Here is a 275036-nt window from a genome sequence, read left to right as displayed (position 1 = left end):
ATACTATACTGGTACTAGGTAGAGGGACCTAGTAATGCGGCTTAACACTTAGCCTCGACTGTTATATATAGCAATCCTTCAAATCTATCTCTTGACTTCTTGAATCCATCCACCTACCTTCTTTCTGTATTATTCTTTTACTTTATTAATGATTATTTTCCCAGGATATATAGGAAGCTGGCTAAGGTACATTATATTACTATACCTATTCTATACATATTAATCTGAGGAACATCGGCTTCTAAGCCGGCGCCAAGTCTCGACGTCAATCGAGCTCCATCAGCCACACGTTACATCTCTAGTCCCCAGCATGTGAAATCCCCATTGAACGTCCAGCAGACAAAACATGCAGCAAATTTTAATTTCTCCTCGACATTTGATTTATTTACGGGACATGTGCGATTGATCGTCTCAATTGCTCACAGCAGCCGAGAACCTAATTTCCATCTCGTAAGATTATATAACAGAGCCGAGGGGCGGCGAACTTCTAGTCTTGTCTTCCTCGGTACGTACTTTGCTTTGCTTTGCTTCTGATTCTTTCCTCTGGCGCTGGTCAGTGAGAGGAAATCTTACTTTTGAACAAGAAGAGGCATGACTGTCGACTCTTGTATGAGGCGCCTCACGACTTTTCTTTTCTTTCCACAGGATATGGATCTGGGCGCACGGCTTTCTCTTTCTTTCCAGGGACCCGGTACCAGGTACCAGGAGGTACTGTATTCATACCTATAATACTTGATAGTATAGTACCGGACCGGTACAACCTCCAAGCACTTCCTGGCCGATTGCGTTGCCGTCAACCCGCTTTTTCCAATGTCTTGCAGAGGCGGTGACGGATATCCCACAGTACGGCGCCACTACAGTAATAACATACGAATGAGGCTCTTCCCGATAAAATCCCTGGTTCTGGTTTGGACTTAGGTGTAGCCAGGTAATGCAGTTCTTTGCATGAGGAGGCAGACGTTTCGCTGTGTCTCGAAATAGGAGGGCGATCAGGTGACCAGGACTAGAAGTCATCAACTGGAAGTAAGGTAGGTATAAGTCTTAACTCTTTCTCCCGTAATCTCTTATCTCATGAACATAATCTGTCTTTGAATGCTTTCATGAAACTATTCAACAACAACTTCGGGCGTTCATGCTAGTTAGTCACGTTTCTTTCCGGTAGCGTGGATGGAGAGGCTGAGACATCAAAACAAAGAGTGAAAGAGTGAAACCGAGTTTGCATGCTAGGGGTTAAGACTTTATATAGAAACTTCAAATCGCCCGTTTCCTTTCCTTTCCTTTTCTTTTCTTTTCTTTTCTTTTCTTTTCCTTCTCTTTCCGATTTTATGTTTTCTTGCGCGCAACTATGATGTCGTCGTTTTATAACTTTCTCCCAATTGGTTGATTTCTTTTCTCTAGCACCCTTTCTGAAACAGGTATCTGTGAGGTCGAATGCAACCTAGCTTTCCTTTCTACGTCCTCAATGCGTTGACATATAATCCGGTTTTGGAATGATCGTCGTTTAGCGGCGGGAAGGGCGCGATGGTGCATGTATTGTGCTTGGCCAAAGTCCCATATCTCTGGTATACCAGGTCACGTTACCACCGGCATCAAGGTTCTTTGATCAACGGGAGCTAGGTTTCCCTGTTCACTCACTTCACTACCGTACACCATCAAGCAGATAGTTGATCGTAAACCATTACTGACCTATCACCGCCACCTGTTTTGATGCTGTACCCGTCAACAAAACCTGGAAGCATCCACACCGCCATGGCCATGTGTACGCACTACTGTGGCTCCATTGCATTGATTTTGAATTGCACAACAACAAACCGCCGCGTGTGTTCCTTGGAAGACCCACCACGTCAACTTTTTCAATGACTTCATCGTTTTTTGTTTTTTTTTTTCCCCCATTGCCGCAAACAGTTTTTACCTGGAACTAAAGGCTAAGCAGTCTAGATGCTTTTGTGTGTTTTATGTAGGTCCAATGTGTACTTGCAGTTCTATTCCCTCCCTCTCCCTACTCGTGTTGCAAGAAACTCTCTTCTTTCATCTACACTTTGGAATTCTTATCACCCTCACGATTTGCATGCTGGATCCCGCGTGTTCGGTCAGAAGCGCATAGCTTCCACCAACCTCAATATGCTTGTTAACCTTCGGCAGCGAACATACTACTTGGCCACAACATGTATCATATTCATATTCTGTATCGCCTTCTATCTGCGCACTGAGATAGCTACAGGCGCAAGTCCCACAGTGGAAAAAACTCAAACTGAAAAAAACCCAATCAAAGAAGAACACGCCATACCACAGAAGCCAAAATACAAGCCAGAGAAAGCTTCGATCAGTCCCCCCATCATCGACAACTTCCCCGTCGCAGCAGCCGCCCATTCAGCCTCCGAACTCCCCACCATCGCACCATGGAACGCCCCACCATCTCCCCACGTACCAGAAAGCACTCCTCTCTTCATCGGTTTTACACGAAACTGGCGACTCCTCCAACAAGTAGTAGTATCGTACATAACTTCCGGCTGGCCCCCGGAAGACATATACGTCGTCGAAAACACGGGCGTCATGAACAGCAACAAGAACGGGGAACTGTCACTGCAAAACCCATTTTTCCTAAACCACACACGCCTCAACATGCTCGGTGTAAACGTGCTCGTCACCCCTACGCTTTTCACGTTCGCGCAGCTGCAGAATTTTTATCTGTATACGAGTATTCAAAATGAGTGGAAGCATTATTTCTGGTCACATATGGATGTTGTGGCTGTATCTTATGAAGATTCGCCCCCGGATTCTATTCCAGAGTCCAAATCCATCTACACACATTGTGTTTCTGCTCTCCGGGACGTCGCATTGCCCGATCCAGAAACAGGGGCTGCGAAACGTTGGGCCATGCGATTCTTCGCGTACGATAATCTGGCGCTGGTCAACGTAGCCGCGTTTATTGAAGTAGGCGGTTGGGAGTAAGTAATCATTTCTTCAAGGGAAGTTTGGATATATCTCAGGAGTAGCGTTGGAGGTCCACTCGACTACTCTTACAATGTTATCTCTGCTCCCTTTTCCATTTTCAAAGTTTACTGAAATGTGAGCAAGGCTAACTCGGTTTGACACAGTACGATGATTCCATTTTACATGGGAGATTGCGACATGCACGCACGCATCGAGATGGCAGGTCTCGGTATCACAGATGGGCCTGCAGGTTTAATCTACGACGTAGCGAGTGCTCTTGACGACTTACTAGTATTGTATCGCAAAGTAGGCGTCTTACCAGAGTGGACGGATCCGAATGTGCTAGACGACGAGATGAGGGCTATTGCGGAGGAAGCGGAGCGGAAGGCCGAGGAATCTAGATTGGAGGTCGAGAGGTTGGAGAAAGGAGGAGTAGAGAAGGAAAAGCAAAAGCGCGAAATACCGACTAGGGAAAGAGATGATGTCGGTGGCATCCTGGGTAAAAACGAAATCGATCTCCAAGACGAAGAAATCCACTACGAATTCCTGCCTCCCTCTCCCTCTCCCTCCTCCCCACCCCACACATCTACATCATTATCCGACACGCCCAACTCACCCACCTATTTTGCCCCCCTCCTCAGCACGCTCGACCGCATGCAGAACTCCAAGCACGCGTCCCGGGGCGGCCGCAATACCTGGCAGGGGCGGCAGACGGGTGGGATCGGCGAACCGTTCTACAGAGACAGCGAGGGTTTTGAACGCGCGATCGTCATGACAATTGATCATGGACGGGCGGTGTTTGCGGAGAAGTGGGGGCATAAGGATTGTGATATTGTGCGGATTGGCATGCGGCCTGGGGATGCTTGGAGGGTGGAGAGGGATTGGTGAGGTAGAGGTGGAGGGAGTATGGATGGGATGGTATGGTATTGCATTGCAGGGTTATTTGATAAGTAGACATGGGTTGGATTTGGTTTGGTTTTATTATTGCAATCGCGTTGGGTATTGCTGCATTTCATTGGCGTTTAAGGAATACCAGGTATACGATATCGATAAATTATGGAATACGAAGATCTTGACCTTACCCTCTTCTTGTTTTCTGATTTCTGTGAAGTGGGTATGTTACATTATTATGCTCCAGTCATCTGGTTAAAGCAAGCGTGCTAGTTGAATGTCTCATATAAAGTTGAGACATTGTCAGGTTTGGAATTGTGGACACTTAATAAATGTCGTCTAGCTAAAGTCGCAGTCTGGAAAGTACTCTTTGGTTATGCTGATAGAATCTTTATCACTTATAGAAGATACGTTATGCTTGTAGTATGATACGAGCTCAAGACTCATCCATAGGCTCTCTCGGGCTCTCCGATATCCAGACCAGCCAGCTGCGACGGCTTCGTATCATCCATCTCGGAATCACCCCGCCATCTGCATCTTCGCAGTCTTCTTCTCCTTCTCCTTCTCCTTGCCCTCACCGCTACCTCTCTCCTAATCAACGCTCACGCCCGAACAGTAGCCTGGCCTGGCCTGGCTCCTCGCGGTGCATCATATCGGTGCAACGGCCGTGCTCGTGGACCCGGAAGCTACAGGCGTACTGGCCGTTGAGTTAACTCACTCGTGGTCCAGCGGGTACCATACCACTGTCACATAACATGTCACATGACTTAGGTAGAGCTCGCAATGTGTCCTTGGAAGCCTCGATCAAGGGCAGGGAAACGTGTAAGAGAGGGATTGGGATCCAACGTATAGTACCTTATTCTCGCGTGCGTCCGGGATTCGCCAGAGCTTTCGCTCACTAGTAGGCCTCAACATCATTATGAGCAATGCTTGCTTTGCGCGCATCTGTTATTGGATTCCCCCAACTCGTTGGTACGGTAAATGTCATTCATGCGTAGACTTTACGGCACAGGCTTAACGGAACACAGCAAGCAACTCACGTCAATAAGACCCTTGATGGCTGATGATTTCCCCGGTTCTATCAAGGTGCATGATAAGCTCGCATCGTAAAGTAAAGCTTGACTGACGGTTGCTTCTTTTTCGAACCTCTTTTTGCGAGTTTGTGATGGGTGTTTTACAGTACTCTTTTATTCGCAGGTGTTCTTTCTGGCTGGGGTAGAGTTGACGACCCCTTTTTAAGCGAGGCTTTCTTTTACGCTATGGTGATGAATTAATTACCTATAGCAAAGCAGATGAAGAAACAATCTTAGATCTCGAATGTTTTAGTAGAAGGTTATTGAATCAAGACTATGCCGTTTCAAACGACTTGAAATAAACTTTAGGAATTCACTGCGGTGATGGGGGAAAAAGCCAGTTTTAAGCATTTGTTTTATGGCTGTGAAATTTAAAACCTTTTAACGCTTGATTGTAAGCAGCGTTCTGTTAGTTCTATATATGATCTAGTCTTAGCTAGACGTCTGCATCTTGCACGGACTATCGAAAGCGAGACGTTGGCAAATGCCTTCCAGCCTCCAAAACGTCTTACAACAGTATGGTGATAATAAGAACTTCAACGATACGTCCTACAGTCAGCTTTCATAAAGCCGTGGCTTTTATTAGTAACAAACCGGCCTTCACAGCCGATGTTGAACAATCCCTTTCGATTCTCTGAGCTCCTCCTAAGTGAGACCCGAAAGAAAATCTATACCAGCATTCTCTGCACAGTGCATGTCACGGAGCCAAACGCGATCGGGGTAGTCCTCTACAGAGTGCATGGCGAGATCATCACGCTCCGCTATGGTATCGAAATCTAGATACCGAGACCATGCCGCACTGTATACGCTCAGGCCAACTACGTGATGCGCAAAACGAAACCCTTCACCAGAGTCAGCGCTAGAACCAGAAGGAAGGATTCTTGCTATCTTGTTCCGTGACATGGAGCGTTGGTGCTTATTTCCCAGTGATATAAAGTGGAACTCTCACTAGCTCTCCCCGTCCCCAGCTTGTTTCCTTTCCCCGTCCTCTCTTCCAATCCACCGAGCTCGCTCTCGGGGCTATCTATCGCCCGGCGAACGAGATGTCTGATATGACGGCACGGCTCCGGTCGTTGGGAATAATGCCTTTGATTTCAAAGTAAGGAATCGCGTAGTTTGGCGTGCTATGGAGCTATGAGCTTTTCTTGCAGCGTCCGGGAGTAGAACGTGGGTGGGTTGGACATGAATTCATCCGCGGAAGGGTTAATCAGGGTAACGATATGTGTGAATCTTTCCTCGAATCTTGATCTTGGTGCCAGGACCTGATGAAGATCCATCGTGTCACGCGGGGTACAGCAGGAGAGGAGCACAACTACTCAAAGTCGGCGGGATGGATTTTAGCAAACGCCTTGCTATGCTGACTTTTGATCTTAACTCGAACCGCGCCCAGAACACGCTCAAGCCGATGCGAGAAAAGGGGGCGGACGGCTTGGTGGTCTTTGGCGCAGCAATCAGCAAAACTCTTTACAGGGAGGCTGTTGGTTGCAAACTTATGGGGACGCGGTGTGGTTTCTCAAGGAGAAATGACTATTGAGTATGCACTCTGTTGTACGCCTGACGAGGCGGAGCTTGAGAGGGGAAAGGGAATTCTTTCGCATTGTTCAAGCTTCCAGTGAACCAAGTTCATGTATGAAAGCTAGTCTGTCAAGCTGTCGCAACATGGAAAGGAACTCTCTCTCTCTCTCTCAGATTACGTTGCTATGATAGTGTAGTGTAGAAATGGACCATCCTCCATGGAATCCCACCAAATATACATCAATCAGTTTCATGTACTTGGTGGAGGTGTTGAGTCTTCAGCCTCCGAAGGGCTGACGATGATACGCGGGGGGTGTGTTCAGGTACTGTACTTACTGGTGTGGATGGAAGCCTACCTACCGAGGGCCATGATGTGGTCTTTCTTTTCGACAGAGAGAGATAGATGGATGGATGGATGGGCTACTTGTATTAAGCAGGAATGAATAAAAAGACTTTTTGATATCGGGATAAGGGTAAGGAGCAAGATGACCTTATTACAGTATAAGGCGAGTATTGACGTACTTCTATTCATGTTTCGAGAAGACTTTCGTGTACTACTTCTATCTGTGGTTCGTTTCGACACCTAGAGATACGTGATGTACTTGTATGTGACCTTTAGTGATACCCCCGCGTGAAGGTATCTTGTACTGGACTTAATGCATTCAATGAATGAATTAAAGAGGGGCTGGAAATGTGCTTGAGTGCACTTATAGTTGGATTTGGGAGAACGAAATACTCGTAATGGATATATGCATTCAAGTGACACTGACAGAACGCTCCTTAACGCCAAATCCCCAAACTCCATACAATGCCAATAAACCAACATGCCATCATCCAGCAGCCTCCTTGACCTGTCCCGTCTGCTGCGGCGGCTCGTCAATAAACTGCGGCACTTCATCGACCATGAAACTCGGCGTGCTCTCCGCACCCATATTCTCAAACTCAGCCTCATCCCCCAACGCCTCCAACTCAGCATCCAACTCAGCCTCATCCACATCCTCCGGAATATCATAACTGCGACTAATGCTCTCCTGGATATCATTCCCTACCTCCATTAGATCGGCCATCTCGTCCTGCATGCGCTCAATCTTATCGATGTTGATCTTGCCATACTGCTGCTTCAGGCTTTTATTCGTCGTCTTCATGGCGTCGACGGTCGTCATGACGTTCTTGAGGTTGTCTTGCATCATGCCTGCTTGCTCCATGTTCCAGGACTGTTGTTGCAGCTGGTCGCGCTGACCTTCGTACATTTTGCGGCGCTGCAGCACTTTGAGGGCTTTTTGCTTGATGGCAGTTTTGCCGGGGCCGTCGCGCATTTTGGAGAGTTTGGTTTGGTAGCCTTGGAGTTCGGCGTTTATGGCGGCGAGTTTTACGTCGATGGATTCTACGCGTTCGTCGACCTGGATGGGGTTAGTTGGGTTGGGTTTGGAGGGAAGGGAGCGTACATTTTTGATTGCAGAACCTAGATTTGGCTTAGGAGTTGAGCTTTTCGCCCCGAAAAGGCGGTTCATGTTGACGGCTAGTTGTAGATTCGGGTTTCTGGTGGAGGTTTCTCCTCGGGGGGAGATAGGTGGGGTTTGATACTTTTTCTGCCCGTGTTTAGGCTACCATGAGTACAGGTGCAGGTGTAGGACCGGGTATAGGAGCAGGAGACTAAATGCAGGTGGCCAAGTGCAGGCCAAGTGCAAGTATATCTGCAAGGCTCGTTTCACCACAAGGCTGCCTCGAGGTGTTGGCGGATGGGAGGGGTAGCAAGTTGCTACTTCGCTAGACTAAGTGATGAGAGGAATAGTAGGAGGGAGCCGAGGTGAGATTCGAGACGAGAGGGGGTGTCTCTTGGTTTCTCTAGTCTTTATGGTGGGTGGATTGGTATGGTAAGGCTGAGTTTCAATATGATCTCTGGGTTGTTGCGATACTCCCTTTCATGCTATGCGATGCCATGCGTCGCATGCCACGCCACGCAACGCCAAGACGAGGCTAAAGGGCGGAACATCGGAGAGAATCACGTGGCTAAAACGTTTTTTGGTCCTGTTACTACTAGGTTGATTTCGAAGTTAATACCGTATCTCCTTGGTGAAGACTACTGGTAAAGCACCTATGAATGTAATTATGTACTGAAAAGAAAGGACTTACTAGAATAGCTTGTTTACATGACAAGATGAACCTGCAGGGAAGGCTCATCAAGAACATATGATGGTTATAAGTAATCCATGCACGACGTGGCATTACAAATTGTGGATGGTGCCATGCCATGTTTCTATACAAAGACCTGCAGTACCTATTCATTATAAAGTCCATGAATAACCTCACTTCATTCTTTGCTGACTGTATACCCACCCCCGTACTGTACTCCGGAATGTATCGCATGCCCAGAAAAGGGGCCGATTAATTAATTACGGGGTTTTACGACCTGGACCTGGCTCGATCGATGCACCTTGGCATCAATCACGACTGCAACTTAACTCTCTCACACTCGGCCTTATTGTACTTCTACTTCCTCCTACTTCAACCTCACTTGTCTTCTATTCTCTCTATTGTATTTTGATACTCGATACATGATACCCGACGACGTTTTTAGGCCCGTCACCTCCTCTCTTTAGATAATTCATCCGCCGACCCACACTCAAAGCGGCGTTGCACGCACCTGCCAGCTCAACGTCAAGCAAGAGCCTCAGACCCAGATCCATCCGGTTCTTAGCCTACCCACACGACTCAACCTCAACTTCAACTTCAACCCCCCTCCTCCCCCACCAACGCATCGACTCTTGCGATTGTACAATACCATTACTATCTGGGTCCATATCTGTACGTTGCCCCTCCCCGCATCCCCTCTCTGCAGAATGCTTCTCGCAGGGCAGATCTGCGCCTGATCAAATGTGACACTTGCAGCCCCAGAACAACCAACCTCTGCGCATCGACTCGAGCGAAAAGCTGACAGACCGCTATTTAGTGTCTTTGTGACAGATTCATATCTCTTAACGCCTCACGATCAGGGCATAGATACATACTCCTCGTTCATAACTTCTGACACGGCGCATTTTTCGGCATTACATACACGATTATTTTGCAGCTCCTTTACCGACCCCCAATACATGACCACCCTCCACACTCTACCTCTCTGCAAATACCAAACCCATTTCGATCCGCCTCCGAGCCGTCGGCGGCAGACGAGCGCTGTTACATAATTCAAGATGTTTTGGAGATTTGGCGGGTATGCCAGTGTTTCTGCGATTGACAACCTCCTCGAGAAATCCGATATTACCCTCGAAGAACTCCTCGACGAGAGTGATTTGATACAAGAGCTGAAGCAGCATAATACGAAGCTGATAGAGTACCTGCGCGAGGATAAGATCTTGGAGTGCTTGCTTGAATACGTTGTAGCCCCAAAGCTAGAGATTGCTACGGAAGAAGCCTCGGATGAGACTGAGGGTAAAGGGAAAGAAGCAGAACCAACAGATACCAAAGTTTCATTCTCGAGAGCAAGCCCCTCGGAAGACGGCGAAGATGAGCGAGAGAAGAAGCGCAATCGATACGCGTATGTTGCCGCGGAAATCCTTTCTTCTGACAACTGGTCAATATGTGAGGCTTTGATGGAGAATCAGCCTTTGCTGCGCAAATTCTGGGACTTCCTCAAGCTTCCCCCACCCCTCGATCCTCTACAAGCCAGTTATTTTACAAAGGTCAATGAAGCGCTCCTCGACAAGAAGACCGAGGAGATGCTGGACCTTTTCAAATCCCTCGAAGGAGCGGTCAAGAATATGCTGCAGCATGTTGACTCTCCTATGGTGATGGATTTGCTCCTCAAGATTATTAGTCTTGAAAAAGTGGAGGGTGGACAAGGCATCGTTGATGTATGAATCATTGTTTCTGGCTTTCGTATAATGCTAACGGTCGAAATCTAGTGGCTCCATTCCCAAGATCTGATGCCAATCCTCCTATCGTTTCTATCTTCTGAGCATTCATGGGCGACGCAGACATCAGCTGGCGACTTCTTGAAAGCCATAATTACGATTTCCGCAAACGCTTCACAAAATGAGCAGTCCTGCATTGGACCGAACGAATTAACGCGCCAACTTGTGTCACAATCATGCATCGAGAAGCTAATTTCCGATATGCTGAAGGGTGGGAATCCCCTGACAGTGGGTGTTGGCATTGTGATCGAAGTCATTCGGAAGAACAATTCGGACTATGACCCAGATGTTGGTGCGGAAGCGAACTCTGTCCCTTCAAGTCGAGACCCAATATACCTGGGAACGCTCCTAAGAATGTTCGCTCAACGAGTTCCGGATTTCATGGAGCTTATTCTCAGTCCAAATCATACGATTGGCGGAGGTGATGGTCCCGTGACAATCAGGAGGAAGGAACTCAGGGCAGCGTTTGGCGGGAAAATCGAACCGTTGGGCTTTGATAGATTCAAGACCTGCGAATTGATGGCCGAACTTCTGCACTGCAGTAACATGGGCCTCTTAAATGAGGTTGGCAGTGAGGAGTTTGTCAAAACACGAGATGGTGAGCGCGAACGGCTAAGGGCCGAAGGAAAACTTGGCGTTTCGTCACACCAAACAAACTCGGATGATGATCTAACAATGAAATCCTCAACGCAAACGAGACTGGGATCATCGCCGGGGAGTTCGAGGAAACTTGAGGTTCAAAATGCTACTGACGATGACGGATTTGAAGAAGTGACCCATGCAGCTGATCTGGGAGACGACGCGAAAGACGATTTTGACGAGAAACCAGAGGCTGATGATTTGCTTGCGTCTACAAAATCTGAAACGCCACTATCATTTCTCGACAAGGATGATGACGAGTTTGTTGATGAACCACTGAGTTCTCCGCGACTCAACACGGAGAGAGACTCGCCGGAGTCAGAACTCGAATCGACATTGACACCATTATCACCAACCGTAGAGCTCGCCCAGGAAGTACAGGCGATCGGTCTTGAAACGGATACACATATGGTGGATACCAACATTGAAGACAGTGATCGTTCAACCGCAGAATCTAGCAAGAACTCGCCAGGGTCCTCGGAAGAGTCGACTGAAAGCCCTCCTGCGACAGAAGACAAGTCCACTGAGAAGACACCTGCTGCGGCTGAAGCTGTCCCGCCACCGGAACCTATGGATGAAGTTCTGCACCCTGAAGATAAGCCGGCGCCATTGTTTGTAAAGAAGGTTGAGTCCCCACAAGACATCACGGGTCAAGCACCCGAAAACCAACTCACTGGCACGGAAAGCTCGGATACGACCATGGGAGAAGCTGGTGATAGCTCAAACTCGGTCTTGATGGGCAACACCGAGGAACATACCCAGCAACCGCTGATAGATACCCCAACTGCGCCTGTTGTCGGAGACTTCTTGAAAATGCAATTTGTTGAGCATAAGGTTGTTCCAACAATTTTAGTAAGTCCCGAGTTCTGAAGCCACAAGATTGACTCGGAAACTAACCAGCTCAGGATTTCTTTTTCCGATTTCCTTGGAATAACTTTCTTCATAATGTCGTCTATGACGTTGTACAACAGGTCTTCAATGGACCAATGGATCGTGGATACAACCGTTCACTCGCTGTCGATCTCTTCGAAACTGGAAATATCACCATGCGTATCGTCGATGGGCAAAGGAAGAGCGACGAAGCACAAGAGAAGAGCAAGATGCGCCTGGGTTACATGGGCCACCTGACTCTTATTGCAGAGGAAGTCGTTAAGTTTACTGAGCGACATCCACCAGAGCTACTCGCAGAGTCAGTGATGGAGAAGGTTATGAATAATGAATGGAGCACATATGTAGAAGTAACATTAGCGGAAACTCGCGAGCGAGACAACGCTATCTTGGGTGGGGTAAGACCGGATATGTCTGTTGGCCCAAGACAAGCAGTCATGAATGCAGTCAACGCTGCCAATAACTTTGGTGGGGCGTCGTCGGCCTTGACAGAAGCAGGTCTCAATGGATCCACCGGACTCGACAGCATTGATCTTGCAAACGGGAATGGCACACCAGGTTTCTCTCTCGGCGGAACATTGCTTAGCGGATTTGGAAGCTCCAGCGACGAAGAAGATGATGAAATGGACGAAGACAACGATGAAGATGGATCAAGGAATAATAGCGGCGCGGCTGAAGTGGGTCATTCTGTTCCTCCTGCTCCCAACCTTGACAAATTCGACGATGAAGAAGTGGAATACGAATATTTGGAGCAATTGGATCGAGAGACCCCTTTGTTTCCTGAAGGCGAAGTCTCTAAGCCTTAATCATTTGTTTTTCTTGTAAAATACTTACCAGTGGGCGCATTTGGAGGTTGTGTTGGGAGATGGGTTCCAGAAAATTATTGTTCCCGGACATTATTCTTTTGGAGCTCGAATTTCAACATTATGGCTTTGCTCCATTGAGCTTTGGCACTCATCGTGTGCTTCTCATTACTTGTGTGACAAACATTTATGGAAATATATCGACTAACACATACCCACCACATAGTTCTCACGGTACATCTCAAATCCATCAACCACGACTGCGACTTCCGGATCTGAAATGGAGCCCCCGTCTGCTCCCCCACCACCTCCACCGCCCTTGAATATCCCCCCTTCAAGAGCACGTCGCCAACTAGCAGCTCGCCTTGCCCTTCACTCAAAACAGAATGCTGAAAATGTCGCAGAGAATGGAGAACTGAGCGAGAAGCAACATCACAAGAACTTGAATCCCTTTGCTGCAGACGAGGATGACGATTCCGATAATGATGATGACGGGGATTTTACCATCGGTGACTTGGAGGTGGAGGAGGAAGGCAAGGGTCACATGCCAGCAGGCACTGGACTGGTTGGTAATGAAGAAACAATAGTAGCTGAACCGAGCAAAATCACAGTGGGTAACCCTAGCGATGATATACACACCTTCCCCTCCCACAAGGCGACCAGAGCCAGCTTTCCCTCCATGTGGCCATTTGGCAACAACATTCTCAGTACCAATTCAAATTTTACTGGTACTGGCGTCGTCAAGAGCTTCGCTGTCGGAAATGGCGAAGAGGACGACAGGAGCCATTTCAGAGGTGCTGACGAGAACTTGCAGAGCTTGGATGACGATAGCGACAGCGATGAGGATGGGTATGGAGGGTCTGGGAGAGAGTTTGGGGGTGATGGACAGGGGAAGAGGAGGCTGAGTGTTACGACGGAGGCGAAGCGGAGGACGAGTCTTGAGGATGATGATGAGGATGAGGTTGTGCATGTTGGGATGGCGGAGGAGGCGGAGCCGAAGACGAGCGAGAAGGATGAGGGGGATTTGGTGGAGATCCAACATGCGGAGATGCAGGGGGTGGAAGGCCAGAGTAAGTAAGGGAGGGGTGGAAGGGGGTGTTGTGTAAGATAGAGGTATGGATGGCATCTTGGGAGTTTAGATGGTGTGGGGTCTGTCACTGTATAAGTAGGAATTCGCGTTTATACCAATATCTTTTGAGCGTTGATGACGTTTGAAATTTGTTTAACATTGTTATGCGTTTCAAAAGGGAGGGGGCGGGGGGTGGGGAACACGAGGAATATTCTGGTGTTCTTCAAGTACGTGCGTAGACTTTATTATGTATGATTCGAGAGCTGACCTTTATGCAGGGATATTTCATTTCTCTCAAATATAGAGCTTTCACTTACTCAACCCTCGTTCGTTCCTCTAAACCTCATAATCGACATTCCAAACACTTACTATCCAACCTCTACCCCCCATAATTCTTCTGGTTCCTTCAATCCCCCCATACTGTATATAAGCATCTCTTTACTTAATCCATCTACTTCCGTTTCTCCCGAAGGACCAACCACACATACCAAGCCAGCTTGCTTTGCACTTCCTAACCGCCCCTCCAACGGTTCCGCTATCGAAGTTCATGCTCATCCAGATAATTCGCAGTACTAAAGATCGAAAATGCTGGTCGAGCATCAACTTACGGCTCAGACGGACGCAGAGCTACTCGAGTATAAGATGTCAACCTCAGCAATCTTGCAACTGCTCCAGCTCCTTAAATTCCCATCACTGAAGCCACCTTCCATCCACGCGCGCAAGGAAATCGTGTCTGCTGTGCTGTCGAAGCCTATGCCTTCGAGGCCAAATGTGTAAACCTGGATACTGATACTCTTCACTTCCGCCACTGCAACTGACACTGTGTTTCCCCGCATCAGCCGTATAGGTAGTGGGGTTAACGTCAAGCAAGCAGTGCTTATAAAGCTATAGAACGCGATAGAAAACCGCCAGAAATACTTGTTCCTTTAAAGTTGTTTGATGTCACGGCTAATCTTGACATTTAGAGATTTTAGGAGAAAGATAAATGACATAGATGTTTCAGGACTACGGAAATGCTTCCTACAAGGGTACCCGCGACGTGTCACTTAAGACCAATCATAAAGCTAAAGGCTGGTTGACGTGTCTTCATGATTGGTATCTAGTTAAGCTGAAATGAAGCAGTTCATCCGTTGATTTACTCCGTACACACCAATCAACCGTGTTGAATTCGTAAGGTCCGCTGAATAACGGGATGTGGAATTGATCGATCTTCCTTCGAATGCGATAAGAAGTGATGGTTGAGCTGTTACCGAATAATAGCCGATTTGACTACCTGCTGCAAATGGCATCGCAAGCAAGCCACATACATTTGCCTCTGCTTGCAGCTTCCCATTTGTTCCTGGCAAGATGCGGTGCCTGCCAAGAGTGGAGGCAAGGACGGAAAGCTTGTCTGCTTTGCCTTCAGCTAAGTAATAAGGCAGGTCCTGAATTGGGTCCAGCTTGTTTAATTTGTCTCCCGGGTGGGAGCCTCAGAGTATAATAATGCGTCGAGACCTGCATCCTTCTTGTTCGGATTTGGAAGCCTTCACCTGCGTATTTGCAGTCATCATATGTGCTCCGATCCCTGGAAACTTATCCTTTAAACTCGGTAGTTCTGTAAGTAACCTTGCTTCACAGCATGAAGATTACCACGGCCCCGGCGCTGTTGGGCGCGCTTTCGCCCATCTTCGTGCATGCCATACCTGTGGATGATCTTGATACACGAGATGTTGACACTCGGTATCCCTACAATGGTCCAGCTGTTCCAGTTGCAGATTGTAAGATAATCCAACCCATTTGTTCGCGATTTCCCGACTCGAGTCAAATCCCCTCGAAATTTTATATTCTTAACATTTAAGTCTCGTTTGCTTTCTCCATTATCGTTCTCGAATCGAAAATTGACTGACGTTTTGTCCAAGGGGTTGATCCGAGTATCAATGGTAATGGCAAGGGATTCCCACGTCTCGTTGAAGCCCCAGCCGTTGTACCTGCATCGAGTAACCCAACGAACAATATAAATGTCATCTCATTATCGTATCTTCCCACGGGCGTCAATATCCACTACCAGACACCATTTGGTTTAGATGAGTCCCCTCTTGTGACCTGGGGTAGTAGCCCCACCGACTTGTGTAACAAGGCCAGTGGAGTTTCTCACACGTATGTAATAATGCTCATTAAACACACTGTTATGAGGAACGATTTGTCAGGTGCTGATCCGAATCGCTTTGTAGATATGACCGCACCCCATCTTGCTCCGAGGTAGTGGTGACTCAGTGCAGCCAGTTCTTTCATGAGGTTCAAATCGCTGGTTTGCAATCTGATACTACGTACAGCTACAGGATCTCGGCTTCGAACGGTACGACTGCCTCAGAGGTTTTGAGCTTCACCACGGCACGTGCGGCCGGTGATCCAAAGGGGTTTACAGTTGCCGTGTTAAATGACATGGGATATACAAACGCTGGCGGTACACACAAGCAGCTAATAAAGGCAGTAGATGAGGGTGTTGCCTTTGCTTGGCACGGGGGTGATCTTAGTTACGCCGACGATTGGTATTCTGGGATTCTTCCTTGCGAAGATGATTGGCCCGTTTGCTACAATGGAACATCTACTGAGCTTCCTGGTGGGGATCCGATTCCTGCCGAATACGAAGTTCCTCTCCCAGATGGAGAAATTGCCAATCAAGGTGGACCTTTAGGTGGCGATATGAGTGTTCTCTACGAATCCAACTGGGATCTTTGGCAACAATGGATGGTCAATATCACTTCTAAGATTCCCTACATGGTTCTCCCTGGAAACCATGAAGCAACTTGCAGCGAGTTTGATGGCCCAGGCAACATTTTGACAGCTTGGCTGAACAACGATGAAGCCAACAGCACAGCACCTGAGTCTGAACTGACTTACTATAGTTGCCCACCCTCCCAAAGGTAAGTGTTTAGAACCCCTTATAATTTCGCAAAACAAACGAGTCCCTTTCTAACAGTATCAGAAACTTCACTGCGTTTCAAAACCGTTTCCGGATGCCAGGAAACGAGACTGGTGGTGTTGGCAACTTCTGGTACTCTTTTGACTATGGCCTTGCCCACTTTATTACTCTGGATAGTGAAACAGACCTTGCGAATAGCCCCTCTAAAACCTTCGCCGCCGATGTCACGGGAAATGAAACGCTACCCGTGGCTAACGAGACCTATGTCACTGACAGTGGGCCATTTGGTGCCATCGACGGCAGCTACAAAGACAACAAGGCCTATGCGCAGTACAAGTGGTTGGCGCAAGATCTCGCCAGCGTCGACCGTGCGAAGACACCTTGGATCATAGCGATGAGCCATCGTCCCATGTACAGCACACAAGTATCATCCTATCAAGCCCATTTACGCGCTGCTTGGGAAAGTCTCATGCTGGAATACAAGGTCGACGTTTATTTATCTGGGTATTTATTTTCCATCGTCATCAGTTAGCTCTCGAATTCTGACACTCATTAGTCACATCCATTGGTACGAGCGTCTCTACCCCATGGGAGCCAACAGCACGATTGATAAGACATCCATCGTGAACAACAACACGTATTACACCAATCCAGGTCTATCCATGACCCACATCATCAACGGCATGGCGGGAAACGTCGAAAGCCACAGCGTTCTAGAACCCGGCCAAGCGATCTCAAACATCACTGCCGTCCTTGATCAATCTCATTACGGATTCAGCAAGCTCACTGTTCTCAATGCTACAGCGCTGACGTGGTCCTTTATTCGCGGAGATGGCGCTGATGGAGATGACCTTTTGCTACTCAAGCGAGCAAACAAGACTAGCACTTTCTCGGGTCCTAGTAAGACTATTGCGCGCAGAGATATAGCCAATAGTGCTTCGAGTTCTGTTGTTGCTTCGTTCGTTCTTGTTATTCTTGCTTCGTTGACCGCGTTCATCCTGTGAGCGCAGAGACTTTGAGGTGACCGTTTCTGCAAAAAATATGTAAAAATATACTGTTGATACAAAAGCCTTAGCGAATAATTATTTGCTAATTTTTTACCTGAAAAGGATGGATATCCTTTAAGTCAGTTCGCACATGAACCAACTCCAAATCATAGTGATCTCAATTTCTGGCACGCAACAGAAAACGCTACCGAGCACGAAATTTTCTATGGCTGTTACTCGTCTTGCGAACCGCCACCGATTATGCTTACCTGCCAATAATCATCCAAGGCGGCTTCAAAGTTCTATCCGCAGGTCTTTAAGACTCCAGATTCGTATCCTGAATTCCACTTCAACTTCCAGGTCGACACTCTATTCCTTCGGTACGATGTCTTCAATGTAGCTAAAAATAAGGTTTGGGGAAAAGGGGGTGCATATGGACTTCTAGCGGACGTCGGATTTATCGAAGACCCCAAAGATTTACGGAGTGTCCAGAATCTGGCTCTTGTGAGAGAGCAGAACTATTGGCCGATGGGAGGGCTTGAACGCTGGCTGGTACATATCTTGAGCATGTTTCTCGGACTCAAGGCTCTTACCCTAGTGCTTCAGCACCATGACAACACCGACGGTGGCCATTCAATCATACGCTTCGTGCAACCCTTGGGTCTTCCCCGTCGCTGGGAGAGAACGGCCATCTTAGGAGGCTTATTCAGCTGTCAAACTTTAACTTAGGGAGACACGATTATGCTTCTCTTTTTCTTATAAGCATATGCCTAGCTAGATTAGGAATAGCTTTATTATCATTCGCTTATCCAGTAGGCAGCGCCCCCTCCCCCTCTATAGCTGATCCAGTGTAGAGATCACTCTCGCTAAAGCTCATCCAAATTCCAGTGTAGAGAAGCATAGACCTCGCATCGGATGTCGATTTCTACACTGGTTCAACTGAAACCCGCGTCCTCCGAGCAACGTCAATATTTTATTGACCATATTTCGAATCCACCACCAAAAAATATTCCACACTTGCTACCAGCAATTGATTCCCTGATCTCTCATTAGAACCTGCACCGATCTCTATACGCCAAGAACGCGTACGACCTTCCGCACGAGTCGTCCGCAACCCCAAATCCTTCCTCGAGACCTGGCCCGACAACACCCAAAGCCATGGCAGAACTATCCGTCGAACCGGCCTTCGCCAAATTCCCGAGCTTGCCTGCCGAGATACGAGATACGATATGGGAAGCTGCGATACCAGGGCCACGAATTGTTACTATCCAGCAGAAGGCAATAGGTAGAATGCGTGGAGGGTGTATCGAAGAATGGCACATTGACGAAAGGGGAGCCCCTGTGAAGGATGATGATGTGCTGGGCATCACATCTTATTGCAAGCCTCCGCAGATTCTGTTTGTCTGCAAAGAGTCCTATCGTGTTGCATCGAAGTTCTATCAGCCAGCATTTGCCACGGAAGGATCATTTGGGGAAATCTACTTCGACTTTAAACGCGATATCTTATATCTGCGCTACGACACGCTGACGTTCGTCTCGCCGTATTCTGTGAATATTTTAGATGATCTTCGCACTTTTGATGATCTTTTTCCCGCACTAAGCGATGTCACCAATCTAGAAAAGGTCACAAATTTGGCTATTCTTATCGATCCAGGAGCTACCGACAACGGACTTAACGACTTTTATACTACGAGGAGCCATCTGACGCATTTGGTAGCTCATATACTCACTTACTTTGGTGCAGTGAGTAAGCTCACACTTGTGGTCCGTCATTACAAGTTTGAGGACCATGATGACCAGTCAACTCTTCTACTGATGGACCCGATCGACATGGACGAAGTATTTCAGCATTCCTCATTGTACACTGAAGATTATGGCGAAGATTATGGATTCGGACCCCATATACCCGATCGCTATTACACTGCAGTTAAAGAGAAGAGGCTACAGTCACACTTAACTGACCTGACTCGGAAAAGCAAAAGGCCTCAGAGCGCTCCAGCCATTGACTATCAAATCTGCGTCACGGAGGAAGCCAAGGAGATGTACGAAAATGAAGAGGAATCAACTTTTCTATGCTATCTTTACGAAGAACAGGAGAGAAAATGGGAATCAAGGGAAGCAAGGGAAGCAAGGGAAGCAAGGGAAGCAAGGGACGCCGACAAGCATGCTACGTTCATTGCTAATAAGCAAAGAGCCACTGGCAAAATTTTGCAGCCAGTCTTACAGAAGAAGCTTTTGGCCTCGAAGCACCAGGCCCAAGAGAGTAATGTAGCAGTCCACTTTACCGAGGAGGACTTCTCAGATGACGACCATATCCAAGCCGCTATTGAGCCCAGCGACACCGACTTTTCGGATGATGATGATATTCTGGTTGCGATTTCAGCGCCTTGAGCTTCTTTGTCTTGGATCGATCCCTCATGTGGCATATAGTTAGGGAGGACAAATGTAATAGTTTTTGAAACTTGTAATGTTTACCTTAAAGGCATCACGCTTGCTGAATGAAGTTGAGCATAGGCCTAGTTGAGCAGGCATTTATCTACTTAGGAGACCACTTCGCGGCTTTTCCTGAGGCCTCATACTAAGGGACAATGTCCGAGGTTAACCTAACCAGCGATAGCACTGCTTTCTTAGAGGTCTGCGTTTCAAACCCGGGCTGGAGCGGTTGCTTTATGAGGATGCATCGGTTTGCGAGAATGAGATGGAGGTGGAAAGGAAAGGAACGGGAGGGAGGAACTGAAAAAGTGGGAGGTGCCTGGGAGACTCGGGATTCCGAGGAAGGCATAAGAGTGCGTTCTGGGCGAGGATGTTTAGGATAGAAGGTGCAGTGATTGGGCATTGCGTGTTTTAGGAAGCCGCGTCTGAGCAGAGAGATCGAATGACTGGAAGTCTACCTCGTGGGATGAGACTCAAAGAAATATGTGCAAATCTCTATGCTTAAGAGTACCTCCTGGTGTGCAACTTCATCTGGCTTGCTGCATTTATTCTTGATTGAAAATGGGTAAATATTCAAGGGTCTATAGTTAAATCATAACTGCTTTCAGCCGTGAAGATTACAATGACTAACAAGTCAATAAGCAGACAATGAAGACCGTGGCTGGAATACCGACGATGATACCGATCCCGACGAGCAAAACCTCGACGGCCCAGAAACGCTTTGGGGGTTCAGAACAAAATGCCCTGCTCCGGTGGTGCTCTTTGTCTGTAGGGAATCATACGAAGTTGGTGCCAAGGTCTATACACGCTGTTTCCCCTCCCTCGGCGGGTGTCCTACCATTTGGTTCAATTATCAGCTCGACACTTTATACCTTAATCTCGACTCCTTCAGCGAACGCATTGTAATATCCGATGGTGCGAGGATGAGTGTAAATGGGTTAGACCATTTTAACCCCGAGGAATTGGCAAAAGTCGAGAATCTATGTTTCTATTTGGAAAATCTTGGTAGTGCGGCAAAAAATTATGGCCGGTGGTTAGCCTGTCTACTTGGTTCATTCGGAGGGGTCAAAAGCAGATGGCCAGACCACATAGTCATACGCCATGCTGGAATAGTGGTCCAACCCGACGTATTGCCGCCCCCTCACTGGTGGAAGGAGGAATTTGCAGTGTATATGGACGAGGCTGTTTGATGACTGGCTGTTACAATGAGTTGAAACTTAACTCTTCTCAAGTGAAAAGCTTTCATAGGCTTCAGAACTCGCAATGAAGGAGGTTTTGCTATAAATAGAATGCACTTTATTCACATATTTGATCGTGTCTCCAGTTCTACCATGATTCTGCATGTAACGCTTTATTAACCCATCTGTTCAGCCTCGCGAGAGGTTAATCAAAGATCTAGATTGTGGCTATCACAATGGAGTTTGCATGACGCTCTCAAAGAAACCCGCTAAAAGGTCAACTCCTATACCTAGCAACGCGGGGTGAGAAATGGTCAAGTTCTGTGTGCCGATAATGTTCAGGACAACCATCTTACAAGGAATCCTAGGCGCCTCTACATTCAAACAAGGGAGAAGAAAACACACATAGACTCGGTTTCGATTTCGGGGCGGTGGCCATTCGATCACCTGCCTAGTGGGTAGCATACTCGTTCTTGCGTTACACGCAAAGACTCGGCGGAGATGATTATTTCTCCGCGTACTATCTGCCGTTTAACATTTCACACACGGCATTCAATTCATAACTTGTCCAAGAAGACTGCATTGCAAACTCAAAGCTATGAATTGCAGCTGTCCAAAACGGCCGAAAAGGTCAACCAGTGAACTCTCCCTCCATTCAATCATCAATGTCGAAATCCCAAGCACTCATGCAGCAAAACCCCAGAACAACTCTAAGCCCACGCTTTAAAGTAATGCCGGAAATTTGAGTTAGGCCTAACCGACGCCGACACCATCTAACATCCATCCTCGCGAACGATGACATTGTAATTGTCGGTGTCAAACTCCTGTCCGGCGGCAAGAGCGGGGCTGAAGGGAGGAGCAACACCACAGCGGTTGATGATGTCTGAGGCGTAGGAGGCAATGTAGTTAAGTTGCGGGTCGATGCCACCATTGTTCTGGCGTAACACGAGTGATTAGAAAGTCGTCTTTCAAGAAAATACAGTACAGGGAAGAAACTTACGTCGTTGCAGAGGTAGATAGCCGAGGAGGTCACACAGGAGAGACGAGAGCACGAGTGGCCATTGACGTGGGTGCTTCCACCTCGTCGTTGCAGTGCCGAGACACTCTGTGCGATAGCTGCAGAGTTTGCGTATTGCCAGTGTTGGTTTCCGATTGGAATGCATTGGAGGCCGGTCTGTGGCATGTTTGATTAGCAATTAGCCCTCGAGTAGAATATCTTCCTTCTCTTTTTCCTGAACTCTTCTTCGTCTCGAAGAGGGGAATAGAAGCAGTGGGACTGAAGGCAGGCTAAGGGGACTTGGACTTCTCACCTTGCTGTTAGTAGCACGGTCGAGAATGACATCGGAGCGGGCTACGTTGCCATCAGTGGATGGACCATAGAGAGCCTCGAGTTGCGCAGAGACAGCCTATGGATAATTAGAAAGAATGAACAGAGTTGCAAGGTTGTAGGGCAGTAAGGGGCATGCATACCTGGATATCACCATGCAGACTATATTCATGGCCATTGTAGGTACCGGAGAAGACGGCAGGAACAAGCTCATAGCCTTCAAAGGTAGCAGCAGTAGCAGTAAGGGGCAAATCTGATCCAGCGACAATAGTCTGAGAGTATGTATATTAGTGGGAGGTTTGGATCGAATTGGTAGTTGGAATTGGTGGATACATACCGAAGTGAGCAAAAGAGCTAGGCTCTTGGTCATGGTTGTCAATTGCATATTGGCGGTGGATGGATGATGCAAGAAATGCGGAAGGAAAGTTGTCTTCGTAATTGTAAGGGGAGTTTGTAAAGACGATGTTCGAAATAGAGGTATCGAGAGTGGAAAGTCGTCAAGCAGAGGGGAATCGCTCTCCTTTTGTAAACAAACCTACCGAGCTAGATAGTGAGGGGTGTGGGGTGCCAGACATTATGGTGCATTATGCTGAGAGTGTGGATTCACAAACAGGACTCTCAGTTGTGTATGTCAAGGTATTGATGTGAATTGGTGTGTGAATAGGGTTTCTGGAGGTGGCTACTATTAGCCATAGTCCACGACCCCAGACTAAACAATGGCATTGTGAATTTGGCAAATGGAAAGTAAATGACCCCAAACCTCAAGTAACTGTAACGTATATCAAATTTAGACAATTGAATCGGGACTTAACACAATATAAGATGGTTATGTCTTGCTAACGTTCGTCACCGTAGTAATGTGGGATTTACTTATCCCTTTATAAAACCGACGTATAGCAAGAGGAAAATATTACTGAAACTTACGAGCCAGTGTTAGCAAAGGGTAATGCAGGGAGCGCGTTCGCAATAAGTGATGGCAGACTTCTACTCGCTAGGGAAAGGGGCAATAGACTAGCTGTCTCTTAATTAATAGAAAAGAACTCTACCCATTACCTCGCATGTGTAAAACCTCATCCCCAAACCTGTCTACAACTAATATTCAGCCTCTTCCCTTTCATGTACCCCTTCCACTTCTCAAACTCCTTCCTGTCACCTTTCCTAACGGGCCAATCTTCCAGCCATTCTGCACATGTCCCAGCCATAACCTTCGGCATAGCATGCCAAGCCCACCTTGTCTCCCCATCCATCTGCACCACATCACCACTCCTCACCCTAATAACGACCATCTCCTGTTCCCTCTCCTCATTCTTCTCATCCTCACCCTCATACTTGTCTCTCGCAATAACAAATAGTCCATCACAGCCGAGACTGAAACTCGCTAGTCCGCGTTGGCATTCTTCAGATACGTCACGGTGGACGGGCATGTAGTCTTTCGGGCTGTACAGCAACACGACGCCCGATTCGGGAGTGAATGAGTTGCGGAAGAGCGTTGTAGCAAGTGCGGAAATGTCAGACGGGAAAGGGATCGGAGAGCTGGCAGCATAGGACCGCGTCGGCCAGTCGTATTGCGTGCCGAGGGTTAGCCAGCGGAGTTTCTTTTGAAGGAGTTGTGTTGTGTTGAGAGGCTTGTGTTTTGACAGCGGGTCCAGAGGCGTGAAGGTGTGTTTTCTAGATGACGGATGGTAAGTGAAGAATGAAAGCGGGCTAGAACCGTCTGATGGCGTTGGTGGGTAAGGGATGTTGTAGTCATGATGGATGTTGGTTTTGTGTAATGGGTTCGAGAGGTCTCGATGCAGAAGTCGATCTACAAGCATGATCTGAACCTCTGGTGGTAATAAGTTTGGAAGTAGGCGTAATCCTACCATGTATTAGGCAAGCAGACACAGATATATGTTGCGGATATATGACCAACCTGGGAAGTCTTGATGCTCATAAATAGTACAGGACTCCGGCTCGATCTCCACATCTACCCCGTCTTCTGCTCCTTTGTCACCACATGCTCTGAATGCTTTCTGTGCCGAAGCGATCAATTCTGACTTTACGGTATCCACTGGGATGATTTTCTGTTTTTGAACATCCGTCAACCCTCGCCGGAAATCCACAACCTCAAGATCCTGGTCCACAGCCGCATCACTCATTTTCTGGTATTTCTTATACGTATTGCATATTGCCTGAGGAGGTATTGCATGTGTATCATGGTGTTTCTACATTTCATTAGATCTTCGTATTACTGTGTAGATTGCTTCGCGACTCACACCATTCGATTCTTCCATCATCATGTGATGTCTTGCCAGATCTCGTGACCGGCAAAGCCAGCTATTCCACGTCTTAGAGGCAAACAAAGCTTGGGTCAGTGCACTCTTCGTAGGTTGAAGAGATATCCTCGGTGCAAGAAGCATCTGTCTTCGTCTTATTTAGGTTGACGTCGCGCTTTGAAACGAAGGGAAAATATTTCGAGATCCAGGCGAGACGCTAGTCCAAAAAAGTCGTTAACCCCTTTCCAATAACCCCCTCTTCCATTTTGACTCGTTTCAACAAAATAATGTATGAATGGCGATGAGACTTGTGTTATTATATCTCTTGAAGAAAAGACAGGGTGGCTGCATATTCACTGTATATGAGACATCTTGGATAATGCATAAACAAAATCTTGAATTCGAATATAGGACTGGAGCAACTAAGGAGCGTTCTCTGAAATTGGAGCTTAAATCCTTGGTGATAGAAGGGACAAAGTAGTATCATTTAGATGGTATTACAGTATGATCTCACCCAGGTTAAACTGAGTCTGATCAAGTTCTATTCTACCATTGTATTGTCCCCCATGTGCATAACAAAAGTGATCTTCAATGATCCAGAACCAGAATCAATCTTCCCTGAATCGAGACTCACAGATTAGTATATCTTGATCCGTCGCCATGTAAGTTAGCCTGTGTATCCAGCTTCCAAACCATTTCGCGTATAATTTTCGTCGACCTGTGATTGCCTCTCAGAGAAAGCTCTGCCACTTTGATGTTCTCAGCATGGATCTCCATATCGACAGTCCAATAATGATATTCCCCCCCCCCCCTGTTTCCGCGTCTCCCCGCCAAATTGAGACAATCGCACACAGTCTAGCCCTTGTAAGACGTTGAAGCTCTGTTAGCAGTAGCTACACAATGCCTAGCAAGTCTTTCCACTTGAGCTAGCGCTCTCTGCGGTTGATCCTCTCCAATCACCTCCTCGATGTATTCTCTCTTCTCAGCATCCCAGACCTTCAACTCTCCACCAGCGCACTTGTAATATTGGTAGACGATAAGCGTGACAACTGATTGTCCTGATGGCGTCCTACGAGCAAAGTCAATGCGCCACGGAGTGCTCCCAATCATTCCACTTTTGATCCAGAAATTGTCGAAGAATCTTGTCGGCGTACCGAAAGGTTCCGCCTGGATGCTAATCAACTCCCACTCGTAATCCGTCCCAACGCTCAAGCCAACCATGCTCCAATCCATCAGCATCAGCATCTCTAGACTGTCCCTGAGTTTTACAAACATGTTTCGAACAAATCTTCTATTCCATCTAACTCTTCTACGAGAAAGCAATAGGGGAAATTGGAAGCCCCGGCCCCACGGTCGTCTCCATGAGACATGTGGTAGTGAGAAGTTTCCTTCAACAGCGACATATCTCAAGCGGGTTCTCTACTCCGGGGAAGCCATAAACATGTAGTGGTCAAAGACAGGCCTTATCTGCCTACCCAAAGTCGCAAGGAGGAGGACATCTTTGGTTAAATCTGCGGTAATGTACTCGTGATGACTATCTTCAGGGAACATGCGGTCAGATCTCTTGAGAATTGTCTCCCTGGCGGCATCATCCACATAGTATAAACGAGAATGTGGAGCCGAAAACGAGTAGTACGTGTATTTGCTCATCTGGGCTTCGTCGCGGACATCGATACCACCGAGCTGCTGAACTTCGACAGGGCCATGGAGAATCCGTCTGTAGGCTTTCAACTTCCCCAGCTTTTTGTTTGGTGGTTCTCGAGGGCGATACTTGAGGGCGATGACTCTTCCAGTGTCGTTGCTCGCCTGTTCCCAGATACCGAGCTTGAGCTCCTTGGGGAGGCCATTGTAAGAGGTGGGTGGCGTGTCTTCGTAGCTCATCGTTTCGTTTGGTGCTGAATGAGAGTTTGTCGGATTTGTGGTTTTTATATTCTTTGCGAGGCAATTCGACGTGCTGAGGAAAGGAAACTCAAGTCATGGGCGGGTAAAGGAGTTGGCTCTTAAATAGAGTCTCAAAGCGGTGAATCAGACTAAGAGGGGCTTTCAAGTAGCGCAAAGCATGACAGAGCTGCAAGTCGTGAATGGGTGATGGTTCGTGATTACATTGAATACGCATAATCATAATGTCTCTTCCTCTCGTTCCCTTGTCCCGATTTCAAGTCTAGCCTATCCATGCTTCTCAATACATGTGACAGACTAATATTCAAAAAGCCTTTGACAGAGATGTTACTTCCAATCATTCTTGTACTGGAATTGGTAAAACCCTGTAAACAATCTGTTGGTTTCACAAGGTGATCACTTCACTACACGTGTAGGTCGGTATTTGATGGTACTGGTGGTTTCATTGGTTGCTGGCTAGCTAGCTAAGATACAGAGGTTGCAATGCGAAGAGGTTATCCCCATTGCTTAGTCAGCTAGCTTAAAGTCACATGACTAGAAAGGCTCCCACAATATTACCCATACACAACCAACAGGCAGAAACAAAGACTTGACCAAATATTAAGAAAGCAAAGAGAAGAAGACGCAAAAATCGAGATAAAAACCAACACTATCCACATTGCTATCTCAAGGCATTAAAGAGATTCAGGGGCGGCCAATGAAGTATTCAGTTGGTCACGCGACCAATATCTTTTTGATCTGGATCGCGACACGTTTTATCGAGGGTATAGGTAGAGCAGAATTTATAAAGAGAGACCGAAATCCAAAGTTCTGGAGAGTGTGGATCTGCTTCTTATTTATCATAACAATCAAAACTGATGTTACCTTCGCAGAGGCTAGAGGGTTGGGCGAAAACACCACGCCATTAAATGCAACTAGTGCCTAGAGTGATAATTCAGGGGGACAATCCCGCCCCGCCCCCGCATATTCCGTATACGCCGTTAGCATGCAGTTCGACCCTCCAATTATATCAACGTGATACGCATCCAAGAGCGCCTCATCAACATGCTAGCTAATTCGCGCCGGTTCTCGTGCCCAGACGGGAATACGACCGAGGTGCATGTCACATGAAAACCCCAACCTCTCCCCACGATTCCCCCAAAACCCTAACAAAGGTATTTCGACGACAAAAGTTGGATACTCACTCACTCACTCACTCGCTCACCCACTTATGCCTCACAATATCCATTATGAGTAGTCGTCGCAGCGCTATCCTCGCTGCCATATGCTTGATCTTCATATTCGCCTTGTATCATGTCTCCAACGTGCCGGGATCAGCATCGACCGCCGTAGTGGGACAAGAAACAGTAGAGAAAGCGATAACGTCAACGCCCACGACGGAGAAAGGAAAACCCCCATTGCCGCGGCCTACATCTGAGAAAGAGACCTCGAGCACCGAGGTCCTTTCACCTGAGGTCTTAACTTATTTTGACCAGGTCTTCTCAGCCGACAAGCCCAAAGCGTACGACTTTCCCGCCCTCAAAGCCGCGTGCGAGCAGACGAAATGGGCTGAAGACGAGGTTTACCTTCAATGCGGGGGCATGTCGGCCGGTTTGACATCCATCATGTCGCAAATCAAAGTCTGTCTGAAAATGGCTGTTGAGGCAGGGACTAGCATTGTCTTACCATCAATGCCTCTCCGTGACTCGAAAGACTTGCAAAACTTCAACTTCATGAACGGTGATGCGTACTTGACCTATGAAGAATGGTTCGACGCATCGCATCTTGTGGAACAAATCGGGCATTACTGCCCGAAGATGAAAATTCTGCACCCCATTCAGCTGGATGGTCAAGGGGCCAGCGGTGTTGCGGTGAAGAACAAATGGTCGATTGATCTTGGGAAAGCTCCCGGGTTCCAGGTATTCTCGAGCTATTTCTGGGCCGGGCGACCCTTCAAGGCCTTTTTTGAACAGCAGTACAGCGATTTGGAAGGCATGGCATCCTTGAGCCCAGACCGGGACGAGACGAGGAAAGGCATCACGGTCATCTCCATCGCGTCCTCGTTCCTGCTCTTCAGGATCACCGACGATCCCACGGGCCAGGATCTGAGACTGTGGAATGATCTCGGACAGCTGATCCGATTCCGCGATGCGCCGCGCAAGATTATCAGCAAACTGCTCCCGCTTATGGAACGGCCTTTCTACGGCGTTCATTTCAGGGCTGAGAATGATACCATTTGGAGCTCGCCCGAAAGCCAACTCAAACTTGATCTCGAGGCTCTGGATACCGCGTGGGCTAAATACGGGACGCCGACTGGACAGAAGCCTCTAGTCTATCTAGCCTGTGGAGATCAAGACCAGGTAGAAATGTTCGCGACAGCCGGGAAGGCGAAAGGCTGGGACGTGACGCACAAGTGGAAGCTAGCTCAAGGGAACGCAGAGGTTCTGAAGATGATCAATGACCTCGCGTTTGATTTCCAGGGGGCTGTGGACATGGGAATCATGATAAAGAGCCACTTTTTCTTGGGTATTCAGGGAAGTGCCTTCTCGTCTACTGTTGGAAATGCGAGGGATGTGACGGGAAGGTATAGGGGGAGTTCATTTACGGTCTACGATGACGGGAATGCGAGGACGCATTTGTTTAACGATGGGGATGCGAGCACTTATGCTTGCTGTTTATGATGACTTGTAGGTTGCGAGAAAATAATGAATAGATAGTATAGATAGATACACAATGGGGCTACTTGGGTGGGCAACATATTACGGTCAACTCGGTTCAAATCGATTAAACTTTCATAGCTTAATGATCCGTCTGTACATGCTTTCTTCTCCGCGACCAAGTCTGTGAATACAGTCCACTTGTTATTGACTCCGTCAAATACCTGAAACCGCACCCGTGAAATCTAAAATGCTGTGTTGGCACAGGATATGGAGATGGGTCTTCGTTGGCAACTCCCAAATTAAAAGCTCAGGTGTTTGTCGATAGTTCCGGGTAGAGGGGAAGTAGTAACTGTGAAAAGGCCGAAGCTGGTGGCTAGGTGGAGTCGAAGTTGGACTTGAAGGTTGTGTGGGCGCAATATCTGGAGACTGGTGATAATCTTTATGCCGCCTTTGTTGATAGACATGTTGATGAACATAGGGTTAGGCTTGAGCTTCGGCCTGAGCGCCAAAAGCTTGTGGTTGATACGAAAGCTGGGTATACGGTGGGTAGCGGTGCCGGCGAGAAAGAAAAGGTGTAGAAGGACAACTCAAATCGGTCTGCATTGATTTTAATGAGAACAATCAATGCGTTTACACAATGATTTGGTTTAGGAAATGGTCGAGTCTTCCTGCTAAAGTTTCAGTTTCGATTTCATATCATTTTTTGCGAGGGGTGGATTAGGTACGGCCGGGGAAGTCTACTGAGTTGTTCTGAAGAGCTTAATAACTAAGATAGTATTCTAATATTTGGAAGCAACGTTTCATTTTTCATTTAGTACTTGAACTGGGATTTTGATAGAAACAATTCTTCTCTTTTCGTGTGGGATATGTCGGCCAACCTCAAGTTCTACCCAACAGATAATAGGTTCGTCTTACAGACAATAGTGCTCTAGTATTCGCTATGTGACAGCACCAGAACCTTCAAGAAAAATACGTAAGTGAACCATCTGCCATTCTTCCATCGTTCCTTCTATCAATCGAATAGCCAGTTCTGCAATGCCTCGGATGTTGTGGCAACATTCCCTCCGGCCGCCTGTCGCGACTGCATTTTCAGGACGCTCGAAACCGCAGCTTCGAGTCTTTTATTATTCGGAAAGTACTCAAATTTATCCTGCAAGCTGCCACGTGCCACCTTCAAATGCCCTCTATCAGCCCACATTAGCCCACAGGCAATCAACATGTCGATCGCAAAGTTCTCATCCACAAGATAAACATCGAAACTTCCTTTGGCGTAACCTACCACAGCTTGTGCTAAAGCTTGCTGTCCAAGCTTCCAAGCCAAACGAGCTCCTTCCATGAGTATAGGAAGAAGCAATGTTCTAGACTCTCTCCTTTCCGTTATCGGTGTTTCCCTAAACCTACCAAGATCCCAAAAGTTGTGTCCAAGCTGACATACGGTAAGTGCGTACTCTTGCCGAGCGGCCATGTACTTTTTGGATTCGAAAAAAGCATCACCTTTATCCTTGACAGCACTTGCGAAAGTCAGACATTCTTCCCGCGTTATAGTAGGGAGAAATGCTTTTTTCATGTTGGCAGCTTGAGAAGCAGTGAGGCCGGTTCCATCTCCACTGATTATTTTGATATCAATTTTGTACCTGCCATTTGGCATCAAGACACCCTGTCGACACGCCGCGATTGCATTTTGAACACACGTTGCTACTTTTGCGTTTCCCTGGTAATACTTGCTCTCGGTAGCGGGGAAGAAGGTGATTTTTTTCATTGGGCCCTTGGAGGCTCAATTGGGATCCGAGATTTGAACCGCGTTCAAGAGCTGCATGAAGATTGGAAGGTGGTGACCTGCAAGCAAGTTGTCCAGTCAGCAAATGTCAATGGTGAACATTAACCAAAGTAAAAACGCCTTCATTCAAGCATGTCTGCCTCGGATAGCAAACGTTGGACGCTTGGTAGTCACTGGACTGCTACAGACAGTTCTACGTGGATTCACCGCCCAAAACTGGAACAAGCTGGAATTCACCTTCCTCTCGAAGAGTTGAAGACATCTTTATAATCTACTGATGTTCCCCTCCAAATAAAGACAATAAAACAAATCCAATATGAGTCTTCGGTCGATGACAAGTAGGCTTAAGAAGAATTCAGCTAAATTAGCTACCGTCCGCCAGCTCTTTTCAGGTGAGTATTGCTCTAGTGCCCTTTTGATACCATCCACACGGTCAGGCTTGGAGCTGTACAGCTTCTTAGCAGTACTAGAATGGACCTTTGAACGCGCGAAATTATACTCAGGAGCCTTGCTAACAAGTATCGCCGCAGCCGACAACCAACACATGCCAGAAACCGGAGAGCTAGTCTCCAGCACCACAAACGACAAGCCAGAAAGTAAAGACCTTGTCCTCAGATTCACAAACAGCGAACTAAGAGGCAAAAACCTCGTCCCTGGAACCACAAACGACAAACCTTCGCCACTCATAGCCATTCCACTCGAGGTACGAAACCAAATTTATTCCAACATCCTCCTCGAGAAAGACGCAGTGTTCATTCGAGCAGACGGAAGACTGGGATTTAAATACGACATTGGCCTATTCTCTGTCAACAAGCAAATCTCTTACGAGAGCTTATCCTATTTCCACTCTCAAAATGTCTTTGTGGCAGTCGAAACGAATTTCTGGTTTCCACTGAATCCGCTCTTTGATTCTCCCTGGAACTATGGCATCCCGGTGGTCTTCACGAACCCACGCACTACCAGCTTAGTTGATAATTGCGCCCTAAGGATCAACATTGAGCAGCATGATAACCAAGCACGATTTCCGCTCGTTGCGGTCTTGACCAGCAAAAACCTACCGAACTTGGTACAGTATTTTAATGCGTCTTATGTGCTGCATCCGAGGACGTTTGGCCAGATGAATTCGGCGACATCGAATGGGGAGATATATCTGATCTGCAAGACGAAGAATAAGGTGAGCAAATTCTTCAAGTTCTTTTCGTCTTGTCACTCTTAGGACAAATCATCGAGTTTCAAGGTCGCCTTTCAACGTCTTTGGAGCTGTGAGGCGGTCGCTGACTCCAAGAACTTGCAGTATTACCAAGGAAATATCAAAGTGGCTTCATGCATTGAGAATGGTCTCAAGGGCTTCCGGCAGGCTCCTGTACAGTTGTCCAGAGGCGAGGACGTCAAGATGAAGATTGTTCTTGGAGGAGACTTTACCACCATCCAAACGGCAAATATCATGTCCTCAGTCTTGCCTCCTATGACAACGGAGGAGTCTATAGTTGTCGCCAAAGCCACCAAGGATAACGGAGATGCACTGTTCCAAATCGGAGATTACTTGGCAGCTCGAGCAGAATATGGAATTACCGCGTATCTTCTAGGAGAGAACCTCTGGTTCAGAATACTAGGCCCTAGGGACCACATGGAGGACCGTATTGATTGGAGTAGGATTACGCCGGAACATCAACAGTTGCTCCTTCGCACGTTCCTTGGTGGTTCCCGTACAGCTTTGAGACTTGGACAAGATGATTTTGCGAAAGAATTGTTAAATTTCGTCAAATATAGGCGCCATTATCTTAGTCATGATGAACAAGTCGAGGTTGCGCGCTACCAGGTCACAATATAAGCAAGCGGAGAGAGGATGTTTTGGCATGGCTCGTGAGTCGCTGCATGTACAATGTTTGTTTCTGAACGAAGCAAGGGCCAAGGAGGCGAGAAATGGTGTTGGAGAAATTCAAGCAGTGAAGGACAAAGAGATTGGAGCAAGAATAGTGCAGCAGCTTTTAGACTGGGTGAGTTAAAGACAAGAAGAGCTGAGTGATGAGCAGCTCTTTTTTGCAGAGCCACAACTGAGAGCTGCTATGCAGATGTTTAGACACGCTTTTTGGCAGAGTTTCTAGAACTTCGTACATCTGGACAAAACACTACTCTGTATACAAAACTGCAATTGTCTCACATCACTCGAGAGAGGGACGGTCGCTTCTGATCGCTTGTGAGAATGTACTGGCAACTTTGGCACGGCTCAGGGGTTACTCGCCCGGTGCTTTTATACGTATACGCAGAACATATTTAGATTTAACGTAGATTAGCAAATTAAAGAGATGCTGACAAGCTCAACAAGTACCAGACACCTTTTCTTCTCCGCATGATTACAACGGAGTGAAGAAGCTGTCAGCATTCTGAAGAAGAGAAAATTAACTACGGTGGCCCAAATATGCTTATTTGAGACAAACTTTGCCCCGCGCCTACGACATCATCCCACCTTGCAACATCAACAAGCTTCAAACTCACAACATGAAGCAAAGGTTCTCTTCAATAGATGTCAAAGTATATGCCTCCCTAGCATACCCTTATTAGACTTGCTGAATTCCCCCAGGTCATTGCACATGAGCTGGCAAATGCCCTCACAACGCTACGAGTCTCCAATATCTACGACCTCTCCTCCAAAATCTTCCTCGTCAAATTCGCAAAGCCCGAGCACAAGCAGCAGATCATAATAGACTCCGGTTTCCGATGCCACCTCACAGAATACTCTCGCGCAACCGCGGCCGAACCCTCGGATTTCGTTAAGCGCTTGCGAAAGTACCTCAAGACGCGAAGAGTCACCTCCGTTTCCCAAGTCGGCACGGACCGAATTATCGAGTTCCAATTTAGCGATGGACAGTATAAGCTGTTTTTGGAGTTCTATGCGTCGGGCAATGTTATTCTTACGGATAAGGAGCTGAATATATTGGCACTGCTGAGGATTGTGAAAGAGGGAGAGGCGCAGGAAGAGTTGAGGGTGGGGTTGAAATATTCGCTAGAGAATAGGCAGAATTATGGGGGAATCCCTCCTCTGACTGATGAGCGGTTACGGAAAGGCTTGGAGAGGGCTGTAGAACGGGGAGAGGGCGAGCTAGTCGCAGGAAGGAAGGCAAAGAAGAAGGGTGCCGATGCATTGCGGAAGGCTTTGGCTGTTTCTATCACAGAATATCCACCTATGCTTGTCGATCATGCTATGCAAATCACTGGTTTTGATTCTTCCCTTAAGCCCGCAGAGGTCTTACAAAGTGAGCCTCTCTTAGACCACTTAATGCGGACCCTGCAAGAAGCTCAGAGGGTCGTTCAGGAGATTACGAGCTCCGAAGTGTCAAAAGGTTACATTCTAGCGAAGAAGAAAGACGGATATCAAGAAGGCTCTGAAGCAGATGGTTCCCGTAAAGGGCTGATCTATGATGATTTCCATCCATTCCGACCTCGTCAGTTCGAAGGCGACGAGTCCATAGTCTTCCTCGAATTTGAAGGCTTCAACAAAACTGCCGATGAATTCTTCTCCTCAATCGAAGGTCAGAAATTGGAATCTAAGCTTGAGGAAAGGGAGAAGACAGCCCAAAGGAAGATTGAAGCTGCACGACAAGACCAAGCGAAGCGGTTAGGTGGCTTACAGGAAGTCCAGTCTCTCAATGAGCGGAAAGCTGGAGCTCTTCAAGCCAATGTGGAGAGAGTGCAAGAAGCTATGGATGCTGTTAATGGTCTAATCGGACAGGGTATGGATTGGGTGGAGATCGGGAAGCTTGTTGAGATTGAACAGAAACGCAATAATCCGGTTGCATCGATCATCAAGTTGCCGTTGAAATTACATGAAAATACCATCTCATTGCTGCTGGACGAGGAGCAGTTCGATGATGACGATGATCTCGAGTCTCATTACGAGACGGACAGCGACGTTTCGGACAGTGAGGACGAGTCTCCCGAGAAGAAAGAGCCAAAACAGAAAGCCGCAGAGAGGCGGCTGACAATTGATATCGATCTTGCACTGTCGCCATGGAGCAATGCACGACAATATTACGACCAAAAACGAACTGCTGCCACGAAGGAAATAAAAACAATGGAGTCGTCTAGGAAAGCACTAAAGAGTCAAGAGGCGAGGATAGCTCAGGATCTGAAAAAGGGGCTGAAGCAAGAAAAGGCAATCCTACGTCCAGTACGGAAACAATTATGGTTCGAGAAGTTCACATGGTTTATTTCGTCAGATGGCTATCTAGTTCTGGGTGGGAAGGACTCCCAACAAAGTGAGATTCTTTACAAGAGGTATTTGAAGAAAGGCGATGTCTATCTTAATGCAGATATCCCGGGGGCGGCATCAGTAATCATAAGGAACAATCCGAAAACACCAGATGCGCCAATCCCACCCTCAACATTATCTCAGGCTGGAAGCTTGGTGGTATCCTGCTCTAGTGCGTGGGATTCGAAGGCTGGAATGTCCGCCTTTTGGGCCAATGCTGACCAGGTCTCGAAATCAGCTCCTGGTGGAGATTTCCTTCCAGTAGGGAGCTTCAATGTCAGGGGGAAGAAGAATTTCCTACCACCGGCTATATTGTTGCTTGGATTCGGGGTCATCTTTCATATCAGCGAGGCAAGCAAGGCGAGACACGTCAAGCACAGGGTTCAGGGTGTTGCAGATACGCTTTCAGTAACTGATGGACCAAATGAGAACTTGGATACAGACAGGGAGTCAGCTGTTCCTGAACTTGACGACGATGAAGGCAGCGAGGACGACGATGTTCAGGAATCTGATGAGGAGGTAGAGCAAGAACCACAGTTGAACCCACTCCAAACTCAACTTGCAACAGAAACCGTTATCTCAGACGGCGATGAGGATCCTCTTACACAAGAGATAGAGGATCTCGAAATTAAGGACTTGGACGCTCATGATGGAGACGACGCAGAGTCCATTGCCGAAACCGAGATGACCGATATTCCCACCCAAAACCCTAAAAACCCTCAGAAAAACGCACCTCCCCCTAAGCGGGGCAAAAAAGCCAAAGCCAAGAAAATCGCCACTAAATACAAAGACCAAGATGAAGAAGACCGCCTCGCAGCCCAACAACTAATTGGTGCCTCCACCGGCCAAGAAAAAGCACGTGCCGAAGCCGCAGCAAAAGCCACACGAGAAGCCGAACTCGCATTCCAGAAAGAGCGACGAAGAGCTCAGCATCAACGAACGCAGCAAGAAACAGCTGCGAATGAAGAGATGCGGAAAGCGATGCTAGAGCAGGGTGCTAACGAACTCGACGACGGCGAGGAAGATAAGATGAATATCTTGGATACGTTAGTCGGCATGCCGCTCCGCGGCGATGAGATCCTGGAAGCCATTCCTATCTGTGCGCCATGGGCTGCTCTAGGAACGTTTAAGTACAAAGCGAAGTTGCAGCCTGGGGCGCAGAAGAAGGGGAAGGCTGTCAAGGAGATTGTGGCGAGGTGGGTGGCTGACGGGAAGGGGAAGGTGGATGAGAAGAGTGAGGATCGTGAGAGGGTTTGGCCGAGGGAGATGGAATTGTTAAAGGGGTGGAAGGTTGAGGAGGTTACAAATACGGTGCCGGTTAGCAAGGTGAGGGTTATGATGGCTGGGGGAGCCCAGGCGGCGGCGGCGAAGGGTGGGCAGGGAGGGAAGAAGGGGAATAAGGGGGGGAGTGGGAAGGGGAGTAAGAAAGGACGATAGATTCTAGGTATAAATAAATCACAACGTTGAATATAGGCCATGTGCACTGGTGCAAGGTCATTTCCTCGCAACTTGACGGGTAAACGTCCGTGGATCTGATTCTGTAACCGCCCGTACTATCTGAGTTTGCATTTCTTTCATCGTGGTCCTCAAGTTCGGACTTTGAACTCCCTTTTAAAACTTCATGCTTATGTCGAGTAGTATCTCTATGAACTTGTAGGTTATGCAGTTTAAGCAAAACATTAGAATTGGGCTGTTATTTCGTTCTCACGATGTATCATTCGGTAGAGAAAGAGAAAGGGGGTGCAAGAACACCTAAATACTACTAGCCTGTACCAACCCTCCCTCCCCTCCCCACACTTCCGCTTTCCATTCCAACTCCCATCCCCTTCCACTCCACACTACATACGAACCGTCAACCCATCTCTCACTCTCTGAATCTCCTCCCCACTCAACCCCACCACCTCCCTAACCCACCCCTCCGCGCCACCCCACTCCCCCTCCACCCTCCCCAGCAGATGCAGCATACTCTCCCCCCTCGCGCCCACCATGCGCCTCGCGCTCTCCCTCGAACCCCCCACCACGTCCCTAAACCTCGGATTCCCCAACAACCGCTCCACAACCGCCTCCCGACTCCCCCGCAACTCAAGCTCGCTCAACGCATATTCCCGCGCCACGACCTCGGCGCTGACGCCGAGCAGAGAGAGCAGGATCCCGGTGAATACGCCGGAGCGGTTATTGCCTGTCGTGCAATGGATGAGGCACGGTTCTGGGGAGGGCGAGGCGAGGTGGAGGAGGATGGGGCGGAAGGCCGGTAGGGCGCCGCGGGAGAGGATTTCGAGGAATGCGGTTACGATGCCCTGTTATTTATAAGAATAAATCTCAACTCATCGGGTAGATGTAGTGTAGTGTAGTGTAGTCGTATTATTCAAATGGGGAGAAGATGAAGGAAGTACTTCGGTTCCAGGGCTACAGTATTGCATATACCTCATTCCAGCCTTCTCGGGCGTGTACTCGTCTTCGCCAAATACGGGGCACCAGACACGGCTTATGCCTTCGATTTGTTTTATGCCGCCGGCGCGGGATATTTGCGGCGTGCTGCGGAGGTCAAATATAGTAGTTATGTGTAGGGATTTCAGGTGGCTTGTGCCGGTGGGGGTGAGAGGAGTTAGATCGGGGCCGCGGTAGAGGATACCGGTGCGGACTCTTATGGACGCAGAAGATGGGGCAGAGGAGGGAGATGGAATTGGCCAGCCGCCTATGTCGCGGAAGTTAGTCAGGCCGTCGATGGGAATAAAGGGAGGTTGGAGAGCTCTGGCTTCATCTGAATCTGAAGTCATTTCCACTAACAAGACCTCAGGGCGAGGGTTCAAAGAAACAAAGGAGGGGAGAAAGGAAAACTATCGAGATGCAGTAAGACACCACTATGTAGCTTTATGTTCGTGGGGACACAATGCGGGTTGAAAAAGAAGCGATGACGACCGACAATGTCTACTTTCTAGTGCGGCACGCCGGGTATATGCAACTATGAGGAATAAAGCCGCGGTAATCCGAGACTTCAGAGCTAGGGTCTTGGATATGGGGTGGGACAAAATAATAGAGCCAGCTTGAGGGATAAATGTCTGGGATGCTCGAACAGACGAGAGAAATTCGCGTAGTTGGGGAGTCTTTTGCGTCTCATAAAGCCTCAGAGGATATGGCACATAAGATCCGATAAATCAACGCTCCAGCATTTAAAATAAAATCATAGCAGTCGTATCCTTGTCGTTCCACTCAGCGCGCAACTAAGCCAAAGCACCCATGGGATCCCACAGATTCAAGATCTTAGGCTCCGTCTTCAAGACATCCCTCACACTCTTGTCCACGAATCTAGGTTCTACAACCGCTTGGTATACGAACTCATCCATCCACTTATCGCTCATCACAAACCAACCATCGGTTCCAGCACCTTCTCCCCAGCTGTTCTGCACTCTCCATCTAATGCTGTTTCCTTGCTCATCCAAATGCACTGCAGTGAGGACCATGGCGTGAGTCATGGCACTTTCACCAGTCATTAAACGCTGCGCTTTTGACATGCCAAGTCTGACATTAAAGCCAAGTTCGTAGTCAATGAGAGCAGTGTCCATGATACCAGAGCTCGAGTTGCTGTACTTTCCAACATCAGAGCCGAAGAAGATGGGAAGACCAGCTTGCAACATCTTGATACAAGCAGTTTTCAAGACATCCATGGAGACGTTGACATATGTGATGCCACGACCTCCAACAATGTTTCCGAGTCTGTTCACAGAAAGAAGGCTATTGTATTCGTGTCTTGGATCGTTGACAAGGGAGAACATGCCGGAAACCTTAGAGTTGGTAATTCGAACTGACTTGGGAGAATCGAGTTCTTTTGCAAATGCTAGAGGGGTAGTCTTCAATTCATGTGTTGCACCATCCTTATCCAAGTAGTTCCATGTGAACTCGGTTGTTGGGGCCGGTGGTGGGCCTAGAGTAAGAGTGAGGATAAGATGGATTTCGCGCATCATCTTCTCTTTGGCAACAGTAATATCCCGGCTCGACTTTGTGCCAGAGGTTGCCAAAGCTCTGAGCTTAAGTCCATCTTCGCGGAGTTTGGTAGTGATCAACTGGTTGATAGCTCCTGAAGATTGGGCATTGAAGCTGTCTGGATATAATACTTGTGGCGCAAGACCGTACTTGTTGACCAAATTGTATACCATATCCCATTGTCCGCCATCAGAAACAGGTTGAGAAAGTAAAGTTTGAACGAGCCGACTGTCCAGATCTTCGTCCACGGTATCGCAAATCTGCTCGAGGAAGAAGTTCGCCTTTTCAAGCTTATCGTAGAAGAAGAGGTATGCCTGGGAGAGTTCGAATTTGTCGAGATTGTGACGCTTCATGAGAGCGACTCGAAAAACGTTGGTTGATGCTATAGATTGTTAGGAAGAGCCTTGGGTTTGTTTAGGAGTTAGGATGTACCAAATAGCCAGCATCGACCTGAAGATCTCTGGTTTGTGATAGGAGCCCCTTCGAATGGAATCTTGACAGAGAAGATCTGCTGGTCTTTAATGGTCGTTGATCGGGATGTGAGGACCGTCTTGGGATCTGCGGAGCTCAGAGCTGAGAGTGCGAGTCTGACAGTTGTTAGTCGTCTAATTAGACCCAGTACATCTTGGAATGGAGGACTGACCGGTTCTTGGGATCTTGCATAAGCTCACTCTCCCACTCTCCAACATCAGAGATGCTCAGGGTGGTCCAAGGAGCTCTGAACTGCGAGTTTCGTGCTGGATGTGCAACATCTTTCTCTCCAACTTGTATGTATTCGTTATCAGCTTGATCCTTAAGCTCCAGAGCACGAAGACGCTCGATAACGAGTTTCTCGTTGGAGATGGGTTGTTTGGATTGATATGCGCCCATATTGGATTTGATTAAGTAGTCTTCTGGGATAAGAGAGACTGAACTCGGAATGTAGATGTCTTTGTAGAAGAGGACAAGGAAGAGGAATGGAGTGAAGGGTGGTAATGTTGCGATTGCGGATCCTTATCGCGGGGTCAGATCATGAGACACGCACGGCACGGACACGTTCTTGCGGAGTAGTGGGCTTAACAGAAGAGGAAGCTCTGAATCCACTTTCACCGGAATACTGTATCTAGGAAACTATTTTCTTATAGCAAATTCAAATTCAAATTCAAGATCTCAATCTATTCATGAGACCTGGTAATATCCAAGTACTTGTAACAATGAGCGAGATACTATGTAGCCCCCAATTTCTGTCACTCTTCAACCTTCAACGCCTGCCCGGCTGTCTTCCCTCCATCTCATTCTCATGTTCTGTCTCATGAACTTATCTATTCTCTATTCTCTTCCGTCCAAATAGCCGAATCCTTAATAGGATGAAGATTGGTAAGCCAAGGGGAATTATTTGTCTAATAATCAAGTCTCATTACTTCCATTGACACTTCGAGATCGACTTTTCAGCTGCTTTTATACCTAATCAATCTCTCGGTTTTCAAAATATGGAGCAGCAAGTATGTTACTCGGCCCTCCAACTTGAAAGATATAGCCAGTACTAAATCTGGAAGGCATTTGCTGGATGAGGATCAATCCGATAATTACATTGGGGACACGAAAGGCCTTCAGTATAATGATGTCGGTTCTAGGTACTCTAGCCTTCCTGATGTTTGCTATATCTTCTCACTCTTTCACTAATGACACATGGCTCTACGAAGAATGTCTTCTCGAAAGCCAAAAATATGTCCCACCTCCCGATGTTGTAAATCTTTGCGGCCTCAAGATATTGGTCACTCGCGACCATTTTCGGCACCGCTGTACGGAAATGATGGTTTTGCCAGGAAGGGGTTCTTCGGATTCAGAAAGGCAAAATATCATGAACCACACTGGATGAGTATACTCTCAAAGGCGGCATCCACGAGCCACTGGTCCAGAAGCCCATCATATCATACCCCACAGAGACGATGATCCCTGGAAACGCGATAAAGACGAGACGTCTACCTCTTGGACTTGAGTCAAGACCAATACTAGGGAATCAGAAGAAGAAGCAATACCTTTGTGAAAACACCGAATAATGACCTTGATATGAGGGTTGGCGATAATTCTGATAAGACACAACGGTGGTTGGAGTTTTAAGAGAAAGATGCAAGGTAAATAAATAGGTGATGTCATCTGCCCCGGGCTAGCTTCCCTAAGCAAACCAGTCCAGTCCAGTCTTGATCTCCCTTTCTGTCTTCACTCTATACAAACACCATTCTGCTCCTCTACACGCCAACACATCACTGGCAACAAACACAGAACCATGTCTCCCTCCAGAGGCCTCCCCACAGAGCCAATTGCCCCTCCATCATCGAGCGTCAACACAGACACCAAAGCGAACCTCCGCTCCTCCTCCGCCCTCGCCTCGGCGAAACGAAACATCCACTTCCTCTTCTCACCCAACTCGCCTTCCTCTCCCCGACCCGCGCACCTACGCACACGCGCCTTGCTGCGATCCCTGCGCTACATTGGCATATTTGTCTTCTGGCGCGTGGTCCGGTATGCGCGGTACGCGCTGGTGGGGTCCCTTGTAGCGGCTGTGGGCGCGTCTGCGTTTGGGGGTGCAGTTAGTGGGGCGGCGTTTTTGTTGGCGCCGCCGACGCTGGTGACGAGTGTGGGGATTGGACTGGTGTGGGCGGCTGGGAAGTGGGGGTTTAGGCGGATGAGGAGAGGGGATGGGGAGAAGGAGGTGGAGGATAGGAAAGAGGGTGGTGGGGTGGATGTGGATGGGCAGTGGAGGGATGTGCAGGGGCCGAGAGCCGTTCCTTGGTAGGGGAGGGGGTTCTAGATATAAGTTCAAAGGGATGGAATGATACTTGACAGGTTCAGGGACGGTTTTGCCTCTATAGTAATGTGCTTTGAGAATGCCCTCGATTCTTGCCATTCCCCTATCAGTTAACAGAAACGTCTCTTGTAGTTCACTATTATATTCATTCGTAACAGACAGTCAGCGTGAAGTTCTAGAAAGGTATGCCTCTTGATATATAGTAAGGACGTTTTAGAGCAAGATTAAATGATATGCACAAGCTTCGGATTGCCTAACATACAATAGTATATTGCAAATTATAACGAAGTACCTTGATAAGGAACCCGGTTCGAGTCGTCGATTGAGATGTTATGCTTCCCTAACAAATATTTGCTTTTGATATCTTCTTCTTCCCTTTTTAAGATGTCCTATTTACTGGAAATTAACTCGGACAAGCCGTTCATGGCAAAGATCCTCCTCAGAAAAGTTCTCCACTCACGGGCTTTCCCTAGCTCGTCCGAATCTATTCTCTGCATCCTTCGAGCATCCTATAATAAGTTTACAAGTTTTTATTTTTTGCATAAGGGACCTAAGTCGGTGGTGGTAGGTAACTATCATAAGTTGATAAACATCATGTCATCTTGTGTATCATTTCTTGCTTGAGTTCCCAGGTGGTTGGTTGATCGACGTATTGTATTTAGCCTGTGGGCGGGTGGCTGGGAACACGGGGTAAGGAGCAGGGGATGCCTGTTTCGGCGTCCCCATCTTTAGGTCATAACAGCGCATCTCCCGGGATCGTGGCATGTCCCGGACTGCCGCTCGGGGATTAAATGGATCCTATCCAACAAGCTCCTAGCCTACTTAGGTAAACAAAATCATATATGCGAATCAAAAGTCCAGGTTGGCCTTTGGGCAATAACTATATGTTAAGATGCTCGTATTACCGGTAAAGGCGGCTGAGCACTGATGACGGTCTTTCTGTCTTTCATGGCCAGCTAAACCCAGTCATTTGGTGGGTTCTCCAACCTCGCTCCAATTCACACTTGCTCCGTATATATAAATCCCACAACCAGCTTTGAAATTCAACCAAGCTATCTTACAACCACAACCACAACCACAACCACATCTCTTAAATTATCTCAAATTGATAATACTCGTCTACTACAACAATCAATCACAATGCATTCTACAACCCTCTTCACCGCTCTCCTCGCCATCGTCAGTCTCGCAGCCTCATCACCAATACAGCCCCGCAATACCACCACTACCTATAGCATCGGCCTAACCAGTAAGCCTCTCTTCTTATCTCCTGTCTCCTGTCTCCTCTACACCCAAAACCAAATTCAAAACAGCATCACTAACCCCCACCCCACAGTCACAACCTCAGCCGGTCTAAACTGGCGAGACCCAACCACCGTCCCCGTCACCGCCACCCTAGACCAACTCACGCTCCTCAACGCCGGCCAAGCGCTCTCTGCATCATCCATCGCCTTCTCCAACTCCACATCCACCCCCACCCTCGATATCAACAGCGTGCAATGCCGGGCGTACAAGGATGCAGCGGGTGTGCAGCCGGGCAGCGCGCCGTTCAATGCTACGGAGCCCGCGCTCTTAAGTACGAATCTGGTGGATGTCAGCTCGGTGTTGTGTTATGTTGTTACGGCGGATGAGTAATAAGTGAATGAGTGGGTGCTGGAGATTGGGGTAATGGGATATGGGATATGGGTATAGGTATGGGTAATAGATGGCTGGGTTGGGAGGGATGCGGTGCATAGAACGGTGTTCTGCTTCAAGGGATAATGGGTAATGGGTAATGAGCCTAATACAATAGATTGAGAGCGAGTGCGGTAGCGCTTGCATAGAGCGGGGTATAAATACTGGTCTTCACTAAAGGCGCTTCGGATGGATAGATAAACCTGGGCATATAGATAACTCGTCACGATAATCATGATTGCGATCGCTTTTCAGAACCACGAGTAATATTTCAAGTGAGGGGGCTGTGATATATTTACACTAGAGCTTCAAACAGCGTGCACGCCTAGCAAGTACTAATACCTATAGGTATCGCATATATCCCTACTATACCATGTCTCGATAATTCTTACTATATCATTTATTACACCAGATCAGTATAGCTATATAATCTAACCAAGTGCAACCACATATAGATTGATGTTAGTCATAATATTAATGATTAGATGTATAAGCTTGCTTCCCTTCCCTTCCTTTACTTGATAATTCAGACTGCAAGGCTGCTTTTTTTTAGACCGCCATAAAATACTATAGAGCTACGGAACGCATGCTTTTATGTTATAAGGGAATACGGAGCAAGGATGTCTATATATCATTGGGTTGCGGGTGCGGTTAGCAGTGAAAATCTACCGAGTAGGGAATCCTTAGTACCTTAGGCTTATACCTTTTGCCCCCTTTTGCTCGCTACGGGTATTTCACACCAATGAGAAAGCCAGATTTGATGAATCTGAAAGGTTTATTTATATGACTTAACTAATTAAGTAGTGTGATATATGTAATAGCTATAGGGTGTTTTCATAAATACTGCAACTTCCACTTAGAACCAGGATGTAACCAGGATAATAGAGGGTTTCTATTAGCTGAAAACCCCCCTAGATAGATCGTTTATGCCTTATTTAGTAATTAAACTGCTAAAACCCCCCACTTTCTACTGGGAAAAGGGCGTTTCCAGCAGCGGGACTCTATATAAGCCTTATAAAAGCATAATTTATAAGAAGTTGCAGTTTTCATACTGATACCCTGTACCTATGTACCTAACTAACTGTAATTAAAGCTTCTAGCCAGGCGACCTGTATACATAGGTAGAGATTATATTATTTGGAGTCAGTTAGTTAATACAGGAGAATGAACTTGCAATGCAGTTAATCAGACCGATTTTGTTACTCGGTCGTGAAAACTTATAGAGAGAATTTTTTTAGTTTGGAAGTTGATGTAAGAACCCCTCGGCCACAACGGTCCCAACAACGTGCCCCTGAAACCTCCACGGTCCGTGCATATGGAGGTACAGCGGTTAAGTATTGTTGTAATTCTAAGTTGGTATTTTCACCCTCTATTCCTAATGGGAACTCCTAATAAATACAGCCCCTGTAAGCACAGCCTTGATAGGCTTGAAGCTCTGTAAGAACTACCCCAGGAGGCTTAGAGGACGCCCTTAAACCCCTGTTTTTTTGGGGGGGGGAATTGTAACAATACTTAACCGCTGTACCTCCGCTCCGTAGCCTCAATAAATTTCACGGTTGTTGGCACCACCGTGATCCGTAAATATAATATACATACCCCGTCGTCCTTTGAAAGACAAGGGCTAATGTCTCGCCCAATTTGATCAATGCTCTCCTTGGGCTAGACATGGAGGGCTGCCAGCCCATTTATCCGCATCCGACGTCTCGTGACAAGCGAATCGTCACCTCAACTAATCCGCCGCGTTGACTCTTCCCCTACTCACGTGCATTTTTATCCGAGTTCTCACAACATGAAGAAGACCTCAAGGAAAAGCACTTTCAACACCGATGTCGGCACACAAAAATTCACATACAAGCCTCTTAGCAGAGCCCAAGACTCCATCCGTCTCCTGCGGCTGAAGCCCGCTGCAAATCCCAACTCGCTTATCCACTGCTCGCTCTTTCACACCAGCCTCTCAGAGGCGCCACCGTACGTGGCGCTCTCGTACTGTTGGGGTGAACGAGCTGGTGCACAGCAGGTATATCTCGAGGACGAGCTCATTACCGTAACGCCGAATCTCAAGCAGGCGCTGCAGCGTCTCCGTCCTCCTTCAGGAGAAGATCTGGTTCTGTGGGTTGACGCAATATGCATCAACCAATCGGATATCCACGAACGGAGCATCCAGACTTCAAATATGAGAAGCGTTTATAAAAGTGCTGAGAGCGTCGCTGTGTGGCTAGGACTGGAGTATCGTAAGAGCTCCGAGGCGATTCAGTTTGCACGTGATCTGGCTGCTTGTGACGAGGGGGCGGCCAGTGCTCTTGTGCGAGATCCAGCTCGTGAGGAACACCTAGAGGCTCTTGTGACGTTATTTCGGAGACAGTATTGGTGGCGGATTTGGGTTATACAAGAAGTTGCGTGTGGAAGGAGCACGACGGTTTACTGTGGTGCTGATGCTATTGAGTGGAGAGAGCTGAATAGCGTCTGTGATATTTTCAAAAAGGAAGAAGGACACCTTCGGGACTTCTTTTACAATAGGCCTTCGTACGGTCTGACCCTTATTCGTGGGGGCCCACGAAGCTTGCAACTATCAAGATATTCGCCGGATCTGGTTGCGCCGCCACTCTTGGAGCTCTTACTCTCGCACAAGAGTAAGATGTCTACGGACCCAAAGGACAAAGTGTATGCTTTGATAGGGATATGCAGCTCTCACGATACGTTTGGTGCTCTAGATTATTCCCTCTCCATGCGCGACGTCTATACGCACACAGCCCGGCACATTATCTCCACGTCTAGGAAACTCGACGTGATCTGCGTAAAGCAGCACGATGTCTCACGATTCAACCTTCCATCATGGGCTCCGGATTGGACAAGACCGCCTGCGAACAGCGGCTCCTCGGTCGTTGGCTTACAACACCATGAGCCCGAGTTCGCAGCAGCTGGAAACAGTCTCGCACAGTTCGAATTTCTTAACGACGGATACGTTTTGAAAGCCGCAGGTCTCATCGTAAGTACCATTGCTATCCTCGGCATGCCATTCAAGCAGAAGGTACATCCGAGGTTCATCGAACCTGCTCTGCACGCTTTTAACGAATGGTGGAATCTATTCGCATCCGCGCTCCCCGAGTCCAGTTCACTTCCTGCACAAGCAGCGTTTTCCCGTGCCATATCATGCGGGAACTGGATGTTTGAAGATGAAGGGGTGTACGAAAACAAGTTACGAGCCATTTTTGAGCTTTCGGGAAGCATTTTGGCAGACGAAGATGTGCTGCCGATGGATGCACCGCAGATTCCATCGCTTTCTGGTTCAGTGACCTCTTTGATGAGCGAGAATGAGATTGGGGAGTTTGATGATGCGAGAAGTGATAAAGAACAAAGGGCAGTGATTATCAATGCATCTATTACCATGAATCGCAGGCGTCTATTTATATCGCAGACTGGTATAGTTGGCCTATGCCCGTGGAACGCTGCTGTAGGGGACGTTATTTGCGTTTTGCTTGGGTGTAGATTCCCCGTAATTTTGAGACCGGTCGAGGGGAAGTATAAGTTAGTGGGAGAGGCCTACGTTGATGGTCTTATGAATGGAGAGGCCATGGCTTTGCTGGAGAAGGGTAGATACACGTTAGAGGGATTTGAAATACACTAACCTCCGTAGCCTAGGCTTCGTTTCCGACTCTTCTCTTCAAGTGTGAGTGTACTATACTAGCGTCTGTGTGAGATGGTGTTTCCAGCGTCACAATTAGCTGATGAACTCACCCGACGAGCAATTGCTTGCCCGCCTCAGCAACAAGGGCATTTGTGCAGGGTGTCCCATGCGAACTCTCGCATAGGCCCGTTCACCGTAGATTTTGCAGGTCCGGAACAAGATGTGTTTGTAACAGTCAATGCAGGAAGAATAGGTGGGGGGACTTTGACAGAGCAAGATCCGGGCATAATGAAAGAGAGGGCACAGTTGTATGCCCATATGCCGCTCATACCGGTATCAAACGGAGATGGGTTTGGTACTCCACCCTTGGTATGTCGGGAAAATGCGTTGTGGCTAGACTCAATTAAGAGCATTGAAGATACTGAGTTGACTGGCATATGGTGTGTGATTGCGAGAAGTTCAGCAAGGCTAATAGTAGCGCCGATGCCTACTGAGGTAATAGTTTCGGCAAGCTTAATAAATTGCTCTATAGACTTGACTAGGAAGGGATAGTTGCAAGGCGGAATAGGAACCTCATTATAGGCTTCAAGGAGTTCGGCAATGGCTGCAACGTGGACCTCTTCTTGCTCTATCAACAGTAGATAGAGTTTCAAAATTTGAGAAGAAATTCACTTGCAGGTTGACATCGGACGATGAGGCGCAACAACTGTGCTCAGTATTCAAACCCTTCCAAGTCCAGATCAATCAACATCCTTTCGGTTCTCTTTCAGTGGCAGCATTGGTAACTATACTATCGTTTTCGGAAATATCAAGATGAAACAATTACATTGGGGTTCCCCACTAATGCTCTTCGTCTAGCCAACACATTCTTCAAATTATTCCGGGCCTTGCGCCCCCAAATTCCCTTTCTCCTGTCTTGCACGACCATGTTTATATCTGTCACATCGAGTGATGTGAGGTAAGCTGAGGTTATGCCTTTGGTAGAATCACCTCAATACCGAACACTTCTCTCAAATGGCCCTTGTACCTTTCTTCTTCCTCGATCTTCCTCTTGATCTCTTGTGCTGCGCCAACACACCAATACGGGGCTATAACTTGATCAAATATCCGCATTTCACAGTGTTGTGGACAAAACAGTCGCTGAATATGGTCGGTAAAGACTCGACACAATCCTTTGGGACTGTTTATCGCATGAAAGTACCAAAAGCTTCCAGTCTCCCAACAATTCCTTAGTATTGGTGCTTGACGTAACGCCTCTCCAACTATACCCCTCTCTTCTTGTTCGAAAGCTTCGAAGTATTCCAAAATGAGCTGATGAAATGTCTCGAGATGTTCACCCGGTTCCATCTGATCTATAGCCCGCCCAGAAAGCCAGTACGGAGGGCATTGTAGTTGAATCGGCAGGGAGCATGCCCATTCCAAGTCGATTAGAGAGGTAACGTGTCCCTCATCATCAACAAAGACATTGCTCTGATGTAGATCCGTAAGGGTGAAAACTAAAGGCCCGCCACGAGAATTGGGCGGACAAAAGTGATGAAGGACCGCACGCATCATAGTTAGAGCGGCCATTTGCTGCTGACCATCATCCTGGTCATGGATAGAATTCGGCTGAAAGAAAATGCGATTATCGTGACAACTCAATAGGTCAAGAAGGTAAGGTTCCACAGCTGAATAGGTAGAATTCTGCTGAGTGGAGTCGGGACACCTTCATTCTCCAAGGATTGAAGTTGTAGGGTCAGAGGACGGTTGGTCAAGGCTATAAAGCCTTGATCATTTAAATTCAAAGATCCGATAGCTGCTAAAGGAGATTTGTTCAGCGATAGGTTGATCCGAGCCAAGCTATGGAAAAGGTTTGAACGGCGAGTCTTGTCGTGGCGGAGGGTCTCCCAGGTGTCGGAGAGCATTTCCCCCTGTGAAACCCTACTTATGATAATATAGCCAGTATTTAGGGTGTCTTGGGTTCTTCGGCGGATGTACCGGCAGGGAGTTGGAAATTGAAACCAGGAAAGTTGTGCATGGCCGTTCTTAGTTGGTGGAGTGATTTGTCTGCTTAATTGCGATAACGAACGAGACCAAAACCTACTAAATAGCCAGGCTAGCTTTGGCTGGTCGCCGGCTTCTTAGAGGGACTATCGGCTTAAGCCGATGGAAGTTTTTGGCAATAACAGGTCTGTGATGCCCTTAGATGTTCTGGGCTGCACGCGCGCTAAACTGACAGAGCCAACGAGTTTCTTCCTTGTCCGAAAGGGCTGGGTAATTATGCGGTTTTACTCTTTGGAATCACATAAGAGACCCACGTCCAGAGTTGCGTGCAGATGGGCCATGCCGGGCCTTGCATCAGAGCGGGGTGTTATTGCATGGGCTGTGCAAAGTAAAACAAGGCTCTGCGCCTGTTCTAGTCACAGGTATAAGTAACTCTGGCCATCTCACTGAAAGATATGCCACTTCAAAGTTATACGCAATGGCTGGTTCATATGCCCTTTGGCAGATCAACGATGCGAACTTGAGCTACTACTACTGTTCTGAGGAAACAAGAGGAAACAACTTATGGAACCTACTATAGGTTGAAGCAGCCAGCGGAGGGGTATCCTGAAGGTTTCTATGCCTCTGAGCGGTAAGCTAAAGTGTCTCCCTACAACAGACGAGCTAAATCCAAACCTCTTCTAGAACTCAAGAAGTGGCCGATCACAATAAACAATTACAGATGGCACAAACCTCTGGTGATTCAGCTAGGAGGGAAAGAGGGAAAAGGGTGGACGACGACACTACTCTCCCTTCAGAAAGGATAGCAGCTGGTGCGAGAGAAGCTGGCGGACAAATCATAGCTTCTGGGGATTCGGCGAGGGAATCGCGTAGGATAAAGAAGAATTGATAGGAGGAAGGAGGTTGAGAGATCACTAGCCCCGGTAATGCGGAGGTGCAAGCAACAGCTAGAGTAATACTAAAAATCTCGTGACTCCCGCAACTAAATAGCTGTTGGTATCACAGGGTACCGATGAGATTACTTCGTACTAGCTAGTATAAGGTGGTCATGTTTCTGGTTGATGTTGCGGAAGGAGAAAGGAGTTTGTTTAGTATGCGATGGCCTTAAAAATCAACTCTTACTTGCAGCTTCACAAGTAAACTGGATTCACGAGTAGACTGGTTTATTGGTAAATGACTCTAAATTCGCGAGTGACCTAGGGTACACGTGAATATACTAAGATTTACTGAATCGCTTATATTCACGAATGAAGCGGAACATATAAGTAAGCAAAAGAAACGGAAAGGGTTCTCGCAACTTGAGTTATCTTTACTGCGTGCTGATTTGGTCCCATCCCATCGCAACTTCCCTTGCAATTTCAAGAAATGCATATCAATATCGCACCCACCATTTCCTAGTAAATTTAGGTAAACACCTCGCACACCCAGGTGCTTGTGGCCCCTTGACGTCAGCTTTTCAGCCATATGCTTCACAGAGTATTCGTATGTGCTTGCGAGGCTTGATATATTGATAGAGGTCCCGTTTACGGAGCGCGCGCACAAAACGGCACCCGGCCGCCGAGCCTCCCCTGTTGCAATGTGACGTTTAAGTTACGTAAGAGAATCTTCCCCACAAACTCGCCAATCCGATTGCTGGGATTCGCAGCCTTAGTGGCTTTAGTGCCCGCAGCCAAATCTCTAAACCGCTTCTCTGAAAGACGAATTTCTAAAACTGATTAGAAGACAAAAAGAATAGGGGGATACTAAGGTACTGGAAACAAGCATGTTATTCTTATAGATCAGAAAGAGTGAGCTGTTTACTCGCGTCCTCCGGTCGGGGCAAAGAGTCTGCGATTTTGGCAAGGTCTAGAAAGCTTGATGCCACATCGGGGAGTTGATAAGGCCTTTGGATCGACACCTAACTTCATTGGCTGATGATTTTCAATCATGCTCGCTACTTGTAATTGGTCCCACCGTAACGGGGCGGTAGACGAGAGATAAGCATTTTTGGGGTTTGATGTAACGACGGAACTGACCTCTACTGCATGTGCAATTTTGTATGGTTGTGGGGGTGGATGACCGAGATACACAAGTTAACCCGGGGAATATTTCACGGTTGGACATGCCGATTCCGTCGTAGGGCAGAGATAGCTGCCGTTCTACCCTGCTCCTGCTACCTCATACACCTCGATGTTACCGTTTTGTGCGTTGATATAAGTATAGAGTAGCACCTTTCCCAAGTCGCTTGGATGTAAATTGTCCGCCACCTCAATCGCTAACGTTAGGAGGAACGGCATTTGGCGACCAAAATGAACTTCTTCAAGAAGGAAAAGAGCAATGGCTCTCCATACGATCCCCATCGTCCCTCTGTGACGTCAATCATGCCCGACGGCGACGTACCAAATTACGAGGGTCTTTCTGCGGATGAAGCTGCGCTCACGGCGCTGGGTTACAAACAAGAGTTCAAACGAGAGTTCTCGCTATGGACGACGTTTTGCGTTTCGTTCGCGGTGCTGGGTTTGCTGCCCAGTTTTGCGAGTACGCTGTACTATGGCATGGGATATGCGGGGACGGGTGGAATGGTGTGGGGTTGGTTGATAAGTTGGTTTTTCATCCAGTGTGTAGCGATGGGTATGGCAGAACTCTGCTCGAGTATGCCTACGAGGTATGTCGTCTTCTGCATGAAAATTCCGAAAAAGAAACTGATATTTCGATAGTGGTGGACTTTATTATGCGGCAGCTGTGCTCGCGCCTCCTGGGTGGGGCCCTTTTGCGGCTTGGGTTACAGGCTGGTCGAATTGGATGGTGCAAATCACCGGTGCGCCTTCAGTGGACTATGCTCTTAGTGCAATGGTGCTCGCCGCAGCCTCAATCACAAATCCGAGTTATGTGCCGCAAGATTGGCACACCTACCTCCTCACCGTCTTCATCATGCTGATCCACGGCTGCATATCCAGCATGCCAACTCTCTGGATTGCAAGATTTAACTCGTTTGGTTCAACGCTGAACATGATAGGCTTGGTTGTCGTTATCATCATGATTCCAGCGGCCGTTACCGGCTCTGATACGAGCCCGAAGTTCTTCCCTTCGAGTCAGGTCTGGTCGATCCAGAATGGAACAGATTGGCCAGACGGCATAGCAGTGTTGATGAGTTTCCTAGCTATCATATGGACGATGTCTGGTTATGATGCGCCGTTCCATCTGTCTGAGGAGTGCAGCAACGCTAATATTGCGTCTCCTCGTGCTATCGTTATGACCAGTGGAATAGGAGGGCTCGCAGGCTGGGCTCTGCAGCTAGTCGTTGCCTATACAGTCATTGACATCCCATCTGTCCTCGACTCAGATCTAGGTCAACCCTGGGCATCTTATCTCATCCAGGTAATGCCTCAAAACACTGCGCTTGCCATTCTCGCCATTACCATCATGTGCGGTTTCTCCATGGGACAAGGCTGCATGGTGGCCGCGTCTAGAGTGACATTTGCATATGCCCGTGACGACTGCTTCCCATGCTCTTTCTGGATGAAGAAGGTGAACAAGCATACTCTCACGCCTGTGAATGCAGTTTGGTTTAATACTGTCATCGGTTGCCTCCTATGTCTCTTGATCTTCGGCGGCAGCGTTGCTATTGGTGCTATTTTCTCGGTGGGAGCTATCGCTGCGATGATCGCCTTCACGATCCCTATATTTATCCGAGTGTTCTTCGTTGGAGATCGATTTCGACGTGGACCGTGGCATCTGGGTAAATTCAGCAAACCCATTGGCATATTGGCCTGCTCATTCATTCTTGTCATGATGCCTATGCTCTGCTTCCCCTCAGTGCGAGGTAATGATCTGACAGCCGAGTTAATGAACTGGACTATTGTTGTGTATGGAGGACCGTAAGTAACCCCGATTCCAGGGAACAATGAACTTGCTAACGAATTGCAGAATGGCGATGGTACTCGCGTGGTGGTTTATCTCTGCACACAAGTGGTTCAAAGGTCCCGTTATCAACGTCGAGCATCATATGCTGGGTAGAGATAATGCGGTTGTCCATGGTGTTGAAGGCCTATCAGATAGTGATACGCCGAGTATACCTGACAAGAAGGCTGAAACAGGGTTGGCGCCGGTCGTGGCTGTCAAGTGATAGGTTTAGATTTCCGGTTCTGTGCATATATTAGCGATGTTTAAATTCCATGAAATCAGGAAGGAAGAAAATACCCGTTCGCATAGCTAAGTCCTACCAATCGAAAGGCTACTCAACGTCTGTTAGAAATTTGAAACTTGCTCGTGCTCGTGCTCTACCCCCGCACACGGAGGAGTCGATTTACACTGGATTCCTTCGTCTAACCAACTATAGGATGATCATGCTGATGCAAACCCCGGTTCCCATAGTGATACATGCAATCATCTCCATGATAATGAGCGCTGATGGTGATCTTTACAAACAATAGAAGTATAACAAATGCAGTTTTAAGATAGCAATAATGATATTTGGAATGAGGATTATCTCATGAATCGTACCACTTAGGAGCTCTTATGCGCCTTCAAAATAAGGTTCGGCATGTACTACTCCGTGAGAAGAGCTGTTTGAGGCATTTTTGTTACATGAAGATGATTTGAATGCTTCAGACTCGTGAGGAAGCGTGACAATAAGAGAGGGGATGCTACTTGGCAGCATGGGATTGAGCCATGCGATATATAAAGGGATAGGGAGGGCAAGAGGGGATAATGAACACCGAAGACGGACAGATGGATGGAGCCTGCAGGAGAAAGAGGAAGAACTTGTGAAGTTCGCCAGACTTCCGGCTTGGAGTGACGGATTCATCTGGTGAACGATCTTGATAAACATCGGAAAGAATAGTACGGCAAACCGATCTCGTCAGACATCTGTAGAGTTGTAGAGCTGTTTCGCGGATGTCTGTAGAATGAATTTGGAGAATGGACGTGGTGTTGACTCACCACGCAGTTTGAAATGTTTGGTAGAGCGCATCACGATCAGATGACAAACCACTCGGTACTCATACATTGTGAATAAAGACATAAAGATCGAATGTGCTTGATTCTGTCCATAAAAGCAGTTGTTTTCACAAGTTATTTTTTCTAAGTATGAGATACCGGTACTTTATATGGATAGCACGTGACGAGGCTGACTATTTCTATAGGTAGGGGATTTCTATTTTCAGCCTGAATCCTTGAAAGTCCCCGAATAACAGGGATCGCAATCGCAAGTTCGCAACGCTTCATTCCAAGCCGACTCCAATCCAATTGTCAACTTCCCACAAGAAACATCCCATCCCCTATTCCAATGCTCTGAATTGTTATTCATCATGCCGCCAGGATCTTTCCTCTCCCCCGCAAATTACGACGATGATGCCTCGAGTCTCCACAGCGAGCGCAGCGATCAAGACACGGATAGCGAAGACGATGAAGTTCTGATGGGCGCGCGAACAAGCGCAGAAATCAGGGAACATGATCGCAGTGTATTTACAGAAGAGGAGGAAAGGGATAAATTACTAGAGGATAGTAGGAGGCGCGAGCGAAGGGGAAGCGCGATGTCATTGCCGAAGCCGTTGAAGAAGCTGTTTTCGCAGAGCTATACACATTTGCCGGGGATTGGATCTTCCGAGCACATTAATGAGATTAAAGGGGATGGGAGCGGAAAGCGGGATCGAAGGAGACGGCGGAGAGAGAGGAGGAGTAAGAAGAAGGGGAAGTTGATCGGGGAGGCAGAACATGGGGAAAGAAGGGAGTTGATGTATGAGATGGAGGAGGGAGGATTGAAGGAGGGCAGTTCGACTGGCAGTAGCAGTGATGCGGAGGGCAGTGATGAGATTGATCGACGCGGTCTTCTGGGACTACACGACGATAAATCATCAAGGAGAAGGAAATGGCGGAGGTGGTGCTTTATACACCTGTTGATCGCGGTCGGGTTCTCGATACTGGTACTCGTAGCCTGGAAACTCTCCTTGAATCGCAAGGGTATAAAGTACAATCAGAAGATTGTGAGCAATGGAACAGCCTTGTTCGCGCCTACGACGATTTTGATAAGTTTGGATGGGTTCAGGGCGGACTTCTTGAATCGGGGTCTCACGCCAAGGTTGAATGCCTTTGTCAAAGAAGGTATCTCTCCGGTATATATGAACCCGAGTTTTCCCTCAGTCACATTTCCGAATCACTACACACTGGTTACTGGCCTATATCCAGAGTCCCATGGAGTTGTCGGGAACACATTTTGGGATGCGGAACTAAAAGAAGAGTTCTTTTACACAGATGTCTTGGCCATGCAGCCAAAATGGTGGGGCGGTGAACCCTTGTGGGTTACTGCAGAAAACCAAGGCATTCGGACTGCTATACACATGTGGCCTGGGAGTGAAGCTCATATAATGGGCGTCGAGCCTGCATTTCTGGATGCTTTCAACGGAGAGGAGCTATTAGTCAATAAGGTCAGCAGAGTGCTCGAACTCCTCGATAAACCTGGAGAAGAAGATGAGGTGGCAGAAGTGGTCGATATGCGGCCTCAGTTAATCGCCGCTTACGTACCAAACGTCGATGCCGATGGCCATCTTTATGGCCCCAACAGCACTGAAATCAAGACTACGATCAACGATGTCGATATTATGCTAGATCAGCTTTTCCAAGGTCTAGAAGAGAGGAATCTAACCAGTATTGTCAATGTGGTAGTGGTCTCTGACCACGGAATGGCAACTACTGACACGAATCGACTGATCCAGCTGGACGATCTCATAGATATTAACTTAATCGAACATGCAGACGGGTGGCCCCTTTACGGTCTTCGTCCCAAAAACCCGGCGGATCTTCAAGGTCTGTACGATACACTTGCAGAATCGTCAGCCCAGAATCATAATTTTGAAGTATACCTTCGAGACCAGAATATGCCAGAACGCTATCATTTCAGTAACAACGAGCGCATTGCACCTCTATGGATTGTGCCCAAGACTGGATGGGCAATCGTCACCAAGGAGGAGTTCAATGTCGCAGATGCGAAAGAGCAGGGCCTTGCATATCATCCCAAAGGGCTCCATGGATACGATCATGAACATCCCTTGATGAGAGCTATTTTTATTGCTAGAGGCCCAGCGTTCCCTCATGCTCCGAATAGTCGTGTGGAGCCTTTCCGTAAGCACCACACCCCCAAAATTCCCGAATACATGTATTAATGGAAAAAATAGAAAACATAGAAGTGTACAACATAATCTGCGACTCCCTCGGCCTAGACCCAAAAGCCAACAACGGGACCTTACGTCTTCCACTCAAGACCGTCGGCATACACACCCCTGAAACCGCCTCCGAAGATCCCAGCGATCCCGAGCCTTCTCCCTCCCCAGCCTCAGACGCGGGCTCAGATGCCGGTTCAGACGCCATCATCTCCATTTCGCCTGTCGAAGCCAGCTCGGCCGCAGATCCAAACGTCGTTCCTCCAACCATGATCGGCGTGGATCAGCCAGAGGAGGTCAGTGTTGACAGACCGGTCGTTGGGGATGAGACTGAGATTGCGGCGGAGGATAAAAAGTTTTTGGACTGGATTAAGGGGAAGTTGGGGGAGGTTAAGGATTGGTTCAAGGAACTGGGTGGTGGTGGTGGTGAGAAGGATGCTGAGGGGGAGAGTGGGGAATAAAATTTGTGAGCTTGTATATATATATATATGCTTGAAGCGTTAGGTGTTTGGCGTTGAATCTGGGTGGAATGGCTCCTTGGTCAGTAGTTATGGGGTGTTTGGGGTGGGGATTTGTATAATACTAATCTTGCGTTTATTGACATTGACTTATCCTACCATGAATGCGTTGTTGAGAGGTTGGATAGCTATGGGGGGAGCTATTCAAATCCGGAATGGAATGGAATGGTTCCACCAAGCAGCTTAAATATATGTGGTATCAGCCTTATGATCGAAATCATTTACCTTTCTCACTAAGGCTTACTTAAGTGCAAGGCTAGACTTGGACTTCAGTTGGCTAATTATATGGAATAATGCATAATTTGAGTCGAGTTGAGTTTGAACTTGGATTTCGGTAGGCTGAAATCATTCGAGAAAGTAATAAAGGTAGAATTGCGTTCTAGATTAAATCCTTTGAGACGAGTCCAGAAGGTGTAGACATTATTATTGAATACATCAATGGTTTACAAGACAAGTTAAGTTGTTACAAGACGCTACTACATTGAGGCCCTAGTCATCACGTGCAGTACTTAGTTCGTTGGCCTTTCCCTTTTTGATAAGACTGTGGGGTCGCTAAAGCAAGATTTTAAGTACCGCCCGGTAGAAGACGCGCATCAAATCTTCGAGAAATATCGCGATCTATGGCACTAGGTATGGACCCTTGATATTCAACCTGCCGCTCTGTTCCACTTCCAACGTCCCAGACGTCCCGAACGTCCCGATAACCACCTGACACTTTGGAGAACGAAAGCAAGAGGATAATCTGTCATTTTAACCGATAAATTTATCACCAACGAACTCCCGCAGCCTCGTCTGTCGCCTCGCCGCAGTTGGGCGTGGCCCGGTTTGTACAACATGGGGGACTCGCAGCAGGCCGTAGCCGCATCACAGAAACAGGCAATCATGGACGAACTGTGCTTTCAGAGAGTTCTTCTTCAGTCTATCGATCATAATGTACAGGACAAGGAGGATGCAACACAGCAAGTGAAGCTAGAGATAGCTGTATTGGAGAAAAGGTTGAGGGACTTGAAGCGCGCCACTCAGCCTACAGCCTCGAATTCTTCTCGCGACATATCATCCCTTGTATCTTCTCAAGCCTCATCTTCAAACAAGACACCTTCTAAGAATCCTATCGCCGAGGGAGCCGTTGACAGTATGGATGGTTATATGAGTAAGTCCACTGCTTCCTTTTTGCTTTCTATGCACGAAGCCGCAAATCTATAATACATTTGCATATCGCCTCTTCAATCTTCCTTTCTACTTGTCTCATAATATCTATCTAATACTTCATGGCAGATCAGGAGCAATCACAACGCCAGTCGGGAGTTGATTCAACAGCTTCTACCCCGAACTCGCACTCTGCGAACTCGATTCCAGAAATGACCACACCTTCCTCGATGAACCTCGTATCTCGCAAACGAACACACAGCAAACACGTCGATGGAGGGCTTGCACCTCCTTTTTACGGAGGCAACAAATCTCGACGTACTTCTCCGAGCCCATACACAAGTCCAGCAACGCCAGGTGAAAGTTCAGGGTATGGATACCCTATGATTGGTGATGGTTTTCCCGACCTCACTATGTTTGTTCACAACTTCACTTTCCCCTCGAGTTTCAGCCTTTAGCTCTTGCTCTTAAACTTCCTAATTCGATCCATATTCTTGCTTTAACATGTAAAGCTAACCATTCTACTTAGGGATGACGAATTTGCCGCTTTCGATAAGGAGTTCTTCCAAAGCCAGAAGGTTGCGGAGGATCAGGCTAAACAACAGAAGCTAGACGAAGACTTTGCTCGTAGTCTACAGAGTGATGGCTTTGCAGTAATCAATCCACCCTCCACCTCGGGACCTTCGGGCTTTGATCGAAATGCTGGATATCTCCAGGCGTCGAGCTCTTCACCTACGAATACACTTTCCAGCTCTGCACAAAATGCGTTTCATCGAATGTCGGGAGTACGCCATGGGTCGAGCTCATCTACCATAGCATCAAACAATCGCGAAAACGCACATACAGCTTCAGCCAGGAAGCTTCCACCTGGCTGGAACAATAGTGCAGTATCCAGCGGTAATTATTTCGGTACGAACTTCGTCTCGCCGTTCAAGACAGAGTCAAGCAATCCTTTAAGTATGAATTCCTTTGCGCCCGTCAAGGCAGAGCAGAAGTACTCGATCCCTGGTGCCTTCCAAGATGACTCCTCTGTTGGTAGTGATTCCGACATAGAGATCATTCCCCCATCGGCGTTTCGTGACAATGGACGACACCCTACAACATCTAGTGGAACATTGGGAACACAGCGCCAGCTCCCAAACCTTTCACCTGAAGAAATAGCGGCTGGTAATGCTGCTCTTAGTCGTCTCGAGCAATCTGCCCCCAATACTGCCTTGCAGCGAGCAATGTATGGTAAGCAGAAACGTCCAAGCTGGATGCACACTCAATCCTACCCTGCACCACTAGGCTCCATGGGCTCGTCTAGATCTGGTGGATATCCATCTCAACATTTGGACATGGGAGTGGGCATGGGAATGCCCGGTGGTTACTCGGGAGATTTTGTGTATCCTCACTCTGCTTACACACCTATAGGAACCGGTATGCCAAAGCAAGAACCTGGATTGGGATACCATTTGAACGGCTTAAGCACTGGCTACGATTTCCCACAATATAATCCACGGCTGGGTGTCATTGGTCGTTCAAACACGCAAAGTTCCGATGATCTCTACGGCCTAGATAGTATTTCCGGGTATGACTTTAGCGGGGAGATGAAAGAGCAGTACGACTACATTGTCAATGATCCTCGCAAGAACCACGAAGAAATCAAGTCGTTACTACAGAATATTTGTGCGGATGTTGATCTACCTGCTGAGAGTAGGGAAGGAACACCCGAGGGTCTCAAATATCCCTTGGTAGGTCATTGAGCTTGAGTTGAATTGTAGCTCAAAGCTAACAACGTATCAGTATGAACACCAAAAGGTCGCCTTAACTTGGCTCAAGTCAATGGAGCAGGGAACTAACAAAGGCGGTATTCTCGCTGATGATATGGGATTGGGAAAGACTCTTAGCGCTTTGGCTTTGATTTTGACTAGGCCATCCGCTGATCGGGCTCGCAAGGTACGCATTCGTGTCTCTCATGACTAGAGAATAAACTAATTGCTCGTAGACCACCCTTATTGTCGGCCCGGTCGCACTACTTCGTCAATGGGAGCGCGAGATTCGACAGAAAATTAACGGCAGTCATAGATTGAGTACTAAACTAGTTCACGGACAAAATAGGAAGATCAGTTGGGACGACCTTCGAAATTTCGATGTTGTTTTGACGAGTTACGGCACTCTAGGCGCTGAGCACAAACGCCTGGAAGTTTACCTCGAAAAAGAAAAAAAGTCCGGCAACCGCGACGTTGATCAGACGCCGATGAAGAAGCTCTTCCCTATGTTAGGGCCGAAGAGTTTATTCTACCGTATCATTCTCGACGAGGCTCAGTGCATCAAGAACAAGAGTACACGATCGGCTCGAGCTGCTTGTACTCTCAAATCTATGTTCAGACTCTGCCTTACTGGAACTCCTATGATGAATAATGTTGGGGAGCTATACTCTTTGATACACTTCCTGAGGATCAAGCCTTACAACGAGTGGCAGAGGTTTAGTAAGGTTTGTGGCCCTTCCCTTTCTCACCTGCTGCGGACAATTGTCTGACAAACCACAGGAGTTCGGTATGTTGACAAAAGGCTCCACAAGAAAGTATGACGCCGATCGAGCGATGCAAAGACTGCAGACTGTTTTAAAGGCGATCCTTCTTCGTCGTACGAAACAATCACAGATTGATGGCAAGCCAATCATAAATTTGCCCCCCAAAACAATCGAGACCCAGCACGTTGTGTTTAGCGATGATGAGCTATCGTTCTATCAAGCCCTGGAGTCCAAGACACAAATCCAGTTTAACAAGTATCTGAGACAAAACACAGTTGGCAAGAACTACTCGAATATTCTGGTCCTTTTATTGCGTCTTCGACAAGCCTGTTGCCATCCGCATCTAATCACAGATTTCGACGATGCGCCTCCTACTGCAGACCATCTCACGGCAGAGATAATGCAAGAACTAGCTCGAAGTCTTTTGCCGGATGTTGTTACCAGGCTACTTGGGGCGGATGGATTCGAGGTAAGTCGTCCAGTCCCCTATTCTCTGTATCTACTGACGATATGCCAGTGCCCCATCTGTTACGATGGAGTACTAAACCCGAGTATCATTATTCCTTGTGGTCACAATACGTGCCCTGAATGCCTCGCTTCGATATCGACCGCAGCAGCGCAGCAGAATATCGCTGACGGGAATGAAGGCGTAGCCCACGCAAAATGTCCCGAGTGCCGTGGCGACCTTGACTCGAATAAGATTATTGACTACCGCACGTTCAAAAAGGTCCATGACCCTAATGCAGCCGGTGATGATGATAAGGCTGCTGCCCCTGGCGTTAGCGACGATGATAGCACCGACTCAGGTTCCGAAACAGAGGATGAGGATGATGCCGATAGTGATGGAGATCTAAGGGATTTCATTGTCCCTGATGACATTGTTGATACCGAGGATGAGGAAGAAGCTGATGGCGAGTGTGTTAATGAAGGCGACGATGAGGTTGAGGTTGAGCCCAAGGCAAAATCCAGATCCAAGACCAAGAAATCCTCGAAGCGTAGCAAGAAGGAGAAAAAGGACAAGAAGGGCAAGGGAAAAGAGAAGGAGAAACCACATTTGTCGCTCGCGATGTTGAAGAAGGAAGCCTCGAGATCCGCCAAGGGCAAACGCCAATACTTGCGCTATCTTCGCAAGAACTGGCAACCCTCTGCCAAAGTCGACAAGTGCGTAGATCTTCTGGAACAATTTCAAAAAGAAGGCGAAAAGACTATTGTATTTAGTCAATTCGTTTCCCTACTGGATCTCCTCCAAGTCCCAATCGACGAGCGGGGCTGGACAATGGAACGCTACGACGGCGGTATGAATAGCGACGCCCGTAACGATGCCATTGTCCGCTTTACCGACGACCCGAAATGCAAGATCATGCTTATCTCCCTCAAAGCCGGGAATGCTGGCCTTAACCTTGTTGCCGCTTCTCGCGTCATTATCCTCGATCCATTTTGGAACCCGTATATCGAATACCAGGCCGTTGACCGAGCATATCGTATTGGTCAGCAGAAACCAGTTCAGGTCCATAGGATTTTGATCGAGGGTACCGTTGAGGATCGAATTATTGAGATGCAGAAGCAAAAGGAGAAGCTGGTCAATGCTGCGCTAGACGAGGGTGCTAATAAGAGTCTTGGAAGACTTGATGTGGCGCAGTTGGCGTATTTGTTTGGTGTCGGACGGTAATTCCTCTTTGATTCCACTTTCCACACATATACCCCTTACTGCTTTTATTTTCGCTCCTCATTTCTGTACACAGACAGATATCGAGTTTGCTACGTTAGAGGGAGGCTGCGAGTGTATATAAAAGTTTGATATTTTCAATTGGTGCGTTTACTAGGTGGATAGATTATTTGCGCAAGCAAAATGAAACTGGAAAATGGGCTGGCTTATGATACCCTGGAAGGAAAGTGGAGTGGCGTTAATTCGGACTAGACTGGACAGGATGGGCTGGAACAAGAGTGCGGGAGTACTTCATCATATGCTTGCCTATGCTTTGGGGAGCAGAATATCTTGTGAATACAAAAGTAAAGCCTAGTAAGAATATGAAATTGCTTTTCTGGGTGAACTTCGGTTTATTTATTGGTTGACATGAGGTGAGGTGGCTGCTTCTTTCTGATTTGCTCTTGCTCTTGCTCTTGCTTTAATTACAACAATTGGGGTTGTAGATGTGCCCGGTATGGATGGCCTTTATGCCTCGTATATTCGGTTTGATTTCTGGAATCAATCGCTTATGTCACACCATCTTTAATCCTGGCGAACATATAGTTAGACTACCTATGGCTGTTGTTTCCTCTGTCTATCCATCCCTCTATCTGCTTTGAGTTGAACTGGAAGTTTCTTACCTGTTGGTGAGTTGAGTAGAATGGCTTGATACTTGTACCTAAGATGAGAAATTAGATGTTTGGTTTGGTTCTCCGTTGACATGGGAGGGGAGAGGAAGTGGTGAATGAATCTGTGTTGACACTTCCTATGTGAGCAAGCTGGACACCTTTAAGATGTGATGCGACGTCTACTCTGTCTCTGTCTTCCAACCTTCTTTCTTCCCCTCATTAAAACTAGATCTCGAAATACATCCCAATGCAAGACGGAACGATGCGAGATGCAATTGAAGAAGTGTTTTCCTCATGATTATGTGGGTGGGTGGTCTTTGGAGCTGACAAGATGGTTGTTTGCAGTGCATCGATTGAATATCGACGAGGAGAGTGCCCCCGCCACCATAGCGTAGGCCATGGGTCGAACGGGGAAGACGAGGGAAGCACAGAATATCTCAGGCCAGCTATCAATTTTGGGACATGTCACTTCAGACCGTAAATCGCTTATGGGTAGCTTCCTAACGCCCTGCATGTCTCTTCAGATTATCCAGGCGGAGATATACGCTGCATGGAACTCTTCATGGATACTTGTATTTGCCTAGAAGATAGCTAATGCCATACAGCGAAGATCGTTGAACCAAGAAGAGGCTATTACTAATTCCATTAAAGTAATGGAGTGTGAGTTTCCCTGGATCAAAGCTAAAGTCCCCAGCCCCTTTTTATTATTTGCACGTTTTGCCAAACAACAGCCGTCTTATCTACTCCTTGTGTTTTGTGTAAAGGTTTGATTATTGCTCAATTTACATTATATACCATATTCCCAAAGAAAAATAACAGCTTTTAAATTCTCACTAATCGTCAAATTCGCAGGGTCCTGGCGATTGTCAGCAATTACAGTGCCACACCTCTAGGGCAATCACTACAAGTGGCCTTTGCGGGTGAGATAAGAGCATCTTACAACATGATTGTGTCGTCTTTTCTAGGCACTATCTGAATACCCAAATCTACTGAGCTGTTTTCATCTGGAACTTACGAGCTCGGTCTTTTGTTCTATGAGTCCGTCTCTTTCAGCGACTTGAATCACCCGGGAGTCGGTGGAATGGAATCCTCTTGTTGGAAACCGACGAAGCTCCTCCTTGACGATCTCTTGGACTTTGGGAAGTGATTGCTAGTATAATGACCCACACGCTCCTTCCAGTTCTGGAAGCTTTTCGAGCAATTTATATATGTGCAAACTCTCGGCCAGTTGGAATCGATGGGGTAGTGCCATTCCTCTGTCTTCCTTGCAGTCTCGAGGGCTGCTTTCCGTTGCAGCTCCGGACCCCCGGGATGCTTATTTTTTAGATGATGCTTCAACCCGGTATGTCGTTTTCGCCGGACGCTATGCTGGCTTCTGGACTCTTCGCATTGCAGGACGTGCTCTATGCAAGTTGCTAGGGCAGAATGTGTCTTGGAACAAGATGCGCAGGAAAGTTGTCTTTGACTTTGATTGTCAGCTTCAGACACCACTGCGCAGAGTAAGCACAGGAATTTGTTTTGCGCCCAGTGGACGTCTTTCTCGTGTCTTTCCCACGAAGATGGCGATGCGAAGGTTTCGGAGCAGCCTGTGTATGTGCAATGGCAAGGCGGTTCCTGCATTGACGTACTCGCCTTTGTTGGGTTGGTACCTGAAGGCACTCCTGCTTCTGTAAAACAATCCGGATCTTGAAAATTGGACCTTGTTATTGTTGACTCGCGATCAATATCTAGAGTATCTTCCCTACTACCGATTTGAAGTCGTGAGGCGGGTCCGGGCGCGGGTCCCATTCCTGAGCGGCGCCCTCGAAACCAATCGTCTATTTTCTCGAAGCCAACGTCCAGAAAGTCTGCTAGTTTTGTCTTTTCCTGATACGAAGGGTCCAATGTTCTAAAGCTGCCGTACACCTCTAGAAATCCTCATCTCGTCTTTCGTGTATTTCATCCTCCACCCCCGTGAATCGCGTGCGCTTTCTCGGTCGTTCTTCCGTTTCCACGAGAGGGTATGTAGTTATACCAGCTTTAGGGATACCGAGCAGTGGCCGTAATTCTTCATCCGCAGTCGCCGCAGCCTTGTACATGTTAGCTTTCGTCGCTCGCTGACATAGGACGGGTTTCAAGGTACTTGGTCCCACGAGGCTAGGTTTTGTAGCGGATCGTCCTGTTGTATATCTGCCACTTCTTTCACGGCCACGCTGTCAATCTCCCGAGCTTCCTGACTTTCTTGCTGATCAAAAAGTACGTCATGGTTATTTATGGCCTCAAAGTCGAAGAGGCCATCGATGTAGATGTCTTCGAGGGCCGAAAGTTCGGGAGGTGGGGGAACATTCGGATCCCATCCTCCATGCCCGTTGCCGTGGCCAAATAGATCTTCTTGACTGCCAAAGCCGTTGGCATTACTGCCCGGCGATGGCACATTACTTGCCATGAATTCTGGAGCAGGTGGAGGGCATAGTTCGAAGTGCTGAGTTGGCGGGGAGGAGGGGTTCAGAGGAGTCCGGGGCGTTGTGGCGCAGCTCTTGCACACTTTAGCCGCAGCAATGCGATATGCAACTTCCTAACGTTCGGTATCAACCTTTAAAGAATCATTCTACTTGTACTGATGCTCTCTGGTAAGTACTAAAGGTCCTCAAGTAAGGCATACTATTTTAGTTCACGCAGGCCATTGAGGCATTATGGTGGTTGCACACTTCGCTAGCTGATCATTCTGCCGCCAAGACAAGTTGGTCTCAAAGAAGAGTCGAATAGGAGTCAAGATGACTTTGAAAGTGTCTCTTTCAGCAGTCCAGCTCTCTATATGTAAATGTCCAACGGCTTCTCGTACTTTAGGATCACAATAAAGCGTGAAAGGCAACCTGGGCATATCATGTCTTTTTAAATGTGTAGCTGCTACTTGACACTCAGGTTTATTTTCTTTGGCCTTCTCATTCTGCGCACTCTAAATAAGAGAAGTTAAGACACGTAATTACTATTTACTCTTAAATACTATGAGTTTTTTCCTACGCGTCTTGAGTTATGACTGCGTTTACAACTGGCATCTTGGAGTCAACTACTAAAGTATGCCCCTCAAACAGTTCCCAGATACCCATATATCGATCCGCCCTCTCCCCTTTGCTAACCACCTTCACTAACTATATCAGTACTGGGACCTGAAAGCCGCCAAGTCTTACGTCTAATCGTCTAATCGTCTAATCATTTAAATTGGGGCGAGGCGAAGCTGTCCCCTGAATCGAGTGTTGCTTAAAGGTACTCTTGTTTTGTACACAAGTTGTAGGCACAATACTAGTACTCCTCGGAACAAGATGCACAGCAATGAGACTTCGGTGCCGAATTAAACCTGATATTACACGCTAATTCGACGTAAATCCAAAAGTTTTCAAAAGAACGCTACCTATTGTCACTTTGTTACACTCCAATCGCAGCCTGAGAAGCACGCAAACTTCCCACAACAGTAAACGCCAGGACCGGAGAAATGATATACGATATCTACAGCACAACCCTTGTCAATATGCCTCAACTAAAACTTACAGCAAAAAAGGAGAGAAGGGGAGAAACTCACAGTCAACAACTTCGCAATCTTATCCTCATCCGCGGCGTCACAATCACTAACCTCCACCATCGTAATAAGCTTCATAGCCGGCGGTCCAGTCGGCATCAGCATCATCGCAAACCACAACATCGGATCCGTGCCCAGCACATCCGTCTTGTTCGCCAATCCGTACACAACAGCAATTGAAATCACAGGCCACACCACAAACCGGACCACAAGTACGAAAACGGTAGTCAGCCATGGCGTAGCGCTCGCTGATAATTCTTCCGCGCTTTGAGCTTGGGACTTTTTCATGGCCGTGTAGAGCGATACGCCTGCTACCAGGACGGGTAACGCGACGAAGAGCCCGCCGATGTTGTTCAGGGACGCGGTGAGCCATGCTGTGAAGATGCCGCCGTCTTGCGTGTCATTAAAGAATGCTCGGTGGAGAGCGGGGATGAGACCGATGATGGCGCCGAGCACGGCGCCGAGGAGAGGCATGTTCAGAAAGTCGTAGAGGAAGAGGACCCACCAGCGAGCGCGGTCGCTGGCTTTCCGCCAGCGTTTCTTGGTGATGAATGAGGGGCGGTGGTCGGGGGTGGTGGGTGTGTTGGAGGGCTCGCGGGGTTTGGACGGGAAGAAGGATTTAGACACCACAGATAGCCTTGGGAGATTCCGAGGAAGAAGGTGGCTCTGATCAGTAGGCGAGAGATCCTCATCATCATTACTATCATCCCATCCTTCGCCATTTCCATTCCCATTTCCAATCACATTCCCGTTCTCTTCATCCTCATTATCGCTTTCATCCTCGCCTGATTTATCATTCGGTTTAGCAGGAGCATGCTCTGAATCAATAAGTCTCGGCCCCACCGCAAACGTCAAGCAACTCGACACAGTAGCAAAGACCAAAAAGTACGATTTGGCCCTTTCAATCGCATCCCTAGTCGACTCATCCGTAATAATCAGACTCCCCAGAATGCCCGTCTCATCCAGACTCTGAATAAGCAGCAGCGGGTAACTCGTCGTATTATTGAACATAATAGCAGCCGTGATCCAATCCGGCATGCCCAAGAGCAAATGCGCACCAACTCCAATCAGAAACGATACGAGATGCGCCAGCAGCGCCCAGACGAGAATCACTACATATCGATACGCAGACCCTGAGTGCAGCTCCGAGCCGATTTGCGTGAGCAGCAGGGCCGGGAGGAACAACTTGACGCATATTTTGGAGATGGATTTCGCGTTGGCGCTGTTTAGGAGCGATAGGCGCGCTGAGAGAGCTCCGTAGAATATGACGAGCAGGACTGATAAGCTTGCCTGCACAGCTGCGAGGAATGAATTGAGGAGGCCGGCTTGCGCCATAGTCGAGGGATATACCTTTAGTTTGAGTGGTGGTTTACTTGCGATTGCGACTGGATTTGGAAGCTGATAGTGATGACGAAGGTTCGTGTCAAGAACCTAGTCTAGCGGCAAGCTATATATATCCAAGAGCAATGAATATGCCGAACCGGGCAATAAATGGGAATATTCCTTTTAGACTTGTTTTAGCTGAAATAATCTGCATTGTTCATATACCTACCTAGGTAGTAAAGTCTGAACGACATGGCACTATAGGTAAGTGTCAAGCTGAAAACGAGACATTCATTTAATAAGGTTCAGAAATCCGGAGTCAGCATATCTTCTTTACTCTACGGTCTAGGGAAGAATCGGGGAAAAGAAACGGTGAACATATTTACTTCTGGAAGAGATCTAGGAGCAAGAACCTGCTTGTAAATCTATAACTTACGTGCAACATTGCATGCATGGCGAGTATGGAACAGGTCTATGAAGTTAAGATTAAACTTCTCTTTTGTAGCTATATCTGGATGCATGACAGACTCTTTTGAGCAAGCCAAGAGAATTCCTATCGGACATCATATACGTATATTCCTTTCCACGGCATGTGCAAGCAATAGCGAGATTGGAGGCAACAACTTTTCTAAGCACCATAAGATCTCTCCCACATGGCCTCTTGTATTCCATATGCCACAAAATAATCGAGGGATTTGAATATAGGGTTTCAAATTGTTTTCTCACGACATATGACCTGAGTCCGTGAGGAATGCCGACAATCTGGTCTGGGTTCTCCTCTCCTTCGTTTCCATCTGGAGTCCTCGTTATTGGGGTAACGGGAGCGATATTCTGCGGCTTGTGATTATGCCCATCGGACAGTTTTATTTGTGAAGGGGATTTGACGACTTGAGGGATTCCTTGTGCGATCGGTAATGTCTAGAATAATGTCCGTATCTGTGGATTGTTCAGATCGAAAGGTTTGCATTACTCACGTCGATGAACGCTTTTTGCCGCATTATATTAGGTCTGTGAAATGATTCAACAGAAGAGTAGCTTGGGTAGGCGGAAGGATAGGAGATAAGGACAAGTCACCCAATTGAGGCAAAATAAACGTCCATTTCACTAGGCTGTACCTTCACAATGAAAGTTTATCAACATCCACAGGCGATTGAAATCATATAGCAGCTTTCATTGGTATCATAAAGTCAATCTCACTATTTTCCGTTTAACCTAAACTCCTGCGCTAGAAATTCAAAATCCCCAACGTCTTAGCGTCTTCCCCGTCCTCCACGACCCCGACTTCTGCTCCTACTTCTATCATCATAACTACTATAGCTGCTATAACTCGGGCTTCTCCTCCTTCTACCTGCATTGCGACCAGGGCTATCACGTCTGCCTCCCCGTCTTCTTGGTGGAGAGCGAGATCGAGACGAGAGCGATCTTGAACGCGTTCTATGCCGTCTCGGTGACCGGGATCGAGAGAGGGTTCTGGGCCTGTACGTATCGAAGTTCCTGTCGGGTCGTCCATAGCTTGGTGGTGGGGAGCGGCGGTGGGGAGCTGGTGGTCCTCGAAAGCTTGCCGATGGAGGTCCTCGGGGATCAATATTTGCGCCGCGTCTGGCGAGAGGTGGGGATGGGGAGAACTTTCGGCGCGGGAGAACGATTGATACATTGATGACTGCCCCATCGATTTGAGATTCATGCATGTGTGCAATTGCTGCTTCGGCATCGGCTTCGGACGTGTAGAGGATGTAAGCTGTTCCACGGTTTGTACCGACTACAAGGTTAGCAATAGCGATCAGAATGAGAAAAAAAGGCGTCTCACAATGTCTGTTCATTGGCATGTCCAAGTCTCGAATTTGGCCATAGGCACCAAAGATTTCTCGCAGATGCTCTTCATTGACATTTTTCGTAAGCTTCTCAATGACAACCTGCAGAAAGTTAGCGACATATTGCGCAAGATGATTTGAGCTCACCTTTGTGCTTCTGATCGGGCTTGGGCTCCTTCCGCGACTGACGCTGCGACTCTCACTTCTGTATCTGCCATTCCTGTGAGGGCTGCGACTTTGCGAACGCGGAGAGATTGTGCGATGAGGTCTTGAGACAGATCTTGATTCGGGTCGAGAATGCTCCGAATAAGGGGAGCGACTGCGCGGTCTTCCTCTGGATGGAGATCTTGAAGGCATCTTGAAAGTTTGAGTTGAAATGGACACGCGTAGAGCATCGCGATTCGCGAGGCTTTGAGAACAGAATCGAGTCACAGTCACGTGTAATTATTAGCGTGGAATGATAGAATCCCAGACTTTGTACCTGCATCTCAACAATGCGCTTTGTATTCGGACCCAGATTCGTCTGACACTATCAAGTAGAGCTTCTCGGTATTCACTTTATTGTCGGGATTGTAATTGTATTAAGAAGATAAGTATCTAAAATAAAACCAGCAACTAAACGCGCAGCGGAGAAGCCTAATAATAAAGCCAGAGGCAATCATAATCTTTCGTCACATCCTCATTGGAGTGAGTGAATCGATGTCTTCACGGGTAGAAATCTAGAGCCAAGATATCCGGCCTCCTAAATAGTAGCCACCATCTTTTGACTTCACGAGTAATGTCCCCGCAAGTAGTAGGTAGGTCAAGCCTGTCAGGCTTGTGCCAAAAAGAAAGGTTCGGGATAGGGGCTAATAAGCGAGACACCACCACCCAAAATGAAACAAAACAATATAAAACAATGATAGTCAAAAAATCAAAAAAGTGAATAACAGTAAACTGCCCTCGGACGGAATCGAACTATCGTAGGCATATTAGTAAATTGTAAGACGTAATGGAGTAATGATAAACTTACCCGGCAACCTCGTCATGTACGTCTGTAATTGATCGCTACTAGTGACGCGCTCTACCATTGAGCTACGAGGGCTCGTAATGATTTTTGAGTCTTTCTTGGCTATTTTACAATATACCTATACAAAACCTGGTGGTAAGGCGTTGAAATTAGTAATATAATAGCTCATCCACTAGTCCTACTTTAGAACGAGAATCAAGTCCTGATATAGCTTAGCTTTACTAGATATACCTTTCTATGTTTTTTACAAGTATGTATAATTATAAGGTCCTCATATATTATTTTTCTAATCTGTAAAAATCTAACGCTAGCATATATACCAATCTGGTACCTATGACACCTCTACTTAAGCGAAAGCACTACTAACGTCCATCCCTACCTAGGTACGTGCCGGAAGTCGTATGGCTGTAAATTTAATCGACGCTTTTGGATTGGAATGAGATCGCGTGTGCACTTGTCATCGTGACAGCACCGTAATTGGGCTCCCTGAATCCGTCATCAACTTCATTCTTTCCCCTACTGACAGATTAGACCTGCAACCTCATCAATCGGCTGTTAAAAAATGGTACTGCTAAGAGATTTCGAAGGCGGGGTTTATACATTCAAGAGTAATTCAGAATGCTTGGATTTGGGCATACCTACTCCTGTTCTCCCAGAGAAAGTGCGCGGCCACATGGTCCTTGTCCTCGGTGGTGTGCCAAGAAAGTTAGATTATGTGAAAGTTATGACAGTGAGTGATTGAAAATCCAAATAGTCATCTGCTCACTCTTTTAGATCACCTCGACGTTGAAGGAAGACGGCGACTACGTCCCTATTGCGCCAACACTAAAGAACGGCTATACAATTCAACTACAACTTCGAAACTACCTTGTATGGCATCATCGAGAAACTCTGCGATTCTTTCCGGTATTGCAGAAGTATTCATACTTAAAGATCGATTCATACTACGAGGTGCCAATACAGATGTTAGTTAACGTTAGAGATCATTTCAACAACGCTTTTGTGATTAGGTCCAAAGGTCAAGGAGGTCTAAGACAGCTTCAAGACTATGTTCGCCGTCGTGATTTGATTCGCACGACAGAGTCACATGATGCTGGACCTTCCAGTATGATTCAGTCGGATGAGAAGTGACAAACTTCGTACACAGGAGTCGACTAGGGTCGAGCGGGCAATATCATTTAAAAGCTTCCACAATCAAGGCTTGAATTGGCTATTATCTTCTCTGTTTACAGGTCTCCTCTATTCTATGACCTTGTCCCTCCTTTTTCGCCTTGGGCATAAAGGGGAGGAACTCGCTATTTAGAAGGATGCATGATATCAATGCAAATAATGATATTGCTTTTGATGACGACAGATTTGAGGGCCTATAGTCTCTGTGCCGTCGACAGTCTGTGAACATTCAATTGAGGTTATTATCCCTACGTTTTAATACTAATGAACATAAGGTTCGCCTGAGTTTTGAAACCCTACCCCTCCCGTTACCGCATTTTTTTCCACTTTAGCCTAGAATAACTCCTCGGTCTTATCTGCTTAGACCTCTCTGCATCGCATCACATTATCAGGGACACTGTTCAGGGGACTTTGCAAGCAAACCTCATTATCGTCTGTCATACATAGAGCCGTACATTACCTCCCGCCGCACGATTTGGAGGCTTGGCAGGTTGGTGAGAAGGGTAAGAAGTTTCCGTGGGTGGAAAGTTTTAAAAAAGTGTTCCTGGTACTATAGATAGAGCATTCTGGTGTATAAAAAGTTTCGGTCATTGCTATCTAGATCCACGTTCTCATGTTCCGATATTGCCATAGTTATCAAAATCAAGCCTCTAATACTTCTTCTAGAACTAGAAAATTGCGTTGCAGCCAAGGAGTACAATCTCTTGGATACTAAAAAAAGTGGCACCGTGACTGGATCAAATGATGAGTCGGGTAGTATACCTCCTAGTCGAACGACTCAAACCAGTTGCAGTAGTTGCAACACTCAAAATGGAATTAAGATTCCACCATTAGCAATAACATTTTAATTCGACGATAGCATGAAACCACTAAGCCCGAGGAGTTTCAACTGCTCCTCCACGAAGGTAATCGCTTTGCCATACATTTCAAGCCCGCCTTCACACTTCCCGCTCTCTAGATGTTGAGTCAATCCACCCAAAGTCGAGAAACTTCTAGCTTTTGATAGGTCTAGTGGTTTGACCTGTGGAATGAATGATAAGGGGCAATGGAAGATCTTCGGAGCGTGAGCTGTTGAATTTACGTGCGCTTGGTAGGCTCTCATGCTGCGGAATGACTTTCGGTTGGGCCCACAGAGTATACAGCGCCGTTCCTGAGACACGGTGCCTCTATATGAACTAGCATCGAGATCTGTATCAAACGGAAACGCATTCGACGATACATGTACGAGATCTTCGCTCACGAACGACCATTCACTGGCATTATCACTATATGTAGGAGTTAAGACAGCCCCCCCGATGATTGACCAGTCGCTGTCGCTAGTAGTAGGCGTTAATGGTCCGCAACTATCAGCGGACCACTCGCTGAGGCTGTCGTCGTTAGAAACTAGAGGAAGTGGTGTGGATTGGTCTCTAGGTGGATTTTCGGATGAAGACTCGACCAAATCTAAGAGGTGTAAAGTTTGACTTTAATTATTAGCTTCAACCCAATGCTTTGAGATTGAAGAAGTAGTACCTAGCAGATATATATTCAGAAGAACGAATCGATTTGACTGCCTCAACCGATGTAATATAACGATTCGGATCGTGGGCGAAAACGAGTTCGTGCATCTTGGCTCGAGTCAATCCCGAGCTACAGCAGCCGCTCTCAAGATGGTTCAGGAGGGCAGACGGTACCGCGAACTTCTTGTTGCATTTTCCACCGGTTGGGCAAGGAATGTTACGAGGAGGTCTATGGCTTAACATATGCCCATTTAGCTGTTTCTTGCGATGGAATGTCTCGTCGCACTTGCTGCACTTGTGTGGGAGATCGCGAGAGCTCCTTGACGTTGGAACTCCGACTTTGAGAATATGCTTCTTCCCGGAGAAATGTTTTCGCAGGGACTTTTCATTTCGAAGCACTTGATCGCAGTCGCAGCAATGGTAGCTCAAGGTTTCTTGGTTGGTATATTCTCGATCGCAGTCACAGCAGTGATGTGGAGTCGTATGCGTAGTACCTCGTGCATGCGTGAGGTGCTTTTCAAGATTCGGGAAGTGAAGATCACACTCGCGACAATAGAAATGTTCTGTGATTTTTCGATGGTTTTGCAATTCTGCTAGACCAAGAAATCTTTCTTTACATTGCTTGCACTTTGGATGCTTCTCCCGATTATGCTTGAGAACTGTCTTTTCCTCGGGGAATTGGAGGCTGCAATGGAGGCAACTAAATGATTTCGCGGTCGCCGCAGCAGGCATGATCAACGGCGTGGTAATCTTCCCTGAGCGTAAAAGCATTCTGCTGGAGAACGGCAGGTGATGAATACTCAATGATATTGTGATGTACCAAGAGAGTTTCTTGAATGTTTGTCTTTATAAGGGCGATGAGGTTGTAAATGAAATGAAATGGAGGCGATATCGACGTGCACGTCCCTAAGAGATCAATACATTACCCCGCGCTCCCGCACTTATGCGAGCTTACCTACTCCGTAGTGTACAAGTCATCAACACTTAATAATAGATAAGATCGTCGGTATTCGTGTGTATGTACCGTAGATCAATTACTTGATAAAAGCTATTACTAAGCCGAATGCAGCGCACCTGGTGCACCACCATGCCAGCCGATTTTGGCCATTATGCCTAAGGCTCCAAAAACAGAAATTACGGCGTAAAAATCCCGGGGACGTGCGCTAAAATGTCAATTGCTTCGATCCGAGGTACCGACTCGCGGTGAGAATGAATGGAGAATAAGTTTACAGAAGAAGCCACGAAGAAAGACTGGTTTTACAGTCTATATCCATATAACTGCCAAGCAACTTCTTCAAGCTTGGACTTGAAGGATTAGAAGAACGCTAAAGTTGCGGAGCGGGGTGTGCAGGCGTTTTGGGGAATTCACAATGATATTGTCGACTTGATCATCTGCGGAGATATTTAGGGGTATCATTTGATCAAGGAAGTATAAATATTTTCTTCCGTATCTCTCAACCGCACTTCACCAATATTAACACCAAATCCCAACTTCTTAAAGTTTTATTAGGACCTCTACCTTAAGCATCAAGCTTCCTCGCTTAACATTCCAACTCCCTAAAGTCCTCCTACTTCCCGGCCATGAAGCAAATGCTACATCTAACCTTATATACACGAATAAGACTGCATCTGTTCAGTTTTTCAAAAAGCTACCTAAGGCCTGAATGAATTTCTCGGTCTCTTCTAACTGCGGACAATGAGAACTAAGTCCAAACCGCACCCATTTGACTTTAGCCGAAGGTTCATTAAAGAACGGCTGCATACATTCGTCCTGCGCCACATCAAAATAGCCATTCATCAGAAGAATCCCGCCTGGTACCACCTCAACTGTCAACTTTTTCAAATCCTCCTCAATACTAAAGGACTTGAGGGAGCCACTTATTTCGAAATCGCTCGCCCCGAACATGGTCATGCATACGGTGGGATCACTCACCCAGGCCTGAAACGGCTCGACAAGTTCTTTAGGAAGAGTGTCTAATCGACACGAGTGCCGCTTGTTAAACTCATTCGTAGCCGCTTCATATTCTGGCGTATCCATCTTGCCCTCCTTTTCACACCGGGTCAAGATGTTCTGTATATCAAGCGGCATGGCCATGCGCAGCTTATTCGCCACCGTCATCCACGTCCTCATCGAAGCTGGGCTGTTGCTGATGATGAGTTTTCGCAGCCCTACCGGCTGCACTGTCACAGTGTATAATGCTGCCAGCATCCCGCCCCAGCTCTGCCCGAGGAGGTCAAATTTCTGTATTTCCAGTGTCTGCCTAAGATTGTCGAGCTCGGCCATGAAGAGCTCTGGGGTCCACAGACCCGTGTCGCCTATGTGATCCGGAAAACGAGTACTTTCGCCGCAGCCAATCTGGTCATACATAATAACCGGGACGCCATAGTCGGTCAGCACGAGCGATAATGGGAGCAAGTAGCCGTGGGGTATGCCGGGCCCGCCGTGCAGTGCAATAAGTGGGACTTTGCCAGATTCGAGATCGCCATAGATCTCAAAGGCAGTCTCACCGTGGAGGTCATGGTTGGGGATTTTGAAGGGAGCCCTGCCTGTTTTAGTCGGCTTTGGATACGATCGTTCTTGGCCCGGAGGCTTGGGATATGTTGTTGAGTCGGGAAGTGCCATGGGAGACAAGAGACCCGGTGCGGTCTATTAACAAGGTGATATTGAATAGGGGAAGGCAAGCCTAGTTGTCATATATATAGCTTGCTCCTCATTTATTTAAGTCGACCCTTTCCATTTTATTAGGCAGGTCGTATTTTTGGGGGTTAGGGCGAGCTTCGATGTCCTTTCCAATGGTGGGGTAATATTCTAAATATAAGTGTATGTCGCTAAGCGTATTCCAATATGAACCGCTAACTATAATAGGAAGCTGATTCTTTTTTATACTATTGTATAAATTCTGTTTTAGTCGGTTATCTAGGACTTATTCTTTAAGAACTTGAAAGGTCGCAGGTGCAGGTGTGAAAACAGATGGAGACCAAAGTTAAGGTTTACAATATATAGACGAGTAAGAATTATGTCCCCTAGATCTCGACTTCTGTACCTATAGGCATAATATCCACCTACCTACAATTATCCACTTTTAATCAACTCTACTAAGAATACCGTGTCAAGTATTCCTATCTCGCAACTTTAATTCTTTTCTATTTTGGCTCATCTTAGCAATAGGCAATCACAACTAGACTCGCAGTAATGCGGATTATGATTCGATAATCAGATGTCTCTGAATACGAAACTTGTAGTTAATGGTATTTTTAGAGCGGATTATTTACTAACCATAGTAGAATTGTTCTCAGCAAACAAAGCAGTGACCGAAGTCTTCAATGTGATAGTGAAAGATATATTAACAGCAAACCCTTACATCATCCACCTAATGCAGAACCAAAAAAAAAGCACAACTTCTTACAGTAAAGAATCAACGTGAGTAAATTATCATGCAGCAACCATTTTTGAACTGCCCGAGAACCCCGGGGTTTTATACGAAGTATGCTATCAATTGCCCAAGCTGAATCTCTCCTATGTAATCGGCAAAACAGTTCCTATGATCGTCTCTTACGCTTGGTGTATTTTAGATCAATTAACATATATATAATATTATTGCGGTGGTGGTTTTCATATACTAGCCTAGAACTTCCTTATTTGGAAATTGCAAAGTCTTCTGAGATCTTCGGCAGACTTGAAAGCAAACGAACCTGGTCGGGAACGTATAGCTGTGTGCCTTTAGGATCCGAATATATAAACTATAGGAGTGAGTATTTCTAGGTTTCAATCACAAGAGACGTTCTAGCACATATGGTACATGTGGAGCCTGCACTCACCTAGTCCTTTTCGAACTCTATAGATGTCTGTTCATGTAAAGTAAACCAAAATACTAAATTGTTAAAAGAATATATATGAATTTTCTTTTTCTTTCTTTCTAACTTGGCAAGTACAAACAACAGTGGATTTTCAAATGACGGCAACTCAGACGATGAATGAAAATGCGGCAAAAACAGAAACACATATATTCACTCCAACAACTTAGGGCAAGACTCTGCCACTCCATCATCGCCGCGCTGCTTCCTCGATTGTGTATAAACGTTATGAAATAACTCCCTACCTATGTAATTGTATCTTTGTGCTTGCATAGCTCGCTAATGAATTCAAGAGTAGATGAATGGGAGAAGATATACTTTAGTAATCTAGCACTTGCTAGTTTTATTCGTTTTGGAATGAAGGGGGGTAATATATAGCAGGTAAGAGCAACGTATTAAATCAATCAAATTGTCCCATTACCTTTCTCCTCCCCTAATAACGACAAACAGAAGATTCTCCAACCCCCTGCTCAGGCCTCATTTCCTCTTGTCTGCTAATCTCTCCCTTACATCTTCAATCCTCTCCCTCTGTTACCCCCCCTCAAAATTACCCTCCCCCCAACCAACTCTCCAACACCCTTTTGACCGACCCCCACTCCTCTACTACCACCGAAAACCAAGCCGTATCCCTCCTACGCCCCTTAACAACCAGATGCCTCCGAAACGTACCCTCATACCTAAACCCCAACCTTTTCGCCGCGTTCATACTCGGTTTATTACGATCATTACATTTCCACTCGACCCGCTCATAGCGCAGCTCCTCAAAACAAAGCTTCATAAGTAGAAAACTGGTCTCGGTTGACGCGGTGCTGCGTTGCAGGAGAGGTGAATATAACACGTGGCCGATTTCTATGGTGTGGTGCGCGGGGACGATGGACAATAGTGCTGTGACGCCGACTGGGACTCCTTCTGACGGGATGGCAGAGGAGAGGGCGGGGGGGATGTGGGCGGGGTTGTGCGAGAGGAGGACGAATGGGATGAAGACGGTGCCTGTGCACAGGAATTCTATGTGTGCGGTGAAAGACTCGAGGTCGAGGAACGGGTCGGTGGGGAGGTAGGTCCAGAGGGAGGCATTGGAGGGGCCGCCGAGGGAGTGGTAGAGGAGAGGGGCGTCGGAAAGTTGGAGGGGTCGGAGGGTTATGTATTGGCCATGGAGAGTTGAGAGGGGGGAGTCTATGGAAGGGGTTATAGAAGGGATCGTTGAGACGGGATCGCCCTCCGGTTCGTGAGCCGCCATGTTTGTGAGAGTGAGGTTTGGAGAGATATGAGGAAAAGTCCAAAAAATGAGAGTTTATATCCTCATAAACGTGACTTAAGTAAGAACTTTGGATTAGCACTTGCCAATTCCTTACGGAGCTCTGTTATATATTTAGTAAATCCTTGCATATTTGAAGTTATGACTCTTGAAGCTAAAGACACGATAAGTGGGGACATCATGTGAGTCACAGGGCGTGAGATTCCAAAATGGTCCATCTTGTAAGGTCTCAAATTTCTCTGATATATGAGAAGATGGTGAATCTTCCGCAAACCTGATTCTTCTCCGTAGGCGCACAACTCTACGGCGCCGGCCCACGTGACTCTGACAACATAATTACTCGTCCATTTTACAAAACCGCTCCTGCTCATGAATAGGGCATATAGCTAGCAGGTGTCGTGCTCATCTTATGCCTCATGAAAGCTGACTTTTCAGAAAAGTCTGCCTCTGCTTTCGCCCTCCTATCTTCTTTCTTTACCCGTAGAGGCTCAGGCCCCTGCTCCTTGACCCAATTGACATAATCGTTTTGAATGGATTCTATTTCCTTCTTCAAATGGTCCAGTTGGGTTTGGTAGTCCTCAAGAATCTAACAACATTAGCCACATCCTCAAATACAGACCGAATACATACCTTCTTTGCCTGTTGGGTCATGCCCTCGTCCAATCCAACAGGGTCCTCTGAACCACTATTTTCTATCTCCGCCTTCAATAGTTTTGCCCGCTCCTGTACTGTGAGCATCCGAGCCCATATTTCTTCCCCTCTTGCGCCAAGGCCAGGATCCGTAACACCTCTTTCTAAGGCTTGTAATTTCGTCTTCAAGTCCTCTTCATCAGCACCTAACGCATATCCTCTATTCCTCAGAATCTGAACCTTGGTGGCTAACGATAAACATCTTTGCTTGAGTTGGACGTGTCTCCTCCTCGCTTCCATAGCCCTGATACTTGTCTTTGTATCGTGGTTTGACAACATCAACGATAGAGAATTGTTGATCTCATGGAGGCGAGCGTTGTAGTGCGCGAGATTCCGTTGTTGAAGTTCGATCCTCTTCCCTAACTGCTCGAATCCAACACACAGAACTGGAATAAATCCAGGACCAGGCTTCTTTGAAAGGGCCTCATCCCAGGCTTTTGGATCTTCAGTCGGCCCAGGCTTGTAAAATGGCGCCATGTTTTCATCCACCTTGTTGTAGAAATAGTGCTGAAATACACAGTTGGGGCTGCCGATATCCCATTTTTGGAGGACAGTTGCGATTTGCTCGGGAACGCTCTTTTCACCTATTAAGTACTGATTAGCATCGAACACAAACAAAGGTTCAAGAAGACCTACGAGGATTCATTCCACTGTTCGGCTGCCATAATGATCCACCAAGTTGGCTTTGCCCTAATTGAGGCTGCTGCTGTTGTGTCGATGAAGAGAAGAGCCCCGGCCGTTGTTGCTGGTTTTGACTCTGTCCCAGACCACTAAATAAACCTCCGCTCTGTTGCTGATTCTGCTGTGTACTCTGGCCGAATCCACCAAATAAGCTACTAGCTTGCTGCTGCTGCGGTTGCTGTTGAGTCTGCTGTGTATTCTGACCCAAACTTCCGAACAGCCCCCCAGCTTGTTGTGGTTGCTGTTGCTGTTGAGTGCCTTGACCAAAGAGTCCTCCGGTCTGCTGCTGCGGTTGAGGTTTATTTAAACCGCTGAACAAGCCGCCAGTTTGCGCCGGTTGGGTTTGCTGTGAACTTTGGCCAAATAAACCCCCTGTTTGTTGAGGCTGACTTTGCTGCGTGCTCTGCCCAAACAGGCCTCCGGTTTGTTGTGGCTGACTTTGCTGCGTGCTTTGTCCAAATAACCCTCCTCCAGTCTGCGTGCTTGACCCAAACAATCCTCCTCCGCCCGTCTGGCCCGTCGTCGACCCAAATATCGACATTTAAGGTATGGTGTAGCAAGAAGGCTGCAAGGAATGTGTGGTTCGATGTGAGAGATTCGTGTAGCAGAAGTATCGCTGTATGCAAGTCGCGGATTCGAGAGCGCGTTCGAAGATGGAAGAAGTGAATGGGGTATTATTATTTATGCTGAGAAAGCGAGGGTCCAAAAAAAAGAAAAAAGAGATGATCTCTGGGATTCGAGATGACGATCGCAAGAAGCTGAAGATGCAGCGCAGGTATTTGCTGCTATTGCTTTGGAGTCGCGGAATGTAGCGTACTGTATGTAAAAGTTCAAATGCCTCGTTGACTTTCTTTTGTTGTCGCGAAAGCTGAGCAGAGCTGAGCTTCTCGAGGCGGCGCGATGCGAGCCTCACTACGTCGCTTGGCCGCCCAATCAATTTCCACGTTCCTTGTGACCTCGAACCTCACTTCAAGCTGCCGACAAACATCAAAGCTATCAATTGACTCCACCACGAACCTTTGAATCTACCAGGAGAGCTCTCAAAATGTCCGGACGACAGGCAAGGTCAGTACTATGTCCTTAATCTACACAAGTTCTGCGTGCAAATGCTAATTGATTGCTGCAATAGGTTCTCTCAAACCACTCTGATCGACACAGCTCCTTTACCAGCGAGCATCCCACCGGTCGAGGAGGTTGGAAGCAGTTCTGCGCCTCTACTGTCAGCGAGTTTCTTTATTGGTGCGAGATGCAAGGCGTATAATGATGATTTTATGCAATGCAAGACAGAGAAGCCGGGAACAGCGGAGATGGATTGTTTGAAGGAGGGGAGAAGGGTTACGAGATGTGCGAAGAGCGTGTAAGTTCTGCCCGAGACAGCGAAATCCATGATATGGAGTGGATAGGATAGAAGGAGAAATGGCAGTGGGAGAAGAACCGCTCTCCGACGGTTGCTGGACATTCGGAGAGGCATTTTGAAAGCTTGGAAGATCAAATGCTAACATTCCAATGTTCGACAGTCTAGATGACGTGAACAAGCACTGCCTCGTCGAATTCCGCAAACACTGGACCTGCCTCGACAACAACAATCAACAGCTCTGGCAATGCCGACCACTTGAATGGAAGCTCAACAAATGTGTTTTCGATAACCTGGTTAGACCTTCCCTCTTACTCCTACAGTATTCCTTTTACTAATCTGGAACGTATGACAGAAACTCGAGAAAACCATCCCCGACGCACCAGCGAATGAAACCCCTGTACACCTCCGAGAACGCCAACTCTACTCGCACCACGGACCTTAAAATATTCGCAGTTGAGAATGAGGTGTTTGCGGGGTTGTATGTACATAGTGTTATGGAAGAATAGGCTTTCACGCAGAATTTACCTCGCTTTGTTTAGTTAATTTGAAGCTTTCATCCAGACAAAGCGTGCTGACAACCGGTATCTTTAACACGGGCATGAAGCACGCGGTAATCCTCTGACCTGGTATCTATTCAGAGACTAGCTTAAAGGTCTTTTCGCAATCTTTTCTCCTGTTAATGTGCTAAACTATTGGCAAAAAGTCATTTTATACAGCTTGTCGCACTGTAAAATAGTCCTGATTGAAGTATGGTGCTGACCTGGTGGCCTCATGTTATTCGATGGTTAACATCTCCGGTCTCGTTCTAGTAACAAGCTCCAATACAGGTACCTCAATTTGAGTTTGCTAATATCGAAGTCTCGTTTCTATAGACACCGGTGTGATTGATGTGGCTTTAGGAAATTTTCGCAAGTCTCTCTTTGATGATGGTCACGTTACACTATCGGAGTCTCACAAATTCTCTGATGAAGACTAACGAAAAAGAATTCTCAAGCCGAAACTTATATTTCAACTGCGAATTACCTAGACTCTGTCTGGTCTGCTAAACATTAAAGCTAGCTCGCCCACCCACAAGACAGTCGAGGCAATCAGGTGCTCACATCCCATGTCCAATTTCTCCAAAGTCTAAAAACAGAATCATAAGAGCTGTGGCAGTTGAAGCCATGTTCCCATATCTAAGAAACGCCATGCCAACACCTCGCAGCGCTTGCTTAATGTTGAAATTAAATCAAATTCCCTCCGATTATACACCCTTATAATATGTAAATTATGTAGGATTGGGGGCCGAAACGCCTGTGATTCCATCTTCCGTCTCATCGACTGGTTCAACGGGGCCGCAGGTACAGAAGAGGTTCATGTCGCCATATGCTAGGATATATTAGATTGGGTAGAATATGATTTATGGAGTAAAAGGGAACATACCATCATCCAAACGAGTAACACTGGGCCAAAACTTCTTCTCCCTTAACCAGCTTAATGGATACGCAGCCTCCTCCCTTGTATATGGCCTCGCCCACTCGCTACTCAATAGATCCTTCATCGAATGTGGCGCCAGCTTCAACACATTGCCATCCCTGGGCACCTCGCCCTCTTCCACAGCTCGGATCTCTTTTCTTATGGAAATCAAAGCGTCGATGAAGCGATCAAGCTCTTCCTTGCTTTCAGACTCCGTGGGCTCGATCATAAGCGTGTTAGCGACGGGCCAGCTCATGGTCGGGGCGTGGAATCCGTAGTCTTGCAGGCGTTTCGCGACGTCGATAGCTTCGATGCCGGCTGTTTCTTTGAAACCGCGTACGTCGAGGATGAATTCGTGGGCACAGCGGGAGGCGGAGTTGGTGTAGAGGATAGGGTAATGAGGGCGTAGGCGGGACATGATGTAGTTGGCGTTGAGGAGGGTGATTTTGGTGGCGTGGGTTAGGCCTCGTCCACCCATCATCTTGATGTAGGCCCAACTGATGGGCAGGATGTTCGCACTTCCCCAAGGAGCTGCACTTACAGGTGCGATAGCCTTCTCACCGCCAGTCTGAACCAGAGGGTGACCTGGAAGGAAAGGGGCCAAGTGAGACTTGACACCAATCGGACCTACTCCTGGACCTCCGCCACCATGGGGAATACAGAAAGTCTTGTGGAGGTTGAGATGGCAAACATCGGCACCAATTTCTCCAGGGGAGCATAATCCAATCTGAGCGTTCATGTTCGCGCCATCCATGTACACTTGGCCGCCATGCTGATGAACCACGTCACACACTTCCTTGATCTGGGGCTCGAAGACGCCAAAAGTGCTAGGGTATGTGATCATGATTGCACCTAGTTCCTCGCTATACTTCTGACACTTCGCCTTCAAATCCGCCATATCAAGGTTGCCGGTCTTAGTGTCGCACTTGACAGTGACAACACGCATTCCAGCCATGGCAGCAGAAGCAGGGTTCGTGCCATGAGCGGAAACAGGGATCAGACAAATATCACGCTTCTTTCCTGGCTGTTGTTCCTGATACTTTCGAATAACTCGAAGGCCAGTGAACTCGCCCTGGGCTCCTGAGTTGGGCTGCAAAGATACAGCATCAAAGCCAGTTATTTTAGCTAAGTCAACTTCCAGTTCATCGATCATGATCTTGTAGCCTTTAGCCTGGTCGACAGGGGCAAATGGATGGATTGAGGCGAACTCTGGCCATGTGATGGGTGCCATCTCAGTCGTAGCGTTAAGCTTCATCGTGCAAGATCCCAAGGGTATCATGGAGTGAGTAAGGGATAAATCTTTCGATTGGAGATGATGGATGTAACGAAGAAGTTCGGTCTCTGAGTGGTGCGTGTTGAAGACCGGGTGGGTGAGATAATCGGACGTTCTCTTGAATCCTGCGGGGATCGAAAGAGCGCCATTGTCAGGTAAGGATTCAATGACCTGGTCAATCTTGACATCCTTCTTGGATGCCGAAGGCTCGAATATGGCCAGGATGTCCACAAGATCTTTATAGTCCACCGTCTCGTCGACGGTGATACCAACTCGGCTATCGTCGAATTTTCTCAAATTGATACCGAAAGACTTTATGCCGAACTCCAGCACGTCATCGACCTTTCCTTGACCTACATTGACAACTACAGTGTCAAACAGGACTCTACCATCTTCCCCCTTTCCTCTAGATCCGGTCTCGAAGCCCATCGCGTTTACACCTGCTTCGATGATTCTGGCTCCTTGAATGGCCCTTTCAGCAATCTGCTTCAGTCCTTGCGGACCGTGATAAACTGCATAGAAAGCGCTCATATTAGCCAGCAATGCTTGTGCTGTACAAACATTGCTAGTAGCCTTCTCTCGTCTGATATGCTGCTCTCTAGTTTGCAGAGCCAACCTCATAGCCCTATCTCCTGATCTGTCCTTGGAAACTCCAATCAATCGTCCGGGCATCTTTCGCTTGTATTTATCGCTAACAGCGAAGAAAGCTGCGTGAGGGCCGCCATATCCAAATGGTACACCAAATCGCTGGGCATTTCCAAATGCAATATCAGCACCAAACTCTCCGGGAGGTGTTAGGACTGTCAAAGCAAGAAGATCTGTAGCAACGCTGAAAGTGGCTCCTTGCTCGTGAATCAGATCCCCCAAAGCTTTAAAATCTTCCACCCCTCCCTCGGTATCTGGATACTGGACAAGAACTCCAACGAGATCTTTGCCGAGCTCCTTTATACGCTTGCCTTCGTCCGCAAGCACATCTCCTATCTCAATCTTGATATCAAATCCATCTGCTCGACTCTGCAGGACAGCTTTCGTTTGCGGGTGTACCAAATGACTGACGAAGAATGTCTTGTCCTTGCTCTTCTGTCTTGATGCCGGAAGAGCATTCAGAGACAAAGTCATGGCTTCCGCCGCAGCAGTTCCTTCGTCGAGGAGTGAGGCATTCGAAATCGGGAGGGCTGTGAGGTCGGAGACAAGTGTTTGGTAGTTCAATAAAGACTCCAATCGTCCTTGACTGATCTCTGGCTGGTACGGAGTATAACTTGTGTACCATCCTGGCCCTTCCAGGACATTTCGCTTTATAACTTCGGGTACTCTTGTTCCTGCGTATCCACAGCCAATATAACTCCGCATAATCGTGTTGTTCCCAGCGATTGATCGAAGTCTCGCTAACAATTGTGATTCCGTAAATCCCTCCTCTCCACCAGCTTGCACAGTGTCGATTTCGAGGTCCGCGGAGGACAAAATATCTCCTGGAAGAACTTGCTTGATGAATTCATCCAAGCTCTTGACTGGAGGATCCAGGGCTTCCAGCATCTGCTCGGTGGACTCCGCATCGGGGCCAATATGTCGGCGTGGGAAGGTATCGAGAGGGAGATAGGCTCCACGGGAGTCTGGAGCCGTGGGCAAGCTATTCGTCTCATCGCTAGCAGAGCTAGTATAGAAGGTACGTCTGCCAATGGGTCTGGTTATAGACCCGGTAATATGGCGTGACTGTTGGCGACAAGCCCATGGTCGTGTGATTCGGAGGGTACTTCTGGGTATTAAAGCTTTGGTTTGACTTGTTGCTATCCTGAGCTGGGCTCTGAGAGCCAAACTCGACATTGCCATCGTTTGGAGAGGTTGAAGCTTGGGATTTGAAGCCAAAAGTCGGTGAAACAGTATGTATCCGGGGGTGGCGGGGTCAACGCGGGAGTTTTAGGAACAGGGCAACTGATATCAACAATCGTGCATTGTCTCGTTGCAATTGAGAGTCAAGGAGTTTGCGGGTGTAAATGCTCAAAGTGTAAGTAGCAGAACCAGAGAGAATTTGCAGAGAAGAAAAGAATAAGAGAAGTTGAAGGATGGTTGATGGGAGGGGAGCTCTTGCACTTAAAGTGGGCTGTAAAATAAATTATCAAAATGGTCCTAGTATCGGAGCGGAGCTTCTATCGCTGCTGCACAAGCACAAGACCCTAAGCTAGGCTAGGCTAGTACTAGTATTCCGAGACCCGCCAACGATGTCTTGGCTTATCAGATGCAGATGTCAAAATTATTATTCAGGTCTGAGGTCAGATCCTCGAAAGTCAAGTCAAAGCACAACACAACACAACACAAATTACTCCTTTCCATCACCAACACCGCAAACATGTTCGGAGGACGTGAGTATATCCTCATATTAATATGCATACTTATTAACACGGCTATAGCACCACCACAACTCAGCGCCGCAGAGATCAGGGCCCAGGAGGACGAGGCAAACCTCACGATGCAGAAGGTTATTGTCGGAGCGGTACTGCTGTACTTGTGTAAGTCTCGCACCGCATGCCTTACTATCCGGGGGTCTATCTGACAGGCTATAACACAGCTCCATTCGCGATCGATGTCGTCAAGAAGCTTGTGTAAATTGAAGGATATACTATACCGGGGTCAGAGACAGACGGGACATGTATAATACGGAGTTTGCGATGTACGGATGTACCGATGGGCACATACACCACATACAGCATTCTAGGAGTCGGATGGGCAGTTTGTGTACATAAAGAATGTACTGTATAACACAGAAATCACAATTTTTCTACGATACGCAAGGCCTTGAATCGATTTGACCATGCCGCCATGCCGTATGAATGGCGCCTGCCCAGTACACGCAATACTGAGTATCAGTCTTTTAATGGTCGTTCGCGGGGAAGCATCTCTAAGCCTACCTATTCAGTCAAGTCTATTCGCAGCAAAGTCGCTGATGTTTTTGTTGCTACCCAGGCGGAATTCAAGCTGCTAGGATTTACTATCCGTTTGTTTACTCAAGTTCTTGACACTATACTGGGGCACTGCTCAGACTTGTTTAATATCGGTATGTCATTGGATAATTCAGTCTCTGAATTCGACATCAAGAGTTGTCTATTACATTAGAGAGCCAGCAGGTCCGGGTAGTCGCGGCCTTGAGAAATCAGTTCCACATGCGCGGCTAGCGTGTTTTAATGCTAATACTACCGAGTACCCAAGTAATGGCAGAACTGAATAGCAAAAATAACCTGCATATAGGTCTTCTATCTAGATTCTATAATCCGATACATCGAACATATTGCATCGGCAAACAACAAACAAATGAGATTTATATAACACATAATTATAACATCATCGCTAAACATAACGACATATAAAATCATACCCTTCAATCATCGCCGCCCATCCAACCCCCCTAGGATCCTCACCAACCCACAAACCAAACGCATGCCCAGCATCCCTGGGAATCGCAAAGCCGGCCTCGACGCCCTGATTTTGCAGCGCTTCGACTGTACTCTGAGTCTGCTGCCACGGGATGAGGTCATCGCGTTCGCCGTGTACCATGAATGTAGGGGTACGGTAACTGCCTTGCACGATTTGAGCGTATGGACTGACAGCTTGAATGTCCTCCAGCTTCGGTATGGGCAGCGATGTCCAGGAGTCCTCATTAAATTTGCCGGCGCTGGCCTTGCTCTTGCTTGGCAGGCCGCCTACAAGGACTGGAACAAGCTGCGCTTTCCAATTGTAGTGGATAATAATGCGCCAGCGTGGGTCTTTAAGCGACATTGGTGCGCCAAGCGGGGTGTTGGGAATATATCCAGAGATCTGGTCGAAGTTTATTAGCTATGCAAATGTTATATTCATTGTGCTAAGGGAGACGCGTACCGGCTTTGCACCAACTCCTTCTAGCAGATCATACTCCGTGTTTGGCGATTCCTGAATAGACTTGGGATATATGGGATGCTTCCACCCTAAATAATTTCTCCATGTTAACATTACAAACTTGGGTGAAGTGGCACGAATCTGCATTGGGAAGCTTGCTTACATTCATCTTCGAGATTTGAAGGGCAATAGAAAGCTAAAATAGCTTCAGGGGGTGGTATGTTATGTGCTTTGGATGAGTATGCAAGGGTCATGGCCAAATGGCCACCAGCAGACCAGCCCACAGCTACAACTCGATCGCCATCTACCCGAATATCGGTGCGTTCAAGCTGAAGCTGGGGAAGCTTTTGTCTCGCCCACAAAAGAGCATCGCGCGCATCCGTTACAGGCCCTTCAGCAAGATTGACTTCAGGGCAGAGCCGATAGTCGACACTGACTGGAAGAAATCCTCGCGCGAGTAATGTCTTAACATGCTTTGTATGGATGTCTTTGCGCGTAAACAAAACGTGCCCACCGCCATGGAAAAGAAGAGCTAGTAAGGACAAAGTTAATCAAGTTCTCCATACCCTTATGACCCTCGATGCAGCTCACCTATTGGTCTCTTGAGTGCTGTGGTATTTTCTACCTCGGAAGGGTAGTACACGTCTGCACTCAACTCGAGATCATCGACTCGCTTCCATACGAGGGTCTCGACCGGGACACCCCCTCGCTTAAACAGACGCGACTCCTGACGTTCCGGCTTGTGTCCATCACTGCCACCAGTTGAGTTGAAACCGCAGATTAGTTGCAGCGTTTTTGCCTCGGGCGTGTATCCACTAGTCCAATTTGCACTCTTGTAACCAGCTGCCAATAGACTTCGTTCCCAGAATGGAATGTCACCAAGAGCGTGGCGACGGCCATCACTGAACAGCCACCAACCGTCAAGTAGTCCGTAGACTAAGTCAAACCAGTACATTCCGTTGGTGAATTCAACCAGGGCAAGGAAGCCATTATCCGGCCGCAGCATTTGACGTATGTTAGCTAGAGACGTGGTAGCGTTGTGAGTTGCGTGGATACAATTAGTCGAGACGAGTGCGTGAAATTTGCCAATGAACTCAGGTGGAGGTGGCTCGTCACAGTCAAGGGTCGCATAGCGCATACAGTCCAAGCCTGCAAAATCCTTCTTGACACCACTTACAAGCGCCGAGGAGATGTCGGTAAAGGTATAAGTAAAATTGATACCGGAGCGTGTAAGAAAATCGACCAGAAATTTACTAGTGCCTCCTATCACAAGGAACAAAGGGAGCGAGAGTCAGCATAACTTCATCTTACGACAGAGATTGAGAAAGATGCGAGACTTACCAGTGCCACCTCCCACTTCGAGAATATGGAAGGTCTCATTTTTGTTGCTTGAAGAGAAAGCTCGCAGTAGAAAGTTTGCCAGGAGCCGTGTCGCTGATCGACACATGGGCGCCAGGTCGTACACGTCCGCCAGTACTCGTCTGTTTGTCTTGTTCGCAACAGAAGAGAAAGCGGGTTAGATTTCCCCGTGAGACACTCAGCGAGCCGTGAGCCCGTGACATCTACTAGACGGTGCTCAGAAGCGTGGAGTGGAAACTTGGCGATGATTTCCTTGAGTAGGACCTCCGAAGCTGCAAGCTCGAGCGGCTTACTCGATCGCTTGTAACCTGAGGTTTCATATCCATCAACATAACCTCCATCAGCCAGTATTTTATGCAATCGCTCAAGCAAGTGCTTGTGCTTATCTAAGACGACCAATTTTGGTAACGGAGTATTTGCTGGAAGGGCTGCAAGGTCACAACCCAGTTGTTTGAAGGCTTCTGTGATATACGAAATTACCAGACGTTCTTGATCGGGGTATACGACACGCCAAAAATCAGTAAATCCCTCTTCTTGGGAGATACTGTCGAATGTCAAACGAACCGCCTCAAATGCTTCGTGCACATCAGGTAGACTCGCAATGGGAGACACGACCTGAGGGATGTTTGCGCTTGGGTTCGGAAGATGGTCTAACATGGTCACACTGTTCGTGTCATGCGAGGTAGAATTAGTTGCGTTTGAAACTGAGCCTCGGTCCATCCCAGCCAGGTGTAAAAGGTCTTTGAAGGACGACTTGTCATCAAGTTGGTACAGGTCTACAGAGACTGCGAACAGCTTCTCGATGTCACTTGCCAATTCAATAGCGAGTAGTGAGTCCAAGCCCAGTGCGGCCAGATTGGCGTCCAAGCTGGGAGCAGATTCTAGCTCAAGATGCTCTTGTAGCAGCTTGGCCAGTTGATCGACTTGCTGTTGCTGCAACAAATCGCTGTTGTTTCCTCCAGGCGAGCTTGGCCGGATTGGGGACGAGGAAGAGCTTTCTGATGATGCTGGCGTTGGTGAAAATGAAGGCGCTGACGATATAACTAATGAGGTCGCCGAAGTCGAAGATGAAAGTGAGCTTCCATGCTGCCTTTTTAGCAAATAGCTGACGAGAGAATTGACGTCGGAGAGCGCTACCATATCTTCGATGGGAATTTCGAGAGAGAACTGGGTGGAGAGCTCGCTGATGACTTCAAGCATCATAAGTGAGTCCACGCCCAGATCCTCCACTGACATGTTGCCCTTCACATTGTTGCGCGGGACGTCGGCGACTCTCTCAAAGAGTAGGCAGACGTCATTGAAAACCGAGGCATAGGCATCTTGGGTAGCCGGTGCATGTACAGTAGATTGTGCCTTCGGCGCAGAAATTGGTGTGGGGATAGGTTCTGGGAGAAGAGGAAGCCGGCTGGGGGGTTTGATACTCTCAGAAGGTGGTTGCAGCAAGCGTTCAGGGGCTTGCACGTGATCCACACTCGCTCCGGCATTTACCCGTGACAACACCTTTGTCAGTGATGCCAAGCGTACATTGTGAAAACACGCACCCAGAATCAGCACCACCAGACGCTTCGAACGCGAATCAAAAACAAATATGTCATTTGCAAGTTCCTTTGGCCCGATGGCTGTCAAGTTGGGGAATATGATCCATGATGACGGTGGAGTGGCCATGAATTCCGGGCCGAATTGCAGACGGTCTAGCTTTGTAAACACATACACCTCGTTTTCCGGACATGGGTAGATGCTGTTGGCATGGATGCCAGCAACCTGCATGAAGCTGTCCAGAGTGGGCGGTCGTGTAAGACTAGCAAAAGTCTCATCCTCATGCTCTGGCTGGAAAACAACTGTCCCAGCCGCACAACCGTTCCGAGCGGCAACGCTCTTGAGCCCTCGATACGGCCCGCCATACTCCACCACCCGGGAGAAAAGCTTGTATAGGAGGGGTCCTCGGATAGACTCGCTCTCGGAGTCCTGGTACAGAGCCTCGATTGCATCAGGCCCCGTGAGTCGCTCGAAGCGCGCAAACTCCAGGTCAATAAGTGCACTCTCCGTCGGAACCTCTACTACTCCGACAGCATGGGAGACTTGTGTCGCTGGCGCTGTTCCTTTTTGCTGGCTCGCGACACTGAAGTCCCAACAGTTGTCTTTGCCGCTTCGGAGACGTAGAGTCATGGTCAATGTCTGATCAAGCGCCATGCCCAATGGGGAATCGATGCGGAGGTCGGAAATTCCCAGCAAGGACGCCATCTTTGCGGGGAAGAGTAGCTTCCATGCTCTCGCCGCCACCTCAATGTAGACGGTAGCGGGGCAGAGCGGGCTCCCCGCGACTACGTGACCAGCAACAAGCCGTTGATATTCTTCGCACTGCGGGTCGATCTTGAAGATAGCACCCTGAGAATCCTGTGTGATCAACCTGACCAGCTGAGGGACTTCAGGAGCTGTATTTGTGATGCTGTCTGATGCTGCCACTGCCAGTGCTGGTGCAGGAGGTATAACCTCCAACCAGTGTTTATTCTTCTCGAACTGGTATGAAGGTAGGCGCAAGACTTCGTACTGTTGTCGCTGGAGGGAATGGAAGTCCCAAAACTGCAGGCTGTGGCCCTTCCTCCAGAGAAGGGTGGTGGTATCGACAAGCGTGTCCAATGCGGTAGGCTTGCTGAGACTAATAGATTGGAATGTGTGCCGAAAGCTATCGGATCCAAGGGCACGGCGAGCCATACTAGTAACGCTTGAGTCTGAACCTGCCTCGAGCCATGTACAGGCTCCCCAGGTGTGTGCGAGGCGCTGGACCGCTTGTCCAAAGAACACTGGCTCCCGTGTGTGTTGTGCGACGAGCTTTGCAGTGGGCTCCAACCAACTGGTGCCATCTGAGCACGTCTCAATTGGGATGGTGGGCTTGTGGAAATGGAGGCTCGCTGCAAGCTCTTGAAGAGGTTCTATAAGCGGTTCTGTAAAGCGAGAATGAAAGCCGTTTGTCACGGCCAGTCTCTTATACTGCAATCGCTCCTCCGAGAGAGCTTCTTGGAATGCACCGACAGATGTAGAATCTCCAACAAGGACATGCGACGAAGGTCCATTGTAACAAGCAATCTCAAGCTCAGGAAAATGCGACAGACGGGATATGGTAGCGAGATCGGCTTCAACTGCGATCATGGATCCCGCCTCGGCTCCCCAGTGCTTTTTCATGAGGCTGGCTCGACCTGTAACCAGCTTCAAGCCATCTTCAAGTGAGAGGATGCCAAACACGCTGAGAGCAGTGAGTTGCCCGAGGCTGTGACCGACGACTGCGTTAATCACCAGACCACTATCAAGCCATGCCTTCGCACTTGCGTACTGTAAGGAGAACACGGAAGCATGCAGAATGACCACGTCCGAGATGGGCTCGCGCTGGAAGATAGCCGGGTACAACCCAACGTGGCCCATAGATTGCAGTATACCGTTGCAGCGGTCGAGGTGGAAGCGAAGCAGGACAGAATGCTTCCAAAAAGGCTTGCTCAGACCAACATAGTCCCTTACCTGGCCTCCGAAAACAAGTACTAAAGGCGGACAAGATGGGCGCGACTCGATAGCTGCTGTAGACTCGACTAGCTGACGTTGTAACTGCGCCTCTAGATCCGATAAATCGGATGCTGTCGTCGCCAGTACATGTGGGAGACTTTTGTTCTGCCTTTGAGCTAGATGGAAGGCAATACTGCCGAGCAGATTTTTTTTCTGTGTCTGGATGATCTGCTGTTGGCAATACCGACTCAAGACCTGGCAGTATGCCACCAAACTCGCCTTGGAGTTGGCAGCAATAAGTATAGGGTATTTGGACGGTGCGATGAGCGCCGAGCTGGACTCTGGCTGTCGTGGTGGCTCCATGATCATGAGAGTAGAATTACTACCGGCAGCACCATAGTTGTTGATACAGCCCACAATGAAGTCACCCTGTATTGGAACGTTTGATGTGGGAATCATCAGCTTGTCGGTATGCAGTGGGTTGATTTTTGGGTTGAGGGACTGGAATGAGGCTTGCCGGGCTGCTGTCCGGGTCTCAATCTGAAGAACAGCTTTGATGAGTCCCGCTACACCGGAAGCGCCTTCAAGATGACCAATATTGCCTTTGACAGACGAGATGACCAGGGGATGCTGTCTCTCAGAGCCACCAAATACGTTCCGGATGCTGTCCATCTCGATTGGGTCTCCTACTGGCGTTCCAGTGCCATGGGCCTCGACGAACGAGACTTGATGCGGCAGCACGCCCGCCATCTCGGCCACGTGACGATACAATTTTCCCTGGGAGCGGACATGGGGTTCTGTGATCGGAACGCAGTTATCGTTCTGGTTGACCCCCGAGCCAGCAATCACAGCCAGCACGTTGTCTCCATAAGCCACCGCTGCTGACAGTTTCTTCAGCACCACCAGGCCCAAGCCCTCGCCGCGACAGTATCCATCAGCCTTTGCATCGAAAGGTTTGGTCGCACCTGTTGGGCTCAAGAAATGTGCTGCCGAGAGGTTCTCGTATAAATAAGGGGTAGTAAACAAAGAAACGCCACCCGCAAGTGCTTGCGAGATTTCCCCGGCTTGAATAGCGCGGCACGCGGTGTGGATTGCCACTGCCGATGACGAGCAGGCCGTGTCGAGCGTTAGGGACGGGCCGTCCCAACCAAAAAAGTGTGAGATCTTGCCTGATAAAAATGCGCGGAGCGTGCCCATGGTCGAAAAGGCATTAGGCGGGTGTGATCCGATATTGGCGTCGTAGTCGACCGCACAGAGCCCGAGGTAACAGCCGATGTTGGTGTCCCGTGCGTCCGCTCCCGTCCCGAAATAGCCGGCGGACTCCATGGCTTCATATGCGCCTTGGAGAAGGAGCCGCTGCTGCGGGTCCATAGACGCTGCCTCTCGAGGCGCTTTTTTGAAGAACCGGTGGTCGAATTCGTCAATACCATCTATAAAGTTCCCTCAGAACTTCCGCGTTTTGCCACGGGGAACGGCCGCTTCGGGCCAGCGATTGGCGGGCACAGGCTCGGCCATGGCGATGCCGCTGGTCAACAGCTGCCAGAATGCCTCGGGTGAGTCGGCGCCGGGCAGCTTGCATGAAAGTCCGATAATGGCGATTGAGTCGGCAGGATACGGAGCCATGTTCTCTTTCCTCTGCCGTTCCTCCTTCTCTAATCTATCTTTTTCGACATATTCGCCAATCTGCTCTCTCCCATCGTTCCGGGGCTTAAATATCTGTACCTTGGCGTCTCTAGAGATGGACTGCGGGATAGCATCAGAGCCAAACGCAAGCAAGCATGCAGTTCCATCCACCATCGCCCGCGCCTTGGAGATGGCCAAACGCCAGTTTGACTGTTCAAGCAGTATGTCGCGAAGCCCAGTCATGACGGCCGCATCCTCATGCAGCAAAATCTCGCCATCTGTGTTCGAGCGCACCATGCTTTGGACTCCGAATTGAATGCTGCCGTGCTGCTGGCAACTTTGCAAAATCTTCTCCGGTACTCCTTGGTAGTCACGGCAGTGATAACGTCCAGCGAGACCTGTGTCATGTACAATAACTCCCTTTTGAACAAGAGCAGCCGATATGGTTGAGACCGCAGACAAAGGCACAGTAATTGTAGCGCAATTGGTATCTCTCAGTACTGACACGTAAGCTGGATTTGAATCCTGTGCTTTGTTAGTCCCTGTTCCAGGTATGAAAAGAATTTAGTTGGAAGTACTTACTAAGCTGTGTTCTTGCAGGAGTGTTTGAATTGTGCTAAAACCATCGGCAGATTTCCATCGGAGAGCCAAACAGCTCGTTGCTCCGTTTTCCCGCGAATCCAGATCAACGTAGGCACCTATGGCGAAGGCGAGTCGGATTGACAAGGCGCCGTGACGACCAAGCTCCTCCTCGTCTTTCGATCCAGCAACAGCAAGAGCGCTGAGAAGTCCTGCGCAAAATCCCTGAATGCCGCCGGCCTTGTTGGCATGGTCCAGAATTGAGGATTGTTTGCCCGTCTGATTTATGTAGATACTGTATTCGCACAGATGACGAAGTATTGTCAGGGGAAGACATATAATATTTTCACTACGGTCTATGACTTGTTTACTCGAAGTCCACGCAGCTAGCTGCTCAGCAGCAGCTCGGCCGGGGACAATTTGTAGTCTCTTATGGCTGGCAACCAGAGTCTCCCATAGTTCGGGCAAACTCAGAAGGGCTTCTTGAATAGGTCGGAGGTGTTTGTGTTGGGAAAGAGTATGCCTCAATTGCTCCAACTCAGTAGCTGAAGACTTAGTGGTGAGAGAGCCAAATGCGATAAGTGCGGGAAGTTCTGCCATATTGCGTGAAGACGTTGAGTTTCAGACTAATACGGAATTCTAAGCATAAAAAGAATGGTTGAAATTTGTCAATATAAGACGTCTAGAAATGTTTACAGAGACCCAGCTTAGCATACAACATTGCCTTTATGCGGAAGTGTAATCAAGCTATCAAGAGTATCCCACAACCTCTATAGATTCCGTACGTACAAGACATGGTTCGGCACCTTTTTGCGCCTTAAATGAAACCTAAACAATCATATCCTAGCTCCTGGACCGTTCTAGCTATGTTCTTCCGTGAAACATGCAAGCCTAAATCCTGCATAAAATAACTTACTCCGAACTCTATACTCTCACAGATTCGCGTTTCTGTTTGGAAGAGAGCAAGGTTCAGTACAGTATAGTCTATTGCAATAATGGCTCATGTGTCTGAATGAGCCTCTCGGATAAAGCGAAACGAACATAAGAGTCCCCGAACAGAAGGATTGCTTCAACTCCGTATGGCGCAAAGGTATTGTGAGCCCCAGTTTTTCTATAGTAAGGATTTATAGTAATATATGATAATCTACTAGATCTACATACTATTCCTAACTGCTTAATTGCATATTTACAATCTCGTAAAAGTGAGGCTTCTGTTCTCTTCGGGTATTTTTTCTTATATTAAGATAGGCTTATTGTTTTGTACACTTTGAATTTGTTCTATGATAGCTTACTTCTCTATTATTTAGTGAAAACCTCTATTAATTATATCATTGTAATCTTCATACTATAAAAGTCTAAGCATTCTCTATATACTACTTCTAGTAGTATTATGATTTGGAATAGAATACATAATAAAACGGAACAGCTAATTAAGCGTGACTTTAATATCTAAGTACCGAGTGTCGCACTAAACTTAAGTAGAATGTAGAGAGTTTCTTGCTTTAATTTAGTGAAGCGGAAGTCCGATTACCCTAACTCTTCCTGAATTAGGCTAGCTCTTACGTTTGGCTTTAGGGCGTAGGGATATGCTAAGTTAGCGGTTCCGTTTTAAATAGTAACACTGCAATAGGAACTGCGGTAGGGGCTTAGATTCCCACACTACAGAGTATAAAGGTTAGTGGGACTCCGTGCGGAGGTACTTGGTGAAGACGCCCGTCTTACTGGCTGCATCGCAGTCGTGAGCCGTGGGGGAAAAGTATCCGGTATAGTAGCGCGGGTATCCGCTTCTCCGCGCCGGCGGGTTTCAATTCCAACATCAAGAGCGCAGCTTATGCTTGGTTATGCTTGATCACGACTTCAGCTTCACTACTTACGCATACCCATGGTTGGGCGAGACAGCGATAAGGCACGATATGCACGGCTCAGGTTCAGCAGATGTAAGCAGAAGGCCTCTCATAAGATACGAAAACTCGTTTATCTATGCCGCAAGTTTTTCCATCCACCGAGAAGAAAGCTCGGAAAAGCTAACCATCGTAAGACTAGGGTATTAGGACAGGTAAATTCCGAACTAAATTTAATGATTATTGCGAATTAAATTTCCGAATTCAAGGATTCTTACTAAATCTATTAATTAGTTGTATAGGCAATCAAAATAAAGTAGGTTAGGGTTAGCCTTTATTTAGGGTGTAGAGGAAGGTAATATAGTTTTGATTAGTAGGCCATAGAATCATAGTAATTAGCGGGTAAATATTTGCCTAGGTAGGTCTTATAACGGCTGACATAAGCTTACTTTATACCTATTAGGCTTAGTCTCCGCTTGGAGGTAAAGAGCCACTTTTCCTGCATCTGTTTATAGGTAATATTTCTTATCACAACGTTCGATTTTCGGTCCTTCCTTGCTAGAAATCCTCCATGTGGCTGATTCGGACACGCCTTTGAATCTAGGATCTAGGTATTTATCCAGTGCCGCACACGGTACCCCGAATCGCGTCCCGCGCCGTTAAACGGATGAGCCGTTTGCCCCACTGTTATCTGCTCTGCTCGTGCTCACGAGAAATGCCCGTATAGTCGTAGTCGTAGTCGTAGTCGTACGGAGGCACATGCCAAAAGGATTAAGTACATGGGTGCGTTTGGTGGGATTTTTATGGTAAGCAAGGCTGCAGCTAACCAATACTGCAAGGACAAGAGATCCTTGGAGACAATACTTTTGGTCTGTACCTCCGTAGGTACAGTTTGAACATCAACTCGCATTCTATATCCCCCCTCGGCCCCCTCACGTCAGCGCAAGCGAATTTCTCACTAAGTTCTGGCTTTGTTGCATAAGGAGTGAGTGCAAAAAGCACGTCTCGGGGCACACGCGACAAGCTGCCAAGAAAAAAGAATATAATAAGAATATTAGCTAGCTGAAGCTTTTAATGCTTAACTCAAGTCCATGGCAGAGTTACAACGTGCTCGTACAGCCTGTGACCGCTGCCAGGGGTCGAAAGTCAGATGCAGTCGTGGGAAACCGTCATGTTGGAGATGCTACCAGAATGGCCAGCAATGCGTTTACAGCCCGTTCAGAAAAATTGGCCGGCCGTCAAAGCAAGTCTCTAGCGACTCGAAACGTCGCACAGATGTTCACGATGATCTGGAGGAGGCAATCCAGATTGACCAGCAGACAATCATGGAAGCAAACGACCTGGACTGGAGTGATCTGAATGAGGAGACGGAGCAACAAACCCATACGATGGAGATTGAAACAGAGCTGGATGCCGCAACACAGTTGGCCTTTAGCTCTAGTAGTCAGCGGCATATGCATTCCCAACCTATAACTATGGCCCAACCCTTCCAGCACTGGACACTTATGCCAACACTAGCCCCAGATCAACTTTGTCATTTTGATATAAATGGATCCGAAACCGAAATCAGCACAGTAACCACACCCAGCTGGGAGTACTCAGATAGAACAGAGACGTCGCCATCCAACCCATCTGACTCGTCCGACTTTCCTTACAGTCCTAAATCCTCCAATACCACCCAGCCACGAAACAGCAATTGGAGTGCTACCACCTATGATGGCCTTTGCGGACGCTTGCATTCGGCTTCATCATCAATATCAAATCTAGCTTCAACAGAAATTGAAGCCGTTGATTTTGCCAAGCATCCACTAAATGGTCAATCAAAGCCACGTGCTGCTGCTCCTGCCTTGTCCAACTCGCACTCTAAATCATCACATCTACAGCCAATCTCACCAGACTCAAATTCACTCGATCGTGAAGCAAAACACCGACGGCCATGTCCTAGTCAGCAGAGACCTGATATCCAATGCAGCAGCGAATGCTATCCCGCTCTATCTAAGATTCTGGCACGGCTTACCGACTGGGATGTAGAGAGAGAAGACATTCCTCTCGAGCCTTTATTACGACTGGATGAAGAATTACAGTACATCATGCAAAGAGCAATCGCTTGTTCAAGCTGTTGTCGAGGAAAATTGGGAAACCAATCGATAATAATGCTCCGCATCCTTGCATTGGACCACCTCCTGCGTCTCTTTGAGAAGCAGCAAGACCGATCACAGAAACCGACCACCAGGACATTCCCCGCAGGACCTGCCAGCTCACCAGGATCAAGACAAAGTTTTCAGGAGATATTTCCATGGACTGAAGAATCACTCCTGCTTGGAAAATATACCGTGAGTGACAAAGTAAAGGCTATGGTTTTGCGCCAGTTAGTGTTAGCCTTTGTTGAAAAGCTCGTAGCAACCTTGTCCGAGTTGGAAGGCGAAATCGATGTATCGTTAAAGGATTTCAATCGTAGAATAGCTAGGGAGATGGTTGGGGAAATTGGTCGTCGGGCGGGTTTTATTAGAGAAATGCTATAACTTGCTAGCGAACCTTCTGTGCATTAATTAAGACGGAGCTCGAAACATACAACCTTAGCCTTGGTTTTTGTGCAAAGTGTTATTATTGGCCGATGGTGAGTTGTAACAAAGAGCAGCACTAGCAGCCGGATGGCTTAATCTATCTTAATTACAAAGCCATTTACAGTGTGAATAGTGAAATAAAACCCCTTCTTTAATAATTTACAGGAGATTTTCTAGTGTAGTAAGTATCTTGTTTTCAGTAGGAATGTGGTTCATGCTGAAAATGTAGTGGGTTCCTATGAGGGTTATTTCTACAGGAGTTACAGCCAAGATACGAGGCCTCTATACTGAATTGATAGCGAATGTTAGTCATCATCCAGCTATACTGGGTAAGCTGTTCTGTTTCAAGTAACTCATTAGCTGGTTTGCCAAGCATATACGCAGTGCAGTCTAACATAATATAGTTGCCAGTCAATGGAACTGCGTTCTTTACTAATACATTTGCCCGCAAACTCTTCCAGTCAATCCACAAAACTTCTACACGATACCCAGGAGATACTTTGCTAGACTAATGATTGTACCACTCCACGTGCTGTTGATCTTTGATCGCTCGAGCACAGGAAGAGCACCTGGAAGCATATTCTGTGGGTTATACTTCCCTTTTAAGTCTCGTAGCCTGCGAACAGTTTCTTCGCCAAAGAATTTTACGGCATTGCAGTGCTCTGGGCGGGACAAGCTCCAATATCCTTTCTCTTTTCCTAAGCCTGTCTCCCTTAGAGTTTGAACTAGTTCATTAGACCACGTGCTTGACACCGCGAGTTCATCCGGTGTTGAATCGGTCTTAGCATAACCACATGGTGTGCATATGTAGTGATCTTCGCGGTGAGCCCATGCTGCTGCTGGATCGTACTTCGAAGCACGGCCGTGAGCGTGATGGATCAAAATCGCCGAAGCTCCGCCTGTTGTACCAATATTTCATAATTAGTAAGATACCTTGGGGGAGATTGAATACGAGTTTGAGAAGAGAATAGGGGAAGAAGAATAGCGAGATGTGTATCGTTGCCGACCATCGAGATTATCTTAAAACTGCTAGAAAAGTAGTAATTTGTTCGGGTCCACTCACCGGCTGGAGCTGGTCTTTCCATAAGTATCTTAATCACGTCCAGGGATAATCTGGGAAGGGCAATTGAGTTCATGGTGTAGGAACCGATGGCATTAAAAGCAGGATCTTCGTGGAAAAGTGTGTGGAGCTCCAAGATAGAGGCTTTAACGTGTTAAAATGTAATTAGCTATATATCTGAAAAGACCGAAAAGGGTAAAGAAGAGGTATTTGAGACTCTTACTTTCAGCCACTGTATTAACTATCACGGACCCTAACGTTTTCAACTTCAACAGGTATTTCCAGCCAGCGTCAACGTTATCGCCGTCAGAGATCCAGGCGAACATAAAGTTAATTGTTGGGCCGAATGGCATGGTATTCATGGTCAATTCTCCGCTAAAGTTATCCGGAATTCCTTCTTCGTCGTTCATCCGTTGAAAGCCGCCTAACACCTTTTCGCCTTCAGCCAAAGGGAAGATCAAGAAGCCACCTAGGTACCTTGGCTTTGGATACGTCTTGAGTCGAAGCTCAGAGATGACCCCAAAATTGCCCAAGCCAGCTCCTCGTAGTGCCCAGAGCAATTCCGCATCGTCATCTGTGTCCAGTATTTTTCCAGTGGCCGTGATGAGCTTCGCCCCGACAATGTTGTCGACTCCCATACCCCATTTGCCATTTGAGAGTCCATAGCCACCCCCACATGCCCACCCAACCACACCAACCGTTCCAATCCAGCCTGTAGGCGCAGCCAGTCCCAGAGCGTCTAAAGCACGTTGCATTTCAATTGCCGTGACTCCTGGACTAATAGTGGCGATTCTATCGTGAGAGACAGCGTGTGGCTCCGATACAATAATATCCTTCAAGAGCCGTAAATCAACCTGGACGACACCAGCTAGAGTGTTGCGCCCATATGCATCATGCCCTCCACCGCGTATTGTAAAATCAATTGGCGGGGACTGACATGCACAGTGCTTGGTTATTGTAACAAGTTCGTCGATGTTAGATGGTATAATGACCGCTGGGGGTACGACCGTGTTAGAAGTGTTATATTCATAGTGGAAGCTAGAAAATTCTGGTGAAGAAGGCGTGATAATTTTGATTTCGGAATGCGCTAAGTGAAGAGATAGGAGAGTCGGTGCATCCTCAACCAGAAGCTGTGAAAGTGTGCTGGTCATACTGGATACGATTCTGATAATTTTTGAAACACGAATTCGAACTGTCTACTGAATCTTACAATTGAGATAAGCTATTGTATTATGAGTTTTTTGCTTATAAAATCTTATGCATATTGCTAATGTTTTCTATCCGCGGCACGATTCGTGAAAGCTTATTATTCAAACGAAAGAAGTAGGTTCATATCTAGCTATGAATAACCAGCCGCGGGTCGTTTAGGATACCGTGTCAAATTTTAGTATCATGATGTAAAATAGTAACATTATTAGCTTGATCCTTTGATCCCTCGTGGTTTTGAGTTTTTACGCTTCTAAGTCACGTAAGAGTCTTCTTGCCACGATTCTGCATACCTCCGGAGGCAAAAAGACACTAGCTTCTCTGAAGTAATCGCAAGTCAGGATTTCTAAAACTCGCGCACTTCTCAATTACGGGCTTTGAATAGCCCCTACAACTGTCCTGGAGCTGTATTGCCTGAGGTAAAAGTAGAAATTTAAAAGTTCATGTATAAGCATTCATCTTAAAATGAAATGGGGACATGGCGCATCGCTAAGGTTCGGGTATTGTGCACTACACCCCAACTTACTCTTTGAACCTAGAAAGCCTTATGCACCAGATCTTTCTAACTCTTCAATAATCAACATGGACTAAATAAGAACTTTGTTTATCAGTGCACCAAACTATCAATAATCAAACAGTATAAGATTCCAAAGTCGAGCAATCGAGGAGTACGTAGAACAGAACCAATGCACAAGTTCCTGCAATATATAGCCCTATCTACAGGCTACTTCATCCACGGTTACAGAATCCAAAAATGCTACTGCCAAATCTCTACTCCCGTCCCCCATAGCTCTGTTGAATCCTCTTGATCAGATGCTTTTCCACTGTCCACCCCTTCGTACCTATCCCGCCGACACCCTCTGCGCCTTGCACAGGCTGTCTCCCATCCAGCGGGTCCAATTCACAATCCAAGTTGCCATTGAAGAAGAATGCCGCAGAATACCGATCAACAGGATTGTCATTGATAACCCGATGCACGCTACTCTTGTAAACACCCCCAGTCCATGCAGTGAGCATGTCGCCTACATTCACCACAAAGGCGCCAGGTGTCGGAGGAACAGGGACGAAGTCCTGTGTTTTGGGATGTAAGACTTGAAGACCTGGATTTGTATCTTGGAGGAGGATGGTTATTGCACCGAAGTCAGTATGGGCTCCAGCACCTAATTGCGCTTGGTCTGAGTTCGAATGGTCGGTCCCGGGGAGAGGTTTGCCTGGGGGATAATGTAGGAGACGGAGGGGAGCAACTACGTGGCCAGTTTTGAAATTGGAGAAGATGTCAGGTCCATACGGCAGAGTAAGAGCTACTAGATCAAGGACTTGGGTAGCGAGATTATTTATAGCCGTGAAGTAACGCTCCACCGGCTCGCGGAATGAAGATGAAGCGAGAAGCGAATTGGAAGGCCAAACGTTTGGTCCCATGAAGAAGCGGTGGGAGAGGACTGCGGGATCGTCAGGGGAGTTGTCGTGGCCGAGGAAAAAGCTCTGGCAAGATCTGTAAGTTTCGAACAAATGAGAGTGTACCATTTTAGTGGCATCGACTAGCTAAACGGAAAAAGTGCAATTGCCAGGCAGTGCGGAATTTTCAAACATTACCTCTTTCAAATCTGGAAGTTTCTCCCCATTGTATGCCTCCGCGGAATCATATCCTTTCCTTCCAGGCTTTGTGTTGACATCAAGGCTTTGTTTTTCTTCCGGGGAAAGAGCAAAAAACTGCTTGGAAGCTTCAAAAAGCTCGCTTTGAAGCTCTTCTGAAATCCCGTGACCTGTGATTTGAAAGAATCCAGTCTCGATACATGCTTTTCTGGCTGTTTCAACAATTTTGTCGACTAAGGGGGACGTAGGGTCAAGGATAAAGGGCGATATGTCTATAGTCGGGACTAGATTGCTGGCTGGCATCTCACTATCTAGTGTGGATGTTATGGTGGTAGTAGTAGTAGACATTGTTGAGATATGGTCAAGAAGTCTTGATCGATAAATCAAAGGGAACGTAGATTCCGGAAAGTAGGCTTATCATTTAGATGGTGAGATTTACTATGCTTTGCTATTATATAAAGGTCCTCACACACCCGCGCTCGCTTAACCTTCGATCTCTTCCCCTTTATTTAGCGTATTCCATAAGATTTACCATAGAGGCCGGTGCGAAAGTCCTAGCAATAAGGTCATCCACACCTCCCCATCCTGTTTGCCTGATGATTCTCCTCCGTTCGTACAGAACCATACTCCGTAGCGTGATTCCTCAACATATCCCGAAAACGAGATCCTAGGAGCTCCGACGCCCGTCATCGACATGGGCTAAATTCGCCAGGGAGTACTGAGGCTACATTTATCTTTGCATGCATCTGCAACGGCTTTACCGAGACAGGGCTACACTGCCTGCGATCCCGTTTAAATCCTTCAGTAAACATACGATCTCACGCAAGGCGCAAAACTACCCGCGGCAATTTTACCCCTGTTCGGTACGTTTCGTGCCTCTTAACATCTGCACAAGAGATCATTACTGAAATGACCCGAAGCCTCATTTTATTCCTTGGGGATATGTATACATGTCTTTGACGCCCTAGTATGCTTTAAACAACTACTACTCTATGACATGTCGTAAACTACTCTGCTTGTCAGCATAACCAGCACGAAAATGGCCGTTTCTCTAGTTACTACTATCTTTGATAATTTTTGGGCTATCTCGCTGACCTTGTTATTGCCTTTTGTTTTATATAGTCTTTGGAGTACCTAGAGCGAGCAGTCACACATTCCTGGCCCCTTCCTCGCATCGCTAACAAATCTCCCTCGTTTGAGGTGGTCCTATTCAAGCACAGCGCACCTAACGCACATTAAGCTTCATGAGCAATATGGCGACCTCGTGCGGATCGGGCCTAGCTGTATCAGCGTTGGAGACCCACGCGAGATCTCTAAGATCTACGGCATCTCGAGCAATTACCAAAAGGTGAGAACTATATCTTTTCCTCCTCAAATGATCTTGAGATACGGAATATGTGGATGGTCTGGCTGACTTTTCCATTTTCATGCGTGCAGTCTGATTTCTACAGAGTCCTGCAGCCGATGGCGAGGGGAAACATTATTCAGGGTTTATTCAATACACAGGATGATAACCTGCACCGAGCAATGAAGAAGCCAATTGCAGCAATGTACTCAATGAGTAGTATGGTCGAGTTTGAACCATACATTGACACCACTATTGACTTCTTCCTCAAACGACTAGAGGAAGTTCAGAAGAAGGATTCTCGTAACTCGTGTGATCTCGGAGCCTGGCTGCAATGGTACGCTTTTGATGTCATGGGTGAGGTCACTTTTAGCAAGCGACTAGGATTTCTTGACGAAGCCAAGGATGTGGATGGGATAATTGCCATTATCTGGAAGCATTTTCAATTTTGTTCTGTGGTAAATACTGATCAGACATTTTCTTGACACATGGCAAATGGCTAATTGCATTAGGTTGGCCAAATGCCCTGGCTTGACTACGTATGGGCTAAAAATAAATTCGTCAATAGAATGTTACCGGCAAAGATGCATCCTGTTATTGCGTTTGCACTTGCGAGAGCAAGAGAGCGGAAACAGAAGCCAAGCTCTTTGGAGGGCAAGAATGTGGCAAATGTACAGAACTCTCGAAACTTCATGTCACGGTTCATTGAAATCCAAGCCAAGGACCCTTCGATCCCTGAATCGTTCGTGACAGCCTGGGCTTACTCCAACGTTTTGGCGGGCAGCGACACAACTGCCATAATGCTACGATCCATCATCTACTTCCTCATCCGGAATCCAAGCTCGCTGAGAAAGCTTACGGCTGAGCTTACACAAGCCCGGAGTGAGGGTCGGCTGTCGAATATTGTTACTTGGGCGGAATCACGCCGTCTAGATTATCTCGATGCTTGCGTCAAGGAAGCAGGCCGCCTTCACCCAGCTATTGGACTTCCAATGGAGCGAGTGGTGCCTGAGGGTGGTGCTGAGATCTGTGGAAAGCATTTTAAAGCAGGAACTGTAGTTGGTATGAACCCGTGGGTCATACATCGCAACAAAGAGATCTTTGGATCTGATGTATACGAGTGGAACCCAGATCGCTGGCTGGGCGATGAGACGAGACGACGGGAAATGGAGAGGTGCCTTCTTACGGTTAGTCTCAGAACACTATCATCTTGCTACTATTTACTGATAATCCGGGCTTGCTAGTTTGGAATGGGACATAGGACGTGCATTGGTAAGAATCTCTCCTATATCGAAATTTACAAGCTAATTCCAACGCTGTTTGCAAGATACGATGTCAGTCTTTCTCATTTATCTGCGCCTAAAATTAAGTAGCTGACCTTATATGCAGATGGAGCTTGCGGACCCTACGAAAGAGTGGCACTTGGCAAATTCTTGGCTTGTAGTTCAAACAGGTCTTGACGTCAAGCTGCGCCCGAAGAGAATCTTGTGATTCATTGGGTTTTTGGGAGATATTACACATTTCGTGAGAATTGGTGGTACATTGAAGCCTGTGCATTGTTGAGATTTTGTGTTCCAGCATAGCACCTAGTAGGTGGCCCTTGAATAGCTAAGTTTCAGGCTAGGAAGATGTTTCCATGTATGTATAATCACCTTTCGACCTGTATAGTAGAACGTGTTTTACTACGTGACCCTCAAATAAGGCGAATATTGCCAATTTCCAGGCATGATGTAGCTTAACAAGAATCAAGCAATATTACTTTAACCATTGTGTATTTTGCTTGACTACAGAGTGTTGAATTCATGACACGCCAAAAGTATTACATAATGACTATGACGTAGGGGTTGGTATTCTAGGTATAAACAATCATTTTGTATTTCGAAACAGCAGATGATAACCTAACAGGGACATAGATTTTCAAGGGTTTCCAAAACAATTCGACTACTGAAAGAATCCAAGCGTGAAAGATCTACTAAGAACAGAAGAAGCTACCATGCTAAAAAAAAACCAAGCCTAAAGTAGATAAACTTCAGAGACCTATTCAAAGTGATAAAGATGGAATGAATATATACTAGAGTTGGTTCACCTATAAACACGACAAACCAACCTCAGTTTGGCTAGATATTTGATGGTATACTTACTATTAGAGACTAAACAAATTCTATAAAGAACATTAAATATCATCTAATATATAATAACTCTCGCGTATTCTCTACTTCTTATTAGTTCTAACCTAAAATGACAAAGCCTTGCGAATCTTTATATAAAAATAAGAGTAAAAGTCAGGTAAGATTCTAGACCCACTATATGAGCCACATCTGTAGCTAAAAATACCACGCCAATATAAGATAAAACGTATAGCTAGAATAGGGATAACGCTAAGCTAATGCAAGTCGGGGGTCTAGTTTGCCGTCAACGCATTTCTTACCGAGCCCAAAAGGGAAATTTAAGTCCGCCGTAGCGAAATCCGAAAGGGGTAATCAGCTCACGACCAGCCTCTAGCTAACAAAATCGCAATAAGTCCCAATGGGGAAAATCATCATTCGAAACATCCCTACGGGGTTAGAAACAGAAGTGAACGAAGTAATCACCTAGGGTAATTAAAAGTGTCTTAACTCCGTTGGTGATAACTCCTTCAGTGACGACTTTAGGAGTGGAACACACAGATAAAATAAAAACTACTTGGTTGCAAGCAAGCCTTTTCTTTATCCCTTCACTGAATCATTGATGCTACTTATATTCTCCGCTTACCGTCAGCCACTCGTTGACGTATAGAAAACAACCATAATGGCAGCAGCTGACGAAATTCCCAAGGAGCTGACGGCGGAAGATCCAGAAACCGGCCACACATCATCAGCGTCCCAGCTATCAGAAAAGGCAGAAAGCACTCCCGCGGTCGCGCCCCAACCACCAGTAGGACCAGGACCGCCACCAAATGGAGGCACACGAGCATGGCTCCAAGTCCTCGGAGCCTTCTTCCTCAACTTCAATACCTGGGGACTGTTGAACGCCTTTGGTGTCTTCCAAGCAGAATACTCCAGGAGTCTACTTTCTACCTCTACTCAGTCAGCGATATCATGGATTGGTTCCTTGCAGGCTTTTCTTATGCTTGTTGTTGGTGTTGCATGTGGGCGTGCTATTGATGCAGGGTATTTCTATCCGGACATCACGGTTGGGGCTTTCTTGTCGGTTTTTGGAATGATGAGTAAGTTCTCCAATGCCACCAAATACATTTTATTATTACACAATGCTGGTTTTCGTTGTTTCAAAGCACATACATTTATCGTATCATGAACTGACATATCGCACGTAGTGCTCTCAATCTGCAAAACCTACTGGCAAGTAATCCTCGCCCAAGGCGTGGTAGTTGGCATCGGCACGGGCATGTCATTTATCCCAAGCGTCGCCATCGTCGGGACCTACTTCACCACGAAACGCTCCACCGCCATGGGAATTGGTGCAACCGGCTCTAGCATCGGCGGCGTAATCTACCCCGTTGTCCTCCGTCGCCTAATCGTACAAATCGGTCTCGCATGGGCGATCCGAGTCGTAGCCTTCATCATGCTCGCCACACTTCTCATCTCTATCGCAGTCATGAAACCACGCTTACCACCGCGAAAAGCCGGTCCCTTGATCAACGTGGCTGCGCTGAGAGACCCTGTTTTCATGGTCTGGTTACTCGCCGTGTTCTTCATCTTCATCGGGCTCTATACGCCTTTCTTCTATGTCGAGACATACGCGCTTAATCTCGGCATCAACGCCGACCTCGCTTTCTACATGCTTATCATTATGAATGCCGCCTCTGTACCAGGGCGTATCTTCCCCTCGATGATCGCAGACAAGATTGGAAACCTGTCCGTCATGGTCCCTGCCGTACTAGTATCAGGTATCGTCCTACTCGGATGGATAGCAGTAGAATCGCAAGGAGCACTCATCGGCGTCACCGTTTTGATCGGCCTTACCAGTGGATCTATCCAAGCAGTCCTCGCTGCCAACGTTCCGTTCCTGATGCCCGACCTGTCCAAAATCGGGACCAATATTGGTATGACCTTATTCGCTGCCGGTCTTGGACTCTTGATTGGAAGTCCTGTCGCGGGTGCGATTCTGGACGCTCAGTCCAACGGTTCTGTGCTTGATTTCAAGGGTTGCATGGCTTTTGCTGGTTCGACAGTTGTTGTGGGTGGTCTGTTGCTTGCAGTTGTTAGGGTTATGAAGGTTGGGTTTGCGATCCAGAAGGCGTAGATCAACACCTGAAAGGTTAATATATTTGGGATCAATGCCAGCGCTAGTGTCTCCTTTCTCCTCTCTGTTTAAGGCAGATTTTAGCCCACTTGACTAGGAGTATGGAATTAAAAAAGACAAAAAGGGACGCCAGGCGAAATAGAAAGATCTGATGGGACTAGAAATGGTGCATTAGAGCAGGGGAATAAATCTAACTGGCTTAGAAATAATATAGTAGTAGGCGCGTTTCTATTTGTGTTCTTAATTATCTCTCTGCTTCCCCTTGACTTGCCTTACTATATAAGAGGTTGCATGTGAAGTTTATCATTTATGTCAGCCTGCAAGTCAGATCATTAAATCTAGTACTTAGATTTGATTCTACTTGAGATGCTATAGAAATACCCTTCACAAACCGGCAAATTAGCTCTATATTCTAGAGCACTAAACTATCTAAGACAGTTTCAGCACTATAAGCAGAGTCTGGGGTTAATAACAAAACGCGCAACACCGTGCCAATCCTTAATTTTGGGTATCTACCGTGTTTCTGACCTTCTACCTGCTATCTTTTTCTTTTTGTTATCCTTCACCACCATCGTCCCTCACCTGGTATCGCAGCAATTAAAGACCTTACATAATCACCCTCACAAGCTTCATCGCATCAATATCCAACCTCTTCTGCCCACCGGGCAAACGTTCCTACACCATTCAGCGGTTCGACAGATAGCATCGGCATTGAAAAATCATCAGCTAACGCAGGAAGGTCGACACTCATCAGGGATTCCGCGCACGCAGCGTCCGACATACGCGCAAAGGGGTCCCCAAAAGCCTCTTCGCCCTCACCCCGCACTGTGCCCGCATTCTCCCAGAAGTTATCCAGCGTCGTGTCGAGGGTAGACAGCGTGGATGCCGTTGCGCTCACACTGGAACAGGTCCCAGGTAATGGATCAGTAAGTGCGAGAGAGTCGCTCCGGCTCTGCGTGGCCCGCTTCATCTCGCTGATTGTCTGCGTTGCGGCTGCCACGCCGACAGCTAGCTGTTTGTCTGCTACGAGCGGGTTTTTGGAGTCTGTCGGGAAGTCCACTAGGAGGTGAGAGGTCAAAGCCTGCGTCACACCGAGCAGCAGGCATATTTTTGCAGCAATAGGCCCTTTATGTGAGTTTGTAAGCCAGAAGTGGGAAAGGTCGGTCAGATGTGTGACAAGCGCTTCATGGAAGGTGGAGAGGGTGTGCTGCGGCCTGGCAGACATGGTGCAATGGCATTCAATATTTCGGAGGCGTTCAAGAACCATAGAGGCTGTAAAGGCTGCACGACAGGTATCGGACCAGAGGAGGTCATATAGGAGATGTTGTGTTGGCGAAGTGTGGTAGGACTGGTTTTGGAAAATGTCGAGGATTGCGATGGCATTATCCCAAGTGTCCAGGAGATTGCTTCGTTGGAGAATACTGGACGAAGGGCCTGGGATGCATTGGGATGAGATAATTAGCATGGCGGTGTTCATCGATGCTGTGATTAGTGATTGCTGTATTTCTTGAATTGGATTTTCCGTGTGGGCGCCCGGTTTTAAGTAGGATGGCATTGTAAGCTGAAGTGCTTTGAAGGCTTCGCGGACGTCTTTCTGCAATTCCGGTGGTATGGTTTTCGAGATTGGACATATAGCTTGCTGTACTGGTGCTATTATGTTGGCAAGCTTAGCTGCCGTAATGGCGAAAGCTGGGTCGCTTTGGGGTGGCTTATCGTTAGTACTCAGCGTATTGATATTTACATCTGAAGGCAAGGGACAATCAATCTCTTCCAGCCGCAAAGGTAATGTGGTGCCGCTCCTGATACAATAGTCTAGGTTGAGCCGGAAGAAGCACGCCCAAAGCCGCTTCCTTGTTTCTGCAAAATACGGGTTGACACCAAACAATGCAGGATCTCGGTGGAGTGAAATGCTATGTGCAGCCTGCGTCGTCAATCCTAGAACTCCCAACATGGCATACGTTTTGTCCGTTTTAGAAGATGCTATCATCTTGATGATAACTAGAAGGAGAAGCGCCTGAACAGTTCCAATGCATGGCCTTTGGAACGACGCAGAGGAATGATAGCGATGTTCAATGCCACGAGCGAGCTTTTGGCCATTGAGTCTTTCTGCCTCATCGCTCTGCATTGCAATGGCTATAGCCAGGATCAGTTTGGAAACTTCCACGGGATTTATGTCGGTGGGCGATGCATAAACAAGGGCCATTGTATCAGTCAGAGACGTTTCGTCAATAAAATCATAGATCTGGCCGTACGACTGACAATATTCAGCAAGCCTTTGCTCGCAGGTTTTTCGATCAGGTAACAGAGAAGCAAGATTGTTGTCATCTAGTATCATGGTCGATATCGATGATGGAATAGCATTGACGACCCTGACCCAAGCTTTTAGTTCTCCGAACTCTCTTTGACAGTCTGCGAATTTGTCCGTCCTTTCAAGCATCGCCTTGAGCACAGCCAGATCGTTGCATGGCATTCTCCAATTTGTCCGTCCAATTAATTTGGTCCTCACATGGCGTCGGCTGCGCAAACTTTGCTGGTGGGACGGTCTCACAGCCGCATTAATTTCCGTTGTAGTGTTTGCCGCAGGAGTGGAAGCTTCCCTGGGAGATGGAGACGGAGACGGTATGGCAAACGAGGAATTGGAACGGGTTGCGGGTTGCATGTCATTTCCTGGTGTCTCGGACGTCGGCGTTCCTTGGGTCAATGGCTCTCGCGCGAGACTGTAGAAGCAGTCTAAAGGCAATCCTCGAGTCTGACATTGCTGGCATGGAGACTTGCGGTCGCATCGGATCTTTCGATTTCGACAGTGCCAGCAAGATAGAGCTTCGCGATGTCGTGGGCGTTTACGCCCGGCTCGTCGATGCGAGCTGCTCTCGAAGGCATCCGCGCTTATGTTGCTGAAGGTGAGCATGTTCTCGCTGGTCGATGCAGTCAGTCGGGGTGGTTGTCACTCTATCTAGTATTATGTTACTTGTAGCTACCTGGCCTAGCCATGGGCTGGGCTGGCTGGTGTACCTTGTCAGGATCAGATGGAGGGGAGCACGTGCACGTGGCTGCCAAGGCTTGGCGTGACGTTAAGGTGCACGGCTGTATATACCTAGGCTAGGGGCAGGCGGCTTTAGTTTCCTACCCCCTCTCGAGCCCCTTTCACTTAGCTCTATAAAAAGTTATCATGTCACTCGAGCCACCGTCTACTTCACTTTGCTTACGATCCTCATAAAAGCACTGCTTTTTACTATCTAGCTATGCACCTGTTCTTCGCATTTCAAAACACGTCTATGCGAGCCTCACACTACATTCGCTGTTTTATAAGCCGATCACGTGATCGCGACGTCTTTCTGCGGTACTCTCCGTGCAGCATTTGCCGAGAGGACTAAATATTATAGATATGTCCATTATTAGAAAGTGGCATATTATATGAATGCATAAGATGGCTGCATTCTAAAACATGAAGCATCATCTATCTTAACAACGAGTTGCAAGGGCGCTTGTGGTTGACGATGATGTTACGCTGAGTGAACGCTGTCAGCACCTCCCTATATGGAGTGAGAACGATGCTCTGAAGTATGAATTGTGAATGCCCTATCTTCACTCACTTGTTTGTCTCACTAACACTTTCCCTCGTCCTCGAGATTGTTCTCGCAATACCCGCTTCTCTATATCGGTTGCTCAGGTCTCGAACACTTTTACTTCTCTTGACAACTTTTATCAGCATCTCGCCGCAGCAAAGTCGAATTCGATTGTTTTTTCCTTCTTTACCACCGTATTCACTCGATTTTTACAAGGCTGACTTTACAAACCTCCTTTCTTCTACTCTTAATTACCTTTGGTTCTTGGAGTCTCCACCACTAGACCTTGAACACTTCAGGGCATCAACCATCGCTATGATTTCTGGTGGAATCATCTCTCACAATACCTCATCTTCTTAGAACCATTTCAGGTGATGAGACGTCTATTCAATTCACCACTTCTCAAAAGCTAAGCTTGCCTAATTCGCTACAAAAGCTCCCTCCTCTCATCTCGACATAACTTCCATCTTCCAAACACCTCCCCAAAATTGTCTTCCCCTCAATAAAAAGCAAGACAACAGCGCGGCAGCACAAGGGAGCATAATTCATTTCAATACAGGTAAGTTCTCCTTTATTCTCATTCGATATATCAACTTACCTCATCATCACTCATCACTCATCCCCTTCCGCCTTCTTCACCTTCTGTCTCCTCCCACAATGCACAACTACCTGTATACACCACCTTTCCATTCTCTTCTCAAGCATTACCAAACAACAAAGCTCCAGGTTCCCTCGTCCTTGACCCCAGACATCCTATCACCTTCAAAGAACAACTGTACTTCTTCGCCTTACCAGTGTATTCAATCTCACATATTCACTTTCCTGCTTTTGATTTCACCACTACATCTGCGACTTTCAGTCGCCTCACCTTCTTGCCATTTACTAACTCATCAACCTCAGCCTCGACAAAGCCCCTAGAACATCAGCGAACGGATTCAGCAGGAAGAGATACCATGGCAGGACCAGTCAAAAAGAAGCCGAAAATGATTCTATCAAACCCAGTCAAACCCCGATCTTCACTTGGCTCTTTCCCATCATCTTCATCGCCGCTGCCTAAGCAAGAGTCTGATTCTTCTGAAAACGAAGATCCACCAGACGAAATTCACAAGTCACCTTTCGTAAATTCGGTATGGAAAAGAAATGATATTTTGGATCGTGCCAAGTCGGTTCAGGTTAAGGAGCAAGCCGTTCAAAATGGGCTTGCTGCATTGGACAAGTTTCTTCGGACTATGCGGTTGCACTTGCCCACAAACCCCTCTGCTCAGGGACGTATCGATAAAATCTGTAAGCTTCCTCTGCTTCCTCGCCGGCAAGACTCCCATTGTTGGCTAGAATACTAATATTACATAGTAACCGTCAAGAAGAGGAAGAGAAGTCTTGAAGTCTATGTTGGCTTCCTTGGCTCCACCGGCAGCGGCAAAACAACCATTGTAAATGCCCTGCTTGGAATGAAAGATCTTTTACCATCTATGACCGGTCGAGCATGCACTGCTGTTGTTGTAGAAGTCTCGAAAAATGATGTCGATGATATTGCTTCAAGGTTCCGAGCCAGGATCTTTTTCATGACAAAGGATGAATGGGAAGCAGAGCTGCAGCAGCTTTTTCTTGATTTAGAACCCGAACCAGCCGCTATGGACAAAGATGACGATGAGACCGATCCCGACGAGCGGAATGATCGCATCAATCAAGCACTCGACAGGGTCAAGGCTGTCTACCCACATGTCAAAGATATTGATGGGCTAAAGGCCACATCTGCTGCAGAATTGCTTAGACATTCATCAATTAGCAAACTGTTTGGTTCCCCTACGGAGATCGCACACAAATCCAAGACCGGATTTTCCAAGGCGCTGAAAATCTACATTGACAGTGGAAACTCTAATAGTAAAGCTGCCGCGCTCTGGCCCCTAATCAAGCTTGTGAAAGTTTTCGTCAAGGCGCCGATACTAAACACCGGCATCACGCTTGTTGACTTACCCGGCAGCTCAGACTCTAATTCTGCTAGATCAGCAGTTGCGGCTGCTTACTACAAGAAGCTAACCATCACTTGTATTGTAGCAAATGCTATCCGAGGCATCGATGAGAAGAATGTTTGTTTGCTCTTCCAACATGGGTATATGATGCTAACCATTGTGAATAGGCCCACGATCTACTTGAGAAGATGACAAAGCGCAATTTGCAACTCGATGGACTTTATAATCAAGAGTCGCTCTGCTTTATTCTTTCACAGACTGACCGAGATTTTGATAAAACTTCCAAGAATGGTGGATACATCGAAGATTATCCGGAACTGCAGGAGAAATGCTTTGATGATGTCCAACAAGTTTTAGCTGATAAAAAGAAGATATTAGATCTTGAGCGCCAGGCTGAAGAGTTAAGCGGGCGCATCGCAAAAGGCAAAAAGGCTGCTAGAGGATTCTTGAACGAGATCGAAGACATCATTAATCCTATAACAGATGGCCAAAAGCGCAAGCGTAAGCGCCACGCAGCTCAAATCTGTAAGTTCTTCTGCATACTTTTAATACGGTCGGGTACTGATTCAAACCAGTTTCTCAGCTTGAACAGACATCCAGACGGCCATCCGTCATGTCGAGGTTAGCAAGTCTAGAAAAGAACGTAGTCGACGCAAAGGATACTTTACAAACCGAGAAATCCCAAGTTTTGTCCCTCAGAAGACGAAAATGCAACATTGAGCTAGCTTTGTGGCACGCACGAAATAGAATTGCATCGCAGTGCATAAAGTATCGGAACAATCTCTCAGCGGAAGCTATCAGGCAAGATTTTACGAGTTCTCTTCTGGAGATGGGCCGCAAACCAAAGGATAACTTGCAGGTCTTTTGTGTTTCTGCTTCTGTGTTTTTGACTTATCAAGCACAGGATAAACGAATTCAGGGCTTTACAACAGTTGAAGATACTGAAATTCCTGCTCTAAGGGATTGGCTAATGGGAACCACCCTTCATACTCGGGACAAGTATGCATTGGCATTTCTGGCGGATGTTGAGAATTTCGTAGCCTGGGTGCAGCCTTGGATCAATGACTCTTATGGCGATACAAAGATGAGAGCAGAGACAAGAGAGCAGTGGGAGCCTGACCTAAACGGAGAGGTGCTTGAGCTTCAACAGGTATGTTTTCTGGTTACAATGTCACCTTTGAAATGAGATATTATAAAGACATCTGACTGCTTCCCCCAGAGATTTTCTCGGCTTGGTCTTCAGACTGCAACCAAAATGAAGGACCACGTGCAGACCAACATTTATTCTCAAGTACCTGACGCAGAAAAGACAGCCGCCGCAAAAGGACCCGAAATCGCTAAGAAATGGGGAAAGCTTCATTGGCGCACTCACAAAACGATTAACCGTGACAGAGGTACTTGGACCAATTCAAAAGGTGTCGAGCACCACTGGAATGATGACATGTAAGTTCGACTTACTATCTCCATTGATATAGCTTTAATATGGCCTAGAGTCTATGACGTGACGACTGTGTTGCTTCCTGCCTGGACCTCTACTTTCACCGACGATATTCCTAGCGAGCTGGCTTTGTACATTGAGACCGGCACTACTCTTATCTCGGATTTTGCGGAGACTGTTGAAGAAAATCTATTTGGAGCCGAAGTGTACGACGCTCTTCAGGTCCTTAAAGATCATATTTTCCGCACTAAAACCCTCTGGCGCGATCAAACCGAGTCTGCCTTTGACAAAATCAAGAATCCAATGCGACAAACGCATTACCTTGCAGCTCCGGCCGTCAAAGAGTTTCTAGAGCCTGTGTACGCTAAATGCACCTCAGAGAGCGGTAGGTGTTCCTTTCCCTGCCTTGTACCATTTTTAAACTAATTATCTCACAGGTAGGGGACATTATAAACGCAATAAAGCAACCCACAAGTCTCATATGAAGAATAGTGGCAAGCGTATGCAGGAAGCGAGTAACAAAGCCGTCAAAACTGCGCTGGATGAGTTACTCAACACCATCCCTGCTAAGCTGGTTGGAGCATCAAACGCAGTGATTGAACAGATCTTAGGAGAGGTGAAGCTGTTCTTTGAACAAAACACTTCCAACAGTCTCCGCAACAAGACTCGAAAAGTCAAATCAAACTCCAAAATCCTTCTCCAAAAGGACCTCTTGTCCAACATCAATGATCTTGCAAAGTCGTGGGAATCTAACGACCAAGCCCAACAGCACCAAAATGAAGACTCCGAGGATGAGCTCTTTGATGATGATCGTCTATTCGACCTGGAGAAACTTCAGAAAGAAGTTGATGACGAAGAAAACTACGAAACTAGTAGCAGCGCTGAAGATGACTAGTCATCCTTCACCATATGTCAGCCTGCGGTTCTTCCTGATCCTCTGCCAGTTCTGTTATCTCCCGGCCATGCAGTAACATCAGATACGAAGCAGTGCTTTCTCTCCACTCAACAATCTTAATGTTTCTCCTCTCATAGACCTCTGGCGCAATAAAAAGTCTGATTAATATCAGACTGGACACTCGCCAACATTCTTTCGAGCACACAGAAACATTGCCACCTCCTATTATACATGCCTCGCAAGATATCTTTTTAGAATGCCACCTCGCTGGCAATCTTGCGGATACATTCACATCCATTCCATAATACCTCACCACATGATTATATTTCTTATGCAAGTTTTCTTTGACACGGTCCGTTTCTTGATTCACCCAAACCGGAAATCACTACTAGAAAGCTTTTATTACATTCACGTTGTCATTCTGCACCCAAACAGGAACGTTCTCTCTATTCTCCGTTCGAGGGATAGCGCAAGTACACAGTCATTACAGAAACCAATAAAATAATTCAAACCCAGCCTTCATGTTTATGCAATTTTCTCCATGTGATTTGACCTCGCTTTCACTAAATTTCGAGAACAAAAAGTTCCTTTCTCCGTTTTGAACTCGGATGTTGGACGCAGCTGCCATTTACAGCGACATCTTCTACCGTGCTCTTCGCTTATTTATTGAGAAACTCCCCTTTTCGCCCCTCGCTTCTTGCTTTCAATCTTTCTGCTAAATATTCACCAACAACCTCCTTCAAATCTCCAACATCTCTCATTCTTCAATTCTTTCTCTTCCATTGCGACTCCTCACTAGTATTATACCGCCATACATCTTCCTTCGCACATTACGATACTCTCTGCTATGGTATATCGCGCATGCCACAGATTTTATTAATCCGGTAGGTTGACTTCATCTTCGCCTTTCACATTCACCCAATCAAGAATTTCCCTTCAACATCTCGAAGTCAACAAACAGCTATACGTCCCTTCTTGCTCCACGCTCAGAGGTCAATCCTTCAACCCTCATCTCGAAAGCCAAGAAGGTGGAAGAGCTCGAATCCTGTGCATATCTCAAGGCTCGAACGAGTAGCAACTGCAAATCTTGCATTCCTTCTCATATTCTGTCCATCTCTCCACCGATTAATTCACTCTGCCGTTTTGAACTTGTCGATTCACTTTATATCTCTCTTTTACTAATGCTCCGTAGCGAAAGCTGTCATCAAGGATTTCTGCTCTTTCCCACAAAAGCAACTGCTCGTGAATCATCTTAACACCTCTGATTTCAACGTCCTTGCTTCTCAATTGATCTCCTTCGCTTTCAAGTAAGCTCTATTTTCCATCAGCACCTCCTCAACTTCAAATTTTGGCCTCTACTGATATCCTCAGCTTCCAAATTCATTGTCCAACAACTTCAACATCAATATCTCACAAGTTCTCTCATATAATCTCATGCTCCATGGCGGAGCCTGAGATTAAGAGCGAGCCTCGCTCTCGTGCTTCCACCGAATCCGAACCCGTTGCCAATAATATGAAGCAAGATCCCCCAACTCCACAGCTTAAGGTCGATAGTGTGTGGAGCGTTACCCCGGAGCCACCTAATACCGATCCAGTGTGGCGTGACTGTAAATACCTGAACCTCTTGCAACAGATTGAAATCAAAGAGGCTGCGGTCAAAGATGCAGAAGTCTGCCTCAAAGGTATTAAACTAACACTCGAGAAGCATTCTTCGCAGGTCACAAGCACCCAGAACTGGCTCGGCAGAATCCGTAAGTCGTTCTCGAATTATTATTTGCTGGCCTGAATTGCTTTACTAGGTCAGCTCATGGAACATTGCATTACTGACATTATTTAAAGAGAGCATTTACGACAACAAGAAGGAGTGTCGAGTGCTCATTGGATTCTTAGGAGCCTCTGGTGCAGGAAAATCGAGTTTAATCAACGCATTACTCGAACAAGACGACCTTCTCCCAGCCGACGACGAAAAAGCGTGTACGGCAGTCTGTGTTGAGATTGCATACAATCCTAGCGAAAACAGCAACCTGGAGTTTACAGCCAAGGTCGACAGAATTAGTGAGGATGACTGGCGCGTGGAACTTGAAACTTTGTTCAAGGACCTAAAGGACCGGGCCCAGAGTACCGCTCCCTCGCTCTTAAATCATACATGAAAGCAGATACTAAATTCTCCTAGACAATGATGGCGAAGATGGGGAGCCTGACTTGGAGCGCGATATGAGGATTAAAGCTGCTTTCCAAAAGCTCAAATGCGTCTACCCTCACATCAAGACTCCAGAGGACCTTAAAACTTACAAAGTTCAAAACCTTCTTGACCACCCAAATGTCAAGAACATCCTAGGAAAGAGCAAGTGCGTAGCTGATAGTACTCGAGATGGTTTTGCGGCGAAAATCAAGCCTTTCATTGACAGCAGCAATTCCAAAGAAGACGGTGGTAAGTCATTTGCCCACTGGCCCTTGGTCAAGTTGGTTCGCATTCTTGTAAAGTCAAAGATCCTGGAAGATGGCATCGTTCTTGTGGATCTTCCCGGAAGCATGGACACAAATGTTGCGCGCGGAGCGATTGCCGAAAATTACCAAAAACACCTTAAGGTGACTTGTGTTGTTGCTCCTACGCAGCGGGCAGCATCTGACAAGCCCGTAGGTCTCTCACGCAAAATACTATCGGTATCATTCTAACTTGACTTAGGCACAAGACTTGCTTGGAAGAGTCACGCAAAGAACACTACTGCTGGATAATCATTTCTCCAGCGAGAGTTTATGCTTTGTTGTATCAAAAACAGATTCATCGCTCAATACTCCCCGATACATCAAGACGCACCCTAATGTGGAGGAGGCATTATCTTATCAATTTAAGTTGGAGCAAACCCACAACGTCAGGCTGGACAAGGTACGTGACCTCTGCGCTGAGCATAAGCAAACTCAAGTCAGCAGCAAGCTTCTCTATAGCGAGCTTCGCAAAGCATACTCGAAGATACCAGGAGTAGGTAAGGAGCTAAAAGTCAGCCGTCCGAGAAAACGTAAAAGAGATGATGTGGATGATACATCAGGTATGTTTCCAAGCTTCGGCACCTTCCAGCTCCGATAAATTACTGATTATGAGACAAATAGTAAACCAGCCAATTAGCGAGGAAGAGAAGAAGATGCAAAGAAAAGTTAATTCTCTTTCCAAGAGAATAAGACAGGCCAAGGAAAAACTCGATGTTGCTGGAAGCAAGTTATACGATGGCCAAGAAAGAATTAGGGAACTCGAAAATGCCATTAAGCTTTCCCACTCTCTACAGAAGGCAGCATGCATTAATAATCGGAACGAGGTGTCGACAGCAGAGCTCCGGAAAGACTACCAGAATGTCCTAAGGCAGATGGGACAACCAAACAAGAAGCCACTCCAGGTGTTCTGCGTTTCCGCACTTGCATTCGCTGAAATGACAAAAGAATCGAAGCACGTAGAAGGCTTCCCGAGGCTTTCGGACACGGGAATACCATTACTCCAGAGATGGCTTGTTGAGACAACATTGAAAGATCGCGAACGCCATGCAGTTTCTTTTCTAGAGGACGTTGTGAGCCTTGAGCTCTCAATTGCGCCTTGGGTTGCAGATACTTCTGCTGAGTTCAAGATGCTGCTGACCCAGAGAGAGATGATAGAGAAGATCTTTGATGATAATTTCGACACTTTGAAGAAGGTACGTCTTAGCATCTGAGATGGCTTTATTGATATCGTGACCGACCTTGACCACCGCTAACATGGGACATAGGACTTCTCTAATATAAATGCTCGTATCGTTGAAGTTTGTAATAAGCTGGTTGATTCCGGTATCTGTTCGAAGATGCCCAAGAATGAGATCACCGCAGCCAGAGAAACTGAACGCATCGTAAAGAGTTGGGCTCAAAAGCCAATATATTGGTCTACTCATAGAGCTCTTAATCGAAACAAAGGGGAGTGGACAACTTCTAAAGGCATTTCGTATAATTGGAACGAAGAGTTGGTAAGTTCAGACCTAGTGAAATCTGACGTTCCATCTAACATTCATTAGGCTGGGAATTATCTAGAGCCGCTTATCGCACAATGGTCCCGGATTATCCATCACAGGCTTCCAGATGTTCGTAGCAATTACGACTTTGATACTTCCAGACTGGTTCAGAACTTTGTGAAATCAGTAGCAGCTTCAACTACAGATGTATGCCCTGAGATGTCTGAGGCAGTCGAGCAGTGGAAGGGGAGCATCCTCAGAATTCCGGCTCAGATTCAGAAGCATTCCTTCACTATCTTTAATGACAAGATTCAAGACGCTGCTCGCGAGGCGCATCGAACCGTCAAGCCAAAAGTTGAAGACAGTTGGGCTCCTATTTACGATCAATGTGCCGCAGAAGCCGGTAAGTGCAAGCTCTCTGTTCTCCAAAATACATCTGACGGGCTTTCTTAGGCACCGGACACTTCAAGCGTAATCAAGTTACCCATATTAACCATGCGAAGAAGATAGCCCGTCGCATGTACCAACGAGGCAGCAAAGCCATCCAGGCTGGGTTTCTTAATTTATGGGGCAGCCTCCCAGCCAGCTTCGGCGAAGGAACCATACAAGCTTCAACCCAGATGCGCGATGAGTTCGAAACCATGATCATGAACCACAGTCTAAGAGAGGAGACAAACGAGATCAACCAATGCGCTGCAAAGCTCCAGTTGCAGCAGGATATTCAAGCGTCATTCGATAAAATCAAGGCTAGATGGGCCACGAAAATCGTACTCGCCACGGAGATAGAAGAGGTTGATCCAAAGCCTGAAGACATAGATATCGAGGACTTGTTCAACCCAGACGTCGATACCATGTCTCAAAGTTCGGACTCGGAGGGTTCTGAATATGATCCAGGCACCTCTTAGAAGTGGTCACTTTATTCAGCGAACTTCTTACATCGTGGAAGATCGAGGTCCTTGATTTGTTGGCTAGTCTGGAAGATCTAGCATGGGCTGCTCATTTTGCAAAGACTTCTATTCCCGAACCCACGACAGCAAAACGTCTTCACCCCTGATATACAGCACATTTTTAGTAGAAGTAATCGCCATCAGATCGAAAACTCGCTTGACCTCACAGCCACTGAACACGCAGCAAGTAGAAAATATGCTTATCAGGTCGAAGTCTTGCATGGCACGACTTATTCACCGCAAATTCCCCAGAACTTCACCATATCTTGGTATATCTTAAGCACATTTTCCTTGACCTATCCCAAAACCTACACAGTCACCTCAATCCCCCACAAATTAATCCCCAGTTCTTAAATAAGCACGTTTCTTTCCGCCATGTACATACATTCATACTTATGTTCCAGATGGACGGAGCCTATGAAGGAAAGGTACAGTTTCTATAGATAGACATGAATCAAATAAAACATATCCTGGCATCTTCTACGCGGTCTGTGATCTTGCTTTGGTGTAAGTTGAAATCGCTAACATTTTTGCCCCAGTCTTGAGGCGGACGGGGGCCACTTGGCGAAACAGAGGATTAAGAGAACGCTACGTAATGTTTTCAGAATACTTGGTAAGTGGAAGTCGCGAAGGAGGTGTTTCTTCCTCTTATGTTTCATAATGGCAAATGGCTTGTTAAAGGTTTCGCAGAAATGCTGTCTACGCAGTACGACGAACTGAATTTCGAAAGACGATTGGGCTGAGAGAGCCCAAGAATGGAATAGGACGGGGTGGTAGAGGTAGAGGCAAGAGGTGTATTATTTTGAATACAGATGATATTAAGACTGCGAGGAGTTGGTAGATGTACCTTAGGCATGGGGTACACGACCCGTTGTTTAGTAAATGCAATAATGCTATGATAGGACGTCACAGACAGCTGAAATAATCAAAGCGAGCACTATGCGGAGTAGAACGCCTTTTAAAAAGGGAGCACTACTCCGCATGCAAGAATATCACAGAATAAACAAGTGCGGAGTAATGCAGAAACCCATATATTAGTCTGGCATCCATCTGTTCGCAATCTATCTGTCTAATACACCCCCTGCACTAATCTAACAGTACATCTAGGCCAAAGTCTTGATATCACTCGCCTTGATCTTGCTTGCGTCAACCAGCCTCTTAGCCTCAGCAGTCCAGACCTTCTTGATGTCAGCAGCCAGCTTCAGATCCCTCAACTTATCCGCCAACTCGGCCGTCTCATCGGCATCGATCTTGCCTTGGATAGTCTCTACATCAGCCAACACGGCGTTGATAGCAGAAGCCGGAGCCTCGCCCTCAACAAAGTAGTTCGCATCCTTGACACTACCCTTCATTACACGCCTGTTCTTCTTCACAGCAGCCTTGGCCTGCTCCTTGTTCTTCTTGTTGGACTCGCGCTCTATCTTGGCCTTCTCCTCGGCATCCTTCTTGTCCTGCTCTGCCTTGGCCTTTTCCTTCTCCTTGGCCTCCTTGGCATCCCGCTCGGCCTGCTCTTTGTCTAGCTTCTTCTTGTTCTTGCTGGCGTTCGCTTCCTGTCTGAACTGCTTGATGCGCGCATCGCCCGCCATCGCATCGTCGACAAGCTTTCTCAGACGCGCACTATCCTCCGTCTTCTTCTTCTTACGCGCATTATTGTTCTTACGCTCCATGTGGCGTTTCTGATCACGGTTCTCATTGTCATCAGGTACATCCTCATCCTGATATTCAAACGAACGCCAGGAATCAAAGTTATAGAAGAAGTTGTAAAACGCATCCACTTCCTCCTTGGTACTCTTCTCATCCCCAAACTTCGGAACAGGCTGCACCTTGCTGAAGCGGCCTTCGGCTTTGAAGGTGGCGCTCCAGAGCTTGTAGTACTTGCCGTCCTTGGCGGCTTTTTTGGAAGGGGGCTCGACGTCGGCGCGCTCGTCGACGGAATCGAATTGTCGGCGTTTGATGGGGTCCAGGAGCACCTCGGTGGCTTTCTGGATGCATTTGAAGAAGCTGTCGTCTTCGGTGCCGCCGGCTGCGGCGCGCTTGTCGGGGTGGTGCTTGAGGACCTTTTTGCGGTGGGCGCGCTTGATTTGGTCTTCAGTCGCTCTGTAGCGGTATTTGGAGAGGCCGAGGACGGCGTAGTGGTCTTGTTGCTGTGGGGAGTTAGTATGTATGTCTTTCGTATATGGAGGGCAGGGGAACATACCTTCCAGTCCTTGGCATCTCTCAAGAGCATCGATGGGTCTTCGGGCTCGCTGATCTCTCCGCTGTCATCGTCCTCGACCTTCTTAGCGTTCTCTTGAGCTTGAATACGATCATCTTCGGAGAAGGTACGCTTGTGACGGGCTCGGCGGGCGTGCGCGAGGAAGTGAGGACCGACGGGCTCGATGCTGCGTTGGGTAGCTGCGGAGATGCTGCCAATTGCTTTGAAGTCCTTCTCTCCAGACCAGCCCTCAGGAAGGACGGGGAGAGGAAGGTTGACGTTTGCATGGGTAGCCATGTTGAAGATATATCAATATGACTTTCAGATTGTAGCTGAATGTCAAGAGCTTTGGATATTTAGAGAAGATCGCAGGATTGTCTTGCCCTGAGATTTCTCTAGATTGTGTAGCGTTCAATCTCAGGAAGGCTTGAGGTTCAGCCCAAATGCCGAAAAGAAAAAAGTTGGAAGCCATATCTTAGCGTGGCAGGGATATTGGGACTAGCTTGTGAGTCACGTGAATAGGAGCTTTCGGAAAGATCTCGAACTCGACGACTTGTTTTTTATTTTATAAGTGACAAAGCACGAATACACGATTGGCATCTGGCATTCTTGAGACATCAAAGACTTGAATCTCGATTTAAATCTAGACGTTCACCTACCCGATTTCCCCAGCCTTTTACTGTCAGAAACCTAAATATACTTCGACCCATCAGTGCATCATAAGCTTCTGTTACCGACTCCAGCCTCGCATCAGCTACTTGACCAGACCTTTCACCGGCCTCAATCTTACTTAGTATGTTAATATTCATATTCAGTACTTTCGGGTCTGGCATTCGGCGTTTGTTGAGCTTCGATATTGGTTATAGTGGACATCTGGTCTCTTGACATATTGCCACAGAAGGCTAAGGCCTGGTTGAATCCAGTCTGGGAAGTCCTACAGTTGTGTTGATCTTAAACGGAGTAATTAATCACCCCTTGAGTTGAATGAGGTCCTAGTGGATCAAAGCTTTTTTTCCATATCCAGTCAGTTGCATTAAAGTCTGTACGATTCGAAGAATTTGTCAAGTTCGGGCGGTCTACTCTTACAAGGAATCCAAATCATCTAAATTGGATCTCCGCAGATTTTCTGTGCTCTTTGGTGCTTAGAATCCCCTGCGGAGGCCCAAGTTTCATCAAACTCTCAAGTACGGAGCGAATATCTAGACGCATTATATCTACCCTTTCTAAATATATTCTACCTTTACTCTCCCCTTACCTCACTTTCTATCAAATGCCATCTCCATTCACTAACAAATCCTCTAGAAACCTTCTTCTTCTCACTACAATGGCATTAGTAGCTTACCGCCACCTCCTACGCTCAACGCGCATCGCCTTCCAAGGTCCGTTCCCCCACCCACCCCCCTCTTTTATCTCTCCCCTTCACCTCCCACCTCTCTTTTTATCTTCCATACTCACCCCAACAGGTGATCTCCCGCTCCTTAAGGCCGCCCGCCAAGAAGCCCGTAACGGCTTCCTCGCACAGGCATCGCTCCGTCCAGAAGATCCAGCTCTGGGGCTTGCAATAGCGCACGCAGAGCAGGTATCTAAGATCCTCGTAGAGAATATCGTGCAGGGGAAGAATCAGGGAGGTGATAAGTATAGTGAGTCTTACATTTCCATCTCCACTTCTACTTCATTATCGATGAAATGAGGAGAGGCGATTGACGGTGACGTAGAGTTGAGAATACATGAGAAGACGGAACGAGGGGATAATGATACGATTAAGATGCCGAATGGGCAGAAGGTTGTGCTGGATGGGAAGACGTGTGCGGAGCGGTAATGTGGGAGCGGCATGAAGAGGTAGATGTGTATGATAGAAAGTTGAGACAGGGCAGACTGTGTGAGACTTAATCAAGGGACCTTGGTGGTCTACCGGGATTCATGATTGTACTATAAACTACAAATGAGGCCTTTATGCCAAACATCCTTCTGCTACGCCAAACTCCATGCATTTATCAATGCTATCAATTTCCAGCTAAACTTGCGTACTCAACATCGCTTGCCCCAGGTGGAGGAGCAACAGCAGACATATTCGCAAGATCATCCTTTGGTGGTGGCTGAGCATATCCTCCTTGTCCATCACCACCTTCCATAGCGGCCCTCTGCCTTGGATTCGAAAACGCCGACCTCCCTTCCCTTCCAGTAGCTATTCGCTCATCTCTATCCATAGTGCCAATAGGTTTCGGTCGTCCCCACTGTACCCTCAACGGACATCCAGCAATAACAGCCTTTCCCTGCAATGCTTCAGCAGCAGCTTCGGCCGCTTCTCTCGTAGCATAGTTAATAAAGGCGCAATGCGACATGTGCGAGCAGACCAAGGACCGAAGCTTTCCATAGGGAGAAAAGAACTCCCGAATCTTATGCTCTGGCAGGTCATCCTCCACGCCAGTAACGAACAACGACATGACAGTTTGATCACGCGGCGGTAAGATGTCCTGCTCAGTAGGAGGAAGCTGAGCCGCACTGGGGAAGCTCCTCCCACCCCTCGTCCCACCCCTCCCACCGCGTCCCGCCCCAGCACCCCTTGCACTTGCGCCCCCTCCCCTGGTATCTCGTGTTCGGATAGGTCCTGCACCACCTTGCAACGCGGACGCACTCTCTCCAACACCCTCCCCCTCCACCCCACCAATCCGTCTCTGCTTCTTGAAATAAGGCTGGCTGTTCGCTAACCGCCTCAAAAGCTCTCTAGCTTTCTCATCAGTCTTCTCGTATGCCTCAACGCCCCCCCGCCCATCCTCAATTTCCTTCTCATGCTCCTGCGCATAATACTCTCGATTAACCTCGCTCTGCGGACCCGGCGCTACCATCTTCAGCGCGGCATCGCGGACTACAATAGGCAAGCCGAAGCTTAGATCAAGCATGCAGCATTGGCAGCAGTTCTTGAGGCGCGCGCAGGTCAGACAGATGTTGGTGCGTTTGCTGCGCGAGGTGCGGTCGGCTTTCCATTTGAAGACTGTGAAGGGTCGGGTGCAGATCTTGCATTCTTCGCCGTAGTCTTGTTTTATCATTTGTACGTAGGGGTTCTCGGGGAGACAGTTTTCGCAAACGGAGGGGAAGTCGGTGGTTTCCCAGCCGGAGCGGTTCAGGTCTTGCTTGATTTGGGGGGGCATGGCGGTGCCTTGTGAGATGGCTTTCGAATCCGGGTTTGATGTTGGGTTTTGGGTCTCGCGGGGAGGGAGCCGAGAGATTCTTGTGGATCGAACTCTGGGTTGGGGTTGGATGCGACTGGGTATTGAGGTTCTTGGGTTCGTAGAGGGGCGAAAGGCTGAAGGTTCAAGAATTTTGATAAACAGCTCTCGGCTATCAAGTACCTATTATGTGGCTGGTAAAAGGATGTTAATTAGACAATCTGGGTGTGGAAGGATGAATATCAAAATCTCTCTACCAATGAAAGCGTAGAGTATCTCAGAGGAAAGCAGCACAGCCACAAAGATGATACGTTAACGTGTAATTTCAGTATCCCTACCCAACCCTGCTTGTCTTGGCAAAGCGTATTCGGGTTTTTTGACAAGACCCGCTTTAAAGTTGAAGTTCCCCTTGCTTTCCCCTATCGTTCCTGAAATTCATCTCCAAGAGGAAATACATAAAGCAACGACCGCAACCTCTACACCACTTCCCTTCGTCTCAATCAATCAATTCAACTTGTACATTCTCCTCTCTCCTCTCTCCAACAGCCCTCTTTAAATCATCATGGCTCCCGCCAAACTCGAAACCGAGGATCATTCTCGCGATGCTGCTTTCAACAAAGCCATGCACAAGGACTCGTCTGACGCTCAAGGTGGTTTCAGGGCCTTGATGAAGAAGGACAAGGTCGCCCAGAAGGCTGCTGTCGATGAGTACTTTAAGCATTGGGACGACAAGGCTGCAAAAGACGAGACTCTTGAAGACAGAGACGTAAATTAATGCCACCCCCAAATCTGCGAATCTTATAACTAACATCCCACCCAGGCACGGAAAGCTGAATACGCTACCCTCACAAGACAGTAAGTTCCAATTCCGCTCTTTTACACGTTATACTAAACAATTGTAGTTACTACAACCTCGTCACCGATCTCTACGAGTACGGCTGGGGACAATCGTTCCACTTCTGCCGTTTCGCATACGGAGAAAACTTCTATCAAGCCATTGCCCGCCACGAACACTACCTCTCTGCCAAGATCGGTATCAAGGATGGAGACAGGGTCCTAGATGTAGGATGTGGAGTTGGTGGACCAGCCCGAGAAATCGCAAAGTTCTCCGGCGCCCACATCACTGGCCTGAATAACAACGACTATCAAATCGAGCGCGCAACAAAATATGCAGCCAAAGAGGGAATGTCCGACCAATTGGCATTCGTCAAGGGAGATTTCATGGTTGGTTCCCTTTCCCCCTACCCCATTCCCCCCCTCGGCCTCTCTTTTCTTTTTCGCGCACATACTAACTTTAGAATTTCTAGCAAATGTCCTTCCCTGAAGCTTCGTTCGACTGCGTCTACGCCATCGAGGCCACCGTTCACGCCCCCTCCCTCGAGGGCGTCTACTCGCAAATCTTCCGTGTCCTCAAGCCCGGTGGCGTCTTCGGCGTCTACGAATGGCTCATGACCGACAACTACGACAACACTAACGAGCACCACCGCGAGATCCGTCTAGGCATCGAGCAAGGTGATGGTATCTCCAACATGGTGCGCATTTCCGAAGGTATCGCTGCCATCAAAGCCGCGGGTTTCGAATTAGAGCTCCACGAGGATCTGGCCAAGCGTCCTGATGCTACGCCGTGGTATTATCCGATTGCAGGAGATTTCAAGATGATGGGTAGTGCCTGGGATGTTCTCACTATTGCGAGGATGACGAAGTGGGGGAGGGGGTTGACGAATAAGTTTGTTGGTGCGCTTGAGATGGTGGGCCTTGCGCCAGGGGGTACGCAAAAGACGGCTACGAGCATGGCGTTGGCGGCTGATTGTTTGGTTGCGGGTGCCAGAGAGGATCTATTTACACCCATGTACTTGATGGTTGCGAGGAAACCTTTGAAGTAGGTGGGTGGGAAGGGGAGCATGGTTTGGAGTTTGATAGGCTTTGCTTTATAGTTGTGCCTCGGTGAGGAGAGGAAAAGACAATCTGCTTGGCTTTTGCTGCAGATGTGTTTGTGTTAATAGGGACCTAGTAAACTTGAGATACAAGCATACAATACAAATAATAGAGTGCGCTGCATATACAAACAGACAAACAGTGCAAGTTTTAGTTCTCCCTAGACTGAGTTGTGTATATACCATAGTAACTGTGGATATCACAGGATACCGCGTAAATCACTTTATACTAGCTAGTAAAAGGTAGTCATACTCGGTTGGTGTTCCTTCTTGATTGATGTCTAATAGTGGAAACGTGGGAAGCGAAGAGGTGATGTAAATCACATGACTGGAATGATCGGGATGGTGTTATATTATATCGTATTATATCGTATTATATCGTATTATAATATATATGTATATGTATAAATCCATGCATCTATGCACCATATCATAGGTGACCTTTCTTTGAAAAGAGACGGGAAGAAGGGAAAGGAAAGGAAATAAAAGGAAATGAAAAACAGCGCTCGCTTTAGCTTCATATGTATAATGAATCCTGATCCCCTATCCTTCCTTCTTTCTTTCCTACCTTCCAGTTTTATAATAAACACAGACAGTCTCAACACCCATCCGTACATCCTTCCTTCCCTCCCTCTGTATTCCTCTCCCTTCCTTCTCTCATTCATAATTAATCATTAATTAAGCCAGCCAGCCAGCCCGATGAATTCTCAAGCTCCACCAACAGCCAAAGTGCCCCCACCACTACTGCTCCCACCACCACTACTGAGCCTCGCCAGTTTCTTCCCCGCCCTGCCACCAGCGCCCTTCTTCTTCTTCTCCCCTCCATCCCCGCCCTCCCCATCCGCCTGTATCTGACTGAAATCCTTCCACTTACGCCAGCCGTCAAAGTCAATCAGCGCTTGCATGCATCCCCATTCCATGACTTTGCGTTCTAGCCAGACGAAGTTGACAGGCTATACGAGTTGCGTTAGTGTATGTTTATGTTCATGTTTATGTTTATGCATATACATAGAAGTTCAAGGTGGGAATATGAAAAGGGAGCATACCTTAGTTAAGAAATCATTACAGCCAGCCGCCAAAGCTTCATGCCTATCACTCTGCAAACTCGACGCCGTGAGCGCAACGATGATAACAGGCGATTTAAACAACACACTACTGGGCAACCGATCCTCGCCCTCGGCCACGACCTCCTCGCCCCCCTTGCCATTCGGCGCACTGCTACTAGCACTACTGCTAAAAACCCCAATACTATTCAACCGCTCCAGCCTCCTAATCTCCTTGGTCGCCTCCAGCCCACTCATGATCGGTAACTGGATATCCATCAACACTAGATGGAATCCGCCAGCCCGCCATTTCGTTACAGCTTCTTTACCGTTCATAGCCGTTTGCCAGCGCACTTTTAGGCGCTTCATGAATGCTTCGAGGAGTTTCAGGTTGATGATGTTGTCTTCGACGATCAGGACGTTTATGGGGGGTACGCCGCCGTTGAGCATACCGGCAGGTAGGGACGGGTGGTCATTGTTTGCCTTTTTGTATTTCTTAGGCCGGGAGGCGACTGGGCGGGGAGAGGAGACTCGTGGGGGTGGTGTGATGGTACGTTGGATTTGGAGGGGAATAGGGAGGGAAGGGTCTTGTTGTGGGGGGTGCTGGAGGGGTTGGGAGAGGGGGGCGCCGTGGGTGGTGCTTGGGCGACGCTGTGTTCTGACGTACTGGAGTGAGTTCGGGAGTGGGAAACTCGGGGGTACGGTTGCGTACCATTGATGACGGGAGGTTGTTGTGAATGCTGTGGATGGGACTGTAGAATTGTCGGGGACGCGGTATGCGTTCGTCCTATTCGTGGTCGCTCGCGGTGATGTGGTCGTCTGCTCGCGCCTGGTGATGGGAGGGCCGGTACCTGGCCTGTGGTCAGGACTGACATGGAGTGCTGCGTGAGAGCTAGATGATGTCCATTTTGCTGGCCATTAACAGGTACAGCGTTTTGTAAATGTGGTGAAGGTATAATCGGTACTGGCATAGGAGGAAAGTAATCCGACCCTCCTTCCAGTGGTCTTCCATCCTCGTAATAAGACCTACACGGCTGTGGTGAAGGCTTCGGGGTCCTCCTCAAAGGCACATCAATAATAAGAGCCTCACCCACAGCCTGGCCCCCAGGGTAGTACGTATCCAACATCTTAGCCATCGACTCCTCTGGCCCCAGTGTCCTCTCCTGTCTCTGCTCCCTAGGAACAACCCTCAACGTAACATCCGGCGCATCAAAATTCCTGCCCAGCGAATTCGCATATTTCCTCAAGATCATATCCCGCACATCATCCACCAAGTCATCCTCATGAATCGTAACCAGCGTAGCGGAAGCCCCGGGGCGCTTGACCCAAATCTTCCTGCTCATCGTATTCGCACTGCCGGTCGTTGGGCTGTTCTTCGTAAAGGAATCAAGAGTAGCGGCTTGCGACTGGGCCGGTATCTCTAGCAGTGTATTGATCAACTGTGTTTGTCCTGGCGCAAGTAAGCTCTGTCGTCGCGGTAGCTCTGCCGGACGTTGCAGCTTGGAGTTCTTGTTGTTGTTGGAGCTTGATGTAGGTGCAGGGTCGCTAAACTGGGCCCCGACACTAATCCCCACTTCAACCTCCAGTAACTGCTCTTCGGGTACGGTAGGACAATCAGTATTCGGGGTTGGGAAATCGGCAGTCGACGTGCTATCGTGCTTGTTGATTTTATTGTCGCTGTTGTCTTGGTGTTTGGAGGCTTCACTGGTAGTTTGGTGGCGTAGATCACTACTCTGTAAAGTAGTCACTAGGACAGCATCAGACGCTGGCACATCCGCCTCCAAACTCGACCACGACTTTCCAGTGGCAGCTTCACTCCCACTTCCACCTCTTCTACCGCCGTTATTCGTCTCCTCCTCCTGCTTCTCAGGAACCATAAACCCCCGTAATGGAGGCAGTGAAGGGGAGTCTATGTCAATATGTACTCGAGCCGTCTGCGGTCGCGGTGCCTGTCCTCGTGTCGGCGTCTGGGGCTTCTCAGGTGTACCGGTACTTTCTAGGCTGGCTAAGCTGGACGTAGCAGATGCTCGACGCCAGAACTTGAGTCGATTCTTCAGGTCGCCGCCCATGATGGAAGCTGGCAAAGCAGCTCGCCAGGCGGTCGCGTTGTTCCGGTCCTCCAAGTGAAGGTAGAAGTAGAGTGGAAGTGTTGAGAGCTGTCTATAGGTGCACACTGCAACTCGCAGTCGCGTTTAATGAGATTTATCCCAAAGCAGAGCAAGGGCAATCAGTCAATCAATAATGCAACATACCACGCCTGCCTTCCCACGAAATCATTTATTTCACTTAATCGCAGCTCTACTCTGTAGGTAATTATCTTTCTTCCATACTCCGTACTCCGCAGGTAACTTTACAAAGTCGGCATAGCCGGCAATGCAATATCCTACTACACAACCAATTATCCGTAACCTTTCCTTTCCTTTCGCCATCAAGCCAAGCCATGCCCATGCCGACAACATACAAGTGACCCCTGCTCCTATCCCCCTGCCCCTGAACCATGCTATGGAAATCTTGGAAATTCCATGTGGCAAAGCCAGAACGGCATAGCATAGCATGGTATGCCAATCATCCCCAGATTAGGGCCCCTGTTTGATCCGTCAAAGATGAGATGAGGTGGCTAAGCTTTCCCCTATTAAAATTATAACTTGTGATTGATATTGGACTTTTCATATGCGTTACTACTGTATTGTGTACCGTAGACAGGTAATTGGGTATGTATCTACAAAGAACATATTTGGTTGTGTGTTTGAAGGCGGCTGTAGTGGACTTGCAAAGATTATATAGCAGATATCGGATATATTATCATAAGCTTCTGTAATAACTACCTAGCTATAAATGGTCAAGGTTCAGGGGCGAGCTTCCTCTGCTTCTCCCTCCTTTCCAAGAGTTGCCAAAGATATGTTACATATCCAATTAAATGCATTGGGCGAATCAGGAATGGTGACTTTGGATAGTTATATATTGACTATCAGTCCAATCCATTCTGATACAGCTCCACTCCCATCTCAATGATAATGCAATCATCAATCCTACCTCTATGAACAAGCCCCACGACCATATACAGGTCTACCTAGCTCCTATCACTCCATGCTTAAAATACAATCTCAACAGGCATGTGCAATCGACAAAGACCACCCATTTTCATGCCCGCACCCGAAAAAAGACAGTGAAGCCTACTGTCATATGCCATAAAACGCCCGCTAAACCCAAGTATGCGGTCATGTACAAAAGAAACCAGTTCAATGCATATCAGTACTGCCTGGAAGACGAACGAGTTTGTGGCCAAAGGTGTGAGACACGGGGAGATGGTTGTGTTGCACGACTTTGGTTGGGGTTTTGCCGCATGATCGTATCCTCGATGCGTCGATAACAATGGCAGGATCCTCGTAGCTATCAATTTGACAGCATTCTGCCTTTTTTAACCATCGATTGTTAGCGACGGTCGACATGCTGGCTCGTTTCGAGGGGTCGGGATTCAGCATGGTTAGGAGAATTCGGCGTAGAGCTGGAGGGTTGATGTGCTGATCAAAAAATCCCACGTGGGGATAATCTGTCTCTGTGATACCCATAGCGCTCCCATCCGCATGCTTGTCATTCCATTTCTTCCACCCCCGAATTAGATCGTCGTACAACGGGGAGCTTCCTTCCCGAGCCTCGGTCCATAAACAACCATTCGAGCAAATGGTAAGCATAACAACTGCAGCTCCCCACACATCAAGAGGGCGTGGGTCGTATTCACCTAAGACTGTCAGCATCAAGATCCAAGATAATCATCTGCGTTCTTACCATTTTTTTGCAAGACCTCAGGGGCAACGTATGGAGCACTGCCACACATGCCGGGAGCACATAATCGAACCTCTCCCATTTCCTTCCCACATTCACCTCCAGCTGATCTCAAACCCGGATGAATACCACAAAAAACCTCCGAAACTCCAAAATCCGTAATCTTCAGCTTGCTATCCTTTGTGATTAAAAGATTTTCCAGCTTCACATCACGATGGGCAATGCCATTGCTGTGGAGGTAGTTGAGGCCTTGGACAAGCTGTTTGAACAAACATAGGCGATCAATTTGACGATCCGGTTTAGACAAATACCTTTGGCTAACAAGACCGAACAAATCGCCCTGATCGCAATACTCCATCACGTGGTTCCACCGACCGTTGTGGGTGCACAATCGGAACGTTTCCACGATATTCGGGTGGTGCACACTTTTGGCGATAGAATATTCAGACTTGACTTTTTGCTCGTAATCTTCCGCCTTTTCGTTCGATGACTTGCCACGGAACTCTTTGACTGCATAAACCTCGCCACTGCAACCTTTCCGGTTCATAAGCTTGACTTTGGACGTAGCCCCTTTACCAATACTCTTTCCACGTCGACCAACCAGCTTGCTCTGATCGGAGAATTCCGAATATAGCTCTGCTACGTCCACAGTGAAATCGTCCGGAAGACTTAAACTCATGCGCCGTGACTTAAGACCAATACCCGTCTCGGCTGGAAGTGCCCATATAGCTCTCTCGGGAAGCTTGCCACCGCTCGCATCTTGTGGGTCTGGGGAAGGGCTTATAAGGTCTACGCTTGTGGCACGAACCCGTGGGTGATCGTACTTAGTTTCTTTGTCTGGGTGTGCGAAAGAGATCTTGTGCTTCGAGATCTTATCTCGAATACTGAACCCGGTTGAGGATCGGCTCTTTTTCTGATTGAAAAAGTCGTCTGTCAGAGGTTCTTGCACTTGTAGGTGTTTCTGGGGTCTGGCAGCTTCCTTGTCTATAGACGATGTAGGTGACGGCGGGGTATTTGACCGTGTAGTATCCGGTGTTGTATTTGCAGACACCTTCATTGACAATCGACGATGCTCCTTGCTGAGATTTGAGTCTGAACAATTCCCCGGCGCATTCCCATCTGCCTGGGCCAAGGGTGCAGTGTCGGAGTTCGCACTTTGTGAATTGGACCTTTTGAAGAAGCCCGACATTGCTCTTTTGACAGAATCCTTCGAAGACCCCGGCCTCCGCAAAATTGGAGCCTTGGGGATGGATTGTTCGGTTGTAGGTGAAGCATTCTTTTTCGAGGCGGAAGGTGGTGGTGTGGCTTGGGTTTCGAGTATCAGCGGCGGGGCCGGTATCGTACCGAAAGCGTCGGGGTGTTCTTCATCTGGCTTTATGGAAATGTTCATTCGATCTTGGAAGGGATGAGGCTGGTGGTTGTCTGTAGGTGTGACAGGTTCGTTCGTCGCGGCTTCGCTGCTGGTTTCGTCCTCTTCCTCTTCCTCTGGAATGGGGCTTTTCAGGTCGAGAGGCCGCGACTCAGGCGACGAGCTGTGATTCGAATCTATGCATTGCCAGTCGGAGGAGTGTAATTTTGGAGATTCGTCGTTCGTAGGAGTGTTGTAGGAGACGGAATTAGAGGAAGGTTGTGCAACCTGCGGGGTTATTGGGGTGGTGGTCATGGTGCGTTGCGCCGCCAGCCCTGCAATGGCCAAGTAACTAAATAATAGATATGGATTGCGGGCAATTGCGAACGATGGTGGATTGTCCCTGATAACGGATTGTCAATTACGAAGCAAAAACTGATGGTGAGTCCAATTAACATATACGGCTGTCACCGACTTTGTTGGTTATTGTCCTGGTCGGCCGTCCTGTGGATTCAATAGCTGGGAATGGTTCTCGTCTCGTCTCGTCTTGTTCACTCGCTCGCTCTCTTACTCGCTCCAGCAACCCGAGTAAAGGATATTAGAGTCGACAGAACGACATGTGTGCACAATAAAATATGGCCTTGTTGAAAAGTTGTTTTTAAATCCGTGTTTCGCCCAGCATTCCTCGCGGGAGTTACAAGGCAGGTAGGACTTGGCGTGGAGATGGGGATGGGGGATGGGGATGGAGAAGTACGGATAGAGGAGGGTTGAGGGGAGAGTTGGAATTGTAGTATGTATGGCTGAGGCCGAAGCGCATACTGTAGCTACTGTACTGTACGGTACCTTGGTGGGTAGGGTAGTAGTGCACATTAGACTCTAGTACGCCCTGCCCTGCCCTGCCTATGCCGAATAAGAGGCCGTACCTTAGTGTGGGACGCTCGCCAAGATGCCGCCTCAGAAGCTTCTCTTTCCCATTGTTCTTATTTCCATAAGGTAAGGCGGGTGAGGTAAGGTAAGCAAGCGCAAGCCTTGCCGTGGTTCCGTACTGCTTTGCTGTATACACTCGGCTATCCTTCTTATGGATCTCCAAGAATAACCAAGACGGCATGTACGATGTACTTGGTGCACCGCATTGGCAAGTAGTGTCAATTGAAGAGGAAGATGAAGAGGAAGATCCCAATGGATCCGACCTCGCCTCGCTATATGTGAAGCCAAGAGATTCGTGAAGCTCTTGGTCCAAGTTCATGGAGGACAAGGCGCAACCGGAGTCTCACAGTATGGCCATAAAGAGCTTCCAAGACCTTGGCGGTGACTGCCGTACGTGCTTCCTCTGGATACCACACGGACGACTCTATGTAGGGAATGTTACTATCAAATTCCTCAATTCTTTTCTAACCACCGCCGCAAGCCAGACGGTACATCGATTGACTTTTCTTTTCCACTTCTTCGCGCCCAAGCTAACACGCGAAGCGCCGATAACTCCTCTACGGCCCTTTACTCCCAGTTTACGCCGAGGACGCGGGTACGTGGATCGACTCGTTGAGGGGCTACACCCAAGCTGCAGCTAGAAGACTACTTGAGCAAGATTAATTGCTTTGGCTGGAGGATGGGATGGGACATCTATTCTCGTCAAGTGGCAGGCTGGCTTGCTTGTATGGATGAAGGAAGGAACAGATACGGTAGCAGCACTCTATAATGGATACTCCAACCGGCCACAGAACTTCCAAAAGGGCCATAATCTCCATTTTTACGATTGTCATTTATCGTTGAAGCAGGTACCGGAGGCCGACAACAGATACCAAGGAATGGCTTTCAATAATGTGAGGTCGTGCAGCCATAGAAGGATTATGGAACACTAAACCGACGCAGCCAAGAATCCAAGAGGAAGCACAGTCGTCTTGGAATCCAACGGTCAACGTTTGTTTGCCGCATCCCCATCTCTTGGAGTCTTGGAAGTTTGAGATTAGCCAATCTGTTCACGAGGGGTCGCTGGCGGGGTTGTCTCAGTGACGTGGGTGTCAGCAGGGGAGAAATACAGTCAGTACAGTACAGTAAGTCCGTACAGTACCAGTAGTTCCAACGACACTCGAAATAAACAAAAGCAGGCATTCACACTTAGAGAGTACTCGTGAAGTACCTACCTGCCTTGGCTTGCTTCCTCTTTTACCCGTTCCCATTGCCTCGAGCCAATAATAGCCAATACCGGCACTGCTATCGACATTCTGATCTACCACTACCTACTGTAGGCGCAGGCAAGAAAAACGAGTAAATATTCTATTTCCCGAATTATTGTAGATACAGGATGCCGATACAGTAAGGTAGGTCATCTCCCACCATCTAAGGCTGCCATATTCTGTTCTTCTCACCTCATCTCTCATAAGCTTATCTAGCCGTAATCATAATTTATGATGGTGTATCTCAAGCGGGTTCAAAGGCCAATACGGTATAAGTTTTCCCTGTCCTGTCCTGTACGGAATTGTACCGCATTTTAACCGCCAGTGCTGTACCAAAAGCCCCAAACGCCATTTCAATTGACAGGTGCACGGCACTGTTCCTCAGGGGGTGGGGTGGAGTGGAGTGGAGTGGGGTGCAGTGGGGTGCGTGGGGTCAAAACCAACAACACCTTGTCTGCATCTGCAGCCTCACTAATGGAGCTTATTGATAATATACTCGTAGTAGCGATGGTGATGTATATAAGTTTAAAATTACCTAGAGTTCACATCTTCAAACTTCACGTCGCTTCTTTGTTCTCTTCACACTTCTGATTGAGACTTTCAACATGAATTCCTAGAAGTAGATACCACGGCTATCGTGCCTCCAATCTGCGCAACATGGATTTTGCCCTGTCAGAAGACCGATCCCGGGACACTGAACCCCAACCCACTGAACTGGACCTTGGGAAGCCTCCAAGTACCTATCTACAGAGTACAGTACAGCTTCAAACCCGCGCTACGCCCCCACTCACCCACACACATTCATGAGGTGATAGACACTTACCGGATCTTTTTAAACCAATCTCCTTCTGTCCTTCTCTACTTTGAGAAAACGAAAAACGAAAATCGCCGGTGTTCAGTGGCTGGCTGCACCGACAGGCTCTTTGCATACTGCACAACGCCAGATGCAGTCATGTATGCAGAGATCGTGCATACGCAGCGACCTTATCGACCGTTGGGAAAAGTTCCTTCCTTTTCCCCTGTTGTACGGAGGAGTAACGCATCCATTCTTCCGCGTCCCGTGATCTGAGCGAATTTGCACTTTTGCATCCTATACTTCTTCTCCTTCCCTCCTTTTCTTTCTTGAGATGATTGTGTTCCTTAGGACCGTACCGTAGATTCAGTGATTTAGACTACCCCAATCAGTGTCGGGACAATAGCAAGGCTATACTGTAGCTTTTTGGTCGCCATTTCCTGGGCGTGCGAATAGCTAGACAATAGGTTGATGCATTGATGAAGTACTGTAGTTGTTAGTAGACTTCCGTAATAAGTTCTTCAAGAAATCCAACCTCCTATACCGATACATTAATACGCCCGAATAACAGCTACGGTAACCTAAAGCTCACTTTACCTGAGGTACAGTACCATAACAGCATCTGTATCATATCCCCGCTACGCCACTCAAGCGCGGTCATGTCACGAGGCGCCCCAATACGAGTATATTTTGAGGCATTTACGCCGAGTGCAGTGGAAAATCTACTTCCCCACTGTACTCCTTATATACATTCCAATCAAATCAAACCCCCAAACAAAACACCAAGCGGTGAGTTTCACTTCCCCGGATACTACTGTATCTCGCGCTGCTACTTTATGCAGATCGGTTTCCGTACAGTACACAATTTGATCGCGTGAGTGATGTTCGTTTTTGGGTTCCGCGTCATACTGTATGCACCCCACGCCAGCCTGCTTGGGGATTTGATGAAAGCAAATACATAATCGAGATCATACAGTATGAAGAGTTTTCACTCTGCTGCTTGCTTGCTTACCTGCATTGCATTCATACTGTAGCTACAGCAGCCAGCTTCCCAGCTTTCTAAGTCCTGTATACGATCTTCGCGATCTCCAGGGTAATTTTGTTTGGTACGAAGTATTTATTTCAGCAGCGCCTAATACTGTATTCCCACGTCAGCTCAGCTCGGGGGGGGGAGAGGACGATCATGTACTCCGTACTGTACAAGGACTTGTTTCGTTTCGTTTTCATGCCTGGTACTTTGTAGAAGCAATATGTTCACGATCATCTATAGTACCTCATTATCTTTATCCCGAGTAAGTCCGCTGCTGAAGTTCCAAGTGCGAGGAAGGCAGATGTCTATTGTACATTCATTCATCCATACAGTACAGTACGTGTGAAAATGCCCTTCCTCGTGCTAGGTATCATACAGTATCAAAGCGGCACTCATTACCAACTTCACTCCACTCCACTCCACTCCACTCCACTGCTCAACGAACCAAGACGCTCAGTGCCGCTTTGTCTGTTCACCGCGAGACGTCTTTTGCTGGATTGAGCCGCAAGTGCTGCCAAGAACGGAGCATAGATTGCCAAGATAGCCAAGGCACCACGACTGATGCAGTTTACGAGGCCCTTGGTATCCTTGGTCCCAAGAATCGGGATATGTCTGTAATCAAGCATCAACATCCCGACTCGACGAGAATCTTCGGTCCCTCGTCTCAACGCCTGAATGACTCTATAATACAACCCATCAAGCATGCCCTTCTCCATCCTCGTATGCACGCGTCAATTTTACCTATGTTCCAGTCAGTGTTGTATCTTATCTTATCCTGCATATCTAGCATCTACGTATACTTGGCCATGATATGGTGTAGGAGCATAGCCTTGACTCTCGAGTGAGTTGTCGAGTCAAAGTACGGACTTGCATAGCTCGAGGGACTGGAGAAAACGAGTGTACGGGTGGGTATATTATGATGCGTCTGACTAAGTGTGGGAAACGCGTTACTGGTTATAGGCGGAACTTTTTATTTTAAAGAGGGTCTCCATAGGTCTTGCTCTGCCCTGGCAGGGGCTTGGGGAAGAAGGCGTTGGATATATAATGAAGAGTTTACTAAGAGTTGTTTGTATTTTTTGATTGTTTTGAAGCGAACTAGGATCGTTATACAAGTCTAGTCATTAGGACTATTTCTAGAATATTGTTAAATCATCTTTTCTTTGGGGAATTCCCAGTGTAACGTTTGCCCAGTTCCGAAATTCTACTATACCAGACAATATTTACTCCGATATCTTGACATTCAAAACCAAGCCATACCACTTCTCGCCAGTAACGGCAGCAGCTTCTCGGAAAGCCTCTTATACATATCCATCATCCCAACCATGCCCCTCCATCTACTAGCACACCAATGAAGCAGCACTAAACACGAGCTGGAAATCTCGAAAATTTCCGAATAATCAATCTGCTGCGCCACCTCATTCAGCGTCCCAGCGTCCAGCGGCGCCAACGACTTCACACGCCCGTCGATCGACAGCTGCGCGTGCGCCATGATGGTCAGACCCGCAAGATATATATAATGCGCGCTCATGATCGTCATGCCGTACAAGCCCAGCGCCGAATCGTGCGGCGCGCGTACGATGTTCCAGTACGTGCGGATCAACTGGCAGGCTGAGCGGTAGTTCTCCGAGGGTATGAGGCGGCGGGCCGAGGGATCCAGCTCTGCTTCTTTGGTGTCGGACAGGGCGCGGATAAGCAGCGGTTGGAAGAGGATGATGACCGTGGAGTGGAACGCTACGTCGCACGTCGCCGTCTCGATATCCGCTTCCGCCCCATCGACCTGAATCTCCTCGAGCCACTGGCTCAGCGTCACGAAGCGCTGCACGAACCACTCTAGCGAGTGCACCGCGCTGTCGGTCGGCAGGAACAACTCCCCGTATATCTCGCCGCGCAGGTAGAAGATCCGGTAGCGGTGCGCCGTCAGCCCTTGCTCGGCCCCAGGCGACAGCCCGGATATCAGCGTCCCGGGATAATCAGTACTGATAATGTAGCCGGGCAGGTCGCACGGGCGGCCAAAGATCTGTGCCACGATCTGCTCGATGGTGTAGAGGCTCCAAAAGGTGTTCTTGCGCAGCGACAGCGAGACGGACATGTCGTTGCCGGCCGAGTCTTGCGGCTCGGCGTGGTAGCCTAGCTCGACGCTGAGCCGGCACGCGTAGTCGAGCAGCTTCCAGATGTCGCCTTTGCGCGGGTGGAAGAGGCAGTAGAGGACTAGCAGGAGCAGGGCTTGCAGGGACTCGCCGGACACGGAGGATGTGACGGCTTGCACGTGCGGGAGGCCGGACTCGTAGAATTCGGTGTCGCTGGCGGATAGGTGGGTCATGTAGCGGGATTTGTTGGCGCAGGCGATGGCGCAGATCATGGCGATGCGGAAGTATTGGTAGACTTTCTTTACTGGGGGGTTTGAGGTTCCTGGGGGAGGAGGTTGTGTGTCGTGGGTGTTGGAGAGGTAGACTTCTAGGTCTGCGTCGAGGGTCGAGGCGTCAATGAAAGGATAGAGCCTGTTTAAGGAGGACATGTAGTGCCCGATGAGAGTTAGGATCATGTCCTTTGACGGGGTGACGGTGCGTGTTTTCGCCACTTCTATAGGATTGTTGATGCCAACTTCGCTGTTGGCCGTGTATGTCTTCAGGAGGCCATTTTGGGATTGGAAGATAGATGGATCGTCAAATGTCCGAGAGGCGAGACCCACGGTGAGGACAACGACGGAACTACATCCGAAGAAACGAGACGTAGACTCTGTTGTCGTACAAAGCATGAAATGCTCATCATATGTTTCAGCTTGAGGGATGATAGGAGCCGACGCAAAATTCAATAAGTCTTGATTTGCATGTAGTCTTGCTGGGATGATCTGAGGTGCTGAGTTTCCGGTAGTACTGGCCACGCCCATTTTGCGTGTCCCTCTGAGTTCCTGGGCACGAGTCAAGAGAGACAACACGTAGCTAGATTGGTAATTTAGAAACCCCCTTTCTTGAAATCCGAAAAGGCTCACCCACCTTCGAGGCAAAACTTGTTGAAGCGAGTGATCGTAGAAAGAATACTCGAGGTCCGCCTTTTGACAAGTCCTGCAGGATGAAAGATTCGTGTCACACTTCCTCCTCAGCCTTTTGCATCTCTGACAACTTGGAAGTAGTTGGAGTGCAGCATTGAGCTTCTCATCGAACTCGGCAGTGGCATCCACATCTTGCGGAATCGAAGACGACTCTTCATTGCCGGCACTATTGACTAAATGAGACCTACGTTTCAACAAGGGCAGCAAGGTAGCCTACTCACCTGTTCTGAGAGGTAGCCATAGGAGAAGTTTGATATGCTACGCCTGGAGATATCACGGATAAGTGAAGATCGTGGTCGTGACGGTTTAGGTACTGGGCCAAGATTTCTACATCGCTAGATCAACCCACCAGACCGTGTTCTGGGGAACTGGTCGTAGTATAAGTACACATTACCGTATCTATTACTGGTTTGGCTACGACTAACTCCGTCCGTAGCAGAATGGACGACAAAGGTGGGAGTTAAGTGAGCTTACGCAATCCACTTCAGTCTAACTTTGACTTGGTCACAGCACGAATGCGGCCTTTAGCAGTTAATAGACTTAGTGATTTGTAGAAGTTTGATTATTCATATCATGATTTCTTAGGAGGCAAACGAAGCAGCGACGATTCCATTGTATGGAGAATACCCCTGACCAAATTCAAATGCGGCAATAAATGCGCATACAACTCCCACTTAATTTGCTTTAGGTTGCCCTTTGATCTATACTAATTTTACATATATCATCTGAGTATTCCTCCTACACACTACTAGTCATAAAAGTACAAGCAAGTTACATTGTTCCTCCCTAAACGATATCCCAAAAGTCGTGATCCTCTCTCCAGGACATCGGATTCCCGGCAAGATCATCATCCCAGTTGAATAAAGAGGCATCAAACTCTTGATAGTCATCATCTATGCCGACTCTAGAGCTTCCAAATCGCAGTTTTTCTGGATGTGCTGTGTCCGGATATATCAACCTGGCAAGTTCAGCATCCTGGGCTGGGCTAAATGGCTTGTCTGTCGAAGTAGCCTTGGTAAACACAGCATCTAATAACGGTCCTAGAAGTTTCTCATATGTGCCTGCATACTTTGAGATCTCAGACCAGCCTTGAGCTGAAAGTGCCAGTAGGTTCACGGTGAAGAGCTTCGTCATTTGGAAGATTTCTCCTCCACTCCACCTCTCACGGATCGCCTCATATGCATATCGCAGACAAAATAATGGTACCATGGCGTATGAGAATGTATGATGGCAGCCAGCCATGGGCGTCGGAAGAATCCAGAAGTAATATGCTGCTGATATATTTGCGCAGAGCCACATGCAGCCTCGAATGCAGTCAAAAGACTTGAATGAGACGGATAGGGCATTCTTGGGGAAGGTCGGTACAGGTCAGTAATTCCCTGAGAGAAGGTCATTTCGGCAAGGGCGTGGTCCTCTTCGGGTAGAACTGATTCATACCGAGCACGGAGACTCAGGTCAGTGACAGCTAGGCAGTCCAAAATACCCGACGTCTCATGTCAATTGCCGCGGGATCTAGCCCTGCCGCGTCAGATACCTCGCGATGCAATCCAAGCTCCAGGCAAGAACGCATAACAACACCACTGAGAATCCACACGTTTGCGTACTTTGGATTTATCAAAGCATACTGAAGTATAAGCAAGGTAGATTGAATCTCGGCAAGATGATTCGGGAAAGAAGCCTTTCTTGAGAGATGCTGACTTCCTTCTGCAAACAAAGAACCAGAAAAGGCCATACAACGCGCTTCGTGTCCACTGTTGGCGCTGCCAAGGGTCGATGAAATGGCAAGAATTAGATACACAAACAGAAAGTCATAATCAGGTCCGACTGATGGATCTGGCGATCCTTGTTCAGGCTTCGGCGTTTTCTCAATCGCTCGATCCATGTGCTCCCAGATCGCTGGCTCGTACAAGAATGGATATATTGGCAAAATCCTCTGCACATATCTCTTCACTAGGCTATGAATGACATCTGCTGGAAGACTGATAAGTATTGTCAGATCTGCTTGGGCTTCAATGGGCCGCGGCCCAATTGGACTTTGAATTTCCGTCGTGTCTGCCCTGTCTGATAAATTTGGTGGGTTTGTGTATGAAGGAGTAAGACCCATTCTCACGCTTGCCAGCATATCCCTGAGACAGGTTATCGATGGCATGGTAGAACTTATAATGCTCAGCACATCATCACTTGCCATAATTGCCTCTTTCATAACATCTCGTGGATACCTTGGGTGCGCGGGTACGACGCTTTCGGTCTCCATTATTGGAACAACAACGGCATATTCTCCATGTCCAGGAGAAGTCCGTGCTTGTCCTTTTGGAGAGATTTCATATTCAAGCCCTTCTTTGGCCATCTCGGTCTCAAGCGTGGCAATCTCATGCTCAAGAAAATGTACGACACTTCTTGGGATTTCAGCGTTCCCTTTCGGGTTGAATCCTGTGCATTGCGCTCCTGCAACCTTGCATCTTGAACAGGTTGGGACGACACGATCACACTAATCACAGTCGTCAATTGACCAATACGGACATGTCAAAGAATAATGAGGGTACCTTGATTTTCCTTCTACGGCACCGCGCGCAGGAAAGCACTGTTCTCAAACATTCCGCAGGCATTGCGGATATCTCCAATCATACGACGCGGGGTCTCGTAGTAGTTGATGAAGAAAAGGGTGCAGGGAAGCAGATAGAGAGAAGCCGTTCCAGTCATCTCCAAAAATTACAAATCGGCGGAGGATGTCCACATGAAGCTGGAAGCAATGCTTGTCTTTCTTGCTATGAGTAGACTCGGGACAACCACGGTCGCTGTTCTCCGTCGTTATCAGTGGGGGTAGAAGCTCTAGTTAGTGTTGCGGGCAAGGTTTACTAGAGCCCCGAGTCCTCCCTCACCTTCAGTCACCTGATCTCGATACTCTTCTTCCAGTTCACTTCAGTTCATGTTGACATGCACTCACTTGAAAATATACCAAATCCTACTTTTCTGTGTTTGTAACTCATACTTGTCTAATTATACTGCAAATATGACTAAACAACTATTCGCCGACTTAAAAGTCAACTCGACACGGGTAATTGCAACTATTCATAAATCGTGCGAATGGGGATGGTAAGTTTACAAAGTCTAATATGAGGAATTATCGTCTAACGAACTCATAGTACGCCCGATGGCGGCATGAGTAAGTGTCTACACTCTTGAGAGAATTTCAAAGTTGCATTGTCTAATTGGAAAATTTAGACCGCCTCACTGCCAATGATGATGATAAAAAGGTTAGAGACTGGTTCATTGCCAAAACTAAAGAATATGGATGCTCACATAAAGTAAGTTCACTTTGTATACTCATATTGTTTCTCTACTGATGGTGGAAGATTGATGCTATGGGCAATATCTTCGCTGTTCGTCCTGGCCAAAACAATAGTCTACCTTTAATCGCAATTGGTTCCCACTTAGACACGCAACCCACAGGTGGTAGATACGACGGTATTCTTGGGGTTGTGTCTGGAATGGAGGTCCTACGTGTTGTGCATGAGAACAATATCATCACGTATGTACCCCTCGCAGTTATAAACTGGACGAACGAAGAGGGAGCCCGCTTTCCCCCGTGTATGCTTGGTTCCGGAGTTTGGGCTGGTCATTTCACAACGGAATATGGCCATGCTCGTGTCGATGGTAAGGGGATAAAGCTCGGTATGGAACTCGAGCGGATAGGATATATCGGCTCGGAGTAAAGCAGTTTTGAAACGAATCCTATTCTTGCCCACTTTGAAGTTCATATCGAACAAGGACCTATTCTCGACAAGGCTCAACTTCCAGCGGCTCTCGTAAAAGGCGTTCAATCAATGCGGTGGTATAGTCTGAAGATCACTGGTCGAGAAGCGCACACTGGATCAACTCCAATGGACAGACGAAGCGATGCATTGCTGGGTGCTGCATTGATGATCGTAGAAGCCAACAGGATTGCTACGACCGGCGAGCTCGCTGCCCGTGGTGCACGTGCAACTATTGCAGTAATCAACTCTGGTCCCCAGAGTATCAATACCATCGCCGGAGAAGTTCAGGTCAACCTTGACCTTCGGTCGCCCTTCGACGAGGACGTGGTTGAAATCGAGAGGTTGTGTCGTGAGGGTTTTGAGGCAATAAGCAAGCTTTATGGCCTCAAGCTGGAGTTTGAAAACTTATGGACATCACCAGCAGTGAACTTCGACAAGACTATGCAACAATGCGTACGTGAATCTGGGCTGGAATTAGGCTGCACAATGGAGCTTACGAGCGGTGCCGGACATGATGCGTAAGGACTTCCATTCCAATTTATGAGGCAAGCTGACCCAATCACTTTAGGGTATACACGTCGAAACGTGTCCCAACTGCTATGATATTTGTCCGTTCGAAAGATGGCGTAAGCCACAACCCGGCTGAATACTCCAGACCGGAAGACTGTGCGGCAGGAGCACAGATGCTCCTTGGTGCTTATCTCAGATATGATGATCATATTCGTCAACAAAATTCAACTTCTGTTACAAATACTGCGGATGTTGTAAAGGAACCAGTAAGCACGAGCTATACAGAACTTCAAGCCTCAGAAGTTTCAGAATAAAAGGCCATGGAGCAGGATTCGTTGGTACACAGTGATGAGCAAGGGCTTGAAGTTAAGTGAATGGAGGTAAATAACACAAATATTATACAATGCGGGCGGTAGAACTCCTTATATAAAATATAATACATGTGCTTAGAAATTTACTCATAGAGAAACATGTTCAAACTACTAGGCTATGTTGCACTGCAGAATAGCAAAGGTCACCTCGAGTTTCTCACCACATGATGCATTAGTGTCTCAGTTCTTGTATTCGATTGCAATCAGTCAAACTAAATTGTCTGGATGGCCTGCCACAAAGCTTTCTATATTGCTGTTGATAGTGGCTTGAACATTCTTGATACTCGAGTCCGCATACCATGCCACATGGGGAGACAGAGTTAGATTTGGAATACCATCTGCGAGCAGCGGACTTGTTGAAGGAGTAACAGGCTCGGAAGCAAAGACATCGACAGCAGCACCGCTAATCCAGCCATTTTGCAGTGCTTTTACCAAAGCGTCCTCGTCGACCACTCCTCCCCGAGCCACATTCACAAGCAATGAGCGACTGTCCATGAGCTTCAGCTCTGCCTCGCCAATCATGCCTCGTGTCGAGGCATCCAATGGACAACACAGAATCAAGACATCACTTCTTTGCAGTGTTTGTGTGAACTCCGTTCTTCCGGGTCTCGTCGCATTTGGGGGTGTTCCTTTTCGATCAGCAATAATAACTGCCATTCCCATTGCTTTGGCCATGTCCTCGATCCGTTTCCCTTTCGTTATTAGTGCCAGTAGTCTCAGGGATTGGAACGCAAGCTCACCTAAATTCCCATACCCAACGATACCCATCGTCTCTGATTTACATGTCCGTGGCACACCATTGTATTTATGCGTGCCCGTCTTCCTCAGAGGCCATTCGATCCCTTCCCGAGTCAAGTTATGTAATTCGACGACCCTTCTTTTGGCCGAGAGATACAAAGTAAAAGCATGCTCCGCGACAGCCTCCGCAGAAGCCGAAGGAATGTTGGAAACCTTAATCCCACGTTCACGGCATTTCTTAACATCCACAATATCAAATCCGGCAGCCATTACTGCGATTAATTGCAGGTCTGGACACTGGGCGATTGCGGCATCTGGGATCTTGACTCTGGTCGAGATAACAATCGTCGCATCTTTTATTCTCTCTGCTACGAGCTCCAGGGGCGTATTGTCGTATCCTTTATACGTGTGCGCGATTGTAAAAATGGGTGATGGGCAATGGCACTCGTCCAGACAGACTATTCTATGTTCTTCTGATGCCATTGCTGTGGATTCCCAATGGTTATAACTGTGAATAGGTAGGTAGGTAGGAAGGAGGAAGGAATTCCTAGTCTTTAATGACTCAATGATGCTACCAATGCTACAATAAAGAAATATAGGTACTTCTAAGATGAGAGAAGAATATCTTGCTTCAGCTTTATTTTGACACGAGCTCTCGACCCAATAGTCATTTTGATCCAAAATAAAATAATACTTAGTCCGTAGAACTAGCACGGAGATCCGCGGTGGGCCCGATGCGGATGCAGGTCGGATACGACGGCGGCGGTTAGAAAGACCGTGATTGGATGAAAAAAAGGATGGATTGTCTAGAATGGGTGCTCTCAGGAGTCAGGCCGAGTAAAAGATGGGGCAATGAAGTTTGCGGTAATACTCAGTATTACTTTGTATTTTGGCCTTTTTCTCGCCCTGAGAGCCATGGGCTAGGATCGAGGTACACGTGTCAGCACCCTAGGATCATCGTAGAACATTCATGTCGCCTTCCGGTTGACCAATATCAGTATGTCAAAATACAAATAATACTTGTACAATATTCTATATTCTATTTTGGCCCTTTGTGTTTCTGCTTAGTCACTTCAAAACAATTACGAGTAGTGGTGCAATAGTGGCGACCCCTATCTACCCCTCCACTCAAGCGACTTCACAATGTACCTACCCCTCCTTCCGGTTACGGAGGTACAAAACACTTTTTTATACTACCTAATTTTAGGATGTATTGCCACAGTATCACGTAACATCACCATATTCGATTGAGTTCAAGGCTTTTATTAGACTGATATATTAGCATGTAAAATATATTCTCCAATTTTTATGATTTTATCTCAACATGATTACTCTGCGCCACGGCAGCTTATTGCTTTCCAAGATCAAAGTCTACATATGTCATGCCGCAAATCCATTCAATAACCTGGGAATCAAACATTAGTACAACAGATATCAAGCGTTGAGAAGGAAAACTTACAGGCTCGTAAACCAACAACCTCGATTTCGCACCCTTCATAGCACCCAGCATAGCTACCCAGTTGAGCACTTCATGTCCACCGTGCCCCGCCTCCTTCTCGACTTCCGAATAACTCAACGCTTTCATAAATGAGCTGTCACCCGCACAAAACTTGTCCATGAACATACGATCCCACACATCGTTGACTAGGGGATGCGGGCTGTTCAATGGGTATTCGTTCTTCTTCGCCATCTCAATTCGTAATCGTCGAACTCGACAAACAGCTGGGGATCGGACTTCAGGTACTCTTTGCCTTCGGTTTGGTAACGCTTCATGCGCTGCATGAACTTGTCGTCTGGCGAGGCTTGGTGTTCATTCCAGTAAGGGGGCCAGTGAGAAAGACCTCCGGTACACAGGTAGGCCACTTTCGTGTCTGCGGGTAGGGTTTCTACGGCAGCAGCGATGGCTTCACCAAGAGCGTAGGCACGGCGGTAAGGGATCAGAGGAGGTGTAAAGACGTTGATGAAAATGGGAATGATAGGACATGTAATTCCAGGATTCATTAGGATCCAGGGTATGAGCAGGTTGTTGCCATATTCCGTTGATCCAGCTCTCGAGACATCAAAACCATTTTCCACGAGCTCGGCAAGGACATGCCCAGCAATATCTGGGGCACCAGGGAACACAGTCTTTTCTTTGATGCGCAGAGTCTCCATCCATTGGTCTGCTGGTCCAACATGCGAGTCTGCTACTCCGATTGCAATGCTAGGCATGTGGTTTCGGAAGAAATTCTCGAAATGGTCGTCGAGAAAAGCGAATATCACAGCAGGCTTGCCTGCTGCGAGCGACTCCCCGAGATCGAGAGAGGCGTCTTCAAGTTTCTTGCGAATGTCTATGGGGCAGGTTTCGGGGAAGGCAAGAGCGCCCGGGGCATGGGACATGCCCACTGCTGCAATGACTTTGCCCATGATGAAACTGAGAATTATCTTAAAATAAAAAAGTTTGGCTTAAGGGACAAGAGTGTAGAAAGTTTGGTGTTTGTGGTATTGAGAAAAAGACAAACCTGGCCGAGAACTTCAAATACCTATTAAAGGGCAACCCTTCGGAGAGAGACGGACTCTAATTTGCAGAATCGCGTTTTCCGTCTACTGGACGACGCGTTGAGTATCCCGTTGATTGTAAAGTGGGAGTTATTTGGGACGGAGAAGAGCGCTGCCTCGGGCGGCTTCTCGCCTTACCCTGTTATCGGTTTGGTGGATCGCTCGCGCAGCTCGCTACCCCTGATTTAGGCGACCCCACTTTAGATAGGGACTAGTTGCTTAAAGTACCCCTCCATGATTCAGCAGCATTGTTGACTTCAGCAGACGATACAATCATTTAATCGTACGATATACTAAGACAATCTTTATTGGGTATCAAGAGCAGATTGTGGTGGGGGCGCTTTTCTCAAATCTATAGTGTAATCAAACATCCAGGATCAGCTTTGTGCTCAAGTTCTAACATGGGGGAATTTAAAGAAAATCTTCTGGTATTTGGTGCAACGGGGTACATCGGAGCCTATATTCTCAAGGAGATCCTCAAAAACAAAGATTCTTTTGGAAGGATCGCCATAATCACATCCCCGAGCACGGTGGAGAACAAGTCAGAGCAGCTTCAGAACTTGAAATCAGAGGGAGTGGAAGTCATTGTCGGAGATGTGACAAACCCCGCTGATGTGTTGAATGCGTTCAAAGGTCAGTAATTTGCTATGATGCAGGGAATATTCTGCTAAACAAGCTTCAGGTATCAATACAGTCATTAGCACAGTTGGACGAAACGTTCTCGCAGAGCAAATCAACTGGATCCAACTCGCCGAAAAGGCTCCCTCAGTCAGACGCTTCTTCCCATCTGAATACGGAACAGACATCGACTATAGTCCTCAATCTGTACACGAGATTCCCCATCAGCTCAAAATCAAAGTCCGAGCTGCTCTGAAAGCGACAACCTCTCTCGATTATACGTATGTGGTTACAGGCCCGTATGCAGATGGGCAGATGCTGGCATACTTGAGTCCATTGGCAGAGAGCGCCAGGGTGATTGGAACATATGATGTCAAGGCTAAGAGTGCTACTCTAATCGAAGACGGAAAGGGTAAAATTAGTCTTACAACACCGAAGGAGTGAGTTTACCTTATTAAAGTCCCTATAGATTAAGAGCTAACGGTTACAGTGTTGGGAAATTAGTTGTGAAAGCCTTGCTCCATCCGGAAGCATCGAAGAAGCGAGCTTTGAAAGTCAATTCGTTCACTACAACACCTGCGGAAATCGTTGCCGAGTTTGAGAAACAGACTGGGGAAAAGTGGAATGTGACATATACAAGTCTTTCCGAGCTAAAAGAATTGGAGGCGGCTGCATGGGAGAACAAAGTTCCCATGGCACCTCTCTATACACTTCGAAGGATTTGGGCAGAAGGGGGAACGCTATATGCGAAGCGAGATAATAGCCTCCTTGATGCAGAAGATAACCTGGAGACATTGGCAGACGCTGTGAGAGATGCCATTCTCACGCAACGCTCAGAGACACAAGCTACGGACACTCGAAGATTATCATAGCATTTGAGTAAATTAAAATATAAACTTCCTTGTCCCTTCTCTATCTCATATTGGCTCGACTCCTCTGCCCAAGAATGTTCGCTGCCCAAATTCTGCCTCAACTGTCTGAAATAGTGGGAGACCCTGGACTAATGTGACTAGTCAGCAATGATAATCAAAAAGGGAGGAGTTCAGCTTACAATATCCACTTGCACTGTGACCTAAAGCTTCCCATGTTACCTGAGCTTCCTTCTCACCAATGTGAACAAGTGGCTTCCCGCTACCAGCCGAAGAAGCATCAGCAGCCAGTTGTACTTCACAACACTTGTCAAGCAACACGAAGTATGCAACGACCTCTTCAATTGTCTTTCCAGCTGTGAGTAAGCCGTGGTTTCCGAGCAGCACAGCCTTTCGGTGACCCAGGGCTTTGGCAATGTGTTTACCCTCATCTGAAGCAAGGACTACCCCCTGAAAATTGCTACCTTTTGTCAGAAACGATCATCATTTGGAGAGTCAACATACTCGTAAAGTACGTGATCGTTATAGAAGACACAAGAGTCTTGGGTAAGCATATCAAGGGTACGGCCTGTAGCACAGAAGGCTCTCCCGTATACACTGTGAGAATGAGCAGCGCATCCAACATCCGGGCGTGCTGAGTGGATTTCTGAATGAATGGCAAAGGCAGCTATATTTCTCAAGTAAGTCACCCATGCCTTAGTCAGAGAAGCAGAAGCAGTTTACCATAATTCAACATTCTGTTCTTTCCGCCATCCACCACCATTCCTGTATGGTCAACAAGAATCAAATCATCAGCAGTGATAAGCGAGAAATGCAGGCCTAGAAATAACTTATTAGTTGATATTCTAAATTAAGAATTTATTCCATCGCACCAAACGGATTAACGCAAAAGCTTTTAGGGTCAACAGGATCCCTCAAAGTGATATGACCTGCGACTCCCTCAGAGAACCCAAATTTGGCAAACACGCGGAAGGCGAGAGCTAGTCTTTGCTTTAGATATTTCCGTTCTTCATATTTGTCCTCAAATACTGGCGGTCCCTTGGGGACGTCTGTCGGGAAACAGAGATCAGGGTTGCCACTTGAGTATTCAGCCTCGGTCTTGGAGGCTACTATAGGAATTTCAGTTGCTGAAGGGGCCATTTTTGCGTACTTGGAATGAAAGATGCTTGTCAAGACTTAGGATTTAGATCTCTGAAACGTGATCTGGCTATTTCTTTACTGAGATGTTGGCCACATCCCACTCTTGACTCTCTACACCATTGCACCGGTTGCCTCTATGTGGGGTGGGCCACGGCCACGAAGTGATAGATAGAACACTGATAAGAGCCCACTTTTCCCTATCAAATGGACCCTGGAATAATACATATCAAAATCAAACTGGGGGCGGACTTCTCCGCCTGGATTTCATCAGCCTGATTACTGTACAAATGAGAGAAAAATTATCTGACCTCTACCAGTCCTTCCGCATATATGAGCTTCGCAAACGGAGATTCGCGCTGTGGCGGAGCTACGGCAATACTCGTAATGGGCTGGCATGGAATTTGAAGCTTCACGATGAATAGTCAGGTCGTGCATTTACTCGGTTTAGATTTCTTGGGTAACAAGGACTAGCAGCATTTTTCTGTCTGTGTTTTGAGTGCACAAATTATATGCTGTGTTATAGTGATTGTAGATCAACGAACGCGAAAGAAGGCGTTTTGTGGCCGGCGGGCGCGTTGATCTGATTGAAGGACTATATCGATGTGTATTTGTATCTCGGGAGGCTTTGTCCTGGTATGGTCAATTGTGGTACATTCGCCGGTATAGGGAGCCTGCGGTTGCTAGGTTTGAAAGGGGTGGTTAAGGAGTGACTAGCTTGCTTTAAATATTGAGGTATGAGTAGACGGATGAAAACTATGCACCCTGCCCAGATCAAGAACAAATTCAAGAAGTCAAGACGGAGTAAGTTCAGATCATGCAAGTATAACCGAGAAAATAAGATGAGTCGAGTCAGTTGAAAAAAATGGCATGTAGGAAAAATTGAGCTGCGCAACGCAATCTTGATGAGAAGGGTACAGAATCTTCATTGAAAGTGAGAAAGAAAATGTGCTGAAGAGCAGTGTAGCAGAAGACTGCCTCTAAAGATCTCTGTAATGACCGAATCTCGTGCATCTCCCTGCTTAAGATGCTTCATGTCCTATAGCTCTGGCCTCGCCTTCCTCTCGTGAGAGCATTATCGGATGATGGCATCGAGTTGCCCGTTCCGTTTCCCGCAAAGCCGCTCTCCAGTCCGTTCACCCCGAGTCCACAAAGGCCTTCAAGTACCCTTACTCAGAAATCGTTTCTGTCGTTCTCGTGTGGCGTCATGGTGATGGAGTGGTTTCGTAGTTTGGCGTCAGCGCCGTGAAAGAGCATCACTTTGATCTAAAAAGCATGTTTGTGAGTATTACATCCCAATAAGTGTTCGTTGACGGCGTAATCGGAAGACAAGACACCACGGCCCATCAATTTAAGTGATCATTAGGAACTCCATGGCCCCTAACCCAGCCTTTCACCCATTTAAGGGCAGCAGCATGGGTAGGGGTTTTCAATAGACGTCTGCACCATCGAACGAAGAGAAAATGTAGCACCTAAGTTTCCCAAATAACAATCCGCATCTTCAAAACCAAAGGGTGAAACAAGCACAACGAAAAGAAGTCATATTTTCGACAAAGAGCCTGTCACGGTACTGGACCGCGACGAGTGGAGTGACTTGACCCGACTTTTTCTCGAAGAGCGTGTCACGGTACTGGAGTTGAGTGACGACTTAACCCGACTTCGACTTCTTTTTGACAAAGAGGGTGTCACGTTGGTGTACGTCACGCTACTGGACCACGATGATTTGAGTGACCTGGCCGGCCTCGAAGAAGAATCAACGCCCTGCGTATACTCAGCGAAGCGTTGCAGATACCTCAAGGGTTTGCAGACGAAAAATATTCCCAAGTCGTCGAGGATGTTGAGGAGTTCGATGTTGTTGAAGGTGTACATTGGCTTTAATAAGAGTATAATCCCGAGGTCGTCGATGAAGTGTGCAACGGTCATTGGAGGGTGATGGAGTATGAATGGGTTGGATGAATGCGATGAGATGGATACGGCGAGATGGAAACAGTGAAGGAGTGCTGATGTCCTTTTATTACTATTATGCCCCTATTTGAGGTGAATCCACCAGGCATTCCTCTACACATTTCAAATAGGGGCGTGAGCGTCAATCCTTTGATCTCTCGCTCCGGGAACGCCTATTGGCTGGGGAGCAAGTCATCTCAGATACAGCCTCAACAACTCACTGGAGCTGGTGTATACTGGTATTCCAACACAGAGACAATCTCCAAATCCCCCGTGTCTCATGACTAGACGATCGCAATAGGAGTGGACATTACTGCGGTAAAGAATGATTCATATGGCAGCATCAAATCCGACTCCAAATCCAGCGTAGCGACTGACTACGTGGTTTTCTTCCCCACTTGAGAGTTCGTCCCCAACGGCACCACGTCTGCTTTGACGACCAAGTATCATGGGAATAATAAGGACAGCCCACCGCCAACAAATGGTTTCATGTACTGTGCACTACGAGTTACCGGCGGGCTTGTCTTGGCAGTCCCAAAGTGAGCTTAAGCTTACTTGTCCTTTCTTCTTCCAGCACCCCTGCGACGCCTGCAGCGAACACGTCACTCAGGGGAAATATAGGGACGCCCTGAAAATCCCTCGCAGTGCATCCATTCGCGCGGGTCGATGCAGGATGCCCTATCTGGACGCGGAAAGGTGAGGGGGTATTTGTGTAAAGAGACGGTGAAGAGGGTGCCACGAATTGTCTTTTTATTTGGCCTTTTGCAGTGAAATCGTGTGGTGATCAGGTTTTGTCTATCTCTCCTCTCTCCACGGGCCGTTCCCGCCGCCTGAACAGGGGGCACCACAGATAGTGCAGTGCAGTGCAGTACAGTACAGTACAGTACAGTACCACCGAGTCGGCTCGATCTCAACTCGCTCCTGTCCTCTCCTCTCCACTCCACTCCACTCCTCCTCTGTCCGGAACAGACAGACAACACATCACCGCCTGAACAATGATCGTGCACTGAAGACAACACGCACGCATCCTTTAAACGCCTGGCTCCTTCTACAAAACTTCAATCACCAGCACATCACGAGACATTCGCAGTAAAGACATCGATCGACATTGATATCTACCTCTTGGAATTCCGCTTAATATTTGCTCTTGCCTCGGCGTCATCACAGCATAACAACCGCAAAGGAAGTCAACAACTCGACTTCACTCACACTTGCAATACTGGACTCCCAACCCTTAATTGATGACTTCGCCATGTCAAGCCAGCAACGCGACTCCTTCCTCCCCTCCGGCGCAATTGATCCCCCTAGGTACCCGCACCAAATGACTTCTCCACAGAACGTCCCCCGCAGCCTCCCTGAGACAACCTCTTTCGTTCCCTCACTACCTGGCAGCGACCACAATTCACCAAACACCTACAATCGCTCGCCATCCCAACATCCAAATGGTCATCCCATCTCACCTCCGAAGACTAGAAGCGCGAGTGCAGATGACAATAGTGCCGCGTTGATAGAGGACTGGAGAATCTATACCCAGAAACTACGGATGCAGAGTGAGGGGGAGAGGGCACACATGATGGCTGACCGAGCACGGGTGGAGGAAGTGATGGCCGAAGAGCGGGCTCTTTGGGATCGGGAACGAGAGATCCTTTGTGCGCGAATCGCAGAACTCGAAAGGCAGTTACAATCAGAGTCGAGAAGTTCAAGCGATACAGTCGTCTCTCGACCACTCTATCACAAACAATCATCATTGAACATGGGAGCACAGCAAATCACCAGCCCAGGATCACATTCATCATCAAGCAACGACCGTAACGTCCCGCAAGAATCGGGGCGCAACGCAGACGGGAGCCCCTTCTACGCCCCCGCAGCACGAAACCCGTCCCGTACCTTCGACGTATCCTCCAACTCCGACCTGCGCGTCGACTCTATCAGTGCTCCTAGGGAGAGCGCTATCCGAGTCACCAGCAAAGAACTCACATCTTCCGACTTTGTACAATCCCCACCCGTCTTGTCTACTTCCCACGACCTCTCGCCTATCGTCGAAAGCATAGATATCCAGAAAATTCAGCCAGAACTCGAGGGTGTTCCTATAAAAGTGACTGCCGTAGACCCTACTTTTGCCTTCCAGGTACTCAGTCCAAACTCGTCATCTCCAGCGAAATTATCGCCCAATACAAAGCCCCCGCGGCAAGACAAGACGTTGGAGGTTATTCATAGTCCTGCGGATAGGCGGTTGACTTTGCATGCTGGACATACGCCGAACCACTCGATCTCGAAATTTGGCGATATAATAGGCGACCAGACACCTACGCAAGATCACCACAGCGAGCAGCTCGACACGGCATCTGATGACGGAGATAAAGAGCTCACTGGCACTCTAGGTCTCACGAATGACTCTATCAATAACGATGACTTCCTTATTACTTTACATAAGAAACTTATCGTCGAGGCGAAGAAAAGCGGGACTACAAGCCCGGAGGAGGATCCAAGTCCTGTTGCTGACTCTGGCCCCAGCAGTGGGGTTGTCGAACCGCTAATAGAACCATCTGACAAAGATGATGGCCCGGTATTGAGAGTTAAAGCAAGTCTCAATTTCGGAAGGCCGTTGGGGAGGATGTGATTTACTTTCTTATGGTGCGGCAGGCTTATGGTGTTTGGGGGATGGATGGGCGATAAGATACCTTGGGATAGGGAGTTTATGAAAGTCATTACTGCCTTTGTTTCTCTTTCAACTGGGTTGGAAAATGTCGAGTATATAATAAAGGGAACGCGCAGTCAACATACATTTCATTGATTGGATTAGAACGGAGCAAGCGAAAAGAAAGACAAAAGGATTGCATGGACTGGCGGGGCGGGGCATGCCATAGATAGACTACAACGCGCACGCGTAATCTTTTCTTTTGTTTTTGAGAACCGGAGCAGGAAGTGCGCGGAGAGTGGGTGCCAGCGCTAGAATAGTTACGATGAGCGTGAGCGGATGGATGGATAGCTTCAAGCACATGCTTTCAGGCACAGTGAATAACGAGTAGCGAGAACAGCGGGAATGAATAGAAAGAAGAAAGAATGATACCCCTATGCAATTTATCTGACCCCCCGTATTTTTCACTTGCTCTTCAGCTTTAGCATGATCATTTCTGTCTCCCAGTCCCTTCCCATTAAACCTCCCGTACCGAAATCCCCTTTATTACGCATCCTACACTACGTATTCGAAATTTGGGTTTGCGAGATCTATCCTATGAAGCACTTATACTTTTCATAAATACATAGATACATTTATCCTCGCATTTTATCCTCGCATTTTACCTTTGCTTGATTTTATCTATACTTAAACCCAGCCAGTTTATCTACATGACTCTACTGTTACTTACTCCTATATATCTGCCGTAAGCTCTACCTATCCTTGCTCCTCCCCTCCCCACATAGACCCCAAAAATATCACTATCCATCACGTGCCAAAAATACCTAAACGATCCGAGAAATATTATACGAGTAGGCTAGGCAGCTCTGTCTTCATCTGCCGACGTGTAATAGAACTTGCGAAACTACCTAGGTACTGAAGCATCTAAACATCCCCGAAATATTTTTGCCGAATCGTTTCCATTTCTAGTTCTTCGTGCATTGGGTCTAGGAATTTGTCGATCTCCTCTCGCCAGAAATAATTCATCGGGCTTACTTGCGAAGCCGTGGTATACTCCCAATAAGACGGGTACCAGCCAGCTGTCTCCCAATCAATGATTCCTGTAATTTTATCGCCGCGGACAAGAACATTCAAGCTACTCAAATCGCCATGTGTAAAAACCGGCGGCGGCCAAGCCTTGTCTTGCAATGCTATGAGCTTGCTAACTTCGTCGTAGTGATTTGGATCTGCATCAAACCCCCCCTCAGATGTTTGTGGAAGTCGTGCACACTCTTGAAAGGCCCATGGCACATCGAAGTCCCAGGCAGCCGGCTATCCCATATAGATCCACCATCGATGTTACATATGCCTTGTGTTTGTCCTCGAGGAGGAGGTATATTCCGCATCTCAGCTATCATCTTTTTGAGCTGTTCGAGTATCTCTGTCTTTGAATCGTTACTCCGTTCGCCCCAATGACTCCCAAGCATTTCGCCATCTATTCTCTCCATCACGATATATGTCCACCCTTTGCGCTCAAAGGCACAGTAGACTTTTGGGACTGGTATTGAGGTGTGTTGGTGTATAAATCGCATAGTTGACGCTTCTGGAAGGTTCCTCAGAGGCCCGAACTTGATACAGAGCTTACCAGCAATAAATATGACAGCTCCATGGCTAGGAAGGATACGTTTGAGAAGCTTAACAGCTGCGAGAACGAGAAAACGGCGCAGGCGGGTGTTGTTGATAGATGGCGACTCGGTCAATGTCTCAGCAGGAACAGGTTTCATAGCACCAGGCATTCCTCCCCTCCGGTTGATTTCTGATATGGATATCCTTTATAAATAAGAGGTGTTTTATCCTCCGTGGAAAGAGCATGGTGATGGCGGACAGAGAGTGGTATCAGTCTGCGCCTCGGACACCAAATTCTAGGACTTAGCTGCTTATATAAGCCTGGTAGACCATGAAAACTCTCTCTTCACTGGATTCCAATATTAATATAAAAGAAACGAAAAATGTCCCAAATGCTAGATGGATAGATAGATAGATAGGTACTGACTGCTGCTATATAGGTAGTTGGAGATATGGACATCGTCTGATTTTGCGAATGCTGTGTTGTGCTGTGCTGTTCGTATCGTTCACGTGCTGTGCCGTGAAAAGGGGGTATTGTCCGGTCGGGGAGTTTTAGGGTTTAGCCTGCTCGGTACGGAGATACAAATACGGTTACGGTACAGTAGATCTGATCTAATTCGAGGGCAGGGTCTAGGGTGTTTGTAAAATATACAGTACGTATAGGCAGTATGTTGTTCATGGTAAGAATCAGTACTGGTATTATGCTCAGTATTTATGTCCGAGGTTATGATTAATCGTACAGTACACTGTAACGCCCTAGCCTTGACCAATTATGTATTGCGCAGCAACAGGTATGATTTGATATTGTCCCATCCCAATCCCATTTCTTCCCATTCCATTCGCCCCCACCCTGTAATATGAACACGCACTTATGAAAGCCCAACTGGAAGAGATGACTGAACTGTGAGACAGAGATGTAAGAGTCTGTGTCCATGTTGGGGTTGGGGTGGACTTACTGTGCAAGAGAATGCAGCAAGCTCACTAGGAGATGGCAGAGTGAAAACATTAGTATAGTAGTAGTAGTTTTTGTAACCTTGAAGTCGATATGCGAAGATTTTCGTGCTATGCTATGGAGCTGGAGCAAATCAAGGAACAGGACGAGGCGTCTTAGCATACGGTCCGGATCTCAACGGGAAACAAATCTCAGCATGGCGTTTGTACTCGAGGGTTTGTTGTGCTCACAAGTAATCCCGTTCAAACTCGGCATCAAGATGAACCGGCACCCTCTCTTCCTCCGCTGCATTGCGATCTCGCTCCTTGCTGCTGTCCTTCTGATTCTGCACTAATTGTAGAAGCAGCTTGTTGTTTTGGGCCACAAGTACCTCAATTTTGTCGACTTTGTTTTCGAGCGTCCGTAGGCGTGCGTCGTTGCCCATGATATCTCGCCAATCCTCCTTGGATAAAGCACCTTCGACAACGACTCTTCGTGGTGGTTCTGGGGGATGGGCTAGTGCGTATTGCTGAGCTTGTTGGGCTTGCCATTGTTCGTGTTGGAGTTGGGCTTGCAACTCTTGGGTGAGTTGACGTTCGTTCATACGTCTTCTCTTGTTTGGTCGAAAGCCGTTCATGTCGGCCTCTCCATTAGGTTGAGGATGGGGTTGTATTAATGCTCCGCCGTGAGGTGGGGGAGGTGGTGGTAATTGATGTTGTTGTTGTTGCTGCTGCTGTTGCTGGTGATGTTGTTGCTGCATGTCTGCCGGAGGCGCGGGGCCAGTAATCATTCTTGCTTGTGGATTTTGAGCATTTGCTAAAGTCTCTGCGGCAATTGCCTGCCTACGGGCTTCCTTACGTTGCTCTTCCACCTTTCTTCTCGCATCAACTTGTCTCTGCCGCTCTGCCTCGGCATCCCCATCTTCAACTTTGAGAAACTCAATCCATTCATCCAGCTTGTCGTTCAGCTCACCGCCAGGCTTCTGAGGAAGAATCCCGCTCTCCCAATCCGATATCTGCCTTCTGCGGGCTTCGACTAATCGTCCGACTGTGGCGCTCATCTGAGCTAAGACCTTCCCGGTATCTGTTTGGAAAGATGCATTAACGCCCGTCCAGAATTGAGCCTTGGTGCCCTCCTTGAAGTTGTCCTTTTGCTCAATGCAGTGCTTCATCATTAGGATATGATCACGCTCTTCGAGATTCTGACGCGGTTTGCGCGCACTCCCGCCAGAAGACATGACGGAGCTTTCGCGCATATCTCGCGCAGGAGTCATCAAGGAGCGGGGGACAGGAGGAGGGTTCATTCGCGCTTCCGACGTGGGGGTCAAGTTCGTGCTGTTGTCATTGTTATTATTGATCTGATTCTGGGTGTTGTTGACGGCCTGCAGCTGGGGTGAGGGACGCGCATTCGAGTTGGTATTGGACGGCGTCGAAGGCGGGAGGATAGGTGCTGGCTGACGGTTATTTGTAGAAGCCATTTGGGCGACGAGCTTGAAAGTATGGAAAGCAGATGGCATAGATTCATGGGTCGGTCGCAATGCCACAAAAAACAATTAGTCGTCGATCGAAGGATTCTCAACAGGCGTCCTCGATGGCCTTTTGCCTTTTTTGGTGTTGGTGTTGCGAATTTCTCGGACAGGACAAGGTACTTGACGCTAATCCCAGCTAGTGACGGGTTTGTCTCATGTTGATCAAATTTCATGTCTAATCCGGTTGGAAATCTCAAGAGTTTTGTTACCAACAGTTGAGGTGGTCTTGATCTTGAATGTGATTCTCAGATGATGGAGAATTATTCAAGGATTCCAAGCTCTATCAACTACATATAGTACAGAATCGTTCTTCGTACTCTCTTGCGCTTTCCGTACCTTTGAAAATGCAAGAGCGTTCCAGTACCACGCACCTGCCATGATACACAATTTATCAGCTCCACTCGAGTCTCATATGATTTGACTAGCCATTGTCTTTCTCTTCTCTAGTTCTTTCTATACAAGTGTCAAGTCTCTTTCTGGGGCTCGTCAACGCGGCTCTCTCTCTCTCTATTGAAGTATTAGCAGCATCTTGTTCATGACTTGTCATTTCCCCCTGCATCTGAGAAGTATTAAGCCTGCACTCTCCTATCCCATTGTACTATATTCAAATACGAACCTCGATGGTAGAAAGGAATACTTTAAGACTTCGCTAGGCTCTTAAACATTGGACGAATAGCTCTTTTTCATCTCATCCCACTCTCAGAATGTCTCCAGTATAGCTCGAATGCGGAGATGGAACTCCGCTGCGTCTTACTAAGGCTATCAAACACGACTTGATAAATACGATACTATCCCCAAGTTCCCATAACCTTTTTTAATCGAATCATTTCCACTTTCTGCTCTCTGACTTTTAACAAGTGTCCGTTGCGCATATATATTGATTCATCAAGCAAACACAAGAAGGCGAAATGTCAACCGCAGTTCAGGAACCCCCAACTCCAGCTCATACAATTCCATCGAACCCTACAGAATCATACACTTCTAGCAGTCTCCTCACGGGAGCAGATGTCCGCGAAGCGTCTCGCAATGGTTCCTACACAAAGTCCACATCAGGTCTGGCCAAAACCTACATCCAGGCAAATCTGATTATTCTCCCCTCACGCTACGCATCAGACTTCCGACTTCTCTGCGCTCGGAACCCAGTCCCATGTCCACTTATCGCCGAGTCGGAGAGCGTTGGGAAATGGGATGCCGTGAAATCCTGGCTTACTGGTCTTGAAGGAACCGACGTTCTGTCTGCACATGACATTCGCCAAGATGTGCCGAAGTACATGGTGTATAAAGACAGCAAACTCGTCAAGTCACACTGTAGTGATATTGTGGAGGAGTGGACTGAAGACCATGTTGCGTTCCTTATCGGGTGCTCATACAGTTTTGAATCTGCGCTTTCGGAGGCAGGTCTGCCCCCTCGAAATACCACCTCCGACACGATTGTGCCAATCTATCGGACGAATATCCCTCTATGCCCAGCGGGTGTGTTTACAGGAGGTACATACATTGCGTCGATGAGACCCTACAAGCGAAGTGAAATTGAGAAAGTGAGAGATATTACACGGGCTTTTTCAGTCACTCATGGCGAGCCGGTTGCGTGGGGATGGGATGCGGTGGAGAGGCTGGGGATTAAGGATATTGATAAGCCTGACTGGGGGAGCTCGCCAGTCTCTACGGATGGGAGTAGATTCGGGGCTTTTCATGGAGATGAGGAGAATGTTCCGGTGTTTTGGGGATGTGGTGTCACTCCGCAAGAGGCTGTCATGATGGCGGGACTTGAGGGGACGATCATGGGACATGCGCCTGGCTACATGTTGGTTTTGGATTGTCGTGATTGGGATATTGTATCAAAAGCATGAGTACAATTTATCTTTTAATATAAGACCAAAGTAAGATACTACAGACTATTATCTCAAAAATTGGAAGTTTTCCAGCAACGTTCTTGAATTTCAAATTATACTTGAGACATCTTTGACTGGTCCTTGACGTCCAACAACTGCCTCAACCTCTAACAATTCCCTAAACTTTCATGCCTAAAAAGCAGCAAGATGCTCAAAGTTCTGTGAAAAACCCGGCTTAGTCAGCTGGCTTCAGGGGTTCCACAAAATCAACCTCGTCCTCGTCCTCGTCCAACTCCCAGCCGCCGCTCATCCAGCCCAGCCTCACTAAAATATGATCATGAGAACCTTAGACTTCTAATGTACATATCGAGAGTAAGCATTATTGTACCCTGGAGTCCATCATCGCTCGGCCGAATACGCCATAGGGGAGCTAAGTCTGAGCCATCTTCAACCAATCCACTCTTCAAATAGCCCCCGACTGGGCGAGGTTACTATTTGCCGCTACCATGAACAATCGACCTGACGAAGCTATGGAGCAACGTGTTCATCAAGTAGCGTGAGTCTACTACTTCTTCCATTTGTCCCATATAATAAAGATTGAGTGCTGATACAATATCTCAGCTGCGAGAGATGCCGGAAGAGAAAAGTTAGTCGGATATCGCCGCAATTCCATATATGCTGACAGGACTTTATGTAGATTAAATGCGACAGAGTCCAGCCTTGTTGGAGATGCAAATCAGCAAAGGTCGACTGTTCATTCATTGGCTCCGGTGAAAAACAAAGGTGTGTCTAATTCTGTTATGTCCCCAGTCTCAGCTCATATTCGGATACAGGCCGGTCTCCCGAGGATACGTGCAAGCCCTCGAAGGCCAAATCGCTTCCTTGGAAAAGTTCATTACTAAGTTAATCACTGTTGATTCGAACGAGAGAGACGTGCTTTTGAGAAATTTCTCGTCCTCCTCGAATCATCTGCATGTTGACTCGGTGGCCTCGGCAGAAGCTACAGAGGCGAGCACATCAGAATTACCCATTCGGTCACGTACTGGGCACCTCAGGAAGCTCAAGGATGGGAAAGCAACAGAATTCTATGGTGCTACAAGTTTCTTTCAGATCAGTCCGTCCCAAGACCAAGACCCCACATCTTCAATCGTCGAGAGGGAATGTGAAGATAAATCTCATGTCGAGGGCGAAGTGATAGCCTTCCCAGCGTCCCTTGACGAGTTCGCCATAATTGGGGATTCCTACTCCGCATTTTCCCCCCAAAGCGATATCTGTCGTAAGCTCATGGCAGGATTCTTCCAACACCAGTACCAATATTTCATGTGTCTCTATCGAGAATGGTTCTTGCGAGACTTTGATGCGGGGGCAGGTCCATATTATTCTGACCTGCTTATGTATTCTATCTGCGCCCTAGGAGCACTCGCGAGTGAAGAAATAGCTCTACGAGACCTCTCGGGCGTATTCTTTAATCGTGCACAAGAGTTATTATACGGCGGAGCTTTGGAATCCCCAAATCTTACAACACTACAGGCCCTAATCCTCCTCGGGCACCGAGAAATAGGCATTGGTAAAGCTTCCAAGGGCTGGCTGTTTTCAGGAATGGCATTCCGGCTCGCTCACGAGATGGGTCTACATCTAGACCCTAATAATTGGACTGGTTCAGATGATTCACGTATTGAGAGAGAGATCTTGAGACGCACTTACTGGGCTGCCTTTGTGGCTGACAAACAGCTCAGCCTTTATTTTGGAAGACCGCCTGCGTTGGTAGGCTTATTCTCATAGATAGACGATGTTCTCTTTTACCGAAGCTGTCGCTCGAGCTCTCTCCAAGCCCTTGACTTGTTACTATGCTAATTCGTTGAGACAGTATCCCGGGGAGTCTGATGTCCGCGATACGGAACGAATTCCCTATCCCCCGGAATGGGCGTCGCTTCTCAATACTTATATTATGCAAGGCACTTCTGAGACGGCTTACGAGGATGGACTTGCACTTATAGCCGGCTGGGTTCATCAAGTTGAGCTGTGCAAAATTCTTCACCGGATGATCACTGAAGTGTTCGAGAATCGAAGTAGGAAGACAGATGAGACTGTTCTATCAACCTCTGCGAAAGAAATTCATGTTGCCCTCACCAAATGGTCATCCGATCTACCATCGAAGCTTCACTGGAACCAGTGGACTGTTGGACCTGTCCCGTCCTTGGTTCTTCATTTGCAGTAAGTCTCTACATCTCTGTCTAGCAAGTGTCTGCTTAACTTAAATTCAGCATGCAATACCATGCAGCAATGATTATTTTACATCGACCTCCCAGGCATATGTTTCGAGATCCCAAGATTACCACCAGTCAAGACGTCAAAAACTGTTACTCATCTCTGGAATCACTTATCAAACTCCTCGGAATATACTCCAGGCAACATAGTTATAGCCACCTCCCGTTCACGTTCGTACATATCCTGGCAACTGCAGCCAGCGCAATTCTCATGAAGCGTTATATTGAGAGTTTTTCGTGGATCGATACCGAAGTCTCAAGACCCCTAAGCCTCATCATCGGTGCACTTGATGGGATTGCAAAAACATGGCCATGTGCAAAGCAAGTTCAAGGGGTTATCAACTCTGCAATTTTGGGTTCAACGGATGAGAGCGCTGAAATCGAGTCCCCCCAAAGCTTTGATCTTATGACTAGCCTGACTGAAGCAGACTACATCTCTATGAACCAGGACTTGGATTTTGAGATCGACGATATTAATATTGGATCATTCATGCCAGATGCTTTCTTCGGTGACAGTTATCAGTGGGATGACAGTTTTAACCTAGATGCAGCTTCTGTTGATCTTTTCGATTTCGAGAACCCGATGCCTTGAGGACTATTACTTCAATTCATTACGTCGCCCAAATTAATTCACACTTCCTGGGCATAGGCTGCAGCAATCACTTCCTTCAGAGATACAATATTGAACCCGGTCAACATACAGAGCAGCCTTGTCTCCTCAGCCATGTATGCAATACAACAGTCTCTGACCATCTGCTACAGCCTCAAATGTGTAGCTGATACTCCAACGCTTTAATTCAATAGAATTGACGGGCTTCGAGCAGCGAAAAAGGTTGCTTGCTGACCGGACCGGACTAGGCAGGGATCAGCCACGAACACAGATACGGACTTGCTCTGCCGAGCGTTGAGCTCCCGCTCTACCCCACTTCGAGATACCGGCCACCACCAAATAGTAAAATACTGGGGTCTTGCTGTGGACCCTGATAGCTAAAATCATATGACTTCTGTGTTGCATCGGGGGAAGCAGCTTATCTCTCAGCCGGCGCGGAAGAACAAGACCGTACGTAAGGAAGTGTTCGACACAATGACATCCTTCAGCCTCACCTATTATGAGCGATGCCTATAAGATAAAGGATATCTCAGTACCTTGGTCCTTGGAATGTAAGGATTGATTCTAAGAACGAGATCATCATAGCCATGGAAGACCCCAAAACAGAGAAAATTGATACTCCACGCATCGATGAGACCTCGAACGAGGCCGACAATGAGTTTTATGTGGATCCAGTTAAGGAAGTGAAGCTTCTGGCGAAACTGGATCTTGCATTTACTCCCATCATCATGTTGGTGTACCTCTCCTGCTTCTTGGATCGTAGCAATATCGGTTTGTTCACTCAAACTTCCTGACAATCTGAATTGCATGCTAAATTTTCATAGGCAACGTTAAAGTAGCTGGTATGCTAAAGGACATTCATGCCACAGATCAACAATTCTCAACTGCCGTCTCCATCTTCTACGCCACATACGTGACATTCGAGACTCCAGCCGCGGTTTTGATGAAGAAACTCACGCCGCGTGTGATATTAGCGGCTCTGTGTTGTGTCTGGTCACTCACTACCATCTTCACTAGTTTTGTCCAAAACATTGGTGGACTATATGCTACGAGATTGATCCTGGGGGCTTGCGAAGCAGGTCTCTTTCCATGCTTGAATCTGTATTTGACCATGGTATATCGAAGGGAAGAACAGGCGAAGCGTGTAGCATATCTATTTAGTTGTTCGGCGCTATCGGGGGCATTCGGTGGTTTGCTTGCTTATGCTCTTCTTCAAATGGATGGGATTTCCGGGGTGGCTGGTTGGAGGTGAGTCTTGGGATTGTTTTTATGGAAACTTGTGTGGGACTAACTTGAATAGATGGGTCTACATAATTGAAGGAATATTCAGTATACTAATTGCTATTGCGGTCTGGTTTGGGTTGCCTACCGATCCAACCCAAGCTTGGTTCCTCAATACTGAAGAGAGGGAAATGATGAGATGCCGAAACTCCCAGAGAAGACAATACCTTGGTTCGCTCCATCGATTCCTCTTAATTCAAGCTAATTGCTAAACGGTATCCGTGTAGGGTCTGAGAAATTTGACTGGGCTGAAGTACGCATTGCTCTCACAGATCCAAAGTTATACATGAGGTAAATTGCACAAATATCCCTTTATGTGACTCAAATATCGACTAACATATATCAGTGGTCTTATCCAATTCATGCAAGATATCCTCCTCTATGGCTTTAGTACGTTCTTGCCATCGATCTTGAAAGCGATGAAATACGACACTCTCCAAAGCAATTATCTGACAATCCCTGTATACCTATGGGGAGCCATTTCATTTCTGTGTATAGCTTGGATTTCAGATAGATATCAGATTCGAGGTCCCGTGAGCATTGCGCTGCCCCGATCTCTTTCTGCAGTAAAACTGACCGATCCCCAGCTTGTGATTTTCGCCAATGTTTTCGGTATCATTGGTTACATCCTGCTACTTACCGTGAAACAAAACGGTAACTAGCTCACCCACCCTTACCAGGTATCCCGAGACGTAAAAACTAATATATCCGCCCAGGAGTGAAATACTTCGCCACCTATCTGTGCGCTATCGCCGTCTACGTCGGTCCAGGAATAAACCGCAAGTCCCTCCGTTTCCCCACTCTACTCTTTGCAATGGAAAAAGCTAACCTCACAACCTAGTGACCTGGCTCAACGTAAACATCGCCCCGCATTACCGCCGCGCCACCGCAATCGGTTTCCAACAGACCATGGGCAACACGGCTGGAATTGTAGCAGGCCAGATTTACCGCACTGCGCCGTACAAGCTGGGGAATAGCTTCTCGTTGGGCGCGCTGTGTCTTTCGCAGGTTTTGATTGCCGGGAAAGTGATTTATGTGAGGAGGCAAAATAAGCTGAAGGATGAAATTGGTAGTGGGAAGAGGGAGGATACCAGGAAGGTCAGCACGGGGGATAGGGAGTTGGATTTCAAGTATCATATATGAATGATTAGAAATAGGGGTGGATTCGAGGTATAAAGTCGATTAGCTCTGTGCTCAAGGACGCTAAGTGAGAGGTATAACAAATCTACAATTTGAACTGTGCTCGTAGTGCGAGATCTGGGGAAGTAGCGATGTGTTTGGTTCATCTAAAACTACTTATGACTGCTTATTTCAATAGTAATCTCACATTGTTTGTCAGCGAAACATTTCCAGCCTCGCTATGGTGTTCGTCATTTTTAAGCTTCTATCTATCTCGAACCCCAAAAGTCCCAAGCTTATGCTAGTCCTAGACCCAAAAGTGATGGTTTTTCCACATTCAGAAGTCTAGAGCACGTGGCACATCCGGATTAGGTACCCGGATAAAGCCACTCCGCCTTGGTTACCAAGTTGATACTATACCACCAACGTCTATTTTTCCCATGTTATCAGTCTAGCTTGCACGAAAGACAAAGATGCGTGTTCCAGCAAAGCTATGCCGTTGTACAGAAGCCCGACAAGTGGAACATTTATCGCCGAAGCCGTATTACTCAGTTCTTCTCCGCTGGTACACCAATTACTTACTGATCTTCTGGCCGCTAGCAAAACGCTTGGCTGGGGTTTTAACCGGCCGGGTAAAGAATATCAGACGAGGGGGAATAAGTTGCTTGTTGCACGGATTGCGGGGTCGAGATACGCTTGTCTTGTGACCCCAGAGTCTGGAGAGCGTATATGAATATAGGTCGTGCGTCCCCAGTTCACACAAGACGCGCGAGTTCGTCAGCTCCGATTTCCAGACTCGATTTCATTCATTCTTCTTGGCAGTTGATTCTGTCTCCTAACCGCAACGATGGGTATCATCAATCTCGGCCACGAAACAGACCCGATCTTGACTCGCGTCGTCGAGGAGGACAAGATAAGATGGTGGAAGAAACGGAACCTGAGATATCTGTACTTCCTTCTTTACCCAACTTGCATGGGGATTGAAATCACCTCTGGCTTCGACTCGCAAATGATCAATGGACTGCAGCTGATTGGTCCGTGGAATAAATGTAAGCATTTAAATAGTATCTGGGAGACAAATGGATGCTAATAAAGTAGTTTTCGGTCGGTTGACGACTGTTTCGGGGAAGAAGCAATATGCTGTTGCTGGACCGCTGCTCGGCATGATCTCCTCGGCTTATAACCTTGGTGCGATTTTGGCTGTGCCTATTGTTCCTTGGGTGGCGCAGAAATGTGGTAGACGATGGAGTATCTTTATTGGATCTGCTTTCCAGTGCTTTGGTGCTATCTTGCAGTGTTTCTCTGTCAATGCCGGAATGTACATCGTTGCTCGGATGATCCTGGGTTTCGGCATCGTGTTCTGCATCGTCTCGGGTTCAGCTATGCTGGGTGAGCTGTCGTATCCAAAGGAACGACCAATTATGACTTCCATGTTCAATGCATCTTGGTTCGTGGGCTCGCTGGTCGCATCGGGGATTGTGGTCGAGACGGCAAAGATGAAGGGTGATTGGGCATGGAGATTACCTTCGATACTACAGTGTTGCCCATCACTTGTCCAAATGGCTTTGATATTGTAGGAAACATTACTTGTCCCCCAAGCAAGGAACGAAAGCTGACTGACGGACTGACTGTAGTGTCCTCCCCGAGAGTCCCCGATATCTCATCAGCAAAGACAGACGAGAAGAAGCCTACGATATCCTCGCCACATACCACGCAGAAGGTGATCACGACTCCCTCTTCGTAAAAGCCGAAATGGCACAGATCGAAACAACAATCAGAGTCGAAATGGAAGTCGCAAAACAGTCATGGACGGACATGATAGCCACGCCCGGCATGCGGCGTCGTACATTCATTGCTGCAGCCATGGGCCTTTACACGCAATGGTCCGGCAATACCCTCATCTCGTAAGTACAACCCCCCGCTGTCCAAAAAAAGAACATATGCATCTGCACCCCAAATCCCCGAAAAACTTCCCCTGATCAGCATAGATTCTACATGGGCAAAATCCTCGTCATGATCGGGTACACCGACACATACACCAAAACCATGTTCAACCTCGGCTACACAGCCTGGAGCTTCATCAACGGCACCGTAATCGCCATCATCTCGCCGCGCTTCAAGCGCCGCACCATGTTCCTAACGGGCGCATTCGGCATGCTAGTAGGCTATATTGCATGGACGGTCGCCATGCAGCGGGCGATGTTGGCGCTGGATTTGAAGGTGCCGAATAAAGCTGCCGGGATCGCGGTCATGTTTTTCATCTTTTTCTACTCGCCGTGGTATAATATCGGGAACAATGCATTGGCTTACAGTAAGCATCCATCTCACTCAATACAGATTTTGAAAGGCAGGACAGAGCTAATTGATGCCAGCGTATATGGTTGAGCTTTTTCCATATGCCGAGCGTTCGAGAGGTATTTCTATTGAGCAGGGTGAGTCAGGCCGAGCCTGGAAAATATATCACGGTGTAGTGTATGAGAGCGAGTAGATGCTAACACACACCCTAATGTCCAGTCTTCGTCCGCGGAGCCGGCTTCTTCACCACATTCATCAACCCCATCGGTATGGACGGCGCTGGGTGGAAATACCTAATCATGTACATCGCCATGATCTGCCTCGAGATCCTCACCATCTACTTCTTCTATCCCGAAACCCAAGGACGGACATTGGAAGAATTGACTTTCTGTAAGTCTCTTGATTTATTTGTTCCTTTCCTGGGCTATAGACATATAAATAGAATAAGCATACGTACCATACAATACGGTACGGTACGGTATGGTATATTATCTTTACTGACTTTACCTTTTACCTGCAGTATTCGAGGACAAGGCACTTGAAGAGAAGGCCGTCGTTGCAGTAGAGAAGACGATCCACCACGAATCCGCCGACGATCACCTTGTGGGCGAGAAGGGGCCCAGGGCTGAAGAGGGACATGTGGAAGAGTTAGTGCCTCCGAAAATGAGCTGATTATGTGGCCTGGGTGGTCGCTGTCTGCAGGTGTGCAGTAATTGATCAAGGCTATCTATCAGAAGTGTCTGGATAGGAATAAAGGAGCTAGGTGTCTAGGAATGATTCATTCATTCATTCATCCTTCATAATAGGATCGATTAATCATCTCACGAATACGAGTCGCTCGCAGTAGCGTAATATGCTCCAAGGGATTGCCTTACCATGCATCCAAAGCGCCTTCCCTTCCCCTCAGACCAAGCACTGAACTCCAGATTTTCGATCGAACCCCCAATTCTCCGTCTCCGGCCCGAGTTTCCAGCGCAACTAGTAGTGAGTTTGTTCCGGATCGCTGCAGCGTGTTATACTATTTCAGAACAGCCTCCTTCCCGTTTCATCTGCTTCGATTGATCACGCAGGCTGCACAGTTCTTCGGACTGCTGGTGTGAGCTGGGCTGGGTTATGGCGATCCGATCACGCTTAATGGATCGATGCATAGCGATGAAGGGAGCAATGATGATGCAAAGGACTCAAGACCGAGCCGACAAGTGAAGCATGTAGAGATTCCTATTCAGATCTGAAGCTGCAAGTACTAGGCTAGCGCTAGCCTACCCAATGAAGAAAGAGCCTGGCGCCTCTGACAGCTTGCATCACGTATCTTCAGCCTCATGGTGTCTATCTACGGAGTTTTCCCCAGCTGTCACTATATATACATACATACAAAAACCAAGAGTTCGAGGACCGTCCGTGCGTCCGTCTGCCAAGACTAGCGACAGCAGAGGCGTATGCATGCATTCCTCGCTTCCTTCGAATAGGCACAACCCCAACCCCAACCCCAGACAGGACAGGACAGGGCAATCGCGACCTTCGACTGCCAAGGAACTGCCTATTGCCTTGATTTTCTTCCCATATATGTATCCATCTCATAATCGCATCACTACACTAGCAGTAAAACCAAACACCACTACAGTACTCTACTTTATTTCATAGAAATTGTAGTCGAGAGAAAGATGTTGGGTGCGCTCGCTGGACAGTGGGTGGGTATGGCTTTTGGTTTGCGGTGAAAGGAGAAGGAGGGACGAATGAATGAATGAATGAATGCTAGACGCAACAAGTGAGATCGTCAACGTGGGTGGGATTTAGGGGTCCAGCCCGCGTTTTCGGGAATGGAGCACCGGGAGGGGTTGGGTTGATCAATGCGCATGTACTCGTAGAATGCGGGGGGAGAAATGTTTGTAGGTATGCGTGCATGCACCTTGGCATGAGGAAAGGAACTTTGAAATTCTTGACTTGGGAAATACAAGCAAAGTGGAGACTTATCACGACACAATACAAGTTTCACGCACTAGTGTTTAAACCGACAACACAACACAATACACACACGATGCTCAGAAAAACTTTTTATCTTTATTCGTGACTTTTTGTCATGGTGGGATTTCTAATCCAGTTCTCTCCATTCCATTTACTCCATGCTCGCTGATTCGTTTTTCCCGAATGTGATTGATGGTGGCCGTGAGAAGCAAAAACACCGATTCTATGCAAGATGGAGAAAGAAGTGTGATGAACCCATCGTATCGAAGAGGTAATTTTATCTACAAAGAAGTGAAAAGAGGTACGACCCATGCCATGAAATGACGATGAAATCCAATGGGCAAAATCCCAAGAACAAGCCAGCAGAGACATCGAGATGGCGGGAAGTGGTATAAGAAGAGTCACTCCTCCAGAGGTGTGAGATATGCAAGACATTCGTTGGTGATGATGATGTGGTATGTCGAATTGGCTTGTCGAACTGCAGACCAGCGCAGCCACAAACCATTGGCGAAGACCTTACGTACAGGAAAGGTAGCGGCGCTCCCAGAGCTCATGGAACAGTCCCACTTCAAAGGGAACGGACATCTCAAACAGAAATTGCCTCAGTCATCTCTGCGATAGCTCCGGTCGCGGTGCCAACGTTGGTGATGTATTCGCCGCCCACGTTACCTAAGATGTGTTAGCTACTAATCTATACGGATCACAAGGTCATCTTACCAGCAGGGTAATAGTTGCAGACGGTGTACACCGAGTCGTAGCTGGCCTGGCCTAGCACAGTGTCGGGACCGCATGTCGCGCTTGCACATCCAACACTCACGGTGTCCTTCCAGACGACTTGAGAAAAGTGCAGGATATCATGGCCGTTGTACAAACCTGACGTGTCGAGAGTAATGTCGGCTACGTTGAATGGGAAGTCACCAACCTCGCCGTTGTACCAAGCCTCAGTAATAGCATTCGCAACAGCGCTAGAGTCCGAGGGAACACCGTTGGAGGCACCCCAAGCGGCAATATTCTGTCCGTATCCGTCGTTGTCATGCTTGAAGATACACTTGGCCGCGCTGGTGGCAGCAAAGCCGGCAAGGGTTGCGTTCCAGGTTACATCAGATGCAGAGTGGTTCGCACGGTGCTGGTTATGGTTGAAGAGAGCAGTGGAACTATAGTCGGTGGCGGAAGCGACCGGAGCGGCAGCTGATGAGGAAGCTACAACTGCAACTGAAGATGGGGTGACAACTGATGAGGCTGCAGCTGTTGAGGGAGCCGCAACTGAAGTGGGAACAACGGTCGTAGGAGCAGCAGATGAGGTTGGGGCAGGAATCGAGACCTCGACTGAGCTGCTGATAGTTGTAGGTGCAGCTTCAGTTGAAACAGCAGCGCTGAAGTCGTGGCTGTGGTGGAAATGCTCCTTCACGGGTAGAGACACGGCAGCAGCAGATGTTGCAGCTGCAGCTACAGTTGTAGACTCAGCAGCAGATGTTGCAGCTACAGATACAGTTGTTGACTCAGCAGCAGGTGTTAAAACTTCACCAGCTGTGACATAGACAGTGACGATATCAGTAACAATATCAGTGACAAGGGCCTTCTTAGCATGGTGGTGGAAGAGTTGGTGCATCGGGGTGGCCACAGTCAAGCCTGCGGAAAACAGGGTGATGATGGTAGCGGTACGCATCTTGAAGGATTGAGGTGGGGATATTTTTGAAGGTCGAGGTTTTAGTCTTCGAGGTGATCTTCGGAGAGAGGAAGCACTTTGCTGGGGGTGGACTGAATCGACGGTAGATCGAAAACGGCGAGATATTGGCAGCACAGCTGTACTTATTTGATTGACTCTATCGAAGAATCGTGGAAGGTTTCGTTGCCGGGGCTCTGGTTGTACACGGGAACCTGCGGAATGATATAGGTGCTGTGTGGCGTGGAAAAGAGTGAATGTACTGAAGGGTCAAAGAGGACTGGAATGAGTGGCAGTGGCTGGTCGACGGCTTGAGATTTGGGGAATGAAGATGTAGATGGCTGCGGATGGATTGAGACTTGATGCTCTAATCGTTTGTTGAGATGTTGTAAGGAGTGTAATTGTCGCGAACGACGGGGCAAAAATGAACGTGAGGGTGGAGGTGGAAAGAAGCAAACACAAGATGGGTTGGGTGGTGGAAAGGAAGATCGTAAGGTCGAGGCCATGAAGCTTTGGTTTTGTACGCTGCGTGTGCTCGTCTGTGGATAGGCCGAATGGAGTCTAGTCAGGGCTGGCAAGTGAACGATGACTGGTGCAGGGGTCAATTGACCTGGTGCCGGGGGCCGACCCGCTCTTTTCAGGGGAAAACAGGATAAATGTGGGTCGGTGTCTTATGTGAAACGGCGGAGGTCCACTAAAATAGTGCCGCCACCCGAGACAGACCAAGCAGAAGAGGTTATACAAATGAGTTATCCACCTCTGCTGTGCATGAATTACCTCCAATTGATTAGATAGGGTATTCAAATTACAGACACGGTCTTCACAGGTTCTTCAAGTTAGAAACACGGTCATTTGATTACTTGTAAGATTTCGAATATGAATGGAAAATGTGTGAGGAAGTGCACAAAGTAAATCAAAGCTCAGGGGCAAAGGATCAGCCACCAGTGAAATGGCATCTCCGAACTCCAAATGATTGATTGCAGAAGAGAGAGCAGCGATAAATCCCTCCCTCTACGGACAACTACTCTATTAACTATAGGTACTCGACGGCCCTGTGCGTTTTATAAATGAAGGGCTCCTGAATGAAAGTACAGCATATAGTAATTTAATCGAGATCCTTCCCGTGTACTGTAAATTTATCTGCATGCTGAACACGTTATCCCACCGGAATTAATCTTCTTTCCCGTCAGTGTCAGTACAACAACAGCAAAGGCTCCCTACATTCACGTACTCATCCATCTTTTCACAACCACACCAGGAATCTAAAGCCACAAGACCTTCATAAATATCAATCCCAAATCCAGAGGAGAGCAGACCAGACCATGCCATACTTATCCAATCCTCCTCTCTCTGATAGAGTAACACACACTCATAACCCATCACACGACAAACAACCCAGCGCCCAATCCCAATCCAATCAAATCCCAAGCTTAAGCCCACCTCAGATCCCGATCCTCCGGCCAAGCCTGGAGATTTGATAGGGGAGAGTCCTCCGTACCTTAGGGTGGGGCGATCATTTCGCACCTGTATCGCGGGGAAAGCCCTCACGGCTGATGATTGGCAGTGGGATGGGGTGGAGTGGGGTGTGTGGCTGTTTCATGAAAGCGGAAATTGATTGGCAGGCACAGGGGTCCGATCCATTGTGATTTGCTGATTCCGGTTCCTGCATCCGCCCACTCATCATCCCGGCGAGAAGCTTGGCGTGCGCTCTTGCCTTGTCCTGTTTGCCATGGATTGATTGATTGATTGATTGATTGTGCGAGAAGACATGTCGCATTTTCGGTTGCATTTATCATCTTCATTGATGAAGTTGATCATTATACCGAATATTGGGTAGAGATGATATGTCTAATTATATATACCTACACCTACTCTACCACTCTCTTCCTTATCCTTCCCTTCCCTTCCCTTCCTTACCTAATCCTCGTCACAATCCCATCATTTCACTCACCTCACTCACCACCCAACGTTAATTTCCCCTCCAACCACTACTCCATCCTAGAGTCCCCCTCCATGTTTCGTGATCTCCGGTCAGCAACGGTCCAGAACACCTCACCTCTCCCCCAGTCCCGGAAATCAGAAAACAAAACGACATAATCCTTACACCCTGCCTCGCATCATAAACTTAAACGGGCACAGTCCTATCCTATCCTATCCCATCCGTCCCATGTTGAAGAGTTCTTCTCGTTCCCATTTAGCGCCCACCTACCGCGCTTACCTACATGGGCTTGTTTCGAACATAAAGGCAACCAATTTCCCTCCCTCTTTCTTTTCCGAGTCTGTCGGGTCGAGGTTGTGTTGTGTAAACGCCACGCTCTACATTACATTACACAAATCTCACGTGAGCCGCGCCATGATGATTTCGATCCTCTACTCCGTCTCGTATACTTTCAGGACCCAACCTAGGCCGGGCCCGGGGCAGTCAATGTACATAATGCCAGCTTACCCCGAATCCGAATCCGAAATCCGAAGTTGAGTTTATTTGTATGAAAACACGGACACTCCTACTTGGTTTCTAAACTTATATATACTTTATATCCATCTCCTTGTAAGATTACCGGTATATGAATAGATCTGGTGAACAGCCGACATGCATCTATCCCGTGCAGCTTCCCGCGAATCAAGTCGTAGTTACACTACTATAACTATCTCATCTTTACTCCGTAATTTAGCTCAATTCTGAGCTTCAAAGACATACTTCCTTTCCGTTAGTGTTTAATAGCTCTATCATATCACAGCGTGCTATATAGCGGTTATTACCCAAAAAGATGTATGGCAGGTGCTCCCGTTTATCATGCGTCAACATTGCCGAACGCCTCAGCTGGTGCTGTCGCTCAAATCCTAAAATTATAGTACTAAGTAAAGCCACATGTTCTACTATGCATGACAACCTCAGGTGGAAGCACGAGCTTCAGCGGCTGGATTACATAAGGCAGCAGGCAAACGCCGGCCAACATTGCTTACATTCCCAAAACCGCAAACAAGATTCTAAGACGCGATCAAAGCCTTCATAAAGTCCGTACCATTACCTAGGTCTCACACCCTAATACACCGCATAATGCCACGACCGACTCGAATAAAAGGTGGTAATAAGCCTGCTACCAAATCGCCTTCTTCTGTCCCAGGCACCACAAAGCCGAGACCAACATCCGGCACTACTGGCAAAAACGCAAATTCAGTCTCATGTTAGTACTTGCTTATATTGGTGACTCAATTCTTACACTTCTCAAGCTGCAGAACCTGCCCGAAGCAAGAGACGCCAACAATCCGAAGGGCCTGCGCCGAGAGCTTCGAAAAAGTTGAAGGCAGATAGGGCAACCAACGACACCCCATCACAGAAACTGGACATCTATGTATTTGGTGAGGGCGAATCTGGCGAACTTGGATTAGGCCCGAAGCCTATTCAGGGGAGAAAACCTACCGATGTCAGATATCCTCGTCGCAATACACTTCTTGATCCTACAACAGTCGGAGTAGTTCAGGTGGCAGTTGGAGGCATGCACTGCATCGCTCTTACTTACGACCAGAAAATCATAACTTGGGGCGTCAATGATACTGTTGCACTTGGTAGAGATACAACATGGGAAGCACCCACAAGGGATATAGACCAAGATTCGGACGCAGAAGATTCGGACGAGGAGAGCGATTTGAACCCAAAGGAGTGCACACCTACTTCTATTCCCATGGAGAACTTTGGCAAAAATTTACCAACCTTCGTCCAAGTTGCTGCAACAGACAGTGCTAGTTTTGTGGTCACAAGCGAAGGTTCTGTTTATGGTTGGGGAACATTTTCCGTAAGTCTATCCACTAATTTGTGAACTGTATCTTAATTATCTTAGGCAAATGACGGACTCTTTGGTTTTACTACGAAGGATGCTATTCAGGCTGCAAAGATAAAAGACGAAGAAAAAAAGCTGCAGAAAAAGCTGCAGCGAAAGCCTGTCCCTGTTCTACACTTGACGAAGATCAAATCAATTGCGACTGGAAACAATCATGTTGTAGCCCTTGATAGCAATGGGAAAGCTTATGCTTGGGGTGCAGGAGAACAAAATCAACTTGGTCGTAGTATCGTGGAGCGAACTCGTTATGCGTCCTTAACACCTTGTCGACTTGCCCTTTCACCAAAAATCAAGCAAGTTGCTTCTGGTGCCTATCACAGCTTTGCTATTGGCGAGAACGGTCTCGTATATGCCTGGGGTTCGAATAACTTTGGCCAAACGGGAATTGTAGATGGGGCTGGCGAAGGCGACGCAGTTATACCCAAACCCACTATTGTGGAGAGTCTTCGGCCATATAAAATCAGAGAAATTACTGGAGGCGAACATCACTCGATTGCTTGCACCGATGATGGTAAGCTTTTAATTTGGGGCCGTTGCGACGATGGCCAGGCGGGTTTCAAGCTGGAGAACTTAGCAGAACAAGACCTTCTCTTCGACAGCCGTGGTAAACCACGGATTCTCCTAAAACCTACTGTGATCTCCGGTATTCACGTAGTTTCAGTCGCTGCTGCTATTGATAATTCGATTGCAGTTACTGCCGAAGGGAAGGCGTATTCTTGGGGCTTCTCTGCCAATTATCGAACTGGCCTGGGGACGGACGAGACAGTGAAGGAGGCTACTTTGCTAGCCAAGGGAGATATTGCGAATAGAAAAATAACCTTTGCAGGGTGCGGTGGACAATTTTCTATACTGGCTGGTCCGGCTCAGGGTTAGCGGCGTAGGTAATCATTTGGATGCCTTTCTTGTAGCACGACCTGTCTCTTCTGGTCTCTGCTTTGCTACCTGCATCTAACCCAGCGATTTTCCAAAAAACACTCTCCGAAAGGATCAAGGACCTTAGTGGGGAGAAGGGAGGGGGGAACTCGTCCCGGCAGATGCTGAAGGTCAAGTAGGCACAGAGCTTGAGCTGCCGCCTGTCCACCTGTGGCAGGTGGCTCATTTGACTGACTCTGCGCTGTGCGATGGTCCAGCGCGTGCGTGCGTACTGCGGCCGCAGTCCTGCCTGGGAATTCCTCCAAGATCCAGTCCCAAGACTCGTCCTCTTTCCTGTACAGTACACCAGCAAGCGCTGCTGCCTCTACAAGTTTGTTTCCATGGGATGTTTATCCTTGTGCTAGATCCCTGCTTCTTTTTGCGTGAACACGCGTTATTGTCGCTGCTGACATCAGGATCGCTGTTGCTCAAACCGCTCTCGTCATCGCTGCTCGCTTGACAGCTCACCCCCTTCCGACGGCAGAGCTCCAGCATGAACGATTCTGCTATGCTGGAGCGTAGCTGAAGGCGCGTCGTCCGAGACATGACATGACATGGCTTGCCTGCATGGTAGGCGATATAACCGTGCAGCTAGAGAGTCCGGGTGAGGTATGCCGGCTGAAGCCAGTCAAGAGGAACAAATAAGTGCTGCTCTATCGGCTTGATGAAGTCTTCAATCTTTACTCTTCCCTACATGGCCAACGCTCCTTCCTGATGAGTTGGGCACGCTGGCTGGAAGAGACTCCTCGCCTGTTGCGACCATCTCGGATCACTGCTGTGGAGGAGCAGCAGCGTGTAGAGTGTAGACGGGATATAACCTTGGTTCGCGTTGGTAGGATGTTACTAGATGATGGGCCAGGGTTATGGCAGTTAGATGGTGTCTCCGTATCTATGGTTTGTGGCGTTGAAGGTGCTGGCCTTTTTTCCTCCTTGTAATATCAGCAAGTCCAGAAATTACCACGCACGAAATGATCTGACGCTTGATTTGTGACGTGAATTAGTGAATGTCTATTCTATCTCATCCTAGCTATGATTTTGAAACACTGCTTCGAGCGGTTGTACAGAATACAAGAGTAAGTCTTGGACTGTAATACACGAAAGCCGAGACGTCCAGTTTCAACATTCTATGACAATTGTACTCAAAAGTCTGATTATCTCTGCGTCTTTTCTTCCTCGAGCTTTCATCTTCTTCTGAGCTAGGTCTTTTCTCGCGAAGCTCCTTATTACCCTACCTACTGCTCACCTCCATGATTGAAAGAATTTTTCCTGTCCAAGTCCTTGCTTTATAACATCTTCATTCTTCTGGAACTACTCTTTCGCATGACACCCCAATAATCTCTCTCGCTCCTACAAACGTCATAGCAGCCTACATCGCTGAATTCCACCTCCGCAATTCGGTCGGTACCTGCTCATCGTCCGGTTCCACGTTCCGTATAAGACAGGCCACAATATGTAGCGCGAAGACACCGGACTGATCTGCATCAAGATGATGCTGGGATTCGATCCATTGGTGAGTCCACTGACCCATATCAAAGGCGGGCATGTACCTATCAGTAATGCGGGCGCGGGACAGTGTCATTATGTATTCGCGTTCTGGAAGGGATTGAGGCCAGGAGCTGTAGTAATTGAATATCTTCTTCTTTTTATCTGCTACTGAGACATCGCAGGATAAGTAGCTACCGACAAAAGTTTTGAGAAGAGAAGACCCACAAACAACAACCTATACTGAATAGCATCTAAATGCAATGATACACTTCTTGTTCTTGGGATTTAAGAGATTCTTGCACTCTTTAAGCGGATCCGGAATGTCAAAGTCAATACGGCCCAAGATATCAACGCTCGTAAAGCACCTTCGGCGGTGACATGGGTACCAGGACTTAAAAGCTTTGGCGAAGAAGGAAATGGTATTGGTATCGTTGATTTCCTTGGCAGATCCATTTGAAATCATAGATAAGAAACCGTAGTATGTTTCGAGGTTTGGAAAAGGGATTGCACATCCACGGAGTATCTGCAGCTCATTTTGATCCTCTACTAGAGGTTCGCCGAAGTCCATATCCTTCCCTATTTGTAATCTTTCATCCCCATGGAACTCGTTGCGTATTTCTATAAATATCTTTGGAAGGCAGTCTTGGCTGAATTGAGGAATGGTCATCCATTCGAAATCGACCGCATTTGCCGTCTTGCTGGTGAAATTATGCGAGGGTTGAGTCGAGGGGTCAAATATCCGTATCTCACCAGGGTCATCTTTGCATCTGTTGCCCTCCAGCAATGATTTGGTGAGTGTCCCTAGTCCATAGTTTTGAGACCTCGATTTCGGTTCATTTTTCCCAGGATAATCGAATGATTCGAAGAATGCTCTGAAGATGTGGTGTTGAGACTCAAAGAAATGCTCATCGTGCTGCGTCATACAGTAGCCTATCTGCAATTGATCTGGAGCTGCTGTGTATGTTTTTTGTTCATCGTGAATAGTCTGTAGCCACCCTTCAGAGAAACATGTTCTGGTGGTGTTCTGGGAACTCCTTCTACAACGAATTAGTAGCTGGCTTCCCATAAAGAGCGAGAGCGGAGAAGACGAAACACTCTTGAGGGATCCCAACAACGTATAATCAAAGAGGATCAAATAAAAGGGCTGGGTACAACTCAGACATTATAAACGCCTGCTTGGTTTCTTCCTTGGCGATTTTGTCAAGGGTGTCTGGTACAAGGGTGTCTTGTATAGGAACGTCTTGTACAGGAACCTCCCAAGGACTGTCTGAACTTCGAAAAGGTTTTGTATTCTGTGGAACAAGCGAGGGAAGATCTGGGGTCATAGGAGCCCATTGGAAACCCTCATTCGCTGTAGACATTACTCGAGGACGCTTCTTCGTAGAACCAACATCATTGTTAACGTTGCTTTTCGCTTTCCTTCTGCGTGAAATGGACGGAGGCCGTGAGCTGTATAGATCTGAAAATGATCCACTGCCTTGCGATTCATTCTCGCTTTGTTTATGCGTCGGTTTTCTTGTTCGTTGAGATCTTGCTGGCCGCGGGTTAGCTGCGGGGGCTGGTGCTGGACCTGGGGTTGAAGTAGGGCTTGGGGGACGAGTATCTGGACTTCATGAACGTTAGAATGTGTCTCGAGTTACAGGCTGCTCTCCTCTCTGTCGGAGCAAGGTTGGAGGAGGGACTGAGGAGTTTTGCCTGGGAAGCTGAGTGGCAGGTGATATCCAAATGGACGGCCGATTTGGGACGCCTGAGAGAACGTGTTGGGGAAGGTCAGGACTTTGGATAATTCGTGGGATATCATGCACACTCAATCAGATTGTTGAAGACCAGAGACATGGCTGAGTTCTGGGAGCAAAAGATGGAAAAGATCAAGCGAGGAAAAGGGGCTCGCATACCTTCCGCCGACTGCTGCCATTGCTGCACCTGTTCTGATAATATTGAGTTGCGGTCGTAATAATACACGATTATGGATATGTTTGAGTATTTGATGAAAGGGTTTCTGGCCTTGACTCAAAGTATGAGGTGGCACGCCTTTTAGCCATCGCTCTTGCCAGAGTGAATGTCGTGGGGTCGCTGTCGGAAGAGACCATGGTCGTCACTTCCAAAATTCGAAGCAACAACATCATGTTCCAAGTGGATCAAACGCATCGCTGAATTGAATAGAACAATGTATAAGTCTATGCATAGCAGCCTAACAAACTACCTCGCAACCATTCATTCTCACAAGTAGATGCGACGCTATATATCATAATATAAGTGACGGAGGTGGAGATGAATTAGAATGATGTCAAATGTGGGACCATGATGGGGATAATTGAAGTGCAAGGGGGGACGGGGAAGATGTGATTGTGAACTAATGAAAGGTTCTCAGAGGCGTTTTTGAGGAGAATTTACCTAGGTAGGTGGGTAGGTAGGTAGTAGCGTGGATTCTGTTTCTGGGTACTCTTAGGACGAAGAGATAGAGAGTTTAGTGAGGAGATGGTCATGTGCTTAGAACTACCAAATGCTGGATCACATAATTACTTCCTTATGAGAACCCCTTTCATCCATTAGTCTCGCTCGGACATGTTTATGAATAACTGTCATTATACTGCGGGCGAAATACTAGATACCCAAGTATTTCAGCCTTATTCCCAATACCCTCACTCAAGACAAAGCCAGAAAAGCCGCCAACAACTTGGGGTAATTCGGCGTTCCCAATCCCGTCACAGGATCCCACCCCGCTACAGCCGTAAACCCAGCCGTCCCACAGCCCTCATTCCCCCCACTCGTGATATCGTTGAACGCGCTCGGATTCGCATACACCGTCGGGTTAATAAAGCCCACCACACTCTTATTCGCCGCAATCCGCTGCTCATTGATCAGCGTAATGACCGATCCAAACGTCGGCGCAGATGCCGACGTCCCGTAGACCAGAGACAGCGTGCCATCCACGGCCACGACGTAGTTTGCGCCGTTGGCGGACACGTCGGGGTAGCCGCGCACCGCTTGCGAGTTGTTGTATTGCGTCGCGGTGAAGCTGGGCTTGTGGGATGTGTAGTAGCTGGCTACGGCGGCGGACTGGTAGGAGGGCATTGCGAAGACGTTGCTGAAGCCGCCGCCCGAGTAGATTACTGTTTGGCAGGCTTCCTCGGGTGCGGTGGCTGTTACGAGGGTGTTGGGCTTAATTTGGGTTGCGCCGACCGAGGTAACGTATCTATAAAGAATTAGTTTTATATCCCCTGTAAAAAAGCAAGAGCACAGAGCCGCAAAGAAACTCTTGGAAAGTCCTAGATCGATAGAAACATGGAGTGGGAATAAAGAAAAAGGGGTACTTACGGGCACGTGGCTGGGAAGGCTGGGTTGAAGGTTCCAGAGGTTCCACTGTTATAAGTTCCGCCGGCACACTTCGCCTTTGTGCAGCATTGACCTGAATTTCCTGCTACCCCATAATCGCCGGATGAGTAGAGGAAAGTGGTTCCTGCGAGACCGAGTTTCATGTACTCGTTGCATTGACGAGTCTCATAGGCGGCCGTAAGATCGGCTTCGTTGTAGCCATACGAGGTCGAGATTACCGAGGCAGCCTTGAAAGTTCCGCAGTCTTCGTCTCCCTTGTATCCTCCACTCGCAGTATCAGGGTAGATACCATCCCTATAGGTTATAAGCGGATGTACAGTGTATTCATGACATATTCCTTACTGGCTTGAATCATCGCCACCACCTGAAGTGCAATACGCCGCGTCAATGGCATCCAAGAAGTTGTTGAAGGAAGCTCCTTCGACTGAGTCTCCAGTTTGGTAAAGCGTTACCTTCTGTGGATAAACTATATAATTCTGTCAGAAAGTGACAAAACATAATTGAACGGTTCTATTTACCTAACGCGATTGCGTACTGTAGATCAAGATCGGACTCTCCATTATCGTCAAAACTTTGGGTAGTCGTTTGGACAGTAGCACCATCAATGAGGTCGACTGTTGGTTTAGTGCCGGAAGGAATCTCGCGTGCCAGATTGGTATAGAAGAGGTTCAGATCAGTTTGCAAGTATGCCTGAGGAGTATACTCGACAATGCCGTAAGACGACCTGTTACATATAAGTCCAGGAAGTAGCTATCGGACGAGTATTTGAGAACTTACAGTGCCAAGGTGCCGTTGGTAAAGTTGTACAATGCTCGGAGACATTCGGGAGTAATATATTCATAACAGTTCGCAAGAGTGTATTTAGTGGCGTCAGGACTGAGATCCGTTCCTGGCGCGATATCTGATCCTTTCTTAATCTGTGGAGTAGGCCTAACCCTCATACTTCGCTTCTCTAAATCTCTGCGATTTTTCTTTGGCTTAACCTGTTGAGAAAAGAAAAGTCAGCCCAAATTCAACTTCTATGTTGCTAGAATATTGAACCTAGCAAGCGGCATGTTCCTGAAGTCTCACTGATAGTCTGCTCTAAGACAGTCCGGAACAGAAAAACGAGAAAAGAAAGTCCTTCTCCATCAACTTACAAGAGCGTCGAAGTGGATCGTTGGAGTAACAAAGTCAATATGCTCCTTGAGATGTGTTGGTACACTGTAGTCCTCGCAAGCGAGATGATCATTGCCCGTCTCAGCGTTGGTATAGGCATAATACTCTGTTCGAAGAAGGTATTCAACCTCCTCTACGGTAGCGTTGAATTTGGCCCAGCCAAGACTCTTGGAGAACTTGACCCGACTGTTATCAATTCCGGATTCTGCAAGCCAGGACTTGACCGAGCCAACAGTCTCGGCTGATGGCGCAAAAGTCTCTTTGATCTACTTTCTTTAGCTCGTAGTTCCGACATAATTTTCCTCGGAAGCTACCTTTTGCATTGACCAGTGCTTCCCGTAGTTGGGACTTTCGGGGTGTGAGACATCCATCAACATGTCATAGCCATTCTCCAGATTCCGTTGAGTCAGGCCAATAGAGATTGGAATGACAGCATCGCGATTCAGCTTGACGTCGAGATTGCGAGTCCATTTTTCCTTCTGGACTTCACGCTTCTCGTGCAAGGTATAAGGCACAGGGGCAGGAGCGGCAAGGGCTTGAGCCACAAAGCCACCAACGATCGCCAAGACAGTCAGCTTCATAATGCGGAGATTGAGGTTTTGAAGGAGGTTAGGAATGACCAAGGGGTTCCTTTAAAACTTGTGGGAGACTGAGATAATATATACGAATAAAGACCAAGAAATACCAAGACTTACTTGCATACCCATCACTTGATAGATTTCCTTGAAATCAGGAACATGTATACTCAACTGCCCAAAAGCAAGAGATCTCCGTGACCAAGATCCTCTAGGCTAGGACATTTCCCGATAAGAATTTTCCCCACAAGGTTGCAATTTGTAGGGGTGTAGCCCCAATAGGAAGGTTTGAGGTTAATCAAAGATGCAGGCACGCCAGTAGCGCTGAGTGAAGCAAGCAAGCCTCAACCAGAGACAGGGAAAGGAAGGCTGAAGGGATGCTAGTTCTCGGGCGGCCCAGCCTAAATCAGCTACAGAAAAGAAGGTTGACTTCGGTTCGGTATGGCCCGTGTTATCTTTAGCCGCCAGAAAGCTTCTATGGCGCGGTGTGAATGGAAATTGGTGTAATAAGATAGAGGCGTGTATATGGCGGAGTGGCACACTTTGGAATGCTACTAACACTGCAGCACAGCTAATCGCCGGTCAAGCCTTACCAGAGCGCCTGTACGCCGTACTGTACCGTATGGAATGGAATAGATCAGACGATAAAGAGATCGGCGAATATCCGTCACTTGTTCTGGATAGTCACCATCATCCAGCGCAACAACGTGACGAGTCTAATTGCCGCCAAGACTTGCGTGTCGGCAATTGGATGTGAACTGCCTTACAAACCGCCGCTAGCTGGGTTCGTGGCGATTTCATGGGAAAACAGGCTCTGATAAGTAGTCGATAAGGAAAGCCATAACCCATTCGGGAAGGAGATTGTGGAGGTGAAGATGGGTCGCGGGGCTCAGGGGGAGGTAGGTGTCGTTGCTATTTGCCGTGATCTATACGCACGGTTCAATAGGTGCCCTGCCCGCATGCAGATATATCTCCATCAAGATAGTTGCCGTATCATGATTCGTGTACCTCGTATGGCGTACCGACTCTTATTTGTGCGCTTTCCGTTGCTTGAGTCCCTGAGAGCGTGCCGGAAACTCTGACGCTATTATTGTTCATCCGGGAGTTCACAAGCTGGGGTCGGTACGGGTGCAGAAGCATTGCAATTGGTGGATTTCATATTTGCGTATCTGATATAAGGGTAACAATTACCTTATGGAATAGAAATCAACAATAATCCCGTAGAAATGGATGATAGGCCTGGGATTGGGTAGAGGGTCTCAGGCATTTCCCAAGAAGAGTCTATCGCAGCTCTCCAACAACCTGTCATGGCGAATACTCCGTACGGTTGACTTCCATATAAATTGACTAAGCGATGTAAAGCGCCGGATGCGCCTTCAGATTTCGTAAGAGATCAAGCTTTGCCAATAAATATCAAGACATGGTGAAAGGCTTGAGTCCCAGGGCCAAGACAGTCAGGTGCACCCCGCATTGTCTCACGGGTCGCGGCTCGCAGATAGGTATGTGCCAATGCCCTCAAAAACCAGGAATGTCCCTCGAGCGATTTCCCTCACAGATAACTGTAAATGCCTACCAATCGGAATGATCTGGTGTGAGTCTTCAACATATATTTTGGACTTCAAGTTCTCATTATATGTGAATGTAGATCATGCGTTCAGCAATAATGTGATAGCCCGCATTCGATGATGGTAGTTCGAAGAAATGGAGCCCAGGTCTTAAGCACAAAAGACTAAAAGTAGAGAGCGTATAAACCAAGCATGATCTGCAAATATGAAAAGGGAGTCTTGTAGTATCGCAAACCATGCGTCTTAAATGACCGCTTTATACAGCCCACTTTAGTCATCACAAACCTATATAAACTCCGGCGTCATGATCTTGCGCAGCTTCTTCGACCTTGGATCGACATGAAAACTTAACAGTCTTTGGCTCTGGCATTTAGACTGAGCTATAGAATTCAAAAAAAAAAAAAAAACTAGTGCTTGAACAGCCAATCTGGAAATCCAGCTCCTTCTCGTTGCGCGCATAGGTTGAGTCATGCCGGTCTCAAGGTTTAAAGTTCGGGATAAAGGAGCAGCGACACACAGGATCCCGCCATCTTTTCCTTTCAGTGTTCCAACAGGTTGAACAGTACTAATGCAAGTTGGAGAAGCTTTGAGAAATGAATCAGCATTGGAATCGTTGCTGGACCGAGAGTATTTATACTGAGACGAGGTATGAAGCAATACCAGCCATGATCCCGACAGCAGCCTCATCGAAGAAGTCAAACACTGAGTGCGAGACTGGTCGTGTACATAGAATTGTCGAAAGAGCGACCAAGTTCCCAAACGATCAACCAGGCAGCCCGTTCAGAAGTCAGCTCTCAAAATAGTCGGTGATTTGAACTCGTGGGTGGGCAACTTACTGCGGCAAGAAGGAGAGCAGCAAATCCCAGATAAAGCAACAAGATACCCTTCCCCGAGCTGCACGAAGATGGAGATGTAGAGACCTAAGCCTGTACCTTCGAAGCACCCTGCTAAGAAGAGGACGTGCATTAACTGACCAAGACCAACTACAAATAGAGGAAATAGAAGGTAAATAGAACGATTATTTTCAACGAGAGAGCTTGAAAATTTCGACCAGCAATTTTGGAGCAATCTCTGTGCAATCCGATTTTATGGACTACTCACAATAACTTCGACTCGCGCGAAAATAAAAACCCCCGAATCACATCGTTAAGCTGGCCAAACAAAAGATTCCTCCCGCCGGCGACTCAAATTAGGAAGCAGCCGTTTGCAGTTGCAAAATGATACGAAGGTGTGATTTATGGAAACGAAGGTTGATCATTGACCTCACGATGAATCAAAGACCACAAAATTGACTATCCTTACCCTCTCCTCTCTTTCCCCGTACCAAAGTTCATCTCCTATTGATTTGCCCGTTTGTTCACAGAGCTCAGCAGGGAAGTGAAGACACCCACTGCACTAGCAGCTTTTACGACGTGTAAAATCCCACCGAGGAGATGAAATAGCCTTCCCACACCCGCTGCAGTCCCTCTTAGAGAAACTGATATATGCAGGTGAACATATCAGGAAGACAGGAAAAGCTGATGACCTCAGAAGCTGTATTGGACCTTAGGTCGCTCGCAAACACAAAAGCAACCCATGGTAATGCGTCTTTGCAACGTCATCAGGCACGTTTCTGGTTTCTTGCACAGAAGAAGACCTCATAGTCCTGTGCTCAGGAGTTGTGTGTGGATGAACTTGCGATGGATGCTATATATAAACTGCCCATATCAGTCGTGATGCTTGAATACAAGGTAATCCTTTTGCTATGGGGCCCATAACGGTATACTTCCGAAGGTACTTGGTGAGCGATCTTTAGAGTTCTTGCAAAACTTTGGAAGCTACGAGCTGTTTTGTTGCTGATCTCGAATGTTTTGAATGTTTTGCACTTACGGCCACAAGAAAGTTGAGTGATTCCCCCTGTAAAGTTGTGTTGAAGTTATGCATACTAGTCCCTAAACAGACTGGCTCGCGAGATGCATAAGTTTATACGCCAGCGTGCCGAGGTTCTCGGCCTAGCTAAGCTAAGCTAAGTACTAAGTACTCGGTAGCTCCTCTTCAAAATTTCACCACATCATTTCTAAAGTTTATCTAACAGACATCTCCGCCATATACGAGAACAGCTGAAACGAATCCGCCACAACACCTAGAAAGGTACTCTATACCCAGAGGCAGTACACAAACCTACCTACCTTACCTAGGTATTCTTGGCCCTTTCTGGCTGGCAGACTCTTACGGACAATCGAGTTAACGTGCTAGATTCGAAATGCCCTACCTGCACGTACATTCCATACCAGCATCTCAAGTGACTGCGGAGCTGGCGGATATAATCCGCTGAGAATACCATACTACCGAGGGAGCTCTGGACCGCCTATTTCAGTATTCTCAATCAGAAATAGTTTGTTCCTGTTTCTCTTTTTTTTTCACCCCGCGTTCTTGTTTTTTAGTGCTGCACCTCGCTCAAGTCAGTCGTGTTGAGAAACCCCGCAACGCAAACAGTAATTCGTCATGCACCGAACTAGCTGTTCTTGATCCGATGTCTTTAGTTTATACGCTGGATGACCGGCTGCCGACTACGCGGCTTGAGCCAACAGAGACTTCATATCCATTCTTTGACACGGACTGAGTGGTCCGGAGAGGAATGTCACTGATCAGCATTACCGGACTTTGTTCATGTTTCCTAAAGGGAACCAAGCTCAAAACCCCAGCCAATGGAATGTAATACTATTTAAGCATGAAGGTAAGCATGTCTATTCTCAGCCGCTCTCCCCGCAGTTCGTCACCCTAGCGCTGCTCCTATTTGCGGGGTACACTACTGTAGAAGTCAGTACTGCACAATAGCGCAGGGGACCTGAGCTGGAGCTCTCGGCGCTGACGACATGACTGCAAGGCGCCCGTCAGATTTCGAGCCTCTTTCTTTGTTTTGGAACCTCGTGAGCAGGTGCAGCAAGTCATGAATTGCCACACTATTGATTTTAGAGTTTAACCCCCTCAAGTATCCAATGAACGTGCGTCTATTTTGAGCTATTTCCTCGTATGCTGATTCTGGCACCACTTGACTCTTGCTAAAAGAATTTGTGGTAGATCTTGAGGCTCTTTGCCCAGACACGCACTTGGGGAAGACATCGTGGTTTTCACTGTCTATCTTTTGGAGCGCCTCTTGGGGTATTAGTGAAAGAAGCTATTTGTAATTACAACACGGGCCTCTGCGTCATGTTTATTTCTTCTGGAGACAGAATGCTGGTATATAGATATGCTCATAGCCATTCTCTAAGACATCGCTAAACTATATACTCAACAAAATACCTTGTATCATTTGTTCTCATCTACGCTATTCATCATGAAGTACTCGCTCTCAACTCTCGCCGTTGCAGTTGGCGCTTCGCTGGCAGCCTCTCAGTGCACCTTCTCCATCACGGCTTCAGGAGGTCAATCAGGAATCGTTGGCCAGCTCAGTGACGGACAGAACCGCATTGGTGGCAGCAATTCACAGGGAACATACACTATCAGCAACGGTCAAATCACAGATTCTCTAGGACGAGGCTGCATCCTCACTCCACCAACCACTCAATTCCAATGTGACGTTGGAGCGACTCCAACTGGTGGATTTGCAATTGGCAGTAATGGTGAAATCACCTTCAGCGGCTCAAACGTCTTTTACGCTTGCCCCGCTACATCCGACATGTACAACATCTATACTACACCAGTGTCAGGCCAGTCTTTGTGCGTCCAAGTTGCCTTGACCGCAAGCAATTGCTTCGCTGCCAGTGCTAAGCACACTACCATGGTAACCTCCACCGTCCAGAAGACAGTCACCAGACAAGCAGAAGCTACCACGGTAACCTCTACCATCCAGAAGACAGTCACCAGCCAAGCAGAAGCTACGACCCCCACTTCCACGACCTGCCCCGCCAACCTTAGCGGCGCTTATCAATTCCCCCATCTGATCGTTCCCGTCTCCTCCTCCAGCCCTACCACGGCAGCAGGAACCTCTTACAACGGCGTGATAACCTCCATCGTCTCATCAATCTTCAACTTCGACATCCCAACCACCTTGACCGGCACCTGTTCCCTTGTCTTCCTCTTTCCATTGCAGTCTCAGCTTACAACATCTTCCTTCACCTTCTCCGGAAACGGCGTCCTTGATTTCAAGCAGTTGACTACCGTCGCTACCACGTCTACCACTTTTGCCAACTTGGGTACCGTCAAGACCGACTTTGGAACGAAGACTATTACGCCTGGTTCTTCCACCGTTATCACGACCTTCGCTTGCCCCGCTGGCCAGGCTGTCAGCTACGAGATCTCGTCTGTGAGCGGAACTTCTTTGACGTACTTCCAGGACTTCAATCCAAGCCCAATTGGCCTTTACATTACCTCTTGCTAAATGAATGGATGTATATCTTACCCGCTACTTATTTGGTACAAGGGAATAACAAAAGTCTTGTAATTTTGGAGATTTTCTACTTGGGAAAGTTTACGTACCACCACCACATTCCTTGACAAGACACATGACGCATACGACAATGAGGGAAGGAAATAAAAATGTATATAATTCTAGTTGAGAGATAGTCCCTCCTTATACCATAATATTAATCATCTCCATCAAAATATTATCTTCCATTTGGTTGCTGCCACTCCGTGTGCCATTGCAAGTGGCATCTACCTTATCTTTTCTTAATCGGAGTCCATCTTTCGTTGGCTGAAGCATTTTATCTAACTAGTTCCGTATTGATTTCGGGCCTTACTCACACCATTCATTTCCATCTATAGTATCAAAAAAATCAAAGCGTCGAGGACGACGGGGTTGGTTCCTTTGACTTGCTCTCAATACCCGCTTCGTAATCGCACCGCGATCTATCATCTATCTGCTCATCCTCGGATTTCCCTTCAAGCCTAGCAATCCTGAATGGAAAAGCCCTCTTGTCGTGCAAAGCATGATCGTGCGTGTTGCTAGCACTTGCGGCTCTGCTTACTCCGATTATCATTCATTGCATGTTGAATCTCGTGCACGTCGGACAAAAATGCCCGGACTGTCTGCGGAAGGCATGAAGCATGAATCCCGCGGTGATTCCGCGGACTGAATTTCGAAGCTCCTGTGCTAGTCTTAGCTTGCATCCTCGATCGATAATTTCACAACAGTTTAAATGGTATTGAGAGAGCAACTTTTCTATTATGTTTTACTCTACATGCCTTTTAATGTTCTCTTTCTGAATATTTGATTTCGAATTTCTCTTTTATTTCTTCTCCTCCACCGACCAAGATGAGAAACTCGCAAGATCTCAGAGGTATAAACTCAGTCCACCCAAGAGTATCAAATCAACCTGATGAGGTTATGTTTAAACGGAATATCGAGAGCCAACCTGGCCACGAGGACAGTGATTCCGATACCACGGGCCAGGAAAAACAACCAACAGATCCAAATATTGTGGATTGGGATGGTCCAGAAGACCCTGCTAACCCTATGAACTGGAGTTCAGTAAGGAAGATTGGAGCTATAGCCATGGTATCCACCATCACCTTGCTATCGTGAGTCCCCATTAACTACAATACACCACACTAGTCTGATAAGCAGAACTGACGAATAGTAACTTAAAGGCCCCTCGCATCGACTATAATCGCACCTTCTACTCCCCAAGTCATGAAAGCATTCAACTCGACCAACGAGACGTTAGGCTCCTTCATAACCTCCATCTACCTCCTTGGCTACTGCTTCGGCCCGCTCGTCATCGCACCTCTCTCAGAGCTGTACGGCAGGTCCATTATCTACAACGCCTGCAATACCATTTTCCTGATCTTCAGCGTGGCGTGTGCCGTTGCCGACAGCGAGGATTCCCTGATTGTCTTCCGTCTCTTTTCCGGCATCGCTGCATCGTGTCCCCTCACGCTCGGAGCCGGAACAATCGCAGACATGGTGCCGTTGGAGAAACGTGGGATGGCTATGTCGTTCTGGATCATGGGACCTTTGCTCGGACCAGCCTTTGGGCCTTTGGGTGAGCTTTGCATCAATCGGCCTTTGAGGATGAATGGAATTGGACTGATGATGGAGTAGTTGGGGCTTTCCTCGGTGATGCTAAAGGCTGGCGTTGGATCTTCTGGCTTATAACTGTCATTGTAAGTTTCCGAGTTCTGTACAGTTGTTCTCTGACTGATATGAGCGCAGGCTGGTGTCGTCTGGGCGGGTGCCCTATTCCTGCTACGCGAATCCTACCCTTTCGTGATTCTGAAGTGGAAGACTCAGCGTCTGCAGAAGGAGACCGGAAACCAGAACCTGCGATCCGCTTTGGATACTGGCAAAGGTCCAAAGGATCTGTTTCAACAATCCATCGTTTGACCCCTCAAGATGCTATTCCTGTCCCCGGTTGTATTTTTGGTTTCACTTCTCATGGCCATAGTCTACGGGGATATTTATCTTTTATTTACAACCTTCGATCGGGTATTTCAAGGCCAATACGGTTTCTCGAGTGGGATCGTTGGGCTGGTATATTTGGGATCGGGAATCGGGTCTTTCTTCGGCTTGCTCTTCTGCGGCGGAATTTCAGACTGGCTGGCGAAGAAGCTGACCAAGCGCAACGGCGGAAGTGCAAAACCTGAGTATCGTCTCCCGGCCATGTTTGTCGGGGCAGTGGTTGTACCCTTTAGTCTATTTATGTACGGCTGGACAGCAGACAAGAAAGTGCATTGGATCGCCCCTATCATTGGTGTTGGGCTAGTCGGATTCGGATTGTTTGCCATATTCGTAAGTGATCCATCATCTTGGGCGAGAACCTGGGACTAACTCCGAGCAGATGCCGGCTACTGCCTACCTTGTTGATATTTACACTATCTATGCAGCCTCTGTAACCGCCGCAGCGCCTGTTTTCCGCTCTCTTCTCGGAGCACTGCTCCCCTTGGCCGGTAACAGCATGTACGATGCACTTGGACTTGGTTGGGGAACGTCCACTCTAGCTTTTATTTCAGTGGCCTTTATCCCATTGCCTTTGATCCTTTGGAAATATGGTCAGCGGATTCGAGACAGCAAATACGGCCAGGTCAGCTTCTGATGGGAGGTTGTAAAGCATAGAAGCCATGGAAAGGTCGTCGTAAGTAACGGCATTGAGATCACGAGTGTAGAAAAGCAAAGATGGTGAAGTTTTGCTAGATCAAGGAGCCGAAGAGAGGAGATTGATGCCCAGAGTGATGAGAGCTGGACCTAACTATTTTAATCGCCACTTAACATATTTCAAACAAGTGTATTAAACGAGTACAGTACCTCTTATCTCCAATTAACTTACCAATTAACTTACCAATTAATTTTAATTACTATTAGATAGTATTGCAAATCTAAACAACATTTTAGAGGCAATTATTAGAATTTCAAAGGGTCATGGATAGCATAGTAATAGTAATAATAGAGGCATTCAAGCAGGCGCAAGTTGGGTTATAGCCCGTCGGGTCGGCATTATATTGATCCGTCTAACCTTGCCTTAATATCTCCTTCTCCCTCTGTCCAAGGTTCCTAGTTATCCACCTGCAGCTGTATCATCAAACTCCGACCGTAGATCCAGGTACTTTACGACAATCAAGCCAGGCTCGATGCGTGCAGGCCACTCATTATGAACCCCGATCTGCTAAGTAGCAAGTCTAAATTTAGCCCTACCTTGGCTCCGCGGAAAGTCCGCGGCGAATCCGAAATCAGGCAAAGCCAGTCGCTCCTGTCTTCAGCCAAGCTGGCATTTCTCTCATATTTATCCGCATCTTCATCTCCATGGGAAATCCGTCTGCATAATGCCTGAAGACCAGAAAGCGCATCGTTCTCGTCAAAGACCCGTCTCCTGCCGCTTCTGCAGGTCACGGAAGCTGCGCTGCAGTAGAGAAGCCCCATGCTCAAACTGTGTATCCCGCGGTGTTCGTTGCGAATTACAAACCCCCATTCGGTCTTCGTCCAAGTCTCGCGGTGCTTCCGAGCCCGAGCTCCTTGAACGAATTCGTAAATTGGAGGATGTCGTAAAGAGCCAGGAAGCACGGCGAAACGCAAGCATAGAGCGGCAGTCCGACAACTCTGATATTCATCTACAACAAGAACACCCTTCAAATTCATCGCCTCTGATTGAGCACCTCGATGATGATGTTGCTTGGCTTCGGAGCATCTGCAATGTGCAAGACTTCTCGGTAAATCTTCCCTCTGCGCCTCATGCATTACTCTAGATCTGATAACCAGAGCAGGATAAAACACCCTCGAACAAAATCGTGTTCAGGGTTTGTCCAATACAGCAGATTATACAAGGCCAGCAATCATACATTAATCAAGATCCGTTCCCTTCCTCTACACGTGTTGAACCCTTGAGATGTGTCTGGCTGCCACAATACGCGGAGGCCAAAATACTCCTCGAGAAATACCTCGAGGACCCTGACCATGTCCATCATATCGCTCATAGTCCCTCACTTCCCGCTGTTCTCGACAACATATATGAATGTTTGAGCTAGAAAGGTTAGGTGAAGCCTGGGAACATAATGCTGCTCCTGGCCATATTTGCGGCCGCAACTCAAACCTGGGTCCTGCGTGACTGTGGACGGGGTTTGTTCTCTACATGCGCAGAAGCCAATAAGCAGTCAATAGGGTGGATCAAAGCCGTTGAGGATGTGCTCGATATTTCCCATCGAACATCATCCGTGCCGATTGAGGGTATACAAGCAATTAGCATTGCGTCATTCGTTTTGTTGAACATGGAAGGATTTACTCGAAGAACCAAGGCATTGTTTAACATGGCTCTTAATTTGTCGCGAGACCTGGGACTCCACTATCTGGACCATCCGTCCAACGCGCAATCCGCAAATTCAGCCCAGACGGAGATTGGAAGGAGGGTGTGGTGGTATCTAGTGGCAACCGATTGGTTTGGTTCCGTCCCCGAACAATCTTATAGGACTAACAATATCTTAGGATAATTCCTGCAATGAGGTTCAATGGTGGACTCCAGGGCTATTATAACTGTCACCCACGCCACATGCTGGTCAGAAAACCCCTGAATGTTAATGACGAGGACGTTATAGATGGCATGAGTTGTATCGACCAGCCGCTATCTCAACCAACAACCATGTCGTTCACTTTGCAAAGACTCCGTTCATCCGAGATATCCCGCAGGATGGTTGACCGTACTCCTTTGATGATGGGTCGCGCCGGCGGTCCAAGCCACGACGTTGTTATGGATATCGATACTGAGTACCAAACGCTCTTAAACGATACCCCGCCATTCTTCTCCATGCCAGTCGCAGATCTTACCACAACCTACCAACTCTCTCCGTCCCGCGCAGCAAACATCGCTCACCAAGGATACATGTTATACTCCCTAATCCACGCCCAGCGGTGCACACTCCACTTCCCGTATTTCAGCCGCAGCTTCGCGGACCCCGCATATGCCTCCTCCCGGGACATCTGCCTACGATCCGCGCGGCTAGTCATCCAGACGGAATCGCAACTCGAAAACTCAAAAACCGCAGCAACACGTTACAGGTTCCTCGCATTTCTGGTAGCTGTGTTTATGGCTAGCATTGTGGTGCTGATGGATTTGTGTTATGACAAGGCGCCGTGCCAGCAGGAGCAACATCGAGGGGAACTTGCGGAAGCGATAAGGATACTTGAGCAAGCGCGACATGAGTCGGAGACTGCAGCTAGATTCCTGGACTCGCTGATGCATATACTGCGCAAGCACAAGGTGTTGCCACCGAAGCGGACCCAGCTGGGGTGGCAAGTGAACAGCTTTCGGGTGGGGTAGTGACAATGGCGTATAATCATATGTCTGGCCAGCCAATGTCAGGGGCTTCATCGAGCGTGCTGGGAATCAATGAAGCTGGTAGCATTGATATGGTTGATGATGCCTTTGCGAATGGGGAGGACTTGTCTTCGTACTTCGATGAGTTGGCTCAGAGTTTTGAACAGGGCATTGATGTCGGCAGCTTTGATTGGAACAGTATTTTTTCGGGACTCGACTCCCCTGTTGTTTGAGGCTAACCTGGTTGGTTTTCACGTAAATGGGAATTGTTATTTGATAAGGACAAGCTTTTATCGTCAGCAGAAATGACCTAGCTGGAGCTAGAATGAGGCGAGTGAAAATTTCAGGCGCGCCGGGTGTTGAATGAAATGAGGGAGACGACGTTGGATCCCTGGCTAAAGTAGATTGGTTGGTGATTGCTGACAAGTTTGATCCCAAACACTTTGTAGGTAACAAGAGATGCTAACTAGAATACCGAAAGAATGCTTTACGTTTTGGCAACGAAAAACAAGCCAAACGGAACAGATCCTTTATATATTCAAAACCTGGGTATATTCACACATCATCAATCTCAATCCCACCCACCTCAAACCTGAAAGATGAACCTAACATCATCATCACTCTTCACGGGCCCCTCCTCGCCCACCTCACCCCCCGCAACCCTGACCCTCTTCCGCTCATTCTCCCTCCTCAAGCACCACCACAGCACCAACGTATTACAAATATTAGCGCCCAAATACCCCACCGCAAAGCCATGTCCCAGAAACCAGCGCGGGCTCGTCGCCGGCCGATAAAGCTGCGTACCCAACACGGCGCCCAGATTCCCAATCGTGATGGTCATAGCGGTCGCCGTGGCTCTCTTGGACTGCCCACTCACGTTCGCGGCCGGCCAGCTCAGCACGATGGCGCAGCTGGGGTAGATGCCGGCGGCGGCGAAGATGGTGCCGGTGTATGAGACGCCGGGACGGGAAGGCGGGGCGGTGAGGAGGAGGATGTAGCCGATTATGGCGAGGGTGGTGGTGGCGAGGACGAAGGGGGCGCGGGAATGGGTTTTCTCAGCGCCGATGGCGACGAGGATTGTGAGGAGCGTCGCGGCTGCGTAAGGTGGGACGGTGAGGAGTTGGGCTTCGGCGGCTTTGTAGCCTAGTTTTGTGATGATTGTGGGGAGGAAGAGGGAGAGCGTGTACAGCGGGAGGGACATGGTGTGGAAGCCGAGGCCTGGGGTGGGGTGTTAGTAAATATATAGGTTCGTTGGGGCATTTTGAAAGAAGGGTATGAGTGAGATGAATGAGAGTGCACTTACAGTATAGCCAACATTTATAGTCTTTAAACGCGGACGCGACATTCCCCCATGTGAACTTCTCTTCGTTAGTAGCGTCCGAGTCGCCTTTGAGACGCGCTTGTATGAATGCCCGCTCCGGCTCCGTGAGGAAGGGGGCTGTAGACGGGTAATTGTGAATAAATAGGTACGAGAGCGCCGCAATAACAACAGTCAAAAGCCCCTCCTAAACAACACCATACCATTAGCAAAAACCCCTGTCCCAACACTCCGCTGCCCATCAACAACACAACATACCAGAATAAAAATCCACCTCCATCCATTATACCCGCCCACCCCCTTCATAAACCCGATCCCGTACGCCAGAACGCCCCCAAAAGCTCCCGCGAGCGAAGCAGCCGAGAAAAATAACGAAATGCGGTAATGTGTTTCGGTCCGCTTATACCACATGGAAAGGTAGAAGAGCACACCGGGGAAGAGCCCAGACTCTGTGACGCCGAGGAAGAATCGCGCGACTACGAAACCGGCAAAGTTTTGCGTTACGCCGAGGAGCGTGGCTACGATACCCCAGGCGAGCATGAGCGTTGGGAGCCAGAATCTGGGGGGTTGGGTTAGTGGTCGTTATATAAGACTAGGAATAGAGGGTACGTACTTGGGCGTTGTTCTCTTGAGGATGATATTGCAGGGGATTTCAAATAAGACCTTGACAATCAGCTCAGCTCCATCAAATGTCCCAAGACGTAATGGAAAACTCACATATCCAATGAAATAGATAGTCAGCGTAAGTAAGTACTGATTCCCCGTAATCTTCAAGTCCTTTGTCAAGCCCACCAACTTCGCATTCCCAACTGTAGCCCCGCAGTGATTAACACCACCATCCATCATATCGGTTCAATGGGTACAATACATACCATTACTACGATCCAGAAACGACAACAGATAGAGCAACGTTAACGGAGGAAGTAATTTCCAATCCAACTTCCTCACTAGAGACTTCTCATTGATCCCCGTAGGATTCGTGAACGAATCATCGGACTCATCCCCTCTGCTGTCATTGCCACGATCGAGGGTGGTCTTCTCGTGAGAGACTGCGGCTTCTGGGTCTGACATGTGGGATAGTTGCAATTGAAGCAAAGGAATAAAGTGCAATTAAATAAAGGACAATTAAACAATGTTTATATGGGGCAGCAGCTATACAAGTAATAAGGAAAAGAGAAGAGATGTGATTTGCCTAGAGATGACGACTTAACCTGTGTTTTGCCAGGTTGTATGTCCCCGGATACAACGCTATTACTTATCTTGGTCCCTGATTATGCATGTTTATGAGGCTGGAGCTGGCCGCTGGGTGGTGTCGAGGCTGTTTAGCGGATGGTGAGAGCGGTGGACGCGATGTCGTGATTGGGGATGTATTCGGCAGTTGGGGTGTTGATCATCGTTCACGTGATGAATATATATATATACGCTGTGGATTTCTTCTAGATCAGGTATGTGTTATGCCGGTTTTTTATCAAGTTTTCAGACACATCAATCTTTGCTACCTTACTATATATTACATAATTATTCATGCTATTCTATGCTACGAGCGACGCGGAGGTCAAGCATTGCATCACTAACTAAGCGGTTCCAAGTCACATGACTATAAAAGCTCTAGCGGTACCCCGCAACCTCTAAAGGCTAGTATTGCCTCTACCATCAATCTTATAAGCTTACGCCCGAATAGGCAGGTCCCTTGTTTTATTGCACTTCGCATAACTGCAGCTCAAAGCCTTTATAGTCATGTGACTTACCCCAGAAAGCATAACCTCATAACTGGTATTTAAGTCGGTAAACCTTATTTAGAATCACTTAAATAGTAGTTCTTACCAATTAAAATCATTAGAACTATTGTATTGCGATGTAAAAACTTAATATGTCCGAAAAATTGATAGACAACCGCCAGATTGTGTATATGTAGTTTGAAGGAGATGAGAGGAGAGAATATGCGTTGAAAGTGGAATGCAGCTGCATGAACACGAGATAAGGTTATGAGGCACACAAGCGAAACACATTATCAGAAAATGAATGTGAAAAAGTAGTTGATTCCATTATCATCTATTGACGCTGGCTAGCTAATTCGTTTGCGGGAAGTCATCTCCAGCGTGTTTTCCTTCTTCCCCTATCTTTTTCAAAGCCATAAGCAATTGACGGGGTATCGGGAACAAGCAGCAAACACCACGATCCATGCACGCAAAACCCTCCTATGCAAATGTTGCCCTTGGGCCTGGTTGCATCGGGGTGTCCCAAGTCAAAGTCCGAATACTCCAGCAAACAATGTGAAGTCAAAGGTCGTGTGCTACGAGAAATAAAGAAAAGGTCGTAATGGCTGATGGACGAATGCTGGCTTCGTGCCACCAAGTGAGAGAAATTATTAAGATGATCCAGTGATCGTAAATTCGTAGTTCGACAGAATTGTAGTGTTGTTTTTACAAAGTTGATACTGTGCGTAAGTCAAATTATATGGTGGTGCCTTCCAGATTCAGGACTTTGGAGCTGTCGCCGAGAAACTTCGCTCGATGAGCGATAATTTCTGCTGCAATCACATTAAAATCCTTGATCTTTCTAGCCCGCAAGTCGGTCAGAACGGCTCGCAATCCAGCGCAGAACTTGTCTCGCTGTTCAGCACTGTATTCTTCCGGAGAACCAAGTGCTGTAAGCACGGCATCATCTATAGGTATAAGTCAGCCTGGCGGACAAAACGGGCAATGAAAATAAATGAGCCTAGATTGTCGTGGCTTCAAACAACCCACGCACCGGCAAGCCCTATATCTCTGAAATGTTGGAGGTCGCAGGTAGAATCGTTGCAAACCCCGCCGGCCAGCTCATATTGACAAAATTCCATGCTAGGATTGATTTTATGACTATAGGTCAATGATCTCAAACCTCCAGGCACTTGCTGTCTATAATGAGGATGGAAACGGAAGGCACGGAAGCTCTTGAGAGGGCTCTCGTAAGCTGTGAACAATGGGACCTTATGATTCTCTTCGGGATTTCTCTATTTCATCGTCAGCCTCCCCCAAATGCGGTTTAGATAAGATTTTTCCTGTACTTTGATAGGCCGTGAGATGCTGCCGTTCTGTTCCGGCAGTATCTCTTCTACGCCACCTCGTGCACCATCATCAACTAACTGTATTGAATCATCAACAAGCGAAGACTCAGAAATAACATCTGGTGGGGCTGGGCTGAAGGGAGGAGATTCAATAGGGGATGGTTCATCGACGGCTGGTGTTGCTTCAGGTGGCTCGTAGTTGTCTGATTCGGCTTCAGGAACGTGAGGAATCGAGCGACCGAGAACTGGAGAATACATGGGGCTGTCAACATCCTCGGCGGATGACGACGATTCTGGAGCTAATTTGGTTGGATCCGGCGCAAAGGAAGTCTCCATATCAACATCACCCCCTCCAGGCCCATGGATATCAGCCTCGGCGTGTACCGCGTCCTGGAGTGCTACCTCTAGAGCTTGGCCAGTGGTGAGACGCTCTCTGGAATCGGATCCCATTTGTGAAGACGTCAAAATTGTGCAATTCTCAACACTGTCGTCGACCTTAGCGCCCGTGTCTTCTTGGCCTTTGTGGTCGTCATCAGGAAATTGGAGGTGGTCGTGTCCATCCCCAGAACTGGTTCCTTGACGAGAATTGATTGCGACAGATGGCGAGGTTTGAAGGCGGTCGTTCGCGCGTGGGGAGGCCTCGACAACTGTTGCTTCCACAGTGTTATAGGCCGAGGGATGAGAGGAGGCTAATAAGTAAGTCTCTTGGTCATCTCGACATGTTTGAGGTGGGAAGGAGAATGCAAATCGAAATCGGGATCGGAGAATCTACTTACCATCACTGCTCACATTCTCCTCTTGGGTAAGATCCTGCAGCTTATTCTTCTGCGCCTGGAGCAGGTCTTCTGTCTCTTGGCCAAGCCGTTCCATCTCCTCGGCCATTTCCCGCTTGGCCTTCAGGTTCTTCTCGACTTCAGCTTCAAGGCTTGCTATCTCGACTTTGAGATGCTCCAGTTTGGTTTGACTTTGCTGAACCTCAGCATTGACTAAGGGAAGATCACTCTTCAGCTTCTCACGACGAAGACGCTTTATTTCAGCTTCGTTCTTTCTCAACTCCACTGCTTTTTCAAGCTCCGCAGCCTGAGCCTCAGCCAGCTTCTGGATTTCTGAGTCGACTTTCTTCTCTGTGATGTCGATAAGGTCTTGCATCTTCATTGAGGCTTCCACCTTGCTTGCTAAGTTTTCACTGGCGGCGATGCTCTCCTTCGCATCAACGGAAGTAAGCTCAGCAGTGCGTGGGGTACGTGTGCCACTTGGAGGTTGTCGAGCTTTCTTCCGAGCTTCCGCCTCAATTATTTTCTTTTTCAGCGTCTGTAGCTCGCTCTCCATTTGTTGCAAAACTTTTGGATGACCAATGCTAGCTTTTGTTGCAATCTGGGTGACAGGTGGAGTATTAGGAGTAGAAGATTTGGAGGGAGACGTGAAAGGCTTGCGTGCTGGGAAATTAGTCAACGGCGGAAGATTGTGCATAGACATAGATCGTTGATCTGACATTTTCCTAGTTGACTGCACTGGAGAGTCTTGATCGGCTTGTGACTCTAGATCCATGGCTACATCCTCATCATCCGAATCGGGTTCCTCCTCACTAACATCAATTACTAGAGGTTGATCATTCCGACTCTGTCCGAAAGGCCGCTTGAAAGGGGCTGAGGCAGGAGTGTCGAAATCGGCTGCGACTGGGCGTTTACGTTGGCTGGCCTGAGTGTGGATCGGACTCTGGGCGTTCAATGAAGGTGCCGGGCTTGCAGCAGTTGCTGCCAAAAAGAGGCCTGGGATGACAGGGCCTTGCGGTTGTATATTGGGATTCTGTACAGGTGACTGAGACGGGACTTGGGGTTTCGATGGTGGAAGTGCTGGCTGCAGCGGTGTACTCGATGTATTGCTTTTGGTGATAATAGCACTAGCTGGTGTAGGTTGCAGAAGCTGAGACTGAGTGGATGTAACACTGGTCGGAGACTTCGTGCTAATTTTGGCTGCGGCTTTCTGCGCACGTTCCTCTCGTGACTTTCGGAGAGCCTCCATCTTTGATTGTAGAGTCTTTTCCTTGTCGGTCATGGCTGTGGGTTTAGCAGCAGCGGTTGTCGCAATTGCTGATGGGAGCGTTGATGCCTTTCCAGGAACAGAGCCATTCATTGTCGGTTGGTGACCATTTGGCAATGTGGACAACGGAGCAAGTTGGCCGTTCACCTGTGAAGGTTTTATATTCACTGAAGACGAACCTGCGATAGGCGTTGTATTTTCCTCCCTTGAGGCGCGAGTCTCGTTACCTGACTGGATTGCCATCTTTTCTCCACTACCATTAATGGTTTTTGACGGGACTTTCGACAACTTGAGATGGTCAAATAAAGGGCCTAATATGTCTTCACTAACCCCTTCTTCGATATATTGCTGGAAGCGGACCTCATGAGCCCACAGATTCAGTATCGCGTTTTCTGCTTTCTTGCGTGCTTCTGCTACTACAGTATGGAAAGGCGATACATCAGGTACCGGATTCATAGCAGCGGAGGCAGTAGCTGGTGCGTGCTTGATATGCTCCGTATCTAAAGGGGGATGATGGGCATTTGTATGTGACTCGACTTTGGAAGTATCAATTGCGCTATCCTGTATCCACCCCTGCTGGTTTTGTGATGCTCCATTCATCTTTCCACTGGTATAGTTGGGTACATTAGAATCGTTATTTAGAATTGTCTTTGCTTGCTCGCCGTGATCTGTTGGTCTTGGTGAATCGTAAGGAGGGTATGCATCTGATTGCTGAGGCCTCATTTGTGGAGAGTCACGAGCGGGGTAGTTGTATTTGTTTGCTAAAGAGTGTCAGTGACACAAAGCCTAACATTAGAAGTGGAGCAGCTTACAGAAATGGATAGGGGACTGATTCTGGTTGTGAGCTATAGGGTAGCTGGAGCGTTGTGTAGTTTTAACATGACCTTTGCCATCATTTGGCCTATACTGATTTGTCCCATATGAAGGAGCTGCTCCCTCAAATTCACCTTCACTCAGCTCACCTTCATCGTAGGGTCTAGAGGCGGGCTGGTTGTGCTGATACGTGGGTTGAGGGGGAGGATAGTACTGCGGGTTCTGGTGCACACCATTTGTGTAGCCTCCGTATTGTGGTGTTGGGTTTGCAGGAGCGTATGGGGGTAGAGGAACCGGATCTTGGTTCCAACCTTGATATATAGGCAAGGGAGGAACACCAGATGCAATAGCAGATGCACTAAACGAAGGCGTAGCACCATTATACCCATATGTTGACATTCCGGACGCGTCATAACTTGATGGCATACCAGCTTGGTCCATGCGACCGTCATCTTGCTGTGGGTATTGGTTTGGGTACATTGGTGGCAGATAAGGGGGGTTGTTCTGATCTTGGTGTGCTCCATAACCCATGCCGTATGACGGCGTTGCTGGATAGTCTGACATTGTAGCAAGTGTCAAGGCGGAATCGCATTATCGTCCAGAAGCTGAATTATTAGTGAGGGAGGGTAATTGGCTCGAGACTTCTTCAAGAAAGACTCGGGCGAACTACCATTGTACAACAAAAAGAAAGTTTACAATGAAGGCGTATAACTTGTCGAGAGGATGCTCTTCCAGGATACGAAAGAAACTGTGCGCGCAGATCAAGATCTTGAATTAAAGATTGAAAAGTGCCACTAGTTGAGTCCTTGAGGATGCATACGCGTAGTGCGAATGTTGGGAAGGAAAAGAAGTTGATGGTCGAAAAGCTCTTTGACAAACGATTACGACTTTGAGTTCAAGATTTGCGCGCGCGACAAGTTGATGTAGACCAAGCCGCATTAGGGTTAACGCTAAATATCAGCTGACCCGGCGATTCCTCGGCTTACATAAGATTGTTTACATGGAAAGCGGCATCCACTCAGGGCCCGCGTCAAGCACAACAACAGAACGTCAGGAGCAACGCAACTTACTCAACTCGAATCAACTTAATTCAACCCAACTCTCAGCTTTCTACTCCGTATGTCGCCGTGGAGCATTGGATGCCCCTCCTAATTTACGTTCCTCCCCAACCCTCGGCGATTCCTCAACTCCATCCCAACTCTACACCTTGCTCTGAACTCTATGGGTTGAACTTGCTCCACGCCCCCAAACACAACGAAATCGACTGCATGCGCAGCAAAACATGGCCTCCAACACAGGGCAGGTGCGCAATAATCCGTTTTCAAGGAACCAGTCGCCTTCTCCAGTCCCTTCAAGTTCCAATGGGAGACCCAAGTCCATGGTGTTGAACTCGCCGTTGGCTGGCAGCCAAAGCCCCACCAACGTACACAGCCGGCATCAGTCCTACTCTGCTCTTGCAGGAGTGGTATCCCCACCAAATACAAATGGGGGCAAACGATTCCACTCAAACTCCCGAGGAGGGGGCTCCACTTCGAATACGTTTGCTCCTTCATTTATAAAGACCGATGATGTGCGACGCGCCCCAGAGGCCGTACAAGGAATCGAGGGTGAGAATGATTTCTCCGGCAAAAGATATGTCTGGTTGAAGGATCCCGAGGCCGCATTTGTCAAGGGCTGGATTGTTGAGGAATTGGGCGACAACCAGATACTTGTACAATGCGACGATGGCAGCGTATGTTGAAACTTGCAGCTTCCGTCTAGTCATACTAACTTTCATAGCAACGGGAAGTGATCGCAGACAGCGTTGACAAAGTCAATCCAGCGAAATTCGACAAAGCAGACGATATGGCAGAGCTGACACACCTTAATGAAGCTTCAGTCGTCCACAACCTTCACATGAGATACCAGGCCGATCTAATATATACGTACTCGGGACTCTTTCTGGTCGCGATTAATCCTTACTGTCCACTGCCAATTTACACAAACGAGTACATTAATATGTACAGAGGGCAAAGTCGAGAAGAGACCAAACCACATATTTACGCCATGGCAGATGAAGCTTTTCGAAACTTGGTGGACGAGGGCAAAAACCAAAGTATCCTGGTAACAGGAGAGTCAGGTGCTGGAAAGACGGAAAATACTAAAAAGGTCATTCAATATCTGGCAGCCGTTGCCCATTCGGAATCACCTGTAAAGAGCAAGTCCCTACAGCATTCCAACCTCTCACAACAGATCCTTCGTGCAAATCCGATCCTTGAAGCGTTCGGTAATGCTCAAACTGTCCGGAACAACAACTCTTCACGATTTGGTAAATTCATTCGAATCGAGTTCACTCGTACCGGCAGCATTGCTGGGGCTTTCATCGATTGGTATCTTCTGGAGAAATCACGAGTGGTCCGTCTTAATGCCCACGAGCGAAATTATCACATCTTTTACCAACTTCTCAAAGGAGCAGACAGAAAGATGAAACAGGATTTCCTGATAGATGGCCAAGACGTGGAAGATTTTGCCTACACCCGGGATGGTCATGACACAATAACAGGAGTCTCAGACCGTGATGAGTGGAATTCTTTAGTTGAGGCGTTCGAAGTCATGGGATTTCTAGAGAAAGAGCAGGTTTCGATTCTCAGAACAGTAGCTGCAGTCCTGCATCTGGGCAATATTACTGTGATGAAGGAAAGTCGAGGGGCGGATCAAGCTCGGCTAGCTCCAGATGCTCGCGCCCATGCAGAAAGGGTTTGTAAATTGCTTGGAATGCCTGTCGAGCCATTTCTCCAAGGCCTCCTTCACCCACGGGTCAAAGCTGGTAGAGAATGGGTCGAAAAGGTTCAAACTCCTGAGCAGGTGCGGCTTGCGTTGGACGCATTGGCGAAAGGAATTTACGAGAGAAGCTTTGGCGACCTGGTCACTCGAATCAATCGACAGCTCGATAGGTCTGGCATGGGCATGGATGATTCCCACTTCATCGGAGTACTTGATATCGCCGGGTTCGAGATATTTGAGGAGAACAGCTTTGAGCAGCTGTGTATCAATTATACGAATGAAAAGCTTCAACAGTTCTTCAACCACCACATGTTCGTGCTTGAGCAGGAGGAGTACGCACGAGAGCAAATTGAGTGGAAGTTCATTGACTTTGGTCATGACCTCCAGCCTACGATTGACCTGATCGAACTGCCAAATCCCATTGGTATTTTCTCATGCTTGGATGAGGACTCAGTAATGCCGAAAGCCACGGATAAATCCTTCACGGAAAAGCTCCATTCTTTATGGGACCGGAAAACTCCAAAGTATCGCCCTTCGCGCCTTGGGCAGGGTTTCATGCTTACTCACTACGCGGCTGAAGTTGAGTATTCCACAGAGGGCTGGTTAGAAAAGAACAAAGATCCACTGAATGATAATGTCACGAGATTGTTGGCTGCGTCAACCGACAAGCATGTTGCTTCATTGTTTATTGATTGTGCTGATGCCGAGGATGAGAGCGGAGCCACGAGGAGCAGAGTCAAGAAAGGCCTCTTTAGGACGGTTGCTCAGAGACACAAAGAGCAGCTCTCAAGCTTGATGGCACAACTTCACTCAACCCACCCACATTTTGTCCGATGCATAATCCCTAACCACAAAAAACGACCCAAACAACTCAGCGCCCCGCTTGTGCTAGACCAGCTCCGCTGCAATGGTGTACTTGAAGGTATCAGAATCGCTCGCACCGGGTTCCCAAATCGACTTCCCTTCTCCGAATTCAGGCACCGATATGAAGTTCTGTGCAGGAACATGCCTAAGGGATATTTGGAAGGGCAAATGGCAGCTTCCATTATGCTGGATAAATTCGGTCTGGACAAGTCTCTATTTCGTGTTGGTCTCACGAAAGTATTCTTCAGAGCTGGTGTGTTGGCGGAGCTTGAAGAACAACGAGACGCTTTGATTCGGGAAATCATGTCTCGATTTCAGTCTATTGCTCGAGGTTTCACCCAACGACGCATTGCCCACAAGAGACTTTATAGAGCTGAAGCAACTAGAATCGTGCAGCGGAATTTCCAAGTCTATCTCGACCTCTGCGAAAACCCATGGTGGAGGCTGCTGGCTAAGATGAAACCTCTTCTTGGTGCCACTCGCACCTCTAGAGAAGTCAAGAAGCGTGACGAAATGATCCAGAAGCTCAGCGATAAAATGAAACATGAGGCTACCGAGCGACAACGTCTTGATGAAGAGCGCAGGAACGCTCACACTGAAATGCAACGAATTCAACAGACCCTCGAAAGTGAACGAGCTTTAGCATTAGACAAGGAGGAGATCTTCAAACGACTGCAATCACGGGAGCAAGAGCTTAGCGATAAGCTGAAAGGAGCCCTAGAGGACCAAGAGAATCTCGATGATCAATTGGATGATTTGCTAGATGCTAAGAAGAAGGCTGAGCAACAGGCTGAGCAATGGAGGTCCCAGCTTGAACAAGCAGGTCAAATTATTTCTAAATTAGAGTCTGATAAGACTGAGTTGTCTAATAAACTCAACGACTTGGATAACCAGCTGAATGACTTGGCCCACGCCCAGTCGCAAAGGAGCGCGGAGGAGGCACGTCTCACCCAGGAAATCAACATGCTCAAAAGTCAGCTTGACATGAAAGACCGGAAGGCTCAGGATCTCGAAAGCAAGCTCCTCAAGGTTGACCAGGACTTAGACATCAAGCTGGCAAAAGCTACCAAAGACCTTCAAGCTACCCGCCTCAAAGAATCAGAATTGTCTACCGAGAACCGACGAGTGCACCAACAACTCTCAGAGCTCTCTGCGACTTCTACCAGCTATGAAGATCTTGTGCGGAGGAAAGAAAGCGAATTAGCCATTCTTCGGTCTGACAACCGCAAATACGAAGAAGAGCGCAAGAAATTTGATGACGAGAAAAAGGCATTGTCATCCGACAAGGACAATGTGATCAATCGCCTTCGTGAAGTCGAAGCAGAAATGTTCGCAATGAGATCGCAGAAGGCTAACCTTGAGCGAGAGGCAGCAGACACCAAGAAACTGCTGGATGCCCGTCTCAATGAAGACACTCAAGCTGGCCAAAACCGTAAGATGCTAGAAGGTCAGATAGTAGACCTTAAGCAGCAACTGTCAGACGTCCAGCGAGATCTCAGCAAAGAACGCCAATCAAGGGACGACGTTCAACTGCTTGCAGAGCACAAATATCGCGAGCTCAATGAGAAGTTTCAGGAAGTCAACGAAGCCAAGATCATCATTGAGAAGGAGCTTTATGTGCAACAGGATACGCTCAGACGAGCAATGGAGGCCCGCGTAACAGCTGAAAAGGAGCGCAATGAGGCTCGAAATGAAATCAGAAGGCTGAGAGAGGCTAAGACTGCCGCTGAGGAAGCGAGAATCCAGGCAGAACTTGCAAACGATCGGAGTGCGTCGCGCCTCGCTCGAGAGCGTGAGACCAGCCTAAGAAAAGATCTTGATGCGGAGCAGAGTCGAGTGAAGTATTTTGAGGACGAGTGCAGCCGCTTGAATCAGGAAGTGAAGGAGCTGAACAACATTATCGCTGAATCTACTGATTTCGGTGTTCGGAATGACACCGAGAAGGAGCGACTAGAGCGGGAGCTTAATACTATCAAGAGCCGTCTCATGGCTTCGGAGAACGACAATCGCGCACTTCTCAATAAACTTCAACAAAAGGGACTCGAGCTCGCTCGATCGGGATCTAAAGCAAGCGACGCCCAAAGGGGTCAAATGCTCACTCTGCAGCGCGAGAAAGCAAAAGCTGAAGAACAGAACCAAAGGTTGAATAAGCACTTGGGTGATGCCCAATTGGCGGTCGCTACTCTTGAAAAGCAGAAAGAGAAGCTTGAGCTAAGCCTTGAGGATCTCAACCACGAAGTTGCTCGTGAGCATAAGACTAGTAGAAATGCCGAAAAAGCATCCTCAACGTTCACAAGCCAGCTTGCTGAAGCTAATCGAAAACTTGATGACGAGCGTCAACTCCATACCCAGGTGCAAGCCAAATACAGACAACTTCAATCGATCATCGAGACACGAGAAAAAGAGGTACTCCAGCTGATGAAGCTTGTTGATCCCGACATGACGCAGTCAGTGCCTCAGTACGATGGCGCCAGCGCCCGAAGCCCCACGAAATCTCCTAATCTTGTCCCTGGCCTTACTCAGAAGATAGAAGAGCTGCAGAATAACCTAAGGGTTCAGACAGCCGGAAGATCAAATGCAGAGTCGCAGCTGGCCACTTTACGGAAAAGATACGAAGACGATTTCGCTGAGTCTCCAGATCGATCTCCCAGCCGTCCTAAATTGGAAGAGATCAACCCCAATCAAGTTTCATTTGCCAATTCACCAAACCACCTCAGGGGCAAGCTCAACGCCTTACCTCGCTCGAACGTTTCAACGCCAACTCGCCGCTTTCCAAGCAATGGAAATGATGCCGCACAGGACTCCGGGAGATCGGATCGCACCGCAGATATGTTAAGCTTCAATAATCGCATGGATCTCAAGGCTGATTTTGAGGAACTGCAAAACCAACTTCAAATGACTCAAATGCAAAATCGTCATCTCCAAAGTCAGCTTGAGCGGTCGACGCCTTCCCGAGAACTTTGGCCCGAAGATAGTCCATCTGTTCGCCGGGTGCAGAAGCTGGAACAAGCCAATAGTAGGCTTCATGATATGCTAGATGATTCTGCCAGGAAAGTGTCCACTCTGGAGAAGAGTATCCAATCCGGCGAACTCTCTCTTCGCGATGTTCAAACGAAATCTCACGAGGAACTTTTCGAGCTCATCAACGACCAAGAAGACTCACGGCGATCGCTCTTGCATATTCATAACAATAATCTTTCAGAATTAAACGACACAAAGAAACATTTCGAAGCATTGAAGCACACTCGTGCAGCTTTGGAAGTAGACTTAAGAGATGCCAAGTCTGACCTGGAGGAGGTGAACCTACAACGCGATCAAGATGCCGCCAGCCGAAGCCTTCTCTTGCAAGAGTTTGCTGATCTCCAGATTAGTCTGGATGCGGAATCTTCTAAGGTGGCGGACATTAGCTCCAGTCTGTCCCTGTATAAAAGCCGTGCAGACGAGTATTTTAGCAAGCTTGAGCAAGCCGAAATTGCAGTTTTGAAAGCCTCGAGGGCAGAACAATTTGCCAGGACGCAAGCAAAGGAAGCTGAAGATACATGCGCAGAGATTATGTCTGAGCGCAAGGAAATGGATGCTTCGATTGAGGATCTTCAGCGACAAAATCAACGCTATGAAGAGAGACTCGAAGATATGTCTTCTGATCTTGAAGCCGCAGTACAAGCCAGAAAGCGCCTTCAGCATGAGCTGGAAGATTACCGAAGCCAACGCGCCATGGATATCGAGGACAAGGAGGCTAGCATGGAGCAGACTCGCAAGAAGTACCAATCTGAGTTCGCAACTCTTACCAACGAGCTGGATATTGCCCGAGAGGAAAAGCTTTTCAAGCAAGCTGAGGTTACTAGACTGCGTGAAGAGTTAGACGAACTTCGATCCAAGTGGGATGATGAGGTCCTCAACAGTTCCACTTGGTCGAAAGAAAAGTCTCGCCTCGAATCTACCCTCGCGGATCTTTCTGCTTCTCGGGATGAGGCAGCCAATGCTCATAGAGATGCACAAGACAAGATAGTATCGTTCTTGTCTCAAATCAGGAGCATGAGGACGACGGTTGATGATCTCACTGGGGAACGAGACTTGCTCCAACGGGAGAAACGTGGTCTGGAAGCCCGCTTGGAAGAGGCCAAATCTGGCCTCGAGGATCTTACTCAAAGTGACAGCCCGTCATTACGCCATGTCGCGGGAATGGATCGCGAACTCTTGGAGCTCAAATCAAATTTGGCTCAGCAGGAGGATATTGTAGCCGCTGCCGTTGGCAAAATGCGACGAGCTGAAGCTATGGCTACGGAGATGCAAAAAGATATCGTTGCCGAGCGAGAAATGACTGTTCAGTTGAACAAGCAGAAAGCGGCTTTGGAGAAGTCTCTGAAGGATACTCAGCTAAGACTTGTGGATCTTGAGACGAAGAGCTACTCTAGCGCCAGCCAAGATGTTAGATTTTTACATGGCCGCGTTCAAGAGGTAAGAACCAGCCCTAAGATACTTACTCACTGATACTAATTCCCATTCCCAGCTTGAGTCACAACTTGAAGCCCAAGAAACGCAGCGCAACAAAAGCCAACGAGACGTCCGCAACGTCGATCGCACGGTCAAAGACCTTCAACTCCAAATCGACCGTCGCGACAAAGTCAACACCCAACTCGAAGAAGAAGTAGCGCGTTCCCGAGACCGATGCGAGAAATTCCTCAAAACAATAGACGAGCTACAAAACAGCGACTCAGCGAACCAGCTCAACGCTCGCAAAGCAGAGCGCGAACTTAGAGACGAGAGAGAGAAAGCCCTGCGCCTGGAAAGGGAATTAGAAGGCTGGAAACAACTGAGGATGGAGAAAGGTAACTCTGCAAGACGCAGTGGGACATGGAGACCGGGTTCGGAGTTTGGGGGTAGTGGGGCAGAGGAGAACGGGATTCATATCCCGAAGAGGAATAGCAGTGTTAGTCGGCAGGTTAGTATGAGCAAAGGGTTTCTGTGAGTAGATTAGGATGTATATGTGTTGATAATGATGATGGGGGTTAGGAAAATGGACGGGAGCGTGCATACATTGCGTAAAGGCGTTTGTCAGGGGGTGGATTGGTGGTGGGTGCATTTTGTATTTTAGACGTGGGCTGGTCGGTGTCAATAGATGTACTTGCTAAACCTCGATATCAATTCGCTCATGGCTTCCAAATGGCTAGCTAAGTTAGAAATGTTCTCGAGATAAAATGAGGCCCGAGTTGGGTTTGAAGAAAAGGGGGCGGGTATATCTTGGCAGTCACGTGCTATATATCCACTTGAGCACCTGTTTCTATCTTTGGGAGGTGAGCTTAAAGCAACTTCAAGCTTAAGAATATCTCTACGAGTGTTGGAAAAGGTGTTTCACGTCCTTATCCCGACCCTAACCTGACCTTCATGCAGTCGTTCCTATTAGTGCGGAGCAAGAGTAGGTCGTCGGGTGAGAGAACGCCTCCGACAGTCCCAGGCAGCAATAGCGTCTCTCTGCCCGATACTTGTGATCCATTGTTCTGATTTGCACGGGTATAATTCACTACTTGGGGTTGCACAACTTGTGTTTTCGAATAGCTATCCCCTAGTCATGTGCGCCTGAAATCCAGTTCCATTGGCTTTTGAAGCTGCATTACCCCACGGGCTCCAGCTGATAGCTGCCTTTCTCCCACCACCAAACCCCCAACTCAGACTTTCATTCGTAACGCTTTCGGACGGTTTAAGCAAAAACAACCTCCGAATTGCACAAGAAAAGCACAAATCACCAGGTTCAAGTGACTGGGCCCACAAAAACGAAGTCGGGCTTGAATTAACTATCACCAGTACCGCTTGACTGGCTTACCAAAAAAGAATTTGCTCCGGTACTGTTACACCAGGATAGCGGGGCACAATCATCAAAATGGATATACTTCGCAGACTGCGGAATCAACTTTCCCTGGATCGTCATTTGTATAGACGTGTCCCTTCCGAAATGGCTGCTGCTCCAGTCGTTGGCGCGTTAGTCCCATCGAGAGCTGCTTTTCGCCTCCATCTATTGTGTGGATTTTTTGCTCTGGCATCATTTGTGTGGGGGTGACATATACCTACTCATTTGAAATTGAGCCGCGATACTAACCTCATGTCAACCATCTAGGTACAATATTGGTATTCTCGCAACAATCTATGTCCACCCAGGGTTCAAAAAGGCACTTCACAAACCGAATGCCACTCAAACTGGGCTTATCACAGCAATATACTACCTCGGAACATGGACAAGCTATCTTTTTCTTTCTCACCCTGTCGCGGACCGTCTTGGGAGAAGGTGGGCGGCGTTTACTGGCATCTTTGTTACTTTGGTTGGCGCTGCTTTGCAAGCTGGCGCTAGAGATCCAGGTGCCTATGCTATGATGATTGTCGGCCGTATCGTGTGCGGCCTTGGCCTCGCAGTGGTTTCTACAGCTGTACCGTTATATCAGAGGTATGTGAATTGATCATCGGTGAGGACTGTACTGAGTATTAATGGCTCATAGCGAATGTGCTCCTGCAAAGGAGCGTGGTAGATATGTTGTGATGAACCATATTGGGTTGGTTGCTGGGCTCGCTGTAGCTTTTTGGTGAGCGATTGCTTGCATATTTCAACTCCCAGCTAATTATCCCAAGGGTTGGGTATGGATTTAGTGGCTGGAATTCCGCCAACGGAAAGTATTATGGCTGGAGGCTCTCAATTGTCGTGCAATACATCCCAGCTTTGATATTCATGATCGGGGTTCCACTCTGCCCAGAAACGGAAGCAGTACTCTCCCGTCAATTTGGACGAATACTAATATTCTCAATAGACCCCGTTGGCTTGTCGAAAATGGCCATATGGACAGGGCGCAAGCCTCTCTTGCATATCTCAGAGATGCAGACCCGACAAGTGATGAAGTCACGGTAGAACTTGAAGACATCCAAGCCAGCGTTGCAGCGCATAAAGCTGCGCCAGAGTCATCATGGACGGTACTCTTTACCCACAAGCCACTGTTCCGAAGATTATGGCGTGCTGCGTTACTTCAATTTATGGCTCAAATGTGCGGAAATACGGCAATGAAGTACTACCTACCATCAATATTTTCTTCCCTCGGAATCGAGCATCGCATAACATTGTTGATTAGTGGCATCGAGAGCACACTAAAGATTGGATGCACTATTATTGAGATGATGATCATTGACAAGGTGGGGAGGCGCACAACGCTCGTCGTTGGATGTATGGTTATGTCTGTTGCTTTACTGGTAAGTTTTCCATCTATGATTTACTACCTGGCTTGTGCTGATTGTTGCAGATAAATGGTGCTTTGCCGCTCGCATACCCGAAGAACATTAATCATGCAGCGGATTACGCCTGCATTGTATTCATCTTCTTCTACACCTTCGGCTACTCCATAGGATTCGGTCCAGCTGCTTGGGTATATGGTTCTGAGGTTGGCTCTTCTCCACCCCGCATGGCCCGCATACTGACACAACAGATATTCCCAACGAATCTCCGTGCTCGTGGCCTCAACTTCGCTGCGTCAGGTGGTGCAGTAGGCTCCATAATTGCCTCCCAGACTTGGCCTGTCGGCATGCAAAACATCGGGTCCAAGACTTACTTCGTTTTCGTGGCTATCAATCTTGTTTCTGCCGTTGTACGCACACATCCATTGCTGACCATTCAGCTTCCTCGTCTTCCTTTGGTTCTTTTGCTCACCAGTAATAGATCATCATCTTCGCGTATCCCGAGACAAAGCGCCGCTCTCTTGAAGACATGGATGTTTTGTTCGGGGACTACCACGACCGCAACCTCGAGCAGGGAGACGGCCAGTCTGATGCTCGTCCAGAAGAGATAAATGTCCCCCATAAGGCGGTCAGAGACAGCGCTTGATGGATGAAAGTCCTACGAGGAGTTGGATCATGAGCTCCACAATGGAGTTATATATAATTTGGAATCAGCAACCCTTCTAAGCGCCCCCGAAACCCAGCGATTACTGCGGCCTGTTTCTCGACTGGTGCTCGATTATTATACACACACACTCATACACATATATATGTGTCCGACTATAGATGATCCATCCGCATCAGCTCCCACAGCATGCCCGAGTTTTATAGTTTGACATGATTAGATAAGAGAATACTTCATATTATAATAATAATAATGATATGGTATAAACCCTATAGTTTTGATATAGAAATTAATTATCTTAGCTATTTATGCATCATAACTTCGATACAGCCGGCATTATAGGAGGTGTTTCCGGCGCAGCTAAAGAGAGAATGTCGTTCGTCTGGGAAGAAAGACGCTCTTGGGTAGCCTTGAAGATACTTGGTATGCCAACCTCCTCGAACTTCTTCCCATGCAAAATCATCTGCGCAATACCTTTAGTTGATAGCAGGATAAGTGGCATACCATGTCCGCTAAAACCAGCCGCAACCAGCTGGCCTGGCTTTCCTGGTACGTCGCCTACATATGGCATGAAATCCGAGCTATATCCCATAACTGCAGCTCATATTAGCCAGTTCCTTTGTTATGGTCCTAAAACATATGGTGCCGAAACAGAGAAGGGGGAAAGACAAGGGTTACGTACTTCCAGTCCAAACTTTATCAGTATACGCGCCGCTGTCTTCCCAGCCCTTGTAATGCCGCTGCATCAAGCCATCGAAATAATTCTTTGCGGGCTCAATCAGCTTACTATCATCTGTTACACCATACCAGTGCGTTGGATCCGACCAGAACTGCTGCTTTGCGCCGCCGACGATGATGCTACCATCGGTGCGCGGAATCAGGTAGTCATACTGATTGGCCTTATACCGGAGGCTCATAGTATTGACGAGAGTTGGTGCTGGCTTGTTTGCTGGCGTTGTGATACGGCTACAGATTCCGCGCACGGGGACAATCTTATTGGCGAACTGCGGGGCTATGCCAGAGGTATAGGCATTAGAAGCAAGGACGACCTTTTTGGCTTTGATGGAGCCGCGGGAGGTGGTCACCGTCCACCGGCCCTCTGAATCAGGAGTATCGGATATGCTCGTTACAGGCGTGTGTGTCTGGAGGTTGACACCTTTGGCCACAACAATGCTCAAGAGAGCCATGATTAGCTTGTAGGGCCAGACGTGACCGGCGGTAAAGCTGAACGCACAGAGTGCGCCTTTGACTCCCGAAACCTTGAGATCTATTAGCCATCCATCTCAAACTTTAGATGCGCTGTAGAACATGCTCCTTCCGCGTTTTTCCCTGACGTGTATTGCACATCATCTAGAGAAGCTACGCCAGCTTTGACCAGGAAATCGTAATCATCTTTCGACTTCTTAGCAAGCTCCGGATCAAAAGTAACGTCTATGGCGCGAGTAAGAACAAAATCGCAATCGATCTTTTCTTTCTCAACAAGAGCCTTGACGGCGAAGATTTGAGAAGCCTCAAAGCGCGCCACTTCCGCGGCTTCTTGGGCCCCGTACTTCTCGCTGTATTTCCGAATGTTGAAATACACGTCCGGCTTCAGATGCCCGCCTATAAACAGTTTGATCAGATGGGTTTCGATTGATTATTGGAGAGTACAACATACCATTCCGCCCCGTTGCCCCGGAACATGCTTGACGTGCTTCTAGGATCACAATGGATGGCGGTGACGGGTTATCGTCACAGAGGTGATACGCAGTCGAGGCTCCACTATAGCCAGCTCCAATGATCAACACATCGGTTTCTTTTGGTAGCTCTGGTGTTGTTCGCGCGCTATCCAGCTCATGTAGTTCTGTCCTCCAGAATGGAAGTGTAGAGCTCGGCCACGGGAAGGGAGGAGGATACGAAGGCGCTGGTGGTGGGGACATGTTGAATCAGGTGATTTGGCTATCACCGAAAGATGAAATGTTTGTGAGCGTAAAGGAGACTACTGCTTTGATACCACCTCAGAAGAGCAGAGGCTGTTGATAAGCTTTTATGATACCGTAGCCATTGCAATTGCCAGGGGAAAAGCGATGCTATAGTGGGATCGGTGATATGCGAGAATTGTGGGATTCAGACGGAAAGTTGCGAGAGCAGTTCGCCCCGCAAAGTTACTCGAGTACCCACCAAACCCCCATTTCCGAAACGAAGCTACGGCGAGCAATCGATCGGCCTAAGCTTGTGAGGTACCGGTACCTAATTACTGGCGCTGCATCGTATCTACCTATATCGTCGAATAACTAATATGATATAAAGTTTCACTTTCTTGAGGTACTATCTTAATACCACCTTTTGATCTTCACGGATTAAGTGCTATGCTCGTGCCCTATTTTATGTACATGATAAACGTGAATTTGACAGGTCCGTCCTATAACCCCAACGACGCTTACTACCGCTTCCCCTATCTTGCTATCTTAGTATTGATTACATGCTTTGGCTGCGCTATCTTGCTATTGCTATCTTATTATCACCTAATATCTATTGTCATTATCGTACCCATACGTACTGTGTTCTAATCAGAATGCCCCGCCATTTAGGAATATTAAATGTTGAAGTACCTGTGCGTGGGGATCTAGTCTGGATATCTGCCAGATCCTACTTTGACTTACCGAAGTAGGACTATAGTGCCCGTGCCCCTAACTGGTGCCCGTTGATGCACCCTTTTTGGCGATTTCGGGAGGCTTGGGTCTAAAGATGGGGGCAGGCCTAAGGCCTGGGTATACGCCGTGAGTTGAATTCTGGTTAATGACTTTGAATAAACAAAGTCAGAAGTAGAAATGTAAGTATGACATAGTGCGCTTTGCTGGCCTAGTAACTTGTCTATATTGGTTGCTTTCGCTGTATTTCGTGGTATGGTTTCTAGGTGTCTAAGTCTAAATGTGGTGACAAGGCGAGGAGATTTTGACCTCTGCATAGCTTAGTCGTCCATGTTAGTGTCATGTGACCATACACGTGAATACCTATCCCGACAAGAAAGATTATAATATTTCACCTATTTATCATTTTATAGGAATGACTATTTAACCTGGAATGATTTGTTAAGTGTAAGCTATTAAACTATAGTCAGGTTTCATGCCCAACTAATCATTGTGAAGCAGCGATGACTTGGTCTGCCATTTCAGGTAGTGTAGGGGCCATCACATCCATCTTCCCAAATAACTCCACGCACGGTTCATTCTCCCATATCGAACAGTATGCGCCTCTAAACCTATAGTTCGAAGCACAATTAGCATCCTATAGTGGGGTTTGACAATTGTCAGGAATACATGTCCTGCTTACCCTGTGCGCTTTGCTGCTGAGACATCCCACATATGAGCTGCTCCAAACCAGACTGAATGGCCTATTCCACCGCTCTTCTCAACCCCAAACTGCTCCAAAAGCGGGCGGTAGGCGTCCGATGCCGGTTTCCCTACTCCCAAAGTATCGCAAGACAAGAGATTCTCTGCTGGCATCTCAATGCCACCCGACTTGAAGTAGGCGCCGACGCGTGCAATATCACCCGCTGTAAATGCCCAGACGGTGAAACCAGCTGCTCGGAGTTTCTGGACACACTCTACAGCGCCAGGTCGCAGCTTCAGCTGGCGATATGCAGCCAGAATATAATCTCTATCTTCGTCTGTGGCGAACTTGCGGGGTTCTTGGACTCCAGCCATCCATAGCATGCGATAGAAAAGTGGCCCGAAGACGTCGAAAAAGACGGTGTATTTCCCCGAAATTGACAGATAAGTGTATTCTCGCTCAGCTGCCTCCATCCACGCAAATCCTAGGAGTTTGGGTTTGATGCATTCTGCGCGGAGTTTCTCGCCCAGTCGAGATTCAATGGCCTCGAAGAAGTAGTCGTAGGACACAAGGGTGCCTACAACGTCGAAAACGATTTGTTTCTCTGCCTTGACCATTTTATGAGAGTTTTAATGTTTTTAATATACACAAGAGCGATTAATGAAGAAATCTTGCTTTTGTAGATTAACCACGTACGTTGAACGCTTCTTTATTGTTCCGCCGGTGTTCCACTCTCGGGTCATTTTTTCATGGACATGGATCTGGGGCTACTCCACTGTTGTCCGCATTGTCCTAGGACGATGGCCTTTTGCTATCGCAACCCTTGCAAGAGCATTTCCATTCACGTATCTCTCCGTAAGAACTCAATAATCTACCGCAAAATACCGACGAGATCATGGAGAGATTACACGTGCCGATAATAGTTGTGATATGTAGGCTTGTACTCTAAGTGTTTACTTTAAATCATGGCACCCCCACCGGATGGAATATACCATTCTTTACATCAATAGATCAGAAAACTTTGTCTTCGTAAAGAAATGTCTTCTGTCGACCACAAAAGCGATGCTCCGGCAACTGAGAAGGACCTCACCACCACAGGGGATCGCATAGACTACGATGTCGGCTCCACCTATACATCTGATATCTTACCACCTCATGATTCCGCCGGCTATCACCGCGTTCTACCGCGTCGTCAAATCATGATGATGACATTTGGTGCGGGCATTGGAACTGGATTGTGGGTTGGAACCGGAACTGCATTGTACTATGGTAAGTGCACCACTTATATACGGCTTTGAACAATAATAACAATTTCGCAGCTGGACCTGCTGGAATCGCAATTGCATATACTATTATGGCGTATGCACCATCATCACAATTGAGCCACCCAGTACTAATATAGCTTCGCAGCTTTGTTGTATATGAAATGTATATGTCTATTGGAGAAATGACGGCGTATAAACCCATTCATGGAGGCTTCATCAGGCAGACTATGGAATACGTCGACCCGGCGTTGGGATTTGCCCTAGGCATGGCTTTTTGGTTTGACGTGAGTTTACATCATTCATAACCTCCAGTATAGGACAACCAAATACCAACAAGACAATAGTGGGTGATGATTATTCCAGCGGAGATCACAGCCGCTATCACAGTGGTGGACTTCTGGCCGAATAGCGTTCCTACCGCAGCCTGGATCACCATATTCCTCGTAGTAATTGCCTTGGTTAACATCTTCGAGGTGAAGATTTATGGCCACGTCGAGTTCTACATGTCGTTCTTGAAAGTCCTTGCTATCGTGGCTATGATTTTCTTCATGATTATAATGACTTCTGGAGGAATCCCAGGAACGCCAAAAATCGAGTTTACTTTTTGGAAAGAAGGAATGGCCTTCAAAAATGGGTTTAAGGGTTTGATGAAGGCCTTTCTGCAAGCCGGTTTCAGTTTCGGTGGAGGTAAGAGCAGCTTTTACCTGGAAAACCTTTCCTTTTATAAAAGAGAACATGTTTCTAATTTCCTCTTCAGGTGAACACATCGCCGTTATTGCCGGAGAGGCGATGACTCCCCGTAAGACGATCAAAAGTACCATCCGCCCCCTCTTCTGGCGCATGGGCTCCTTTTTCGTCTTGAACATCTGGCTTGTTGGAATGTGCGTCTCCCCGAACGACAAGCGACTCGTCAGTGCGAAAGGTACACTCGCAAGCCCTTTTGTCATCGCGATTGAGAACACTGGTCACAATTGGCTTGCGCATCTTCTGAATGCCTTTATCCTTCTCACTGTCATCAGCTGCGGGATAACTGCCGTGTACATCGCAAGCCGGACCCTGACTGCCTTGTCGGATCTGAAACTCATCCACCCGTTCTTTGCATACAAAGACAAGAAGGGCCGTCCAGTGGTAGGGCTAGTGATCAGCTTGGTCCTTGGTGGGGGACTCTGCTATTTGAATTGCAATAATACTGCCCTTGAGGTGTACACATGGTTCTCTAGTCTTGTAAGTTCTCTCCTTCATATCTGTACACCTCTAGCGTAGTAGTCTAATGAGAATTCTTAGGTCGGGCTCACCGGGTTCATCATGTGGGGAACCCTCTTCATCCAACACATCCGATTCCGCGATGGCCTCAAGGCGCAAGGAATCTCCTACAAAACGCTGCCGTTCAGGGACTACATGGCGCCATACGGACAATACGTGGGTCTGGCCATCATCATCTTCCTACTGGTCGGCGAAGCCTATCTGGCACTCTCGCCCGTTTCCGGTGCCAAGCCGTCGGCGAAGAACTTCTTCTCGACCTATATCGCCGCACCTTTGTTCGTGGCCGACTATCTGGCATATAAGTTTTGGTTTAAGACCAAGTTTGTCAAGGCCAGCAATATGGACTTTACTGCTGCGATTCCGTTTGATGAAGAGGACCGTCAAATGAGAGAGGAGAAAGAGAGGAACCCGCCACCGAATAAGACGCTGCGTCACAAGATTACTTCAGTTCTGATCTAATTAGTGCAAGGGGGAAAGCGTGGCAGGGTCTGAGAAGCTTAGGCCCATGTATCTAGAAAAGACCTCGCGAAAGAAAGCAACAAGCAATAAATATTCAAGTTCTACATAACTACTAAATTTCGTTTCACGCCTCTGATAGTTGCAAGTTTCTATAAAGTGATGAGAACTAGCTGATGCTTTGTGCAAAGTATTATTATGTCTAGGAACGTATTACAAGAAGCTTAAGTCTATATCATAATAAGGAATTACCTCTAAACTAAGCCCAAATCCAAATCACAGCCGATCATGCTTTTTCACAACTGGATTAAAGACCTCTTATGTTAGAGGATATGATATAACCTAGGGATGAAACTATATTTATATATTTCTTTGGTTTATTGAAATATTACCTTCTAAATAGTTAGTTAAAGGAGAAGCTTTCAATACCTACTAGTAACAATTAGCTACTTTAAATATAAATAGCCAATAAAACTAATATATCAGCCGCTACGCTAGCGGGTTTCACCCGTATAACCCCCCTTTGATGCTAAGCCTATTATGAGCAAGGCACCAAGTATTACGTTTACTTGGAAGTAAATATTTGCCAAAAGTTTACATTCTTTTTATATCCTACTTGCAAAATGCCATATAACTCACCACGCTGCAAAACCGAGCAGGTCTTTTAACGCCAATTACAAATGCCCTAGCCATTCCTTACAAACAAGAAAAACAGAAAACGCTCAGTCGCTTTTTCATCTCAAATTCAATCATACCCCTTCCCCCTCGACGATACACTCGGAGCCACACTCGTTGGAGCTTGGGAATTTCCCAGTCCGTTCATCATCATCTCCTCAAAATTACTACTGCCGACCTTTCCTTTCCTTGGAGGCGGCGCATCCAGCATCTTTGGTCTCTCATCTTCGCCATCCTCTTCGTCGGTAGTATCGGACTCCGAGTGGCCGTGCCTGCGACGCTCGACGTGCTCGGAGCGTTCACCGCTGGTGCGTTCTCGTTTGTGGCGTTCATGACGCTCGCGACGGGCCCGGCGACGTTCGTTGGATGCTTCGATTTCTTCTGCTTCTTCGCGGGCGGCTGGATATGTTAGTATGCATGAAGATAGAATAGGGAGATAGAATACAAACCTCGGAGCTTCTGAGTCACTTCAGCATAACCCTGTACTTCGTCCCTGGATAAGACTCTCAAGACGATAACAAAGTCGTCTCTTGCCTCATATCTCTCTTTCCCTAGCTCGAGGGCCTCGGGATTTACGAGTTTCCTAGATATCTTCGTCCATCTGGCGTCTGGAGGCACACCATCTTTCTTGGCATCTTTCAGAGGTGCAACACCTTCTCGGATTGGACTTGGATCCTCTGGGAATTTCTCGCGTGGTGCACGTAGGATTCCTTTGACTGGCTTGTCCTCCGGCTTCTCGCGAGGCGGTGACACCACACGTAATTGACGATTATCAGCTGGTGCAAAAGAATCACGAGAGCGGCGTTCAGTAATATCACTGCTATTCTCAGCCGTTTCGCGAGGAGTTTTTATTACCGAAGCTCTTGGAGATGGCTCCTTGGCAGGTTTGGCAGGCTCGTTTTCTTTCGCATTTAGTGCTGCCTTCATCGCTATTATGTCCATAGCATCCTTGGGATTGAATGCTGGGACACCAGCACCTGCTTCCTTTCCTGCTCTTGAACGAGGTCGGGCCGGAGCAGGGGATGCTGAACTATCTGACCCCGTTCTCGGCGTTGACGCTTCTGGACGTTCAGAACGATTTCTGCGATGCTCTCGCCGGTCTGAACCGCCATCTCGCTCATTTCTTGTGTCAATGTAGGCGGGGTCCTGAGGGGGCTGTACATCTCGGTCAATTGGAGGGCTGGTCCTAGGTGGCGGTGGAATGTCTCGTGGCGCTGGAACATCTCTTGGTGGAGGTGAGCTATCCCTATCTTTGCTTTCTCGGCGACGTCTCTCCTTGGGAGCCCTATCTCCTAAATCTATAGTATCGTCCCTTGAACCTTTGTGTCTGCGAGGCTCCTCATCGTAATCCTTTCGCCTTCGCTCCTCACGCTCGTCGCGGTCCTCTCGGTCGTCCCATTTGGAGTTCTTGACAGCATTGAGACCCAAAGCAGCGCTAGCGAGACCAATTCCAGCCGCAATGGCATCTCCTCGACCGCTTTTATGCTCTGAACGGTCATCTGATTTATCCGACCTGTCAGTTGCGTTTCGACTACTCTTATGCTCTCTCCGATCATTTAATTTATCCGGCCTGTCAAATCGTTCTGACTTGTCTAGCCTATCTAGCCTATCAGAACGCTCAGGTCGTTCAGGCCTATCTGACCATTCTCTCTCAGATCGGTCAGATCGTTCCGCCCTTTCTAGCCTATCAGAACGGTCTGCTCGCTCCAACCGATCGAGTCGCTCGGGTCTCTCTGGTCTGTCGGTCCTGATACCGAAACCTCTCTGCTCAACGGCATCATCATATCGCGGTTCTTGGCGGTGAGATCGCTCCCTCCTCGGCTCCTCATCTCGCACCTCGTAATAATCGTCCCGGGGGCCTCTTCTCGAGTCTGCATGGTATGATGTTGGCCGGTGGGAACCGCCTCGTCTTATCGGTTGCTCCTCATATGGGGGTTCGACTCTCGCGGGCCGTTGAATCGGCTCCATTGACGGGGGGCCAGGTACGGGCATTCGAACTTGTGGAGGCTGTTCCCAAGAAGCTGTCGTCCTTGGAATTCTGTCAAATCCTCTAGTCGTAGGTGGAGGACCCCGTTCTCTCGGGTCATAAGGCCTGGGGGCAATATCATTGTAACTCGTAATGCTGCTTGGCCTGCTTGTTCTGGTGCCAGTTTCCAAGCTGTCCCTCCGTGCATGACTGCGTGAAGAAGTATTGTTGTTTAAATCATATTGAACCAAGTCTCGTGGATTGGTATATCCATATCCATCATCTCCGTAATCATCCGCAACCGTATCTGCGTGTCTAACTGCTGGGGCTGGGTATGCTTGTCGTGCCCGAGAACCAGTGTATGCTGCTCCCTCTCTCACAGGGGCAACCCTCAGCCTATTCGTCTCTCGCTCGGTTGCCAGACGATTCATATCCGCATTGTCCATAGTAGCACTGTATCTCTTTTGGTGATTGCCATGTCCATGGCTCGAGCTTGCGGGAATGGCATAATATTCCTCCTCGCTCGAACGGTAGGGGCTCTTCATGGGACTTACAGGCCTTCCACTGTGTACCACTGGTCTGTGTCTTTGTGCTACTGTCGTGACTACTGTAGGGCGAGGATTTGATTCAAGGGTATTCGACCGTCGTGTACGACTGCCGTCTCGAAGACTGCTGCTGCGAGCAGGTGGGTCTGTTTTGATCTTGTACGTCGTCATTACCGTCCCAGCATTGCTTGTGGTACTACTACTACCACCTCGTGGGGGGATGACGACCTCGCGGCGAGAGGTGGGAATGGCGTGAACATGGTGTTCATGGGTAGATGTAAGGGGCTGGCCGTTGAGATTGATAGGGAGGGAAGCTCTTGCTGGATTGTAGACTGGCGAGCGTGGTCGAGCGTATCTTCCGTATCCGTCTGACATCTTGTCTCAATTGTGGATGGTGAAAATGGTACGTCAGGCCAGAATATATGCTTTGAGCCAGCGAGGCAACAACTCGAAGGTTCGTGAAAGATTCGTGCTCGAGTAAACTGCCGCACGTGAGGGGTAGGTTAGATACTTCGTCTGCAGCCTGCAGGTAGGGCAGGTCCACCGAGGGAGTCGGCCGCTGAAGATACTGTTTGTATGTGAATGCCGATATCTAGCCAAGGAGCAGCACGAGTCAGCAAACAATGCAACGCGAGGATAGACGAAACAAGCTGTTTAGAACAAGGCATATGCTGCAGAAGAATATGTGTAGCATACATACCACTACTTTATGCCGGCTGCAAGGCAGGGCAGGGAAGGGTATGTGTGGTGGTGGTAGGGCTGGCTGGCTGGCTGGCTGCCAATGGTCTGAGACTGGTGCAGCAGGTGTAACGGTGCCGTAGTTCAAGTGGGATATGTTATAGATATTCTTGCGTATCGACGAGGAAGGCGGCCGTGGCGTGGAAGCCTTGAATGCTAGAGGTGGCGGTGGTGGTGGTGGAAAGTTGACCCCGCGGAGGATGAGCAAGCCAAGGAAGCAGGTAAGCAGGCATGCGTCTGACTTATGCAGGTAGGGAGTAGTTCGTGAGGGTGTCGTGAAGTTGTGAAGTGAAGGTAAGTCAAGAGCAAGAGACAGCAGAAGAAGACACCGGAGAATAATACAGCATTAGACTATTCTATTCAAATTGCGGCTCTCCGAGTGGAGGCAGTTTGGGCGTTGATGGTTAAAATTGGGTTGGGTTGGTTGGGTTGGTGGATTGGGTTCGGAGGTTTCCCACATGGAGCGTAGGTAGATCCTCGAATGACGTTGAAGAGGCGAGAGAAAACATGGCACCGTGTCCATATCCGTATGATAGATTACATTATACTGTGATTTCTCCGTATTTCCACCCCACTTTTGCTTCAATCTCGTTTGTCTTTCGTATTTCATTCCAAATATACCTATATCGAGCATCCAATAATATCTTCTTTCAAGCGTTCGTTTTCGTACTCCGTTACTCCGTCCTGCACACATCACAAGACCAGCCCCCCTTTCTTTCAACCACCACAGCTTGCATAGGCAAGCTCCCTCCACACATTCTCTCGCTACCCTACTTTACTCTAGTCTACGGTCCGTACCACAGCCCAACGAGCCTGATTGACTGCTTCCATCAATCCCGCGTTAGGAATAGTCTCCTCCCGCAGCGAGAGCATATGGCTTTCGACGCCCCACCACCACCAGACGGATATCTTCAGGCCTTCGGCACAACAACGTCTCTGATAGCAGGCCGCATTTGGAACTGATACTCGGTGCCATCTATATCCACAGAGCCGTTTACTAGTCGGGCGCAGAGGTAGGAATAGAGATACTCGGCGTGTAGCCACATGTTGAAGCTACCATATTTTCACTACAACACCCATGGAATAACGAAGAGATATCAAATTTCGAAATCTACCAAACCACTATGACATCAAGGAATTGTCTTTCGGACAATATGGCTGGCACTGACTCCCGTTTCATCTCAGACGTGGCGCGCTCACGGGAAACCCAATCTGTCAATATATGAGAAAACGGCGGTCTAAGTCCTTTGGACAAGCAATCCATGCCTTCCAGCCCAGCTCCATCACCTACCATTTTACAGCATTAGGCCTTAATTGCCTCGTCTCCCAATCCCAGCTGGCGCGCCAAGCTGCTTTGTGCAAGGATATCCCCCTTTCATTACAAGCGAGAGTCGTAACTCTAGGTATATTAGGCTTTGGCGGAGCACTTCTAGATCAAATAAATCTTTTGTTTTTGATACGCTTTCCCCCAAAGTGGAGGGAGCATTCTATCCATCGGATTTCCACTTGCTTCCAAATCTCCAACCCTCTTTTACACCCTCTAGATGCGAGGTTATTGGATGAAGCAAAATCGCCAAGTTACAGACATGCTTTCCATTTAAACCATTTGCATGACTTTCACATGTAATCTGCATTTCTCCTTCCTGCATATTTAGCATGCTGCTTGCCCAGGAATGCATGCCAAATTGCAAAGTGGTCATTCACGTGATACAATACTCTTTTTACAGTAATATTTCCTGGGATCGGTATTACCAGCCGCAGCATCTTGTACTATGGTTCTTGTACCATGGTGTTCTCTCTGTGTAATATTTATCACTTTTCAGTCTGCATTGTGATATTTTCTGCACGTCTCGCTAGATACACGTGATTAGGCTGGCGGGGTGGTTGTGCTTCCAGAAGGGCGAAGCGACACCATTCACTCAAAGAGGACGGGGGATACTAATCGCTGCTTAAAGAGCCTTGTACTCAGCTACACACGCATACTCTCCAAATATATGATCCGGGGCAGAAGAGACCTGGAACGATAGAATGACAAAATCCTGGAACTTTCATCTTTCACCTCTACTATTATCAAAAAGGCCGGAAGAGTGCACATCAGCAACCCAGCCACTTCAGAAATGATCCTCATTTGATTTCGAAATCCTTGTTTCCATCCAACTAACCCTTGATACTCTTAAACTTCTCTGCGGCATCCACAAGTAGTTGCTCAGTATTCTTCTCTTTCGCACTATGTCCACTATCCACCACAATCCTATACTCCACCCCCTTATTCCCCTCCCCACCCAGCGCCTGGTACAAATCCCAGCTCGTCTTCGCCGGACACACGACATCGTATCTACCCTGCACAATCACGATGGGTAGGTGCGCGATCTTGTGGGCGTCCGCGATGAGCTGTCCGTCGGCCATCCAACCACCATTTACAAAGAAGTGGGATTCAATGCGTGCAAATGCCAGAGACCTATAAATATTTTCAAGTTAGTCAGTCTAGTTAGTTTGATGATGTTGAAAGGGAAGAGAGGGGGTCAAAAGAAAAGGCAGGTGATGTTACCATTTAGGATCTTCTGCTTTGGCGACAAATCCTGGGTCTACGATGAGTTTGCTGGTGCGTGTTTCCCACGCACTCCAGGCGCTCGCGCTATTCGTCTCATTAGCTTTAATCTCCACTGAATCATGCATTGGAAATCAAAGACAAGCAATAAAACTCACCACTTGAGCTTCTCCTCCTCATTATCCCCTGTAAGCCTCTTATAATACGCAGCCATCATATCGCCTCTCTCGGCCTCCGGGATGGGCTCCTTATACTTGTCAAAGTAATCCGGGAATATGAAATCCGCGCCTTTCTGATAGAACCATTCTAGCTCTTCTCTTTTAAGAGTGAAGATCCCTCTCAGAATTAACCCTAGCGTTCGGTCTGAGTGAGTTTCCGAGTAGGCGAGGGCGAGAGTTGAGCCTGAGTGAAAGGGTCAGCTGATGTGCTGTGATGTGATTGTGTTGCCGATGAGGATGCCATCTACATACCCCATGAACCACCAAAGACGATCCACTTCTCAACTCCGAGGTGCTGGCGCAGAGCCTCGATATCAGAAACCAGGGTCCAAGTCGTGTTGTCTTCTAGCGAGGCATGGGGAGTCGACTTCCCGGCGCCACGTTGGTCGAAGAGGATGCTACGGTAGTGAGAGGGGTCGAAATAACGCCTATTATGTAACCATACACATTTTTAGCACAGTTACTCCCATATACTGGAGTCTAAATACTATACCCAAACTACGTCGGCTTACCTATCATTATCATCGATGCCTCCTCCTGGACCACCATGCAGAAACACGATTGGAACGCCGTTTGGATTGCCGCATTCTTCCCAGTAAATCGAGTGGACGTCTGATACTTGTAAGTGGTCGGATTTGTTTACGGAAAAGGGGGCGTAAAGGGGTGCCATGTTTGCGTGCTGATGAGGTGTTGTTGGCTAGAGGTGGGGTGGGGTAAAGTGATGGAGGGGCAATTATCCGGATTCGGGTCTATCGTACACGGATCAATTTTCTTCCTGTAGATTCAAACTCCACGAAGCTGATAATTGGCGGTCTCCCCCTAGCTTTCCACAACCTCCAACCTCCAGCTAGGGGGCGTTTTTAATTAGTCGTCAATTTTTAATTAGTCGCTGCAAAAAGCAGTATAAAAGAAGACCGTGCCCGAGCTCAGATTATTGGCCTTAGAAAAGGCTGGCATGCCTTAGGCCTAACTCTTATGCACAGACGGTTTTTGTATGAGAAAACAGCGACTAATTAAAAATCGACGACTAATTAAAAACGCCCCCTAGCTAGAGGTTGGAGGTTGTGGAAAGCTAGGGGGAGACCGCCGATTATTAACAATTTTAAAACCGTTAACAAAAGCAGAGACATATGCTACTTTTATATAACGGGCAGTGGTGAGTCTATGGTTAAATCTATATGGTTCTCGCTACAATGCCTGAATTTGTCGGGCGGAGTTTGCGCCCTACTATACTATACCTACCGGTATTTTATTTTCACAGCCTTGAAATTGCAGTCCATCTCTTCCCTTTCCATTCATTCAATATGCCAATCGGTAGTCACATATAGGCAATAGATAATGGATCTGTGAAGTGCTTACGAGTCCCCTGCCGAGCAAAAGTAGCCCCATCTGCCGGTATTGTCAGGTGCAGTACAAAAGGAGCATTGATTTCAGATCCTTCCATCCTACTCCACCCTCCCTGTGATCTCATAGCATGGGTTATGACCAAGAGACGTGTTCTTCTGCACAATAGAAGAAAATACATGCAACTCCCCCACCGAGTAGGAATACCATTATACCCCACCATGTTTTGCAATGGGGCGCAGTGGTTATCAGAGCCTGCTTTTGTCAAAAGCTTACTTTCAAGCTAATGGCTGCCTCTGAGCTTGCTTTACTAAGCGGTAGCTGTGTCCGTGCAGCTAGCATTCGTGCAAAAATCGAAGCTGCATGGATGTAACTCGGCCAGAGACTGCGAACAAATGTTGCCCGGACGCGAAGGAGTCGGGCGTTGGACTGGTGTCACCTGCCTGTTTGATACTCTTTCTTTGTGTAAGCACTATTATGAGTGATTGCCAAGATGGTTGGAGTGCTGCTAGTCTCTCAACTTCGACCTCTGGGGTGGGACCTCTGGGTTGGAGAGACAGTTGCGAAGGTAGTGAAGGTGGCATGTGCGCTTGATAGAATCTTGATGGATACCGTCTTTCCAAGGCATGGCCAGCGCTGAAAACCTTTTGAAGAGAAAGTCTCGTGGTTAAGGAAGTGTCGCTCTCTTCTCTCGCTTTTTAATTGACCTCAAACACAGTATTCAGATTTGGCCATTGTTTCTTTTACGTCTGAGACCTCGACAAGTAGTCTTACCGTCTGTTTGGACAATTTTGCGAGAACACATACCGCGGGAGACAGACGCGTTGCTTTGTTTGAGCTGAGTGGCTGGAATATATCTGCCTCATGCGTAAGCCCCTGACTGTTAGAGCGCCATCACATATAGTTACCACTATACCTTTAGATGATACATAAGCCTATCAAAGCTCCCTTCCGTCTTTAGACCTAAGCAGTCACCGTGTCAGCCTGTGCCGAGGGTGGGCATTCCCGAGATAGACCTTGCCATGTTGTAATCACAACCCTGTGCGCCGCTGAGCAGCTTTAAGCCAGCCTGGACCCTATAACCGTGGTCCATTTTGTGCCCCCCCTCTAAGCCTATGTTGGCTCCTCCAAAGAGAGCCCTGACGAGTGAGCCAGGAACCTGTCTCGACACGTCGAGCACAAGTGTATACGCATTGATAGGGCCAAGGTTAATCAGTGTTTAGAGCACGTGGGCTTGGAACTTTGCATCGTCGTCCTTGGAAATATGAGGGAATTTGACAAGATTGTTAAAGCCGTCTGTATGCTCTATAAACTCTTCACAGAAAATAACTTCACAGGAGAGATTGGACAGAACATGGAAATTCATTTTCAACTCGTAAATAGGCCCAATCTTTACCGGCACACAGACTTGGCCAGTCATTTAAAGCGGCAACTCGTCGAAGTTCTGCTCATCCCAGTGAACTCTGCCATTTTCTTTATCTATCCACGCAGCCTTGTCGCTTACCTTCAGACCAGCCTCCTCGTTTTCGCGCACCTCATTCTCGCTGGCCCCAAAGCCATCTCTAGGCAGCCAAATGACTGGTGTCGAGGAGGTCAATGCAGGGTTAAGATACGCCTTCTTCAGTTGATCTTCGCTATCATACTGGGGTCTGCCGGCATCCTCGTCAAGATCGTTAAAAGCCTGCTCATCCTCTCGAAGCCAGCTTTGCATGGCTCTGTTTGTGGTAAAGACGTGAGGCTCAAAGAAGCGTGAAAGGGGGCCAAAGATTCGTTGTGGGACGCGTGCTTGTCGGCCTAGGTGTTGAATATATGACGGCGAGTCGTCATCGGCATGACCTTCCTCCGCAGAGGTGAGGAGAGCTGTTGATTCGTCTCCTGCGCTATGCTCATATCCATGAGCTAGCTCGGCGGGCAGGAGGTCCTTTTCGAGCGGCGCGAGGTACAGACTCGTCAGATGGTGGTACAGGATAGTGATGAGGATTAGGACACCGATAATAATCCCGGGCCCTGTGGCACCTTTGAGTCCACATAGCCCAATTAGGGCGATCTCAGCGATGTAAACGCCGGTTAGTAGGTGCTGGAGCGCGAGAGTGTAAGCTTCCCCTCGAGTGTCGATCTTGGGCTGGATGACAAAGAGCAAGTTATAGCGGTAGGAGAAATAGTACAGGGCAAGACCCGCGGCGGCAAATCCGAGGACTAAAGGAGCGATGCATGAGTAGGCAATTGCTAGTTTTTGTTAATGCATTTCTTTCAAGATTGAGCAATAGGCCATTACCGATAATTGCAAAATTAGCAAACTATTAATTTTTCATATGTATGTTAGCGGACTCTCTTCCGGGAATTAATTTTACAAAATTATCAAACTGTCAATTTACCTTTGGGTAGACTTTGCCCCAAGCAATCCCCTTCATGCTGGTATCGCGATTGAATTTATGTCGTGGTGTTTTATCGAAGAAATGACCAAAAACGATGTACTGGAGCAAGCTTGTCCAATTGAGCAAGTTATCCGCAGATGAGGTTATCCCTTGAATAATAAAATACGAAAGGTAGTAGTTGGAAGACGTTGGAAGCTGTTTCGCAAGCAGCTCTGGAATAGAAATGGGATTTTTGGCCCTGTCGATCAACTGCGAGAATACCGTGGCCCCACTGGAAAAAACAGCTGTAACGAGGAACACCTGTGTAACTTGAAAAATATAGAACCACCTTTGGACTTTTAGTTCATTGGTAGTGTTTGTTGGGCTACTGCCGAAGGACTTGAATATAACTAAGAAATCGTTAGTAGAAGTACGCATGGAAGAAAGATAGATTTTTATGGAATGACATGCATCTGAATATGTTGGCCACATATTTGCTCAGCAGGCTCGTGAGCACAGGAGGGACCAGGCCCGACAGGATTTCAATGACCGGATCGGGAAGATTCTCGAGCCAAGCAAGCCACTCTATGTTGTCAGCCAGATAGCTAACGTTTGAGATGAGACCGATGAACCCGCTCGGTATTGACCAGAAAACGATCAAAAGCGCGACAATAGCCGCAGCGATGCCTTCTTGGGACATTCTCTGTGCGGGTGGTTTTGACAGGTTTTGCCATATGACATCTTTTGGCAATACACCAAGGTACCTCGGAGACAGCGTCAGTATCTCAGTAGAGGGCACCTGCAAAAATGCATGCTGAGCATCTGAAAGAGTCTTGAACTCTACGAATACGGCTGCTGGCTCCTGGCTTTCTTCTTTTTCGTGTCGTTGTCTACCCTCTTCAATGCATGATTCTTTCTTTTTAATGTCCTCGCGAAAGAATCGAATGGCATCTACCTTCTCACTGGCTGGGCTATAGGTAGAGCGCTGCTTTGGTCTAATTGCTTTCTTCACTGAGGACGAAAGGCTGTCGTAGCTCGGCTCATCAATATTTTGTGACTGGTTGTTCTTACGCGCCTTTAAGATCCTTTTACGGGCATTTTGAATCAGCGATACCTCTGCTTCTTCGAGCTGACTTACTTTGGAGTCACGATCTGATACCAAGGCTTCTAACGATGCAACCTGGGTCACTGGCCAGATGTGGACAGCGTTATCACCGAAGAAATGATGCATTTTGCTCTCTTGAAGCGCGTCTTGAGGACAAGACAGGAAAAGGACAGTCCTGGACGACAACCGTGACACATTTCTCTTCGAAATAGCCCATGCTTGACGCAGCCCGATGACCCAAAGGCGTTCGCGTGCGATGGTGAACATGATGAAGACGAGGAACACCACGGCCATTATGGCATGTGCGTAATAGAAATTCTTCTCGCTGACATTCCCAATACCGATCTTGTCCAGCCCTGTGGATGTCCCTCCGGCAGCGTTGATGGGCATCAATATTGGCCAGGTAAGACAGCAGCCGACGATACAAATGAAGATAATAGTGCGGAGGAAGCGGAGATAGAGATACGCGTCTAATGACTCGTGATACAGTAAAAATTTATCGGGGACCTGGTACATCGTGCGTATCCAGTCAAAGTAGGCTGGGCTTTGGGTAGGGGTGCGGTGTCTGAAAGAACACAGAAAAGGTTAGCACAAAGGAGACCCGGCTGACGGTTGAGCTGACTTCTCTGGTATGGTGCCCATATGGGTACGAGGGGCATATATATTGGGATAGTGACTCCGTATTAGCACGAAAATGACAATAAAAATCATGCCTGTTATCTGCGTAATCTTAGCTAAAGGTCTAATGACAAGGAGTTGTTGGAAAACTCACCCACGTAGGTACGAAGGCCGACACGACAGCTGCTAGAGAAGAAGAGCCTTTGGGCTGAGTAACGTTAGTTGATGATGATGCGGGAGGAGTAGGCGTGTTTACCTTGGGCTTCAAAGTTGAAAATGTATATTCCGCATCATTGACGATACTAAGAAGTGTCTGATGGCCCATCTTGAGTATAGTTTGACTGAATCAGTCTAGAATCAATCATGCGTTACTACTACCAAATTATCTCGTGGAGCGACAACTGGCTGGCACTGAGACGAGCAGTGGGGATTGTCGCCGAGTTGAATGAGGACTTGTGTGTGTTATTATACTAAGTAGACATTCCAATATAATTCTAAGTCGAGGTCGAGATCACCCCCTTTGATCACGTTCGGCGCTAGAATTAACCTTGAAACGTGTAGGATCAATGACGTAGTTGCTAAGGCCAGGGTTTCTACCTATTTTAGCCTAACCATGTCCCCTAGCCTAGACCCCCCTGAATATACTCGCGTAACGTTGACACTTTTCGCATGGCAGAAATAAACTAGCGCTAGCAATAATCAACAAGTCATCATTGGATACTAAAACGGAGAGCAGAAAAGTGCCTGACTAATGTGAGTCAAAAGTGAGGCAAGGGCGCCGCGAGCCTAAATAACCGCGTTCAGAGCAAGGTCAAGAAGGTGTCGCCTGCAGATGACCTCTAAAATCAAATACTGTTTTAATTTCTACAAGCCTCCATATTTCCCTATTAGTGTATTGCAGTTCAAGAAAGAGTTCTTCGAGTGAAGCCCGGCAGATTTTCTCAACATTCATAATCACAAACGTGATATAAAGACAGCACCACTTTTAATCATCCAGCCGTTCTAGCTTTGAATCACCACTATAAAGTTCTATTTATGAGATCATTCGTTCGGTATTTGTCTTTGTACATATACATAATACATTTCAGTATACCCACCTTTTCATCTCCATCTACGTACAAAGCCAGCTAGCTACTTGAAGTCAGCCCCAAACGCAACTAAGCATGCGCAGAAATGGACGCTTCTACGCACATGGCGCCGCAGTCTACGGGCTTTATGGAGGCGCTGGGTATTCTCGACCTCGGCGCCACGAACTACGCAACCGCTTGCTGCAGATCTTTCAAGACAAACTTATCAAGCTGTATAGCAGGAACAAGAGTCGGAGTCGAGGCCCTCGCAGTCCCCTCTTGCCTCCACTTCCATATACGACTGGATCCCTTCCTTGAGATGGCTGATAGATATGATCGCATACTGAAAATGAGGTTGTTTTTGGACAGGTCTTTGTGCAAATGGGTTGGTATGCGTGGTGCTTTTGCATTTACGGAGAACTCGGGCGTGGCTATACCTATATACAACGGGAATTTGGGCTGTCCGGTTCTACAACTTAATATTTGGTCTTTCCGTGGGAGCCTCTGTTTCCGAGACATAGATAAGTACGCTTCAAATTTAGTGTCCATAATATAAACCACCTACCGAAAAACTTTCGAAAGAGGCTTTCCGGACAAGCGAGGTGATGTGAATACTGTCGTTTAATGACCCTACCGCATAAACTCTTACAGGGTGTAGACCGTGTAAAGGAATTAGATAGAAGGCCCGAACCGATATATTGCTACCTTCCGTGAGGATGACTAGAACATGATTCTGAAATAGAAACTTGCATTTCTAAATTTTGCATAAAAAGGAGCCCTTCGAATTAATATCTTTGTTAGTCCGTAATTTCCACGGGTGAATCAGTCCTAGTCGACACTCCAATCACGAATTCTCAAACCACAGATTTGGCTTGTTGGATTGAAGGAGTCATCTCAAGGAGGAAACCGTCATCCCTAGTCAAGATACCAGTCATATAGGCAAGTCCATGAATAGAGATCAATGTAGGGTATATTCTACAGAAGCCAGTTTTGTAACAATGGATGTTCTTCTTGAATGTTGAGGTAAAAGAAAACGTAGCGTATATTATGTATTAAAGGAACCATAAACTTCTCCAGGCTACCGGAGTCTACATCCAATGTGACTCGCCACGCCTGTTTACCAATTCAACCGACGCCAAACCCCCACCTACCCCCCCAACTCGATCCTAAACTCCAAGACTCAAAACATCTCATATCAATAAATCAACAGCACGGAAAGTGATTCGAACTCCGCCCTAAATACCATGGTATTCAAAAATCCAAATCCCTCGCCTAGTTCCAGATTCCGTCCTTACACCACTCTCCAAGATTGCTCTTTATTCGCGAAATCAGCTTCATGTCGCAATCAATACATTTCCACATCTCAATCAACCACCAGACACTTACAAATTCCCCAAGAAGAATTCACACCGCATAATCTCATCTAGGAGATGGAGCCTTGACTTTCTTCATCGTCGCCTCCAAGAAGCGCCCTTGCTGCTCTCTGACCTGTGTTTCGCCAGCAGGCGGCACGAACTTGCCCCCTGCGAAGGTAAGTACGGCAATATTGCCAGCGCTGAGGGCGAGATAGTACGTTGAGGTAACACTAGGCATTGTGACGTGTAGGATACTCGAGTACTCGTTTTTATACAAAGTTGACAAATCCCGTGTCGACCAACTGTGGACTCATTTTGATCTTTATACTTGAGTATCTGCTTTGAGGCATGGAACTCGTACAAGGCCAAAAGGGAGCTTAGCTGCTTAATGCAACCCTGTGTGCGGGGTAGACGGGAATGGCCCCACCCCCGCAGTTTAGTATGGTGCGGTGCTTCGGGCACTCCCGCGAAGCCGTTTGGATTCGCGATAATTGTCGGCTGACTTATGCTGAAGTAACGTGTTTCTTTGCGCAATGGGAACCTAGTATTGGCATATCCAGTTGAACTCACTTCCTTTCGTTTAGCAGTAGAAAGAGATATACTAATAAGCTTTATTAGGTGTTCATGTATTGCTTGTTACATATATGTGGTGAGGGGGTGTTAGCGCTACCTTAGCGAGCCTTTATAATACGCCTACGATCCATCCTAGCGATCCATCCTCTGTTGCACCCAAGAATCAGTCTTCTTGACATTGCTCGTAGTAGTAGCTTGAAAAGAGCCAGCTATCAGAATATCAAATTTAAGCTTAAATATATTGGTGCCTCAAAGTCAGGTACGAAAGATGCGATATTTCACGAGGGTTTCTGGAAATCTATCTTGAAAATGAGGTAGGGACATTCATTTCTGTGGATAGTATGCTGCTATGTATTGATTCTGACTTGCCTCTAGCTGGAACGTAGTACTTGGCATCATTAAATCTAGCGCTCAAAAATGATATAGGTGTAGAATAATTTTGCATACTGAATCCTGCAAAAGCTGTTTTACATTTATGCGATGCTTGGGCAAATGCAATAAACGCTTGTTGCACAAGAGATAAAACGAACTCCCTTGAAGCTTAAATAGTATTAGATCGTGTTTTGATGATCCTAGCTCCGACTGTCTCTGTTAGGAACGGGATTGGTTTAGCATCTAGTGGGAAGAAACAACTAATTTAATTGTGCTCGTATCACATATTGGTGTTTAAACACCAAATCAAACTCCCTGCCAAGATACTCGAGGGTTTATAGGGTATAATACAATCGTACTTATCCAAACAGTCATTAGGCACAGCCTTGTATTTTGGTGCATTACCTATATGTACACAACATATTCATGCCAACCCAGGTATCCAATATCCCCCAAAACTACACATTAATTCCTCCACAGTATACCCGTCATTGCACTCCACGACGTTCCCCACAAATCTCGAGTATCCCTCGGTCGCAGCTGTCCAACTCTCCGGCTCTTCGTTCGACCCAAATGTTTCTTGGCGTTACTATTTCCCAAAATCATGGCTCGAACCAACCCACGTTCGGTTCCTCGAGATGCTGTAGTCGAGATGCTGCCGCTTCTAGAGCTGGAGGCTGTTTGTGATAGATCGATCTGGGAAGCGTTGAAGCCCAGTGAGTACATGGAAGCTGCATCGTTGAAAGGTTCGTCGGACAGTGGAGGATCGTTTTCGGTTGATGGTGGTGCTGTTGCTTCGGCGAAGCTCATTTGGTTTCCCTCGGGTGGTTCAATGCCTGGGAACGGATGGTCGGTAGCCGCAACTACAGGTAGTCAGTATGTATATAGCAGCCATTATAGTTAGGTGGGGGCAGGTATTCCTACAGCATGTTTCCCAGGCAATATTTTCGCTGTGGTATCAGTACCAGCAAGTTGATTTACCGGGCTTGTTCTCGTACAGTCGCACGTAGTTGGAGGATGTGAGGAGTAAGATGGTTCCGAGTAGGACGGAGGAGTTGCGATAGGTTGCAAGCAGGGCTTCGGCTTGAGGTATCACTGAGATGTAGGGCGACATATTAGCTCTTATCTGCAGATGGTGAAACGCTCGATACGTTCAACGCGAAGAACTGGGGAAGTTAACTATCATTGGAGACTGAAGCAAAGAGCGCTTAGAAAATTAGATGCCCCAGCATAGAGGATCTGATCAAAGTGAATTTGAAGTTATCTCGGTTGAACTTTCCTGTTGAATGGCCCCTCACCCTTTCCCTTCAAGCCGGATAATTCCGTGCATAGGTACCCAGATATTTACCGCATATTGAAATTTGAAGATTTGACTGTATAGTTGGAAGAGCTGGGAGAGATGGGTACTTCGAACATATTGGGTCAAGAACCGCTTAGGAAAGCAAGCATGGAACTTTAATTTATTAATCTTTATATAGATTTAGTCATCAAAATTCAAAAAGGTGCAGAAATAGTTATTAGCTGTAGTTTTAAATGATTTATACGGGGTTCGCACAATCTGATCCCTAGCCCCCCAATTTATTACACTCTCAGTTGCTTAAAACTTTGCCCAAAAAGTCATGAACTTCTGCGAACATCTCAGGTGCCGAATCATGCAACATCAAAGTATGACCAGTGTCACTAATCGCTTTAAAACCAAACTCCGTCACACCAGGAAATAGCTCGCGGGTGCTATTCAACAAATCCTCGCACGTCGCTCCTGGAGCTGTGCAAAAAATGATATCTTCTTCACCCGCTGTAATGTAAAGAGGTCCAGTGTAGTTGACGGCCGGCACGAAAAACCCTAAATTGCCCGTCTCCCCTATTGTCCATGTGTCCTGTACCGCATAATCTTGCTCGGCAATTATGTGGCTATATCCCCCAGCATAGAAGAGCGCCTCTCGTTGGGACTCTTGCGCGATAGTGATATAACCTAGCGGAAAGCTTGGGAATCGCTTCGGATTCATGTTGGCTGCAGATACGACCTGAGTAGATTCGAACCCGCTATTGCTAAAGGCAACACTAAACCCCGTCAGCACTATCGCGTCCACGTCCTTCGGATGGGCTGCTGCGAGTCCAGTCCCGAGCCAACCAGCATAAGAGTGGCTAACGTAGACGATTCTATCGAAGGTACGGCAAAGTCCATTGCGTGGAATCGAGCGGATGGTTTCAATAAGCTGGTGCAAGATATCAAGCTGTAGCCAGCCCTGTACGACATTCAACGGGTCGGGATGCTGGGGATTTGTGCCATGTCCCAATCTGTCGATAGCGAGCGTAGCATAGCCCTGACTAGCGGCGTACAATTGCCAATTCAAAGTCTCGTTGCCCAGGCCGAGACTTGACCAAACAGACTTGTCGTAGCTGATGCCATGCACAAGAATCTCAAGGACATTAACGTCGTGACTGGATCCTGGAGTGCAGTATGTGCCATCGATGATGAAGCTTCCGCTTACTAGGTTGGTTCCTTTTATTGCAGCGCCTGTCTCGTTGACAAGGCTCCCAAAAAAGAATTGAATGACTTGCGTCTCGTTGTTCGGATCAGGAGGGAATTGGAAGACGACGTTCTGTCCTGTGGATGAAAGCTGAAATGAGACATTAGAGCAAGATGCAGAAAGACTCAATGCGGCAGAAGTAGCAACAAAAAGCGGTTGTATAGCAAGTGATAAAATTTGGAAGAAATACATCTCTCAGTATGGAGCGACAACGGCTCGACAGATCGCATGTGCGAAAAGCAGTGCCGCCTCCCTTTTTACTTATACAAAACTGAACGGAACCAGGTTTCCCCGCCCTGTACGGAGATTATTTCCAAAAATAGGATGCAGTATTGGTGGCGCGGAAAGCAACCAAAGAGGAACCTTGTGCCGTCTTGTGTTGCAAACAAAATATACGTAATATACCAAAAGTTATATAACTTTTAGCGAGAAATGAAACCAAAAAAAGATCACTTACTACCTAGTCATCGAAAATAACTTTTATTCTATTTCCAACGGAAATGCTCATTCACTTAAAACAATATTTGATTAGGGGAATAATCTTGATAGTGTAATATTTACTTGGCGTGCGCTTTTAATATGCTTAAATTCAGTAATATATTGCTAAGCACTAGTGCTGCATGTGAGCCCTACCTACCCTACCTTGGTACCTAGGTAGTTATTTATTGGATGGACGCAGGAGCGTTTGCAGGATCCCTGCCAACATGTGGCATGTGTGGACGTGGCTCGCGTGGTACTTACTGTCGAGATTTTACAGCGATACAGTACAGTACATGACATTTCGATAGTCCGCCAATGCTCTTTCCAACTCAAGCCATCACCCAAATGTTGTCCCCATGCAATAACTTTGAATTACTTCAAAGAAGGCCTGAATACACTCTTCTCTGTAGCCATCATGCAAAGGTTTTGCAACGACATATTCCCCAATAACAGAAAAACCGTGATCTCCGCACCAACTTCTTTCATAAACCAGTTTTTCAAATCCATTGCAACCAGCGAATCGATACCGTAGGTGTGCACAGGCTTATTCAAATCGATATCTGCCTTAGAAAGGCCCAATATTTGTGCAACTTTACCGGAGAACCATTCAATGACCAAATTTACCGCGTCGTCCTCGGATTTTGCTTCCCTCAAGCCAGCAGCTCTATCTACTTTAATCGCGCCCGGTAGATAGGCGTCGGCGCCTGGGTCTTGAATTGACATTTGAAATAAATGTCGGAATATCGGGCGATGAATCGAATGGTGAAGGTCGATCCCTTTTGCTAAAACAGCAGAAGGCATTTCGATTCCAACAAGTATTTGCGCATCGATATCGCCAAGCAGTGGCAAATGCGGATTGCAATAGTATTCTAGCAAGGCGAGTAGCTCCCGTAACTCGATATCCATCAAATGTCCGATACGCCGCATCGATGCTAGCAGTGAATCACTCTCTGCCACAACTCCTTCGCCCAGCATCATTCCCAAGTCAATGGAAACTGATTTTTGTCCATGCGCTAACCGGAAATGAGCAAGAGCATCTTTGAAAGTGTTTCCAGCAGCATAGTTGGCTTGTGCTCGTCCGCCAAATATGCCGTTTACAGAGGAGATGATGACGAAGAAATCAAGATCTAAAGGGAGAAGTTTATGCAGGTTCCATGTACCTGTGACTTTGGAGCGAGTGCTGATGTCCCAATCCTCTGCGGTCATGTTTTCAAATATGTTGTCCTATATCCGGTCAATGTCTCTAGTGCTTTCTGGGGGAGGTCGGACAAACTCTCAACGCAGCTGTTGCCTGTATGCAGCCTTTTATAGGTGGCATTGTCCTAGAAAGGGGACTTAATACTTCATCAAGACCTTTTGAGTTGCTAATATCGATCTGAGGCGTCGCAACAACTATCCCTTGTAGCTTCAACCCCCTCACGAGCTCTTTAGCAGCAGGACTCAAAGCTCCGGAGCGAGAAAGCAATATTAGATGACGAGCCCCACGAGTCGCCATCCACCTTGCAAAACTTCTTCCTAGTCCTCCTAGACCTCCAGCTATAACATAGGTTGCATCTGTATAGAAATTGTATTGTGGTTTTGTTTCGACGCTAGCCTGTGGGCGGCGAACAGTTAATATAGTATGTTCGAAGCGGAGGAATGGGTACTGATACTGACAAGTAATCTGTCTCCTGGATGCAACTCAATTATCTTTTTCGCAATTAATGATCTGTCTTGGAACTTGAGGAAGGCCTCTTTAGCCTGAGAAGGCGGAAAGACATCGAGAGATAGCGTGTTTTTCAGTTTCAATCGGAAGAATTCTCCCATGGCGTTCTGAAAAGTTCTGTAGGCCTGCTTTGGCTGCGATTCTAATAGACTGGCCATGTTCACATATGATAGCGACATGTTGGTAGTTGTGCCAGCAGGCGGTACTCTCCTTGATTTTGCCCTATCTGTCAAAGTAATATCGATGAGATGGCCTGAAGTAGAGAGACACTCAGTAAAGTCTACTGGGCTATGATTGAGAACCGGCCCCACAATAACATCAACCCCTCGTCCTTGAGTAAGATGATATATCTTGTTTGTCAGTGAGGCGTCCTCTGGGTATAAAATCGACTCCTCAGGCAGATCCAGAATATTTACGAGATGCTTGCATTTTGAAAGTGAGTTAGCAGTGGCCAAAACCTGAGCACCTTTCTCTCTTGCTAGCTGGAGGATCATTTGACCTGTGCTACTCGTGGCCTGGTATATTAGAACGGTATCACCTTCCTCGAGGCGTGCTAGGTCAACAATACTATGATAAGCCAACCACATTGAGACAGGTATTGAAGCAGCCTCCGCAAAGCTTATGTCAGGTGGAATAAGATACACCGCGGCTGCGCTTGCCCTTAGGATGGATTTGGCGATGGAAGACCCCAGTACGCATACTCGATCGCCCGAGTGAAAGCCCGAGTCTATGCCTGAAGCTCGGACCGTACCAGCTGACTCCATTCCAAAGCCGATCTCGTTATGACTTCCACTGCTTATGAGGAAGTCTCTGAATGTCAACCCAAATGCTGACACTTCTATATGTACATCGTCGTCATTCAAATAAGTATTGGCGGGAAGAGTTTCGCCTGAGAACCACCCAAGCGTTTCCAGATGTCCAGGGTGCTCGATACGTAGCGAAAGTGAGTCTTCTCCATTAACATAACGCTCTTCTATCTGTTGTGGTAGGTTTACTTTTGCAATTACCTGATCCATATGACTATTGCTGGTTATGCGACTTATTTGGGGGCCAGTTGTTGACGAAACAACGTTTGTTTCCAGCTCTTCGACCGAAAGTGCGTTCACTCGGCTTATGATCCTCATTAAGAGGTCCACGGCCTGACTTTCTTCGCCTACAGCATCCAGTGTGAGTGTCACAAATTTGCGTATTGGGTCTTCGGATGCGAGGACACGACCCAATCCATCAGCAAGATGGTGATCGGGTTCTATCACCCCTGAGATGGATTTAGTGACCCAAATGGTGTTCTTAGATCTAGCGAGCACCTTGTGAAGATTTTCATAGTTTGTGGCTGATATACCGTGCAAAATCTTTGCGTGAAACTCCAATACGGACACAATGATGCCTGATGAAGGGGCGTTCAATCCAGCGAGCTCTGCTAGCGAGTAGATCTTGCAGTTGTCATATCGTGATTTTAATAATGTGGCAAAACTCAACTGGTCCTCTCGGTCCTGATTTATTAGCACAGCGATCTCCGGGGAACTAGATTCTTCCCAGTCTCCGTCACCAATGGCAGTTGAGATCATGATGCTAGAATACTGAATCTCGGTCTGCGACTGCCCATTAATTTCCACGTCGACACCGGAGAAGCTTGTTTCTTTCAGGCGCTCTTCCCAATCTCGAGATATCAAGCAAGGGCTATGCGGAGATCGAGATTCGAATTTAAGCGGCGCCCACCAGTCTCTCAAGACTCCGAAAGCGAATCCAATATGCAGTGATTCTGGGCGTGTTGCCTCGAATAGAAGCAGTCGCCCACCTGTTTTTAGAAGCTTTCGTATGTTACGTAGCGCTTTGTTCAAATCATCGATTGCGTGGAGCACGAATGAAGCAATCACGAGATCATAACTCTCTGCTTCAAATGACTGAGAGATAGGGTCTTGCGATATATCTAAGACCTTGAAATCCATTCGATTCAAGTGATCATTAAATTTGGCTCGTGCACTTTCGAAGAAACCTGGCGAAATGTCCGTATAGTCATAACGAGACCATTTGTTGACCCCATCGGACGCTAAGGTTTCCAGGATTCGCTGCGTCTGGCCACCGGTTCCAGCCCCGACCTCAAGAATCGTCATTGATGGATCCTTGAAACATAGAAGATCAACATAAGCAGAAGCGGGGTGGCAGAAATGCTCGTTCGTAAGCATCTCTTTGTAATAACGATCAGCAAGACCATTTTTGAAGAACAGCTCAAGCGGGTCGAGTTCGCCGCACAGAACTTGAATAAGATTCCGGCCAATATGAATCAAGAAAAAGTCAGCGTCACCAAAGGCCTCGACTTTTGCAAGCAGCTCTGCTCGTCCATGGGAATCTTTGAGGACCTCCTGCACCATTTCATCGGTGACTGTCAAATGCCGGTTTCGAAGGAGTTGTAACTGGTTTCTCATCCAGTCAACATACGCTGTCATGTGTGGCTTCAACGTCAAAGACGGGTTTCTCTGCACATAATCGACAGCTTCTTCAATGAAAGACATAAGAGCGATGGTTTGGAGTCTGGACCTAGCTACCGCGTCCACGGCTTCAGGGGGTCTATGCGTCGTACAATTGAGGAATAATTGAGTATTGTTGAGTAAATCGATATCCGGCTTCCAAGTCAATCTGGTACATAAAGTCCTTGATGAAGAAGTATTCTCTTCAGAGACCCCAGTGCTGTTTATGAATGTAGTTTCAAGACCTTGGATGTATATTATTTGACGTTGAGAGTCGGTCGAGGTTGCCACTATATCTGCTGAAGCTCCGCGGTAGCCGCGGAAACTACACTTTGCTGTCGCTCGGATATATTCCCTCTCGAGCAGCTCTATGTTACCGCAATCTATACCGATGAGATCTGCATGCGCTGGCACCATTGTTGGCAGATATTTTTTCCCGTAGGCAAGGGCCGGTACAAGGAGTTGTGCCATGCCATCAAGTATTATTGGATGAACTGTAAAGTGCTGGGCAAATGTATTCACAGCCCTGGATTTCCAAGAAGTAGTTTTGACTTCTGCAGTGACTTCACCTTGATATCCCAGGCGCATGCGCTCGACGTTCTGAAAACAGGGCCCATATTGTATAGAAGTCTTTGCTGATGAACAATAGGGATCGTGCTCAGAGCCTTGGCACAAATTAGATAAATTTTCCACCCAATCAAGGATACTTCTCCCGTGCATGAATGAAGGCGCTGGAAAGTCGTCTGTACTTGAGACAGCTCTAATAAAACCGTGGCAGCATTCCGAGTAATCATTATTGTCAACCACGAAAAGCCGAAACTCTGACCACGAAGCGAAGGGCGACGTGCCGGACGGTGTCTCAATGCTCAACTGGGTCTCGGCCCTCTCAGTCTCTCGAGGAAATATGATAGGGCGTAAGAAATCAACGTCCTTCAGCTGAATTCCTTTGATGCCATCTGGATTCGCAGTTACTTGTTTCAAAGCCTCTACCGCGGTCACAACCATCCCTGCGGCTGGGAAAATCACTTCACCGTTGATTTTATGGTCTTGTAACCATGGGACCTCCGATAATCGAATGACATTCCGCCATTGTGCAACAAGTGGGTTCCAGTCAAGGCTTCGAGTTCCGAGTAGGTCATGTCGAGAGGCCTCCCTAAAGCGGAAATTCTTACTCAAACGACTTTCCAGCCAATACGATTGTTTGTGGTTGAATGGGTATCTTGGTAGTCCCGAAGGAATAGGCTTCGTCGAACTATGGAAATTATTTGCTGCTGGTATATTCACGGGATATCCGGCGCAAAATAATGATCCCACTGCTTTCAATATGGAAATAGAGGCGCTCATCTTACGAGTAAGGACGGAGACATAAGATGGTATTTTTGGCTGAGTAGAAGATTGCAAAATGTCACGTATGGGGCCTTGGAGTGTACTATGTGGACCAATTTCGACCATGTGAGTGATCCAGGATTGGCTCGCAACCGTCTTTCCGAGCCGTTGGCGAGGCCCGGTGTTCGAATACGCGATGAGTTTGGAGACTGCAGCCTCAAACTCTACAGTCGATGTCATGTTGCGCACCCAATATCTCGGATCACGGAGAGTCTCTGCAGCAATGAAATCTCCTGTGACGGACGAGATCATGGGCACAAATCCCGAGCTGGTTGTAGTCTGGAGCTCCCCGAGTGTTGCTTGATAATCTGTCGATATAGAATCCATAAAACTCGAATGGTACGCGACTGGGACGAGAAGTCTGCGAGCAAAGATAGAGTCCTCCTTGAACCAATTTTCCAGTTTTGTGAGCTGCTCCACTTCACCTGTCAATGTGACGCTTCTGGGACTATTGACGCAGCCAATTTGAACGCGCAGAGAACCTTCCGTTTGCTGCAGCCGTTCCAGGTATGGCGTTACACCAAGTCTCGAAATTCCAACAGCCATCATGGTCATCTTGACAGAGTCTTGGACAATTCTGGAGGATATGATGCCTCGGAAATACGCGGCTCTGATTGCCGCAGCAAGGGACAGCGCTCCTGCGGCGTATGATGCTGCGATTTCGCCAGATGAATGGCCCAAGACTACTGACGGACGGATCCCCCAACTTCTCAGAAGATCGATCAGCGCAATCTGGAGGCACGTAGTTGCGGGCTGGCTATATTGTGGCTCTCCTATGGGTGCAGTGGCGTTTGTCCCATCTATAATTGCGCGCAAGGACCAAGAACAACCAAGCTCTTCGAGAATCACTTGAGATTCTTGCAGGCTCCTGCAAAACGCAGAGTATATTACAAGCTCACAACCCATTTCAACGTAACTTGCTCCTTGTCCTGTAAAGACGAAGGCAAGTTGGGGACTTTTGATTGATCTCACCGCCTTGGTGGGAGTGATATGCTCGAAGCTATCCGGGTCTTGACCATCGACAACAACAGAATTTCTCCATACAAAATGGGTCCTTCTGGAAGCTAAGGCGTGTGCTAACTCGTCGATCTGAAGCTTGTGTTGACTAAGTTGTTCACAATATGCTTCGGTCAATTTCAGCGCACTGGTCTGCTCTGATGACGACCAGACAAGCAATTGTGGTGCTGCGGAGACTTCTTTGCGCTGCATTCTGTCAATGACTGGCATTGGACCATTCTGCAGCCCTATAGGCTGGAGGCCTTTATCCAAATTGTGGTGATCCTCGACAATACTAACAGCTCTCGTCGAGATGTGCGAAGTTCGGTGATACCCTTGTAACCCATTGAGTTCCAGGAAGTGGTATGCATCATCGAGGATGACGGTTGCATTTGTGCCACCAAACCCGAATGAATTGACCTGATGAAGTGTTAGTCTATTACTCTATTCGAAGAAAAAGCAGGGGAAAAGGAAACACGTTAGATGATACATACGCAAGCTCGACGCAGTCCATCGGTTGGCCACGGTGTCAGGTCAGTAGGAAACTAAGGTCAAGTTTAACAAAAGTCCCGCACAATGGCTTTCATTATACTGACATGTATGTGCAAGGCTGTAGCATTGATATTGCTATTAAGACATTTGAAACCGGCAATTGGAGGAATCAGGCCTTTCTCAAGTGTCAAAAGGGCTTTGATGATACCCGCCAATCCACTGCAGCCCTCCAGGTGTCCAATATTTGCCTTGACAGCTCCGATGTATAAGGGGTCGTCCGCGGTCCTGTAACGTCTAAAAGCTTGACCAATAGCATTTGCTTCAGCGGGATCACCAACTTTAGTGCCAGTCCCATGAGCCTCGAAAAACCTAGTCGGGCCCATATCAAGGTTTGCTTGCTTGTAGGTCCGCTTAATGAGATCCGCCTGAGCTTCTTGACTCGGTTGAGTAATCCCAGGTGTTTTACCATCTTGGTTAGTCCCAGTGTTGCGAATAATGCTCCTGAGAGTGTCTCCATCCCGTAGAGCATCAGTCAGGCGTTTGATCACGATCACTGCAGTTCCTTCCCCCCGGGCATAGCCATTGGCCCGCTCGTCGAAACTCCAAGAGCGGCTGTCAGGGGATAGAAAGTTAAAAGTTGTCATCATCTTCATAAAGTCAGGATGGTAAACCATATTGGCCCCTCCCACCAGTGCCTGAGTAGGTAAGCCAACATTCCATCGAGCGAACGCAATTTTATCACCTACCATGGACGCCGTACCGGCACGAAGATCCTGACACGCAAGATGAAGCGCAACTAAACTACTTGAGCAGGCAGAATCCAAATTCATCGAAGTTCCCTTGAAATTGAAAAACCAACTAACGCGATTTGCTAACATAGAAGGAGCCACCCCCATGACGGCATGTCTTTGTTCAGCTTCATAGTCTTGCTGTAGGACACTCAGGTAGTCATTAGTAAAACATCCGGTATAAACGGAAGTGTCAGAACCAGAGCATTTGTCTAGTGGAATTCCCGCTAGTCAAAAGTCAACACTATGTTAAGAGTATTAGTATAAGGCTCTGCATGATTTACTTACAATCTTCCAAAGCCAGATATGCCGTTTCAAGCATTCGACGGTGTTGAGGGTCCATGCATGATGCTTCTCCTGGAGCGATAGAAAAGAAAGGCGCATCGAACGCGCCGAGGTCTTCCTTCACGAAGTTCCCACCTCGAACAGGAAGCTATTATCAGAGTTGTTAGATCGATCGTCGGAAGAATGGAGTGTAAAAACCTACCGTGCTGTTTCGAGAGACGTCGGGATGGTAGAACGCATCTATATTCAAGCGTTCTTTGGGGAAGTCGGTGCTCGCGGATCTCCCCTCACATATCATCTGCCAGAAGGCATCCTCAGAGGTAGCTTCTTGAGGAAATTCAAATGCCAGGCCGATAATAGCTATTGGCTCCAGCTCCTCAGATATGACGAGTTCTTCTAGAGAATCCTTCATTGTAGTTATCTAATCGTGGTGTTCCTAATGCAAAATTAAGGATAGAAGCAGATATTTTCTTTGAATCTCAGAAAATCAAACCCCTATATTTCCCTATTATCAATTTAACTGTATTCATTATATATTTGTTGGGACAATTGGGATTTGGGGACTCGCTCAGACTTACAGTCGTGTGAATTAGCGTCGCTGACTAAGCACGAAGGCTTAACCTTCGGGCTCTGCAATACAGCACTGAACCTAGCTATGCATCAATACAACCAACCACCAGACCCCCAAAACAGCGTACTTCTGCAGTAGGAAGTGATCCCCTTGTGATCCCAACATATTAATATTGTCTATAATTCTAATTATTTTAGTAGAAAAGTCTCGTTAGTACGGTATATAAATATATTTAATATATTAAGTACATAGATGACTGCTGAATATGTCTTCTGAACTTTTACTACTCGAAGTCATTTCTATATATATAACCAAGAATTCATTTCTTTAGAGACCAAGTTGCTTCTCAATAAACATCCAAAGTACGAAATGGCGGTAGCAAAATTTAAAATCTTGTGTCTTCATGGCATTGGCACCAACAGCGAGGTATATATATCCTACTGTGCTTTGAGCGACAATGAGATTGACAGTACGAACATAGATCTTCGAAGCACAAATTGGTGAGCTGCTGCTGAATGAAAACACGTTGGCTCGCTGCGCAAGAGGAATAACACCTTCTAGCTGGGTTGATCTACGAGTTAGGCACCGACTATGATTTCCAGTTTATTGACGGAGCCTACCCATGGCCAGCAGCTCCAGGGATACGCGAGATGTTCGGTGACCAGATCTGTTATTCTTATTACGATGGATCGGCTCAAAGCGCATACCAGGCTGTGGACGACCTTGCTGCATATGCATGCAGCAACGGACCATACGACGCCGTATTGGGATTCTCGCTCGGGGCAACACTTGCGGCAACCCTGCTACTGCGGGACGCTGACCAAGAGCTCTGTAAGCCTGACCAATGTCGGCCGGGCGGTCCTACTTTTCGCTGCGCCTTTTTCTTTTGCGGCACACTGCCTTGCGATTGGCATCAGCTTGAGCTAGGAGAGATGAAATTCTTAGATGCAGGAGATATTAAGCAACCCATTCAGATTCAAACACTGCATGTTTGGAGTCCAGCCGATGTCGCGTATCCAGGCCAGAGTGCCCAAGTCGCCGACATGTGCGACAACCGGAAGAAGAAAGTCGTCACGCACGGCGAGGGTCATGCAATACCCTCCCAGCGTGGGATTCTCACCAACATCGCGAATGACATCCGAGAGTTGGTGGCCAAAACTGACACATGATCTTCCAAGGAGAACATGGTCCATGATTAGTACCTTTATTGGAGGCTGAGAAAAGAGCGAAGGAGTGTAGGAAGGAAAAGCGGGAGGATGGCTTGGAGCCACAGCGCATTACTTTAACATTATCACCATCATTGCGAGCACTGTTCTAATCATTCACTCTGTAAGAAGCACACCATATTATTGATACACGCCCATTAAATTGTAATTCATTAAGTTCAGTCTTCTCTCTCATTTCTCTCAAACAATGGCCACCGCAACTTCATCGCCGCCATTCGACCCTAATGAGATCAGTCATAGCTATGCCATCTTTATCGGAGTCGGTGGGATGATGACTTTCCTTTCGACCATCAGCGTGATCTTGAGATTCGTTTCTCGAAGCTTGACTCGATCCTACGGATGGGATGATTGGGCAATAGTTAGCGCGCTGGTTTTTGCCTACGGCTTCCTGTTCACCACCATCATTGTGGCAACAGTTGGGAAAGCTGGCCACCATCTCGTCCAACTGTCTCCCATAGAGCTTGAACGATACTTGCAGGTAAGAACACTATCTGTTTCATGATTTGTTCGTGGACCACAATTTCGCTGACTCTATTATGTTCTTGTAGATCGCGTTAGCGAATAACGTCATTTACAATTGCAGTATAACTTCGTCAAAAGTCTCCATACTGCTCTTCTATCGCCGAGTTTTTGCAATTCCAGCTTTTCAGCTAGCAACGAAGATCGTTGGAGCTTTGGTCTTTGGATACTTCGTTTCTGCAGTATGTGGCCTTATCTTCGCCTACAACCCTATCCAGTCTCAATGGAAGTTCTGGCTGCCTCATACGACTATCGACAATAAAACGTTCTGGCTGGCAATGGGCATAATAAATATCTTCTTGGACGTGGTCATCCTCTGTTTACCGCAGACTCGTGTATGGAAACTCCAGATGACAAGATATCGCAAGCTATTGCTTTCGCTTCTTTTCTTGATGGGTGGCTTGTAAGTTTATAGCGACCAGTATCCTTGTACTTCAGGATCTCTGCTAAGTTTTAGTGTGTGCTGCGTGAGCATTGTCAGAATTGTATCTCTGGAGACTATCAATTTTGCGGATGTTACTTGTAAGCTCAGATCACTTTTGCTGTACTAAGAGATTCAAAACTCGACTTTTACTCCATCTTTGCTTGAGATCAAGAAAAATACTCATTTATTATACAGTTACTTTGACGGTCCCAGGCATTTGGACACTGGCTGAAACAAATACCTCCATCATTTGCAGCTGTTTGCCCACATTTCCGAACTTGTTTCGACACTGGTTCGGTGACAAAAAGCCGAGTGGAAGTGGTTCTACGACTGCTGTCTCTAGTGGGCAGTACTTCCGATCGTTTCGGAAAAACCAAAGTCAGGGCTACACAGACCTTGTTGGGACATCGACATCGACTACTTTACGAAATGACATCGAATTGACTCGTGCCAGCCACGATTTGATACCAAAGGCACCGCCTGCTATTCATGTTCAGAGAGACTTCTTGGCAGATTACTAGGCATTCTCATGGCTTTTATCTCTCTGTATTGTATTTGGTTGATTTGGCGTGGAAGGCGAGGGTTGTTTCTGCATTTTGAGATATCCCCGTACCGCTGTATTAAAACATAATCAAGCATTAAACCTCGCAGGAATCTGTCGGGCTTCGTTTTCTTTCGTGTATATCCCATCGCCTGTTTCCGGGCATGTCAGGTCCGTGTAGGGACATGCACACGAGAACCAAAATGGGGCTCCCTAAGATACTTGTCTAGTACACTGAAATTTAGCGATACCCCGCTGAAAATACAGGGGTCTGTTGCTAACTTTCAGGGTTTTAGCTTTTAAGGTCATGGGTCTATAAGCGAATGCACTAGACTAGACTACTTCGTAGATTGGACTAGCTTTGTTAACTTTTTATTTATCTGATTTTAATATAATTAAGTTTTACTAAAATTAGATAAAATATTAAACTATTAAAAAAGAATTTATAAATAAAAAAGTAATAAAGAAATATAAATTTAATACTAGAATTAGCTTTTTTAAAAGAAGATCTAAAAGTAGATAAAGTATATATATTAGTATATAAAAGAGATTATTGAATTAAGAGATAAGAATAAGTATAAAAAAAGAGAAAAAAAGAAATAAGAGAAAATAATAATAAGATAAAAGTAATAGATCTCCCTTTTACCTCTCTAATTACGCGAGAACCTCCTATAGCGCTTAGATAAAGCCTATAATTTAATGCTTATGCTCTAAAACTATAGGGGACTAAGATTATAGCGCTCTATAGAGCATAGATCTGCTTGAGGCCCTGTATATTCAGGACTTTTTCCCGCAACCTCCGTACATCCGTTTGCATTCGTTTTGCGTTTGTCGCGTGAAGTTACACCGCTCTTAGGGTACTTAAGTTGAACACCGCCTAGCTAGCACTATCATTCGTGGTCCATATCTTCTTCGGTCTTGGAAGAACTGTCTTCGGTATCATACTCTTACAACTCCGTAATGACGGCACCCACTCTGGTTCTCGTTGGTGGCGGATGGCACGTTCCTGCCAGCTACTCGAAGCTCAGCAATGCTCTCAAAGAAGCTGGTTACGACGTTCATGTTCCACGTCATCCATCTACGGTACGCTTTATCCGGCATCGATTCATGTTTAAACCGGCACTAATGAGGTCGTAGGATGAAGCTCGACCCCCGATCAACGACCTAGCTACAGATACAGAGGCACTCCGCAAATATGTTGGTGATCTAGTTGAGGAGGGCCGTACTGTTGTCGTCGCCATGCACTCATACGGGGGACAAGTCGGAACAAATGCGCTCTGGGATATGGACTTGAAGACCCGGGCGCGCCAGAATTTGTCAGGAGGTATCTCCCGTCTGATTTATATGTGTGCCTTCGCTCTCCCAGAAGGTGGTTCGATGATACAGAAAGTGGAGGTGAGAAATACACTTACTTATTAGGCTTTTTTAACAGCTTATATCTTTTTTCATTGTCCATTTAGCAATTATCAAGATCTTCTTCTGACTGACTTTGATACTTAGGAGATGGGCGATGGGTATCTTATGCCGATTGCATTTGACTTCGCGGATGATGGATCAGTTGTACCAAGAGATCCCCAGACTATTTTGATCGGCCCTAGTGACGACGAGGAAGTTGACCCTTACCTAGCAACTCTTGTTCGTTGGAATGGGAAGTGTATGCATGACAGTATTACTCATTGCGCCTGGAGACATATCCCAGTCACTTATCTCTCGACAACTCAAGATTTCACGATTCCAGTTCATTATCAGGAGTCGATGGTAGATGTTATACGGGGCCAAGGGGTGGAAGTACAGGCAATTCAAATTGAATCTGGTCACTGTCCTAATCTGACAAAGACGAATGAAGTAGTCGATGCCATTAATAACGCCATTGGATGGACACCGACCAAGTAACCTGTTCTCATGAATGTTGTTGGTTGAATGTTAGGGATAATTCGCCAAAGCAAGCTTAGTTCCCATTCAAGAGCATTTCCATCCCCTGCTGACTTCTTAACATGTATTGAAATCGAGTCTAATATCAACCTGTCTGAAGTTTAAAATCGGGTTCCTCTGATTCTCAGACTGTCCTGTATGGGAAAATCCACTAGTGCAGTAAGAAGTTTACAAATAAAAACATACAGATCTTGAAACTACAGATTGGTTTTTTTTTTTCGGAAAGAAATTTAATAATAAAGCTATATTAGCTAAATATAATAGAGCTTTTAGTTTTACCAGCCTTACTTATGTTATGAATCTCATGTTGTGAATCTCGTATTAAGCCGAGGGTTCCAGCTGAACCAGTGCGCATTAAGCCGCAATCGAGCTGCTTGGTGAGCCTTTTTTGGCTAGCTACATCTGCATAATATGCACTTCAAGTTTCTCTACTTATACGAGAGCGGTTGAAATGGCGAGCACTTTGCATTGCATAAAGCATTAATGCCCAACGCGACCAAGCTGCTTAAAATCATCTTACTTTCTATACTAATCACCAATATTCTATATTAACCTGTATTACCAATAGAAACTTTATTGGCTCAATCGGTTAAATCGACTGACCTTATTTTTCAATTGCTTTTATCGAGATATATATGCTTATCTATTCTTCGATTAGCTGTCTCGCGACTGTATCAGGCCACGGTCTTATATAAGCCGGAAGCAAAACCTGTATTTCTTCGTCTTCTGCTATCCGGATAAAAGAGCGCATAAAGTGGCTTTTACTCCGCCTCCTAAGTCCATTTAGTACTCTAACCTATTATTTTATATGTAATACTAAAACAAAATTTAAATAGGAGTTAAAATATTTTTTATATTATAGATATTCTTAATAGGTTTTTAAGAAATGTTTTTAAAATTAGTTGAATATATAAAACATAAAGATTTGCGTTTTTAGAGGAAAGTATAAATAATAGCTAAGCGATGCGATCTTTGTCTTAAATAGCAAAAAGATACTTTAATAGATTATTACTTGTTAATGCTTGCTATAACTATTGATCAATTGTATCTATAATAGTTATAGTAGTCGATTGCAGATAGAGGTACTATAGTAAAGTAAGTGGAAATGGTATTAAACTAAAAAACAAGAAAAGGTTTAGTCTTATTACACCACAAATTATATTACCAGGCTTTGTAGAGTTTTTGGTTTTTAAGACCCGTTATATACGAGGCCACGTCCTGCTTAATTAAAAAACTTGTACGCCTATAGGACTATGTTGGAGTATACGGTAAGCGGCTTTTTCCCAACTACAACCCATCGTGTAAACGCCCAATATGCCCCGTCTCTGGTCTCTTTCGCTACTTTGGGCAACAAGTCTCTTAGCTGTTCTCGTACATGCTCATTCTGGGTCTGTTCTGCTATTAATTCGTGGATCAGAAGACTACACTCATGCATCGCAAGCGCGAGATGTGATGGTGCTTCGCGTACGTCTGGCTGAACATTTTCAAAGCCTTGTTTGCTGAAGATCGCTGGCAGATTCGGGACCCATGTTGGTCTTAGACGTGGATCCTGCCTTTGTGAAACAGTCATAAGCTGCAGCTGAGCATCTGCCTTGACGCCTGGGTCTGTCTTCTCGATACGGAAGGACGTAATATCGAATTCTCCCCATTGCAGATAACCACCCGGCTCTGCAGTAATATTAGCCTGGAGATTACATGCAATTAGATTGATAATTGCAAGGTTTGACTTACTGAGAAGCTGAAATAGATTCCGAATCGCACGGTCTATTTCTGCATCCTGCAAGACGAAGGCAAAGTTCCGAATATGAACGATATCATAGACCTCGGTGAGATCTTCGGGGACATCTGCCATTACATCCCAGTGTCGTATTGTGACATTCGTTGGCAAGCACTTCTTTGGTGGGATCGCAGTGGAAGAAATATCCAAAGCATCCAAGCCGACTGAGTGTGGCAGGTGAGCACTCAAGTCGGTGAGCCAAATCCTGCGTGAATGTGAACCTCATGCTCCCTGTCAATGAAACAGGGTTTTCCTTACCCTGTACCGGATCCGACGTCAGCAATTCTCAATTTTCGATCTTCCAGTGGGATTTGAGGATGAGTGAGATATCCGAAAAGCGCAATCCATTGATAGTGCTGAAGGTTAATCCTGGCAAAAGTAAGTATTTTGAGGCGTGTGAAATAACAAATATTGTGGATTGCGACCCACCTGTTGTTGTCTAGAAAATCTCTAGTGAAAACGTAATTTGGAATGGTATTTGGCATCGTGTAAGAGTGTAGAGCGGGAAAAGTTGTACCTAGGTAGTTGGGGATCAGCGAGTATAACGGGACTGGTTGACACTAAGAGGCTTTTCACATTCGGAACTGTTGCATGGACTCCTCTCGCTTTATTTATACACCAGATTCCTAGAACACAGTAGCTTAAAAGCCGCGGCCACTTTTCCCCTGTTCTTTTTGGCTTGTGATATATTGCAAGGAGTCTAATATTCTGCAAGCAATCCCTTCTTGACTGCATTCACCGACCATAGCCCTTTGAGATCTGAGCAATTTCCGAGCACCTCACTTTCTCGTGGAGCTTACTATTTCAGCGGCGCGCAATTCTTTAAGATGCTTGGTGTTGATTTCCAGCTATACATTGCAGCGGTGTGCGGCGTCGTAGCTCACTTAGGATTCTTTAACCACGGAGAGATAGATTTAAAAGCGGCCAGAATTGCGGCCTTTCATGGTCTTGTTGCCCTCCTTGTTTTCGGTGAGAAACTGCTATTCCAGGGTATGGTAGCTCGGAGAGCAATCACTGAGAGCAGTGCCATTGCTGCTGTATACCTGGTATCTTTGTTTTCCAGCATAATCAGTTACAGGCTCATATTTTCCCCACTACGACATGTTCCAGGACCTTTGGAGCTCGCCCTCACTAAATTGACTCACGTCTGGTATATGGCAAAGTATCAGAATAGCCTCTTTCTATATGATCTTTCTCTTCAATATGGCCCGGTTGTACGGACAGGTGAGTCGAGATTCCATCGCATTCCTTATCGTAATTCGAGATTGTCTTGAGGGTCTGACGCATGTTTCCTTTGCTGCTACAAATTCAAACAGTTTCCGTACGAACCCTTTCATCTTCGATTGTAACACTTTTTGACAACACTTGGATTCCGTCTAATGACTAATTGACTGATGATCTATAGGCCCCAACGAGGTCACGCTGTTTGGAACAGATGCTTATTATCAGGTCAATGGGCCCGACTCCAAATGTGGCCGAGCTCAGTATTATGACTTGCTTCATCCTTTGGTCTCTTTGGACACGATTAGAGATCCCAATTTTCACGCGCAGAAGCGAAAAGTATGGGAGCAAGCTTTTAGCATACGATGTAAATCGTTCCTTTCCTTTCCTCTCTTGTTGAACTTGATGACTTCCTAGAGAAAGAGAACAGTATCTAATGCCAGGGTTCCAGCCCTTGATAAAGCCGAATCCATAATTTATGAGAAGGCAGACCAATTGGTCGATCGACTTTGTGACTCGGAAGGAAACCCCCTCAACGTTACAGCTTGGCTTGAATACTTCACATTCGATACAATGGGAGCATTTGCGCTATCGATAGACTTCAAAAATCTCACTAAAGGCGAACATCCTATCCTCAGTCTGTATCGCATGGCACACCGCCGACTCGGGCCATTTGGAGCCGCTCCATGGGTAAAGCATCTCTTGATGGGGATTCCTTACATTGAGCGTATGAAATATTATCGGATGTTCATGAACTGGGCAAACACTGAGGTGGAGAGAAACATCGAGGCAAGGGGACCCAGCACAGCACGTCCCAGTCTCGGCTAACATCTTAATGTGCGTTCAGATGTTCAACCAGTCCGGCGAAAGAAATCTTATGGGATTTCTCCTAGAAGACGCAAAAGCCAGAGGTGGTATTCAATCAAATTGGAATTTACTCGTAGGGGATTTTGTTTTGGTGATAGTGGCAGGCAGGTGAGAGATAATCCTGAAATATGCTCGGAATCGGCCGAGTTGAAAACTAAGAGTTCCATGCAGCGACCCTGTGAGACAGGTTCTAACCAACCTTCTATACTATCTCATATGTCACCCACAACACTTGCAACAAGTTCAGGCTGAGTTAACGAACACCAACATCCGAGATCACAAATCCCTCCTCAAACTTGTGCACTTCAACGCTTGCATTTACGAGACAATCCGCTTGAATCCGCCTGTGCCATCTGCAGGTCTTCGCATGGCTCCATGTGGGGGCTTGACAGTCGGCGATACTTTTATCCCTGAGGGTACGACAGTAGTAGTTCCTCAGTATAGTCTTATGAGGGGTAAGTCACACGGGTTTTGCAGCTCGAAGTGAGAGAACCAGTAGAGAATGGAAGCTAAATTGATATCACCAGATGAGAGTAATTTCCAAAAGGCGAACGAATGGATTCCCGAGCGATTTAGTACAAAGCCTGAGATGATATATGATAAACGCGCTTTTGTGCCATGGACTACAGGTATGTCTATGTCACGTTCCGAATAACCTTTTTCCGACGTCAGAGCGGCAATATATTGTCCAAAGCGAGCGAGGAAGTCAGTATTAACAGAATTTTAGCAAGATATATGTGCCTTGGAAAGAACCTGAGTTTGATGGAAGTCCGTGTGGTGGCGGCTTTGTTGCTTACTACTTTCGATATTGAATTTGCTCCCGGTGAAAACGGTGTTAATATGTTTACAGAAGCTTGTGATTACTTCACTACAACTCCTGGACCGTTGCTTCTTAGTTTACACAGGCGAGAGAGATTTTAGCTTTCTACGATTGTTTAAGGAAGTGACCTACAATGTAGCTGATACGCAGAAATTTTATATCAGATTGAAACTAAAATAATGATGCTCTTAAACTTGTTTTCAAAGCGGATAATACAGTAATTTGAAGTGTAGTCCAAATGCCCCCCCCCCCCCCCCCCCTTCGTACAATTCTGTGCTCTTCCTCAAGACTCCCTAGGTTGAGCCTTAACGCGTATTGTCGCTCACGTCTCTTTTGGCACTTGGGTGTTTGCTCCCTCCTGCGCGCCATTGCCAGCTCCTGACGAGTGCACGTTTTTCCACTCCATTCCAACTGCTCCAAGCACACTTACACACGCGATTATCAAGGCTATCTGAAATGTATCGACCAAAGCATGATTGTAAGCACTCACTGTTTGCTGCACGAACGCTGGAGGTACCCCTGTTCGCAGTTGTGTAGCTCCCAGCTGAACCACAGATTTAGGATCCTCGGCAGGTATGTCTAAAGCCCCAATATACTTGACAAGTTTGTTGTTGAGCACATTATCACTTATGCTAGCAAAAAGAGCTCCTCCAAACAGCTGCGCAAAGAAAGTTATTGACACCCCTTGGGCAACATCTTGCAACGGAAGAACAATTGGGGCTGCAATTTGAGGTACTTGAATCGCAAAACCGCAACCCAAGCCGAAGATGATTTGATATCCAATCCATTTTCCTGGATCGCTGTTAGGAGCAAGTGTTGTGAGAAGTCCTGCCCCAATCGAAGTAAGAACCACATTGGCGTAGACGAAGGGCATGTAGTATCCAAATTTCGTGGTCAGCCCCCCAGAGAGCGCAATCCCAAGAGTCATACTTAATACCAGTGGAATGAGCCTAACACCAGACTCCCAGGGATCTACCCCTTTGATCGCCTGAAACCACACCGGCAGGAAGTATGTCATGATAATGAAACCGCCACCCATAAATATCGCAAATACAGAACTAGCAGCTATAGTTCGCTGGCTTGCAATATGAAGGGGTACGGTTGCTTTGTCTCCCATCCAGTATTGGACACCCATGAATGTAACGAATAGGATTCCGAACACGACAAAAAGAGCGATGATACGTCCGTCGTCCCAATTGTATGTAGTGCCTCCCCATTTCAGAGCCAGGAGGAGGCATATGATACTCGGTACGAAAAGGATCGTGCCGATGGGGTCCAGATACCAGATGACTTCCAGAAGACCAGATTTTCCTCCATTCTGAGCCGAGGAGTTTTTAGACTTCAATAGTAGTATGATTATAATGGCACTAATGCCCCCGAGAGGCAGGTTTATGTAAAAACACCTGCTCGACTTGTCAGTCATATTCTTGCACAAACGATTGAATTGTCGGACCAGCGCCACGTAACCTTAAAGGTAAATGCACCTCCAATTAAAGGACCAAGAACTGAGCCCAAGCCGTACGTGCCACCGACGATGCCAGTGTACGCGGGTCGTTTGTAAACAGGACAGGAATGTGCGATAATCACAAAACTACCAGAGAACAGGCCTGCAGCACCAAAACCTGCAATGGCCCGCTGTGTTCATAAGTGTCAGGAGTAGATCATTGACAAAAGCAGGATTCAGCGGGAAACGTACCCCGACTATCAGTGCAGAAGAACTGGGAGAGGCTCCACAAAGTGCTGAGCCAACTTCGAAAATTAGTAATGCCACAAGAAACACAGTCTTGACATTGAAACTAGCGTAGAGTTTGCCGTAGAAAAGCTGGAAAGCCGATATGGTGAGAAGATATGCTGATCCGTACCAGCCTATGTCCTGAAGGGCATGGAATTCATCCGTGATGCGAGGAATTGCTGTTGAGATAATAGCGTTGTCCAAGCCAACACAAAAGACAGCTAGACACAGTGCCGCAATAATGCCACCAAGCCTACTACCCACAGGGTAGCCATTCCCTGCGACAGTAGACACATTCTCTGGCTCTGAAGTTTGGTTGGGTAGCTCGAGAGAATGGTGTATTGATTTTTCGTCAATTTCGGCCGCGTTCTGCGAAGTAGCCTCGGTGGCAGATGCCCGTTCCGACGGCATTTCGACAGCCATCATGTTAATATCCACTTGCACCAAGAGAAAAGTAAGTTCAATTTTCAAAACAAAGATGCCACAAGTTAAGAGGATGAAATCTGGATATTCCGCTTGTCCAATCGTCGTGAGAGAACAGATGCCGGAAAACACGAACCACGGTACGCTGGTACGGACAGTCGTAGCGTCAGGAGAGCGGCAAAGTACGGAGTATAGTTGCCGTAGGAGTATTACTACTTGCATTAAAATAGTTGGTGATTCATTTTCCTGGCGAGAAGTGCATGCAGATGTAAAGCTACGCTCCATCCCTGCACACGAGGAAGTGTGACTGTTCTAAAGGTTGCAACCATATTTGTCGGCAAGAGGAACCGCCGATGTCGTGTTACCACATCCTGACCAAACGAACTACGAATAGTTATTGGTTGGGTGTACAGCATAATTGGTACAATTTGAGGGATAATCTCGGAAGCCTCTGTAAGCATACCTGGGTGGTCGCTATTTGTCTTTTCTGACCCGGTATCGGTACCATGCATCTGACTAGCGAGGCTTGCTCTTGTAAAATTGAACGTAGCTGTATGAGATGTAGTACATAACGTATTAACGTCAGCCTGAGAGAATTCAGAATCGGTCGTAGAGTGTTTCCTGAATCTCATCTATGATTGTTATTTATGACATATTGTATGTTGAGATTTCCCTATAATTGAAGTAGAGATCGCAAGGTTGAAAGATGCAGATGGGAATAGGTGACTATTTTGCTTAGTCAATCCCGCTATCCTCCAACCTACAATGCGGACCCGTCAACACCGACTTAATAGTCGGTATCCCCTCTCCAACATGAGTTCCAGCTTGCCTGGGGTGAATATTACCATCGCGTTGTACGATATAGAAGGGGTTGTACGATTTGCCAAGATGTTGACTAGCGTTGACTTTTGGGGGAGGATCGTAACGATAGGGCGCGATGCCTGGGAATGTGTTGTCAGTGGGTCCAACTATTACACAAGATAACCAGAGTCAGAATCAGAACCAGCAAGTTATTTAGGTTTGATATATGTCGTGACTAGGTGCGGAGTAATCAAGGGGAACGGGAATGCGGATGGGAATAGGAACATGACATACACCAGTCTGCCCAGACTAGTCTCTCGCTCTCGTACTCGTACCACGTAGTTGAGCGACTAGGATAAAACTGCATAGCTTTCCGTAAATGCGTGAGAATGTCATGAAACAGATTCCGTTCTTCTCTCGGTTCTCTGTGGGAGTTTTCTATACGAGCTTTGGCTACTAGTTCAGGGAGGATAGAAAGGTAGGAAGACATTTTTGAGATTTAGGTTAACGCTTTGTGTATGTATTGATTGTTACAGGATATAGTAGTATTAAAATTGAAGGAAAGCTGTTGATACACACTTTGAAACCCTTATACTAAGTAGGTAACAGTATTAACTGGTAAGTCAATGACTGATAACTTCTGCCCCAGGGTTCCATTCACAGATTTTTACCTTGGTGGATAAATCAGGTTTCACAATTAACTTTAAGCTATCGCTATGTTTGAAAAGAGTTACTGAAGTCGCTGAGAGTATGTGCAATGTGGTTGTGTGGCGAGTACAGCAAGGGGAAAGCAAAGAGTCGAAGGCATGCACAAATCCAAATTCATATTAGTGTGACAAGAGCAATTGGTGCATCTTCCCACCATCCTGCGCCTCTTCTGTGAACCAACAACCCAAGTCTTCTATATGTTGGTCCATCGTCAACTTTCCGAAGCACAAGTGCATATGCTCCCAATAGCTGGCTTGATGATTCTTCAGACTCAAGCTTCTCTTTCCGAGTAAGATGCTGAGAGGGATGTTGGCCCATCCAGTCTCTATCTGAGAGCGTGAAATGGCCAAGCAGTAGACAAAATACGGCATCACCATGGCTTATATCTGTAATGCGCTGTTTGATATCAAAACAATCGGGAGAAATCCGGACAGACTCTCCTTCAAACCTTACCCATGTTTCATACGTTTCGCTCATCTTCTCTTTGATTTTTATCAGACTCTGCTCATGGGCGCTACCCTTTCGCATCTGATCTATTATGGAAGAATCATCTTGTTCAGTCACAAGTAAAGTGGCTTCGATAAGCGGTGCCTGAATGCTCAGTTGTACCACTCCACAGATTCCGAAAGGGCTGATTGTACTCTGCGATTTATGGAAGCTTTGGATCCGGCATCTCAAATCTGGCACGAAGCCACGTGTCTGGACAAGACCGTATGTAACATAAGGAGCGTCTTGACTATTATTCCATATAGAAGCCCAAGACCATGATGGCGCACTGGGATGAGCATCTCGGAAAGTAGGATGTCGATTTCCATAATATGGTCCATCGATTTGCCAGCAAAGCGCCCTGGGAAGATCTTGAGACCATAAGCCTGCTAGATACTCAGAAGATTGCAAGCGTTGAGCAACTCGAGAGGCAAGACCAGACAATGCAGGAAGACGATCCATTTGCTTTGTAAGCTTTAACGTGCAGTACTCAGTAACGAATTCCAGCCAGGTCTCCAAGACTTGTGGGTCAGTCATCTCAGGTGAAGTTATTGAAGAATACATCATCTTCAGCTGGTCGACTTTACGTTGTTCTAGCAGGCCATCAGGGTCGCCCCATTTATGGTTCTGTAATCTTGAGCATTCACAAGATATTCCGGAGGCGCATTCCCAGATGAGCTCTTCGGCATGAAAATGTAGGGTTCTTGGGGAGAGTAGTCGCTCTTGAAAAACCCATGCTCGGCTTAAGAGAGGGGAAAGATCTTCCATAGTGTTTGCATAGTCCATTGTCCGCGTGAAGTGATCATGTGCAACATGTAAAGCATGCCGATAGAAAATCTTGTAGTTGCCTTCGGTTTCGTCACTAGGTTCAATCGCCACGTCTTCGCCCACATTAAGTTCGGTTTGGTTGAGAGTATCTAGCGACCATCTCTCCCCAAAGCATCCTTCTTTACCACTGCTTGAATGTGTAGCAGCAAGATTGAGCTGAGACGACATATAAACTTGCGCCATCTTTGCCGACTCAACTTCCCAATCCAATTTATCGTCTTGAATGATGCAGAGAGAATCGATCCATAAGTAACGAATACCTAAGCCTCGAGTTATTTGTACAGCGTGACGAAATGTCTTTGAAAGCTGAGACAATTTTACTCCAGCTTTTCTGTCTTGAAGTGTACCGGTAGTCGTAGTAATAATCTGTTCCTTCCCCCAGCAATGACTCAATGTCATATAGCAACCTCTGTCGGAATCTTTTGTCTCGTGCAGATAGACAATATCCGTATCAATCTGGCCAACATCCAAAACACGAGTTGGAAGTTTTGACTCAGTAGGCTGACCACACGAATGGTGCTTTTCACTGCATTCTTTCAACCATTCAGTTGCAAGAGCTAGACACTCACTTATTTCTAGTTCGCTGGAGACTGGTCGAGCAATACCAAACGCAGGAATCAACCCGCAATCTTTACCAATAATAAATTAGCATTCGAATTTCCAATGGAAGGCAACCATACCATCTATGGATACTGTATAGAATTCTATAGTTGTTTCATAACCGACGTTGGCCAGAATAACCCGGAGACTATGGTCCCTTCGAAGGTCAATGTGAAGAAGCGTCTCGTCAAGCAAGATTTGGTCCCCATTCTCGGATTCTGCACCCTCGTCCCATAGTTCTTGCATATTTTCCAACCCTACGCATAGGATTTTACATGCTAGGCAATCGCCTGTCTCTGCGGAGCGCTTCAGTTCTGAGAATGGCACATTGAGTCGATGCTCGTCAAGAAGGCTAGGAGGTGATTTTTCTGGGCACCGATCGGGATCGAGATTGAAACACACCGGGCACACGAATACGGATTCCATCTTGCGCTTGTATGGCCTTAGATCATACAGCTACGAATGCGAATGTAGTTGAGAGTGAGCTTCATGCATTTGCAACGTGTGACTCACCTCCTACATATTGTTGCGAGGTGCAGGACGTGCATGTGCGCTAATCCCAACCGGGTCCAACTAGACCCCCTTTCTCTGATTGCTAAGCATAATTTAGATCATCACATATATTCCACTCTATAGCCTCATAGCGGATTGCACTCAAATTACGTCCGCTATATTCTATACTATCACTCCTTTATTTTGCATGCCTCTAATACATATTATTGCGTTTGAGGCATGTACTTAAAGAAGCAGGAATAAGGAATTTATAGATTATCACCCTTTATTTTAATTCTTTACGTCTATAAAATCATTCGGTGATTTAGCTTAAGAGATAAACAGGGTATTATCATAAGCTTATCATTCCTTGCAAGTAAGGAACACTATACTCTAGGCATCAGACTTGTACCTCATAACCTTATATGTTTTGACTAAATAACATCGTATATTATCAAGCTTGCTGATTGTGACAGACTCTGTCTATATGTAGGCGACCTTATAATTATATCTAGGGAACCAATAAGAACAAGTGAAAACCTAGAATCCATTCTTATCACTAGCTAGTAGTAATAAGTGATCATCCTTGTAATATATGTACTAGCTAAGAGCCAAAAAAAAAGATTCTTTTATATTGCGTTCGCCGGGAATCGAACCCGGGGCCCATCGATACATAAACTATACTAGCTTGGAAAGCTATTTAGCTAATGGCAACGATGGATTTTACCACTAAACCACAAACGCTTGGGTGTTTTTGTTGTAGTGAGTTTGCTTATGTTGAAAGTTACGAGTACTTGACAAATTATTATAGGATGAAAGTAAGGAAAGCTTAAAGAGGGACTACCGATTACTAGTACTTCAACCAAAGAAATAGCAAGCTGTAGCCAACGCAATTGGTAGTATAAGATCTACACTAATCCGTGCAAAAAAATATAACAATTTACTGAAAATAAGACTGTCAGGATATGTATGCATAAGTGATCACCTACCTCCTATAATACCAACAAAGACAGAGCTGCGCAAATTGGGAACTAAACGGAACTTGGAAAGTAAACATCCATGAGAATACTATACTTTAACTTTGAAGATGATACTCACAGCTTTCCAGATCTCGTGATCGATTTCTCACGTGCCATCTCACCATGGCACGCTCTCGCACGCAATCGCCCCTAACGCGCTAAAAGCAAGCTAGGCGAATGAGCAGAGCAGCATATGAGGGTTCTCTTCCCCCTTTGAACTTCCTTCCCTCTACACAGTTCATATCCTCTGATCACAGTATTCCTTTTCCTCAGAAGTTTGTGGAATTTTTTCTCGTTGTTTCGTCGTTCTTTTGCGCCCTTGAAGTTGAGGGTTTTTCCAAAATGACAAGTGTGAACTTTTTCTCAGCCAATGGGAGGAGTCTGAGTGGACTCTTGTGTATACGGAAGGGCAGAGGTGCTGGGTTGGCAGGAGAGCGAGGGCAACGCAATTTGGAGTGACGCTACTCCGGCGAGAGGGATGCGACGGATGCATTGTGATCGGCGAAGTGCTGCGATCTTCTGATTGAATGGTCTTGAATGTTTTTTGTTCAATCGAAGGTGGGTTTCTCCTATTTTTCGCTAAGCATTTGTTATACTTTGTTTTAGGTTTCAATATGAACCTTTTCCTTCTACCTTGCTGCTACCTACTTTATAAAGTTTATTGGATTGTTTCAACTATACTGTCTGTTATAGACACTGAAAATTTTACGGTTACGATGGCTTGGCTTGGTGTGGTACATATGGTGCCCTTTTTTTTTCTTCGCGTGTGAGGGTGTATTGACCAATAGATAAGGCTCCTGGCGGTCATCCATCCCACTATCGCCTGTTGGAAGACCCCGCCCGATGCAACCCGGACAGATCCTTCGAGAAACTTTACGAATTGCAGCGACAGAAGGAGACACGATACGGAGACGAGATCAGGAGCCGTGGTGATGCATGGAATCGAGTTGTTTATTACGAATTCTGAGGAGTATGAGCGAACGAAGATGGCACGCCGTACGCCGATCGTATCGGTACCTGCGGGAGAACGAATTGGAAGGCGTGGGGCTACGGTAACTGGTACCGTCGAAACCTAAAATTGTCCGATGCTATCTGTCCTGAGCCTGGTACGAAGCATCAGGATAACAGAACTCAGGGGAACATCGATTACTCGAAGAGGTTAGGAAGAGGCACTGGTGGCCTTGGGCAACTGCAGTGGGACGATTCACCTCGGGGACACTTATTTCAGGGATTGCTGGAAAGCAAGAATCCACCTGAACTGCGCAGGTTAGATCTTACGTTTAACAATAGCATTTTACCGCTTAGAGAATTCGCACACAGCATACCTGATTTTTGCTGCTTCCCTCGTTTTCTGTTCTTTCCTTTCCTTCCCCACTTCCGAATATCAATCAATTCCCCTCAACACCACCGCACGACACCATACCACAACACCATACCGATAGTTACAATGAGCTCCTTCAAATCAGCAGCGTCTCGTGCACTGCGATCCAAGCTTCTAGCCCAGAACCCCCGCCTTTTTGACAAAGCCAAACGCAGCGTCGGTCTCGCAGCAACCACCCGCAGCGAACCCAACTTCCCAACGCCCTTCCTCTCACCAGGCAAGCTCATATGAGCCATTTTCTGACTGCATCTTATGCTCATTACCTCTTAGATTTCCATTCCCCCAGTATTGCGACCCCTTTACCCCGCGTCTTGCCCACGACACGTCCTCGAGAACAGAATGAAAATGATTTTGATGGTCTGATCGCCAACCTCACCCAAACCCTCACTACAACCCTCTCTCCCACTCCAACACTACCTGTGCTGCACCAACTGATGAAATCTTACACTTCCAATCCTGCCCACTGGTAAGTCGACCGACCATACGTCCTCCAACCATCTACAGACCCATCGCTCACTTCCTTTCCCTTGCATTCGCTAACCTCCAGTCCCAAGGTCGAAATTCGCACACATCGACCCCTCGAAACAATACACCCGCAACCTAGTTCACTCCGTGCCCGGCGTCTTCAACCTCCTCCTCCTAGTCTGGAACCCGGGAAAAGAAAGCCCAGCGCATGATCATGCAAATGCGCACTGTCTGATGAAGGTATTTATCTCACCGCCCTTCCCTTCCCTCCCCTAAAATCCATCTTGATTCCTAATAATGAATGGAAATAGATCCTGAAAGGCAACCTAATAGAATCACGCTTCGCTATCCCCTCTCGACCAGGTGAACAGGGACCGCTGGTGCAGACAGCGAGGAAGGAGTTTGGCTTGGATCAGGTTACGTATATGGCTGATGTTGTATGTTATGTTTTTCTTTGACGCTTGTTTACTTGCACTTGCTGATGCGATTGGTAGCTTGGGCTTCATGCCATTTCGAACCCGCATCCCACTGAGCACGCCATGTCTCTGCATTGTAAGTTTAATATTCAGATCCTTGCAGTTGAGGGGGACATAGCTGATTATTTGTAGTGTACACGCCGCCTAATGCTGCTCTGAGAGGGTGTCATGTATATGATATGCATAATGGGGAAGTGAGACACGTGAGGCAGGATACGTATGATTCTGTTGGAGGAAGAGTCGGGAAATGAATCATCGTTACATGCATGGAGATGGTAATAATCGACTTTTTGGACGGAGCTCAGACCCGTGACGCTCAGCCGGGACTGGCGTTGCTTGCAGGCGTTTAGCATTTATATAGTACAGCGTCATGAATTCAACGGTCAACGTATTCTTTGTGGTACGTTCCTTGGTCGTTTCAAGCATGGAGACAGACCTTTATTTGTACTCTCCATCTTCGCGTCTATCTCTCGGTCCGAATTTTCGGGCTCACTCCACCTTACCGTTCCTCGTCATCGCTCTTTCCCACACAACCTTCCCTTCACACTATGTGCGAGTGCCATATTCCTGTACAAAATCCCCGTCGCCCTCCCACTCTCCTCCTCTATTCTTCATCCTTGGACATTCATATCCATATCAATAATAAGATTCACGCCATCCTCCATCTTATAATAATGCGATTCTCTCTGCTCCCCCACACTTGCTAAGTCAAGATGATACTTCATCAGACGTGAGTGCCGCTTTTTTCTAGCTAGCATAAAGATCATAGGGGTCTTATAGAGAGGACCGTAAAACACCATAGGAGATAATAGGCGCTCAAGGGGTTCATTTAGGTGGCATCCTCACGGTTCGTCTCTCCCTTGACTTATGCAGTTTCCTGCAAATATAGGGAGTATGAACCCTTTCTCAATTGAAATATGAGCTAAAATCAAACTACAGTACAATCACGCATGATTTCACATCACCTCCCTTAAAATCGCCTCGCTATCCGCAATAACCCCTTCTAATCCGCGTATCTCGTCCCTCAACTTCCTCCTCCGCCTCCGATCTTCCATACTCTCCGCCGCAATCCTCTCCACCTCCCTATCCGGCAAACCGTCCACGAATGAATCTGAGAAAACGTCCATCGTCTCCTCGATGAACAGCTGGTTCAGTCCGTTCTTGCAGACAGAGTTGACGTAGTGTTGGACGGAGGTGCTGTAATACGCTTTCAGGATGTCGTGGAGTTCATAGACGATTTGCCGCTCGTGAGTTATTATATCGCGGAATGCGGATTGATTGGTTTTTGCGAAATCGGTAAGTGGTTTGGGGGGTCTCGGAGTCGCTTCGGCGGCAGCAGATGAACTGCTTCCAAAAAGACCGTCACTGGAGCCTCGAGCTCCAGAGGCACTTGATGTTGTGTTGGCAGTCTTGAAGCCCATGCCAGCACTTTGTGAGCTTCCAAATCCACCACCAAACGTACCTGTGGGCTTCATGGTTGGTCCGGAATCAAAAGGGCTTGTGGTGGTGGTATTGCTTGAAATGCTTCCAAACAGACCAGTTGAATGGTTTCGTTTGGTGCTATTTGATGGGTCGCCAAATATATTACTTGAAGTAGTAGGCCTCGTTGTCGTATTACTGCTACCTGGTGAGCTGCCAAAATTTGTTGCTGCTGTTGAACCAGTATCATCAGTTGCCGTGCCTCTAAAGGGGCTACCCCCCGAACTAAGTCCAAATGTTGTTGAGCCACTAAATAGACCACCCGAAGTAGGCTTTGATGACGAGCTCGAACCACCACTTTTTGTTTTTCCAAACAAACTCTCGGTGTTTGGTCTTGAATCTGAGTGCAACCCTCCAAAGATCCTATCAGCAAATGTCGACGTCTTGGTATCCTGAGACTCATCCTCAAGCCTCGAAATAGCGCTCATGAGTCGAACGCACGAGCCTCACGAATATCACTCAAAAACTGGGGTTCACTTGCAACAACTTGCAGGCTATTTTGCTCATCTTTAATCAAATCGAGACAAAAGTCCATCAATGTCCCCAATTTCGCTTCCACTGCTGAGAGGATAAGCTTTTCAAGTTCAGCAGATACCTGTTTGTTATAGCAAGCGCATTGAAGGCAGGAGACCACAACAGCATTGAACTCCACTCGGGCTTCCTCAACGAACCATCTTGTAATCTCGGCCCAATTTGCGGTCTGATCTACGAAGAGTTGCTCAAGGAGGGGATATGGCAGGGTGCCTGGAAGGAAACGAGACTTCGTCGACTGATAACGATTGTTGATCCATGTATATGTGCTTTTTGTCGATTTGACATCTGTCCTACATGCTGCTTTGTCTGAGTCTTCGTCTTTGTCTGGTTTGGGTGTTTTGAATCGCCAAATTGCCCCATCATCAAGTTTATCTCGCAAGTGCTGCTTTTTGAGCAAAGCCAGCCTCACGTGCAGACCTCCACGACTTGAATGTATATCATAAATTCGATTATTCGAAAGGAATTCGTGCTTCGGAAATTGGTAGGCGGACACAACCGACTTGAGATATGTGCGCTGCTGGGACAACACACCTCGAGGCTTTCCTAGATTTTCCAATTTCGCTCGCGTGGAACCAAGTTTCAAACGTGTTTGTTCATTGAGGGCGCGAAATTCAGTTCGGATATGGGAGCAAAAGACCCTGCTGAGTCCCCTGCGTAATTCGTTGATCCCCATTCGACTTGGATCGAGGCCTGTGACACTCGGAGTCCATTCCTTTTCCTCGAATAGTCTGCCTTCTTTTTCTCTGGCCACTTCGAGTGAGACATCCGCTCTTGCCTCGGAAGCTAGCCGATTCTTTACCATGTACCACCCATGCTTCAGCACGCGCTCTTGGTTCTTGGCTCTTTTGATAGCCTAATATCGTTAGTTATGATTAATGTTCTTGCTAGTCATACAAACAGATTCATAAGCATCTATGTCTTTCTCCGGGGTAGGAATAAGATCACACTTTGTCATGACACCAATTGTTCTCTCTCCAGCGGGATCCACATCATCCACGAAGCTGAAGATCTTTTGATGTATGGTCTCTTGGGTTGCATCCATGACCGCACTGTAGTCAATCGTTAGCCTTTCTCAAAGCATGACTCTGTATTCTGGTGACGACTTTACACAACGATAGTTCTTTTCTCTGCCACAAGATCTTCCACGAGATTTTCAATCTCTTCCACAGACTTAGCGTCATGATCTTTGTTCCCAGCTGAACTTGGTGTTAGCTTATGGCCAAATATGAATATTGTGTGGAACCTACACTGGAACAAGCCTGGAGTATCAACGAAACTCAAGCTCTTGAAGTCTGGGCCCCTCATTTCAATCTGAAGTGTATGACTTGATATGTGTTTCGATGCCGGCATATCAGGTGCCATATCTGACCCCTGATCTCCCGCAAATACAGGTGGGGGGACGCCGAAAACTAACGAAGCCTCACGGGCTATTAGTTTTACGATTGCCTTGCCTGAGAAAGTCATTCTGGAATCCCACTCACTCCACGAAGTAAATCTTTGAACTCTACCTGAGTCATAGGTTTCGTATACAACTTGCGCATTATTTCCACGTCGACGTTTGTCAGCCGGCCATTGCTGCGGCTTGGAACAATGCTCGAAGTTATTTGAAACTTGTCGGGATCTTCAATGAGGTTGATTTCGATCGGGAATCTTGTCCCCATTCCTTTGGTTATTGGTACAGGCAGTCCTGTCAGATTTTCAAGCAAGCTTGATTTTCCCGAACTTTGAGCTCCGGCAATGACAAGCTGGAATTTTGCGTCAGTCATGATTTCCAGATCAGGGCACCGAATATTCCTCAATTACCCTTGGGAGCTCAATTTCCGCAACTCCGAGCTGCTTGTACTTATCGATTATGCGCATGTACTTTAGCGTTTCTTTGTTGTAGAATACATTCTTATCCGCAGAAACCGTTTCGGAAGAATGAGGCTCAGGCGAAGGTGGTGCCGGCTCGGAGACTTCTGGATTTGGGTTGGGGGGATGCACTGTAGGGACATCGAAGTATGTTTCTTCTGCTTTGGTTGAAGTGGTCTCTTCTTGGCTTGGAGCTTGTAAAGAGGCTTCTGGAGAATCCACGTTGGGGGAAGCGGGTTTGGTTTCAAGTAGTGAGTCCGTCTTCGCAGAAGACGATTCTGACTTGATACCAGAGAATGAAAAGGGATTTTCATCGCCGCTAGATGACGAGATCATGACTTCGGGCATTCAAAGGCGCCTCTAAAAGGTAGTCGGAACTATATATTCTTGATTGAGGAAACAGAAATAAAAGGTAAGTTCGATTTGTAAAGTGACAGACACAGATATGTAAATTTCAAACGGATGGAAGAAAAACATGCGATTTTCAGCAACCGTCGCCCCTTTAAACCCAAAGTGCTATGCTACGCTATTCACGGCCCAGCTACTGCACGCAGCCTCAGCCGCAATATATAAAGCATCGCGATTGGAAGGTACAAAGCCATAAATGCAACGTCCACTGTGTTGGTGTTTCGCAAGCTCAAATCCCTGCTAAAAGTTGTAAGCTATAGAGTATCGTAGCGAGACGTTGGCGAATAGGTGGAGGCGTGGAGCCGTGCGTGCATGCGTAGCTAATTAAACACATTTACTATATCCCTTATAGCGTTACATTGTGTTGGTATCACCGGATCCCGCGGTAAGTCACTTTGCACTAGCTAGTAAAAGGTAGTCATAATCCACTACACAGCCTCCCAAACAAATCTAATAGAGATAAACAAATAGAGCCTAGAAATATTCACGTGCTTCAAAGCTCCTTTTCCTCCTGCAAGAACTTTTTGATGTTGCTCATAAATTGGAGTGCAATGCCTGGCGGTACCTTGAAAGTTTTACCATCAGGTCGGCGACGACTTTTAGGTGCTGCAGAATAGTGTTCAGTTCTAGGAATCAATCCATTGCAACCTGATTTGCAATCTGCAGCGCGTTTCTCCATCTATCGCTATCGACTGGTGTCAAGCCCTAGTTACAGTACTCCTTGCTTACAGTGATTGGCTCTGCAGCGATGAAGATCGTAGAGTCGGCTCCAGAGACCCACATCAGCGGCTCTTTGAAGCTTTTGAACCTCCGTAGCGCTTTTCTTCTTTTTCTTGCCCTTTATTATTATAGAATCACCACTCCCTTCTTTGTAAACAAACTCTATGCTAAAGGTTATCTGCCTCCCTTTACGAAATAAGTCACCAAGACCTTCCAGGTGCTCGTAAACCATCTGCCAATTAATCTGTAGCTTAGGGAATCATTTCGACAGGCCGCGCTAACAGCTCCGCTTAATAGATATCTCGACAATCGTTTCTTCGCATATATATATATCCCCAGAAAACCGGTCTTCATCTTATAGAAGGCTTTCAAGTCGTGGCTAGAAGTTAACGTTTCAAAAATCGCTCGGAGCTAGGACGAGATCGGGATCTATGTCGGAAATAATAAACCTAGCTCTGATATTTTCACGCTGGGAGATCTTCCACCGAAAGTCATAGTGGATACGTACAGGGTTATTCTTGTCATATTGCTTGTCTACTTCCCAACCACTTAGTCGGAGAAGTGGTAATGCACGTTCTAAGCCTGTTTGGTCGGCTCGTTTAGCGGCCTCGCTGGCTGTTTCAGCAGCAGTGCCGGCCCTAGGGCTGTCCAAAGTCGAAACTTCGAGATTTGACGCCTAATTGCCGCTCAGCTAGTCAAAGTCGGTGGTTTCCATGTTGGCATGCCATCCGAGTCGACAAAGGCGGAGGCAAAAGTGAAAGATCGTTGCCACTGTTCATGCAAAAGAACAAGTAGCCACTTTATTAGAATTTCTACGGGCTTCTACGGGCTTCTATAAGAGGCCCCTCTATCTGCTAATTTTGTGACATAACCAAAAGCACAAAAAAGACTCCAAACATCTTTCTATAATCGGAATGTCAAGATGTACTGTACAGCGCAATTGATGTGCCGTCCATCAAAAACAGGGGATGACCAGTCACCGGCTATATCAGCGCCACGCCATTCGTCGCTACCATATGCGCCGGCGATCATCTCCAAGCTCTCAGCTGGAGTCTCAGCCTCAAACCTTTTATCAACCTCTTCATTTCAGACCCATCTCCACCATCCCAACCTTCGGCTAGATTATGTGGATCGCGACCTACGTACTTCCGCCTATAACCCTTGCTACATCAAATAGCAGCCGTGCAGACCATCTACCACTCAGGCCAATATGCGTCTTCTTAAGCTAGAAGCAAATGGGGAATTTAGCCTCACGAACGATATCACCCAACCTACAACCCCTTATGCGATACTCTCACACACCTGGGGAGGAGATAATGAAGAGGTCACCTTCGAGGACCTGATGGATGGCTCTGGGAAGACGAAAAACGGATACAGAAAGCTTCAATTCTGTGGACAGCAGGCCGCTCGTGATGGCTTACAATACTTCTGGGTGGACACTTGCTGCATCAACAAATCGAGGGATAGTGAGCTTTCGGAAGCTATCAATTCCATGTTTCGCTGGTATCGCGAAGCGGCTATATGCTATGTGTACCTTGCAGATGTTTGGACAAAAGATACAACAGACCCGTCTTTGAAGCCATGGGAAGCAGCTTTTAAGAAAAGTCGATGGTTTACCCGTGGTTGGACACTTCAGGAGCTTATCGCGCCGCCATTAGTGGAGTTCTTCTCCTTGAATGGCAACCGACTTGGTGATAAGAAATCTTTAGAGGTGCTGCTGTACCAGATAACAGGGATTCCTGTTCTCGCTCTTCGAGGCAAGCCTCTTTCTGATTTTAGCTTCGATGTGCGAGTATCATGGGCACGGAATCGGGACACTAAGCGTGAAGAAGACCTCTCTTATTCCCTGCTAGGCATCCTTGATATCTCAATACCAGTTATCTATGGTGAGGGGAAGAAGAACGCATTCCGTAGGTTAAAGCGCGAATGGAAATACTATATCGACGAACGCTCACAGGGTACTCCGAGATATGTCAAGCGGCTATGCGCACTGCAGCAGACGCTCAAAGGGCACAGCGACAAGGTCTACTTAGTAGCCTTCTCTCCTGACTCGAGGCTACTAGCTTCGGCATCAAATGATCAGACGGTGCGGCTCTGGGACGCAGCCACTGGCGCGCTACAGCAGAGATTCAAGGGGCATCGCGATATATTTTGCTTAGTATCCTTCTCGCCTAACTCGAGGCTACTAGCATTGGCATCAGTTGATAAGACGGTACAGCTCTGGGATGTGGCCACTGGTGCACTGCAGCAGACGCTCAAAGTGCA

At 47.3% G+C, this 275036-nt stretch overlaps 74 protein-coding genes and 2 non-coding genes across 76 annotated transcripts; 37 read left to right on the top strand and 39 right to left on the bottom strand.

Moving 5' to 3' along the window:
* Positions 1 to 2121: 2121 nt before the first annotated feature.
* LHYA1_G001224 (uncharacterized protein) lies at positions 2122 to 3822 on the top strand (the record flags this gene model as incomplete). The annotated part of the gene is made up of 2 exons (XM_031146208.1): positions 2122 to 2948; positions 3099 to 3822. 2 exons carry the CDS (start codon positions 2122 to 2124, stop codon positions 3820 to 3822), a joined length of 1551 nt encoding a protein of 516 aa, XP_031009431.1.
* A 3421-nt stretch (positions 3823 to 7243) lies between these two features.
* Positions 7244 to 7924, bottom strand: CHMP5 (Charged multivesicular body protein; the record flags this gene model as incomplete). Its single annotated transcript, XM_031146207.1, has 2 exons — positions 7244 to 7813; positions 7859 to 7924. 2 exons carry the CDS (start codon positions 7922 to 7924, stop codon positions 7244 to 7246), a joined length of 636 nt encoding a protein of 211 aa, XP_031009424.1.
* Positions 7925 to 9604: 1680 nt separating this feature from the next.
* ekc1 (Extragenic suppressor of kinetochore protein) lies at positions 9605 to 13732 on the top strand (the record flags this gene model as incomplete). Its single annotated transcript, XM_031146206.1, has 4 exons — positions 9605 to 10264; positions 10316 to 11815; positions 11869 to 12642; positions 12881 to 13732. The coding sequence occupies 4 exons, from the start codon at positions 9605 to 9607 to the stop codon at positions 13730 to 13732; spliced, it is 3786 nt and encodes a 1261-aa protein (XP_031009425.1).
* A 1609-nt stretch (positions 13733 to 15341) lies between these two features.
* Positions 15342 to 17629, top strand: aphA (Acid phosphatase; the record flags this gene model as incomplete). Its single annotated transcript, XM_031146205.1, has 5 exons — positions 15342 to 15480; positions 15622 to 15859; positions 15934 to 16626; positions 16689 to 17129; positions 17182 to 17629. The coding sequence occupies 5 exons, from the start codon at positions 15342 to 15344 to the stop codon at positions 17627 to 17629; spliced, it is 1959 nt and encodes a 652-aa protein (XP_031009426.1).
* A 4366-nt stretch (positions 17630 to 21995) lies between these two features.
* LHYA1_G001220 (uncharacterized protein) lies at positions 21996 to 22405 on the bottom strand (the record flags this gene model as incomplete). Its single annotated transcript, XM_031146204.1, has 2 exons — positions 21996 to 22157; positions 22223 to 22405. The coding sequence occupies 2 exons, from the start codon at positions 22403 to 22405 to the stop codon at positions 21996 to 21998; spliced, it is 345 nt and encodes a 114-aa protein (XP_031009427.1).
* A 1214-nt stretch (positions 22406 to 23619) lies between these two features.
* Positions 23620 to 24822, bottom strand: abh1_0 (Alpha-ketoglutarate-dependent dioxygenase; the record flags this gene model as incomplete). Its single annotated transcript, XM_031146203.1, has 3 exons — positions 23620 to 24407; positions 24462 to 24753; positions 24805 to 24822. 3 exons carry the CDS (start codon positions 24820 to 24822, stop codon positions 23620 to 23622), a joined length of 1098 nt encoding a protein of 365 aa, XP_031009462.1.
* A 3110-nt stretch (positions 24823 to 27932) lies between these two features.
* On the top strand, positions 27933 to 29363 carry LHYA1_G001218 (uncharacterized protein; the record flags this gene model as incomplete). Its single annotated transcript, XM_031146202.1, has 1 exon — positions 27933 to 29363. The coding sequence occupies one exon, from the start codon at positions 27933 to 27935 to the stop codon at positions 29361 to 29363; it is 1431 nt and encodes a 476-aa protein (XP_031009461.1).
* A 4255-nt stretch (positions 29364 to 33618) lies between these two features.
* mtr1 (Ribosome quality control complex subunit) lies at positions 33619 to 36805 on the top strand (the record flags this gene model as incomplete). Its single annotated transcript, XM_031146201.1, has 2 exons — positions 33619 to 33651; positions 33701 to 36805. The coding sequence occupies 2 exons, from the start codon at positions 33619 to 33621 to the stop codon at positions 36803 to 36805; spliced, it is 3138 nt and encodes a 1045-aa protein (XP_031009464.1).
* Positions 36806 to 37206: 401 nt separating this feature from the next.
* On the bottom strand, positions 37207 to 38145 carry iphP_0 (Tyrosine-protein phosphatase; the record flags this gene model as incomplete). Its single annotated transcript, XM_031146200.1, has 2 exons — positions 37207 to 37665; positions 37762 to 38145. The coding sequence occupies 2 exons, from the start codon at positions 38143 to 38145 to the stop codon at positions 37207 to 37209; spliced, it is 843 nt and encodes a 280-aa protein (XP_031009463.1).
* A 444-nt stretch (positions 38146 to 38589) lies between these two features.
* LAP3 (Cysteine proteinase, mitochondrial) lies at positions 38590 to 40219 on the bottom strand (the record flags this gene model as incomplete). The annotated part of the gene is made up of 3 exons (XM_031146199.1): positions 38590 to 39731; positions 39782 to 39936; positions 39993 to 40219. 3 exons carry the CDS (start codon positions 40217 to 40219, stop codon positions 38590 to 38592), a joined length of 1524 nt encoding a protein of 507 aa, XP_031009466.1.
* A 1396-nt stretch (positions 40220 to 41615) lies between these two features.
* Positions 41616 to 42125, top strand: LHYA1_G001214 (uncharacterized protein; the record flags this gene model as incomplete). The annotated part of the gene is made up of 1 exon (XM_031146198.1): positions 41616 to 42125. One exon carries the CDS (start codon positions 41616 to 41618, stop codon positions 42123 to 42125), a length of 510 nt encoding a protein of 169 aa, XP_031009465.1.
* Positions 42126 to 45600: 3475 nt separating this feature from the next.
* On the top strand, positions 45601 to 47436 carry het-6_1 (Heterokaryon incompatibility protein 6,OR allele; the record flags this gene model as incomplete). Its single annotated transcript, XM_031146197.1, has 2 exons — positions 45601 to 46472; positions 46497 to 47436. The coding sequence occupies 2 exons, from the start codon at positions 45601 to 45603 to the stop codon at positions 47434 to 47436; spliced, it is 1812 nt and encodes a 603-aa protein (XP_031009468.1).
* A 4271-nt stretch (positions 47437 to 51707) lies between these two features.
* SPCC584.13 (putative amino-acid permease) lies at positions 51708 to 53524 on the top strand (the record flags this gene model as incomplete). Its single annotated transcript, XM_031146196.1, has 3 exons — positions 51708 to 52063; positions 52116 to 53276; positions 53326 to 53524. 3 exons carry the CDS (start codon positions 51708 to 51710, stop codon positions 53522 to 53524), a joined length of 1716 nt encoding a protein of 571 aa, XP_031009467.1.
* Positions 53525 to 54707: 1183 nt separating this feature from the next.
* On the top strand, positions 54708 to 57016 carry LHYA1_G001211 (putative pyrophosphatase/phosphodiesterase; the record flags this gene model as incomplete). The annotated part of the gene is made up of 2 exons (XM_031146195.1): positions 54708 to 56517; positions 56571 to 57016. The coding sequence occupies 2 exons, from the start codon at positions 54708 to 54710 to the stop codon at positions 57014 to 57016; spliced, it is 2256 nt and encodes a 751-aa protein (XP_031009470.1).
* Positions 57017 to 57907: 891 nt separating this feature from the next.
* LHYA1_G001210 (putative ATP-dependent helicase) lies at positions 57908 to 62403 on the top strand (the record flags this gene model as incomplete). The annotated part of the gene is made up of 7 exons (XM_031146194.1): positions 57908 to 58223; positions 58349 to 58634; positions 58749 to 59952; positions 60005 to 60157; positions 60207 to 60695; positions 60751 to 61203; positions 61252 to 62403. 7 exons carry the CDS (start codon positions 57908 to 57910, stop codon positions 62401 to 62403), a joined length of 4053 nt encoding a protein of 1350 aa, XP_031009469.1.
* Positions 62404 to 64957: 2554 nt separating this feature from the next.
* SPAC5D6.04 (putative transporter) lies at positions 64958 to 67938 on the bottom strand (the record flags this gene model as incomplete). Its single annotated transcript, XM_031146193.1, has 3 exons — positions 64958 to 65119; positions 65173 to 65604; positions 66607 to 67938. The coding sequence occupies 3 exons, from the start codon at positions 67936 to 67938 to the stop codon at positions 64958 to 64960; spliced, it is 1926 nt and encodes a 641-aa protein (XP_031009403.1).
* A 1238-nt stretch (positions 67939 to 69176) lies between these two features.
* SR45 (Serine/arginine-rich splicing factor) lies at positions 69177 to 70132 on the bottom strand (the record flags this gene model as incomplete). Its single annotated transcript, XM_031146192.1, has 3 exons — positions 69177 to 69685; positions 69734 to 69839; positions 69941 to 70132. The coding sequence occupies 3 exons, from the start codon at positions 70130 to 70132 to the stop codon at positions 69177 to 69179; spliced, it is 807 nt and encodes a 268-aa protein (XP_031009404.1).
* Positions 70133 to 70674: 542 nt separating this feature from the next.
* Positions 70675 to 70821, bottom strand: LHYA1_G001207. Its single transcript has one exon. It is a non-coding gene; the product is annotated as a tRNA-Thr (tRNA).
* Positions 70822 to 71308: 487 nt separating this feature from the next.
* LHYA1_G001206 (uncharacterized protein) lies at positions 71309 to 71877 on the top strand (the record flags this gene model as incomplete). The annotated part of the gene is made up of 2 exons (XM_031146191.1): positions 71309 to 71476; positions 71521 to 71877. 2 exons carry the CDS (start codon positions 71309 to 71311, stop codon positions 71875 to 71877), a joined length of 525 nt encoding a protein of 174 aa, XP_031009407.1.
* Positions 71878 to 72760: 883 nt separating this feature from the next.
* On the bottom strand, positions 72761 to 74186 carry ZNF816 (Zinc finger protein; the record flags this gene model as incomplete). Its single annotated transcript, XM_031146190.1, has 2 exons — positions 72761 to 73379; positions 73429 to 74186. 2 exons carry the CDS (start codon positions 74184 to 74186, stop codon positions 72761 to 72763), a joined length of 1377 nt encoding a protein of 458 aa, XP_031009405.1.
* Positions 74187 to 74709: 523 nt separating this feature from the next.
* On the bottom strand, positions 74710 to 76038 carry laaA (L-amino acid amidase; the record flags this gene model as incomplete). The annotated part of the gene is made up of 2 exons (XM_031146189.1): positions 74710 to 74807; positions 75069 to 76038. 2 exons carry the CDS (start codon positions 76036 to 76038, stop codon positions 74710 to 74712), a joined length of 1068 nt encoding a protein of 355 aa, XP_031009406.1.
* Positions 76039 to 77776: 1738 nt separating this feature from the next.
* On the bottom strand, positions 77777 to 78507 carry YIR042C (Uncharacterized protein; the record flags this gene model as incomplete). Its single annotated transcript, XM_031146188.1, has 2 exons — positions 77777 to 77798; positions 77822 to 78507. The coding sequence occupies 2 exons, from the start codon at positions 78505 to 78507 to the stop codon at positions 77777 to 77779; spliced, it is 708 nt and encodes a 235-aa protein (XP_031009410.1).
* Positions 78508 to 78892: 385 nt separating this feature from the next.
* On the bottom strand, positions 78893 to 80437 carry NUP57 (Nucleoporin; the record flags this gene model as incomplete). The annotated part of the gene is made up of 3 exons (XM_031146187.1): positions 78893 to 79111; positions 79156 to 79799; positions 79852 to 80437. The coding sequence occupies 3 exons, from the start codon at positions 80435 to 80437 to the stop codon at positions 78893 to 78895; spliced, it is 1449 nt and encodes a 482-aa protein (XP_031009411.1).
* Positions 80438 to 80941: 504 nt separating this feature from the next.
* Positions 80942 to 81695, top strand: B1O14.280 (NADH-ubiquinone oxidoreductase 20.8 kDa subunit; the record flags this gene model as incomplete). The annotated part of the gene is made up of 4 exons (XM_031146186.1): positions 80942 to 80961; positions 81026 to 81253; positions 81414 to 81546; positions 81606 to 81695. 4 exons carry the CDS (start codon positions 80942 to 80944, stop codon positions 81693 to 81695), a joined length of 471 nt encoding a protein of 156 aa, XP_031009408.1.
* An 825-nt stretch (positions 81696 to 82520) lies between these two features.
* On the bottom strand, positions 82521 to 85808 carry gcv2 (putative glycine dehydrogenase (decarboxylating), mitochondrial; the record flags this gene model as incomplete). Its single annotated transcript, XM_031146185.1, has 2 exons — positions 82521 to 82621; positions 82676 to 85808. 2 exons carry the CDS (start codon positions 85806 to 85808, stop codon positions 82521 to 82523), a joined length of 3234 nt encoding a protein of 1077 aa, XP_031009409.1.
* Positions 85809 to 86325: 517 nt separating this feature from the next.
* On the top strand, positions 86326 to 86582 carry LHYA1_G001199 (uncharacterized protein; the record flags this gene model as incomplete). The annotated part of the gene is made up of 3 exons (XM_031146184.1): positions 86326 to 86338; positions 86387 to 86485; positions 86545 to 86582. The coding sequence occupies 3 exons, from the start codon at positions 86326 to 86328 to the stop codon at positions 86580 to 86582; spliced, it is 150 nt and encodes a 49-aa protein (XP_031009412.1).
* A 15758-nt stretch (positions 86583 to 102340) lies between these two features.
* Positions 102341 to 103510, bottom strand: citB_1 (2-oxoglutarate-dependent dioxygenase; the record flags this gene model as incomplete). The annotated part of the gene is made up of 2 exons (XM_031146183.1): positions 102341 to 103111; positions 103163 to 103510. The coding sequence occupies 2 exons, from the start codon at positions 103508 to 103510 to the stop codon at positions 102341 to 102343; spliced, it is 1119 nt and encodes a 372-aa protein (XP_031009413.1).
* A 1047-nt stretch (positions 103511 to 104557) lies between these two features.
* LHYA1_G001197 (Cytochrome P450 monooxygenase) lies at positions 104558 to 105998 on the top strand (the record flags this gene model as incomplete). Its single annotated transcript, XM_031146182.1, has 4 exons — positions 104558 to 104965; positions 105020 to 105694; positions 105752 to 105841; positions 105897 to 105998. The coding sequence occupies 4 exons, from the start codon at positions 104558 to 104560 to the stop codon at positions 105996 to 105998; spliced, it is 1275 nt and encodes a 424-aa protein (XP_031009416.1).
* A 1296-nt stretch (positions 105999 to 107294) lies between these two features.
* apdF_6 (Aspyridones efflux protein) lies at positions 107295 to 108749 on the top strand (the record flags this gene model as incomplete). Its single annotated transcript, XM_031146181.1, has 2 exons — positions 107295 to 107712; positions 107821 to 108749. 2 exons carry the CDS (start codon positions 107295 to 107297, stop codon positions 108747 to 108749), a joined length of 1347 nt encoding a protein of 448 aa, XP_031009417.1.
* A 9310-nt stretch (positions 108750 to 118059) lies between these two features.
* Nuggc_2 (Nuclear GTPase SLIP-GC) lies at positions 118060 to 121491 on the top strand (the record flags this gene model as incomplete). Its single annotated transcript, XM_031146180.1, has 8 exons — positions 118060 to 118369; positions 118458 to 118736; positions 118792 to 119255; positions 119305 to 119665; positions 119727 to 120298; positions 120371 to 120601; positions 120650 to 120989; positions 121040 to 121491. 8 exons carry the CDS (start codon positions 118060 to 118062, stop codon positions 121489 to 121491), a joined length of 3009 nt encoding a protein of 1002 aa, XP_031009414.1.
* A 1145-nt stretch (positions 121492 to 122636) lies between these two features.
* Positions 122637 to 124024, bottom strand: zuo1 (Zuotin; the record flags this gene model as incomplete). Its single annotated transcript, XM_031146179.1, has 2 exons — positions 122637 to 123677; positions 123731 to 124024. 2 exons carry the CDS (start codon positions 124022 to 124024, stop codon positions 122637 to 122639), a joined length of 1335 nt encoding a protein of 444 aa, XP_031009415.1.
* A 1027-nt stretch (positions 124025 to 125051) lies between these two features.
* MZM1 (Mitochondrial zinc maintenance protein, mitochondrial) lies at positions 125052 to 125546 on the top strand (the record flags this gene model as incomplete). Its single annotated transcript, XM_031146178.1, has 3 exons — positions 125052 to 125106; positions 125191 to 125367; positions 125419 to 125546. 3 exons carry the CDS (start codon positions 125052 to 125054, stop codon positions 125544 to 125546), a joined length of 360 nt encoding a protein of 119 aa, XP_031009420.1.
* A 67-nt stretch (positions 125547 to 125613) lies between these two features.
* slt11 (Pre-mRNA-splicing factor) lies at positions 125614 to 126876 on the bottom strand (the record flags this gene model as incomplete). The annotated part of the gene is made up of 2 exons (XM_031146177.1): positions 125614 to 125656; positions 125756 to 126876. 2 exons carry the CDS (start codon positions 126874 to 126876, stop codon positions 125614 to 125616), a joined length of 1164 nt encoding a protein of 387 aa, XP_031009421.1.
* Positions 126877 to 127456: 580 nt separating this feature from the next.
* Positions 127457 to 128777, top strand: erg6 (Sterol 24-C-methyltransferase; the record flags this gene model as incomplete). Its single annotated transcript, XM_031146176.1, has 4 exons — positions 127457 to 127660; positions 127715 to 127749; positions 127797 to 128118; positions 128202 to 128777. 4 exons carry the CDS (start codon positions 127457 to 127459, stop codon positions 128775 to 128777), a joined length of 1137 nt encoding a protein of 378 aa, XP_031009418.1.
* Positions 128778 to 129535: 758 nt separating this feature from the next.
* mcs4 (Response regulator mcs4) lies at positions 129536 to 131940 on the bottom strand (the record flags this gene model as incomplete). Its single annotated transcript, XM_031146175.1, is given in 3 exon segments — positions 129536 to 129781; positions 129875 to 130727; positions 130745 to 131940. The coding sequence occupies 3 exon segments, from the start codon at positions 131938 to 131940 to the stop codon at positions 129536 to 129538; spliced, it is 2295 nt and encodes a 764-aa protein (XP_031009419.1).
* Positions 131941 to 133110: 1170 nt separating this feature from the next.
* On the bottom strand, positions 133111 to 135317 carry SAT4_0 (Serine/threonine-protein kinase; the record flags this gene model as incomplete). Its single annotated transcript, XM_031146174.1, has 2 exons — positions 133111 to 133610; positions 133658 to 135317. 2 exons carry the CDS (start codon positions 135315 to 135317, stop codon positions 133111 to 133113), a joined length of 2160 nt encoding a protein of 719 aa, XP_031009472.1.
* Positions 135318 to 140239: 4922 nt separating this feature from the next.
* On the bottom strand, positions 140240 to 142289 carry acu-15_3 (Transcriptional activator protein; the record flags this gene model as incomplete). The annotated part of the gene is made up of 3 exons (XM_031146173.1): positions 140240 to 141938; positions 141993 to 142214; positions 142270 to 142289. 3 exons carry the CDS (start codon positions 142287 to 142289, stop codon positions 140240 to 140242), a joined length of 1941 nt encoding a protein of 646 aa, XP_031009471.1.
* A 1224-nt stretch (positions 142290 to 143513) lies between these two features.
* uaY_0 (Positive regulator of purine utilization) lies at positions 143514 to 144748 on the bottom strand (the record flags this gene model as incomplete). Its single annotated transcript, XM_031146172.1, has 2 exons — positions 143514 to 144536; positions 144614 to 144748. The coding sequence occupies 2 exons, from the start codon at positions 144746 to 144748 to the stop codon at positions 143514 to 143516; spliced, it is 1158 nt and encodes a 385-aa protein (XP_031009474.1).
* A 2019-nt stretch (positions 144749 to 146767) lies between these two features.
* Positions 146768 to 147905, bottom strand: hprA (Glycerate dehydrogenase; the record flags this gene model as incomplete). The annotated part of the gene is made up of 2 exons (XM_031146171.1): positions 146768 to 146800; positions 146898 to 147905. The coding sequence occupies 2 exons, from the start codon at positions 147903 to 147905 to the stop codon at positions 146768 to 146770; spliced, it is 1041 nt and encodes a 346-aa protein (XP_031009473.1).
* An 865-nt stretch (positions 147906 to 148770) lies between these two features.
* mhpB_0 (2,3-dihydroxyphenylpropionate/2,3-dihydroxicinnamic acid 1,2-dioxygenase) lies at positions 148771 to 149112 on the bottom strand (the record flags this gene model as incomplete). The annotated part of the gene is made up of 2 exons (XM_031146170.1): positions 148771 to 148827; positions 148882 to 149112. 2 exons carry the CDS (start codon positions 149110 to 149112, stop codon positions 148771 to 148773), a joined length of 288 nt encoding a protein of 95 aa, XP_031009476.1.
* A 1-nt stretch (position 149113) lies between these two features.
* Positions 149114 to 149828, bottom strand: mhpB_1 (2,3-dihydroxyphenylpropionate/2,3-dihydroxicinnamic acid 1,2-dioxygenase; the record flags this gene model as incomplete). The annotated part of the gene is given in 2 exon segments (XM_031146169.1): positions 149114 to 149144; positions 149158 to 149828. The coding sequence occupies 2 exon segments, from the start codon at positions 149826 to 149828 to the stop codon at positions 149114 to 149116; spliced, it is 702 nt and encodes a 233-aa protein (XP_031009475.1).
* A 533-nt stretch (positions 149829 to 150361) lies between these two features.
* A622L (Isoflavone reductase-like protein) lies at positions 150362 to 151450 on the top strand (the record flags this gene model as incomplete). The annotated part of the gene is made up of 3 exons (XM_031146168.1): positions 150362 to 150593; positions 150643 to 151018; positions 151048 to 151450. 3 exons carry the CDS (start codon positions 150362 to 150364, stop codon positions 151448 to 151450), a joined length of 1011 nt encoding a protein of 336 aa, XP_031009478.1.
* Positions 151451 to 151495: 45 nt separating this feature from the next.
* On the bottom strand, positions 151496 to 152587 carry cloR (4-hydroxy-3-prenylphenylpyruvate oxygenase/4-hydroxy-3-prenylbenzoate synthase; the record flags this gene model as incomplete). Its single annotated transcript, XM_031146167.1, has 5 exons — positions 151496 to 151578; positions 151630 to 151907; positions 151952 to 152114; positions 152171 to 152266; positions 152320 to 152587. 5 exons carry the CDS (start codon positions 152585 to 152587, stop codon positions 151496 to 151498), a joined length of 888 nt encoding a protein of 295 aa, XP_031009477.1.
* Positions 152588 to 155780: 3193 nt separating this feature from the next.
* LHYA1_G001181 (uncharacterized protein) lies at positions 155781 to 157148 on the top strand (the record flags this gene model as incomplete). The annotated part of the gene is made up of 1 exon (XM_031146166.1): positions 155781 to 157148. The coding sequence occupies one exon, from the start codon at positions 155781 to 155783 to the stop codon at positions 157146 to 157148; it is 1368 nt and encodes a 455-aa protein (XP_031009480.1).
* Positions 157149 to 158090: 942 nt separating this feature from the next.
* On the bottom strand, positions 158091 to 158941 carry LHYA1_G001180 (uncharacterized protein; the record flags this gene model as incomplete). Its single annotated transcript, XM_031146165.1, is given in 2 exon segments — positions 158091 to 158392; positions 158404 to 158941. The coding sequence occupies 2 exon segments, from the start codon at positions 158939 to 158941 to the stop codon at positions 158091 to 158093; spliced, it is 840 nt and encodes a 279-aa protein (XP_031009479.1).
* A 1008-nt stretch (positions 158942 to 159949) lies between these two features.
* On the bottom strand, positions 159950 to 161179 carry LHYA1_G001179 (uncharacterized protein; the record flags this gene model as incomplete). Its single annotated transcript, XM_031146164.1, has 1 exon — positions 159950 to 161179. One exon carries the CDS (start codon positions 161177 to 161179, stop codon positions 159950 to 159952), a length of 1230 nt encoding a protein of 409 aa, XP_031009459.1.
* A 959-nt stretch (positions 161180 to 162138) lies between these two features.
* On the top strand, positions 162139 to 163080 carry LHYA1_G001178 (putative hydro-lyase; the record flags this gene model as incomplete). Its single annotated transcript, XM_031146163.1, has 1 exon — positions 162139 to 163080. The coding sequence occupies one exon, from the start codon at positions 162139 to 162141 to the stop codon at positions 163078 to 163080; it is 942 nt and encodes a 313-aa protein (XP_031009460.1).
* Positions 163081 to 163568: 488 nt separating this feature from the next.
* LHYA1_G001177 (putative transcriptional regulatory protein) lies at positions 163569 to 165921 on the top strand (the record flags this gene model as incomplete). The annotated part of the gene is made up of 4 exons (XM_031146162.1): positions 163569 to 163618; positions 163896 to 164778; positions 165029 to 165276; positions 165327 to 165921. The coding sequence occupies 4 exons, from the start codon at positions 163569 to 163571 to the stop codon at positions 165919 to 165921; spliced, it is 1776 nt and encodes a 591-aa protein (XP_031009451.1).
* A 605-nt stretch (positions 165922 to 166526) lies between these two features.
* Positions 166527 to 168363, top strand: LHYA1_G001176 (putative transporter; the record flags this gene model as incomplete). Its single annotated transcript, XM_031146161.1, has 8 exons — positions 166527 to 166710; positions 166764 to 167187; positions 167240 to 167391; positions 167448 to 167511; positions 167567 to 167753; positions 167808 to 167874; positions 167937 to 168011; positions 168062 to 168363. The coding sequence occupies 8 exons, from the start codon at positions 166527 to 166529 to the stop codon at positions 168361 to 168363; spliced, it is 1455 nt and encodes a 484-aa protein (XP_031009452.1).
* An 823-nt stretch (positions 168364 to 169186) lies between these two features.
* Positions 169187 to 171306, top strand: HGT1_4 (High-affinity glucose transporter; the record flags this gene model as incomplete). The annotated part of the gene is given in 7 exon segments (XM_031146160.1): positions 169187 to 169388; positions 169405 to 169912; positions 169974 to 170243; positions 170328 to 170650; positions 170712 to 170771; positions 170854 to 171024; positions 171155 to 171306. 7 exon segments carry the CDS (start codon positions 169187 to 169189, stop codon positions 171304 to 171306), a joined length of 1686 nt encoding a protein of 561 aa, XP_031009453.1.
* A 1876-nt stretch (positions 171307 to 173182) lies between these two features.
* LHYA1_G001174 (putative pathogenesis-related protein) lies at positions 173183 to 174262 on the bottom strand (the record flags this gene model as incomplete). The annotated part of the gene is made up of 2 exons (XM_031146159.1): positions 173183 to 173265; positions 173314 to 174262. 2 exons carry the CDS (start codon positions 174260 to 174262, stop codon positions 173183 to 173185), a joined length of 1032 nt encoding a protein of 343 aa, XP_031009454.1.
* Positions 174263 to 177317: 3055 nt separating this feature from the next.
* On the top strand, positions 177318 to 178971 carry pim1_2 (Protein pim1; the record flags this gene model as incomplete). The annotated part of the gene is made up of 3 exons (XM_031146158.1): positions 177318 to 177444; positions 177491 to 178053; positions 178099 to 178971. The coding sequence occupies 3 exons, from the start codon at positions 177318 to 177320 to the stop codon at positions 178969 to 178971; spliced, it is 1563 nt and encodes a 520-aa protein (XP_031009455.1).
* A 4170-nt stretch (positions 178972 to 183141) lies between these two features.
* sed1_0 (Tripeptidyl-peptidase sed1) lies at positions 183142 to 185570 on the bottom strand (the record flags this gene model as incomplete). The annotated part of the gene is made up of 7 exons (XM_031146157.1): positions 183142 to 183691; positions 183814 to 184125; positions 184174 to 184297; positions 184350 to 184555; positions 184609 to 184814; positions 184971 to 185255; positions 185304 to 185570. 7 exons carry the CDS (start codon positions 185568 to 185570, stop codon positions 183142 to 183144), a joined length of 1950 nt encoding a protein of 649 aa, XP_031009456.1.
* A 4875-nt stretch (positions 185571 to 190445) lies between these two features.
* Positions 190446 to 191489, top strand: LHYA1_G001171 (uncharacterized protein; the record flags this gene model as incomplete). The annotated part of the gene is made up of 1 exon (XM_031146156.1): positions 190446 to 191489. One exon carries the CDS (start codon positions 190446 to 190448, stop codon positions 191487 to 191489), a length of 1044 nt encoding a protein of 347 aa, XP_031009457.1.
* Positions 191490 to 192365: 876 nt separating this feature from the next.
* On the top strand, positions 192366 to 194145 carry radE_0 (Efflux pump; the record flags this gene model as incomplete). Its single annotated transcript, XM_031146155.1, has 6 exons — positions 192366 to 192631; positions 192701 to 193095; positions 193155 to 193216; positions 193266 to 193401; positions 193498 to 193841; positions 193891 to 194145. The coding sequence occupies 6 exons, from the start codon at positions 192366 to 192368 to the stop codon at positions 194143 to 194145; spliced, it is 1458 nt and encodes a 485-aa protein (XP_031009458.1).
* Positions 194146 to 194869: 724 nt separating this feature from the next.
* Positions 194870 to 195568, top strand: lepB_5 (putative transcription factor lepB; the record flags this gene model as incomplete). Its single annotated transcript, XM_031146154.1, has 2 exons — positions 194870 to 195253; positions 195308 to 195568. The coding sequence occupies 2 exons, from the start codon at positions 194870 to 194872 to the stop codon at positions 195566 to 195568; spliced, it is 645 nt and encodes a 214-aa protein (XP_031009402.1).
* A 27-nt stretch (positions 195569 to 195595) lies between these two features.
* lepB_0 (putative transcription factor lepB) lies at positions 195596 to 196854 on the top strand (the record flags this gene model as incomplete). Its single annotated transcript, XM_031146153.1, has 2 exons — positions 195596 to 195975; positions 196023 to 196854. 2 exons carry the CDS (start codon positions 195596 to 195598, stop codon positions 196852 to 196854), a joined length of 1212 nt encoding a protein of 403 aa, XP_031009401.1.
* A 583-nt stretch (positions 196855 to 197437) lies between these two features.
* LHYA1_G001167 (putative transporter) lies at positions 197438 to 199240 on the bottom strand (the record flags this gene model as incomplete). The annotated part of the gene is made up of 5 exons (XM_031146152.1): positions 197438 to 198069; positions 198155 to 198356; positions 198428 to 198728; positions 198783 to 198978; positions 199042 to 199240. The coding sequence occupies 5 exons, from the start codon at positions 199238 to 199240 to the stop codon at positions 197438 to 197440; spliced, it is 1530 nt and encodes a 509-aa protein (XP_031009400.1).
* Positions 199241 to 205350: 6110 nt separating this feature from the next.
* On the top strand, positions 205351 to 212664 carry myo2 (Myosin type-2 heavy chain; the record flags this gene model as incomplete). The annotated part of the gene is made up of 3 exons (XM_031146151.1): positions 205351 to 205800; positions 205848 to 212153; positions 212206 to 212664. The coding sequence occupies 3 exons, from the start codon at positions 205351 to 205353 to the stop codon at positions 212662 to 212664; spliced, it is 7215 nt and encodes a 2404-aa protein (XP_031009399.1).
* A 981-nt stretch (positions 212665 to 213645) lies between these two features.
* On the top strand, positions 213646 to 215550 carry rco-3_3 (putative glucose transporter; the record flags this gene model as incomplete). Its single annotated transcript, XM_031146150.1, has 6 exons — positions 213646 to 213671; positions 213808 to 214131; positions 214184 to 214256; positions 214332 to 214922; positions 214973 to 215314; positions 215386 to 215550. The coding sequence occupies 6 exons, from the start codon at positions 213646 to 213648 to the stop codon at positions 215548 to 215550; spliced, it is 1521 nt and encodes a 506-aa protein (XP_031009398.1).
* Positions 215551 to 215881: 331 nt separating this feature from the next.
* puuB_0 (Gamma-glutamylputrescine oxidoreductase) lies at positions 215882 to 217487 on the bottom strand (the record flags this gene model as incomplete). The annotated part of the gene is made up of 4 exons (XM_031146149.1): positions 215882 to 216162; positions 216251 to 216835; positions 216877 to 217170; positions 217226 to 217487. 4 exons carry the CDS (start codon positions 217485 to 217487, stop codon positions 215882 to 215884), a joined length of 1422 nt encoding a protein of 473 aa, XP_031009397.1.
* Positions 217488 to 218685: 1198 nt separating this feature from the next.
* hdl_1 ((S)-2-haloacid dehalogenase 4A) lies at positions 218686 to 219497 on the bottom strand (the record flags this gene model as incomplete). The annotated part of the gene is made up of 2 exons (XM_031146148.1): positions 218686 to 218809; positions 218881 to 219497. 2 exons carry the CDS (start codon positions 219495 to 219497, stop codon positions 218686 to 218688), a joined length of 741 nt encoding a protein of 246 aa, XP_031009396.1.
* Positions 219498 to 219917: 420 nt separating this feature from the next.
* cat1 (Cationic amino acid transporter) lies at positions 219918 to 221867 on the top strand (the record flags this gene model as incomplete). The annotated part of the gene is made up of 6 exons (XM_031146147.1): positions 219918 to 220149; positions 220200 to 220239; positions 220291 to 220429; positions 220490 to 220832; positions 220903 to 221369; positions 221430 to 221867. The coding sequence occupies 6 exons, from the start codon at positions 219918 to 219920 to the stop codon at positions 221865 to 221867; spliced, it is 1659 nt and encodes a 552-aa protein (XP_031009395.1).
* Positions 221868 to 222609: 742 nt separating this feature from the next.
* On the bottom strand, positions 222610 to 225425 carry LHYA1_G001161 (uncharacterized protein; the record flags this gene model as incomplete). Its single annotated transcript, XM_031146146.1, has 2 exons — positions 222610 to 222938; positions 222989 to 225425. 2 exons carry the CDS (start codon positions 225423 to 225425, stop codon positions 222610 to 222612), a joined length of 2766 nt encoding a protein of 921 aa, XP_031009394.1.
* A 2520-nt stretch (positions 225426 to 227945) lies between these two features.
* Positions 227946 to 229224, bottom strand: pip_1 (putative proline iminopeptidase; the record flags this gene model as incomplete). The annotated part of the gene is made up of 5 exons (XM_031146145.1): positions 227946 to 228246; positions 228337 to 228423; positions 228495 to 228738; positions 228807 to 228982; positions 229067 to 229224. 5 exons carry the CDS (start codon positions 229222 to 229224, stop codon positions 227946 to 227948), a joined length of 966 nt encoding a protein of 321 aa, XP_031009393.1.
* Positions 229225 to 238931: 9707 nt separating this feature from the next.
* On the bottom strand, positions 238932 to 240065 carry LHYA1_G001159 (uncharacterized protein; the record flags this gene model as incomplete). The annotated part of the gene is made up of 2 exons (XM_031146144.1): positions 238932 to 239950; positions 239999 to 240065. The coding sequence occupies 2 exons, from the start codon at positions 240063 to 240065 to the stop codon at positions 238932 to 238934; spliced, it is 1086 nt and encodes a 361-aa protein (XP_031009442.1).
* Positions 240066 to 240725: 660 nt separating this feature from the next.
* On the bottom strand, positions 240726 to 241559 carry ota1 (Ochratoxin highly reducing polyketide synthase ota1; the record flags this gene model as incomplete). The annotated part of the gene is made up of 2 exons (XM_031146143.1): positions 240726 to 241480; positions 241514 to 241559. The coding sequence occupies 2 exons, from the start codon at positions 241557 to 241559 to the stop codon at positions 240726 to 240728; spliced, it is 801 nt and encodes a 266-aa protein (XP_031009443.1).
* A 405-nt stretch (positions 241560 to 241964) lies between these two features.
* On the bottom strand, positions 241965 to 248882 carry mokB (Lovastatin diketide synthase; the record flags this gene model as incomplete). Its single annotated transcript, XM_031146142.1, has 4 exons — positions 241965 to 247325; positions 247481 to 248412; positions 248474 to 248618; positions 248673 to 248882. 4 exons carry the CDS (start codon positions 248880 to 248882, stop codon positions 241965 to 241967), a joined length of 6648 nt encoding a protein of 2215 aa, XP_031009449.1.
* A 528-nt stretch (positions 248883 to 249410) lies between these two features.
* Positions 249411 to 250210, top strand: FUS5_0 (Esterase; the record flags this gene model as incomplete). Its single annotated transcript, XM_031146141.1, has 3 exons — positions 249411 to 249467; positions 249523 to 249541; positions 249603 to 250210. 3 exons carry the CDS (start codon positions 249411 to 249413, stop codon positions 250208 to 250210), a joined length of 684 nt encoding a protein of 227 aa, XP_031009450.1.
* A 244-nt stretch (positions 250211 to 250454) lies between these two features.
* Positions 250455 to 251731, top strand: LHYA1_G001155 (uncharacterized protein; the record flags this gene model as incomplete). The annotated part of the gene is made up of 3 exons (XM_031146140.1): positions 250455 to 250745; positions 250816 to 251189; positions 251383 to 251731. The coding sequence occupies 3 exons, from the start codon at positions 250455 to 250457 to the stop codon at positions 251729 to 251731; spliced, it is 1014 nt and encodes a 337-aa protein (XP_031009447.1).
* A 980-nt stretch (positions 251732 to 252711) lies between these two features.
* LHYA1_G001154 (uncharacterized protein) lies at positions 252712 to 253644 on the top strand (the record flags this gene model as incomplete). Its single annotated transcript, XM_031146139.1, has 3 exons — positions 252712 to 252834; positions 252889 to 253146; positions 253252 to 253644. The coding sequence occupies 3 exons, from the start codon at positions 252712 to 252714 to the stop codon at positions 253642 to 253644; spliced, it is 774 nt and encodes a 257-aa protein (XP_031009448.1).
* Positions 253645 to 258690: 5046 nt separating this feature from the next.
* On the bottom strand, positions 258691 to 260523 carry aflT_0 (Efflux pump; the record flags this gene model as incomplete). Its single annotated transcript, XM_031146138.1, has 3 exons — positions 258691 to 259771; positions 259822 to 260003; positions 260065 to 260523. The coding sequence occupies 3 exons, from the start codon at positions 260521 to 260523 to the stop codon at positions 258691 to 258693; spliced, it is 1722 nt and encodes a 573-aa protein (XP_031009445.1).
* Positions 260524 to 262146: 1623 nt separating this feature from the next.
* Positions 262147 to 264372, bottom strand: LHYA1_G001152 (uncharacterized protein; the record flags this gene model as incomplete). The annotated part of the gene is made up of 2 exons (XM_031146137.1): positions 262147 to 263975; positions 264027 to 264372. The coding sequence occupies 2 exons, from the start codon at positions 264370 to 264372 to the stop codon at positions 262147 to 262149; spliced, it is 2175 nt and encodes a 724-aa protein (XP_031009446.1).
* Positions 264373 to 265073: 701 nt separating this feature from the next.
* Positions 265074 to 265182, bottom strand: LHYA1_G001151. The gene has a single exon. It is a non-coding gene; the product is annotated as a tRNA-Gly (tRNA).
* Positions 265183 to 267065: 1883 nt separating this feature from the next.
* On the top strand, positions 267066 to 268030 carry CDO1_1 (Cysteine dioxygenase; the record flags this gene model as incomplete). The annotated part of the gene is made up of 5 exons (XM_031146136.1): positions 267066 to 267304; positions 267393 to 267543; positions 267615 to 267740; positions 267798 to 267855; positions 267912 to 268030. The coding sequence occupies 5 exons, from the start codon at positions 267066 to 267068 to the stop codon at positions 268028 to 268030; spliced, it is 693 nt and encodes a 230-aa protein (XP_031009444.1).
* Positions 268031 to 273981: 5951 nt separating this feature from the next.
* HET-E1_12 (Vegetative incompatibility protein HET-E-1) lies at positions 273982 to 275007 on the top strand (the record flags this gene model as incomplete). Its single annotated transcript, XM_031146135.1, has 1 exon — positions 273982 to 275007. A coding segment is annotated over one exon (1026 nt), but the record flags the coding sequence as incomplete, so codon positions are not given.
* Positions 275008 to 275036: the final 29 nt, after the last annotated feature.

Source organism: Lachnellula hyalina (genome assembly GCF_007821495.1).
Source record: "Lachnellula hyalina strain CBS 185.66 chromosome Unknown contig00005, whole genome shotgun sequence".
NCBI classification, from domain to species: Eukaryota; Fungi; Ascomycota; class Leotiomycetes; order Helotiales; family Lachnaceae; genus Lachnellula; species Lachnellula hyalina.
The sequence above is the reverse complement of the archived record's forward strand: the minus strand, read 5'-3'. Positions and strand labels throughout refer to the sequence as shown.